This window comes from Scleropages formosus, chromosome 7, assembly GCF_900964775.1.
Source record: "Scleropages formosus chromosome 7, fSclFor1.1, whole genome shotgun sequence".
Lineage (NCBI taxonomy): Eukaryota > Metazoa > Chordata > Actinopteri > Osteoglossiformes > Osteoglossidae > Scleropages > Scleropages formosus.
Window position 1 is genome coordinate 6,051,800 of NC_041812.1, and position 288,358 is coordinate 6,340,157.

Genomic DNA, 288,358 nt, shown 5'->3' on the forward strand with positions numbered 1-288,358 from the left:
GTTTGCTGCTCCCCCGTGAGCCCCAAACCCTGTAGCCCTTTGCACTGCTATACGGGGGCAGCAGGCAGGGATCAGCCCCTTGAAATGACTGCAGAATGAAGAATGCTTGGAATTCGCAGTAGGGATTCCTGCACAATGAGAGGCTGCGGCACTCCTCCTTTGCCCCCGGTGAAACAGTGGCGTGTCGGTCTCCCCTGGAGCAACAAGCTCATCGTGTCATAGCAGCTAATGCGGAGAGATCAAACACATCGTGGCAGACCTGGTGTGACCAAAACTGTAACAGGATCAGTGAATCTTACCTACAGCGGGAGGCCAGAGCGGTGCATTGTCACTTTGGACAAAGGGGTCACGTAATTACAGTTGACAATTCTTATTTATACTTGTCTCATTAGGTGCTGAGCTTACAGACAGTTGGGCCCAGGAGTCTGTTCATAACTTGATTTGTTCATATTTGCTACCACAGAGTCACAATCAATAAAAGCTTAAAAAAGGGTGTAAAAACCTCAGATAAAACTGTAATTAATTAGAAATTCCCTATGAGATTTCTTTATTTCATTTTCATCTATTGTCCATTTACATTCATTCATTTAACTGACACTTTTCTCAAAAGTAACTTACAAAGTTAAGATACATAGTAATTTAGTCAGCTTAGTAATTTTTACTGGAGCAATTTAGGGTAACAATGTTGCTCAAGGGTGCCGTTGTTGGAGGTGAGACTCAAACCTGTGACCTTGGGGGTCCAAATGCCGTAGCTGTAATCACTACACTAGCAGCTGCCCCAGCTTAGTCTAGACTAGAGCCTGTGGTGGAATCAGGGTCGGAGGCAGGATGCATTGTGGATGGGACACCAAACTTTTACATTGCTTTTTAATGATCTTCTATTAACTTAAAAAAAACTCGTCACATTTGTCAGCATAAAGCCACTTTAACCTTGGTTTATTATATATGATAGCAATAGAAGCGTAACAGAAGTAATCCAGTCCTCTGAGTGCGTTTTACTGCCACCTAACGACTGGACGCGGAACCGCAGTTGACATTCGCGCCACGAAAACAGATTCTTGAACATAGACTGGTGAAAGTAAACACAATTAAAATGAAAAAACGGGGGAAAAATCTCCGAAAACTCATTACTCGATCGTTCGTAGCAGGACGTCTCGATGTACAACCTCATCACACAAAGTCTGCCAAGTGTATCTCGAAAGTGACACCATTTAGTCACATATGATACTGATTTCTGCACAATATAAAAATGTATTCCTTATTTTTTTTTCGATCTCAACATTTTTCCATATTCCATATGGTCACCGATGATGTTTAATTGTGCACCCTTTAGTTGTTATTGTCTGCAGAACAAGAGACCCTACGCCCACCGTTTCCTAGGCAACAGCAGAGAAGGGAAAGACACTCCATCAGGACGGGGTGTTTTCCCGGCTCTCAGGTTTCCTACGCTTCCTCTGTCCCCCTGCCTTCCTGCCCCGGCCTCCCAGAGCGCGTCTGCTGCGCGCGCTTCACATGGCAGCCTTACCCTGTGCCTTCCTGCCCCTGCCTGCCCCTGCCTGCCCCTCCCCAGCCCTGCCTCTTTGCCTCCCTGCCCCGGCGCGGCTCTTTTGCGGTTTACGGGAAATCAGTGCTCTTTCTCTCTCTCTCTCTCGACACTTTACCACCAGCCGATGGCCTCGCAATGCTCTCGCCGGCCTGAAGATCTCAAGAAAATGACCTGAACATGTTGCTTTGTGGAGATCTTCAGCCGCGGATCGACAATCCTGGGGGTTCAGCTGCTGCAGTCTCGGTGAGTCCCACAGTAAAACACTGTAAATTACACAGCAGATGAGTAAATCAGAGGTGGCTCGGAGTCGTGCGCTCATCAGATGAGACGGGACACCGTTATTGGACGAACAAATAAACAGTGTAACACTCACTGTTTTACACTGTAACACGTTACTCGCATTGAATACCGAAACAGTTAAAAAGTGAAACATCTCTTCCTTCCTCCGCTGTCCCTGTACCCGCCAGGGGTAAAGAGCTGAAAGTGCAGTCAGTTACCACGGTTCACTTCAGTGTGTACATCATTTGCTGATCAGTTACCGTAAATACATTTCATAATTTCAAAATGTCAAGACAAAGAAGGCTGCGCAAAATGATGGAAGATGAGCAGCACGCGGGAACATGTGGAGAAGCTCAAGTCACACGTTGAAATTGAGTGCGCTCACGTGATCGCTTGTTTCGTGCAGGAGATTTTCTCAGGGTGACCATAAAGTCATGAGATCTTCGTCCTCGCGATTATCGAGCTTTTCCTCGAAAGATTCGCTATGGAACCGGTAGGTGCCCCCCCCCTCCTCGTCGCCTCCACTTTTTATTCGTTCTTCTTGTTGCTAATGGATTTTTTTGCCGTGCCACGTTTATCTTTCAGCAGAAATTATTGCAACGTATTATTCATTGTGTGTTGATGTACACTCATTTGTTTATTAAACCCTTTTATTTTACATACAAATTCATTCCTGCTGTACGCGATGGCGAGCGAGCACAGTTTTGGGCATGAATCCGCATTTCTTTCAGCTGTGAGCACGTGCATTAACAGTGGACTTTAGTTGCGCATCGCGAACAAATTCAGAATTGACACCTGAGTCGCAGATCTTTCTATGATGCGATGAAGTGCAATAAATCCTCCGTGTTCTCCAAGTTACTGCTGTGGGGAAGTTCGGCAAGCAGGACGAGCCCCAGAGTCGGTTGCGTGCGGTGCAGCCGATGGCCTCCAGGGGCCGCTGTTACAGCATCCAATTCGCCCCTGGGAGCGCGAGCGCTCCGTGAATGGAGTGACGTCAGCACGCAGATGTGCGGCGCGAGGCCCCCTGGTCGCACAGTAACCCGTCGTGAAGGTTCACGAAGCCATTTTTTGAGCTATTAAAACCGCTCTTTGATAGAAGAGTGCAAAAAAGCACGGGCTGGAGTCCGCGGACAAAAAGAGGGAGATATTTGTGGTGGACGAGGGTGCGGAAGGTAAATGGAAATAACACCGTTTTGAAGCAGGTCCAGACTGACTCACTCAGTCTCCTCCTGTGTGACAGGGTGGGAGAGTGAAGGGCGGCGATGCCCGGAAAGGAAAAACAAAGTCAGCTGGGGGAAAAAAAACAAATAAAAATAACAAACTGCTCGACATAACAGCGCTCTATTAAAGTTTTACAGTCACGCCACTGCAGAGAACATCTGACAGAGTTGTTGTTGCAACTGCAGCAAAAGCAGCACCTCAGCGCGAGCTCTTCATCGCTTTTTGTGCCTCGCGCCTGCCTTCATTTGCGGAGGGGGGGGGTAGTGGGCGGTCCGAGAATCCGGAGGCACGCGCGCAGTCGCTCGCTCGCTCGCTCGTTCGCTCGTTCCCTGCGTGCCCCCGTGATCGGCGGCGGGAGGGTGGAAGAGAAAGACGCGCGGACGCACCGTGGTGCGAGAGTGTGCGTGCGTCTCAGAACGCGGAGGACGTGCGAGTGGAGCGAGGCAGCGGGAACAGCGGGCAGAAATATCGGAAAGGGAAACCGCGCGCTGAGGACATCCTCGCCGCCAGCGCGTGCCACTGAGCAGCGCGAGGGGAACAATCCAACGGCGCTCAGTGACGAAAGAGCGTAGCTTCTGCGCGAGACGCCAGGAGGCTGCGATCTCGTGCACTTGCAGGAGGAGGAGTGAGAGGAGACTGGAGAAGAGCTCCACGCCGCCAGCTCGCGGAGAGGGCTCGCCCGGGGGTCCAGCGTTCAGGATCTGGGGTTTTAATGATTTAGGCGTTTCTGGTTGTCCCCCCGAACCCCATCCTGAAGGATGCCGGATCAGATCTCAGTGTCCGAGTTCCTGTCGGAGACCACGGAGGATTACAACTCCCCCACGACGTCCAGCTTCACGACCCGCCTGCAGAGCTGCCGGAACACAGTCAACGTCCTGGAGGAGGTAAGAGGGTGGGAGAGGGAGGGGGTGAGGAGGGCCCCCACCCTAGAGAAGTGGACTGAACTGAGCATCACAGTGAGGGTCAGTGCTGAATGTGTCCGCGTGATTTAAGTGAAAACGCACGCGATGGGGTGATGGAGACGGGTGCAGTGTCACAGAAAGGGCACGAAACCCTCTGGTGCCCCACACACATCCAGACATTCACACACGAACTGTGCATTGGAGGTACGAGGGGCACGGCGGAACCCATCTGTCTGCCACCATCTGACAAGGAATCATCACATTAATGCATGAATTTAATACATTAATGACACGAACTCATCCTATGAGGGGAGCGATGATGCGCCACACCATTTCATCATGCTGGGCTTCATGTCAGCGTGCCTCTGTTTTTGATGTTAACATCTGGAGGGGATTAACTGTTCTGCCATGAAGGTGGATGTCATGTGGCCTGTCCCCCTCCCCATCCCATCCCATCCCATCCAGCGGCAGCATGTGACAGCAGTGTTTCCTGGTGCTTCTTGGTGTTCCAGCTGAGTTGTTTGCAGCCATATTTAAATGGCATCGCACATCCCTTTTCAGCACGCCACGTTGTTCATGTTTGGGGTCCTGCGCTTCCCGGTAACGGCGAGTCGGACACATTGACCCTTTATGGATTGGTGTGGGGGATTTAAAATATATGCAACCACAACAAACAAAGTGAAACTGACTTTTCTTTTTTAAGAAAAAATAGTTTAACAATGTTTATTTGGGATTTCAGGTTTAAGAACAACGGGAAGGGGCTTTGCCTGTTTGTGACTTTCCTCTTACTCTGTTTTCTGCTCATTAAGTGAACATTAAAATGCCTTAACAGTGCGCATTTACATTTGTTCATTTGGCTGATGCTTTTTACCAAAGCGACTTATAATGTTAATCTACCTAGAGTTATTTACACATTTATACAGCTGGGTAATTTTACTGCAACAATTTAGCGTAAGTACCTTGCTAAACGGTGCTACAGCCAGAAGTGGAATTCAGACCTGCGACCTTTGCATCCAAAGGCAGAAGTTCTAACTACACTACCCGCTGTCCTACATTCTCAAAATTGGAGATTCGACAGTGCCTGTAGTGTGTGTGTGTGTGAGAGAGTGAGAATGAGTGTGTGTTCTTGCCCTGCAATAGACTGAAGTGCCGTCCAGGGGTCTACCACACCTTTTATCCAAGGCTCCCGGGATGAGCTCCAGACCACTGCGATCCTGCGTACGACAAGCGGTTGATGAAATAACGGAACAAAATTCTTATTCATGTCATGTACTCGTGTTTTCAATTATTACAAAACAAGAAGTATGTTTGTTCCTCTGTGGAACCTGGCAGAAATATCACTTTTTTTTCTCTCTCTCTAAAACAGCAGTGGAAGTAATAAAGCGTCAGTCCTCTGAGGTGTTTTTTTTTTACATCTGAATAATTTATTTCCTGTGCAGTTTCACTGTCTTGGCAATGAAACAACTACTTCACATGTTCCTGCAGGGACTGATTTTAAAAAAAACAAAAAAAAAAAAAAAAAAGCACAAATAAAATATATATATATATATACAGGATGCAGTTTATTCAATATTTATTTCCATGATCGGAGAATGTAATAAGAGAAGATCTACAGTCAGTCACCCCACTTCAAGCCATTTCGTTGCTGTTTTGCAGGCTGGATATGACGTCCTTGTTTCTGAGTCAGTCATACTTCAGATTTTGTCTCAGTTGTAGCTCACCTGTTTGCGTGTCCGTTTTGACACGTTAAGAGCTCGAAAAGGTCAGTTTTGAGATTTGCTGTTGGGTACAACAACTGCTGTATTAATGGGTGCTTTTTCTTTGCAGATGCTCCCCTTTGGCTTACCCTAACATCCCAAGTCATGCATATGCAAATTCTGGCTACACAATGGCGGGGCTAAATATGCACAATCAGCATTGTGGACAAGAATTGTTGTTTATACCAACCCCCCCTCCCCCATGTATTTCAGCCAGATCTGTTGTTTTTACACCCACTTTGGTAAGCTGGTTTATCGAACGCTCTCCAGCTGTGTATGTTACTGAAAGTGCAAAGCCCTGTGCTGGATACCAGGATCTTGTAGCTGAGGCGGTGTGCCAGTCTGGAGTACCGCTGTACCGCTTCCTTGGCACAGTTTCATTTTGTATCGACTATGTTCCCACAGTTCAGAGTAATACAGTATGGTATCAGCTTTAAATGTAATTATATGTTTGGTCACGTTGTGTTCAGAGGAGGCTGTGCTGCAGTGAGGAAGCTGAAAGTACCTAGGCTTAGAAAGTGCTATGTCGCACTGTTGAGCTGTGCTTCATGGAAGCGCTGTGTGGACTCAAGACGGAGCCGCCAAAAGTCATTCTCTGCTACTTTTTTAAGAGGACTTTTTTTCTTATTATTTAGCGTTTTGTGGCTTTCCCTGGTAACCTAAAGGTTTTTGGTTCAAATCCCATTCCTAGTATAGTACCCTTTGTCAAGGTACTTTGAAATGAAACTGTAGTGGGTAGATAAATGTGAAGTTGATTATCTAGCAGTGTAAGTTGCCTTGGGTGGTGTGGTATTTCACATAAAGATGAGTGAAAAAGTATTATTTGTTGTTTAAATAATATTTCTCTCAAAGAAACGCCAATTTTCATGTATTTGTTTGGCGGACGGTTCTCTTCAAAGCAACTTAGTGTTAAGCTGCTTACGATTGTTAACCCATTTATACCCATTGAAGTACCTTGCTGAAGGGTAATATAGCAAAGGCAGCAGCTCGAACCACAACAGTACCAGCTGCTTATTCTCTCACCTACCTACCTACCTAGCTGTGTATATACAACAGACTCTTAAAAAAATTAAGCTACTTGCCATAATATATAATTAATTGGCCTCTAAGTTAAATTCTGTGTTATGAACTTTAACAGTCATGCTGATTGGTCATATTGGCTGCATGATAAGTTAAGTGGTTTCGTGACACAAGGAAAATGTGAAGTTTGGCTGTGTCTGGGCTTTGTGCCTGGTGAAAACCCTCTAGGAACAGACGCCTGCTGCGTCTGTCTCTCTTGGACCAAGTGAGGCTGTCCTCCCGCTCATCCAGCAGCACCTAAGAATCACACATTCCTGCTCCCGTGTTTACTTCTCTCTGCGTGCACCTTGCGTGAATCATGCAGTTCCAGAAGCTCCTGGATTGCTGACCTTCACAGCCTCGTACATCTTTATTTTTCGTTCCCTTGTCTCGGTGCCCTGGGGAGGGTGAACAAAGTGAGGAAAACAGAAGTCTGGATGGATTTGATATTTGCAGCGGGAAGATAAAGATGGACTTTTGTGGGTGTGCGATTGTTTAAGAGGATCTTACAAAAGGTTCTCGTGTCACTGTTCATCAGGAGCTTCTTTGCAGGGGAATTGCGGGGTTGCACAGGAAGAGGCATCGCAACACGTGAGTGTTGTAATCGCTTTGCAGCTGTACTACAAAAATGATTTCTAAGCAGAAAACTGTGCCTTTTCTTGCTTTGCTAGTGTTTTGTGCGCACACACACACTTTCTGAAGAGCTTTTAGCGCTGAATAGATTTTGCAAACTTGGTGGATGGGTGGTGATGGGAGGGTTATCAAAAATAATGGACAAGGAGGGTGGTGGGCTGAGATGCTAGGATGAGTTGGTGTGGAGTGCACACACACTTGTGGATAGTGCAGCACGGGACACTTCCGGCCTGCAGCCACCTTGACATGTTAACGCTGTGGAGCCACCTATACGCGCTTTACTCTTTTCGCTTTGCTCATGTCGTCTGGGTTGAAATCCTCTCCCGTGTGCAGGTTTGGGGTGTTGATCTTTAGGAACATGGCTGAAGGAGTGTATGTTGTATGGTGTGAGGAAGCTCACAATGAATGAGAAGTGTGTTATAGACTTCACAGCTGAGGTGTTTGTATTTTGGGTTCGCTGGATTCTGCTTTCACCAGTTTTAGAGGGTTGAGACTGCAGGTATTAGCTGTGCAGATGGTGTAACATGGGGGAAATTATTGTGTAAACGGTGTTGCTTACTGGGATAAATGTTTTTTTCAGCCAATGCTGTGCTGTAGTTGTGTAATAACTATGTTGTCTCCATGTAAGGAATTGCAATGAGATTCATATCGGCTAATTACTGTACTACAGGAAATGGACCAGAATACAAATGGAGGCAGATGCCTGAGTGGTTATCATGCTTTGCCTGTTTTGATGTCATCTTTATTCATGATCCTGTTTACAACACGTGGACAAATATATTTTCCTGGAGGGTTTTCCTCGCTTTTCAGATGTTCATTTGCATCTCAAGGGTGTAAACTGTGTCCAGTTGTTCAATTTTTGACTCCGTAGAGAGGTGATCGGTGCTTCATCCATCGGAAGCTACGGGCAAGACTCTCTCTCTCTCTCACACACACACACACACACACACACACACACACACACACACACACACACACACACACACACACAGAGTCAGCAATTGCTTGTCCGAAGTGGGGCTGCGGCGAACTGGAGCCTAACGCGGCAACATAGGGTGCAAGGCTGGAGGGGGAGGGGACACACACTGGATGGGACGCCAGTCTGCCACAAGTCACCCCAAGTAGGACTCGAAACCCAGACCCACCACACAGCAGGCCCTGGCCAAACCCGCTGGACCACTGTGCCCCCCCATGGAGAAGACTTTCTGTCCTTAAGTATTCATTATTATTGCCTGACGAATCCATATAAATATTTATCAAAAGGAATTTACAGATTGAGTTTCACTTGTGTTGATGAAAACCTCTCATGGGAGATAAACTCTTCGGTGGGCTCACCACCTGCCGGAGAAACCGTAAGGGGCCGGTGCATTGTGATTTGGGCGGTGGTCGGGGCCGAGTGCCTGGCCGACCCAAACCTCGGGCACCAACTCTGGTTTTTGGGACTTGGAATGTCACCTCACTGGCGGGGAAGGAGCCTGAGCTGGTGCGGGAAGTTGAGAGATACCGTCTAGATATAGTCGGGCTCACTTCCACTCACAGCTTGGGTTCTGGAACCACTCTTCTCGATCGAGGGTGGACTCTCCACTATTCTGGCGTTGCCCAAGGTGAGAGGCGGCGGGCTGGTGTGGGCTTATTAATAGCCCCCCAGTTCAGCCGCCATGTGTTGGAGTCTACCCCGGTGAATGAGAGGGTCGTCTCCCTACGCCTTCGGGTCAGGGAACGGTCTCTCACTGTCGTTTGTGCTTATGCGCCTAGCGGCAGTGTAGAGTACCCGGCCTTTTTAGAGTCCCTGGGGGGCGTGCTGGAAAGCGCTCCCACTGGGGACTCTGTCGTTCTACTGGGGGACTTTAACGCCCACGTGGGCAGCGACAGTGATACCTGGAGGGGCGTGATTGGGAGGAACGGCCTCCCTGATCTGAACCCGAGCGGTGAGTTGTTATTGGATTTCTGTGCTAGTCGCGGTTTATCCATAACGAACACCATGTTCATGCATAAGGGTGTCCATCAGTGCACTTGGCACCAGGACACCCTAGGTCGGAGGTCGATGATCGACTTTGTAGTCGTTTCTTCTGACCTTCGGCCATATGTCTTGGACACTCGGGTGAAGAGAGGGGCTGAGCTGTCAACTGATCGCCACCTGGTGGTGAGTTGGATTCGATGGCGGGGGAAAAAGCTGGACAGACCTGGCAGGCCCAAATGCATAGTGAGGGTCTGTTGGGAACGTTTGGCGGAGGCCCCTGTCAGAGAGGTCTTCAACTCCCACCTCCGACAGAGCTTCAACCAGGTCCCGAGGGAGGTGGGGGACATCGAGTCTGAATGGACTATGTTCCGCGCCTCCATTGTCGGGGCGGCGGTTCGGAGCTGCGGCCATAAGGTCTCCGGCGCCTGTCGCGGCGGCAATCCCCAAACACGGTGGTGGACACCGGAAGTAAGGGATGCCGTCAAGCTGAAGAAGGAGTTCTATCGGGCCTGGCTGGCTCATGGGACTCCTGAAGCAGCTGACAGGTACCGACGGGCCAAACGGAGCGCGGCTCTGGCAGTCGCCGCGGCAAAAACTCGGGCTTGGGAGGAGTTCGGTGAGGCCATGGAGGAAGACTTTCGGTCGGCCTCAAAGAGATTCTGGCAAACCGTCCGGCGACTCAGAGGGGGGAAGCGGTGTTCCACGAACACTTTTTACAGTGGAAGTGGTGCGCTGCTGACCTCAGCTGAGGATGTTCTCGGGCGGTGGAAGGAGTACTTTGAGGATCTCCTCAATCCCTCCGACACGCCTTCCGTAGAGGAAGCTGAGGCTGGGGACTTGGAGGGGGACTCGTCCATTACCCTGGCTGAAGTTGCTGAGGTAGTCAAAAAACTCCTCGGTGGCAAGGCTCCGGGGGTGGATGAGATCCGCCCCGAGTTTCTCAAGTCTCTGGATGTTGTGGGGCTGTCTTGGCTGACACGCCTCTGCAGCATCGCGTGGAGTTCGGGAACGGTGCCTCTGGACTGGCAGACCGGGGTGGTGGTCCCTCTTTTTAAGAAGGGGGACCGGAGATTGTGTTCCAACTACCGGGGGATCGCACTCCTTAGCCTCCCTGGGAAAGTCTATGCCAGGGTACTGGAAAGGAGAATCCGACCGATAGTCGAACCTCGGATTCAGGAGGAGCAATGCGGTTTTCGCCCTGGCCGTGGAACACTGGACCAGCTCTATACCCTCACTAGGGTGCTGGAGGGTTTGTGGGAGTTTGCCCAACCAGTCCATATGTGTTTTGTGGACCTGGAGAAGGCATTCGACCGTGTCCCTCGTGGCATCCTGTGGGGGGTACTTCGGGATTATGGGGTTCGGGGCTCGTTGCTACGGGCTGTTCGTTCCCTGTATGACCGGAGTAGGAGCTTGGTTCGCATTGCCGGCAGTAAGTCAGACCTGTTCCCGGTGCATGTTGGACTCCGCCAGGGCTGCCCTTTGTCACCGATTCTGTTCATTATCTTTATGGACAGAATTTCTAGGCGCAGTCAGGGAACGGAGGGTGTCTGTTTTGGTGGCCGCGAGATCTCGTCTCTGCTTTTTGCGGACAATGTGGTCCTGTTGGCTTCATCAAGTCAAGACTTGCAGCGTGCACCGGGGAGGTTTGCAGTCGAGTGCGAAGCGGCGGGGATGAGAATCAGCACCTCCAAATCCGAGGCCGTGGTTCTCATTCGGAAAAAGGTGGATTGCCCCCTCCGGGTTAGGGGGGAGTTGCTCCCTCAAGTGGAGGAGTTTAAGTATCTTGGGGTCTTGTTCACGAGTGAGGGAAAAATGGAGCGGCAGGTCGACAGACGGATCGGTGCGGCGTCTGCAGTAATGCGGTCATTGTACCGGTCTGTTGTGGTGAAGAGGGAGCTGAGTCGTAAGGCGAAGCTCTCAATTTACCGGTCGATCTACGTTCCTACCCTCACCTATGGTCATGAACTCTGGATCATGACCGAAAGAATGAGATCGCGGATACAAGCGGCAGAAATGAGTTTCCTCCGCAGAGTGGTTGGGCGCACCCTTAGGGATAGGGTGAGGAGCTCAGTCACCCGGGAGGAGCTCGGAGTAGAGCCGCTGCTCCTCCGCATCGAGAGGAGCCAATTGAGGTGGCTCGGGCATCTGTTCCGGATGCCTCCTGGACGCCTCCCTGGGGAGGTGTTCCGGGCTTGTCCCACTGGGAGGAGGCCTCGGGGCAGACCCAGGACACGTTGGAGAGACTATGTCTCCCGTCTGGCCTGGGAACGCCTTGGGGTTCCCCCAGAGGAACTGGAGGAGGTGTGCGGGGAGAGGGAAGTCTGGAGGACTCTGCTCGGACTACTGCCCCCGCGACCCGGCCCCGGATAAAGCGGAGGAAGATGGATGGATGGATGGGAGATAAACTAGAAACCTTTGTATTTAATTTGTTCATTTATCTGACATTTTTCTGTAAAGTAACTTGCAAAGTTAGGTTTGTACACTGTGCCGCTTGCACTCATTTACCCATTTAAATAGCTGGGTAATTCTGCTGTGTTAATGCACAGTGATTACCATGATAAAGGGTATTACAGTAGGAGTGTGCATTGAAACCTTGGTCATTTTGGATGCAAGGTAACCACTGTGCCACCTGCTGCTCCTGCATTTCTGTCCTTAGTGTGTAGAAGAATCACCTGTCTGGGGTTTCTGTGTGTTGGAGTTCAGGGACTGCAGCACAGAATGGAAACGTGTGCACGTGTGTGGACCTATAGGTGTGCTGGCCTGTGGTGCCTGGGACCAGGATCTGGCTGCTGCTGTCACATGACTTCCTTCAGACTAATTGATGAGAAGCAGTGCTGTGTTTCCTCTGCCTTCCTCTTAAGGTAGTTCCCTCAGCCAGAACGATGTCGAAGTTCTCCAGCTTGTAAAAATGACTCCAGAGCTGTCCTGCGATACCTCTGATACGTGAACAGCACCGACAATGATGTGCAGAATATTTGGTGTGGCCACATTGTGTTCTTTTGATAACTTCCTCTTGGATGTTTTTTCTGTCTGTGGACCTGCAGCGTCTTCTGCAGCGTTTGTGACACATCCCTCCTGTGCTCAAAATCCACCGCTCTTCCTGGTTTTAATAGGAAACAGGAGACAAAGGCATTTCCCTCACTATTTCAGTGTTGCACTGCTGAGCCCCTGTATTTCTAGAGTAACGATGGTACAGGGAGACACTCCCCAGCACTTACACCTCATATATACATACGGATATCACTAAAAGGAAATCTTAGAGCATACTGAAGAAGAAGCTGGGCAGATAAACAAGCTTACAGGTTTGAAGCCCAGAAAGTCTTCTGCTGTTGTATTTTGGACACTGCTCCAGAATACCTAACTTTAATGTGTATCCAACTCTACAAACCAGTTGTGTAACTCTATAGTATGTGTGTTTGCCACTCTATGTGCTGAGGTTCGATGGCAGATGTGGTTTTACGCTTGAGCTCCATCAGACTGCCCTCCTAGGCATATGAGTGAACCCTTCATGGAATTGAGGGTATGGAAATGGGACCTGCGGTGAGGAGCAACAGAGACTCTGAAATGTGGAGGAAGTGAATCACATGGATGAGACCTTAGTATTCGCTCGCATTTTGATCACCCTCAGAGGCAGGGTGAGGTCACCTTGGATGGGGATGCAGCTCTCAGCCAGGTGCCTCCCCTGGGCATAGATGTTGCGCTGTGGAGGGGCTCTGGGATTTGCATCTTGTTCTGCTCATACATAGTCACAGGTGAGCAGTGAACGTACATAGTTTGGGTGCTTACTGCAGTCCCATGGGGATGTTAAACCCCTCCCCCACAGTATTGCACGTCAAAGAACTCGACTGTGGAGTTTTGACACCAGAGGAATCAGCCTGCTCAGTGATCTCATTGTATGACGTCTGTATTCCCTTCATGGCGACAAACACAGAAATGAAGGGCTGAACTGGGGACTTCCTGCATATCGACAGACTGGTGCTCAAAAACACACACACACACACACACACACACACACACACACATTTTCAGAACCGCTTGTCCCAAACGGGGTCGCGGGGAACCGGAGCCTACCCGGCAACACAGGGCGTAAGGCCGGAGGGGGAGGGGACATACCCAGGACGGGACGCCAGTCTGCCGACCTGCTCAAAAACAAACAAATGTAATGTTAATCTGACTCTGTTCTTCAAAGCAACTTACTATGTTAATCTCATTACAATTATTTACCCATTTACACAGCTGGGTAATTTTACTGGAGCAATATGGGGTTAAATACCTTGCTCAAGGGTACTGCAGCTGGAGGTGGGATTTGAACATACAATCCTTGGGTCAAAAGGCAGCTGCTCTAAGCACTACATTACTAGCTGCCCCAGTATTAACATATCATTAAGATCATTATCCTTCACACACACACACACACACACACACACACACACACACACACACACACACACACACACACACACACACACACACACACACACACACACACACACACACACACACACACACACACACACACCAAAAAAACACTTTGCATTCGTAGACCACTTTGTACATCGGGCCTTGTCTTTTCCCCCTATGTACATCCACGTTACTAGTGTAAATCCTCAAACAGTCCCATCAGGATATTATCTACTTAATTTCTCTGTGTTGTCACGGTTTGGGATATTTCCAGCAATTGAGGTGGCTTGGGGGTGGTTAGTGTGGGATGGCAAGGTGACGGGTTCATCACTTGCACGAGTGCTTGGGTGCCGCCAGTTCGCGTGGCGCAGTGTGACCTTGCCGAGCTGCTGTGCCCCAAGGGGACTTTGTCAATGAAGTGGGTTGTTTTTAATTGGCGCTTGTGCTTGTTAAGCCCTGTGCCAGCGCACCGTAAACCTTAATTGAACGGGTGCAGCTGACACGTTGCACGCAGGACTGTTAATGAGGTGGGGGGCGTGAGGTTGCGCTGGGCCGACTGGGCCAAATGTTGTGTCAGCCGCAACTTCATGCTCAGTTGACCTCGTAAGAAAATGAGAACACAGCCCTTTTGGCAAAAGGGGGCGGGTGTTATTTTTTCATTTGAAACAGCAGAATGTTGCTGTGCCGTTTGCATTTTTTTTTTTTTTTTCCCATTAAATCCAGAACGCCCACAGAACTGGAGCTCGTTTTTTTTTTTTCCTCCCCCCTGACTTCAATAATGGACTAAAAGAGCAGGTTTTGGGAGGTCACTGAGTTTTGCCCCACCCTGCTGGGCGATTGTCAAAACCTGACCTTTGAGTCCAGTTCTTTCATTCAAGGCTCTGATCTTCACTTGCCTTTACCGCAGTGAAGGCTATGCTGGAGGATGAGTTGGATGTCGGTACTAACAGGGCATAGATGACGTTGAGTACTTTGCCACCGCTCGTAGCCTTGCTGATCTCCATCACTTTCCAGCTTCTGCCCCCATCATCCCTTCCGCGTTAGTTCGACTGTTGCTCCTCTCAGGTCCGTTGGCCTTCTTCTGAATTATGCAGGGGAGTCTGGTTCATTTTTAATGCTGAAACCGAAGAGGAGGTGGGGGCTTGTTTTGCTGGCAGGGTGTCTCCGGTGTCTCGCCTTTCCCGTGGCCTATCAGACCCCAAAGGACGAAGAAATGGCCAACACGTCACATGCAAAGAGTGAAGGAGCAGCCAGCTTTAGCGCTTAAGAATCCCGTCATATAATATGCTGGTCACCAGCCCAACTCTGCAGAACTGGTCCAGTCACGAATTCAGTATCCAAATAGGTAACATTTGCTTAACAGTATAGTAGTAATAGCGGTAACATCGGCCAGTCATGGGTAAAAGAAATGCCATGTTAGGCATATTTTCGTAGGGAAGGTGGGCTATTTTTTACATTCCTAGAACGTGGCTTCTCTCAGATTACCCCGTTGTTGCGTCAGCATGCGGCACTTCTGGGGAAAACTCATCACTAACCTAATCGCAAGGATAATATAGCGCCTGCCAGGAAAGGTGCTCTTATTTCTTTTGCCAAACATGCTTTAAGCTGCATTAGCAGTGGGAAACCGTGATTAAAACACCGATGGGGTCCACCATATGGCTGTACTCACTAAACCATCGAATCCCTAATATTTTTGGAAAGTGACTGAATAATAGATACTTTTTTTTTTTTTGCAGCACTTTTGCAATGTACATATCTTTAATTAAGATGGATTGCCATCCATGGTCAATGCACACATTAATCTGCTTCCGCTTGTGTTTTAGTGGGAATGTTGGCGTTACGTCGATGTCTGTGTTATAGACGGTGGAAGAATGACAAAGAGCTCAGCGGTAATGCTTCGCTTGGACTCTGGGTGTGTAAACGGTCCGGGATGTGTCATCACTGAGTCCCATCCATCTTCTGCATTGCTGGCATGAGTGTTTCCGTTTGCGCTGTCGACTGTCAGCGACAGCCTCCCCATTTCTCGGGCTTTGCAGCGACTGGGGAACGCATGAAAGAGCATCGCATCTAGTGAAGAGGCCTCGCTTGCGCCGGCTAAAAATAACTGCGCTGGTGAACGTGTGCGCTTATGTAATGGGGGGGTTGGGATGGGGTGGCGGCGGCGGCGGCGGTGGTGGTGGTGGAGGGAGGGGGTGGGGGCTCATTGTGCTGGTGCTGCAGTGAGAGAAGGCAGGTTTAACCTACTTTTCCAGGCCAGAGCTCCTCCGCAAGAGAGGAGAGAGGCTGGGAGTGTGGCAGCAGTTCAAGGTGCTTCGAGGACCTTGGGATTACCCATAATGCACTGAGCGTGCACCACAAACTCATGTGCTGCTCCTTTTTTAAGCACTCTCTTGTGGGTAATTTATTGTGCTTGTTGGTTTTCCCATCTGATTGCACATGTACTGTCAGGAGATTGGGAAGGTTTTTTTGGAGTAAGTTTTTTTTTTATTATTATTTATTTATTTATTTATTTTTTGGTCTTTGTCAATGACTTTTCCCATTCCGGGGTCTGCACACATTAATCAGCTCCTTTTCTCCAAAGCATCTTACAATTTTAGTTTCCTGCACTGCTGATAATGGTTTACCCATTCATGCAGCCTAGTAACGTTTACTTAATCAAGGTGAGTACCTTGCTGAAGCTCAAGTGGGGATTCAAACCCAGGTACTTTGACTGCAATATGTCAGCTTTCACACATTGCTGGCAGCCATTCCTTCATCTGCTGATTCATCTCCCATTTCCCCGCCAGTATGTCAGCTCTATGTTACGGTCCCACCAGACCTTCTCTGTAAACCCCATGCTGCCAGTGACAGGAGGGTTTAACCTCGACATGCTGTGCCGAGGACGTGCAGAGGTTTGTCCCATCCGCACGGTGCAGCTGCAGGGCTACTGTTGTAAGTCTGTGAGGAGACTGGATGCTGTGTGGATGCTGATGTCAGCGATGACTCATCCTGCATGGCTCAGTTTTGAAGAGTGGAGGGGACGAGGACACTCCTTCAACAAGCACGCTACTTCGCCTCACAACGGTCATTCCCAGTACCTTCTCGTGTTCCGCGCAGCTAAACTGCAGACGGGCTGTATTGTGGCGCAGATCGCTGGAGTGAAACGCCCTCTGATGTCAATCCAAACGCAATCCCTCAAACTGTTTTGGTGCTGAAAACGCGGAAGGCCTCTTGTCCCACATTAAATCCGTACATTGCTTGCAAAGACAATGGCCTGGGGTGAAATCAGAGTGGATGCTGAGCTCCAGTGCATGGAGGTGCCATGGATGGGGGCAGGTCCAGGTCAGATCTGTTTCTGGTGCAGCCCGGTCCTGGTTGTCACGCCCCAGCACTCCCCTCCTTCAGCCACCTGACCACATGAAAACCCTTCTGGTAGCTATCATGCATGACACATGAGGAGAACCCCTGGGGGCAGCACCAGCCCCCCACTTGTGTTTTCATTCACTTTGGCCTGTATGGAGCATCCCGTCCGCTAGAAATCAATCCGGCACTTTTATTAATGGGGGTTTGCTATTGATCGGTCACATTCCTCTGAGTGGATTGGGTCGGGGATCAGAGGGCGAAAGCACCAACGTAGCCATCACTCAGTCCAATATGAGAAATTCCCCCTGACGGGCAACTAGAGACCCTTCAGAGCTTCATGTTTAATTGAATTAACTCTACAGATTACACGTGGCAATTACTTCAGACCCTTTGAGATGGTAATTGGAAATGTAAACAAGCTGGGTATATTCAGGGGAAACGGAGAGCGTCTCAACCTTTAGGATGGCCCTGGGTACGTTCTTTGTGCATGTGTGGGTGTGTCTGGCGATGTTGCCCTCGGCTTGTACCTCATCTAGCAGGTGTCGCGATGATAGTCTGCGGAACAAAGTGGCGCAGGTCATCGAAACTGGTCCGTTCCCACAGGGCAGCATTACAGTGTTCTCAAATTACGCTGGAGATGTAATCTTGTCAACAGCGGCCTTCCCGTCACTGCAGACAAACTGTAAATGGCATCCGCTTTCGCTTGTGAAGAGGAACAGTCAGACCGAAACCTTTCTGCGGTTCAGTGTGACCCAAATGAATTATAATGAAGAAGACTTCTGAGTTGTCAATGAACGCTTCTCACTGATCAGTGCGCTTTTGTTTGGCACGTGTCACTTGTGAAACCCCTATTTCTGCCTCCAGCACAGAGGAATTATCCCGGAATCCTAAACCCGTGAGATGTTGTGGAGACCTGAGAGGAAGAAATGCTGTGAGGAGGTGTTATTGTGGAGTCTGTTTTCACCATCATACCCTTCCTAAGTGGTACTAACCTACTATTCGCTTTACTTCACAAAGTGTACTTTAGGTTGAGGATTCCTATGATTATTGTTAATATTATTATTAGTACCGTAGTAGGTTCTATTCACACAGAATATTTCCCACCAGAGACTATTTGGTTTGGTATTTTTCCTTATTTTGCAAGAAATTAAGCCTTTAAATGACCGTGTTTTCTTTTTCTTGTTTTCATTTTCATCTTACTACTTTATCTTTAATAATGGGATTATCAGGACCTGTAGATAATTCAAACCAAATTAGCCCTTGGTTAGGGGAAACATTTTTGTTTATCTGCGCACTGAGTCGTAATAGTTTCCCGGAGGTACTAGCAGAAACGTGACTGTACCGGACTGCTGTCTAAAAAAACTTATCGGTGATGATTTATTATATGTGATACACAGATGTGGAGAGAAGTGAGAGCGCTGCTGGAGCTGTGGAGCATGCCAGAGTTCTGATGTCTTAATGTTTGGCTTTCTCTGCTTCTTACGGACCTCTTAGAGGTTTGCCCTCGAAGGACCTGGGTTCAGATCCCACCTCCTGCTGTAGTACTTTTGATCAACGCACTTACCCTGAGCTGATATAATAAAAACTCCTCAGCTCTATAAATGGGTAAATGATTGTAAGTAGCTGAACATTATAAGTCACTCTGAAGGAAAGTGTCAGCAAAATGATTAAATAACTAAGTATTAGTCTTCCCACACCCACACAACGTGTTCAGTTGCTAGATTTGTCACCTGGGTCTGATTCAGAGTGCTTTGCGCATGTGGGATGAGCTATCCTGCCCAGTGCACCCTTATTTCTCAGCACGATCAAGACCCGTGCGGAATAACGAGTGGTTCAGTTGAGGCTGCACGTAGTCTCCTTGCAAATTCCAGCCCGACTCAACATTGCATCTGATTAGTATTCTGACGCGTTTGACAAATGTATTTAGTCATCAGGGAGCGAAAGCAGACGGGCGCCGATCAAACTTCCACGGCCCACACAAGTTGTCTTGACTTCTTTCCCAGACTCCCATCTTGCTGTCCGCCTCCAGCCTGCGTTGATCTGTCCTCCTTCTGTCGGGATCAGTGCATTGATCTGGTCCCCTTCTTGCTCCAACCCCTCACCTCCATTCCTTCTACCCTTTAAAAGTCTTGTTACATTTTAAATGTACCGTATCGATGTTTTGTGCGCCTGCGTAGGTGCACGGATTCAGGCGCATGTGTGTGTGGGTGTGTGTGGGTGTACTTGTGTAGGAGTATGTGTGTATCCCCCAGAAACAATACAGAGTGTGAGGAACGTGGCTGGGTTGTGGGCTCATAGTGCTTTTCGCTCCGTTGTTGAGCGTTGTCGAGGCTGACCGGGTTGCTGAGCAGTTTCTTAACAGCGATTCCTGACATCGGGTCACATGTAAGCTGAGATTTACCAGTATGCTTTTCTCTGTTTTGGTACGATGTCAGCCAAGTTCCCTGGGGCCCACCCGGCTCTTTGAGAATGTGAGTCACACGGGATGAAACATTTAGTCATCGTCACCTGCTTGTCCCACAGTTTCCCTCTGTGAAAATGGACGTTAAGGAAGGGGAAGGAAGTGTCTCTGTTTTGCCATGGGCTGAGTGGCCCTCCTCCATGGTATAATATGTTCAAAGACAAAACACGATTCCATTTTTCTTGTCTGGTCCCTGTACGTGATAAAGATTGTTTGCGAAAAGTGCAGTTCTCGGCTTTTTGGTGTCAGGTGGTTCTCCCATCTGGCACTTTGCGGTGTGATTTGGAAAATGGCAGCACGTTCGTGAGAGGAAACACGATAAGTGCAAGATGGCGCCGCCACCGCTCTCAATGGTTCATTTATGTGCAACACGCTTCCCAACATGGTGCCTCACATTGGCTAACCTTTACTTTTATTCATTTAGCTGACATTTTTCTCTAAAGCAGCTTACAATGTTATGCTACTTTGAATTGTGTACTCATTTATACAGCTAGAGAATTTTACTGGAGCAATTTAGGGTAAGTACCTTGCTCAAGGATACTATAGCCAGAGGTGAAATTTGAAACTGTGACCTGTTCAAAGGTGGCAGCTCTAACTGCTACACTGCCAGCTACTTAAAGTACAGTGGTGTGTTCATGTATCTTTGCATCATAATTACAACACTGGTATAATGATTAAAGACAGACAACAGTAGAGTAGTGGTTAGAGCTGCCTACTCCGTACTTGGAGGATGCGTGTTTGAATCCCAGCTCCTTATAAATGCACTTACCCTGATTTTGCTCCGGTATAATTTACCCAGCTATGCAACAGTTAATGATTGTATGCATCTTAACATTGTAAATTGCTTTGGAGAAAAGTGTCAGTTAAATGACTAAATGTACATGTGAAAACAGGTATGGTAAAAAGCCAGAAGGCAACAGAGAAGAAATTTGCAAGGCTAGCGATGGAGAAATAAGTCCTTGGGAGGTTCAAGGCCCACAGGCTGCCCATACCATGTGTGGTAAGCAGGTGAACTTGAGTGGAACGTGCAGTAAAACTAGCAAGGGCTGTCTGATGTCAACCTGAAGTTCACTTGAACCTGAAGAAGAGGGAACAGACCCACATAGTTACTTCTCCAATTGGTCATCAGACAGGATGACAAATATGGTGAGTCTGATGGTGGTGATGATCAAGTTGGTATATATTTAACTGCTGCGATTAGTCCATTTGCCATGGGGATGGACTCTTCTGGACGTTTCTAGTTTTGACTTCTGCCCCTTTCTGGAATCGGGACTTTCCATCGGCGTTGTAGGAAGAGGCCTCTGCGGTGTGAGATGAAGAGGAGTGTTAGTCACTCTTCACTTTACGTCCGCTGCCGGTCTCCATTAGGGCCCTTTTGCCTTGCGTTGATGGGCAGCTTTCCCAGCCAGTGAGCTCACAAGGTAGGGGTGATGGGTGGAGCCCTCTGTGGTGAGTTGGGATGACGTCACGGGCAGATTTCCAGCGCTGTATGCCAAGCAAAGGCCAGGCTCATATGAGAGAAAGGCGTTCGTCGTCTGCTCCCAATTGTGCATGCTGCTTGGGTCTCGACGGGGGTGCAGGTCCTTCCTATGGCGCTGCTTACCTCACTTTGCTCCCTCCCCCGTGCGAGGAACAGATGGGCATTGTCATCACAGCATCGCCTAACCGGGGACATGCCGGCACGGAAAAACCTTCATTTTCTCACGCTGCTAACTGATGTTTATGCTGCTTCCCTCTCATTCTTTCAGAAAGGCCATCTGAACGTGTTGAACGAATTCCTTCATATTTTAATACCTTATATTGCTGTGGCAGCTCAGGTACATGGAGGCGGTTCTTTTCCAAGCAAGCTGCCTTTGGTGCTGTGGCTTTGAGAAGGGAAATGGAATTGTGTCATTCAGAAATTGTGCAGCCCGTTTTTTATATAATTCACATAAAAGCAGGGATTTTCGTAGCCTGTTTTTCTGTGCTTATCAGCTTGTATTGTAACAATAACCATAAAGCATTATTAGGCAGTAAAAGGACTTGTAGGAAATGGCTGAGATCCTGAGTGCATCTCCTAAGAAGTCAATCCTAGCAACGGAACAAACAAACACCCTGTGGCCTCGCATGGAACAGGACTGGCACGAGGCAGAAAAATCGCACGCACTCGCACGCAGCCGGTACCGTTCGGAAGCACAAGTGTCAAGTTATTTTTATGCCTCTACAGGCGATTAATTGTGTTCTTGTAGCACTCTGGCACAGAGACCTTTGTGCGCGCCCACATGTGAGGCGCATGCTAACAATACCCCCCCCCAAGTCGGTGACATCAGCTTTTTGTGGACTGTCTGTTTACAGCATCCTGTTATGTCTGCTTTACAAGCTGACTGATGGGGCTCAGTGGGTGGATGTGGGGGCCGAGTGAGTAGGTAGGGAGCATGCTGCGGAAGCCCCGTGAGTTTCTAACAAGAGGCCCAAAATGCTGCGTTGTGGGATAGTGTCACGTGCTCAGCCCAGTGCAAATTAAATGACCTCAAGCAGCAAGAAAAATTCCAAATATGTGTGTCAGCGGTGAAGAATACAAGTTTATTTGTTTGCTATGATGTGTTGCTGCCTGTGCTGGGTTACGGTGACCATGAGGTTGGGCAGTTACGATACACTGTACAGAATTAGACAAGGGATGTTTATCTCTAACTACCAAGGGCAGAAACGAATCAGGGTAGGAAAATTTTGGGTTGTGGAGTCCATGGTTCTGTGTAAGATCCAGTTTTTTTTCCTTCCAGTAGTAATGGTGTGATGCCCTAACTCACTGGATGGGGGCTATGAACAGATAGGTGTTCATGTTCCATGCTTTCTGGCTTTGCTTCGGAGCTGCTCCTTGTCTCCGGAGAGGAACTTACGTGCACTTTAAACTATAAAATCGTAGACCACGAGGACAGGAGACGTTAAAAACACTTCTCTTGGTGAGCAAAATTTTCTATGCAACGTTACCGTCAAACCTTTAGAATTATGCAGTGGTCTAGGACGAAGGAGCTACGGAAATATCTTTTAAGCTTTTTTACTGTGCCGTTAAAAATCGCTCCTTGTTCTAGGATAGAGAAGTAGTTTCTCGGGCTTAATTTATCCCTCATTTAAAGTGCTTCAACTGCTCCCCTGGAGAAAAAGAAGGAACTGTGTTTCATTTATGAAAGGTGTCTGCATACGAATCGAATGAATAAATAATACAAAGAAACATGCAGGGAGAACACCGCTGGCAGCAGTCGCTCGACAGTTTGGCTTAGGATGTACAGCACGGGGGGTTTTACATAAGACGTGGCAGATGCCGGCTCTTGCTATTTCCGGCTTCTTACCTTACCGTGGCTGCTCTTGAGCGAGGTGCAGATGTGCGGAGCTGCATTACTAACATGCTCTCTGCTGCAGTACAGTGTGTACCTGAGCCTTCGGCTTGACAGGCATGAAGTGGAGGTGGAGCTCAAACGTCCACTTTTGCATTGCTTTCCCTTCTCAGAATAAAGCGGCTCAGCTGGGTTGGCCCTGCCGCGTCAGCATTCGTTGGCGAAGAGCTGAGATGTTTGCATTTATGCTCACGCTGCCTGCACTGTGGGGTGTGTGTCAGTCCTCAACCAGAGGGTGTGTTCACGGTGTTTTTTCCTGTGTGTTGATGCTCCTTACTTATGCCGGATTCCCATCGGTGGGACAATGTGTAAACACCGCCTTTCAGGTCATCCGTCATGATGCAGGCGAGCCACGGCCCTTGGAAAAAAGGGCCTTTATTTCCATGCCCCCAACCCTGTTTGCATGCGAGTTGAACGTCCTCATTTCTCAAAAGGAGAAGACAGTGCCCTCCGGTCTGAGGAAGTGACTAGGGAGCTGTATGGACATAGTAAACACCTCTGCTGCAAACTTTTGTTACTGCTCTACTCACATTTTTGTGATTGTGTGAGATCCGATCCCACGATCCATGTAACATTTATTCATTTATCAGGCACTTTTCTTCAAGCTCGGAGTAAACAAAAGTGCATAAACAGATGAAGCGCTTTAGACACAAACACATGGTTATCACAACACAGCTGGTTTGTCTGATACCACCCATGAGCTGATACACATCAGTCAAGTACTTGCTTGTAGAGATGAGGTTGGTACAGCAAATACAGTACTTATAGATAATGACAGCATGTGGTAATGGGACTAATTAACAAAACTGTTAGGAGGTCTGGAGGGAAGTGGCTCAAAAAGTGATGAGTTTTGAGAGTTAGGAGGGATTCAGTAGTGCTGAGGGACAGAGAGAGTTTTTCCATTACATCAGTGCCAGAACCAGACTGATGGTCTTTTTATTTTGGACCCCAAGGTTAATGTTTGTTATTTAAGATCCATCAGGTGTTCCTGTTTTTTTTCTTGTCTTTTTCCTATCCTTTTTTTAAGTGCAATGAAATGGTAATGTTGCCCCTTTTAAGGGTACATTTGTTTATATCTTACCAGTGTTACGTAAGCGTAAGTTTAAATAATGGCCTTATGTTGCACTGGATGGGTGTTTTAGTCATGCCAAATAGAAAACCATTCAGTGTACAAACTGGATTGTGCATTTCACATTGAGTTGACCAACATAAATTTGTTGTTATTGTGATGATGACCATAATGACAGTGGTGAGATGGTGATTTTGATTATTTTTGTTATTTGTGTATGTATGTATTTAAATGTCACACCAGATGATCCAGTTCACCAAATACTGTATGCTCATCAGTATCTGTGATCATTCACACAGGAAATTAACATTTATGTAACTAAGTGCAGCCTGTGTTTGGTCTATTCAGGTGTGCGTTGCCAAGGCAAAGTGCATAAATCATGTCTTTGAAACGCAGATGCATTGCTAACAAAACCATATAGATAATATAGGTAACTAAACTAAATGTTAACTTGTTCGAAGGGTGCGTTAGGGTTGAAGCTGTAATTGAATTTTCAGCACTTGTATTAGAAATTGCTTTTGGATGCAGTAATTAGCAGGGTATAATATGCATCTTCCTCGTATTCGTATCGTAATAATTGAATCATTCATCGTTTAGGAGATGCCGGTTTCTATTTTTGGTGGATGGCCTTATGAATCATCAATACCCTCTTAATGATGGGAGCTTTAGTACACGTACTCTGTTCTTACCTGCGGTTTAAAGGTCCAAGTTGACCATCTTGGGCAGGGCTCTTAGAGTGTAGATATTGCAGAGAAGGGGCGTCCTCTAGTTAGAGCTGCAGGGGCAGATGCTCTCATATTTGCATTAACATTTATTTATTTGTCCAGAGCAACTTTAAGTGATAGAGGATCAGCGTCACAATTATTTACCAATTTATGCAGCAGGATAATTTTTACTGTATCGTTTCAGGGGGTACTTTTATCAGCAGGACAAGAGGAAGAGTGGGGATATGAATCCAAGGCCTTCTCATGGCTGTAATCAAAATGCCTTTTATGTTCAGAACTGCCGCGAATGCTGGCGGACTGTGCAGAATGTCACTAGACATTGTGGTTTGAAAGCTAGAGGGAGCACTGGAAATGAGGCGGGTCCTGCGTGGAGGGGTTCAAGGCTCTCCAGTTCAGCACAGCTTCCCGGAGCTCTGCTCCCTCATGACTCATGGCGTGGCTGGCCTGACATCAGCCTTGAAATAACCCAGGCCTCCTCTTACCCACGAAGCTGTGTGGTAGTTGTTTCTCTCATGACGGTTGGCAAGATGATCTCCGGTCAACGCCCACATCTCATTGCCACAGGTTCGATGTGATAGTTAGGACACAATGAGCTCTGACAGGTCGGGCGAAAGCACCTTCTGAAGTGAACAGTGAGCCAAGTTCACTCTCACGCAACCATACTGATTGAGCTGGGTTCAGCTGTGTGCCCCTTGTCCTCGCCTACACCTTGTACTCCACACTTACACACACAACAGATGTCATTCCCCCTCAACTGGAAGATAGATTACACATGCAGTGTGATCTGAACTGCAGGCGGCTCCACACTGATGATCACTGAAAGGGGACCTGGAGGCTTTTTGTTGGTCTGAGGGGAATAACGACAGGGGAGAACACTGGGCTCATCTGGATTTGAACGTTGTCCCTGTCTTGGGAAAGCGAATGGGAGACCGCTGTGTGCACCCTGTTCAGGTTACCTATGGTTTGACCATGGTTCTGTTTTGATTCCTCATCTCTGCGACTCGATACGCTGGATGCCCTACGAACATGTGGTGCTGAGTTACCGCTTTGGTGACCTCATTCTGTTCAGAACTGATCTTTAGTCTGCCATATTCTACCAGATGGGAAATATTAACATCAGTGCTACATGCTTTCGCTTAAAGAATTCAGCCCCCCCCCCCCTCGAGATGGATTCTCTTTCAAAACAACAGAGATGGATGGCGTTTTTAAGACCCCCAGATGCTGGCATTTTCTCCTCTCTCTGGTACCACATCTTTTTAACAGGGTTTGCACTTTTTTTTTTTTTTTTTTCTTCAGCCATTAAATATTGGAAAAAAATCTGGGGAGACAGACCAGTGCAGCTGTTTAAGGGAAACCTGATTTATCATGTAGAATTATCACTTGTTGAATGGCTTTTTTAAAGGCAGTTTACATTGAGAATCCATTGGTTCCACGTGAGGGTGTTTCTGAGGACTCCTATTTTGCAATAATTGGTTTTTAGTATTTGCAATGAGTGGAGAGGGTATTTTAGATAATGAATTAATTTCTTTAATGTTTAAAGCTACAATTCTTTTTCCAACGATAACAGAGATGTATAAATGTGGTGGAGGAGGGTAGCTGGGTAACCAAAACTGATTTAAATATTTAAAAATGTCTGAACTCTTTACAATTTGAGACCTCTAGAACTGAAGATACAAATGGTTTTGTTCCTTTTCTTTAATAATACCTTTCAGTGCTGCTCCAGTGTATGTATGACATGCTGTAAGAATGCCTTCTCTCTGAATACCAAAAGGTACAGACCTGTACGTTTACACCGATGTGATCATTATCAGGAACATTTTTCCAAAATGACAAACAAAAGTGCGTTTTTCAGCAGATAAAGAGCTTTACATACAGTTGGTTATTAAAGCACAGCTTGTCTGATAACTCAGTTTATTACAGGTACTCATTGCTAATGGAGCTTTTCATATGTTCACATGTTATTTAAGTGGTTCCCTCACCCATGTCTAAGGATGGCACTCAGGCTATTCCACTATTCAAGCAAAGTTTCTAGAGCAAATGCTGTGATGTTGATGGAGGGGCCCATAGAAATACGTTTTCTGATGGGCTGTCCCACCAAGGCAAGTGGTATATGCAGAAACGATGGGATGCCGAGCATTTCATGGGGGGCTTGAAGTCTTGCTCGTTGAGTATTTGTTCTGAGTTCTTGGTGTTGTGCAGTGGTACTCAGTCACAGTGTCAGGCTCATCCCTGCTATCCAACTTCTTTCTCAACTCAAAGTGGATGTTGTGATTTGGTTTATAAATTGACACTTTCCTGGACAACAATCCTGGAATATGAGAAGCGACAGGGAACGTTCTGGAAACCAATGACAGGAAAGTCTTTGATAATTCATTTATGGTGGATTGGAAAGCTGGTGGTCAGAGCCAGGTTTTTTAAAAAAAAAAAAAAACATCCTTTATCAATACCTGCTTGTCCAGTACAGGATCATGGTGGTCCAGAGCCTGTCATAGCGTGTGAGGTAGGATATACCTGAAGCATGACACCGCTCCACCACTGGGCAGTCTCTCTCTCTCTCGCGCACGCACGCATGCACGCACACGGGAGTTTAGTTACATTTTCATCTGAAACACGCCTTTGGACTGTCGGAGGAAACCACTGCGAACATGGGGAGTACATGCAAACTCCACACAGACTGAGCCGGATTCAAACCCACGCCTGAACGCACAAGCTAGGTGCTGAGATGCACTAGTGCTACCTGCTGTGCCACCCCATAAAGAAATGCTGTGGAGGTGAGTTAATGACCCCGTAGTCTTTTCAACACCTGACCATCCGACACGCTGTCACCAGACCCTACAGGCAGGGAGGGGTTCCATGTTTAGAAACCACACAAATTCAAGTTCTCCCTCCAGCTGTTGTAGAGGCTCAGCCTGTGTGTAGTAGTGCTCCATCAGGCCATTCAGCCTGAGGCAGGAGATGCGATTTGACAGGTCTCAAATTTGCCAGATTTCACGCTTCTCAGTGGAAGACTCTAGAGGTGATGAGCAGTTAAGGTGTGACACGGCTAGGAGTAGCAGAGCTGTGATTTGCCAGGCTTCTGGGGTCCCGGCCGATGAGGTGAGGATCCGTAAAGTTGTGACAAAGCCTTGTAGTGCAGAAATGGCGTTTCCAAGGTCTTTCTACCTTTTGGCGCTCATCCCCAAAGTGCACATTCGTTTTTTCAGTAGTAAATTTTTTTTTTTTTCTTTTTAAATCCAGGAAGAAACACAGAAGGGGCCCTACGACGGCTCCAGGCGGCAGATATTCGTTTAATTTGCTGTCAAGCTCAGTTGTGGCATTCATAGACATGTACTTAGTGAATTGGTTCCATCTGTCGTCAAGCAAGGGTCTCTAAGGAGGCTGTACGAGACACAAGAGAACCAAGATGAATGTTCAGAGAGAATGAAATCCTCTGTTTCACATATTTAAGATGCTCTTGGGCTCTTTTGTCTTCACAAGGTGTCTGATCCAATGTGTGCTGTAAATACAGACACTTTAATGGGAAAAGTATTCTTGTCACTGTAATATTGACTATATTATATAACATTTTGATAACACTGTTTAATAATTTGATTCATATTACTTTGTTAGAGTTTTTTTTCTGACAACATTGCATAACCAGATTTACAATGATTTTAACCCTTTATACAGCTGGGTATTTTACTGTATCAATTCAAGGTAAGCACACTGATAGAGGGCACAATAGCAGGAGTGGGTTTTGAACCGACATCCTTCAGCAGTATAATCACTGCGCCACACGCTATACCAAAGTACGTTATTGCTGGTAGTGGTACAGACTTGCCTTTTTCTGTCAAGCTTTCGAGGACCAAAGGGTGTATTTGTTATTCTCAGATCGTGCCAGTGTCATTTGGTTTGTGAGCTGTTTGATGGACATGTCGCTGCAGGACCATAAGACAGTCTGTGCTGGAGCCAAATGGGATACAGGTTCAAATCACACGTCCTTGGGGTGACCTAAAATTTGTCCACTGGGCTCCGCTGGGTGACTCTTCCAAAGAACAGTTAGAAGCAACCCCGAGGGTCTCTGCTGTCAAAAGAACCTCCAGTCAACAAATGACAAAAACGACTTTGACTCAACACTGCAATGAAGGCCTGGAGCTAAAGCGCCGCCCTCTCTCTTCTCCGGCCAATGATGTTAATCCCCCAGGACTAGCTGTCAGGGGGGACAGGGTGGAGCTTCACCCCACAGCAACCCTGACAGCAGCACAATAGCAGTTGTTCCTGCTGTGTAAGAAGGTTAAATATGACAGTGTTGTTATAAGATGTGGACTGAGGTTTGATGATTCGAAATGGTTTCCTGAGAGGTGAGTTAAAATAAGCTCAGCACAGGGCTTGTCTCCAGGTTTTATCTGTGTGGAACATATTTAGATTTATGGAATAGCTCATGCTTTTTTCCAAAACGACTTACAGCGTTAAGCTGCCTACAGGTATTTACTCATTTATACAGCTGGGTAGTTTTACTGGTGCAAATAAGTGTAAGTACCTTGCTTAAGGGTACAACAGCTGGAGGTGAAATTTGAACCAACAAATTCAGGTCCAAGCACAGCAGTTCTAACCACTACGCTATCATCTGCCTTTATTTTAGTATTTTTTTTTAATTTATTTAGCTGACACTTTTTTCCAAAGCAGCTTTTACGCCATGAGGATCTGGAGAGGCCAGGAATCAACTTTACACAAATGGATGATTTTTTTACAACCTAGAAATTTGGCCTCTTTAGCAGCAGAACCACTTTTCTAAGGATATCTTAGCTCAGCTGATTTTCAACAGATTTATGTTTCAAAACAGCCTGCATACTTTTTATACAGTTTTGTGTGTTAGAGACAGATGAAAAGTCTTTCAGGAGGGTGGAATGGCAGCATTGCACTCTAGTTAAAGCCCGTGACCCTCTGGTGTTGGGTCTGAGACCCAGAGCAGTAATCCACTGGGTACTGGCTCTCGTCCTCCTCCTCAAAATGTAAATGAGGCTGTGGGTACCACATGGCGGGCGTACTGCTATGCAGATGAGCAGCTTGAGGGCTTCAGCTTGGTTTCTTGCAGCCTGTTACAGGAAGTGCCAGTGCAGTTTGAGATCTGGGCCATGGGTTGACCCCCAGGGTTGAGCATGTTCTCTTTAAGGCGATGTCTTTGCAGTAATTGGAGCATGAATTTTAACTATCTGCATCAAAACATGGGTATGGGTGTTATCCTTTTATTGTGTGTTTGTTTTTGTTGGATAGACATGTGTCTAAAGAGCATTTTGAATGGACGGCTGTGTGAAAATGTGTGATGCGGAACTACTCAAGGGTGCGATGTTGGCGCTATAATTGCGAAAGTCACAAAGTGCCTGATGACTTGTTAAAATGAGCATCGTGGAAGGATGTATGTGATGCTGCTTGTTGGCATCGCCGCTGACATGGCCTGGCAGCACTCGTCAACCAGAGGTCTTACCGCACTACTGGGTTTCACCTTTGACACACACACACACACACACACACACACACACACACACACTCACACACACACACACACACACACACACACACACACACACAGTTACCGTGTGCCTGCATTTGTTTTTGGTACTGCAGTATTTTTAGCTGGAGAAACCTAACCTTCTGCTATGTGCAGAAGCACTTTTCTCAACCTGCAAATGTGATGTCACCCTGACAAGCACTTCTGACACCCAAGTGCCTTGTAGGGTACGACGAGATGCCCTGTTGTGTTAGCGTGCGTCTTGCAAGCGGTAAGAATGTGTGATTTCCTCGTTGTGGAGGTGGACACATCTGCTAGGGAGACAGGTCTGCAGCGGTCAAGACTAAAGTCTACGAACGCCGGCGCTCCCACATCGGAGATTTGGCCCCCCCAGCGCAGCCACCACAACGGCGTCAACGACCCAGTAGGAGACTCCCACATCCTGCCTGCACCACCCCATCTACTATGCTCTCTGCTTCCCAGCTTAGAAAGGCCTTGCCCATTATGTTATATATTTGATTATGGCATCTGTCTTCTAGCTTGGCACCTGACTGAGGATTTCAGCTATGGTTACCTTCTGCGTTCCTCCTAGGCCCCCAATGGGTGGAGGAGCAGGGTGCTTGCCAAGGACTTAAGGATGGGATGCTATGTTTTCTAACCCTCCTCCTCCCTTCTAGAGACCCCACCTGACTCCATTTAGATGGTTTTTAGATCAGACCCTTGGACTGAACGCAGTGTTTGTGGGGAAGGAGGTAGGAACATGGAAAAGGGAGCAGCAAACGTTACGGCCCCCTTCCCTCCAGAGTCCTGCTGCCTGGATACGTGGTAAACAGATCATAATTCCCAGTCAGACTGCTCCTGCTCAGCACCCTCACTGCAGAATGTCATCTCTTAGTCTGTGTGTGTGTGCATGCACTACACTCTTGTAAAAACCATATTTTGACTGTGTACTTCGGCTGGGGAACGTGCCCACGTGCCTGTGGCAGATGTGTGCCACTCCCCATCCCCACTACACCCCACTCAGGCCGTTTGTCTGAACTGGGCAAAAGTCCTCACAAACAATGTCCAACCCCACCGCTCGTAGAACAGTGTGTTAGCCAGGGCTGTGAGCCAACGCTGAGGCCTGGAGACTCTCAAACACAGCTGCCACAGGTTCAAACCGGTGCTCAGGTGTCCCCTGTTAGCGAAAGGGCTGCACTTTGGATGCGAACACATGCCCCGCCTGCTGCCATCCTGGGGAGGAAGTGATTTCAGATATTAGATGTTGTTCTTGGAGACAGTAACAGCTTCTGCTTTGTGGTCAGTGGACTGTGTTGTCGTGGCAGCACACAGATGTCTTCGTAGTGCTCATGTGGAGGAATTTGCAGGCGTTCCGACGGACGTCCAGCTGACTCTTGGTCTGCGGCGCATGTTTGGGACCATAATGAAATCAGCACTTTCTAATTCTGTGTCTTTCCCGCGTCTCGTTCCCCACCCGAACCCTGAACCCTCGTAAAGTGACTACAGTTTTCGCCTTCACTCCACCCAGGAGTGAATTCCAGTCTATGCGGCTTTCTTTTCGCCATTTCCCATCAATGGCTTGGTCGGGCCACTTTGAAACGCTGACCGTGCGTTGATGTGACAATGTATATTTCAGTCTATGTAAATATTTATGTGGAAACCCAACAGTTTTTGGCAGTGCTGTGAGCAATTGTCTCGGCCACAGTTTCCACACCCTTTTCCATGGTAAACATATGGCTGAGGAGAGCGGAGCTAAGCGCTGGGTTCAGCTGGTCCTCAGCCCAGGCGTCTTCCTGTTCGCCTTCCAGATGGGCGCAGATGCATAGCCCAACATTGAAAAAAGGACTCTGGAGATTTCAGAAATACCCAGGTTGGGAAGAGGAGGCATATTGCTGGAAAGTGACAGCTGGAACAAGATCGGTGTTTTCGAGCAGCTTTGCACACGATGGCGTGCCCTCTTCTAGTTCTCTTCTCCCTGGGAGAGCTGCCAAGGAGAACTTCCCAGAGAGCTTTGCATGGATAACCTCACCCAAGTTTCTTGAGTGGATGGGCAGACGGGAGTGAAGGTGAAGGCTGGGCTGTTAAGGAGATAAAAAGGCTCCACGTTTGAGTGAACATTAAAGCGATGAGCACTTGGACTTGCAGCCCTCCTACGCCGTGTTTGCCGGCACTGTGTAGCAGACCAGTGTAGGACTGGGTGTATGCAGGGGATGGACAGCGGGCCTGTGGGGGTGGGGTGGTACAGCAGAGGAAGCTGTGCTGTTGGTTTGGGTCGGGCTCTGTGACGTGACTAGTGCTTAGGGTTTCACTACCGCCATATAACTCAAGTTACATTCTTCACCTTCTCTCTTCTCTTTTTCTCTCTCCTGCCCTTAGTGTCTTATCGATGTGTGAAATTTTGATTTGCTTGCATTGCCAAAGCAATGGTGGAACAGTTACATAGATAAAAATATTTTATACTGTGATGGCATGACTATTCTCTGGACTGTCGTGACCCTGAGCAGTACAGGCGGTTAATGACATTGAGTGAGAGTATTTTATAATAAAGCAGGGGCAGCTGGTAGCACAGTGGTCACAGTTTGGACTTGTAGGTCGCAGGTTCTAGTCTCACTTCCAGTTGTAGTAGCATTGAGCAAGATACTTACCTTAAATTGCTCCAGTAAAATTGCTCAGCTGTAAAAATGGGTAAATAATTGTAAGTAGCTTAACATTGTAAGTTACTTTGGAGGATTACATCAGATAAGTAGAAATGTATTTAAAATAAATACAGTTAAAAACTAAATGAACAAGTAAGTGTAAGAAGCAAATGCCAAACATCTATGTTGTCTCTCTCTCTCTCTCTCTCTCTCTCTCTCTCTGTCTTTCTCTGCATATCCGCCCTTACTGACCAGATGCAGGCCACCCCTCCACACTCTCCCTACTGCATTGATCGCTCAGTGTTGTCCCTTCTGGCCAGAACAATGTTTCATTTCATTCCTGTATAAAAAGACTGACTAGCTAAACCCCCACGGAGGATACTGTTTATAAAGCTATATAAACAGTGCCCTGTGTCAGTGTGTAGGGCGCTGATAAACTGTGACACTCTTAAAGTCTGCTGGCCGTAGGCTGTCAGCTGTCTGGTGGTAAGGACGACTGTTGCTGCGTTTGTCCTTGGGGAACGCCACAAGGCTGGTGATCACAAGCAAGGCGACGGACTTGGGTCTCCGGTTGCAGCTTACCGAACAACAGCAAACCCTTTATGATAGGAGTTGAAAGCCAGTTAATAAAAAGAAAAAACGATCAGGGATAGGCCCTCGTTCTCTGCAACTGTGCTCAGGACAAGCAGTTATTGAAATTGGATGGATGGCTGGAAAAAAATGAAAGTCAAAGTAAAATGATTCAAAGCAGTGGTGGAACAACTTGTCGAGTTCTGTTGGGGGGGGGAATAAAAATATTAATGATAGTACTCAGTGGAGTTATACACAAATATGGGGGAGGACAAATTAACTACCTTGAACATTTTTATGCTTATGATTAAAACATTACAGAGTCCATGGAGGAAATGAAAGGTCAAATAAAACTCTCCGTGCTCTTGGTCTTCGTTGTCCTCTCTTCTCACCCTCACTGCGGGGATGTTGGATAGACATTATAAGCATGTTTCAATGTAGGTTGATTGCAGTACACATTGTATTCCTGGTAGGCGGCTTCTCCCTGTGTGGTCATGGAAAGTGTGTGCTGCAAGGAGCTGCTCCTCATGACCTTTCTCGTACCGTTGTTGTTTATCCTTCTGTTTTACACTTCTGTCATATGCTGGAGAACTGCATTGACTTGAAGATGTGGAATATTTTGGAATATGTCATCTTCTGGCAGAGCAGGTAGCACCGGTGCCTCAGCTCTGGGGCCATGAATGTGGACTCAGCCTGTGCACAGGCTGCATGTTCTCCCTGTGCTTGTGTTTGTTTCCTCCCACAATCCAACAACGTGTTTCAGGTGTGTGAGTCTAAATTGCCTTAAATAGGTGAATGAATGTTGGGAATTTAATGTAATTACTGCTGTAATTCTGTGTGGACTAAGGCATCAGCTAAACACATTTATAAGTCTTAATTTTCTTTCTCAAAACATTATGAATGTATTTGAGAAACCCAGTGTTTGCAGAGGTTGTACATCTCTTTCACAAGCCTGGATCCAGGTCTAGAACTTGCAATGGAAGCTTTAATGTGATGTAGGGAAATCTGGACTGAGGCCTGTTGGAGAACTGTGTGTTGCATCAGCCAGAGCTGGCAGACTTTGAATTTTCCTTCTCTTCTGCTCAAGGGCTGGCAGCAGTGAGCTTCTGGAGAGGGTTGCACGTCACCGGCCTTGGCCTACCTTCCCTCGTCTTCCTTCATGACGTGAATGGAAACGAAGAGTAGCCATAGATTGATTTGTAGGTTGACCACCAGCATCGTCCAACTCCGCTGATATGGAGGCAATGCTGAGAGGTTTTTTTGACAGCTTTTGTGTCGATGGAGATAGGTGTAAATGAATTGTGGTTGTCTTCGCATCCCTGCACCAGGTGGACAGGCTGCCATGTACTTCTGTCCTCTGTTCTGTAGACCCCCAGATGATGGATTCCCCATGGAAGTTCTGTGTAGTGGGAGTGGTCATCTAGGAAGGTCAGTCTGTAGGCACCGTGTTGGGAAAGGAACTATAAAAAAGACCTTTGTTTACCAGCTTCTCCTGTTTGACAAAAGCATAGATAGTGATCAGACCGGAGGTTCCCTGTTCCAGAAAAGTGTTCATGCTTGTGCTCACCTGTCTCACTGCTACTAAGGCCTCTGTGCTCAGTGTCAGTTGATGAACTGGCTGCTGTCTGGTCTGCACCCAAGGCCAGCAGCCACTCTTCTGTGTGATGGACGTAGATCCTAAGGCTTCAATAAAATCTGAGCAGTATGGACGGGTTACCCACAAAGCTTATTTTCACCATGGTAGGTGACTTCAGTTCAGCATGTCTGCTCTGGTAGTGAACAGTGGACTGTAATATATGGGTGATATATGGTTATTACTCTGTGGTGAGACTCAAATGCAGCTTAATGTCATGCAGATCTTTGTATATCTGCCAAAGCTTGTGGGCTGAGTCTATAGAACATGGGTTTATTGGTGCACAGTGCAGTTAGGAGCCAAATCCTCAAGAGTGCCTCAAACCTCACTATCCTCATCCACATGAATGAGGGGTGAGATGGGGACTCCAGTTAATCCAGGTCCTGCTCTTCTCTTCCTCTTCCTGATTTAAATATCCACCGTGTTACCGTTCCCCTTTGAGAATTTAATCTGCAAGCGGGAACTGATCTTGAGAGAAACTGCCCACCCAGAGGGCAGCGCATTGGAGCGCATCTTGGTATTGCTCTGTGAACTTGCTGGACTATCGATGCTGGCGTCACACGGTGCTGGCAGGCGCTGCCGATGTCTGATGACCCATTTTCGTTCTGCCGTGTCGACCCCCTCCCCCTTCCCCCACAAGCACAGCTGCATGGCTTTAACTTTTTCCATGGCAGTTTCTTCTCTTTTTCCCTTCATTTAATTTGTTTGCCAACCTGGCACTGATACCTTAAAGAAATCCACAGGTTTTTCATTTCAGCATTCTTAATGTTCCCCAGACCAAGTCATTTGTGTAGGATGAAAAAATTGTTGAGATTAAGGGATTATCAAGGCTGAACAACGGATTGTTTCAACTCCGACTTGGAGAGATGTCATTATGATCATTTTATTTTGGAAGACATGTTGTTGCAGGAAATCCCAAGTGTGCCCAAGAGGTTCTTTAGCACTAATTGTCCCTGAAGGGTTTCTTTGAAGGCATGTACAGAATAAGATTATCGGAAATGGCCACATTTATTTTTTCCATCATCTTTGAAATGTCAGGCAACCTCAGATGATTTGCACAGTGCCAGATTGTGAGAGATGTGGACCCATAGGGCAGTTAGGATAAGCATATCGCTGTCCAGGATATTCAAGACTTTCTGTACATGATCTACAAAACTGACAGTCCCTGACTTCCTCAATTCAGCGGAATAAAGCACGTTTAAGCAGTTTACCACTTCTCAAGTCTTCTCTTTTGCCCTTCTAGCTTAGGGAGCATTTCACTGTCTCTTTTGTTGCTGTGCGATTCAGCTGAGCGTTAAGCATTTCTTCTTGTTGTTCAGCTAAGGACAAGAGCAGAGAACAAGGGCTCATCATAATGCATGCACTTTTTTCATGCATATTGATGACACAAATATGGATTTACACATAGTTTAAACATATTTCATCCTCTTAGAAATGGCAGAAATGCTAGTGTAGAGCCTATGCAATTGAAATTGTAATTCCAGCATCAGGTTTTAGGGTAGCTAGCAGTATTTTCCTAGATCAGTGACCATTATCTGCACACTCCTGAGTCTACATTTCAGCCTTGCATTGCAGTTGAATTCTGGAAGGTTATTGCACTTTCACTGCTGAATGCATGTAGAAGTTGTTGAAAGGCAGCGCTGTATTCCTCCAGTCCTGGTGGTTTCTCTTAGGAGAGGGAGCGGAGATAGTCAAGTTGGGTTGTACAGCATCAGTAGCTGTTGGGGAAAAAAACTCATCCCCTGATACTGAGAGAGAGAGAGAGAGAGAGAGAGAGAGGGCCTGATTAATCCTTCCAGCGTGTTTTCATCTATTGTTTGTTGGCTCGGGTATTACCGTGTGGATGAGCTGGGGAGAAGAGAGTGAATGTGATTTAATCTCCCTCTCTGCAGACGCCCCTGCCTTGCACACGAGAACTAAAGCCTTTACCAGCCATAGAGGCTGGGAGGGGTGGGAAGGGGAGGCGAGGCAAGGCGAGGCTGCTTCAGTTGGGCCGCGTTCACGCATGATAAAGAAGGGCCCACTGGCGGATCGGCTTCCTGAAAACGAGCTGCTTTTCCTCGCTTCCTCCGTTGGTCGACCCACATCTGTCAGCGCGAGAGGCATTAAACGGGATTACTGAGGAACCAGCAGGATTTCAGAACATTCCGAGTGCCTTTTTTATATGCACAAAAACCGATATGGAGAAGCGTTTGTTCCGACATCTGGGGTCTCTTCTTTCCCTGGAACACCAGCTGGTCCCTGAGCTGGTCTCTGAGGCACACCAGTTAGGCCCTGTTCCCATGGTTTCGTCCACGCAGCTCAAATTCATCCCCTTTTGTTTTGGTGCAGCTACGGAATGATTGCTCTTACTATTGACTGCAGCAGTCACCTTTTCTGGAATGGCCAGGCTGCAGGCTGGATTCTGTTTAAGGGAGTGGCGTGCGCACACACATTCACACACTCATTATTTGCAGGTTGAGGACATCTATAGTTCTTAAGGGTTCTCAAAAACCTGCTTGCCAGGCTGTAGTATCTCCTTCTGAAGGCTTCGGTGTCTGTGCAGGGCCGCTGAGCATCAGTTAACATTTGAAATGGGCACATCGGAGAAATAAGTATACATCATCCTGCAGTAATAGTCCACAGACTAATACATCATCTACAGTCTTGTCTGCTCTGTCGTCACTTTGTGAATCATGTCAAATCAGACACGCTGCTGAAGCAAACTCGCCGCTGGGAGTTTGAAAACACGAGCAGCCCAACTCCGTGAGAGTAACTATAGATACGGCATGATTGGGCGAGCCCTCCAGATGGAACCACCAGTCGGGGATTAGCGGCTTGTGTGAAGTTTGTGGGTGTCTGCCGTGTTCCTTTGTTGCGCTGCCTCCACCCCCTTCTCCCCCCCACCATTGCTTTGCCTCGCCTCGAGGAGATGTGACCAACATCCCCCCACCTCCTCTCTCCTGCTGGAGGTCAGATGCATCCTGAAGCTTCCGTGGTGAAGCTAAAATTCTCAAGTTCAGGTCATTCTTCATGTCAATGCAAGCAGAGTTTTTTATGGTCCAAGCTCTTTTTTTTGGACTGTGTCTTGTGGGGGTCTGGTGTAGTGCACCTTTATGGTTCTCCACAACATTGTCAGTTAACTCTGATGTGTCCACATTGCGTTTTCATTGGCCTGAAGCAGTGACTGGCCCCCTCCCCCACCTCTGCACCAGAGCCAGGGCACACTGGGATATGGGCGCCCAGTGTTTGGGTAAGGGCTGTAAACGGATAACCTAGGAATTTCGGGGGACCGTTTCAGCAGGAGCAGGCGTGTGGCCCCTGTTCAGGTTTGAGTGATGTGTCCTGCTACTCCCTCCTGCTGTTGCGTTCCTGGTCTGTTAACACACTCCAGCACGCTCAAGTTCTCGTGTTTGTGCTGCTGTGATTTGTGAATAAGAGCATCACCCAGTTCTCGGCAGCCCGAAATAGTGCCGATGGTAGCTGAGTGGAAATGCTCAGCTGGAGCTCCACTTTTTGCAAAGAGAGAGCTGTTGATTTGCTTTTCAGGGGAAGATGTATAGGGTTTCCTGTTTTTGTAAAGAGCAGCTCGGAAAAATGAATGGTAAGAATGGTAGGCTAGCACAACGATGCCTGGGGGAAATCGCCCTGAATTGCAGTCCAGTGAGGAGATGTTTCTAGAAGGTTGTGAACGGGAAGGTCAGCGCTATCTACTGGAATGTCGGATGGACGATTTTCTTAATGTCAAGTGTGCGATGTTTCTGCTTGGTCGACCTTTGTTTGCTGTCAGGGCTGCTGTTTCTCTGCCTGTCGAAGCACAGAAAGGAGCAGGAATGAAGTGCATTGAGCCAGGCTGGCTTCTCACTACAGAGAATGTTGGACAGTTGGGCTCAACCATTACTCACATGTCAACTGGTGGTACAGGATGGCATTTGTCAGCAGAGCGAGGTTTGCAGGGTTGTGGTATTGGAGCTGTGATGTTTTGTGTATATTTGGGATTTTGTACTTCATGTGTAGCATTCAGTCATGGACCTGTGTTTGTCACTGCTACTAAACTACCACGGTCCACATTTGTAAGTCTGCTTGTTTCTAATTCTGGATTAGCCTTTTTGCTTCTGATAGTGATTACCAGTGTTCTCTGCTGTGGAGGTAGTTTGCAGAGTGCTACTAAGCATGTCCTTCATGAGACTCTACCCCCTTGACAGTGTTTGCCAAGCATCCTCATCAATAGGCTCCACCCCTTACATCCTCTTTTCTATTTCTCAGCAACACCAAAGCTCACTGAACTTGCATAGATTTTATTTTTGGTTGTCTCAGGGGTCAACTGTAATTGGAAAAACACCACATAATATTGTCATGGAAACACATTTGGTTCCTTACTTATATTGTTTAATATACACTCACTGGCCACTTTATTAGGTAGACCTTGCTAGTACCAGGTTGGACCCCCTTTTGCCTTCAGAACTGCCTTAATTCTTTGTGGCATAGATTCAACAAGGTGCTGGAAACATTCCTCAGAGATTTTGGTCCATACTGACGTGATAGCATCACGCAGTTGCTGCAGATTTGTCGGCTGCACATCCATGATGCGAATCTCCTGTTTCACCACATCCAAAAGGTGCTCTATTGGATTGAGATCTGGTGACTATGGAGGCCATTTGAGTATAGTGAACTCATTGTCATATTCAGGAAACTGGTTTGAGAGGAATTGAGCTTTGTGACATGGCGCATTATCCTGCTGGAAGTAGCCATCAGAAGATGGGTACACTGTGGTCATAAAGGGATGGACATGGTCAGCAACAATACTCAGGTAGGCTGTGGCGTTTAAACGATGCTCAAGTGGTACTAAGGAGCCCAAAGCGTGCCAAAAAAATCCCCCACACCATTACACCACCACCACCACCAGCCTGAACCATTGATGCAAGGTAGGATGGATCCATGCTTTTGTGTTGTTTACGCCAAATTCTGACCCTACCATCTGAATGTCGCAGCAGAGATCGAGACTCATCAGACCAGGCAATGTTTTTCCAATCTTCTGTTGTCCAATTTTTGTGAGCCCGTGTGAATTGTAGCCTCAGTTTCCTGTTCTTAGCTGACAGGACTGGCACCTGGTGTGGTCTTCTGCTGCTGTAGCCCATCTGCTTCAAGGTTCGACGTGTTGTGCGTTCAAAGATGCTCTTCTGCATACCTCAGTTGTAATGAGTGGTTATTTGAGTTACTGTTGCCTTTCTATCAGCTCGAACCAGTCTGGCCATTCTCCTCTGACCTCTGGCATCAACAAGGCATTTTCGCCCACAGAACTGCCGCTCACTGGATATTTTCTCTTTCCGACCATTCTCTGTAAACCCTAGAGATGGTTGTGCATGAAAATCCCAGTAGATCAGCAGTTTCTGAAATACTCAGACCAGCCTGTCTGGCACCAACAACCATGCCACATTCAAAGTCACTTAAATCACCTTTCTTCTTCCTCCTGATGCTCAGTTTGAACTTCATCAGATTGTCTTGACCATGTCTACATGCCTAAACGCATTGAGATGCTGCCATGTGATTGGCTGATTAGATATTTGTGTTAACGAGCAGTTGAACAGGTCTACCTAATAAAGTGGCCAGTGAGTGTAGGTAGTTCTGAAGTTCTCTGTGTTTCTCAACCCCTGAACTGCCAGTGGTGTTTGTTTGGTGCTTAAAATAACTATAAGGGTACAATGATAACACTTTGGTTATGAGTCCATGTGTAGTACTGCCTTATGCTTTTGCCTCTAATTTACTGTTCGTAGTGGAGGTAGCAGTGTAATCAATTGTAAAATTGTACATCACTATCTTTGGTATAGTTCTATTTGAAAGATTGCTTGGGGCAGCTGGTAGGAGTAGTGGTTAGAGCTTCTGCCTTTGGACTCAAAGGTCTCAGGTTTGATTCCCATCTCTGGCTGTAGTACCCTTGAGCAAGGTACTTACCCTAAAAAAAATTGCTCCAGTAAAATTACCCAGCTGTGTGAATGGAAAAATAATTGTAAGTACCTTAACTTTGTAAGTCACTTTAGAGAAAAGCATCAGCTGAATGAGTAAATGTAGCCTTCCTAAATAGGGTGCGTGTAATTTTACCTCAAGGTGAAAATGTAGTAAGATACAGATGTGATTCCCCCATCCCCTTATGTAGGAACTTGCGGGAGGATCTTGGTTGAGAAACTCCTGCCAAGTCACTTACATCTTTCTGTTGATCCCTTGAAGAAGTGCTCTGCATATCGCCTTAAACCTCATCTGATCTACATCCTTTGTAATTGGTTTAAAGTTTACTATGCTTGTTGGGGAGAAGCCGATTCCCACTTTCTGCTGCGGGGTTGAGGGAAAAGTGCCTTGTTATGAGTCAGTCCTCCCTCCCAACACCACGCCCCTCAGGCTGTGCTCCTGGCCATAATAATGAGTCACGTGGTCTTTGGGCCAGCGACTGCACTCTCTGTTTCACAGCGGAGTCTCTCAGCAGAAGCAGAGGGGGCCAGCTAAGGGGAGGGAGGGGGGGGGGGGTTGCCACCCCACTGGGGGATGATGGTGTTCTCTCAGCACTGCAGTACACGGAACATGAAATGTCAGACACAGCAGCAATGTCATGTTCCTGCTTGATGTACGCATGTTTTATACCAGTACACGTGCACACAACATGGTACTAGTACACCTGTGCACAGGTACAGCAGTGTGTGTGTATATGTAGTTTATGTACTTACAGGATTAAAGTGCTGGTTTCATAGTGTCTGCTGGTGAAAATCTTGAGGCAATGTGGGACAGAGTTATAAGAGTTTTATTTACAAGAAAGCATCTGTTTTTAACTACATGCTCTCGTTTCTAAAGACTATAATAATGATTGTCATGAATATGTGATGGCGCTTGTATAATTACTGTACTTGTGCTGTCAAAAATGATAGTTTTCTATGTTTGCAAGAAAACAAATGGAAAAGATGCAGCCATGTGTTTTGCCATGTTATAGAAGGTATGTACACAGTACATTTGATGACCTCACTGTTCTAGTCACAGACCTTGAGACTGTTCGGTGTGCGATGACATCGTGGGGTGACATCATTCTATAAATCTTCAAAGTGTTGTCACTGTACTTCTCTGAGTTGTCCGTACATTTAGGTCTGTAGCTGTTTCTCTTTGCTTCACCCTAATTCTCCTGTTTGTCGTTGAGTTATGGGACCCACAGAATAGCAGTTTGCAGAATTGAGTCTCTAGATGGATAAGAAAAATGTGCAGTGTTAAGTTGAGCAGTCTCTTGTCTAATTGGCCTCCTCTCGGTTCTTATACTGTATAGAGTTTTGGTTCCATTATGCCATACTGGACCCCCAACAGAAGTGGGGGGTTGGTACAAGCTGGTTCTGAACAAGTGACCCCCCCCAGTCCGTGTCAGTCATCTAGCGGAAGCTGGTTACCTGCTTGCCCAGTTGAGACTCTTACTAGTATCATCTGTTGCATAGTAGCTAATAATCCCAGTTGTGCTGTATTACCAGAAATTTGGTCAGAAATTTTCTTGGGTAAAACCTGTATGGGACAAACTGGAGCACACAAGTGTCCCACATCTATGAGAAGTGCTGGGAAGAACTGGTACCTCATTTACTGGTCAAACCTGTCTGTGAAATGCCTTGTGAACAAAAAACATGTTTCTAGAAAGTGATCCCTCACATTTTACTGGTACTGTACATAGAGGACTGTGAAGCGTTTTGGAACTTGTTACATTTACATTTCTTCATTTAGCAGATGCTTTTCTCCACAGCGATGTACATTTCAGAGAAAAATACAGTGAGTTCATTATATCAACAGAAGGAGAGATTTGGATGCAGACACATGGTTTTAAAGTTACTACTCTAAGTAACTGTGTAAGTAGCTGTAAGTAACACTAAGTAACTCTTCTAAGCAGATTCTAAAATATTAAGACCAAGTCTTGTCAGCAGCTCTATCTTGTGTTTGTCCCTCGGCATTGAGTGCTAAACGTGCTTGAGGAAATGCTCGACGGTGAGGAAGTTACTTCTGGAAACGCTGTCGACTTTGCGGTGAGATCTGACTGATTCGCTGGCAGTTTCCGCGAGTGCTCATCTCTCGACAGGCTGCGTCATTCTGCATCGTCATGAAAATCATTCAGTCTGCGGGGGACCGTCGGCATAATACTTTCCTAGTTTCCACTCATACCTGCTCAGGATTCTCGCACCAGAAAGAATAATTATTCTTCAGTTCAGCTCATAAACGAAATCATAATCGATCTACTACATGTGTAACAATATGCACTTTTCTCATTACTACTTCTAGGCTGGCTGTGTAATTTAGTAATTATGGCCCTTTTTGCCTTTGGTATCATGAGCTTTGGCTCCATGGGGCTTGCTGCTCTGCTGTATTACACGTTATGAGTTAAAAAGCAGGTATCGATTTGCCACGTGGCTTGGTGAGACCACACTAATGCTTTGAAATGCTCTTAAGGTCTTGGTGGTTTAAATGAGCCACCCGTCTTTGCTTCCTCCTTTTCGAGAGCCTCCGGAGTAGTTTTGTTCATGGAGAAGGTGTTTTCACTGCTTTGTTATGTATTTGCGCTCCTGTTTCCTCCTACAAGCCAATGATGTGTTTTAGGTGAATATGTGGCATTAAATTGCCCGAAAAGTATGTGTGTTTCTGTGTGAGAATGACTGCTGGTTAGTGCAGTGACTGAAAGTCACTTGGATCAAAGTATCAATACTAATTAGTGATCATTGTGTGTAACTTGAAAAGAGTAAATACGGCTCCATTTTTGCAATATTCACACCTTTTTCTGCCATGTTTTGATAGTCTGTGTGTTTGGAGCATTTCCTGTGGTCTGTGACGCTTTCAGTGGTCCGCCAGACACTGCGTTCACCACAGAGCCATCCTTCCCCCTTTTAAACATGCATGAAGGAAGGAACTTAAATGCCCGCCCCCACCACCATAGCCCTTTCTGGGGCGGCTGAGGGCAGCTCTGCAGAGATGAGTCAGCTGTTTTTATTTATTTAAAAAAAAAAAAAAAAAGAAAAGAAATGGGGGGGCAGCCGACCTAGGGGGGAGGACAGTGTTTGAGTGTGAATTTGTGAAACAAGCTGTGCTGATCGTCCATCCCTATCTGCTCTCTCTCTCTCTCTCTCTGTCCCCAGGCTTTGGATCAGGACCGGACAGCACTGCAGAAGGTGAAGAAGTCTGTCAAAGCCATCTACAGTTCAGGCCAAGGTGAGAGCCAAATTGGTTGGCATCGATGCTTGCGGAGAGGTCGTTTCCGTCTGGGGAAACTGTACGGAAGCTTACACTGTATAATTTATTTTGTGCAATTATAAATACTGTGTAAATAAAGCAGCAGTGTGCTAACTTTAGAGTGGTTCTGGCCCTCAGCCCTGAGGCTAAAGCTGATGGCCTGGTGCCTGGTAGGTTTCATTGAAGGTCTAAGTGGAGGTTTTCTCTTACCACAGTACAAGTCATGGCACACCTTGACAAGCGCTTCACCTTGGACCAGTGTTCATTCATAGCTGTCTGGCCCTGCTTGGACTTTGGTTTGGTCCTGTTTTATTATGATCTCTTCTTCATTTGGCCTTGGTTGGGTTCTAGTTGCGCCCTGCTTTGTTCCTGTTTTTGTTCATGGTTTATAATTGATTTGCCCATTGATTTTGGCCCTGGATTGGTCCTAAATGAACACTGATTGGGTCTTGCTAGGCCTTGCTTTGGTCCCGTTTCATCGTGGTATGTTCTTGGTGTGGTCTTAGTTTGGTGGAGCCTTTTCATAACTCGCTGCCACTGGGTGTGACCTGTGGGCCAGTGTTGTCAACATTCACTGAAAGGGAGCATGTGGAGGTGACCCCAGTGGAAACAGAATGATGTGTACCCGCTGGGCCTCTCTCCAGGGGGCAGATTGCCGACCCCAATGAAGGCTCGCTGAGCAGCACCGCCAGCGATGTCCAGCTGAGTTCCATCTCCACACCAGAACGGCAGCGTTCCTACTTGTCAGGGCTCATTCCCATTCCTTTTCTGAGGGCACAGTGCCTTTTATTCTCCCATTACTTGGGGAACGAAGCAGAGATTTCATCGAAACCAACATTGGAACCAGGGATCTGTGCGGGCAAGGAAATGCATCATGTTCACCAGCCCACCCTATCACAGGTCAGACAGACTGTAGTTAAACGAGTTCCTACTTTGTTTGTATGGGCAGTGGAGTGAACATCCTTTTTTTGGCAGTTTTATGCTTCTGCAGTTAGCTAGCTTTGTAGATGCAAGTAGCTCAGTATACAATCCTCACATTGTAAGGTGTTGACTGAACAGACAAGCAATAATAATGGAATAAGGGTGACATGGTTGCACAGCGGGTAGCACTGGTGCCCTACAGCACCTAGGTTGTGGGTTTGGACTTAGGTGACTATCTGACTTAATTAGTTTGCATGTTCTGTGTGTTTCTTCCAGGTGCTCCAGTGTTTCAGGCCGATTGGTGACTCTCAGCTACCTGTAGTGTGTGACTGTGAGCGAATGAGTGTGTGGGCGATTGTCTTGTGGTAGGCTGGTGTCCCATTCAGGGTGTACCCTGCCTCATGCCCTGTGTTTTTTGGGATAGTCTCCTGACCACTGCAACCCTGCAGTGAGTGGAGCTGATGAAATTGAGGGGGGGAAAATGTAATATGGCAGCTCATGATGGACAGTTGCCGACTTATGTGCGCACAGGGGCCGCAGGCAACGGTGCTTATGAATGTAAACTTGCACAGTAAAGGTTGTCATCTCAAGCGCCAGAGGATGACGTGCTGCTGTACCCTTGCTGCATCCTGGCACCACATTTCTCCCATATAGTGTCTAGCTGCTCCTGGACAGAACTGTCAGCTGCGCAACGAGAAGCTACTTATAATAATAACAGGAACACACAGGTCACCTCTGGTCCGAGCCCTGCTTTTCTTTCCTGGGCCATTCGTAGCGGCCGGCTTAGCAAAGGTGGGAAGCAGATCTCTAGCCCCCCAGTGGAAACATATGGCGATAGACACAGCGGCAGTGTGGTGACCCGGCCAGCAAAGGGTGGACCCTGGTGGACCGCCAACCTTGTTTCTGTCTTCCATTAAGGATGATAGGCCTTCCTGGGAGGGGGGAGATCTGGGGCTTGCACTGGGTGGGTTTACACAGCTGTTGTAGTGGTTTGGAGTCATTATTTTGTGCTGTTTTGACACACATATAAGCTCTTGATTTTAGCAAGACTCATTTCTTTTGCCGGTGTCATCACACAGGGACATTTATTTTTGGCTGTGCTGGGGTGGCGACCCCCATCACCACGGTCGTTTTCCCGCTCCGTCCTCATGTCGGTCCCAGCAGTCTCACACTCTCGTCCATAGTGTGAACGCTTGCTGTGGATGGTCAACGTGTTCATCCCTCATGTTTTGGGGACGTCTGGCAGAAGGGAGGCTCTTTCTGCTAGTGTCCTTGCTCTCATCCACTTTTCCATATCCATCACCCAACAGATGTACGTTTCTCACGAGGTCCTCTTTAAATTGGGCGACACCATTTATTTCATTTGTCATTGTTGGACTTCTCGTTTCTGAAAATAGTTTTTGTCTTCCTCTTCTTTCAGGAGCAGAGTTCTGGTTTTAAACCTTAAATCTTTGTGTTTAAGACTCCTTTAATAATAAGGTGGGTTAGACTGGGAAAACCGTTTATATATAGGGAGCTAAAGGCGCTTAGCGCAGTGATGGTTCCAGGATTATTTACTTACTGACATTGAATTAGCATTCTGCACATTGCACTGGGTGCCTGAAATAACCCCATACTGGACCCTTTGTGGGACAAGAGTCCCCTTCTGGTCAGAATAGATAGTTACCACATTCACAAGTTACAAATTTTTAAAATCCTCTTTAAAAAAAGAGATTACCTAATAATGTCTGTCTGCCAAGGGAATCGGGGCCCATAAAGCTGGGGAATGAAACCCAGATGAGAGCGAGGATACCAACAGACAGTGCCGTGACGCTCCGAATGCTGTTCCTCCAGGGCCTGGGTCATGTGACGGCACTGTGAGACGGGGAGGGCGGCTCAGTTGCTGGCGTGCAACTCGACTTGCATTGCTGTAAACACATTCTTCAGCGGAGACGTTTTCTCCGTGCTGCCACCCCACCTTGTGCCAGTTTTGCCGTCGCTGTTTCTATCCGCTTTCGAGCTCCAGCATTGTTGGCCTTCGGCGTCTTTTGTGAAAACTGAGGCTTGCTCGATGTCTTTATCTCGGAAGAGCAAAGAAATTCTTCAGTGTTTCTTATGCAGAGGAGGATTTTTTTTTTTAAAATACTGGTGAAGTGCTGCGTAGGACGCACTTAACTCTTTCCTTTGCCACCTCGAAATGGATGACTTTCACAGCGAGAGTTTTATTACGTTTTAACTCGAGGTGTTGTGTGTATAAACAGAGCCATATCTACTATGTGACTGCTTCTAGGCCACTGTCCCCCATTCTCAGCTTTCTGGTACATTCTGCAGGTTTGATGGTTTCACAAGTCTGTTTCCCTGGAGCTCTTGTAGAGCAAGCAAACTGTTTCAGTTGGATGAATCACAGTCACTAATCCAGAGCTATTAAACCAACAAAGATCTGCTTTTCAAAGACTCAGGAACCACAAGCCACTTTACTAAGAAAGGTGCAGGACATATTTATTTAATTTGATGTATAATTTCCATATCTCCTTTAACATGCGGATGCATTGTGGACCATATTTGTTCATTTTCCTTTTGCTGACAGTTTTCTCCAAGACAACTTACAATGTTAATGTTGTGCAGAGTTGCTTACAAATATTTATCAAATTAATGTTTTTTCCTTTGTTATTTTAGGGTATGTACTTTGCTAAAGAGTACTGCAGCTGGAGATGGGATTTCAACCTGGGATGTTTGGAACGTGATAATTGTAACCACTTTCCTACCTGCTGGCCCTTTTAATTTCTAAGAAATCAGAGTTACCATACCATTAATTTAAATTAGCAAAGTATGTTGTTAGGCAAACGGAGGGGTGGAGTGTGGTGGGTGAAGCACGCAAACTACTTAGAAATCATTCAGTAAAAATCAATTGGTATTCATGAGTCACAGTGTTGTAACTTGAAGCTGTGGAAAGATCAACGAGAAGAAGAGCAGAAGTAAATGAATAAGCAACCTGACTTATTTGGCCACATTTCGTGACTTGCCTCTGTGTTAGAGCTGCTTCCTTCTGCTTGCAGGGTTAGGGTTTAAATCCCACTTCCTGCTCTACCACTGCAGATCAAGGTACTCACCCTAAATTGCTCTGGTAAAAAATATCTAGCTGTTCAGTTGGGTAAATTGTAAGTAGCTTAGTGCTGAAAGTTGCTTCGAAGAACGTCAGTCAAATTAAATTCATATGTATAAATCGCTCAAAAAATGGGTGTTGAGTTGTCTATCCCCCTCACAGTACTTTAACCTTCTTTTCCTCCATCTGCAGACCACGTGCAAAATGAAGAGAACTACGCACAGGCGCTCGACAAGTTTGGCAGCAATTTCATCAGCCGGGACAACCCTGACCTCGGCACGGCCTTCGTGAAGTTCTCCACTCTCACCAAGGAGCTATCGGCACTCCTCAAGAACCTGGTGAGTGAGGCCACCTGACTGCACTATGAGGACTGTCTCCGTTTCATTGATGGGACATGAGGCCAGGTATCATTAGAAACATTACTGTATGCTTTGGTGGACATCACTGCAGCCCTTCTCGCTGACCCTGAAGGTCACGGAGTCATATGGTTGCTGGCACAAAAGGCATGTTGTTCTTCTTGGGTTTGTTGAGAGAGCCAGAAATGTGGGCTGCTAAAATGCCCTCATGGAAGTGATGCAGACTCCCGGTTGGTGCTGGAATGGTCTCCGCCCCTCCCTTGCCCCCAACCCCTTCAGCAGGACCCCAGAGCCAGACAGTCTGCTGGACCAGTTGAGCCCACTGCCACCTGCTTCCCTTGGCATCTTCCTGGCACCCTCTCCCCCCTGTTTTTTAATTTTTATTTATAAATACAGTTTTAATGTGCTTTATTGGCCTGACAAATTTTGATAGATTCATATTGCCGAAATGTTGAACAATTGTATGCACAAGATTGTGTAACATAATAATAAAGTAGAATGGTACGTTAACAAATAATGTCATTGTCGCTCCCTTTCTCTGTCTGTCTTGTTTTATTTATTTTCCATTTGCTCTCACCCTCCTTACCCTGCTGGCAAAACCTTTCAGTTGTCAGTGGGCCTCAAGCCAAACATCCACAGCAGGTGCGGTCTGTCGGAAAGCCAGCAGGGCAAGAGAGGGCAGCCGGGTTCTTGAACCTGACCCTGTGCCTCTGCGTTGCTGTATTTGCTCTTTTACTTTTACATATTTTCATTTTACCTGATGCTTCTTTCCAAAGCAACTTACACTGTTACACTACCTACAGTGATTTACCTATTTGTACAGCTGGGTAATTCCTGCTGGGGTGGTTCAGAGTAAAAACCTTGCTCAGGCGTACTATAGCAGAAGGTAGGCTTTTAACCTGGAGCCTTTAAGTCCAGCATTAACCACTAGGCCACATACTGTCTGTTAATAGCTAAAGATCTCCCCTTTTGGTGAGTCCTGGTTGCCCCTCCCTACCCAATACATGAGCCAGACCGTGTGGTCCTTGAATGGTCAGGCACCCCGTTTCCTGTCCTGCTTCATTGTTACATCGGCCTGTTCTTGTCTCCATTTCCACGGTGTTTAGAGGAGCTACGTGCTAAGTGGGAAGTGCCTCACTTGTCTGTGAAAGGCGACGTTGCAACACGACGCCTGGCACAGTAAGATATTGCTGAACGCTCTCCTGGCACTGTTCTTGTGTGTGGGAATGACAAGCACTTAGCGAAAACTAAATGGGGATTGATTTTGCACAGTGACAAACCTTAATGAAACTCATTATAAACTATTAGCCGCTAATAATGCAAGACCAACCCTATACATCTGGAACATTCCACACCTCCAGCTGCAGAGTTGGCAGCATGGTAAAAGCCTTGGGTTTGATGGGTCACGTAGCGCTGGTGCCTCACAGCATCTCAGCTGTGCATTTGGATGCAGGTTGGAATCCAAGTCAGTCTGTATGAAGTTTCCGTGTTCTCCTTGTATTTGTGTGGTGGTCCTCCCACAATCCAAAGCCATGTTTTTCAGGTAAAATGGTGAGTCTAAATTACCCTGTGTGTTATTTCTCTTTACAAATGTGTGAATGATTGCAGGGTGTTCAGTGTGGTGTATGTAGCAGTGCACATCTAGTCAGTACTGTGAATACACAATGTAACATATCATTGTTTTTTCCCCATTCAGTTTTGTTTGATTAAGCTTACTTTTCGTGTTAGTTTTACTATATTTCAGTTTTTAGAAAAATATTACAAATTCATGACAGCAGATTATGGCGAATTTTGGTGCTGCGTTCCAAGCACTGAATATTCTAGTACCTTTTAGGATCTAATGCTTTCTGGAATGTTTTGGAACTTTCTAGAAAATCTTCCAATTGCTGTAAAGTACCAGACTAAAATTGACACTCTATAAGAACTACAGTAGTGGCATTGTAATGACCTGTGTTAGTGATGAGCGTCATATTCGAGCAGGAAAATATGATTGTTGTAAATAGTTGGGAATTGTGAGGGGAAAAATGTAAAATAGTTGTTTAACCACTGTGGGAGCTGGCAGGGATTATATGGGGGTGAGTGCCTGTCGGGAAGTATGGAAAGGTTTTAAAAAAACAAAAAAAAAAACATCTGAATAAGGCTGTAAAGACTGACATGAGGTGCAGGTCCTCAGAACAAGAGCATTATTTCCATTGTTACGTGCCGGTGCCCCTCACTATGTACTGGTGTTCCAATAAATATTCATAATGAATGGTGTCCCTGTGTCATCCTTTGCACCCCATCCAAACCCAGAGTGCAACACGTTAAAGTATTTTTGTAATCAGTCAGCTTTAACTAATCATAATCAATGCAAGAATCGACATAACTAAGAACCTTGAAAATTTTTGTCCCTTTCTGTTTGTCATTGTGTGTCACTTTGAAGAAATGTGTCTGATGCTGTAAATTCATAAATGTCAGTGTGTTATTCGGTGTGGACAACAAATCGCTGAGGGCAACAAATGTGGACTGAAGGTGTTTCATTTGGGTTTGATCACCTTTTGAATCTTAATGAGCACACGCTAGCTGTAAACTGATGTGTCATTTATTCACCCTGTGTTCCCTGGACCCCAGGCTGCTCTTGGACCCTGGACATTTGGGTGCCAGCAGACAGGAGGCTGTGGATGGATCCGGTGGATGTAGAGGTTGATCAAGTGCTGTGGAAGTAGAGCAGAGATGTTTCATCTGGTTTTGGAGACGTTTAAGGCCTTTGGGGACCGTTGGGTACCTTGTAATGTCTGAGTTTATTGGCTCAGAGCTAGAATTGCCTGGGTTCTAATCCTCCAGTGATGGTTACGCTCACTGATGGCTGGATCCAGCCTGTACAAACTGAGTGGAGCAGGACCTGGCCGGAAGAAAGCTGGCTTACTTCAACACTGATGGCTTCCTCCATGGCTCCTGGTCCTGGCCTATTCCACATGGCCCTTTGTTTGTTCCACTGCAGCCTTGTGATGCCCTGGGGTGGGTGTCTAGTCCAATTCATCAAACTAATTCACATCACGTGTTTTCAGCCCAGTGTTCAATGAGGATCGGGCTGTGCTGGGGCATTAGTGAGAGCAGGTCTGTAGGACAGCTGGTAGCGTAATCGTTAGAGCTTTTACCTTTGGACCCAAAGGTCGCAGGTTTGATTCCTACCTCCAGCTGTAGTACCCTTGAGCAAGGTATGTACCCTAAAATTACCATTTTGTCAGTTAAATGAATTAATGTAAATCTGATGTGGTATGTAGCAGTTTTTGTACAGTTGTAATACAAAACAGTGATATAGAAATATTCAGACCGACAATATCAGCACGATGAATGTAATATATTTAGAGCTTTAAAGGTGTTAACATGTAACACGAAAACAATCTAAATGCTGTACCTTTCCCCCCCCCCCCCCCCTTTTTTTCTCTTCCCCGTTTTGTGTCTTTCTGGTGCAGTGGTTGAGATTTAATGTTCTGGGACACAGAAGTTTGTGCGCCACCTTACACGCCCGTTCCGCTCTGCTTTGAGTGAATCTCGGTTTGATCCGTGCAGACAAAGCTTGGCAGTGCATTTCTGTAGTGAAGAGTGCAGAACTGTCCTGTTTCTATTCTACTGCATCGAAAAGGATAAAAAAAAAATGCTTGTCTTCAGTTAAACTAGACTGCCACTTGCCATTTTTTGAAGGGTTCCTGAAAAAAAAACCCTTTGTCCTTCACATTAATATTACTGATAGTTTTTATTTATTTATTTATTTGTTTTTATTTTTAAGTGTTGCTTCTATCCAAAATGTCTGTGTTTTTACCGTTTGAAGTACCTGGATACGTTACTGAATCAGTTCTGATTCCTTTGGTCCTTGCAGAGCCCATCGGCTCTCTAGTATTGTGAGCCTTCAGCTGACCTGTTCTTGTTTTGATTTGTATTATTCATTGTTATTCATATACTTACCAACAACAAAGAGCTTTTTGATATAGACACATAATTATCCAAGCTCTGTTGGTCTGAAAGAGATATTTTGAGACCCTTCTTCAAAACTGGAAGGGATTCAGCAGTTCTGAGAGCCAGAGGGAGCTCATTGCACTATACTGAATCCAGAACTGAGAAGTGAAGAGAACAACTTTCTTGACTTCATGTTCATGGAAACACCAAACAACTAGAGGTGGAAGAGCACAGCGGTTTTGCTGGTATCTAGGGAATGATTAGGTCCCGCAGGCATTGGGGAGCATATCTGTTGATGGTCTTGTAGGCTGTGAACATAGTCTTGAACTTGATATTTGCAGCTACAGGAGGCCAATGGAGCGACACAAGGGGGAGAAGCATGGGAACAAACTAGCAGGTCGAACACATCTCAGACCCCATTGTTCTGAATCAGCTCAATTCTGAACTGCTGTGTCTTCTGTTCCTCTTTCTCTGCAGCTCCAGAGTCTCAGCCACAATGTGATCTTCACCCTGGACTCACTGCTCAAGGGTGACCTGAAAGGAGTGAAAGGGGTAACCTTTTTCCTCCTCCTTCTGCATTCTGTCAGTGAAGCTCGTATCACTCATCAGAACCTGCTTGCACCTTTGGGGGGACACGAACTCCGTTTGTAGGGGATTCGATAGATTATACTGCTCTCTGTGGTACGCTTATCGTTTACATGGCAGTGGTTATAATAATCTGTTGATACACAGCAAATTAATGCCACTGCTTGGTGACAGATGAGCTGTTATTAGGTGTATATGCAGTATATTTGTATTTTATCATGTTTTTGTTTTTTACCCTGAAATGATCGGTGCTGCCTGCTCATTTTGGATTTTTCTGTTTTCCCCTTCAGGATTTGAAAAAACCATTTGACAAGGCTTGGAAAGATTATGAAGCAAAGTTGTAAGTTTGTGTGTGTCTGTGTTAACCTATTTGTTAGGGTTTAGTTTCAGTCTAAATGATTACTCTTCTGAGGGGAGCCTATGTAAAACATCTAATGTGAATTTTTTGACAGTGATATGCAAATGTAATAAAATACGAAATTTCGGATACATTTTGTCTCAGCATGGCATTGCAAAATGACGTGCGGGATTATATAAATGCAGTTAGATACCACATTATGTAATTCAGTGTATCTGGGGACAAAGCCCAGAGCCTCACTGATGGGCGGCACTGTGAGCATGCAGTTACAAAGTGATCGTGTGTCAAATTGTCGTTCATCACTATTTGCCTCCGGTATTGTTGTGCAGAGTGTGAACATTTGTTACTTTTGGAAGAATCCATTTTGATGACTTTGAAAATATCAGTGTTATCTGTTTTTTTCCGCTTTGAGAGGCATCTGCTGGCTTAGCCAAGAATCATCAGGCTAATGAGCACCACAAGCACTCCCTCCATCATGGCCCCTGTGGTGGTAGATTATTTATTTCCACACCGAACTGTGGAGAGAAATCATCTGGGCTTCTCATTATTGCTGTTTCCTACAGAAAAGTGAAACGAGGATATGGCTTCTGCTTTGTAACAGGATAAATTAAAATGTGTTATTTGCCAGCTTATTTTGTTGATTTGAGGACAATGTTAACAAATTAACCGTAACGTAGTGTCACAGAACTTTTATTTTGTTGTTGGTTTTTTTTTTTCCTTGCATTTTCCATTTGGTTTTGTTAACTTAAACTTACTTTGGAGTTAGTTTGTACTATATGCCAGTTTTTAAATAAATATTCCACATTCTTGACATTAGCAGATTTTGGTGAATTTTGGTGCCAGTTTCCAAGCACCAAATTTTGGAATACCTTTTAGTATCTCATGCTTTCTACAGTGTTTAGGTACTTTTATACAGTAGAATGTTCTGGTGCCTTCTAGAATTTTTCAGTGGCTGTAAAGTACCAAACTAACACTGACATTCCAGAAGAACTAGTGGTAGTTTTATAGTCAGTAAACTTTGAAAAATGTTTTTGCATTGTGTAATAAATGTAATTTCAAAGTTTCAGGTGGTAATTAACTTAGTCGTGCAGATGAACAGCCAGGTGAGGTCTTGAGGTTTTCCAATGATTGTGTTCCAGCACTAAGATTGAAAAGGAGAAGAGAGAGCACGCCAAGCAGCATGGCATGATCCGCACGGAGATTACCGGCGCCGAGATCGCCGAGGAGATGGAGAAGGAGCGCCGACTCTTTCAGCTGCAGATGTGCGAGGTCAGCGGGGGGAAGGGTCATAGGGCAGAAGACTAGCAACCAGTGGATCGGATACGTGCCTCATAAATCAGATGTGTGATGCTGTGGGCTTCCACTGCGCGTTGTCTTCACATTATCAGTACAACAGCTTTACATAACATTCATAGTATCTGAGGCAAGGCCTCATTGCAACAAACCCACCTGGCTCACAACATGGTGGCACAGCAGGTAGCACTGGTGTTTCACATTGCCTGGACTGTGGGTGCAGACATGGGTTTGAATTTGACACAGTCTATGTGGAGTTTGCATGTTCTTCCAAGGATGGCTTGAGTTTCCTCCAGGTGCTCTGGTTTCCTCCCCAAATCCACAGACATGTGTTTAATATAGATTGATGTTTCTAAATTGTGCCTAGTGTATAAATGTGTGTATTTGTTATGTAACAGAAGCAAAGGAGGGCTCAGATGGACACTGTTCACTGCCTCCACGGTCTGCAGTAAAATTAATGGTGGCTGTCATGGATGGGGGTCCTCTGCCACAGTACTGAGAGGGTACAATCAGTCAACCTGCTTCATCTCTGTGATCTCACCCAGTGCTGTTTTTTCCCCCGCTGGGGCAGACCAGGGGCAAGTGACCTTTCTTGTAAATGCCAAATGGATCCCACACACCTCTTCCTACTATGGTAAGATGGAAAAGCCACCCTCTAGTTAAATGACATAGAAGAGCCACTCCACTTTTTAACTTCACGTGGAGAGGATAACCCTGACATTAAATGGAGAAGCCATCTGTTAAACTCCAAATGGGGTAACCAGCCCCACATCTTTACGTTCACTTTGCACTCTTATGTAATTTTTTTGTACAGCAGATGTTCTTCTGTGTGAAAAACGGGTCTTGCTGTGCTCTTGTTGGACGCCTTGGCAGGAACCAATCAAAGCCCACTTTTAAGCAGGGACAGTCTGTTCACTCGCGACCTGAGGCTGAAGCAAACAATTCAGAGCGCCAGAGCTGCGGTCTTTTTGACAGGTGCATGGCAGAGGTGAAGGTTCAGAGCCAGACAAGTAAAGCAAGGCATGTTACTCAGGTGTTGAAACAGCGTAGACTGTTGTTCAGGGTCTGGAAGTTATTCTTAAGAGGCCTTTAGCTTCTCAATGGCCTGGAGGACTTCAGCCTATATAGTTAGCAAGCCCTCCCATAAAAACCCTCAGGTCGGATTTGATGCTCAGGTGATGAAAGCTGCCCATGAGAAGAATGTCCCACCCTGGTGCATGTGTGCTGTTTGCAGGGATTCAGGAAAGCAGAGATCTCAAGCTGATGGTCATGGACTCCTGTGTTTGTTCTCAGCTTGCATCTGCTTGATGTAACCAGATTACTGTTAATAGTACCTCTTACAGTATGCAGGGCAGGGATGAAAATGGAGACTGTCGTGCAGAACACATACACACACACTCAGCCCATCCTCTTGTCTGACCTATATAACCCATAAGTACAAACATACACTCAGGCTGCTGTTGGAATGGAGATAAGCAGAGTTCTAGAGGCTCACAGCAAGAGCGGTTTTACCCCCGAGTGGGAAACAGACTTTGTCAGTAATTTCATAAAAGCCGTGGAATGGAAATCAGATTAAGTTGATGTATTATTCATTTGTTTGGCTCGAATCTCTCTTTTAAAATACTGAAACATTTTCAGTTGTACATTATCTCCGAATGAATTAACTGACTCAAGTGCACTGCAAAGTGGTTTTTGGTGACCCGGCGATGGCAGAAATTTAAAACAAAGTGAACGCACTCTTCTGTGCCCTGAACCGGGGATGCTCGCTGCGCAAACTATGTCAACATCATTCTTCTCACCTTTGCTGGAACTCAGAGGCAGCTGAAATGTTTTATTAAACATCTGTACTGTAGAAACATATCAAAGATTGAAGATTATCCATTTTCTTCATTAATACGAATCAAATTCAAGACCCTGGTTGTTGTCTACAAATGCATCAATAGAACTGCTCCCAGCTATTCACAGGTCTTAATCAACCGCTATACCCCAGCTAGACCCCTTTGCTCGTCTACTTCTGCTTGCTTGGTGGTCCCGCGCACGAAAGGTAAAGCGCGGAGGTTCTTGGTTCTGCCTCCGTTGTGGTGGAACGACCTCCCCCTCTCACTCAGAACTGCGGAAACTCTGTCTACATTCAAGAAGGGTCTGAAAACTCGCCTTTTCCGGACCCATTTCGCCCAAGATATCTCCAGCTCATGTACGGGTGTAAATGTTCATGCACTGTAACTTCATGAGCATCACCAGATAAAGCCTTTAATCAGCCACTACTCCAGCACTGTATTTGCTTGCTTGTGTATCTTCTAGTTTTAAAAAAAAAAGAAAAAATTGGTAGGAGGGTATCAGGATTTGTCTGTCCTGTGTTTTATGCACCTACTTGAACGATGAACCTCGGTGCAGCAAGTAGTAGGTAACATACTAGGTTTACTTGAGTCACGTGTCTACAGCTATGTCGCTTTCTCTTAATGTAATGCATGAATTGTACTTTGACTAAAATGTACGTCGCTTTGGACAAAAGCGTCTACTAAATGAATAAATGTAAATGTAATGAATATTTATGCAGTGTGTACTTACATTTATTTAGCAAGCAAATATTCATTCATTCATTCATTCATTCATTCATTCATTCATTTGATACTTTTCTCCAGAGACTTACAGTGGTTTCCACATTTAAAAAGCTAGGTAATTTTTACTGTGCCAATTTAGGGTAAGAATCCTGTTCTAAGCAGGGGTTTTTGAACCTGGGTACTTTGACTGCAAGGCAACAGCTCCAACCACTGCACCACCTGCTGGCCTAGGAGTTTTTGTCAAAGTATTTCATTTATGCTACAAAAGTTAAAAGGGTAGAAATGAAACAAAGTGATACAGCGCTTCGTGGAAGCAGAATTTATCCCTTGTTTACCCAGCACCTGTATTTTGCATAATCGGTGTGGTTGAGTGTTGTTGGATGGTTAGTTCCACTATTCCATCACATTGTCCCACTGTTGCCATGGTTCCTGTGTGATGACGCCTACTACCTGCTCAGTTCAGAACTCTTTAAACTCGAACTGAACTTAACTGAGTTATATGATTTCTATCCTCAAGCATTCATATTTCTCACTCCCTAACAAAATATTTAGCTTGTTCTTTTTGATCAGTTTAAGCATTTTGACTGTAATTATAATATGCTTCATTGGCATTACATTACGTTGAATTTATATGGGTGAATTGTCTTATTAATGCTCAAAGCCCATCGCTCGCACAAATGTAGAAGCAGCTGAAACAGAGTTCAACCTACTAAAGAAATGTATTATGCTGGAACATTGTTTTTGGGGTATTGCTTGTAAGTTATAACACATTTTTAATGTCTATTATACAGTATCTGATCAAAGTGAATGAGATCAAGACCAAGAAGGGGGTGGACCTTCTCCAGAACCTGATAAAATATTATCACGCACAATGCAAGTGAGTGACCCCTGACCCTTAACCTTTCCTTGTATGTGGTGATGTGAAGATCTTCAATTCATTTTCATCTTTTTCTCCCTCTCTGCCTGTGTCTCTCTCTCGCTCTGTGTATGTGTGTGTATATAGAAAATAAATGCACACTATGCTGTTTATTGTATAAGTATTGATGGCTTGTTACTTAAAAAGCAAAAGGACGCTGAGCCTAAGGACATACAAAGGACCACAGAAAGAGGACAAAATTTTGTGGGCATTTTTGAAACAGGTGATGACAGATGATTAGGATTATCCTGCTTTAGAATATCAATGTCTCTCAATTAATCATAACGTTACAAGTAATAAAAAGTATAAAAGTAATGTTATTACTATACTTTGGAGTGGCAAGTCACACAGTTGGCATATTGCTCCTTTTTCCTCCTAAATTTGGAAATCCTGTCCTTACTTTTACTCTTCCTAAAGTAATGAAATGCTGCAGTTTTATAGCATTTAGTGGATTAAAGTACTACAAAATGCTCCGTGAATTAAATATGCAGAAAATGCTGAAAGGGCTCCTGCTTCCTAGAATGGGACAGAGACAAAGATATCTGGATGAAATAAAAGTATATATTTAGGAAAGGAACTTGGAGGGACAGCTAGCTAGAAGCCCCAAGTGTAACAGCCCAGAGGGACACTTGGACAGTAAGATAAGGAGAAGGGAGATGACGCCATTTAGTGTTTTAAAATAGATATGAGAAACATGCTGAAGACATAGTGGGGTGAATTTTTGGTCATCTAACTTAAGGAGACAGGTTCCACCCAGGACTGCTGTACGGGCAGCTCTGAGCACCACTTGTCCAGGCAGCCAGGGGTTAGTGAGGGCAGAAGGAGGGAGGAGACGTTGCGATGGTCAGACAGCCTGGCGAGAGAACTTCCGCTGGCCATTGCGACGGTCGCTCTTTCGCAGGCAGCTGTCAGTGGCAGAGATTCATTGGTGCAATCGGAAGAGCCATGTGTTGGCGCTTCTGCGAGACGCCGTATTGTCAAGCCAGGGTGAATAAATTATACGGGCTAGCCGGGCAACGTTTCAACCTTGAACATTGCTGACGCCTCCTGTGTTTGTAATTTCTCTTAGCTCTGTGATTTAGCACTCAGCGTTATAGACTGGAGAGTTCTTACAGTGTAACATGGCAACACAGCAAGGACATTCGATACTGAAACTGGTAAAGCTTTTCGAGAGATGTGTATTTTTCTTATCATAGCAGCTCAATGACAAAAGACCATGAAGTTTTTTTTCCTCCTAGTTCCAAGGTGATACTGATTTTACTTCAAGTCCATATATTTATTCTGATTTTTTAATTGTTTTTCTTTAGCTTTTTCCAGGATGGTTTGAAAACTGCAGACAAGCTGAAGCAGTATATTGAGAAGCTTGCCGCTGATCTTTATAATGTATGTACCTGAGATCCAAAAAAAAACCACTCTATGAACTTTTATTAAAATTGAAAATATCATCACCAGCTTGTCAAAATTATATGTAACCTGTGTGGTGGTTGCCTTCGTCAGATAAAGCAGACGCAGGATGAAGAGAAGAAGCAGCTAACTGCCTTGCGGGATCTCATCAAGTCCTCTCTGCAGCTGGACCAGAAGGAGGTAGGCAAGCAGATAGTGTGCATCAGTGGCCACTCATAGGTCTGTCAGCTTTTGCTTTACGAGTGTCACAGTCAACCAAGTTTGGGAATCCTATGTATGTTTTTGCTGTTATAAACATGAATATTGAAAATAAAACCATGTTGTGCTTGGTATGTGCTTAAGCATCTTTTCCGAAAGACCACTTTAGCCTGGAGGAACCAGACTGTCTCAGTAGCGAAAACAAAATGCAGGTAGTTACTCTTCTTCTGGGGAGTGGCCAGTGCTGTACCATGCTGGTAGCCAGTGTGAAGTAGGCCTTGCTGGTAACCAGTGTTGTGCCACACTGACCGCTCGGTGTGATGTCATTTATAACCTAGCCGCCATCGCGATGCGAGGAGCTCTCTGACAAAAGTGATGTTCTGAGCTGTAACACAGCAATGATCAGGGTCATGTCCTGGTTCATGAGCTCCATGTTTTTCCCAGGTTTTGCAGCCATGTAAGTTTCTCATCAGCTGATTTGCTTTACCTGCATCCCCAGAGCTGCTTACCTTCTTTTTTCCACTTGTGCCACTGTTAGTGGTCTCCAGAAAGTTCTAAAAGAATCAGAGGTTTGTTGTTGGAGCGTTTTGGTATTTCATTCTAGTCTAAATTAATCTTGAGTGGTTTATCCCTTTTCTAACATGATTGAAGGTGAAATATCAAGATATAGTCAGAGCTTCTCTTTTTTTTTTTTCTTGGTATGAATGAGGCTGCTACATTCCATAAGAATTTATTAATCCATTATTCCAGAAGGGTACATAGAGGAGGCTCTTTGTGCTACATGTGTTGAGGATGGATGTGGTTAAAGCACTTACAAAAGTATAGAGGTGGCTATAAATGAGCTACATGCCATGACTGTGTTCTGAAGGAATTATCATAAAAGCTGTTTACTTGCACCTCTTGATCGACAGCCGCTGTGTAGATTGCATCACTTGTCTTCTCGGCAGAAGCAGGTTCCCGGCTCCCATCTGCCCTCGTTCCAAGTGCTCCGCTTCTCCACAGAGAGAAACACTTCATGCTGCGCAGCCGACATGTGTTCCGTGTTATATTTTGAAAGTAAACAGGGAGACACTGAAAATGTCCTGTTGCGGGGATGTGCGTTTACTTTGTTGATTAACATTCGCATGCACTGTGTCATTTTGAAGAGGAAGAATTAAAAATTCAGATAGACATAACTATAAATTTGGGTAACTGGAATAATGTCCTTCTGATGAACTGGAGCACTGTTTATATCTGGCAGTTTTGTGAAAGGACCGTATAGACTGATGACAACCTGAAATGGCATATTGAGAGTGTCACATCCCTCCCTCATGCTGTAACAAATAAATTACACAAGTGCTTTCTTGACCGCTGTTTGTGTCTGAATGACTAACAGCATCGTTTCTATGGAAAAAAAGCAAGAAAACAGATATTTTTAAATATTAATGCCGTTCTCTCTGAGTTCTAGTTCTGCATTGTTGCCCTTGAGTTTTTAGGCATTTCTCATGCTTCATTCTGTTGGGTAATGAACCCTATGTTCCTGTAGGCTTCAGAAGATGTCTATATTTTATGTTTACACTTATTTATTTAGCTGGCACTCTTCTCCAAAGCAACTTACAATGTTGTTACATACATTTATTTATGCAGCTGGGTAATTTTTTTACTGGAGCATAAAGTGCATTGATTATACTGTACTTTGATCACGGGTATTAACAGCTGGAGGTGGGATTTGAACCTGTGACCTTTGGGTCCGAAGGCAGCAGCTCTAACTACTACGCTACCGGCTGTCGCAGATGCTTTTCGTAAAGCGACGTACAGCTCACATTTACTTTGCAGTGAATTGTTCCACCGCCACTTGCAGATGATTTTTTTAAAATTCTGACGTGTTCATTGATGTGGAGACAACAGGTATTTACAACAAGCCATTCCACTTTCCAGTGCGGCTGCCGGGTCTATGCATTCCTCGCTCACAAACGGTCACCATGCTGCCTGCTGGGTGTCTGCCTCTCTTATTTGCTGTAAATTAGTTCTGTGTGGCGTTGACTTTCTGCTTCTTTCTCCCTCACTGCTTTTCCTGAATGAAGTCTAGGAGAGTAAGTGTTGCACTCCATTTGCATGCTGCATGTGTATGTGCGCGCGTGTGTTTTGTGAGCTCCCGGCTCTATCCGCTGACTGGATAACAGCCAGCCGGTAGAAAAATGGACAGCCTCGGCACACGAATAACATTCTCAAAATGCCGCTGCGGTGTTCGCAGTGACGCGGAGATGCTGCTGTTGTGTCGCAGAAAAGCTCTGAGAATGTTAAACAGCAGTTATGTCACCGATGACTAACTGCTGTCTGTCATATTGCAATCATATTGTCTGGTTAAAAAATGTGGAGGTAGAGGGGTAGCATGTTCACATACAGTACCGGTGAAAAGTTGGAGTTGCTTGCTGGGAACTAGTGGGGTTTTTTTTTTGAATGAGGGAGGCATTTGGTGAAGAAGTTTAATCAGAAAACGAAATGCCATGCCTTCCCAGCTTTCCCGCAGCAGCTCCTATACATGCAGGACACTTGTGTGTTGCTTTGCTTTCACTCTCCTGTCCAGTACCTCCCATACAGGTGTTGCCCAGGTGGGCTTGCACTTTACACTGGTACTGTATTTGGAGTTACCTATGTTCTGTATTCTCCACATTAGTTGTGTGTTTTTTTATTTTTTTTTATTATTAAACAAGCTGTAGTGTTTTATAAGCAGTCTCCAATAGCTGTGGGCAACTGAAATGAGGTGCAAGAATATCTGCCCTGTTTTGAAGTGTGAGCAGCCCTCATGAGAATGTAACCTCAATGCTGTGTTATAGTTACTTTTACATTTATTTAACAGATGTTTTTCTCCAAAGTGTCCTACAGTCCAGGGAACATAAAAGTGCATCGCACATCAGACAAATATATGTAATGTCCAAGTTAATGTCCTGTATGCAGTCCCCTACCATGTGATTTGTTACTGAGCATGTCCTCTCTGTGTTCATATGTGTGTGCATACTTTTCCTCAGGACTCCCAGAGCAAACAGGGGGGTTACAGCATGCACCAGCTGCAGGGGAACAAGGAGTATGGCAGTGAAAAGAAGGGTTATCTGCTGAAGAAGAGTGACGGGTGAGTCATGGATCCTTTCTCCCCTCCTCCAGGGAAAAACTGGGGCTGTGTGCTGGGAAGGAGAGGGGGCCGACACAGCCTCGCATCTCAGGGTTATTCCTCCATTCCTCTTCCCAGCAAATAAACCCTGCCTTCCCATTCCAATAACTCAGGGATCTGTTCTAGCTCAGGATCCCTACTTCCTGTTGGGGCTAGAATCCCGACTGGAAACAGAAGAGACGCTGAGAGTGTCGAATCCGCATCAGGTGTTAATATGTCCCAGCTGCGGAGCCAGTTCATGGGGCTCCCTTCACTGCCTCCTGCCTGCAGTGAAACGATTTACACCACAAGCAAGAGCTGATCTAGACCAGCTCACAGGGATGTGCAGCTAGTAAAAAACTAATGCGGCAATCAGGATGAGTTCATTGCAAAGTCTGAATGAATTGTGTATTAGTTCTGATTAATGAATTAAAGTAATTTAGTCATCTACTCAGAAAGATGAATATACCTCTTGTGTCATGTTTCTCCCCAGAGTGAAAAGCAGACAACCCTGTATGAGAAGATTCTTAAATATATTTGCTAAAAAAATATATTTTTCTTCATCCTGCCAAGCAGAAATATTTTTGAATGAGAGTAATTATACATGTGTGTGCATGGCGGGTGCATCCTTTGAACATCCTGGTTGTGTCTCCATTACCCAGGCTACGGAAGGTCTGGCAGCGGAGGAAGTGTTCGGTGAAGGGCGGCATTCTCACCATCTCTCACGCCACGGTGAGTGCTGCCTCCCAGGGCTTTCGCAGGCCTGTTCAGGGTCCAAGGAATAGAAACCGTGTGTGTTGAGAGCAGCGGTGAACAAGCCTCACTTATTTCATAGTGGGGATGTTTTGCTGCGTGTAGGAGGAGTCCTTGTGACCGACTGTGGAGTCGTATGTTAGGTGCATTATGCATTCCGAGACATGGATGTGGCAGCAGAACTCTGCGTAGCACTTTGTCTGACCACTAGGTGGGAGGTGGGCAGGTTGGTTGCCATGGCAGCAGCCCCCATCAGGCAGTGACTCATCAAATGATGCTGAAGCAGCAAGGATGTAGATTCCCACAGCTCTGCATGGCGGGGGGGGGGAGGGGGTTGCTCTGTGCCTCCCACTCCTCCCAACTGCAAGACTCAGCGTTACTGCTCGAACCTGTACCACTTGGCCACAGGCCTACAGACGGAGGCTGACTGATGCGACAGCTACTGTAAAGAATGAGATGCAAATGCATATTAATTAATATTGCATAATAAACTGATTGCTCAGAACACAGAGCGGGTGAAACGGTTAATTTGAATTCAAATCGGTAAAAAGCAGAGAGCAAAACTTGCAAGGAAAAGTTTACAAACAAACTTTAAATTGGCTTGAAAAAAGCGAGCCTGGTAATTATGGTGGTGGTGCAATTAGCAGAACCAGATGCATGGCGAGCCAAAGCTTTTGTACTTTTTTTGAATTCTCTCAAAAGCTTTGAGAAACGGTTTAATCGCCTGCTTGCCGAGGTTGATAAGTGCGGCTTGAAAACTGAGAAGAGTGCCCATGAAATAATCATGGTACAGTAATAATAATAATAGTACATAGGCAAAATAATGAAGGAAACAGCAAGCTCTTTTTTAAGTGAACTTATTAAATGCACAGTGGTTTCTGGCACAGTCACATACTCTTCTGTTATTTGGCCATTGTTAACTAATTCTCAGCGTGACTGACAAATATCATGGCATGCAACCCACTATGGCTGGAGGTGTTGAAAGACTTCTTGAGGGGGGGTGGTTGGGAGAGAACGGTTCATAACTCACGCCTATAATTTTTTTCCTCCATATTTAGCTGTCCAATATGACTTGCAGCATCAGGTCTGTGCACTAAGCTGCTTACAACAATTTTAATGTCTTAAACAGCCTGGTAGTTGTTCCTGTATCGGTTCAAGGTAAGTACCTTGCTCAAGGGTACTACAGCAGGAGCAGGGATTCAGGTTATGACTCTGTCACCGTCTCTACTTGATACTCATGAATAAAGGACAGTTCACGTCGAGTTTTCCTCCCCAACCCCCGCACCAGCCGGCACCACACGTGATTACCGTGCAGTGGTTCCCTGTGAACGCCTCACTCTGCGCAGCTCAGGTTTGGCACAGCACCGACTTTGGCAGTGACTTTAAGACTTCCTCCAGCTCTATTGCCAAGTGAACTTTCAAACAGGTGATGCAGATCTCAGTTTCAGAGTTTGCTACCTTAGTCCAGCTCACATCTCTGTGTTTTACCCATTAGCAAAAATGAATATTTACTTAGTTCAAAAAGTTATGCAATTTGGGGACTTCACTTATGCACCATCTGGGCTCAAATACGCATCTTCAACCTCCACCGCACTTCCTCCCCCGCTGTGAAAACAAAGCACTTTGAACTGCTCTAATCTGTTCACTTTTCCAAGCATCTCCGTGTTGTACTGTGGTGTAACTAGGATACACAGACGGAAAACAGCAAAGGCACGTCGAGAGCCCTACGTCCTGGCAGCAGGTCACAGCCGACGGTTCGCCAGATAGCCGTTAGTCAGTCTGCAGTGTTTCGCTTTGTAACACCAGCCCTAGTGTCTGTGTTTGCTTTGTTCATCCAGCTTCACTCGAGTCATTCACTGCTCACATTTCCACTCATTTAGCAGATGCTTTTATCCAAAGCGACGGGTGATTATTACTATTTAGTGTCTAAGGTTCAATGCTGTATGCACTACAGTGAATTACCTACTCTTATACAGCAGAGCAATGCAACACAAGTACATGCACACATGTTGTTGGCAAGTTAATCACCAATTCACCTGAAACACGTATTTGGACTGTGGGAGGAAACCAGATCATCGAGAGGAAACCACCATGAACACAGGGAACATACAAATTCCGCACAGACTGAGCTGGGAGCTGTGAGGCAACGGCACTACCTGTTGAGGGACCACGCCACCCACAGTGAAAGTGCTTTGTGTAAGAGCTCTGCTGGAGATTATTCAGAAAGTGTGCATTGTGCAGGACTTTAATGCCTTTGCCAAGAACAACATCTAATGCAGTGGTTAAGGAGCAGGTCCTGGCACATTTTCACACTGTTCCAACCCTGCACATGAAGATATGTCCTTCACCTTGAGTACTTCACTGATTAGGAGGTATGGCTGGGGCCTCACGGTTCCAGGGCTGGTAATTTGGGTGTGGGTTTGAATCCAGATCACCCTGTGTGGAGTTTGGAGGTTCCCACTGTGTTTGCATGGGTTTTCTTCCAGGTGCTCTGGTTTCCACCCACACTCCAGAGACATGTGCATCAGGTGCACTGGTAACTCTAAGCTGCCTGTAGTGTGTGAATCGAGTGTGTGAATGTGTGTGCGATTGCCCTGTAATGAACTGGCATCCTGTCCAGAGTGTACGCTGCCTCGCACCCCGTGCTTCCAGGATAGCCTCTGGACCACCATGACCTTGGACTTGATAAGCAGTTACCGATGATGGATGCATAGATTATATATCCGCTTATATAAATGTCTAAATACAGGTATGCACCACTTAACGACGGGGTTACGTTCTGTGAAACCAGTCGCAGTTCGACTTTGTCATTGAGCAAGCACCATGGAGTGTACAGTACTGTCTTACATTACGGAACTTATTTTAAGTAGAAAGAGTACACTCTAAAATAACAAAAACTACTGTACAGTAAATACATAAACCAGTAACAGCGTTATTATCATGTATTATGTACTATACATAAATCGTATAAACTTTCATATGTCTGGCAGCACGGTTGGTTTGTTTACAAAACACGCTTAAAACATGTGAGCGTTACAGCCCATAAGACGGCTACGATGTTGCTCTTTCAGTCCATTATATTTTTATGGGACCTCCGTCGTGTATGCAGTCCGTCGCTGCCCGAAATGTCGTAAAGCGGAGCATACCTGTATTAGGATCTCTGTTATGAAAAGTATTGACTGAAGTATGTTCTGCTTTCCCCCCTTTTCTCACTGGGTGTTTCTCTGTGTCTCCAGTCCAACAGGCAGCCGGTGCGACTGAACCTACTCACTTGCCAGGTCAAACCGAGCGGGGAGGACAAGAAATGCTTCGACCTCATTTCCCGTAAGTCTCCTCGCCGAGTGCCGTTTCCCTTCCGACACAAGGCTGGCAGCCTCATCTGGAGAACCTCTTCATCATCCCTCGGGTGGAAGTTGTGGGTTGTCAGCGCACTTCACGCAACTAAATGTCACCAGCGGTAGCTCTTTTGCTCTTAGTCTGACTCCTCGATGAGTTACGTGATTTGCAGGAACACAAACACAGTGACTGTTGGAACCGGGAGCCTCTTCTAATCAGGCAGGTGCACGAGTAACGTCCCGCCTTCTCTCCCGTCTAACGAGCCTTTTCTTGTCCTGCTGCCCACAGACAACCGGACATACCACTTCCAGGCAGAAGATGAGCAGGAGTTTGTGATGTAAGTCTGACCGAGTGGGAGGTTTGATTGTGCACGTTTATATATTTACATACAGATCGGTTTGTCTAACTCAAGTGTCCAGAATGTTGCTTACATTTCAAGGTTATTAATATATGCTGTACATATCATAAATACTGTAAATGCTGTTGTTTTTGTAAAGGTTTCAGTGTATCTGATAAATACTTTAACAAGGCATTGTTAAAAGTTATTTAACGTTGGTATTAGATCATTTTTTTAAAACATTCTGTATGTTACTATTACATATTCAGCCCTCTAACCAATTCACAATAATGACTAAAAGGTGGCGGAGATGCATGAAAAATAACTGAAAGGTTGCAGGTTCATGTTGGTGGTCCTATTGCTGTACCTTTGAACCTAAAAATAACAAAGTCCTCTTGAATGACAGTAACTGGACCGGCAGGTGGCGTATTGTTTAGAGCAGATTAAAGGACCTAGGTTCGAATCCCACCTCCTGCTGTAGTACCCTTGATCGAGGTACTTTAACCTCAATTGCTCCAGTAATTAAAAAGCCCAGGTGTTAAAGGGGTACATCATTCTCAGTAGCTTAACGTTGTAAGTTACTTTGGAGAAAAGCTTCAGACGATTGAATAACTAAGTGTAAAGGGTCTTGAACACTGACGAAGCAGCAACCTCTGCCCAGTGTTCTGAGTGTTCGTGAGCAGGGGGTGATGTTAGATGGCCGACTCCTGGGGTGACCGCAGCATGGTATCTGCTCTGTCCGGGCTAATTGCAGGACGTGTGCCGCGGGGGTGTGGGGTTAAGCTCTGTGATGGCCTCCGCTTACGATTACCCTGCGTAGGTATGCTGTGTGCCGCCACAGTCGGGGAGAGCGGGTATCGACCGGATTGCGGAGCGGGCTTGACTCAGCGCTGCTTGAGCCTATCCCTCCCCCTATCCCCAGGGGACCGGGGTGGGCTGCGCCCCGACCGATGGGATGGAGGGTCACCCTCTGTGAAGTTTGTGAAAGTCATGTACTGCAGTCAGGCTTCTCGGGTCCACGGTCATTTCAGTGTCAGTACAGGGGACTGGGTGTCAGAACCAACTGCAGGTTTCATTTATGGCTTCAGCTGCGATGTTCAGTCTGCATCCACCACCCCCCAAAAGCTATTTACAAGATTTGCTCATAAACTATGCAGTTGTACACACTATGATGTACAGTACCAGTCAAAAATTTGAGTACACTTGCTGGAAACTAGTTCTCTTTCATAATTGATTTTGAGTTTTCTTCACTTTCCTTATTTGCAAGGTAGTTCGTGCTAGACTTTGAGCTGTGTTTCAGGTTGTTCTCTTGCTGAAGAATGAAGGACTGTCCAACTAGCTATAATACTGATGGAATTATGCCATGATGGACATGTTGGTCGAGAATCTCCATGGATTTGGTGCAGATCACCGTCTGTGTAACCAGCAAAGCAGTCCCAGACATCACTTTGCCCCCACATGCTGGAGAGTGGGAACCATGCAGGCATGACTCATATACTCACCTACCCCGCACATTACAAATACTCAGTGGGTGAAACCAGATTTTTCACATTTTGATTCATCAGTCCATAAGGCCATCTTGCAGTACTGAAACAACCAATTTCTGTGTTTTCGGTTTCAAGCGGGTGTACTAAAACTTTTGACTGGCTCTTTAGATCATGTTTCTCCTTTACAAAAAGTGGAACACAGTGGGTCAAGAATACGTAGGGATTTCAGTGCCACTCTGTTGTACTGTCAGCTTATTGGTGTGATCTCTAACATTGAGGCTTAACTGAGATGAAGTGCCTTTTTTGTGGCGGTCGGTGCCCCATTGTCTCAGTGGTGCCCCGCCCACTCCATTGCTTCCTGTGATTGACCAGCTCCTTCCTGTCTCTACACACACAGATGGATCTCAGTTTTGACCAACAGTAAGGAGGAGGCCCTGAACACGGCCTTCCGTGGGGAGCAGAGTGCTGGCGAGGACGGCCTGGAGGACCTGACGAAAGCTATCATCGAGGATGTGCTGCGCATGCCTGGAAACGAGGTCTGCTGCGACTGTGGGGCTGTGGGTAAGGCAGAGTTTGTGTGTGTGTGTGTGTGTGTGTGCGCGTGTGCGTGTGTGTGTGTGTGGGAGCACATGCTGCTGGTCATTTTTTCTTGATTTGGTACGTTCATTGCTTTATTCATTGTTTTATTCCGTTTTGTTGTCTGCAGACCTGCGCTGTTTAAAGTGACTAACAGCAGGCGCTGAATGACCTATATTTTTACGCATTTCAAATGAGTGGTCGCCTCTAGAGAGGTCAAGCTCTCATACGGGACTGAAAAGGCTGATAATAAAAGCGCAGCCAGATATGGCGATAGGTTCTCGTACTCTGGCCTGCAGAGCACACAGGAAATGGAAAAGACATTTATTCTTGTAACGCATTCTGAGTTTGTCCTTTTTAATTTTTTTGATACTGTTGGCTGAACAACATGAGCCAGTGTGCTTCTCTTCAGCCCAGTTAGGCCTACAGACCCCCTGTGGGTTGTCCTGAGGCCAGCTTTTACTGATTTTATTTGTTGTGCTGTTTAATTGTATGACTTGAACCCAGTCCACTGAGAACGCCACACATCGGAGGCCCCCTAGCCAGCTGCCGGCTCAGTTATCTGGGTTTGAGTGCTGGGCTTTGATTTATGTCTCATTTTGCTGAAAGGCACCACCATTGTAGTTTTTGCTCTCTACCCCCCTTCCCTGTGGTTTTGAGTCCCCTGTGGCCCTGAAGAGACCTGCTCCTGTCTCCTCACACTGGGAGCAGCGCTCATCCTCGCAGGCCACTTATTCATTCATTGAGTGCAGGAAATGAAAAATGATGCAACATAGTTTTAAAGTCGTTAAAAGAGCAGCACCCCAGCAGTGTCCCTCTGTCATATGTCATTAGGTGCCATAGCGCCCCTTAGGTGTGCAGTGCATCTTTTGTTTTACTTAACTGCTGAGGAACCAGTTCTTTCTGTTAAACCCGTGATCGTATTACTGGCATAGAGGTTTCAAATTGCTTTGTTTTTTATGTAATAGGGCAGTATGTGGTGCGGTGTTTAGTTCAGTTGCCTCGCAGTCAGAAGATTCTTAGCTCAAATTCCCCTCCAACTATAGTAACCATGATCAAGGTACTTACACTGAATTGATGCAGTAAAAATATCCTGCTGACATGCTTCTGCCATTGTAAGCTACCACTGAAAAACACGTTAAGTAAGTAAAGATTAATAATCTTCTCATACTGAAATTTAAAGTAAAAAAAACAAACATTAATGGTATTATGGGATTCCTCATTGTTCTGATAGCTTTGGCATCAGTGTTTCTGGAACATTCCTTCAGTAACTCTGGATTAAATACTTTATCAGCTTCATGGAGTGGAGCACGGACATTTTCAGATTAAGAGTCATTTGACAGAACAGCTGAATTATGACAGTCGTTTGAGAAGCTCCCGTTGAACATCATACTTTTCGGAAAAGTTGCCGTTGATGTAATGAGGCTGAGGGAGGTCTACAGCTCCTGGTTCCAGGGTGAGACAGCATACATTGTGCCCCCTGCAGTCATACACAGGTAACTGCATTTGGAATTTAACTATGAGTTCTCTCGCCACATAAACTGTGTGGTAGGGTGTTCCTCAACTTCCTGCAGGCTTCCGTTTCAACATCCTCGTCATAAATCGACATTGTCATGATTCCAGTTCCACTTATACTGTATTTTAGGAGCTATAAATGCACATATATAACTAGCGTGCGTGAATGCCAGGTTGTGTAATAGGGCTTTGTTATATTTTTTCGTTAATTTCCAACGTTATTAATGTTGAAGTAATGCTAAAATAGGATGAAATATGTTGAGTATTATAATTGTTTACATGCTGCACTGTTATTTTCACTTTTATTTCATTTTTAAATCTGTTTTCTTTTACCTTTCCATTTCTCCCCCACCAGAATATTCACGTTTTTGATTGATAGTCATTGTAAAAACCGTATCTTGAATGGAATCAGAAACTAAATGTTATGTAAATAAAAGAACACATTTGTAAATAAAACACTGTCGGTGATATTGAGTGAGTCAGTAATAAATATGGGGGCCTTGCTATCGTATAGTAGGTGGAGCTGTCGTCGTGAGTTGTAGGACAGCTGTTGTAACCCATGTTTTTGCTCACAGACCACCTCTATGTGCATAGTTGACATAGGTTTTTATTAATGGCACAAAACTGATTAAAGTATATGTAGAATGGGATTTGTAGAAATGCATATAGGATCTGGGATTTGCTTGAAAACACGGTTATAGTCAAAGCGATGCTGTCGTGTGCCAGCAGTAGCCACTCTACTGGAAACTGCTGAACTGTTCTGGCCTTCAGAGGGGATGGACAATTGCAGCATCAGAAGGAAGATATGCAGTTCTGTGTGTGCGGCGTGGGCCTTACTTATTTCGGTTGCCATCCTTATAGACCCCAAGTGGCTGTCGACGAACCTGGGCATCCTGACATGCATCGAGTGCTCGGGGATCCACCGAGAGATGGGTGTGCACGTGTCGCGCATCCAGTCCATGGAGCTGGACAAGCTGGGAACTTCAGAGCTCTTGGTAACTTTAACGCATTTCTTCAGCATCCTTCTACAATACAATCTCAGCTGAACTTGTCCCTTTCGTTTGTTTGTGGGTACTGATGTGGTATCGTCAGTATTTTATTATGTGATTTTACGTATAGTGATACCTTAGATGTCTTGTGTTGAATAAATACATGTTAATATATAACTTTGCTTTCCTTTATGTGTTTTGATGATTCTTTGTTTTTTCCCTTGCTGTTGCACAGCTGGCCAAGAATGTAGGAAATAGCAGTTTTAATGAAATCCTGGAGGGCAATCTTCCGTGTCCCTTGCCGAAGCCCACTCCGTCAAGCGACATGTGAGTATCGGCAGCGTCCTGCAGGGGGCTACTGCGCTCTGGAGTGCAGGGTTAGCAGGGAGCATGAAGGTCTTGGGGTAAAGGACGCTGCCCTGGTTTCTGAAAGGCTTCCAGTGCTCATTTTATAGATTCTTCTGTGAATAGACCTTGAGGTTTATGTATCACCGTTTTTATCTTACGCTTATATCTAAAGACAGTTTAGAATTATACCCATGTGTGTATGTGGGTGTTTCACTGGAGAAGTTCCAGGTGAAGCATGGACTGGGGTTCGTTCTTCAGTCCATAGCCACTTGGCTGTGTGTTGCAGAAGGTCTAAGAAATCAACAAACTGAATACGGCCTGTGCTTACCCTGTCTGTGATTATCGCCCCGCCCACCTCCATCCCACATTCCTCATCAGGACTGTGCGGAAGGAGTTCATCAACGCCAAGTACGTGGACCATAAATTTGTACGCAAGACATGCACGTCGGCAGCCGACAAAATGAGCGAGCTGCACGAAGCGGTACGATCCCGTGACTTGCTCGCGCTCATCCAGGTGTATGCCGAGGGGGTGGAGCTCATGGAGCCGCTTCCGGAGGCAGGCCAGGTGAGGCATCCTGTTGGCTCCGCCCTCATTAGATGGGGCCTAGGGGCAGAGGTTGGGTGGGCCTTTCGATCAGCGTTTAGCAATAAAAGCCTTTGCAAGTGGGAGTTAGTGGAGAGCAGTGGTTGCGGTTGGGGACTTGGAGTGAGTGTGCTCTCAACTGCTTTGGACAGACAACCAGAAGCTGTGTTCTGTGATCGCCCCCTGCAGGAGCCGGGAGAAACCGCGCTCCACTTCTCGGTGCGCACAGCGGACCATACCTCGCTGCACCTGGTCGACTTCCTCGTTCAGAACAGGTAGGTGGTGGCTGGAGTGCCGCGAAAGCGTCACCTCGTCTGGTCCTCCTTGTCCTGTGAGGAAAACTGGAGAAGAGCCATTACCCAGATTACTGCAATTAGTGCTTAGACCATTGCTCCGGGTTCCGCTTTGCACAGCTGACCGTGGCTTACAGGCGAACCGAGGAGGAGAGCCCTCCACTATCACACAAGGCGCAGAAACTGGGTCGAGAGCTCTCGCTGCAGCCTTAATGAGGGCGATGAATATGTCTTGTCATACATTCATTACGGCAAAGTAACAGAGCTGCAGTGTGGAGACTTAAAGTGGAAAGTCTGTTCAGTCAAAGTTTCCATCTATTGTAATGGACTTCGAGAAGAAGACTGTCACATGCAGCTGGGCATATTAATCTTGTTGGGGCATGCTGTTGGGCTGATGTGAGGTGACCCACGCAAAGCACAGTTCTTCCTTTCCGTGTGGGCGGGTGTCAGTTTTCACACACTCAGCTGCCCTTTTCTAAGAGTCAAAAGAGAAATTATGTATGAATTAGTTGTGTTTTCCGCTTGAAAATCGGGGTGATCCAGAAAAGAGAAGTGCAGAACAACAAGAAAAATGTGGGTTATGAAGTTTTTCCAGGACACTCTTCCTGTCCCAGCATCCCCGTGGCTCTGTGGTGCTTGAGCGTGTTAAAGCGCTTCAAAGCGGGCAAAGTGGGTCAGGGGCAGCCGGCGGTCGTGTTGCTCTGAAGCAGGTCGGGCTGGCCTGGCACTGAGCTCCCACGTCAGTACCACAGTCCCAGGGCCCTCTACCGCCTTCCACCAAACCTGCCCAGGATCCTGATTCCTGGCCCTGGCATTCCCAGCATGCTGTGCAGCAGCACAGATACTAAACTCCCTGAGAACGTAGGGAGCAGATCTGTTGTCATGTGTTATTAGTGTTAATGGAAGAATCAGGTGCCAGACATAGATTGTGTGGCCCAGTGAGTAGCAGTGGTACCTCACACCTGTGCTCCTGGGCTGTGTGTGTTGATGTGGATTCAAATGCAGCTCAGTCTGCATGGACTTCACATGTTCTCCACATGTTTGCAGGGTCCTCCGGTTTCTTTTCACAGTCCAAAGGTGTGTATCATGTGAACTGGTGACTGAATTGACCTTAGAGGGTGTTTATGAGTGAGGGGATGCACGTTTATGTAGGTAGCAGGTAGTTCACTACAGTATTTCTAGAATTGCAAGTCACAGTGAACAGAAGCTGTCAGCTATAATAATTATAATAGGTTGCTTCAATAGCATGCAGTATAACAATATGTAACTTGACACTGAAAGCACTTCTTTATTACACTGTGGTACTCATTGTTGATGTGTACAGATGGCCTGTGGTTCAAGGAGCTCAATAACAACATTGAAAGACATCCAGAGTCTTCCTTGCCCAGGTTTACACAGTGCACCGCGCAGTCAGGCTGAGCACTTGGGCTGTGGAAACATTACGCTGCCCTAAGACTGTTCTGAGATGTCTATCTTTTCTTATCCCACCAATTTTTAAGTTGGATTAAGTTCAGTTTAAACTGATTTCTAGGGAAGTAATCCAGTGCAGGGAGGTCTAAATTGAGTGAGGTGATAAATTTACATCACATATGCGGTTGTTCAATACGCACGGGGCTCCTGTCAGGGGATGGGCTGGACTCAGAGTCTTGTCCCAGAAGTCCTCAGGTCTGAAGTGTGCTAGGAGACCGTGGCCCATGTGGGAGACCCCTCACTGAGGTGTTTTGATCCGGTTTGCGCCCCTGTTCACAGTGGCAACCTGGACAAGCAGACGGACAGGGGCAACACAGCGCTGCACTACTGCTGCCTCTACGAGAAGCCTGAGTGTCTGAAGCTACTGCTGCGGGGAAAACCAGCCACGGACATTGGTGAGTAACGGCTCTGCCCTGCTGACCGGTGCATAGCCTGCTGGGAAAAACGTGCCAACGCCTGTGCATTCACTTAGATAGTTGCTGTATGTCGAGCTGCAGCCTTGATCTACCCAGTATTCTACATGTCCATCGTTATGTCCATCTGAGCTCTCGACTGAGCATTCATAGGGTGGTCTCTTAATTCTCACCACCAATGGGCAGTTGGACCATGAGAGCTGTCTGTATTTGTATTTCCTCCTGTTTTCATCCATCCATCCATCCATCTTCTGTCCCACTTGTCCTAAAAGGGTCGCGGTGGCAGCAGGGAGAGCAGAGAGGCCTAGCTGCCCCTGTCCCCCGCAACTTCCTCCAGCTAAACCTGGGGGATCCCCAGCCGTTCCCAGGCCAACTGTGAGATATAATCCCTCCAGCGGGTCCTGGGCCGACCTCGGGGCCTCATCCCAGTTGACTGTGCCTGGTATACCTCCAAAGGGAGGCGCCCAGGGGGCAATCCTTATCAGATGCCCGAACCACCTCAACTGGCTCCTCTCAATGTGAAGAAGTAGCGGCTCTACTCTGAGTTCCTCCCGGATGTCCGAACTCCCCACCCTGTAACGGAGAGTGAGCCCCAGCACCCTGCGGAGAAAACTCATTTTGGCAGCTTGTATCCGCGATCTTATTCTTTCGGTCATCACCCAGAGTCGATGACCATAGGTGAAGGTAGGGACATAGATTGACCGGTAAATGGAGAGCTTTGCCTTATGGCTCAGCTCCCCCTTCACCACTACAGTCCGGTACAGCGACCCCATTACTGCTGCCGCTGCTCACAGTCTGTGGCCGATCTCACGCTCCCTTCTTCCCTCACTCGTGAACAAGACCCCAAGATACTTGAACTCCTCCACCTGGGGCAAAAACTCTCCCCTTACCTGGAGGGGGCATACCATCCTTTTCCGTGAGAGAACGATGGACTCAGACTTTGAGGTGCTGATCCTCATCCCCAGCGCTTCACACTCGGCTGCAAACCATTCCAGTGCGTGCTGGAGGCAGCCATGTGACGGTGCCAAAAGGACATCATCATCCACAAAAAACAAGAGATGTCACCTTCCGACTCCCACAGAGTGCTCTCCTGATCTTGACTGCGCCTTGATATCCTGTCCATGAAAACCACAAACAGGAGTGGAGACAACGCACAACCTTGGCGGAGTCCAACACCCACACTGAACAGGCCTGATTTAATGCCGAGTATGCGGACACAGCTTTCGCTCCGTATGTACAAGGACCGAATGGCCCGCAGTAGTGGCCCCGGTAACCCATACTCCCGAAGCACCTCCCACAGAATTTCCTGGGGAACACATAGGGCTTCTCCAAGTCCACAAAACACATGTAGACTGGATTAGCAAATTCCCATGCCCCTTCAATAATCTGTGAGAGGGTAAAAAGCTGGTCCACTGTTCCATGGCCAGGGTGGAATCGCATTGTTCCTCTTCAGTTTGAGGTTCAACTATCAGCCAGAACCTCCTCTCCAGCACCCCGGCATAGACTTTGCCAGGGAGGCTGAGAAGTGTGATGCCCCGATAGTTAGCACACACTCTCCGGTCCCCTTTCTTAAAGACAGGGACCACAACCCCAGTTTGCCAATCCAAGGGCACTGTCCCTGAGGTCCATGCCTCACTGCAGAGGCGTGTCAACCATGACAGCCCTGCAACATCCAGGGTCTTAAGCATTTCCGGGCGGATCTCATCCACCCCTGGTGCTTTGCCACTGTGGAGCTTACCAACTACCTCAGTGACTTCCACCAGGGAAATGGACTCTGACAGCCCGAAAGCCTCTGGCCCTGACTCCTGTAAGGGAGGCATATCACTCGGGTTTAAGAGTTCTTAAAAGTGCTCCTTCCACCTCCCGACAATGTCCTCATCAGGGGTCAGAGTTTCTTCACTCCTGCAAAACTCCTCCGACCCCTTCTGAGCTGCTGGATGGTTCTCCAGAACCTCTTTGAAGCCGACCAATAGTTGTTTTCCATGGCCTCTTCAAACTCCTCCCATGCCTGGAATTTTGCTTCTGCAACCACAGCCGCTGCTGCCTTTTTTCACCTGCCAGTACCTGTCTGCTGAGTCAGGAGTCCCCAGAGCCAACCAGGCCCTAAAGGCCTCCTTCTTCAACTTGATGGCTTCCCTCACCACCGGTGTCCACCACCGGCTTCTCAGGTTGCCGCCCTGGCTGGCACCAACAAGCTTTTGGCCACAGCTGTGCCTGGCTGCTTCCACAGTGGAGGTTTTGAACAGGGTCCATTCAGACTCCATGTCCCCTACCTCCTCCGTGACATGGGAGAAGCTCTCCCGGAGGTGTGAGTTCAAATCATTCCAGACAAGGTCCTCTGACAGTCTTTCCCAGCACACCCTTATTAAACATCTGGGCCTACCCGGTCTGTCCATCAGTTTTCCTCGCCATCTGATCCAGCTCACTACCAGATGGTGATCAGTTGACAGCTCAGCACCTGTCTTCACCCGAGTGTCCAGAACATGTGGCCTCAAGTCCGAAGAAACGACTACAAAGTCGATCATTGACCTTTGGCCCAAGGAGCTTTGGTACCAAGTACACTTATGAGCATCCTTGTGTTTGAACATGGTGTTTCTTATGGACAAACCATGACTAGCACAGAAGTCCAATAACATTTCACCATTTGGGTTTAGTTCGGGCAAGCCGTTCTTCCCAATCACCCCCCGCCAGATTTCCCAGTCATTGCCAACATGAGCATTGAAGTCCCCCCAGCAGGACAATGGAGTCTGTAGGTGGGGCCCTGCCCAGAATCCCTCCCACCTTCTCCAAGAAGGCCAAATACTCTGAACAGCTGTTTGGTGCATAAGCACACACAACAGTCAAAGTTTTCCTCTTTGCGACCCTAAGTCACATTGAGGCGACACTCTCGTCCACAGGGGCAAACTCCAACTGTATGGCAGCCAGCCGGGGGCTTGTGAGTATCCCCACACCCGCCCGGCGCCTCTCACCTCGTGCAACTCCTGAGTAGGAGAGGGACTACCCCTTATCAAGGAGTTTGGTTCCAGAGCCAACACTGTGAGTGGAGGTGAGCCCAACTATATCTAGTTGGTATTTCTCAACCTCCCGCACCAGTTCTGGCTCCTTCCCCCCAAGTGAGGTGACATTCCACGTACCAAGAGCCAGTTTTTGTCGCGAGGGGCCGTGACGCCATGCGCCACCCCGCCCCACCGCCAGGTATACATAGCACCGGACTCCCATGCTGGACCTTACAGGTGGTGGGCTCACATGGCCCCCCCACGATGCCTTTTCGGGCTGAGCCCGGCCAGGCTACATGGGCTGCCCGGCCACCAGGCACTCGCCAAGGAACACTACCCCCAGGCCTGGCTCCAGGGGTAGGTCCTGGAGACCCTATTCCGGGCAGGGTAAACGTTCTCTTGTTTACTTTTTTCATGGAGGTTTTTGGATTGTGTTAGTCTGGATCTTTACTCTAGACCTGTTTGCGTTGGGATACCCTACCAGGAGCATAATGCTCCCAACGACATAGCTCTGGAGATCCCTAGATCACGCAAGCCCTTCCTCCACTCCAAGGCCACGATCCAGGAAGTTTTCACCCCATTTCTATTTGCACGTACAATACAGTCAGACAGTGCTGTGGAACATTACTTGATGTATGAAAGTCCTCGTGTTGGTTTGTGGCTCAGTACTTCAGCTCATGGCGCCTCACCTGCCCTTTGTCCTCGCAGCCAACCAGAGTGGCGAGACAGCGCTGGACGTGGCACGGAGGCTGAAGAACACCCAGTGTGAGGAAGCGGTAAGTCCCCGAATCATCATGTTTTGCAAGCCAAGGTGCCTGTGCAGCGAGTTATTTGCTCGCAGCAGGTCACGCTAAGGTCAGCGCTCTCACAAATCATCCGTGACGTTTTGGACTCGGGCTGCATGGAGTATCCAAGTTTAAATCGCTCCCAGTTGCTCCTGGACTAAAATCGCACAGACAGTAATGGGTAAGGACAGGGAAGGGTGGGATTTGGCAAGAGCTGCAACCGCTGTCAGCAGATGAACCCAATGGCTTTGGGGGTCGTCTTGTAAGTTCCTTCTAGAAGTCTAGTTGACACCATTAACATCCCTATAGTCTGTATTTGTACTCTAGAATTTTGGCCAATTTAGTGTCACGTTTTCCTTCAGAATTGCAGGAACAGCTCAATCTTGCAGTTCAAAAACTCTTTGTAGACTTGTCTAAAAAAAAAAAAAAAAAATATAGCAAACATGGTATTTAATGAGAGTGCAGGTACAGTTATGAGGAAAACTCAGAGGTATCAGTGTTAACCCTTACTAGGTCCCACAGGCATGCATGATTTTTGTTTTGGGTCATTTAGTGTATTAGTACCTTTGCAGATGTGATTTGTGAGGGAACTCCATGCTGGTTTTATGAACGCTGTGATTTAAAGCCACCAGGGGGCACCACCACCATAGTTCACTTGTATCAAAAAAATGTGATGGGAATTCCGCCATAAATATTCCATCCGGCTGATGAATGGTAGCAATCTGTGCTTTGCGAGACCCGCACTGCCTGGCGACTGGAATGAAAGGTTACAGTGCAGTCCTCAGTGTGCCATATACCACCTAGTACCATGGTACACAGTGCAGTCCCTGTTTGTCATGGTAAAGCCCTGTGACCTCTGACCCGCTGTGTCGTACCACGCTTCACTCTGGGCTTTAGACAGTCTTCAGTCTTATGTAAGTTTGGAACTATTACAGTGTTTTCCTTAACATGATCTTCAACTGATTATAGACATTTTCCAGGTTTTGTTGTACCCTGGTTGGACATGAAATATTTTCAGAAGTACGCATTAACAAGAAAATAGCTTTTTATTCTCTATGCTTAATTGTGCGCAGTATAATACAAGATGAGAAGAACAGCAAATAACAATTGGCTTCAGTTTGTCCCTGTATAGCAACCTTCCCAACAGGTTGCCTCGGCGCGCTATGTAACACACGCTCGCTCGCTCGCTCACACACACAAGAGTTGGCAACAGTGACAGACAGTTCAGAACAAAGCCAGAAGGTAACAGAGGGGTGGAAACGAAACTCCTGAGGCTGGAGGGGGAGGAAGACCCCTGGGGATATGATGCCAATGGGCTGCTCAACCCCCGCGCCTGATAACATAGCGTAATTTGGGAGAAAGTGGGAGTATTTATGAAGGAGAAGAGAGTGATTGTGTTGCGAAGGATTAGCTAGCATTAGCGCTAAGGGTAAGCTGTGGTATCTGACCAATGTGTACTTTACCATCCCCACATAGCTGGTGCAAGCATCAGCTGGGAAGTTCAACCCCCACGTGCATGTTGAGTACGAGTGGAACCTGCGTCTGGAGGAGATTGACGAGAGCGATGATGATCTGGATGACAAGGTGAGAACAAAGCACACACCTGTGTTTCACACTTCTAATCAGACACACCTAGAACCGAGAACTTTGGTGAAAGCAGCTGAGCCAAAACACGTATGTGAGCAGTGTGAAGAGCACATTCACATTAATTCATTTCGCAGATGCTTTTCTTCAAAATGACTTCCAGTGAACACCGTGTAGTAATATCAGCCCACACTACTTCAGCAAAGGTGACTTAAAATGCTACATGTACTACAGTGTACTACTTACAATGAGTAATTACAGTGAAACTCACACACATACACACTGTGGGCAATTTAGTATTACCAGTTCACTTGAAAGCATCTCTTTGGACTGTGGGAGGAAACCAGAGTACTGGGAGGAAACCCACACAGACAAGGAGAGAAGATGCAAACTCCACACACACTGAGTGGGGATTGAACCCATGTCCTCTCATACGACCCAGGCACTGTGAGACGACAGTGCTACTTGCTATCCCACCGTGCCTTCCAAAAAAAGTACAATAACCATGATGCTTTATAAATATTGGGCTGAGGAATTATTTTTTTAAATTAAAGCCTAAAAATCCATATTTTACTAAAAATAAATATTTTAAAACTAGATGTGAGACGGACTTTGAGACGCTGCCAGCCTCCCAGTTTTAATGAGCTACTTTTAATGACTTTGCCTTGTAAACGAGGCTTGACGGCTGGCTGGGATTAGCTTGCTGCGCCGGGTACCCGGCTGCGCTCTCCCAGGGTGCCGAGCGAGTGGCGGTCCTTTCATGTACGAGAATGGTGTTCATGCTGATCACCCTCCATGGGGGGCACTTTGGTATCGAGCTGTCAGCTCTGCTGGGGTGCCGCCCTTCAGCTGGAGACTCCTATGCTGACACTGGGAACAGATGGCCTGCATCTGGTAATGGTTTGGATTGTGGCCCACAGCTTCGACGCTCATCTGTGACGCCTTGGTGAAGTTGAACAACATGTTACTGTTGGGCTTACTGTGGTTGCTCTTTTCCTCCCTCCTTCTCTTCTTCATACAGTACCAGTCAAAAGTTGAGTTCATTTGCTGTAAACTAGTTTTTGTTCTACCAGGAGGCATTTGGTTTGCAAGTTTTGGTGAGGAAATGAGGCACCGTGTCTTCCCAGCTCTTTCGGAGATGTAGGACATTGGTGTGTTGCTTCTGTCCAGTTTGTCCCCTACAGGTGGTGCCTAGGTGTACTTGTACTTTTCACTGGTGCTGTATAATACAGTATTTAATCTTTTACACAATGTTCTCGTCACTCTAGTGTACTGTCCCAACACGGTGTTTCAAACAAGGGTGTGCTCTGTGACGAATAGCAGCAAATCTGTCCTGCCCCCCTGTCTTAAACCCCACCTCCCTTGCAGCCCAGCCCCATTAAGAAGGAGCGCTCACCCCGTCCGCAGAGCTTCTGCCACTCGTCCAGCCTGTCCACCCAGGACAAGCTGTCCCTGCCTGCCTTTACGAGCCACCGTGACAAGCAGCGCCTCTCCTATGGTGCCTTCACCAACCAGGTGTACAGCGCCTCCACCGACTCGCCGACCTCGCCCATCCTGGACGCCCCTCCGCTGCCACCCAGAAACGCTGGCAAAGGTGGGGCTATGTTTCGAAAGCTACACCACTGTACTGAATTTTACTCTAAATTCTTATCACTCTTCTTGCGGTCTTATTTTGCATAAAATTCTGAATTCAAGTAGTCCCTGTTTCAATTGGCAGGGGGTCCTATTTGGACACCAATGTGTAATTTTCACCATATTCCTCTAAATGCACTGCCTCCCCAGCTCACAAACACCATTAGCACCTTAAGTCTGTTCATAATTCAGTTTCTTTGTAAGAATTTTAACTGCTAAGTTACAATCCATAAAATCTTAGTAGAACAGATGGCGTTCAATTTATATGCTGGGAAGGTTGTGAAAAAAACTTAACTATGGCTAAGATTAAAAACATACTCTGCCAGACTTTTCTGTTAACTTCAAGCTACATTAAACTGAATGAAAATAAAGATGTACAGTCTCCACAAACTCCTGTTCAATGCTGATTGGTGACTGATTGGTCCCATAAACATTTCGAATTTTTTTTGTAAATAAACTGATCACTAACACCCACAAATACCAGACGTGAGCTGTAAACACTGTGGAACAACTCACTCACTCTATCCAGTGTTAACTGCTTGTGCAAGTCAGGGTTGCAGTGGACCGCAGTCAATGCCAAAGTGCTAGGGTGCCAGATTAATCAGGGTACGTTACAGAGTAGGCACACGTGGATATAGTCACACGCTGTGGGCAATTTAGAGTCACCAGTTCCACTGAAATATGTCTTCGGAATGTAATGTACTGTACTTCTCTTATCGTTATCGATTTCTGGTGATCTTACTCCAGAGAGAGGAGCTCTGCAAGAGTTGAGTTCTTTCTTTTCCAGTGTAAGAAGCATATGGCTGTGGTCCTCTGAGTCTCCACATGCCTTCGATTTGCACGGTCTGCACCGTGTACATCCACAGCTGTTTGCACTGAGCATCTTCTGCATTCACAAGCTACAGCGAGAGCTGTTGCTCATGCTGGCAGCACAACGTGGCCTGATTTTATCCAGAATCTCCATTGTGCAGATGCTGCAGACATTAGCAAGGCTGCGTCGTCGTGGCCCAAGGGCTTGCAGGTTGTAAGTACACACAAATTAACCCAGCACAAACTGAGAGAGAGGACAGCTGATAATCTCTGCAGCTGTGGTGTTTGTAGACAATGTTCAGAGCTAGTAGCTCCCTCCCCACCCCCCCCTAATTGTCAACAGACTGCAGACCTCATGGCAGGAGAAATTATCTCGCTCCAAAACGACAGAAAGTGGGGTTAATTTTGTGGCTCCTGTTTCTCACCATGTGCTCCAATGTGCTCATTCAAAACTTCATCCTCTCTTTCACTCTTTCTCTCTCTCTCTCGCAGTACCAGTTCTGGCTTTTACCGGATCTCCGACATCACACTATGCCACTTTGGCTGGTATCCGACCATGCTTCAGCAGTGAATATAACTTTATTTCTCACTCCCTGTAGTCCTCGCCGTCTTCCCCTGCGAACATACGGTGAACTTTCCCTCACCTGGCTGAGCTCTCTATTATAAGCATCAGTGAACTTACCAACACACACACACGGGAAAAGGGTGTACACTTCTTGGGTTACGGGTCCAGTACTCTGCCCAGCTGCAGAGGTCCCTGTTGAATGAATTGGTGCTCCAAAGTGTTCTCTCAAGCTTCAGCTCTTCTCAGCTTTCGCCCTGATCCAAAACTTGCCTACAGTGTGAAATCCCTCTTGTTTATTTTCTACTCCAATGCTACTCGGCCCTGCTGTTTGCAGAGATGCAGTCTGTCACCAGCTGGCTGAAGGATCTGCAGAGCTTCTGTAATAAATGTCAGCACTAACACAGCATTTCCACAGAGTTCTGAGGGAGTCATGAATCTTTAGGTGGAGTGAAAGAGAACGCTTGTGTCCACGTGGCGGCGGTCTCCTTTGTGCTGTAGTTATCTACTGAACACAAAGGTTTTGTTCCATGCCGTTTATGTGGAATGCTAGACAGCTGGAAAAGCTCTGCCACCAAACTAAATCAAATTACTGTTGTGACGGCTCAAAGGAGAGACGTCGGTTGTGGAGAGGCTGCTTTAGGGAACAGTTTTAAATTTACTTGCAGTACTTTTTGATGTGTAGGGAAAAGTGCTTCCAGACTGCATCTCTCGTACCTCCATCGCTTGTGACCAGTCTTCTGTTTCTGTTCTGTTGCTTTTCACATTTGATTACTATGATGTTGCCTTTTGTTGCTCAATGTGAGTTGTCCTGTTGCACAAGTCTGAAAGGCAGAAAGGCTACAAAGGATCATGTCCCTTAACCATCTATCCACAGATGAGGGCTCTGACCCAACCCCTCCAGCCTCACCTGTGGCTCGCTGGGTCTCGAACCATCCGGTGGGCCCTGCCGGCAGGTGCAGTTACAGTCTGTGTTGTATGTGTCGCTTTTCTAGCTCCCTCTGCCGGCCATCCCACTTCCCTCCCCCTGGGCTCACAGCCCACCGGTGGGGGCAGTTCTACTCTGTCCAAGAAGAGGCCTCCGCCCCCTCCCCCTGGCCACAAGCGCACCCTCTCCGACCCGCCCAGCCCTCTACCTCACGGCCCACAGACTAAAGGTGGGATTCCTTGGGGTGAGTCAGGCTGGGAAAAGACTAAAATAAAATACAAATGAAAGGGGTGCAATGACACCTCTTTACCTTTTATGGTATACAGTGGTGTAGTGTTGCCATGACAATATAGGAAAGGGGTGGAACTTGTCTGCAGGTCCCCCCCCCCCCCCCTCACCTTACCTGTGGGATTATGGGATTGCTTCCACATCAACTCACTACTGTAGGCTTCTGCTATTTATTGGGTTGAGGGATCTGCCTTCTTAGCCTGGGTTGCCTTTTCAGTCCACTGCCTCTCCTGGGGCATTTTTGCCAAGATGCCCAGTCATACCCTTTTGCGTGTTGTTTTTATTGCATTATTTTTTTTTTTTATTTTGGTGGAATCTATAAAATGATGGCTTGAACACCAAGATGCAAAAGTAAAAAGAAACTGCACTGACTTTTGTCCTATGCAAATTTATTTATTCCTGAAAAGCATTTTAGTTCATCTTCCACTGATTCCACTAACACTGAGGTTGTTGTTTTATATGTTCACCTCCGAAGCCTGGACAGGATTAAATGTTGCTTTTCCTTTGTTAATGTTTTGCTTTAACTGTTGTTCTCGTGTTGGTCTCCCACATGTGTCTGCGTTTAAGCAGCAGTGTTTGGCTTTGCGTGTCTGAGCAGAAGAAATGGCAGCTGATCACATATTGTTCACCTGTTTTTGTATTTGGGAGGTTTTTAATCAGGGCTTTCTAATAAACTTCCCTATTAGACATGCTAGGATCTGAAAACATCCGTGTGATCCTGTTCACTTACCCCCCAGTATCCACCCAGTTCCATTTTGCCAAAAACAAAATGCTTTCAGTATCACTTCCCATCACACCATTCATAGATGAGAGGGCCCTTGTACTCATGAAGAAAAATGTCCTGTTCAGCATTTGGCTGGATAAATATTGACGTCTGAACAGTTTCAAACCAACAGACTGCAAAATGATTACAGACATGGTAAACATCTGCCTTCCAGCAATAAGAAGTTTTTTTTTAAAAGTGACAAGGAGCAGATAGTAATTTAAAACATCAAATGTTGACTGTGCTACCCATCTATTAGTAACGGGAAGCTGGGATGAGCTTGTCACCAGCATCACCCTCAAATTAAACCCCCAAACAGCTTCTGATTGCACGTAATGGACAGCTCAGCTTGACGTCACTTCACATGTTCCTGTACAAACTGTTTTTAGCGTCGATGCATGAAGGTACATGTATGAATGAAGTCAGGTCAGTTTGTTTTAAAAGATGGACATGCATGTTACAGGGTTTAGTATCTGTATCTTAGTACGAGTCAGGAAGTTATGCTTCAAGGCTGAAGCACCCGTTTTGTCCCTGCCGGGTTATTGACTGGGGACTCACTCCTCTGTCAATCTGGCGCTTACAGGAAATGACTCTGCTCCAACACCTGCCAGTAGGACACCTCCAACAAACAAATTTGAGGGCATTCCACAGCAGCAGAGGTAGGCTTGTTCCCCAAAACTCCCTGCTCCCACCATCCAGCCATATGAGGCGTAAGGTTTATTTGAGCAGACGCTTCAACTGTCTGCAGAGTTTTCTGTGCTGTCTCATGCATGCAACAGTTCACTTCCTTATAGTTGTGAGGTCAGGATTTATTTAGTAGAGGTGACTTTATCCAGCCTTCGTTGTTAAATTTTTTCAGTACTACTACCAGCAACACTAAGTCTACGCTGGGACCAAGGGTTCTTCCCAGACTACCTCAGAAAGGTATGCTCTTTCACTTTGTGACTGTGACGGTCATGATTTTGTATACACTAACCCCCTGTTGTTCACTCTCCTGATTTGTGATTTTTCAGCTATCCAGCCAAAGATTATTATTATTACCACTTATCATTAATTTGTCTGGATTGTAATGAATATGGTATTTCGCATCTGGTCCAGTCCGCTACATTCAAGTCCACTGCAGTAAACTGAGACCGCATTTGTAAGTTGTCTAGTGGCTGTGTGACAGAGACTGTGAGACCCACTGCATTGCGGAAACTGGGAACCAGCTTTCATCTTACTCAAGCCAGCCTATGTACACTGTCATGCTAACTCTATGAAATCATTGTTTTTTTTATTTTTATATGCACTAGATCCTTCATCAATGTAATTTTTATGAATAGTTCACCATTACCTTATAGACCCAGAATGTGTTCTATAGTCATCCTAACACCATCATCACCAGTAGTGAGGGGGCCAAGAAGAAAAAATAACTATAAAATCACAAATCTTGAACAACTTTCTGTATTTATGTATAAAGTACAAATGAAAAGGAAATTCATCGTTTCTCCCTCAATTCGAAATGCAGACAAAAAAAATACTCCATTGTTGTGACTATGACCACGATTGTGATTCAAAAAAAGCATTGTGGCCATGTGCACAATTTAAAAAAGCTTCATGGATACATCTGTGATTCAAAAACATTTCATAGAGGTGATGGAACAAAAAACTATTTCAAAAACTGTTTTCTGGGAGTAAACCACAAAAAAGTAAACAAAATTTTCTCTGCTTTACTAATGGTATTCAGCCTCATTTAGGGTGATATTGGAAGGAACCTGGGATGGACTTGAGACAAATTTGAAATTTTCTCCATGAGAAGTAATGGAATAAGTAATTTCATTGTCTGGTTTTTGTATATTTGGTCAGTTTTCTGGACCGAATTACAACTCAGTAATGGAGAATAAGTGTACATGATGATCCTGATTTTTAGTGTGCTGATCTACCAAGTTGACTTACTGCGTGAAGCAGAAAATTTGTATTAACTGATTTACATGATGAATCTGGACAGTTGTGTTACTTAGGTGAATATAAGTGATATAAAAAAACTAAGGAATGTTATTTGCATTTTGCTGTAGTGGAACTACGGAAAATTGAAACCATCCACCACCCCTCAGTTGACAAGCCTAGCCAGCCACCTGAGGTGTTCCAGAAGCCTCCTCCAGCTGCCGAGACACCGCAAAAAGCCCCACCGCCTGACAAGCCCCAGCTGAGCGATCTGCCACCCAAACCCCAGATCTCTGACCTCCCCCCAAAGCCCCAGCTGGCTGACCTGCCTCCCAAACCGCAGTTGGCTGAGTTGCCCCCAAAACCCCAGATCAAAAACCTTCCCCCAAAACCTCAGCTGGCAGACATGCTGGCCAAGCCCCCCGTCTCTGACGCGGCCCAGAAACCCCCCGCGTCCGAGCCAGCTCAGAAGCCCCTGTTGGCAGAACCGGTGCTCAAACCGCAGCCTGCTGATGGTCCAGCCTCCAACCAGCAGGGGGAGCCAGTGCCCAAACAAGCCAGCGAGGATACCAATGGCACGCCAGCCAGTGCCACTGAGATGCCTGTTCCACTGCCCAGGAAGATAAACACGGTGAGCGGGAGGTTCGGCAGTACTTCAGTGGCGGCTTATAGGGAACTTGTGGACTTATTGTAGAAATACATCTTGAACTAGGAAATCCATGTGTATTTTCTTAATCTCATTGATTATATGTACTTGTTGAGATTTACACTTTACGCTGGAAGGTGTAAAGCACTACCACAAATTAGGGATCGCATTGAACTCAAAGAAAATGTGAACACTTAATACAGTTCTAAACTGTCCACCTGACTCCTTGCAATGTTAGTTGACTCTTGCGCCTCCCATCAGGGGAAGAGCAAAGCACGGCGGGTCAAGACAATATATGACTGCCAGGCGGACAATGATGATGAGCTCACCTTCTCGGAGGGGGAGGTCATCATCGTCACAGGGGAGGAGGATCAGGATTGGTGGGTGAGTGTAGCTCCGCCCCTGCATGCACCAGCCTGCCGACCCAGCCATCGGGCACCTTTCAAGCGTCAGCTGCACTGCGGTTGCAGAGTAGAAGTCGCTTCCATCATATAAGAAGTGCTGCAAACAGTTTACTCATCTGTTCTGGTCGATGGTTTGATGTGGTCCCTTCAAATGTTTTGCGTAATAAAGGGCAACTGAAAGGCCTTGGATTTCATAACCAAAGCCACAGTGAAACTGACTTTCTGTGTGACCAGGGCCCATGTGTTGGAGAGGGAAATTTCAGCTCCTAAGCATTGCAGATATAAACCGCAGGGAAATACTGGCTGACGTGTTGATGAACCAACAAAATAATAATAGTAGTAATAATTCATCCTAATGTTCTGCCTACATCCCGGCTTAAATTTAGGATCGGCCTCTGACAGCAAGTGATGCCTTTGCTGTAGTGACTGTCAGATTTCTTCAGCTGTCAGTTCAGCTCCTCAGAGTATCTGGTGGAAAACTTTTAAGCATAATTCGGGGAGGGATTTACATTCATCTGATCCCTTTTTGCAAAGCGACTTATGTTAAACTACTTATAAATGGGTGAATAATTCTACATCTGGGTAATTTTACTGGAGTATTTCAGGGTGAGGATCTTGCTCAAGGGTACTACAGCTGGTGGTGGGATTTGAACCTGCAACATTTGGATCCAAAGGCAGCAGCTTTAACCACTATGCTGCTATGCTTAATGCCCCTGGGGCTTTTTGCTGTTAATGACAGCACATACATTTTTTACGATAATCATATTTTTGCTCATCCATCATTTTCCCTTTCAGATTGGGCACATTGAAGGTCAGCCCGAGAGGAAGGGTGTCTTCCCCATGTCTTTTGTGCACGTTCTTTCTGACTGATGACGGGGGGGCCGAGGTTCCTGGTCCCTCCCCCACCCTGCAACCCCACCCCCCAAGCACAAGATCCACCCCTTTCTTCCACTCGCGAGGCTGCAGGCGTCGCTCCTGTAAATAGCTGCTGTCACATCTAGAGATTAAACGGAACGAAGGAAGAATCTTGCACAGGCTCACCTCACCAAAGGTGTGAAGTACATTGTGTATTGTAAATAAATCGTGTTATCCTGCCTTTACCAGTATTATCAAGCCTTGGAACTTGGCATGCCTTACTGGGTTTGCTGTAGCCATCGTTGAAATCTAGCACTTACTTTGTATGTCTGTGACTACATATATGTATGTATGTATGTATATATGTAGGTACATGTAAATGTATAATGTATCTACCTACATATACCCATGTGTGCGCACACATACATGCGTATATGTGTGTAAGGGTTTATGTACATACATATACATGTGGGCGCACATACTTACCCTGCCTGCAAATGGAACTTAGGCAGTTTTATTCTAATTCTCTCCATATTAGCTTGACTGTTTTAATAACAATATCATCTCATATTTTCTTGTGAACAACAAAGGACCGGAAAAGGCAGTAACATGAAGGAGTGATCGGTCTGTGCACCTTCATTTCTGTCCTCGAGGGCCATGCTGGATTGGGGCAATGAAGGAAATGTTCAGAGAGTTGTTAAATGTTGCAGAGGTCAGTGGAAAAAGTGTCAAGAGGATGAAATATGTATTCATTAAACTAGTCAGCGTGTGCATGTACGTGACCTTTGGTGACTCTTGAGCTTCTGTTGAGCTTAAGAAAGAGTCTGGCAGCTGGGATCTCTGTTGTGTGGAAATTGCACTCTGAAACCACTGTTTCCCTCCGCACTCTGCCAGATGCGTAGTAGAACCGCCCCTTCCATACAAGCCTGCTTCCCAAGGCGGTAGCTGACCTGCTGCATTACACGTCCCGTTCCTCCCGTCCAGCTTTCCAGGAGTTTAGTAGCAGGTCGAGAGCAGAAATGGTGCTGCCTGGCTCTTGCCGTTTTGCTTTTGTGAGTTCTAGCCTGATGTATTAGACGAAGGCTTCGGGATCAGTGCGCCGGCAGCCGGCGTCCCCCCACCGCCCCCGGACCGGGTGAGTGACGCCCCCTTTCTCCGGTGAGACCATCCGACTGCCCACGTACCAGTTTCACGGCCAGCTTGTTACACACGCACACTGATGGTAGATTTTACCAGCACTCCTACTTAAGGTCAGGGCCATTTCAGTCTCATAGATATTGTAATATGTGTGTTTTTTCCTCCATGCTTTTCTTAAAGTGAAATTTAACCATGACAAAGGTATTAAGAGGAGCCTTAATCACACAGCACCTTGGGAGTCTTTTCATTTAACTGCGCAAAGGAGTACTAAAGGATGAGCAAGATGATGTATTAGCAAGACATATTACTTTGTGAATGCTTTTGTGTTATTTTTCATGTTCATGCTCTGTGGTATTTTAATGCTTAAACTTATTTCTGCATAGTCATACAGTTTATAGAAATAGTGTATACCGTATATACATACATATACCCAGTGTTTATGACTATGTATATACAGCCATGTATACCTGCATAAATTTGAAAGTGAATGATAATTCACTTTTCTGAGTATTAAAATGAACATATTTGTATGTAGGGTGTGATTTGTCTAGTAGTTGTAACATCTTGCACATTATACCTCCAAGCATTATTTGTGCAAGAATTATTGTGATATTCTATAACAGAGGGGGGAAAAAAAAGATACCACTCAGTACTTGACAAGTTATTCTCCAGTTTTGCAGTTTTTTTGTGTATGTGTAAGCCTGGCCTGCATAAATAGTTAGGAATAGTGACAAAAGCAATGGAGTGCGATTGTTGTTTAATGAATATTTATTTCATCCAGGATTTACAAGCGAGGCAGTCAAAGGCAGGGATGTCAGGAGAGCGCTGGGGTAATAATACACTTGCCTGTTGAATCTGTTTCATGTAAACTTGTTACAAAGGAAAAATGTCATTACCTTCTTAATGGCTCTGGATATGCTTTTAAATGGCATTGCAGTTTTTATTTTTTACATGTTTAATTGTGAAAGAACTGGACTTAGATGTAAAACAGATTTTGTTTAACTATCATCTGCTCATTTCCAATAGCTCTGAATAGGATTGTCAGGAAGGAATTTCATCCCTTTATTCCGTACAGTCAATTAATAAAGGTTTTATGTTGTAAAATGGAATGTTGAACTGTCTTTTTACTAATGCAGCAAAAAATTAATAGTTCTCTCACTTTCCACGCTCCTCCGTTCACATCCGTCCGTCTAATGACTCCCAAGTGGGAACGTTGCCAACACAATACATTGTAATTCTTGGTCATGTTGGTATCTGGGGGACATTTACCTAAATATCAGAATTTTCAGTCACTGGTGTCCAGTGCTTTGAGTGGGTCTTTGACATTTCAAAGCACTGTAAGTTCAGGTCAAGGGTTAGTATTGAGCTCCACCCAGGAGTACACATCACCTCCAGAAGGCTCTGTGCCCTTAATGTCTTAGGGGTGTGTCCAGTGCCACTGTCATTTAGTCCATCCATCTGACTATTGGCTATCCTCCTCTTCATCTGAACATTAGTCTTTACAAGAGAAGACAACCAATGTGTGACATACCTGAAGATTGACGACCTCAGCTGGTGCTTCCAGTGAGGTTTCCGACTTGATTTCATCCAAGCTCCACCCATATAAATGGTTACATGCATTTAAATCAGTGGTGGTCATCGCCGAAGAAGCTCTAAAGCCGGATTTCTCCGAATTCAGAAATAGCGCGTCCCCTGTGCTGAAGCAGGGAAAGAGCTCCACCACATTCCAGAAGGAATAAATCAGAACTACAATGGAGTGCTTGTGTGCTTCAGCTGGCTGAGATCAAATCCATCTCCTAGTATTACTGCGCTAAGATCCAGGCATCTTCAAAGAATCTACTGTAGCGTCTATGGTAACTGTAGTACCCTTTGAGATAAAGAGCTTGCAGAACCCTCATTTTGGAGTGCGCTGCACAGGTTGTGTCCGCACAGTGCAAGGGTTTGTAAGATTGGAGAATCTTCTCAGCTGCTCTTCCCACTGCAGGATCTAGTTCCAACAGGTGTGGGAGAGCATGGTGTCACCTGGGGTTACTTCCCAGTGGTGCTGGTGTGGCCTTTCAGGCATGTGCGCACCACCTTCACGGAGCCATTTTAGATGAGAAAATAAGAACGGTGGAACACTCTAGGATGAAGAAGGGGATTAAAGCAAGGCATACTTAAGCGAACAAAAAGACTTGCTTTCCAGGAACACATGCAAAGCGCAGCCAATACAGCTTCTCAAAAAAAGTGAATTTCACTTCCATACGAGGAATTGAGGAAAAAGATACCCGTCTTGTTATGAACAACGCGGTAAAAAGTGCTTCAAGTCGGACTTGAGAGCTGATGCCGCCTGACAATGAACGACCAGCCAGGCCCTGGAAACGTGTGAAATCAATCACTCGTCCTGCTGCGTCTGCTCAACTCCACATGGAAGTTCCCATTTGGCGGCCCTCGGCGGCACAGGCGCCGATCACACATGGCGTGCGCCACGCATGGGTTTACTGCAAGAGTCTTGGCACAAATCTCAGCGCAAACTTGGAACGAGGAGCCGTTATGCGTCTCACGGCACATTCTTTGTCTTCAGTCATCCAATACCCCCCGCCTCCCAGGTGTACCATGGTGAGAGCAGCACTCCTCTCTTTTCCATTATTGGCTACTGCACTGGGTGGAAATGTTGGCCCAGTTCTAAACAGCCAAAGAGATATCAGCAAGTACCACAAACCCACACTGTTATCACTTAGCTTCCCGCAGTATAAGCTGTTTTGCACAGAATAGATTTACCCATGACATGTGCCAGTACCCTGCTTCAATTAAAGCACATTTCCACCAACACTTTTCTCCAAAGTGACTTACAGTGTTGAACTACATACTATTACTTACTCATTTGTACAGCTAGGTAATTTTTAGGTAAATACTGCAGCCAGAGGTGAGATTTGAACCTGTAACCTTCAGGTTCAAAGGCAGCAGCTTTAACCACAAAACTCCCAGCTGTCCTATCAAGTGCTAAGAATCATATTTCTTCTCATTGTCAAACCAGAAATAGAAGTTTTATGGTATTTAAATGGATTCTGAGTGTAAAGTAGTTAAACTGTTGTCTTATAAAATCTTTGCCCAGTGACTCATTTTTTTTTTGTCTAATAAAAAAAGTGTAATGAATTAGCAAAGGCCAGGGTAGGTCATTCTAGAAGACCACGCCCCCCGAAGGAAGGAGACTATTTTTATTGAGAATCGATCGGATTTCCTCTTCATCGATATGGATGATCGGCTCCTGCCGCCGGAGCGCAACATTCACCCCCGGCGGGCCTCGCGCGCCGCGCCACAGCCATGCCTTTTATAGTTAAAGTCCGGCCCTCTGCTCGGGTGCAAAGCCGTGTCTGAACCTGCACGAGACGTACAATGACGTTTTTCTATTTATATAGAGGGGGGAAAAAAAAAAAAAAAAAAAAAAAAAAAAAAACCAGACCCGGAAACTGCGGAGCGGGAGCGCGCAGAGCAGCGCGGCGGCGAGCGTGTCTGACTGTGTGTCCGCGTGCGAAGACTTCCAGCGATCCATCCGTCCAAAAAAGCCCCAAAGGTACGTCTGTCCTACATTACCGTATTTATTATAATATCGCCGTCCGAAAATCCCTTCCGACGTGCCGCTGCGCGTGCCACACGGAAGCGGCGAGGCGGCGCGAGGGTCTCGCGGCTGCGCGCGACGCTGTGGAGCTGAACGCCAAGCGAGCGAACGATGGATGGAGTGAGAATGAGAAGTAATTAATTTATAGCGACATAATAATAACGTTAATAAGAACAATAATAGTGTAGAGTTTCAAAGGAGACGAGTGAACGGGGTTTGAGGGAATCCGAGAGCAGAGAAGAGCTGCTTTCGAAACGCGTCGGGAGTCACTCAGACTCAAGAGTCTAATCAGTCTCTTCCACCACACACTTCTCTTGTTTCTTTATGTCCGACTTACTTCGTACATGATTATTTGGCACATTGGAAACATCGTATTTGCAAATATAGTCTCACTGCTGTCGTTCTCTACCTGCTAAAGTCCGAATTGTGCTGCTGTGGTGGACTCGCTGCTCACCTGGTGCTGTTTCTCAACTCAACTTGAGCGCTCGCGTTTCTTTAGCTCTTTCACAGCTCCTCGTGCCTCGTTTCCGGCCCGGTGCTCGCAGGTTGCGGGTTCGAGGGGCACAGCACGTGAACAATTCTATCCCCTACCCTGAACTGACGCTAACCCAGTACTAACCTTACCATAACCCTAACCCTGTACTAACTTTAACACAGTAATATTAGTGGTAACCCTGTACTAACCTTACCATAGTACTAGTGGTAATCCTGTACTAACTTTAACACAGTATTAATGGTAACCCTGTACCAACTCTAACATAGTATATTAATGGTAACCCTGTACTAACCTTACCATAGTACTAGTGGTAATCCTATACTAACTTTAACACAGTATTAATGGTTAACCTGTGCTAATCTTTACCCAGTGCGAACGGTAACCCTATAAGTCACCTGTAGTAACCTTAACCTGGTATTAATCTTATCCTTTAATTAACAACAGAATGGAGTCACAGCTGCATAGAGACAGAATAAGTCCATCCAGAGAAGAGAAATACGTACAGATGTATAAAACAAGGGCAAAAGGTGAATGAATAGAGGTGGTCATGTAGTGCTACTCAAGAAGTTGCGAAAGGGCGACAAATTCTCTTTACGCTGAAATATCGTGCAGGTTGTATGATCGCTTTCGTAGTGCAGGAAGGACAAACGCTTGTATGAACCACATATTTGTAGTGAATTTTTTTGCCTGAAGCTAATGAATCCTGAACGAATGGGCCGCCTCTGTCAGCGATGCATGTGGCCCTCGGTGCTGTGAGTTCTGAGAGAAGCACCCAAAACGGCTCCTTCTCATACTTCCTTCTTGTTAAGGCACGCCTGTTTTTCATACAGAGCATGCAGAACATGCCATTTCCTCTTTCGCACCCTGCAGATACAAAGCTTTTGCTTCAATGATTGTGTTTCTTAATTTATTTTGCAGAACTTGCATTTGCATCTTTTTTTTTTTTTTTTTCTTCCCCCTTCAGTCAGTTTTTCTGAGAACCTGGATATCAGCAAATTTAAAATCCGGGGAAACTGGAGACTTACGGGGTCTGGCATCATAAACTGAAATATTAATACTAGATTGCTTACGTTTTCAGTTTTAAATACTATATGCAATGAAAAAACACTGTGCCTTGCAGTTGACTCTCTTTGCAGAATCAAGCGCAACTTCAATCTGACTCCTTTGTCCAAAAGGCATCTTTCAAAGTTACTTCGTTTTACATTGATCTACCTAGTAATACAGCTGGGTAATCTTGCTGTATCCTTTCAGGGTGAATACAATGCTCAAGGGTATAACATCAGGAGCACGACTCGAACCAGAGACCTTCAGATTGCAAGACGGCAGCCTCGACTGCAATTGCTAATAGAACCAAAACAGACTGTATGAAGGCTACTCAACAAGTATGTGCAGGAATCAGATTTTTTTTTTTTTTTTTTTAATATATAAAAATTCAAGACTTTTGCAGATACTTCACCTGCGACACCTGGTACTGTAGTGGTTAGAGCCACTGCCTTTGGACTCAAAGGTCACAGGTTTGATTACCACCTCTGGCCGTAGTACCGCTGAGCAAAGTACTTACCCTAAACTGCTCCAGTAAAATTATCCAGCTGTGTAAATAGTTGTAAGCTGCTTTGGATGAAAGTGTCAGCTAAATGAATAAATGTATTTTTTGACTCATCCTCACATAAGGTTGAAAGGCACAGTGTGTCAGGAGAAGGGACAGTGGGGACAGTCTCACGTGGCCAGAGGACAATCTGTGGTCACCAAAACACCTGAAGAGCATGTTTTTAAAATGTGGGAGGAACTTGCAGATTCCATGTGGTCAGAACCAGGCGCTGGAAGGACAAGCAGCAGCAGCTGCTAAGTGACAAGTTCACCCATTAATAGGTTAAGGCAAAGGATTTATGGGAAGGTGTTGTGTTTTTTTTTTTTTTTTTTTTTTTTTTTTTTTTTTAATTTTTTTTTAAAAAAACTGTTGTGGTAGTTGCGGTGAAATGAAACGTGCCGGTACATAATGTGATGGCCGATGCTGGGCAGTAAAAGAGAAACATGACGTGGCTCTCGGATGGGGAATTACAGGGCTATAACTGAAAGCGAAGCTGTGGCCTTTCCGAAAGGGAAGTGAGCGCTGGAAGGCCTCTGGGTCATATGTTGTCCACGAGCTACTCTCTAGTGCTTCTTTGGAGGTCTCTCTCTCTCTCTCTCTCACACACTCACACTCACACTCACACTCACACACACACACACACACACACACACACACACACACACACACACACACACACAGCTTTGTAGTTGACGCTGTCCTCTGGGAATTTAATTTCTCGCTTGCCCAAGTGTTGCAGTGCACCATCTGTGTCCCCATCCAATCTGTTTTGGGAGAGAAGGCAAAAATTTAAACCTAATTCATGTCAGCGAATTTGAAAATTGAAATAGTCGCGAGGCCGTCGTACTCGGGTCGTTTTCCCCATTGTTTCCTTAATAAGTGCCCGGTTTAATGAACGCACTTTAAGCCCAGTGGAATTCATAGGCAGAAGTGGTTATAATTGATTTGCATTTCTTTTTTTCTTTTTCCCTCCACACATGCTTTTGCATATTGCGAGGTTGGTTAGGTGGGGGAGGAGGTGGTGTTTTGGGGCTCAAGTGCCTCTCCCACCTTGCATCCAGTGCTGTGGCGCACATTCGCGCTCGTGCACAGAAATGCCTCTTTCCCCAGAAACGCGGACGTTCGAACACGCTTGCATGGACATGCCTAAGGCAGGCATTCTGCACGTTGGCTCTGGGTAACGTCGGCGTCGCAGCAGGCAGCACAACTGCTGAAGCGGTTGCATGAGCTACCAGTCAAACTGTCATCTAACACACACACACACACACACAGCTCTGGGTAACTGTGGTGGTTACCCAGAGCTCTTTGTGTGTTAGATGACTTTCATGGACATTTAAAAAAAAAAAAAAAAAAAAAAAAAAAAAGCAAAGTATTCAATTTCCTAGGAATTGTTCGTTCTATATTAATTTAACTGACACATTAGTCCAAAGCGACTTACAGCTTGTTAGGTTTGTACACTGTACTACTTACAATTATTTACCAATTTATACAGCTAGGTCATTTTTTTTTTCCTTCACTGCAGCAGTTCAGGGCAAGTACCTTGATCAAGGCAATTACAGCAGGAGGTGGGATTTGAACCTGGGTCTTTTGTGCAAGATGATGACTCTAAGCACTGTGCCACCTTATGATTTATCAAATGCATTTTTTCCAATCTTTTGTCTTACAGAACATTGAAGCTTGGTGTTAAATTTCAAAGGAAGCTATATGAAACTTGTCGTGTTGGGTGTGTGTGCGCACGCGCGCTAAAGTTGGGCTGCAGTGAACGCTGACCATGACTTTGACTTCTTTTTCCTCACCTGGCAATGAAATTAATGCTTTGCCGAGCAGCTTTTATGGAAATGGTCCATCTTGTGTAGGTAGATGTGTAAAAGCATCTCGAGAACCTGGATCGCAGCCCGCTGAACCATAACGTAAACAGTTCTCAAGAATTCGGTAAGTGCAGGCACCCGCCGGTGCAAAGTCTGAGTGGTTATTTATTCTGCAAAATCCTCTTATATGATCACAGCTGAACCCAAAGAGCGTTCACTGCTCGCTCTGGGATGGCGCAAAGCCTTCAGCCTCCTTGAAATGAAAAATACTGTTATGGACTATGAATGTATGACTGCTGTTTATCAGCTCGTGTCGTTGACTTAATTGCTTGTCACAGTTAATTTTCTTAGCAGAGCTCTTAAGTCAGGGATGCGTTCGGAGTTTTACGTTCCCTTTTCCAGAGCTCAGGTGTAGGAGATCAACGTGGAATGGCCCTGCAGTCCTGGCTTTTGCCGCACTAACAGATCTCCGTTTTCGGATGGTTATGGGGTCCAATTAACACCGATGTTGTCATATTGTCCGATTCAGCCCGATGACATCTGAATGTGTGTGTAAGGCAGTTCTTTTCCATACTTGGACTTTTGGTAGGAACTAATGTGATGGCGCCCTTCCAAATTCAGCTGAACTGAGGAGATGGGTCCGCATAAATCGCATGATCCCCTTAGGTCGGAACCAAAGAACCATGCTTCACTTGGTTCTGAAAAGCCTACAGTTTCACCAAAGCTATGGCCTTGAGGCAGCAGTGGTGACCTGTCTCAGGTTTAAGTCCTAACGATTAGATCTCCGACCTCACCCACCTCCTCAGGCAAACCCCTGCTGCCCCCAAGATGTTCTCGTCCAAAGCTGCAAGAGAAGGAAGTGATGTGTGTGGGTGCCTTCAGAATGTGCTGAAGCACCACGTCTTTTGGTTGTGAGATGAATAATTGGGTGTACATTTGGCCTCTTTTAGATGTTCTTGTGAGGCCAGTTTCCAGTCTCGCCAAAGCCTCGTGACGGGACTCCACAGAAGGAGAGGCGTTGCCATCAACGGTTCGCATCTACTGACACTTTGTACAAAATTCCATAATTCTAAATGAGCATTTAATAATTTAGGAGTATAAGAACATGGTTAAATTACTTTGTGAAAGAGGACCTGTGCAGTGGTAAAATTACTTTGGTGCAGTTCGTTGACTTCATTAACCTTGATGCTGCTGGTCCTCCAGGAAAGGTGCTCTGAGCAAGAGCTGTGCTGCTGGAGACACCGTGTCGTATCAGCTCTGACATCTGTCACTTTACCTCTTATATTTAAGGTTTGGTGTTAAAAAAGGGACATTTGGATCTGGGTCTTATTTCAGGCAGAATAAACAGACCTGGCTGGACTCGGGGTTCTGTAATACAAATGTTTGTCTTATTTCTGTAGACACAGGTGTCGCAAACAAGCGTACGTTGCTCTTTGTTGCGTCTAACACCCGGCTGCCTCTTTCTCTTTACAACGCACAGAACCCAAACAAGCTTTGCACGAGGGCCTACAGGATGGCACGTTGATGGTTTTTTTTTTTTTTTTTTGCATTTAAGTGTGAACTTCTAAGAGCGTTTGATGAACTAAGGCACCGGTGGTGACGTTTGAAGGCATTGTACAACCGAGCATGAAAATGTGACCGGGCTCTTTCTCGCCTTTGTGATCCTCTCTGTGTTGAGGAGAGCAGTTCATCCCAGGGAAGCTCTTCTCTGTGAGAAGTTGGGCTGAACGATAACTGGAGTCTGATGCATACAGCCAGCTCACAGTGGCACTGGAGAGCTCTGGGGCAGTGCATTTGGGTGTTGGTTCAAATCCAACTCGGTCTGTTGGAGTTTACATGTTCTCCCGCTGCTCATGTGGTTCTCCTCTCGGTGGATATGTGAGTGATGGGCTGGCGACTTGTCCGGGATGCACCCTGCCTCGCACCCTCCCTCACAGCCTGTGTTTGTGGTATACGCTCTGGACCACAGTGACACTGTACTTGACAAGCAGGTATTACGTTTACATTTATTCATTTAGCTGATGCTTTTCTCCTAAGGGACATACAGTAATTTACCCATTTATACAGCTGGGTAATTTTTACTGGAGCAATTTCTTAGGACAAATTCTTTGCTGAAGGGTACAGCAGCGGTAGTAGTAGTAGTAGAAGACCTAAAGGCAGTGGCTCTAACCACTATGCTACCAGCTGCACCCATTGGTAAGAAATGAGTGAATATCGCCAGCTGGTATGCTGAGGACAATTAATAAAAAAAAAAAAAAAAAAAAATCAGTGGAATAAAGCAATATAGAGGTTGCATAGAATTATAACCAGTGGGTCCGATTTTAAGTCCCATGTTGTTGATCTCTGGTCTCTGCCACGAGTAGCTGGGTCAGGACTTTTCTCCTTGTGTGGCACCTTAGTCGGTACCATGGTTCGTGGCACGTTCCTGCCTAGCAGCACTCGGTGCTTATCCCTACAGACTCCTTTAGTCATTTAGCCAGGTGGTGACCACTGGTAGTAAGACATGGTGGATGTTGGATGAACTGAAATGAAATTAGTTCATCTAAAATTACAATTAAGTGTGGAAAGTGAAGGCTAATAGTCATTTATTTGATTAATATCCCCATCTCGGTGATGAATACAAAGAACGGCATCAGCCTGCAAATGATGATGTTAATCATGGAATCAGACCCCAAACTTTATTTAATTCATATCAGATTTTGCCCAAATTCCTTGTCAATGTGTATATGTCTAATTTAAAAAAGTATAATTTAAAATGAACGTAATGGATTTCAAGGATGTTAAAGTAAAACCATAAATTCAGTTTCAGTGTGTATATGAGGAGAAGATGAGCTCCTGCCAAACGCTTTGCGACTTTATTTCCTCAAGGAAAAAGTTAAATGGTGAATATTTTCTTAGTCTCAAATCCCCAGTTTTTGGATGCCATTTATGGTTTAATGTGACAGATTGTTTTGTTCTCCAAATCTCCGAGCTGTTTTAGCCGCCCTTTCATACTGGCTGCTAAGTGAAGTGGGACCATTGCTGTTGTGAAAAGGTGGTGTTGAAACCACAAATGGAATAATTTACTGGTGAGAGTCGGTTTTGCATGCCGGGTGTATTGGAGTGACAGTTGCTGTAGACGAGGACATAACAATGTACTTTCTCTTCCGTTGCGTCTAAATTGAGCAACATCATGTAGTTTTTCATTTCTCGGACATTTACGTGTAGCCGCAAGGGTTTTAATGACGGTTTAATGTTGGTTATGACCCGTACGTTCAACCTTCACAATTCTGCTTTAATTTTTATTTCAGATTCTTATGCACTTTTCCTTATAAAGTTGTTGATGGAAGTTGATAGTTGATGGATCCTGGCCAAAAGTAGGGGACTCGCTGTTTATTGGGATCACCAGATGTATGCGGAGTACAGGCAAAATGACAAATGCATTCAAATAAACATACATAGACAGTACACCTTCATATATACAAATTGATAAAGTAACAAAAATATGAATGGTATTTGTCGTCATCGTCATTTCTCAAAGGAAACCCTACCCCGAAATACAAAAATAAATTAAATAATGCTTTGCTCTGTGCAGCAAAACAGGTTTTTAACATTTCCAGAAGCTGTACGCTCCAGGGGTGTAATATTTGTTTCATGTGGGTTTCAGACTGCAAGACACATCTGTTGCCGGGAGCAACACAAATAGTTTGAATTCTACTGCCTGGGACCGAGAAGTAATGCCGGTGTGTGCAAACACACACGGACCCAGCGCATCTCTCATACACACAGAAACACACACATTTCTATTCTCCTCTGTCCTGACTGGTCTCTGTCAGTCTCACCCTCTCACACACACCTGCAGTCATCTTAAGCCCCCGAGACACACGCACACCTTATTTCTCCGATTGGACTCGAGGGAGTCCTTTCAGTTGTACAACCAGGAAACATCTAGACTCCTGACCTTATTGCTGATGAAGTGAAAAAGACTGAGTTTTACCGTCATCTGTCTTGCCTGTGTTAGCCAAGGTATGCTGCTCACTGCTGGAATGATAAACCTCGCCTGCCACCACCACTTAATCACAGGGTACGAAGTGGGCGCAACCCCCCTTCGCACTTGCCCAGATGACCCGAATGAAGCCCAGAGGAGAATACCAGCCATACCCGCTCTGAAATGTGATATGCTGGCTTCAGATTACCTAAAATGTCTTTTTCAGGAGTGTCAGATCCCTCAGATTTTAAAGGAACCGATGCCAAAACGATGACTCTCAAGAGCCATGACATCAGCGGCATGACTTCATGACACGGACCTTTGAGGAATGAGAGAATATGAGGAGGACAGTTTTGCCAGAAGTCTGGAACTGTTTTTTGTAACTTTGTGAAAGGAATCGTTGAGAATTCACAGCGTACCTCCCGTGTTCAGGTTCTCACATGAGAAATGAGCAAATATAATCCAACGTGCGTAATCGTCTGCTTTTGGAAAAGTCATTTACGCAAGAGCAACCTCTAATAGTGAAGGGACGGTGTAATTTTTAAATACTCTAAAGCATTTATTACACTGGGTGGCACAGTAGGTACTGCTGGTGCCTCACGTCTCCTGGGCTGTGGCTTCGAGTCCAGCTCAGTTCAGCTCTCCCCATGTTCTTGTAGTCTTGTAGTTTTGTAAATGTTCATGTACCACAACTTTATGATCGTGCCCAGATAAGCCTCTACACAGCCGCTACTCCTGTACTGTATGCAAATGTTGTGAACCTTAAAAAAAAAAAAATTGTAGGAAGGTGATCAGGATTCATCTGTTCTGAGTTTTATACGCCTACTTGTGCGATCAACATCGGCGCAGTGGAAGGAAACTGTTTACTTAATCACCTGTCTGCAACTATGTCCCTCTCCTAATGCGATGCACACATTGTATTTCTCTGAGATGTACATCACTTTGGAGAAAAACGTCTGCTAAATGAATAAATGGAAATGTTTCAGGTGTATTGGTGACTCAGAATCGCCTGTGGCATTTGTGTGTGAGATTGAGGGTGTGTGGCTACCCTGTAATAGACTAGTGTCCTGACCAGGGAGCATCGGTCCTTGTCTGGTGCCCCGCGCTTCCGGGATGGGCTCTGAAACACAGCACCGCTCCACTGGACAGCTGCTTACTGAGAATAGAAGGAAAGCATTAACAGTGGATGTAGAAGCAAGAACTGTGTGAACCCTAACTGTGGTGTGACGTGGTACGATGAGCAGCCTTGATAAAAACATAAGCAGTACCGATTACAGGTGGAAAACCTACTCTCCTGTTGTAGAGGACAGTGTCACTTCGTTACATTATTGTCTTTGTGTAACGGTTAAGGATATGGATTTGTGACCTGGCTGGAGATTGCTGATTTGAGTCCCCACTACTGCTGTAATACTACTCTTGAGCAAGATACGTAGCCTGAATTACTGCAGTAAAATACCCAGATGATGCAAAATGCGTCAAAAGCTATACATGATCCATCCATCATCCATTGTCAACAAGGTTGTTTTTAATAAAACTTGACCATAAAATTAAAAGTAGCTGTATATTGCCACTGATTTTTACCATTGGATGCTTCTTGATTTATGCGGGGTTAATATCGTGTTTTGCCATGTGCGAACATTGTTTGAATCACAGGGAATGGCATATACAGTATACCGTACTTTTACCAGGTGTGTACTGTACACTTTACTGTACTGTAGAGTGTGCCCGTTACATGACGAGCTCTAGGACCGCGGGGAAGACTTCGAGCCGAGGGTGAGAGTGCGGCTCTCGGACCTCCTTCACGCGCATCAGAAGGGGAAGATCTCGGCGTGGATCGATCGTCAGCACCTCATAAAATAATAACAGCCGCGATATTAATAACACAAAAAAGAGACGATTCCATATGCGGAGCGCTGCTATGTGACTGGAGGACATCCCTGGCCGTTTACTTTTTATCAGAAAGGTAAGAACGGGACACTTCCGCTTTCTCTGCTCCTGACGCTCGCTCATGATTCTTCTACTCTGGACGTCGGACGCCGGTTTCGGCCACTCACGCCACGGTCGGTGGGTCCGGGGTGGGACCGTACCGCCACCGTACCGCCACCGTACCGCCGTGGTCGCACCGTGTCTCTGTGTGTGTAAAACGCCACACCGCCGCTTCGCTTTCCTCTCTCTGGCTGCAGGCGGACGTACGCGCGCTCGCGCCCGACTGCCCGCCAGCGGCCCCGCATGATGTGATGTTCTCGTCGTCTCGAGACGCGCTCGAGCTCTGCTCACCGCTGTGTTGGTTGGGTTCCGCGGTTCGTCCGAGCTTGTTGAAATGAGTCGATATTAATGCTTTTTTCCCCCCTGAATTCGCCGCGACTTTGGAAGAATTTCGGGTCCCGGTGAGGCAGAACGGTTCGAGTTTTCGGTATTGATTGGAGAAGCCCAGAATTTAACTTTAAGTGAGTATAAAACAGCAGAGAGCTGTTGTGCTCTAGAGAACCTGAGGCTCAGCCTGAGGCACCTTCCGGCTGAACCGCTGCACTTTATTTCGTTTACTTTATCTTACACGTTTTCTACGGTTTTTCTCTCACATATTCACGCTCCACGTCGTACGTAATATTGCATTATCTTAATGTTTTTGCGTTCTGAGGGACCTAATTGTTTCAGAATGTGAATATATAACTGAGAAAAAAAATGGAGCCAAAACGCGTTGCTGTTAAAAGTGACACTGTCCTTTTTGTGTGTAATCCAGAACAGTCACAGTGTTAGTGTATTGCTGGCACAGGAAACACACATTCTTTCCTATGGAAGAGTAGTGTGTTTGTGTGCGTCTGACTTGGCATGTACGTTTGAGAGCAGATGGTGACAGGGTTCGAGCTATAGCCTTCACAGGACCCGGGTTTGAATCCCACCTCCCGCTCTAGGACCCGAGCAAACTACTTAGTTCCCTGAATGAAATACTTCAAGAAAATCGACCCAGCTGTATAAATGGTTAGATCAAGGCTTAACACTGTAAGTTGCGTTGGAGGAAAGCATGAGGTAACTAAATAAATTGCTTATGGGGGCAGCTGATAGTGTAGTGGTTAGAGCTGCTACCTTAGAAAGGTCACGGGTTTGATTCCCACACTGGCCTGTAGTACCTTTGAACAAGGTACTTACCCGAAATTGCTCCAGTAAAAATTACCCAGCTGTATAAATATGTATTTAATTGTAATTACTTTAACATTGTAAGTTGCTTTGGAGGAAAAAAAAAAAAACAGCTGCTAAATGAATAAATGTGAGTGTGGATGTGTCAATCTTTGAGCGTATGTGCATCTGTGGATGCAGTTGGCGGCATTTTTTTTTTTTTTTTTTTTTTTTTTTTGTCTATCCACAAGAGACAAACAAAGGGCACGGAGCACAGGTCTCTTTTTGACCAGTCAGTTGAACCGTGGCGTGGGCGTTGCGGATGCATGACGAGAACACAGGGAAGGTGAAACCAGTGAATTTCTATGATTGTGACAGGCCTCTGTGTGACTACCGGGTCTCGCTGCAGGAAGTGTGAAATGACTGGTTTTCATGAGGAAGCGATTGCTTTCCGTGTTGCCGACGTTACGAAGGCCTCCGGATTAACGCAATGTTGAAATGGCACCGAGGTTCTTGTGTGCGGTTCACGTGTGATCCTCGGATACTTCACCCAGACAGATTAAAAATGCCTCTTTAGGTACTTCGGTTGTTAATGCAACAGAGGATTTTATTTCAGGACTTTGGCTTGCCTCTTAGGAGTTTTGAATAGATTCAAACAATGCTGTGTTCTTTGGACTGGAGGCAGTTGGGGGTGTGTGTGTATGTGTGTGTGAGAGAAAGCGAGGGAGGTGTTGTCGATTCTGGGTGGCACGTACAAACATTCTTCAGCACATTCTCACATCCTGCCTCGGTGAGTCCAGTACACTCAGGGCACAAGATGTAGCACCCTTGCTCAGCTAAGTGTTTTCTGCCCTTCTGTGCAATCCCTTTGCCACCGCAGTCAGGGCTTGACCATACTAACTCCCAGTGAAGACTGTGTCCACCCATGACTTTGAGTTACCCTTCTGACTCCCACCCACTCAGATGTGTTGTGAGACTGTCATAATATGTCAGAAAATGATGATGCAAGTACATATGAATTTTCTGAGCTATTGATCAGCTATGCTTTTTATGTCCTTTTTTTTTTTTTTTTTCTCCTTTCCTGTACGGGAGACGCACACTGGGAATGTACCGATATTAGCTATGAATGCCTATGATCATTCATGTTATTTTACAGGTATCAAGACTTTTTTTTTTTCCCTCCCATTTGTTTAGTATTTAATTTAGCGTTTTGCTTTCTCCAAAGCAACTTTACATTAATTCATTATCACTTTAAGAGCAATGCAGTGGTTTTAAACACTACACTATGTGCTGACCTCATTTAGAGATGGTAAAGATAGCACTGAATATGGTTATATGTGCAATTTTTGAAATTACATTGATGTCTTGTGTTACGAACTCCACAGTAGGGACCCACATGGCACAGGGTCCGTATTCAAGTTGGCTGCCACCACCAGCTGTCCTCTTTGAGGGGAGACGTCGCCCCTGTCCTTTCTTGCATGCCTGTGTTTATGCTCTTACTCTTACACAGCACTCTGGTCCCTGTGAGTAGTAAGTGCTACAAACCCGATCAACAGTGGAAAGGCAATTAGGTGGTCTCATTACCTCTTCCAAGTTCCTTTCCATAGTTTGGTTTCACAGGGACATGTCACTTAAGTATCCTCCTCCAGGTTAATTTGAGGTGACAGAGGAGAGAACTGCTCATTGTCATGAAAGATGCATATGAAAGTGACTTGACTTGAACAGGAAATGAGGCTTTATTGTCATTTCACCCACATACAGCTAGTACATTATATGGTGAAACAAACTTCAGTCTCTCTGAAGTCCTATGTTTTTCTCTAAAACCAACTTTGGGCATTCAGCCACCTTGTCTTGGGGGTTGGAGTTCTAAGGGATCAGGCAGCTTAAGAACGCATGTCCTGCTGTTGCAAGAACAGTCTGTGACCAGTAGAATCAGTTGGGTTGATCTTACAGGCTGTGTGAATGAGGTCTTGGTAATGGCTACGGATCCAGCTGCCCTGGGGCAATAATCTGCTGCTCTGTGGGATGCTGTCCCAAATATCTTGCTTCTTGCTCTCCAAAAACCACTGCCCAAATGAGCTGCAGACACCAGGTGGGTTTTCACACATTAATGTTATTGCACTCAAATCCCATTCTTTCCCAAGTGAAGCTGTTAACCAGCCTGGTCAGTTCCTTGGCTCTGTTCACTGCCATCGTTAGCAGGAATTTGAGGATTTGATGGAAGCAGTGCTGCAATCAGCTAAATAAAACACAACCGAGTAAACAGTGTGTGTTTGTGTAGTGATGGTTAAGTGCCATACTCAGGTCTCAATGCTGGCAATGAAAACATTCCTTCCGTGGGATCGATAGTCTGCTTGGTGCTCCCTGGGCTGTTTTCCTAATATTGTGCACTTTTCCTTCTCGTAGTATAGCTTTGACATTACTGTTGAGTTCACTTGTAACATTTTTAGTTCCTCAGATGTCTTCAGAGATTTATTAGTGTCCATAATGCGTAACAGTGTCTTGAACCGATATGTTCCAAGTTACAAGCTGGTGAGAATCTGTACCAGCCAAGCCTGGGATCAAGATGTCAAATAAAAAAAAAAAAGACAAAATTTTGTGTGTTTTTTTTTTTTTTTTTTTAAAGAAAAAAAGCTTAAGAAAAATGAGGGGCAACCTCATGTTGTAGGATCCAGAGGAGCAGCACAGCACATTTGCACGAAGGCAAGATCCCTACCCAGTATGGCAGTGGGGGGGAGTGGAGGGGTGAGTGGCGATCAACTTGCTGCTTTTTGAGGGCCCTGTTAGCTCGTCAAGGACCCCATTAGCTTGCCAAGCTCTTCATTACACTCCTGCTCTCAATGTGAAGCGATATCTTGTCAGGTGTTCGTCTCATGTCTTTAGGGAAGGGATGAGGGCCACAGAGTGGACACCTCTACTGTCCTTAACACTTTGCTGAGGTGTGACACAGATGGATAGCAGTTTGAGCTGCAGTCTGAAGTGCTGTGCTTGTTGCCATACTTTGAAGGTCAATCCTCAGGTGATATTCTGTTTTGTGTTATGCTGAATAATTGTGTTTGAATTTGAAACGATGCATGTGGCCCACAGTATCAGGGGTTCTTGATCATCCAAGGCGTAAGTGACACATGGTGTGGGTCCTGGAACAATGTGTCCCCACTATAGGCGCTGAAGTTGCCTTATATGTGTTTGCACCTTACAGCTGAGCTAATGTTACCTCCTCTCAGACACCTTGGCCTGTTGTTAGGGCCTGGCTGGAGAACATGTATAAACCTTGTTTTCAGTGTCAGAAGAACTCTGCTCAGCGTCTCATATGTTGTCCTAATTACCATTAGGGCCATATTTGACAGGGATTTGGCAGGGATCAGACAACGCAAGGCTGTTTTCTCTTCTTAAGTACACATCTGTGCAGTGGGATTATTCTTTCGATTGGCGCTGGCACATCAGCACAATAGAACTTGGGGGTGTGTCTGTATGTCTCTTTGCATTAATGCCTGCAGGTTACTGCTTTATTTTGTTGCCGTTGCTGTTACCATGGTGCCGGGTCTGCCAGCAGTGCTGCACAGCTCATTGGGACTGGTTAGGGCTGGAGTAGAAAAATAGTTTTCTCATGAATGCAAATGTGTCTGGCCCCATAGCAGTGGGGGCCAACAACCTTTAACACCTTTCTGTACATGTACAGGAACACCGAATGCTAGGAGCCAAAGAGGCCCTGTGAACACTAGTGTGAAAGACGACGATTAGTCATATCCTAGGGCTTTTCCTGTCTATCTTCATGAGCAACATGGAGCATCTGCAAACCTACATTTGAATGAAACACTGGTCTGCCTGGCATTCCTCCTTACGCATCTGCTGCCCTTCCATGAATTCAGGACTTTGAACTTTTATCCCTTTGGTTCATGAAGATTGAGCTGCTGAAGAAGAATGTGTCCTTTATTGTGTTTTAAAGTGTGACGGGAGAGCAGTATGGTCAAGTGACGGGTTGTCCAGTGGGAAATGTTTTCAAATGGAGCTGTTTACCAAGTGCAGTTGTGCAGGCATTATTGTTCTTTGTTGGTTTTTGTCACAGGTGTTTGAATGGCATAAACAACACACAGGCTGAATATGGTTGCACAGTCTACTTTGCAAGTCACTCAGATTTTATTTATGTTCTCATTTCAGTTTAAATGAGGCAACATTTCTGAAACCTGTTACCACACGTACTGAAATTCACCTTGTCTTGATGACAAATGTCTATCAGCCCATCGTCAACAACTGCTTGTCCAGAGTGGGGTCGTGGCAAGCTGGAGCCTTACCCAGCACCAGAGGGCACAAGGAGGAAGGGACACAACCAGGATGGAACAGCAATCCGTCACGAGGCACTCTAAGCAGGGCTCGAACCCCAGACCCACCATACAGGGCACTGGCTGAAACTGCTGCACCACCACGCCCCTTACTACAAGACATCTCAGTTCTTTTAATAAGAGATGCTTTTTATACTCATTCAGCATTAGATCAAGATTGAAACATGTGCCTTGTTTGTATGTCAGTATGGCTTCTCCTATAGACCAATATGTATTTTTTTGCTTAATCATTAATTTTAGGATTTTATGTCCTTGTTTCCTATTTGTCAACCTAGTGTTTAAGTCACTGAGACTGAAACATGAATCCTGCTGCTGAAGAGGAGCAGTGAGTAGTTGGTGATTGAGCAGAAGTGTAGCCTGAGTCTGGTGTCGTACTGTTACCAAATAGCTGCAGAACTGGCATTATTTCTGGTTTGATGTTCCTTATCAGCGTTACTGTAGGTATGATGTGGATTGATGGTGCCTGATGACGGTGGAGTAAATCTTGCTGTCAAACTGGGAGGCTTACGGGAGAAGCCATTGCCCACAGTAAACAGGGCTGACTCAGACAGGAAGTGTGTAATGCAGAAAAAGTGTGTGGCGTATGGGGTATTTGATAGGCAAAGGGAGTTGTTTTGCTTCGAGAACCCAGCAGTTCCTCACAGGCCTGTATTTTTCCTGGCTATTGGGAAGGGTCGCCTAGCCCTTGTTTGGAATCCTCTTTTCTGAAATTTGGCAGCTCTGACCTAGGCAGCAAAACCTTTTTTTTTCCTACTTTCCTGTGGCCTGTGGAAGCCTTCATGGCTGGGTGGGGGGGTACAAGGACACAAGTAGTGAGATTGTGAGGGAAGCCCTGGGGCAAGAATGTGAAACCTGATGCCCAAAGCATGCTGGCTGGGCCTTCATGCCATGCTGGAGTTTATCTACTGTCAGGAAATCATCTCGCACATTGGAGGTCTCCACAGTTCAAGGCAGGCTACAGGTCAACCTGTGGTCAGATTGATCTGGTGAAGGCTAATTTGCCAAAAATAGAGGCATATGAAATGGCATAACTTATTAAATCTATTGCTTAATTTTTCTGATAATTGGACTGTATTAAGTTGATCAGACAAGTCCGACATTCAAATTAGTGTAGACTTGTTAGGAGGACCACCACTGGTGCAAACAAAACTGCTCAAGACCAAAATAGTCCCATTTCAGCAAGCAGTGGCCTCAGATGACTGGTGAGAGGATGACTAACCTGAAGTTATTTCCCTTTGATATGCAACATCTCAGACCAAGTTGCAAGTGTCAGCTGGTAGTTGTATTGCCTTTGTTTGAAGATGTTGAGGCTCAGCTATTTTCAAGAGCTCAGGGCACTGTGTGTTTGAAGGTTTCGACAATGTTGCTTTCTCAGTTCGAGACATTGTTTAGGGTAGCCGCTGGAAGAGGTGTTAGATTGATAATAAGTGTCAAACACATCAGTGTTTCCAGTTGCATTGTGGTTTCTTTGGGGGAAATTCATCCTTTATCTTTTCACATATACAGTAAATGTATTTTCAGGCCTCTGTGTAGACCGGGCGATGACCAAATGTAGTTTTAATTTGTTTTTTTTTTTCCCCAGTGGTTTTTCTTATCTGTATTAATCTATTTGTATTAGTAAAGACACTTTAATTGCAGTTTCTTCGCTGTAGTGTAACGTTGCAGTACTGTGGTGTGGAAGTGCATTTTACGCTCCCAAGTTTGGAGCGCGTTCAGCTCACTATAGAACAGGCTGGGTTCGGAGGTGTGCAGCTGAGGCAGGTTTTAGCGCCTGAGAATGGTGAGGAAAGGTTTCTTCTATACAGCTCCTTATCTCCTTCCAACACCTTATCTAGAGGAAACACTGAGCCACAAAGCTGTGCATAAAATCACTTCTGGGCTGGGCTGCCATTTATTTATTTTTTAATTTTTTAATTTATTTATTTATTTATTTTTATTTATTTATTTTATTGTGTTTGTCAAACTATCTGTTCAAACATTGGCTTACTGACTGCAACATGTTTTCAACTGTAAAGACATGTATTTTGGTAATATTTTAAATGTATTTTTGTATTTTAATCCTTTATTTAGCAGTGATGTGAGATCAGATTGGCTGGGCTGTGGGGTGCTTTAGATGCACCTTCCTTTTCCAACGAACCAGCCATTGTGAAGCATACGTCTTATTAAAGGCTGTATTTTAATCACTCTTTCATTCTGTTAGTCTGTATAGTTTCTCTTGTTGTGGTTTTTAATTTTGAACAGCTAAATGATTCTCCCTCTGGATTCAGAATTGCTTGTACGGGTGACTGTTATCTTCAGCATTAATTGTTTACCCCTCAAATTAACAGAAATACCCAGGGCTGGAACTGGTAGACTCCTTGTTTCCTTGTTACTATCTGGTATCCTTAATAGCCAGCATCCTGCTGCTGTTTTGGTTTAAAATGCAACAAAAATGTTTAAACAGGTTTTAAATGATACTGTAGAGTTTCTACAGAAACTGATATTCTATGAATGATGATTGTTTGTTTGGAGGTGGAGATAGCTCTGTTCCACCTTTAACATATAAGGTTCACAGCCTTACAGAAAGGGTGACCACAGTTAGTGTGTTGACCCCCATCCAAAAAGGTCATAGTGGTGCATGTTTGCCCAGAGCAGTGACTTGACGAGAACACATCTCTGCCTGCCTGCTGACGCGAATGTCCCAACCAATTAAGGAGTGTGCTTTTCCTGGATGTTTCGGTGTGAGTTGCTGTTTGTTTTTGAATGGATGCCTAGTCGGCGCCGAACTTGCAGTGACATTCTTTGAAGATTTGCGTTGAATGTGATGACCAATCCGTTGCTCATTCAGTGGGAAGAAAGGATTTTATTTTCAGCGACTCTAGCTGAAATGAAAAATACTGTAAACGCATTGAGCAAGATCTTCTGTAGCAAGATGCAAATATCTCAACTTTTTTCAAGCAGATGTCATTGTGTAATGGATCCCAGCATTTAGGTTTGTTTGGGTAGCTGATAGGTTTGTGGATTATTCAGCTGCAAGAACTAACCCCAATTTATCACTCCCAGGATCAAAAGTTGCTGGGCTGGGGGGGTTCCAGCGAGGTTTCGTGTAATGTGAGTTCACCATTTGAAACTGATCTACTTCCAATAAACAATTGCTGGTGTCTGCCAGTATCGTAACTTTTCCTTTTCTTTGTAAATCTATTTCTCTTGTGGAGATTGTTGATGATCAAAGGCTGTCTTTGTGTTTACCGTGGTTCATAGGAAAACAATCGAAATGTGTACGGGAATGACTTTTTTGTCAAATGATAACCTTGCTTCTTTTCAGCTTTCTGCTTCATTCTCTCACACTGCCTGCTTGCGATGTGGATTATATGGATTTGGGAAGCTATTTCTCAGAGCTTGGCATGTGCAACCTAAATACTGTTGCTTGGCTTTAATATTTTAGGGAGGGGAAAAAATTATGTAACTGTCGACTGTGATTTTATTGTTCAAGGCTAAGTGCTTGGTTAAACTCAACCTTTGACCAGCTCCTGTTACCTGCAATTAGTGTTACGACAGAAAAGTGTGGGTAACATTAATCTGAACAGTTGGTTAGTGTGTAATCCGTATCAGCAGAAAATGAAGTGTGTCTGTGTGTTTTTGCATGTTCTGGCTGAACAGAGCTTCCACTCCCAAGAGATCTGGTCTCATGTATCCTAACATCCTCAATCTGTCATGCTTTGAGCAGATTTGGTGTACTGTATGTGACCATCCTCCAAGTTCTAAGAGCAGCTTCTGTTTGGCTCGTCCCCTGTGCTGGCTGTAGAGGCCCTGGAGCTCACTATCTGGAGCGATGGAACCAAAAATAGGTGGCAGATGGAGGTCAGGCCGAGCGAAGGCGCTCCAGTAAAATGAAACTAAGGTCTGGTTCTCAAGTAAAGAGAAACACATAAGATGTTCAAGCTTATAGTGAGACCCTCAACTATATCACTACAGCAAAACTTTGAATTGGGTACTGCTGTAAATTTTGGTGTAAACTGCAGCGTTCCTACAGGAGTCTGGATTTTAAGTGCATTTTCTTTGATGTGGATTTTTCCTTCATTGGAGCAATTCACCTTCTGTTGGCTGAACTGTTGAATATCTGAGCAGTTGAAAAATGTTTTTTTTTCTTTTCTCCCCCTCAAACTTCTGTGAACGGTTATAATGTTCATGTGATATATACAATTTTGCACCATGCACCAACATGATCATGCTCTGTATTTTCACTTCAACACGTGCAATTTGCTCATTTTGGCCACAGAGTCTGTTCTCTCAAGGTTTCCCATTGTGCCTCACCTTGTAGCTGGTTGCTTTTTGACCTTTGCTTGATGTAACAAATACAAAATGGAAATGGGGGAAGAGCTGCAAGGAGTTCTTGAGAAACCAGAAAGGAGTTCCTGCATGGTTATGCAGCAGGAGTAATTAGAGTAGGTAGTAAACCAGACAGGAAGTGAGGTTCTCTCATCAATTGTTTGTTTCCTCCCAGGTTTCATTAACGAGTTTCTTCACAGGAAATGTGACTCCAGGGCTTACCTATGGGTAAAAGGCAGCCCTACCCACAATACAATGCAGAAACTCTAAACATTTGAGCTTTTCTCTTCCATGGCACCATGGATTCATGCACGATGAATGGGAACAGTGGATATGTGATGAGAGGATCACTTCACCATCCCCAGTGTGAGCGGTGGGTGGGAATGAGGAAGTGTCCGTCCCCACCCCCCACCCGCAGTTCACACATAATACCTCTCCCCAAATGGTACCGACACTTGTTGTGACTCAGATGCCCTTTGCAAAGGCACGTCTGTGCAAAGCGTGTAGTGGTTTGTGTGAATGTGGGGTTTGTGTTTTTTTAAAAAAAAAAAAAAAAAAAAAGAATACCAGTTGAGTATGCTTGAAGGTGAGGGAGGAAGCATTTTTAACCACTTCACTGATCAGTTTGTGGAAAGAAAAAAAGGCACATTTGAGCTTACATCCTCCTTCGGCAGCTGTGATGGAGCACCGCCGAGCCCGAGTCTGAATTTAGACACCATTCTGAAAGTGCTTGAGCCGTGCAACTATCTTTGTTGTCTGCGTTCACCGTTATCAGATGGGTTTCCCTTCTTTAGCTCTATTAACCCAAAATTTATTCTGCAGCTTGTTTATCTATACTTAAATGAAAAATCAGTCTTCGGTGAAGTAGTTGTGGTGAGCAGACACAGCAGAGGTAGAATAGTGTAATTCTCACAGGATACACTGTATATGGGTGAGAGTATGCGGCTGCTTTCACTTCTCTTTCAATCTAATTTGTGCTATGCAGCACTACTTCTCAGATCTTCTCAGACAGGCCAAAGGTCTACAGCGCAGCACAAACAAATTTCTTCTGCTTCTGCCAGCGGTCCCCTTTGGCTCAGACTTAAGATTGCTGCAAACCTTAATTCAAGAATGAAACAGTTTCAGAGTTAAAAAGACCTGCGCTAAGTTTGTATAAACCCCTTCTGAGCTGTACTAGTTTAAAACAGCAAGGTGTGCGCAGGATGTTTGCTCTGCAGTTGCGTATCAGACCCCTTGCTTTATAGTTGGTCCTTTGTGTACTTAAATAGATGGGCACAGTGCCAGAGGTGCAAGGTGACTACTTCACCTTTTCAACATTTGCAGTTTGCATCCTCTCGCACTGCAAAGATATTAACCAAGTTTCATTGTTTGTTCTCCTTGCAGTTAATTGCCTTGTTTAAAAAGTAGAAGACTTTGGTGCTTCGAATTTGAACCGTGAGCCTGTTGACCATTGAACTCTTTTTCAGGGTGAAGTTTAGTTTTGATGCTATGAGATAGTGTTAACAAAACCACAAGCCAAAGGCTTTAAGTACTCCCTCTTTAGAATAGACTAAACATATACCTTTGTATTAGTACTCTGACATGAGGTCAGAATGACAAAGCTTGAGTGGTCCGCAAGGCCTCAGTGAAGAACTCCCAGAGCGGCTACTGTGGAGGGGGTCTGCTTGGGGAGAACTAGGTATGATATGTAGAACAGCCTTACTTGTGCTGAGATGTTTCTTTGTAATTTGGGATGGAAATCCCCCCCTTTGCTCCCCTTCATTTCTTTCAAGTTGAAAGCAAAGGAAGTTTGAGGTTTCACCATAATAGTGCATCATTCATTGTCCCCTTGTCTTCCTGCATTTTCAAATGTGTAAAATGTATATATTGTGATGAGATTTCAAGCTCCTCTTTAAGCTCTCTTTGTAGTGTCCAATTAGTAGAGAAGTTGGCACTGAACCATTCAACCAACATATTTTTGGAGTAAGTTGGTAAAAAATAAATGTAATTTTTAATGCATGACTTTGGGTACACTGGAGAATGTGGCAGTGTATAGTTAATTCTTTGTTTCACTTTATAGTTATGTGCTTTTTGTGGTCAGATGGTTTTTAAGATGTCTGTCTTGGTGACTGATCATGTCTACTACTGAGGGAGGAAATCAAAATGGCTGTCAGTTTAAACTGGAGTCTGACCAGTGGGAGTTCCTAAGTTCCTCACACTCCTCCTCTCCATGTCCTTTCAGACCCAGCACCAGCAGGAGGGCTGCCTGATCTCAGCCATTGGCCAGGCTGGACCTTCTTCTTGAGCCCTGAAGATCCCGCCTGCTGGTAAATACCCCCGCTCAGCCTCTTCTGACCTCAGTCCACTTTGTGCCGTGGTTCCATTCATCTGCTTTACCAGAGCAGAGCTCACCAATCAGGTTTCCAACAGCAATTGTACTGCCTTTATATCTTACCTTGTTCTGTCTCTTAGCCATTGGGTGGTCCTGGCCATGAGGTTCTGGTGTAATGGTAATAGGAGTCTACAAATGTAGTTTTTTGGAGTTCTAGAATAGCTTTTAAAAAGACCAGTTTTTGGTGTAATATTTAGAACAAATGTAGTTATTCATGCACAATGCCCATTAGCTTTTGTTTAATATATAATGAACTGCTGGAACTTGATGGCCCCGTTCCAAAACTGACATTGTTTCGGAGACCTCTGCTAAGCGTAATGACTGCTGGGTGTCTTCTTTTTCCACCGCGTCTTCTAATTACGAACTCTTTCTTTTCACTGTTGACATTGTGTGTTTGACATGTCTCTCTGTCCTCCTGGGCAATCCTTTATTAAAAATGATCCATGTTGTCCCTCGATATAGGATGGAAAATTTTCATAAGTCGTTGGCAAAAATTTTAGCTTAGAACAGCATCTTCCAAATTAGTACATGTGAATGTAACAGAAAACCAGGAGGTAATTAATCTTTTGCATCATCCCTATTTCAAAAAAAAAATGTCTGAATCCAGAAATTGGTATTTAACAGGAATTCATCAGTTCCTGAACTGAATTTGCACATCGGACCCAGTCTGAAGTTGTTTCAACCATAGAGAGAGAATCATGCAAGTTGTACATCCTTGATAAGATAAGAGAACTTTATTCATCCCAAAGGAAATTCTTGTGCCAGAGATTGCTGAAACAGGTTAACCACAACAATTAAATATAAAAAAAGTACACAGAAAGACAAAAAAAGCAAAGTGGAAGGTAGAAAATGCTCATTGATTGATGATGATGTGCTCATTGATGTGATCAAACAAAAATTGTGAGGTCACTATATTTTCTGTCAAGTGCCTTTGGACAAGTGTTTGATGTAGGAAACCAGCAACTTTGGCAGTGTCACCCTGTTTTCCTCTTGACAAGGTGTTGGCTGACCAAATGGCAGCACACTTCCCTGGTTGAGGTTGCATTTGTGTTGCCCTTAAAGGGGGGGTGAAGTAGTCATTTCCATGGCTTTTCTAAAGGGTCTGTGTCTTAAGCATGTTGGAAAAGTCTTCTGTCAACCACATGCACAAGCACTGCATGTACATACGCAGACAGTTTAATGCATTGAGATAAGTTCTCGGTTTCTTTGCTCAACCTCTAGGAGTAATATTTTTACATCTTGGTGTGTAACCAAGGCCATCACAGAACGCTCCACAATTATTGCAGATGCCAGAGCATGTTTCGGCCTGCATCTGGTTCATGTGTGTTTCAAACATCAGGCTAACTGGGGAGCTCCAGACACTCCGCTGTAATTATACTCTGCTTTTCAAGCAGCTCTTTTCTGTCTCTGCCAGACTGTTTCCATGTTGGTGGTTTGTTTATTTACCATATTTAATTTGCACAATTTAATTTAGGTGTGTGCAATAGACTTGTTTTCCTGTTGAAAGTGTAACCTTTTAATGTTAAATAGGCAAAACTGATGTCTGATTTTTCTCTTTTTGTCTGTCTCTCCAACCGTACACCACATCTCCTGTGCAGCTTGTGAGCCCAGATACAGAGGACAACACTGGTAAGAGGTAAGGAGGAAAAAACCTTGTCTTTTCTGGTTCGTCTGCATCTTGGGTCTTGGAGGAGTTCAGCCATCTGGAGTAGCAGTGGCAATAATAGCATATTTCTGTTTTGAACCTCATGCTCTTGTGGCCTGCTCCTCTCTGCCCCATTAGAGATGTTAGAAGGTCATGTCCTGGATTTGGTTTTCTGTCTTGTTTTGTTGTAATGTTGCTTCTGACATGCAGAACCATTAGCCTGTTTGTCTTGTGGCTTCTTCTCCTGGAGTAGTCATTACAGGTGGGGTTCTGTGACCCTGGCTCTGAGAGGAATGGCTCCTAAATACAAGCAGGGACGTAGCTGTCAGTGCCTGTTGGCGTGTTCTTTGACTGGAGTTGCCTCTTTGCTATGTCTTGCCCCTTTTTCTGTCTCACCCCTACCTTCCCCCCAGTAGAAGTGTGTAAAAAGGTGTTGCCGAGGGCTACGGCAGCATGCTCTGCACTGATAAGTTCTTGGATGACTAAAGGCCGTGTTCTCAGACCTGGGTCTTGCTGGTCCTCTCTTTCGCATGTTGAGCATGTTGGTTTGAAATTCCAGTTCAACCGGCACCTTGGTGAACACACTGCCTCATCCGCAAAGTCCAACATACAGTCAGGACTGCTATAATGCAGGTTTGAATTCCATGATGTGGATATACCACAATTTATAAGTAGAGGAGCGCCATTTATGGAACGCAAACTTTTGAGTGCAATTTGGAAATCATGCCATCCCATTCTGAAAATTAAAGTTTGCATTATCCATTTTTTTTGCATTAAGTGTCTAATGTTGATCTTGTGTATAACAATTAAATGTTGGTGGCCAAAGTGATAATGTTTAAAAAAAAAAAAGTGCACTGGTGTCAGAGTGCTATTGGAGATCATAAAAGAAGTTGCATATGATAAAGAAATGAAAGGGCATCGTGTCACTAACTGCAGATTCTTTCATTATTTTCTTAGACTTTTTTTTTGCAGTACGTTTTGGTATGTTAGACTTAAATTTGACAGTCCTATGAATTCTTAATGGGTGATTACTCTATATTATATGTTGTGGGCCAACCCCATATTTTCCCATTGAAACACATGTTTATTATGTGATTATTTTTTTTTTTTTTTTTAATAGTGTGAAATTTGGTAGGCACATACCTGACATGTTACAGCACACACTGACTGTTGCTTGTATACATTTTCCAGCTGCAGACAAACAGGCACTCGTAGAGGGGCAGCATTGAGAGAGTAACACTCAGTTGCTCTAGTTCTGTTAATTTTTCAGCTGTGTCTGCTAAAAAAAAAAATCTTTAAACAACTTGATCTCTTTTGGACACATGGCTCAATGCTGCCACCTACAGGTGAGACTTGAGATCTACAGCAGTTACACCTGCATGTAAAGTAGCTTAATAAAGGCCATGTAAAATGAATGTCAGTCATACCGCTTAACAGCTTTAATTACCCCATATTCTTCATAACGATAGGAAAAGTTTTTTTGTATAGCATTTCCCTTTATATTGTAAATCATGAGTTAAATGTGCGTAATTTATTATGACATCTAATATTAAAGCAGAACCTTTAAGCTTTATTTTGCTAAAGATATATTTTTTATTTATAAAAGAACTTTGTTTACATTGGAGTTATTTGATTTGAGGCTTTTTCCTGGAGTATTCTTCTGTCTGTTTGTACAAAATGATGCTGTTGATTTGTTTTCCTTCCCTTCAAGGCATGAATTTTAAATCCGCTGTGTAAAGAACACCAGTGTCATTAAAGCTCCTGCATCAGTTGCCATTATCGGATGCATTACAGGGAACATGATACCTCCGATAGGGGTCACATGAATGTTTAATAAGGTGTAATATGGTACCTTTCATGGGCGTGGATTTTTTTTCCCTTCACTTCTCACTGATTGGCAGTTGCATTGGTTTTGCTATCCTTAGAAGGCTTTCCTTCATCTTTGTCTGTTCTGTCCAGCCATCGACAAGCATTCCCTCAACAGAAACAGCCTGGGTGTTACTGGCAGGAAGTTAGCTAAAGATGTTAGCTGTGGCAGTACTGAGCATGTCAAACAGATGAATGAAACGTCTCCTGTGATCTGTACACAAGAGCTCAGGCGTATTGCGTGTCTAAAGATGAGGGCTGTGAGAGACCGCTTTTCAATTAACAGCGGATCATGGCTGTGACACTGGGAGACATCTGTGTGTCCGCGAGGCATGACGGTATGTCAGCCAGTGCCTAATGCCAGTGCTCACCAGGGTGGAATGCAGTGGCTGTGATGTTTCTTCAGGCCGTTACTGGACAGCCTGTGGCAGAAGGAGTGTGTGAAGATGAATATCATCACAGCCCTCAAAAATGTGGTATAATCAAGGCTACATCTTTGATAAACATCAAACCCTCCATGTACTCATGCATCTTGAATTTCAGTTTTGACAGGAGAGAAGTGCTGAATTTGTGTAATGTGTTTTCTACAATTGTATTTTCGTGGACAGTTTTCAAAGGCACACGATTGCATGCCAGAAAATTTGCATACTGAGACACACACACACTTTTTAAAATAAGATGCAGGACTTTTAACAGGCCTGTATTTAGTTACTGTAATAATAATGTGTTACTTGGTATTTAATATTCCATCACTGAATTGGGTCTATGTCACAAGGCAAACTGAAAGAAACCAATTTCCCCGCTGCCCTCCAGCTTACACATTCAAAATGCAGTTCACAGAGTAACCAGATGGGGGCGAAGTTTACTGAGTGCAGTAGATCCAAAATGTACTGGTGTTTTACACTGCTGTTCAGGCTTTATTGTAGCTTTAAGGTCTATAGGGGAGAGCCCAGAATACTGTACCACTGTAGTGCTGTACCTGCTTTAGGGATGTGATCAGGAAAACAGCCCTGAGTGCAGCTTGAAGAGCTTTTTCTCTGAGTGGCAATATCACCAGGTCTGTTCCCACACTGCCAAGCACTGAGAGCGCTCATGGGTTTTACCTTGCTGTATGACGTTACCCTGTTTCCTCCCATGTTGCTCCATCACTACCAACACCTGTACTCAGGCCCAGTAGTTCTGACCTGGGTCTTGTTGGGCCTTTCTCCATGTCAAGGCACTGGGAAGGTGGGGGGTGCAGCGGGCCATAATGGAGGGCACAAAGAGGACGATGTCTCAAATAGATGGCTCAGATGCAGCCAGCAAGATGCATCCAGGTCTGTCTAGTCAGGCACGTGATGTGGTGATGGTCCCATGGTGCCCCTCCTGTGCAGGTGAGTTATTGTGTTTGTGCTGTGTGCTGCTTCTGCACACAAAGTTAAAGCGTGTGACGCTTTACCGCAGAGCTGCGTCTTTTGGGATTCGCTGTTTTCTTCTGTAAAGTGCAAAGCCCTTATCAAGAGCGGTGCCATTATTCATCCTGACAACACACTCCCAGCGCGACACTCGTGTGATGCTTTTGCGGTGTTGCAGGAGCGTTTTCTCTGTGTTGATGCCCGGTGCTGTATGGGCTTGCCCTTGTCGCAAGGTCGTTGGCAGGGTGTACGGTGTGCCGGCTCTGCAGGATCTGACTTGAGCGCATGGCCCACGTTCCTGCTGCAGAAATCATCATGGACTGTTAACGAAGTTCCTGGGCTGGTTTCTCATTTCTAAGTACCCCCAAGGCATTCATGAATACCTAATGGATCACATGATGGTGGCTCCTTTACTGGGCAGTGTACCAGTTTCTCCTCAAGGGGGCAGCCACAGCCTGTGACTCAAACACGGTTGTGTCCTGCCCTTGAAAACCAAACTCCATCCAGCTGCAAACGCAGAGCCTAAGGAGGCTTACAGTTGTAGTTCAGCTAGAACCAGGTCATGCAGATCAGTTGTGCTGTGGGCTTGATATTCAAGTCATTCAGATTAATACATAGGACACTCAATGTAGGTGGGGATTAACTTTTAGATGCTCCCAGTCAGAACAAACCACACACACCCTGGGCCTACAAGGTGGTATGAACTGAGGTGCAGGGTGCCGAGTTCACAAGGAGCCGCGTCTTCCTCCTGACTGCTTGCCCTACCCTGTGTGGCTAAAGGTCTTAAGTCTGCAGAGTACCTTGGATTTCCTCTTCCACTGGACAGTTTCCTGCTCATTTGTGTGCTGTGCTGTGCTGTGCTGTACTGTACTGTACTGTACTGTAGTGTTATCATTACTCTGCTCAGAGTTTCTAAAAGCCAAGTGGTGCGTTTTCACCTTTGCACAACTGTGGACAGGCTGGGATGAACATGAATGGGCTCGATGGAGTCAGGTGTTCTCTGTACCTCTCTGCACCACTCTGCAGATAACCCCACCTGTTATACAGTGCCACAGGGTTGTGGGTGTACTTAGGCAGTCTGCAGAAGCACTGAGATGGCAAGTAAATGCGGGGAAATGGGCACACATCTTCATGGGAGTAGGTTTCTTGTGGCCAAACTCCTAATTTGGGTTCGAAAGGATGGATGAGGATGATTTTGTGACTGGTTTGGAGACAGAAAATCTCTATTAATTGAAATCTTTCATTGTTCCTCCTTAAACCTTGTGTAGATTTTTATGAAATGATATAATTAAAAAAGCATTTTCCAGAAAAGGGGCCAGCACCTCTGCCAAGGACTCTTGGGTAAAAGCCACGCCTTGTTTTGATCCAGAGATTTCCCTCATTTGAGGTGGGGAGTGGGGTTGAGCAGGGACAGAAGGAGCGCGCGCGAGCGCCAGCGCAGTCGGTCCAGCTCGTCGTCTTTCCGCCTGTCTGATCGCTACAGCCTACGGTGCCATGAGCCGTCCTGCGCCGTGCTGTGCCTGGCCCCCCGAGTGGGCTAATGCGACGAGCCGTGTCAACGAGAGAATCTGGGTCAAGCATTGCAGCCGTCTGCCTGCACTGCGGCCCCCGTCCCTTTGCGTTGGGGGTGTTGTTTTTCTTCCTCCTGCTGACTGGCCCGCCCCGGCAGTAGTAGCGCTGGCAGTAGTAGTAACAGCGCGGTCACATGGAAATGCACGCAGCTCACTGTGCTCCTTCCCACGAGCCCGCGGCACTCTCATAGTCACTCTCCATTTTGTGCGTTTCATAATTAAGAAGAGGATACGTGGGTGTGTCATGTTCCTCTGGTGTCCCCCCCCCCCCCTTTTTTTGTTTTTAAAGAAAAATTCTTATTTTAACAATTTAAAAAAAAAGTTTTAACATCTTTTTTGTTTTCCCATATTAATGTCATGTAATTTTTCCTTATTTTGTCTGTTTTCATTGCCATCCCCTGCCTCCACTTCTCTATCCCTCTTCACTATATACACACTGGTATTCTTACTACGGTGTTTGCGCTGCTCTTGCTTCTCTTCTCATTGGCTGCCAGCTTGTTTTCAATGAAGCCAGCTTTTTTGGCTCCATGGATACAGCGGAGTTCTTGCAAGGCCTCTCAGCCAATGAGAACATAGCACTGGCAAACCGATGTCAAATGAGGGCCCTCTAGATGGAGGCAATTCCCCCTTCCACGCAGGGTCCATAAGCTTTAGCTGGGGGGTATTTGTGCAGACGCGGGTGTTCAGAAGCAAGCAGGGGTGACTTTTTGCTGTGAGCAACCCCTGGGGGAGGTAGTCACCACCTTCCCCTCTGCATAGTTTCTTCACAGTCAGCACTTCCGTCTTCCAGCGCCTGCAATGCACGGCAGCTCGTGTCAGCTGAGGACAGAGAAAGCATGCAGCTACGCCCACGTGCTCATGGCATTTCACTTTGAAGCCTCCCTTCTCTGGTGAAATGATTTGTACATGCTCTACACTTTGTGCCAATTTTCTGGCCATAAATTTGAAATTGGAGTATTTTTCAAAATTAAAATAAAACAAGGTTCATGGTGATTTTAACCAGGTCAGCATTTGATATTTCATAAACCAAACCCATCAACAGACCCCTGAGTGTTTTCCCAAGGTGGCATACGGAGCTCCCACCAGGAGCTTGTTGGCAGGCAGACTCTGGGATGGGTTTGCGCCATGGGTCCAGCGGGAGGTGTGGAGCGGCTTCGACGCAGACCTAGCTGATTGGACAGTCCCCGGTGGGCCCCCTTGTTTGGCCTCCCCCAGTTGGACAAACAGATCACTGAGGGGACAGAGGGATGCCAGCTGTGATCTATCACGCAAAGCCAGTAGGTGCAGGTGTGATGGGTAGCAGGTGGCAAGTACCAGGTGGATGTCATACTTGTGCTGCCTTTGGCCTATAATAGACCAGAGTGGGGATAAGTGTCTGCCTCCTGTTTGAAGGACTTTCCTTATTCAGTGTGGTGGTTTATGGAAACAAGAAAAGGAAATGACTGATCAGTACATCTGTTTACTGTATCATTTGCAACCCAGTGAGTTAAACTACACAGAAGGTCATCAGACTGCAGCAGCGTTTGTCGTGTTGTTTACTGAATTACTGAAGGAGCCCCTACAGTCTGTATATGTGATCATACAGTACTCCGCAAAAGTTTTAGGCACTTGGGGGATAAAGCTGTAAAGTGAGAATGCTTCCAAGAAATAATGCATTTAATTAATAAACTTCCGACAAAGCTTAATAACCGTCCATCGTCAACAACCACTTAGTGTGGCGGGCTTGGCCGGGTCCCGCTCTCTGGCGGGTCTGGGGTTCGAGTCCTAGTTGGGGTGCCTTGTGATGAACTGGCATTCCGTCCTGGATGTGTCTCCTCCCCCTCCAGCCTTGCACCCTGTGTTGCTAGCTTAGGCTCCGGTTTGCCGCGATCCCGCTTGAAATAAGTGCGTACATTATTTCTTTAACGACATACAAATCTCTTACTGTAATACTGTAACTTTTTGCAAAAGGAAAGCTTGGAGATGTAAAATATGCTCTTTCCCATTGACACTAATGCAGAAAACATTAAATAACCGTCTAAAGCAAATATTTTTGTGAAACATCTAAGTACCTGAGATTTGCGCAGTACTGTATATCCATTTGCGGACTGTAGGGGCTCCTTCAGTAATCATGATCAGCAGGAGTTGGATTTTTTTGTAGCTTTTTTCCAGAGTGCCTGGTGTATAAATTTTTGTTATTGGCAATAATTTACCAATTTATATAGTATAATTTTTACTGTAATTCCAGTTAAGGGTATTACAGCAAGAGTGAAAGTTTGAACCTTGGTTCTTCAGTTGGAAGGCGACAGCTATAACCACTATGCTACCTTCTCCCCAAAGTAGGTGAGAATGGGGCTCAAAGCAACGATCTTCAGGTTGCAAGTCCATGCCCTTAACCGCTGTGCTATATGGTAAATATTAGGTTGTTTTGCACTCTTGGATGCATACAAAAATACATGCACATACGAAACAGAATATTTGTGATTTTTAGAACAGATGCTATGGTCTGTTTTGTCTTCACACACACACACACACACACACACAAAGAGCCTCGTTGTGAATAAGATTTTCCTGTCATCAAACACCGAGCAAACAAATCCACAAATGCATTTACTGGAATGACACGGATTAGCTGGGGAGAATGATCTAATAGACAACACTTTAAATGTTGAATGTCCCTCTGCTTGCATTCACTTCCCCCCCTTCACTCTCATCCCTGTCTCCCCCCCAGGCTCCTGCCATGAGTTCCAGAGAAATGTGCCAAGATGACTTCTCAGTATGTAGTACGGGCACACAGGAGTCACGGGTCTGCGTGACGTGCATTCTACATCTGCGTCAACCTTCTCGGACACTGCGAGCACACACAAATACACGTGCACGAGGTGTGGTTGGCGTAAAGCGTGCGTCCTCATGTAACCTACTTCGTCATTTGTGCTGGACGTAAATCGATACTCTTGCTGGGAAACAAGTGCGTGCTGGTAATTCCGCTTGTCTGGTTTGACATTGGACTGTTGGATGGTTTGATTGCCACAGTGCAGTGTGGACATAAGGTCAGACCTGGTACACAGCAGCCATGGAACCAGATGGGGGCATCAGTGTTGGGTGTCCAAACCTTGACAGTGTGGCATGTGTGTTGTGTGCTGGCAGGTATCTGAGAGCAACAGTAGCGTGGGAATCTATGCGCTGTACGCATCCCTCGTCTGCCAGGTGGGCCTGTCTGACAGGGGTCTCATCATGCCGACCACTCTCTGCCAGTGGTAGACTAAGCTGGTTTCCTGCCAATAGGTGACAGCTCTGAAACCACACAGACAAACCTGTACCAAGTATTCTGCCACATCTGGGTAGAGCCACTGTCTTCTAGGTATTCTGTCACTCCTCTCAGGAACACTACTTTGGGGTTCAGACCACGAGCTGTCTGCGTTGGAGGCTGCGGTGAGGCACCTGAGAGCCAAACAGTACTCTCCTGAGACCTAGCCATTCGTTTTGTCCACTCTAGAGGACAGGTGCTTTTAGTGTATTGCTCAAATTATACATTTTGCATTGCTGCGTCTTAATGCATGTAATAAAGCATAGCGCGTTTTGGGGTGGTGCTTAGACAACTTCCTAGAAGTCCTAGAAATGTATTCGGAAACCTCCTCTGTTTTATCTTTTTTTTTTTTTTTTGCTGGGTCTCAGGAGGAATTCCCATCTCCTGAACCCCTGCTCTGCCAGACACTTAACGGTTCTTCTGTTTCAGGTTTCAGGGTTGCCAGAATGGGTAATCTGATTAAGGTGCTAACAAGAGATATAGACAGCAATGCTGGAAATTTTTTCCTGGATTTTGAAAGTAAGTGTCCATTCCCTCCATAACCAGCTGCTGTGTTGGTACAGCCTTCTTGGCTTTAAAGGGAAATGTTGCGTTTGGGGTGGGGTGGATGGAGGTCAAGGCGTGCATGGGGAGACTTTCTCTGAACGAAAATGAAAAACTTCCTTCGCTCCTGTTGCCTGCTCCTCTGCAGCTGTCCTCTCCCACTGTGGCCAAAAGCAGCATACTAACCCTCTCTAACGCTGAGGAAGGGCCATCGCTTCCATGTAGACTCCCAGTAGCCGTGCCATTCACATTCATCTTTTTGAACATAAACACAGGGCAAGTGAGCGTGCCCCATTTTTCATCACTGTTTGTGTGTTCAGAGGTCATTTTTGTTAGTTCAGAAACTGAGTTAATGTTCATTTTTGGCTGGAGCAAAAATTCTCTTTTCAGGACTTTTAATAAAGTAATGTAATTGCAGTCCGTAATGTTTCGCTTTGTTTCAACTACATGCCTTGTTAACATACATGCGTTTTAAATTAATGCAGCACATATTTGTTCTGTCGGTGAGCACACAGGCTGGCGAAATGCAAAAGTGACAGGTGTAGTTTGAGCAGTTGTGTGTGGACTCGCTGAGGCACCTCCAGGCCCCCCTTAAAACCAGTTATTGCAGAACGACCTCTGACCGGTTTGCTGGAAGTCCCTCCAGCACTGGATCGAGGACCAGCAAAGCTCCGTACGAGATGAGCCCACTGCTGTTCTCCAGAGCGCATGTGAACCTGAGGGAAATTGTCGATTCATTTAGCTAATGCTTTTCTCCAAAGTGACTTAAAATGTTGAACTACTTATAATGATTTACACGGCAGGGTAATTTTTGCTCTTGTCAATTCAGGGTAAGTACCTTGCTTAAGGGTACTACAGTGGGAGTGGGATTCAAACCTGGGATGCTTAAGGGTACCATGGTGGGAGTGGGGTTCGAACTTGGGCTTTTTGAGTGCAAGATGGTGGCTCTAACCACTAAGCCATCTGCAGTCCAGTGAAAGTGGGTTTATGAAGCTGCTCTGTCTTATTTGATGAGATGGTGTCTAAACGTGGCCCCAGACTCCGCTGCTGGATTCTCTTGTCAGAACTTCTGTGGCTGTCATCTGTAGTGGCTTAAATAGGCTGCTAGTTTACCTTTCATTTTGTTGAAATATTTTTCCTCACCAGTATAAGGATGGAAAAGCCTTAATGAATTAAGAGGACAGGGAAATGGAGAGGAGCTAGTCCACCTATACAGAATATGGGTTATTAGGTCAACATTTGGTGAGCTCTGAAAGCTCCTGTTTTCGATGTAATTGGAAGCCCAAAGCTGCAGCCATCCCTCTCTTTGTCGTCCACTCACCTACCCTTTGTAGGCCATAAACCTGAAGCCTCAACAGAAGAGGACCAGGGGTATTGGAATAAATAAACTTAAAGCCTGTGATATGTGTAGGGATGTGTCTGACTTTTTCGTGAACTAAATAAAAAAAAAATTAACAAGTAAAGGTTATCTTAGGTGCAATGCTGTGATCTCCCAGAGGACAAATAAAGGAGCAAATTAAACAAGTGTAAAGGCTTGTTTGCATTTAACCCCCCCCCCCCCCCTTTGTGTACATGTTTTTGTATCTTTATTGTAAATGCCCATCCGTTTGGAAGAAACGGCAAAAATAGCTCCACGCACTGTTGGTTTTTTGTAAAAATGTAGTGAGATTCCAGTAAACTCGTTGCTGGTGTGGCCTCTGGTGGGCTGGGGTGGGGTGGGCAGAGACGTTGGGGACATCTGGCGAGCTCTCACAGGAAAACCACACTGTGCCTGGGGGGTGGGGTGGGGTGCTGTGGCGTTTGGGGGGTCTTGGAGGGGGTGGAGTGGTTGGCACATCTGGATGGGTGTGATGGCAGTGCTGCCACGATGGGTGGTGGGCACCACATCTCCGGTGCCATCAGCTATGAACCAACCCTCCCTCACCCCATTATGCCCTACCTGAGATGTCCAACGCCTTTTTGATCAGCCTTTTCCTCACTAAGGGAACCCCCTCTCTCTGTCTCTCTCTCTCTCCTCTCTTGTCTCGACAGGTACCTTAACATGGGGAACCTTCTAAAAGTTTTGACTTGCACAGACCTTGAGCAGGGGCCCAATTTTTTCCTTGACTTTGAAAGTGAGACTGATTTACATTTCTTTTGTATTTCATTTCCCTGCATGGCCACCATTCCCCACACTCCACTATCTTGCAACTCATCGTCCTGCTAATTCCTCCTCCAACTTATTTGCTAACAAACTCCTTAACACACTTTCGTTCTCCTCCTGCTACCTGCCTGATTCTCGCTTCACCTTCATTTCACTGCCATCTTGCATGGTCTGCATCCAATTGTGTGTTTGGTGTGAAGATTGCTGGTGCTGCTAGAGACACCTGTCCTGGAATACCTGGATATGCAGCCTGTTTGTTTGCTTTCTGCACAGCTAATTCCTGGTTGCCGTGAGCAGCTTGCGAAGCCTTTACCTTGGCTCCTTCTTGGCTCCTCAGCTTAGTTAAGGTTAGCTGTAGTGCTAAATCAGGGTTCTTACGTGGAGTTTTTGGGATGGGACCACAGCAGCTGTTGCAGTAGTGCTTGTACAGCTAAGCAGCATCCCATGTGACCACACCGGTCTACCACACCCACTGGGCTTATTTGATACAGATAGCTTAAGCTTTTTAATTGATTCTGGTATTTCCAGCATGCCCTTCTACTCCCTGCTCTGCCCTGGAAGCTGTCAGTAGTCAGGGTGTCATTGGATGCACATGCATCAAATTTTTTTGCATGTGGATGCAACCTAACAATAACAATTAAGTTATTCGCAATTTTAAAAAAAGAACAATCCAAAGCAATGTGAGTCAGAAAATGAGGAGGGGTGAATGCTTTGTGAATGGATGGATTCATTCAACTGCTTCATAACTTCTGCCTAACTACTTTTCCTATGCTAACATTTACATGTGCTGTATACATATATTCCCATTTTATGCTGCCAATGTGCAAAATGATCATACTGCAGAACATTTCACTGTTATTGCTTTGTATGACTTTAATGTTCAAAGCTGCATAATTTTGGGGAAAGATGTACTGTGGTCCTTGTTATACTTTGACATCCCCGTGCCAGATGAGTGTTAAGCAGACCTGCTGTTCATCTCTGTTGGTAATTAGTAGCTGGTTGTTCGCTTTATGGAGCAATCTGCAAAGTGTTTGCTTTTTAACTGGGGAGGCAATTAGAGCCTCAAACATGCCGAGGCATTTTAGGAATGAACTGCAGAAGAGGGATTTTGTCAAGCCACACACGATCAGCACCGCAGCGCGAATCTCTTCCCTCCCAGTAGGCGGATTCAGGCTAGGAAGCATACCTGTGGCCAGACGTGACAGACTCTACTCTTGTTTTGTACTGACTGAACATCTCCTACAACACATGCACACTGACTCAGAGTAGGAAGCGTGCCTATAGCAGCAGGATATACTTACAGACCTAATGCTGCTTTTTGGGATTCACTCAATAGGAAGGATTTGTGATTCAAAGAGCAACATGCCCCACATTCATATCCAGTACTGTATGAATCACGAGTGACTTGTGGTGCCCAACTGCCCTTCATGAAACCTTATGTAACTCCTGCAGGTCCTCCCTCTGAACTCTGGATCAAAGGCCCACTTTGTCTGCTGCTCACTTCAAGTCAGCTGACTTTGACCTGGCAGAAAGAAGCCAATGTCAGATTTGGGAGCATTAAATGCTGTTGCCATTGCAGCTCATTGTCTTAAAGAGAGAGTGGCAGTTACACAGTGTTAGCTGCCCACATTACTTAAGGACTGAGGGTGCTAGGGTGGATGTAACTAACTCACAGTAACCATGGGAGGGCCCTGTTTTGCGGCTTACCTTCCATTCCGCACGTTGCTATACGCATCCAGAATCTATTCCTCGAGTCTAATGATGTTCCATTATGCTCATATTTCATGGGCTAAATTCTTTGTATGTTTTTACTATACTGTAAGTGGGGATGTCAAAATATATCAAGCTTTGTCATTTTTTGTGCTGTTTGTAGGATTTCATTGTTCTACAGTGTTGTGGTCCTTCTGTTAGCTGACCTGTTACTGGAGCTACGTTTGAGTCATCGGAGCAGACGCACTGTCCTCTTGACACTCCCATAGCTCTGTGTTAACATGAAAGCCTTGTCAAAACCCACACTCATCTGCACGGTTCTGACCCGCTATCCTGTGTCCTGTCCAGACGCACAGCCCACAGAAGCAGAGAAGGAGGTATGGGACCAAGTCAATGTGGTCTTGAAGGATGCACGGGGCATCCTGGATGACCTGCAGTCATATAAGGGTGCAGGGGAAGCCATCCGGGAGGTAAGATCTCTGCATATTGTGTGTGTGTGTGTGTGTGTGTGTAATTTGAAAAAATGAACGCCATATTCATCAAGCATTTAAATACAGTATGTCATTTCTGTCTTGCTAAAGGAAATGTATATACACTCTTCAGGGCCTCCTCCTTAAGAAAGAAATGTATTAGCCACCATCACACTGGGCTGTTAATTTATGTTCAGCTTTTCCATGTTAAAAATGTGGTTTAAATCAGCATTTATACCCAGTTCAAACACAGGGCTGTTGTTTCATGTCTGTTATCCTTCCCTCTTTCCTTCCACTCCCTCGTTTCCAGGCAATCCAGCATCCCAACGATGAGAATTTGCAGGAGAAGGCATGGGGAGCCGTGGTTCCTCTGGTTGGAAAGCTGAAAAAATTCTACGAGTTTTCCTTGAGATTAGGTAGGTGATACTGTCTCTTCTGCCCCTCTATCCTCAGTCTTCTGGAATGGTCTGCCCCATGTGTGTCAGAACGAAATGGTAGGTGCTTCCTGCCCCAACAATTCTGAAAGATGTGGTTGAGAGCATTGACTTTCAACCCAACTTGGGGAAATTGGTGAAACCCAGAGTGTATCCTCCACAGGGGAGTCCCATGCTCACTGCTGTTGAATGCGCTGGTTGCCGCCCACCACTCTTGGTTATGTAACTAAGTAGGTCATCCATCTCTTTTCCTTATTCCAGTGTATGGTGCCAGCTATGGGGGAGGGGGAACAATACATACAATGCAAAGCTTAATGGCTTTTTCCACCGGCTGAGCATGTCTACCAAAGCACTTAGCTTTCTTTTTAAGGTGGAAGCGGAGGCCGTTAACTGGCTCCAGATGCTTTTAAATGACGACCGTTCTCTGAGAGGAAAGCGATCAGCAGACCACATCTGTCATTCCGTGGCTGTGTTTATTTAGGAAAAGAGTGCCCTCGGCTGCTCTGAGGCCCTTGAGTCACGAGCGTAAGAAGTGGTCATGCCCACTGACTGACTCGACGGCCTAACTGAGCCACACTTCCAGCAGAAGGCTGCGGTGAGCCTCAAGAGTCTGTGTGTGATGCATGCGTCAGTAGCCTGAACAGGAATAGCATGGGGGTTGTAAGATGGAGGTGAGGGGTACAGTGAAAAAAACAGCTGGGCACCATTCTCCACTTTCAGGCCTGTTTTTAATTCCACTTTTTTGGCTTTTGTTAAAAAAGGGAAGTGGGGCTGCATGAGGCAAGTTGTCTTGTGGCAAAACTGTCGATTCCTGGAAGTCCTCATTTTACAGCTTTATCACTGTGTCCATGCAAGGTTGGGGGTTGTTTGTCAGAGCTCATTTTGTATGCGTTTGTTTGCGTGTGAGTGAGTGAGTGAGCGGGCCGGCCAGCCAGCCAGCCAGCCAGCCACCCAACCAGTCCTCTACGTGCTAGCAGCCCCTGGCAGTGTGTTACTGTGCCCTAATTGGATTAGTCGACTCCCAGGGTAAAGCAACATCATGCCAAGCCCCCCAGTTGCAGAGGGACTGCCAGTACTGAAATCCTTCACTTATATCCCACGTGCGAATCGTGTTCTAGTTCCTGTGTTGTCAAATGGTTTCTAGGGCACCGCAGTTATTCTTGACAATATATGGATAATCTTGAGCTCCTGCTTTTTCTGTCCAACCCCTGTAGAGCTTCGTATCATTGATGGATGATTGCTTGTTTTGTATCACTTAGAGAGGTTCAGCTGTTGCAGTCTCTAAGTATCAGTTGTGCACAAGCTGTATTATATCAATTGATTCTAGTTTGGTTCTTAAGTGGAAACGGGCATAAGAAATTTTCGTATTTTGAAATAAAATTTTTACCCCTATCAGTACTGTGTTTTGCTGCACCTAAGGTTGTAGGATGAACTGCTCTGGAAAACACAGCTTGAAATACAGCATTGTACACTTGTGGTGCATACAGCTTTACTGAAACCTCTTATGATACCTCAAAGAACCATTATTGTCAAGTCTGTCTTTCCACTCTGCTTCTGTGTGAGTTGGTAACTATAGCTGTGACAGTAGTGTGAGATGGTAACTATACAGCAGTATGCTCCTGTGATGTCTACGTCTGTTTCCAGTTGCACTGTAATGGCTCAGGAGCCTTTGAAGGTGCACGCACTCTAGAGGATTTTGCTAATGGGTAGCTGTCGTACAAGAACGAAGTCTTTACTAAATAAACCAGCATTCGGTTTCTAATCACGTATAATAACCGCTCAGTTGCCGACCTCCCAGAAAACGAGCCGTTGAGTCAATTCCTGAATTGTACCGCGAGCCTTGAGGTCTGTTCCATGACCTGCGCTATGAATTAGAAAATAGACTCTGTGGTTATTTCAGAGTTCAGTGCTCTGATTAGTATCAAGCTGTGCAGCTCTTCTCCTAGTTCCCTCTAATTTGGAATTATGAGAGAGGAGTATTGGTTTGCTATCCTCACTTTCTTCTGGGTTTACGTCTGTCTCGTGCATAAGATTTTTCCCCATTGGTCTATCAAAGAGGTTGTGTCTTTTCAGGGAATATTTCATAACCTCCACAGAATACATCCCTACTGTTGTGCTGTACTGCGGTTTTTGGACACTTATTATGTTCTGCCTCAGTCTGTGATGTTCCAAGAATTCCTGGTCAACTAAGCAGATGTATAATGGAGCAAGGTGAAGGCTGGATCTTTGTGTTCCATCTGTGACCCGCCTCTCTCCATTTCTCTCTGACAGAGGCTGCACTGCACGGCCTCCTGGGGGCGCTCACAAGCACGCGCTATACGCCCACGCAGCACCTGGAGCGGGAGCAGGCACTCGCCAAGCAGTTTGCTGAGATCCTGCACTTCACGCTGCGCTTCGACGAGCTCAAGGTTCGTCGCCGCTGTTGTTCACCCCACCCCCTTCCAGGATGAGCCAGGGTGTTTCTGAGGCCTGTCATACCCGATCAGTGTGGACCTCTGTCTGAATAGTCCTGCCGTGCTAGAGAGCACAAATAGCAAGGCTCAGAACCCTACAATCTCAATGTTCTTATACAGCCGCCCCCACCCTCAGCCTGTCCTCCCCCACCTGGAGACTTTGGCCCCTTCTGCTTTAATGCCTCTCTACCCCACACACTGCTGTGCCAGCTTAACCCGGCTGCCTGGCTGGAGTGGCCCAGTTGAAATGCATCGCTCTGGCCCTGGTGATAAAAGCAGCCAGGCAGGGGGTAGAAGGTGTTATGCCAGTCTGGTTTATCAATGTTTCACTCTCAGCCATGTGGACTCGGCTGACCTAGTTTGTGAATGTGTGTGTGTGTGTGTGTTTTTAAAACTTAGCCTGGCGTGAAAAGGGAGATGGAGTGATTTGTCCTGGGTGAGCTTTCGCTGTGCCAGTCTGGGGCCAGCCAGTTACATTGCCCCTGGTTGTAGGAATTCATTGCTTTTCAAAGAGCTGTTGTGTATTTGGGCCCAGTTTCATCTTTGCTCAGTTGTGTGATGGTTTCATTAATCTTGTTTGGATTTCACTGTACAGTTCATCATGTCTTATGGAACCCATGATTTGTTGTGCTCTTTGTGCTGTGCAGTGTAGTGATACACTGTTGTCAGGTGTTTAACCGAATAGAAAATGTATGTGCAGGGTTACAGTAGTACCTCCTTTGAAAATATACATCCCTTGAAAGATTGAATTTTAGCTGCTAGTATTGCACCTTATTCCTTGCCTCTGTTCAGTGATTCTTTTTTCTATCAAGTATTGATATTGAACTGTGAACCTTAGCTTTTGTTTTCCATGTTCCTCTTTTTCACTGACATCGCATGTCAGACAATGATTCACATCAGTATTGTGTCACCAGTCTTCTGGGGTAGCAGACATGTAGTGGGGTCTGTGGGTATGTGAGAGACAGGAGAAGGTATGAACATTATGAAGGTGTCACAGAGAGACCGGGGGTGGGTCTCTGCTTCAAAGGAAGGTGCTTTCCACCTATGGGAAAGGTTGTCCCATTAAGAAATCCGTTTGAAATGCTTGCTGCTGGAGGGGGTTTTTATGGAGTCTGCTCCAGCACTCCTCTCAGACTGATCCCTCTCAGGTCCTCCTCGTCTCTGCGGTTCCTTGGAACGGACTCGGTTAATTAGCACTCCTCTCCTCTCTGCCTTCAACTTCACTTGCTTTGGTGTTCCTGATTGGTCCATAACAAATGTCAGATACATTTCATGTCCTGACAGAACCAAATGAATCAAAACTGTTAAATGAATAATTGATAAGAGACTAACCAAGGGGATGTCAAGTGAAGTAAGTCCAGCTGAAAATGCACTGATAAACACATCTCCTTTCATTTATACTGGGGCTTCCTAGGAATGTGTTAGCCATCTCATCTTGGTCTCCTAGTCAAAGGACATGGTGTGCAAGTAATGGCGTTCCATTTCAAATGTGCATTATTAATATACTGAACACCTTGTATTCTCACAGATGACAAATCCGGCCATTCAGAATGACTTCAGCTACTATAGGAGGACCTTGAACCGCATGCGGATCAATAATGTTCCGGTAAGCCTGCACCCCCCCCCCGCCACACACACATACATACATACACACATACATACATACATACATACATACATACATACATACATACATACATACATACATACATACATACATCCACACCCACACACCCCTACATTTCCCTTTGTGGCTCTGACCAAGCAGTTTTAATCATCACAGGGACACTGAGGCTGTGTCAGACACACAAGCACATTAAAAATCTGGAGGTCCTGGATGTAATGTCAGTTTTAGCACTGTGGAGCTTTCTGTCCTTCCCTTCCTTCTGCCTACGATGGATGGGGGAAATGGGACTCACCACCGCAGACCACAGAGGATCTGAAGTGCAGCTGAGTCTTGTTAGCTGGCTGCATCTGATCAGGGGAGAGTCTCCACGGGAAATCTGACAGGGCCGCTTGACCTTGACTTTCCAATTAAGAGTGCATGTCTCCAGAATGCTTTCCCCGCTGCTTCTGGTGTATAACACACACATGCTTCCCTCGTCTTCCCTGGGCTGCGTAAGCCGTGTAGACTGTGTGTCTTTGGAGACCACACGGCTCCTTCGGGGTCCTCAAACCGCTGCTTCTGGCTTGACAGAAGAGAAGCTTTGAAATAGGCCAGCCTTTGCGACTAAAACCCTCAAAGCGAAAAAGGTACCCAAAGCTAATTAATGCAGCTGATAAAGGCAAAAATCACTCCATTTGACTAATCAGAGCTTTAAATGCGAAGCCAGTAGTGATTATCCCCCCCCACTCCTGCCTAGCTGCTTTTGCTCTGCTCTCATCACAGAGGCCAATGAAGGCATGTTAAAGGCCACCCCCAAGTGCCTGGAGACCCTTGCAGGGGGCAAATTGAGGCCACAGCAACAGCCCCAAAGGAAGTGAGAGTGTGGTACCTGTGGTACCCAGTAGTGTGTGGTGGAGTGAATCTCCCCTCCACCCCCAAAGGAGACCCTCAGCACTCGAGTGTAGCATGCTGGTATTCCCCCCCAGTTGGCCCCATCCTCATGGGAAATGGAGGTGTTGCTCACTTCGACCGACTCTGGCTCTGTAGACCTGTGTGTTTGTTCACTGTAACTTGCTTGTTTTTCACGGTTTGGCTTTTTAGGGAGTTTTCTGGCATTTTTGTTTGAATTAGAAAGGGTGAATTTGTCCAAGTTCAGGTGAGATCACATTTAGTGATAGTATAGCTGTGTAATTATGGTCCAGCATATTGAATACATTTTTGTACTAAATTCCCTGACCTTGCACATTCAATATACATGGCATCAGTAAAATATAGTGTGACTGCACATATTTAATTATTTATGCAGAGAAATTCAATTACTTCTAAAATCTGTTACTCATAAATAGTGTAAATAAATTTGACATTTTCCGAAATTTGAGTAAAAGTATATTCTGCTTTTATTTTTTTCTCTTCTCCTTTTTAACACTTGTGAGTGTAATGTTGCAATCACACCCTCTTGCTGTATTAGTCTTGCTGTTGTAGTCCATTAGTCAAATGAACTAAGAGTAAAGAGCTGTGACAGTCATAACTGCCCATCTCAAATTCTCAACGGCACTTCAGTAATGTTTGGTAATCATTACTGTACAACTAGCTTGAAGATAGTTTGTGTAGATTTAGATATATTTTTATCGAAAGCTACGTTTCTTCTATCTGCTCAGGAGTAAATGACTGTGCTTATTCCATGATAAAGTGTGAATTTCAGTTTTTTTAATCCACTACCTTATGCCCCTTGTATTATAAATTAGCTTAAAGTAGATATCATGAATGCGATTTTTTTTTTTTTTTAAAAAAAAAAACACTTTTGATGGCGTAAAAAGGCCTAGTTCTACCGGGAACTACGTCTTTTTCCCCATCGTAACCAGGAATAAATGTACTGAGACAGCTGGTGAGATTTCTTACGTGAGCATAATTAACATCACAATAAAATTGCATATTTTAGGCAGAGGGAGAAAACGAAGTCAATAACGAATTGGCCAATCGGATGTCTCTCTTCTATGCTGAGGCCACGCCAATGTTGAAAACATTAAGCGACGCCACAACAAAGTTTGTCTCGGAAGTAAGTACCAATCCTTTGGGGTTTTATCTAGCTAATTACCCTTTGTTCCTGAATGTGCTGTATATAATTAATGTACTAGATATGTTTCTGTCACAGTTGTATTGTGTTAAAGCTACAATAAGAGCACTATTGTACTATTGCACACTATACTATGTACCATTTGGGATTGAAGTGTCTTGTACTTCAACTCCATTTTTCATACTGTACGATGGTGTAGTCTCTTAACCAATGTAATGTAATGCACCCATTGTATTTTTTGCTGAGATGCACATGGCTTTGGAGAAAAGCATCTGCTAAATGAGTAAATGTAAATTTATTAGACACTATTAGAGTAGTTAGACAAAAGATGGTATTGGAAACAAGTGAACTCAGTATTCTCTGCTTTGAACAGAACAAGAACCTACCCATAGAGAACACCACAGACTGCTTAAGTACAATGGCAAGTGTGTGCAAAGTCATGCTGGAGACACCGTGAGTATGCTTGCTTCTTGGCCACTTGCCTTTTGATAAACTTACCATAGTGCACTTCACTTGAGGTTATTCCACTAAAATATTCAATTATGTATACCTAATACTGTAAACTGCCTAGGACAAAAGTGTCAGCTAAGCAGTTAAATAATGACAATGATTATTAATCAATATTTAGGTAGTGCCTTTGTCCAGGGTTTGTACGCCAAGTCATTTCCTACTTTTCACACATTTATAGTGGGTCTGGGGTTCGAGTCCCGCTTGGGGTGCCTTGCGAAGGACTGGCATCTCATCCTGGGTGTGTCCTCTCCCCCTCCAGCCTTACACCCTGTGTTGCTGGCTTAGGTTCCGGCTCCCTGCGACCCTGTATGGGACAAGCGGTTCAGACTGTGTGTGTGTGTGTGTGTGTGTGTGTGTGTGTGTGTGTGTGTGTGTGTGTGTGTGTGATTTCTGCTTTATAAATTCTGGATAAGTGCCATCTTCAGGGGTATTACAGTGGGATTGGGGATTCGAACCTGGGTCCTTTCAGTAGAATGGTGATGGCTGGAACCACACCACCAACCCCCATTGTTATGATTAAAAAAATGCCTTCAATGGGGCATTCTTTGTCCTAAGCAGCTGGTATCCTAATGATTAGAGATGCTGCGTTTGGACACAAAAACGTCTCAGATTGAAGTCCTACGTCCAGCTTGAGCCAAGGTACTTGCCCTAAATTGCTTCAGTAAAATTACTGAGCTGTATAAAAGGGTAAATAATTGTAAGTCACTTTGAAGAAAAGCGTCATCTAAACAAATAAATATAAATGTAATGTATTCCACCTGTTCTGCTCTGCAGGGAGTACCGCAGCCGATTTGCCAGTGAGGAGACAGCCTCTTTTTGCCTCCGTGTCATGGTGGGGGTCATCATCCTCTATGACTATGTGCACCCTGTTGGTGCGTTTGCCAAGGGCTCCAAGATAGATGTGAGTCACCACACATGACCCTCAGTTGACCCCAAGTGGCCCCACATGACCCCCCACTTGACTGTCGATTTAATACGTTTGATTCCCCCCCCTTGCAGATGAGGGGCTGCATCAAAGTGCTCCGTGACCAGCCACGAAACAGCGTAGAAGGTCTACTAAATGCTCTCAGGTCTGTGAACCCCCCATCACATCCATTATTACCCACCTTCCCTGAAAAAGTTCATAGAACAACTTCATGTCCTATTTACTAAAAATTAATCCTCCATCTTTCATAAGGTTTTCTGAATGTATTTCTCATTCTCCCCGTGTTCAGGTACACGACAAAACATTTGAACGATGAGTCTACCTCCAAGAACATCAAAGCCATGTTGCAATAGCATCGCCCATCCCAAATCACTGCTGGCTAGACACGCTCTTTGGGAGACAGTATTCTCAAATGACCGCAATGCACAGAATGTTTTTATAAGAAAAAATCTACAAAGCGACTGCTTGCCCCAACTGTTTTATAAAGAAAATCTTCTTGCTATTTCATATGCGCCATCTCTTTCTGTGCCAAAATTGTATATGGAAAGAAATTGCAGATTTTTTGTTTTTAATGCTTTCAGAAAGGCCATGTATCAAGTGGCAGCTATTGATGCATAATGTTTCTGGGTGTTTTTTCTTGTGTGAGGGAGAATAATTTTGACTTGAAAATAAATATATATATACATATATAAATATTATTTTTGTCTAATATTTAATATTGCTTCTTCTGCATGACAGAATGGTCTCCTTCCTCTATTTAAGAACTAATACATTTTTCTTTGCTTGGTTGTATGTAAAGTCAAGAAAAATACCAATTTTAAATTATGTTTTGTCGTATAAAAGGTACCCAGCACAATGGAGATTGAGAATAGTACTGTTCATGTTGGAAATTTTTCATTATTTTTTATAATTTTGATTGTTTTTTTTTTTTTCCTGTGTGTTGTAATATTCTTCATTTGAAAACTAACTTCCAAGCTGTGATGCGTGTTGATTCTTTAAAAAAAAAAAAAAAAAAAAAATTTCAACGCATGTAAATGGACAATGGATGGCTGACTAAAATTAAAAAAAGCTTTCTTTTTTTTTTTTTTTAAAAAAAAAAAAAAAGTGTTTTATCCTTGCTTTAATTTTATCTTGTGTGCAAGTGATGGAATTTTCCTTGGTTTGACCACCACTTAAAACATTATCAGCATTTCAGAAGGTGTCCATACATTGAAAAAGTTATTTCCTGTTATGTTAAAGAACCATTGTAAGCAGACTGTGCTTTACATGGAACTGCGCCTGTCTGGCATAGCTGGGGAACAGCCTCTTCATACTCTTAAAAACACCTGATGCTTTGTACAGCAGAAAAAGGAAGGAAAAAAAAAAAAAAGTCTTGTCCTAAAGCTGAATTCAAATGGTGCCGCAGGAAAATTAACAGTACGACTGCTAAAAAGAAAGCGTAATATTTATTATCTTTCTCCGAGGTACCCTATAGTGTTCGGTCCGTACACCCAGCTACTTAAAATGATTTACACATTCAGACAGTAGGATATTGTGTGTTGAGAGGTGTGCAGCAGTCCATTATGCAGAGCAGACAAAATACAGCCATAAGCAGTTTTGGAGGAAACTGGCAGTCAGTGTGTGATTCCTACATTAAGAGTAGAATGGAACAGTTACAACAATTAAACTTGAACCAACAAGAGTCCTGATTTATTCCTGTCATGTATGCTTTTGTGTTGTTAGTGTACCATAAAGGCATTTATATTGCCTTTTCTTTATTCTTTTTTCCCCACTTTCTTCTGGAAAACTGCTTTTAAATTTATAGCAACTCCAGGCCGTTCTTTTAGGAACCTTCGACATGCCTTCCTTTGACACAGCGAGTCTTTTGCTAGTGCTCAACCGAAAGCCTGAAGTATAGTTTTAACAGCATTCAGTATATCACTCAAAGTTGAGAAGCACTTTTTCAGCATGAGCTGGTTGAGGGAATAGAATTGATTAAGGTTTAAATCAGATATTGCTTTGGTGCAAACAGACTGCTGTTCTATTTATCCCCGCACAATTCCTTGTTCATCCCATCTGTCCACGCGTCACTGGGGTGGAATCTCGTGAAGTTTCCGCTGCAGAAGAAAAAAAATACACATGAGCACACTTTGAATTCCGAACACCCGCAGAACGCTATGACTCAATTCCTATAACTTGCCTTTGCATACTTTGGTGGGTGTTGGCGGTAAAACTACACAACAATTGATTAGACGGTTGGACGACAAACCCTTATCTTGTACCACGGTGATGGATGTCCGTTGTGCAGCAAGTTTATACAAGATATTTCTTGCTGTTGCATGTGCTCCTGTTTAATCTTAAGTGCAGAAGGAAGTGGTAATGGAATGAACATTGTTGTACAGGAATGCAGATTGTGTGTGTGTATTTTAGCTCATATTGCCCTGCTGTGTTCAGATTTCAGGAACTGTTCCTGAAAAAAAAATAAGAGTCCTTACACTGGTCACTTGGTTTGGCAGTGAAAGTGATATATCTCTCGCCTATGCTGGTGCTGCCAAGGTTACGGAAAAGGGACTCTACTCTCCCCCCACCCAACACCCAACGTGTCTCTGAAATTAAGCTCTTTATCAGTCGTGGCCAGAAGAAATTCCTGACAAGGAAAGGCTCATTCTGCTGCATGTGAAAAGAGGAGGAGATACCAGAAGAGGTCCTCCTTTCTCTGTACAGCAGCCTGTCTTCATCCTCACACACTGTAGAGCTGTCTAGTGTAACCTAATGTTCTTCTACAAGATCATAATGAGCCCCCATCTGGGAGTTCAGCTGAAGTACCCTTAAATTAGGTACTTAACCTCAATTGTTCCAGTGAAATTCTGCACAATTTCTGCAAAAGATAAACCAACACAATATTAATATTCATTATTCAGCTGTGCGGTAGACACATTAATTTTGTTCTTTTTTTTGCGGCAGGATGCCAGTGCCTGCCCCGCTGATGCTGCCACCCAGCCTCCCTCGGTGTTACATGGGATCTTCGCTTTAAGAGAATTTCATTGAACCCACTTCCTTGCTTTGTGGCGTTTTTAGCAGGATGTAAATAGAACCCTCTCCGTGTTTCATTCATTCCTTTTTCCTTTTCATTCCCACATCCCGTTATTACCTCATTTTGAAAGCATCTCCCCAAATGAACACCCCCTTCCTCACCCGCTGCTTGTGTGCCTGTATGCCGAGTAACTCCAGCAGCTGGCGGAAATGTCCTGGACGTGATCCTCTTATCCCCGGCCGGCGCTCAGTGTCTAGTGAGCCGGGCGGAATGTTGGGTCTCTGCCTGCTGCTCACTGGTTCATGTCGGTCAGCTGTTTCTCCTGTGCATCACAAAGAAGGTGCCAATAATACAGCACGGTAAATTCCTCTACGTTTAGAACCCGGTAGGAGGTGCGAGGAGGTTTAAAGCCAAGGTTTGTGACTCGCGACGTGCTCTGGAATCCTTTCTGCTACTGGGAGCCAAGAGCTGCAAAGACATCGGTTTACTGAGATGCGTGCAGTCGTCGTTACTTGTGTCATGTTCTGTTGAATTTGCCGTGTTGCCTTGATGTGGAAAGAGTGGGGTGACGCCACAGTTCGTGCCCGCTTTCCTCGCTTGCGCCCTGCCATGGTCAGCAGGTGCTGCTAGGAACGTATACGTGGCAGGCAGTGATTTTTGGTCCGGATCCCTTACTCGCGGTTGGAAAAGCCATGTTTTTCTAACGGCTTTCCCGGCCATTCTGGCGGGGAAGTTCCCACGTTGTTGGTGCCTCGCCAGCTTGCGCCATATTTACACTGGAGCTCTGTGCTTTCGGATTGTCTGTCCCACTCGGGGCCGGTGGCCAAAGACAACACCATGTGCCTCCCGTGCTTTGGAAAGGAGCATCCGGCAGAGCATCTCACCCCCCGTAAACCCGAACACAAAGCATACGATGCGCGCGTTACTGTCGGCTGGCCTGCTCCGCTTCCGCTTCCTGGAAACACACAAACAGAGTCCCAGAGGATGAGCGGTGTCACATGCGCCCTGCTCCTCTGGAGCTGTTAAGGGGCCGGATGTGGCCGAGTGATTATTTGCTTTGATGGAGCTCCAAACCGCAAGTGTCAAACAGCCTCTGGCAGTCCGTCATCTGCGTATGATCCCACGTGAATGAGAACATGACCTGCCGATTTCCATCGTGAACCATTCCCTTTGTGAAACTGTCACCCCCTCGAATCTCCGGTTTCGCCTGGCCCTGTTCGCTCTGCCCAGTTTAGCTTCACAGCTCAAAACTGTTTTGAGATCCTAGAGAAAAAAAGAAATCAGCACAACAACTGCTGCACGCATTCTCAAACTGTATCACTCTGGCTTTTACCCTTTTATTTGTTTTCCCATAATCAATCATATTTTACAATAAGCTGCCGCTCCACTGCGTACACAGTGAAGCAGGGAAACGGACGAACAGCCCACGTTCTTCTGCTTCCCATCTGTTGGCACTCATTCTGATTTAAAACATCAGCAACTGCCAAGAGACAATAAAGGAAATGCGATCGTATACACATATGTATTTCCCACAGTCTCCTCCTCAGTGGACTTTCTGGAATCTTTCTTGAGTTCAGTTGAACCTCAGGAGCTGAGAGGGTGCCGAGGATCCAGGCCAGTGGGAGAACTCTGGGCGAAATCTAGCTTAAAGGGACTCGCCTTCCACCCATCAGTGGTGACTTTTGCAATGGACTGTGAGATCCTGATGTGTCGAACCAGATGTGTAGTCATATTAAGGCTGTGTTTCTCAATGCGGGGCCCTCCACGGTGCTCATTAATCCTCTTAAGGGGAACGTGAAATACAGCCACCGGTGCTGATGCGTTTCTCTCGCAGACCATTTCGAACAGCGACCAAAAAAGGCTCGAATTCTCTGTACTGAGACCTCCACCCTGTACTAATTGTAGGATTACACAAATAATAATGGTTGGATTTTTCATTCAGAGTTCAGTCCAAGGTGACCAGGGCATCCTACTCAACCCAGATGTGACCTTCAGTGTGGTCACCGACTGGCTCGAACTATTAGTACTTCCAGATCTCTGACACATAATGAAAAGCCCCTGAAAGCAGGTCATCACTGAAGAGAATCAACGTAAGTCCTGGTTTCTTTATAATGACTCACGGTGTACAGTAAGCTGGGCTGCGTCTGTGGCAGCGACTGAGACTTCTTCACTCTTCATTAGTAGTTATGGACCTGAATTTGAGTGCAGTTCTTTGGCTGCTCCTCCACGGAGCTCTGTGCTCACCAGCTGTGGAATTCAGATCCGGAAAAGTTTATTGGAATATTGCAAGTGCATTAAATATGCAGATATCTCTTCGCTCAAATAAGGTCTAACATCTGTCGAGCTTGAGCCTAATCCTGAATCCCAGGATGGGAGGGAAATTGGCTTGTTGCTTGCCGGCAAATTATTTGATGTGAGAATGTTTAAAATATTGAAAGAGGATTGTTCCAAGGGACATAAGTTCACCACCGGTCCTCTTCTTCCATCTCTTTACACCAAGAAACAACAAATCGCCGTAGTTCCTGGAACCTGCACACGATCTCCTTCGGGTGGTCGTATCAGTTACCTGAAGAAAACCTCCTCCAACATTCGGTTTGAAAGCTCACTCCCTCACATAGCAGTGAAACAATACGGCACGCCAGTGGCTTTCTAAAGCCACCAAGGAGATGAAAGGAATTCCCGTGTAACTTACTCACCATTTACTCACAGGTACCACCCCAAAAACAGATGACTAAGCATTAAGGGAAAGTGCTCATTGAGAAAAACAGTGGAGGAATGGAATTACTACCTTCTCAGGTTTCTGGGCCCCAGCTAGATACAGAAATGTCCGTGTTGCCACACTAGTGGGATAATGCTGTCGCAGTGCTCAAGAATCTGGGTGAGAACATCGTACACGCAATGGACCCCTAAGGTCCTGGATCTGCAGATGGCAGCAGAAGCCTGTGAGAGCAGCAGAGACCATGAGTGAGAGGGTGGATCCACAGGTATTGGGGGATTTTGTAAGTTTGTAACAAGATTACAATAATTTAACACTGGAGTACTTTTTTAAAAACAGAAAATAGTGTCATCATATTCTGCCATGTCACACAATGTTAACTTTTTAAACCAAAAAAAAGTTTTTACTAGTAACTGAAAAATGCCATTAATGAAAAATGCCAAAATATTAGTTTGTGTAAAAAATGCTTTTGATGACATTATAAAAAAGGAATAGGCAGTAATTATGAATTAATTATTAAGTAGAAATTATGTAAATGAAAGAATGAGAAGTTTTTCAATGGGGGCTGTATGCTTGATATGGCAACCATTCATGTATTGCATATCTGTTTCCTGTGCTTCTAACATGGGTGAATTATGGTTTACAGAACCGTTAGAGAGGTCTTGGTAGTTGCTTGTGTAATTGTTAATCATGTAATATCTGAGATATGTGTGTGCTTTTTTCAACATTTTGTTCTCCTGATAAATGTTCACACTTCCTTTTCTGTAAGTCAAACTGTCACAGCTGTGGGTTTGGTTCAGTATCTTGTGGATGGGAGCCCACCAAACACAACCAGTTGCAGTCTCTGACTCCCAAACCCACAGGCTGTGGCCTGTATGGGTCTTTCCTGAGAACAAACTTCTTGTTTGTCCTCATCGAGCCATGTTCTGTAGCAGTATGTGTCTGTGTGGGTTTTATAGAGATTCATTGTGGAACTGCTAGCGTGCAGATGGGGGGACAACAACACGGCATGAATATAATACCAAAAAAAAAGAACGTAGCAGCCATCAGAGCGGGTGTCTGCTGAACAAATAATTTAACAAACCACATCCATTAACTAATCTACTAAAGAAAAAAATTGTAATATGCAGTATGGCACAAAAGCAAACATTCTATTCCTAAAACTCCAGCTTTAAATCTTGCAGGAAGGGGTATGCATTGCATATCTTAAAACTTTTAAAAAATCTACATAATTTTTATTGCCAAAATAAAGAGCTGTTAGACTCAAAGCTTTTTGTTTCTCCAAATCTAATACATTCCCCTCTTTCTGTTGTCCACATAGAAACTGGTGTCCTTTACTATGATCGGTTTATGTCAGTTTGTAACTGTTCTGCTTGGTTTGCATCAGGCTCCCGCTAAACATTATTTCTTTTTTTTTGATAAACATTGGAACTATATGTAATATTCATCTTAAATATGTGTGAACTTCTTCAAAACACGACATTCATTAGCAGTATCCGCTATCCACGAGTCTTAATTTTTGTGTAGTCCTTTCGGGAAACAGTTCTGTGCAGGGCTACGTTGCGAAAGGCGCCTGAGCATTGAAATCTGAAAATTGTAGGTTCCACTCCAGTTGCTTCTGAAATACCTTTGGGAAAAGGTACTTAGTGTTATTTGCTCCATTAAGAATACCCTTCTGTATAAATGGGTTGAAGGCATCAGAAAAATAAAGTAATAAGATGTTGATTTTTACTGTTTTCCTGCTGGTGTATTTACCAAAAACTGCAGAAAGCCATAGCTCAATTTGAACACTCTGCTTTTAAAATTTTCCAGAACATTTTTGTAAAAAACACCTTCAATTCAATCTGAAATTTATTTTAGGTGTTTGGATTTAATAAGGCGTGACATTTTACCACCAGCTTAGGGGTAGCGCTGTGGTTTGTTGTGACAACTTGCTGACCGAATAATGTCTGAGACCCAGGTTAATTACTCTTGGTCCTTCAGCATAATAAAGGGCTTACAATCACACAGAGGCGACTGTAAAATGGGGTGCAGAACTACATGTAATCAGAGCGAGATGATGAATTTAAATCGGACTGATCTCCCTTTTATCCGAGGATTTTTTTCTGCAAGTCCATTACCTAATTGTATACCAGCACAGAGAGAAGGTTAGTGAGCATGAAACCCATTACCGAACGCAAAAGAACATGATGATCACGGGCGGAACAGCACGGTAATGAAATTACAGTAAAGTGCTTAAAAATAAGCAACACATCGCGCCACAGGCAAATTTTACTCTCGGACTGAGGGGACTTGGAACACGGAATAAAAACGAAGACAGTTAACGGAATGGGCGACCATTGCACAGATTTCCTTTGCAGATAGGGCGCCGCTTCTCAGAAGAGAGGATGAAGAACTCCAGGAGCGTTGAGGAGATATGTGGGGAGGCTGCAAAGAACAAACTGACACAAGACCATGGAAAGGCACTGAGAAACAGGGAAATCAGAGAGAGCTGGGACAAATTCAGGTTGCACTTGCAGTGAGGAAGCTCTCATTGAAAAGCCATGGTAGATGCTGTTCTTCAGCTATGCCCTCTAAGAGATCATGGCCACCAACCACCCCAAGTTGTTCTCCATCAGATTAATCTATAGAGAATAAGTTCAGTTCTATTATATTCATTTCAGTTTATTTCTATAAAGCTCATAAAACTGAAAAAAGTGGCTGGGTTAATCATGGATTTGAAATGAAGTCACGTGGTGCATTTTGCTGATCTGAATGCCATTGTGTTAAGCGAAGAAACAGCAATACGTGCCTGACACTGCTATACTGCACTGAAAAACACTATTTTTGTCAATGCTTGGCAGTCGGTTCGAAGGGCAGGTGCTTATTTCAAGCAGATGCCCATCCGACTGACACCCAGGTTCGCAATGTAGACGTGGACAAAATTTGACCCAGTGTAAGTAGTGTATCTAGCAGTGTAAGTCACTTTGGTGAATAAGGTGTGTGGGCTGATAACACTGCATAGAGTTCATTGGAAGTCGCTTCGGAGAAAAGTTTCCGCTAAATAAATGAATGTAAATGTAAACTTCTCTCATGTCTCGTGTTAAAGCTGTTAGCACATTGCCGCTGTAATAGCCATTCTTTCACGATAGAAGTGAAATTAGGCACCGGGTACAAAAATTTACCCTTGCTGTTATTGGTAATGATGACTAATGAAGATCATAAAAGGACAAGAATAATGTAGTTGTAACGCACCTTAGCTGGGACTGCATGGGTTTTGGTGAAGCTGACACAGGTTACTGCTGCTTCTCCTCAGAAACTCCGGGCAAAATCTGTGTCTCAATTTAGATCACGTTTTGCGCTGTGGAGCTCACCGCAAACCAACCGCTTCAAGGGCACAACGGTGCGGTATATCTGCAACACGATCTATTGATCCCTTCTCTCAAACAAGCTGCACTGATTCCAGCAACTTTTCATCTGGGAAAAATTACAGTGGCACAAAAAAGAAATCCATAACATTGCTGAAAACATTTTTTCTTTTTTTTTTTTTTTTTTTTTTTTTTTTTTTTTTGTATTTGGGGGACTAAAGATTTTGGCTGTTTCCAATACAATAGAAACTTTGTGCAGCGAAAGAGGATGCCTGGTCAGAAGTGAAGAAGTTGTGTGGTGACCTTCTGCTAGTTGCTGTTCTGAAGCAATGCTTGATATTTTAAGATTTGGTCTTTTGTGCAGATCAATATTTTCTGGCAGGAATCCAGCCCGTCTCGAAGAGCGGAAACCTCTGCGTACCTGGGATGCAGCGGAGAAGGTTTTCCAGAGGAAGTTCAGACAGAACGCAGAGTCACCGGGGGCAATTTCTCCGTTAACGGTTGCCGTATCGCTGGGAACGCATCGCTGTTTCACTTTCTGCTTTTTCGCAAACATTTCACTAATTCCTCTGATACTCCCATAATAAAAAAATCCCTGTTCTCATTCCAGCTTAAACTGAGACAACAAAGCAAGAAATTCCATGGCCTTTACTGCCCGTGCTCAGTTCAGTTCAAGGATTATTGTCGTGAGTATTAGTGCCGTGTGCAAAGTACTATGAAATTCTTGCTCGAATGCTTCTCCACATACTATAGACAACAAAAAAACACAAGAATTATTACCAGTAAAAATATCAATAAATAGCCAAAATAATTGAAAGTGACAATGCAAAAGCGATAAAACACGTGATGCGCGAATACAAGGGATGAGTGCAAATTCTAGTCGCAATTAGTGTGCAATGATTGCGCACTTAATATTGCACATTAGTGTGTGTCGAGCATGTCGTGTCACAGTTGCCCTTCGTTATAACAAAGACAAGAGACGTCAACGAATCCTCACACCGCTGGGTACCACTGAAGAATGCGAGTCCACTTGGACACCCTGGGTAATAGCTTCCTGGAGCAACCTGGAGAAAAGAACGAAAGTAAAGTAACCACTAGTGTCCTTAGTATATCTGGGAACTGCTACAGAAAGACCTGGGTACATATGATGCCTCATTACCCCATACAAATGAATAACCTAATGCCTTGTGAAAAATAAACCAGTTTTTACCAGGTTTACTCAGACATTTAAGTGGTTCTGCAGACCATGGTGCTTTTGTGGAGCAGAACAAAACGTACTCTTTTGTAATGCCCACCACCCCAACATCATCCCAGCTGTGCGGGAGACTAGGCCAGGGCAGCGGGCCTCATATTAGGACGAAAAATAGAGATGTTTTCTGCGGCTGGCACGGTGGGGCTAACCTTCGTATTAGAGGACCTGAACACCTGTCATAGAGAGGACATGTGTGAGGAGAGTTACTTCTAGATTTCATTTCTAGACACACTCTTATAAGGATTCAGAATCAGAATCTGATTTATTTGGCCAAGTATGCACATCCATACAAGGAATTTGGCTTCGCTTCCCAATGGCTCATAGCGTAGACAAAAAAGACACACCGTACATATACACACATGTAAACACACACACGCAGGGATTCATTTTGCGGGGGAAGAATGAATAACGAGGGATGGAATAAATAATGAGGGAGGGAATTAGTAAGCGTGAGAAAGTATTGCACAGACTAACAACAATAATAACTGCGTGGGGAAAGAAAGTGTTTCTGTGCCGTCGGTTCCAATCGTCGCTGCTACGTGAAATGTTTTGCTAGAGAATTATAATCCATTTTGCTCGACCGGCTGTTCTTCTTGGGCAAAATGAATATTTCTGCGGCGCTGTGCACTGGTGCAAATTTTTTATCAGATGACCTGACACTTTGGCTCATTTCTCCGCTGCTCTGGTTACACCTCTTCCTTTCCCATGTCCTGGACGCACCGATGGCACACACTTCCGTCTGTCCGAAAGGACACCGGTCCGTCGCAAGACTCCATGGTGCGATTTCAAATAAAGGATGTGGATTTCTATAAAAGCTGAATGGATTCCTCAACAAACCACACGCACGCTGCTCTTACAACAGACCCGCTCATGTTCTAGCGGAGGACCCCTCCCAACTTCCTCTAATTTTATAATTTTGACAGTTATACCACCCTGACAAATTTCTGTACTAAACTATTTCTTCCGACGTGCCCGTCTATTGGTCTTACGCGGCGATCCTGTGGTGTTGTTGCAAAAGGGACCAAGTCGAGAGATTTGGCAACTGACTCCCAGCCAGCGTTGCGCTGGTTCTGGGCCCTGATGTGCGACAGTGGTCTTGAGCGCAACTTTATTTGCGACTGGAGACATCCATATGTTTGGTGCGTGTCGAACCGTAGACTCGTCAAGCAGCTTTGATCCGCAACATGTTGGTACTATTTCGGACGTACTGAAGAGATGCCGGCATCGACTCCCTTATTTCACGGACCCGTGAATTCTGCGCACCGACTCGGCCGCTGACGGACGTCCGAACCTCCACCGTTACACAGCGAGTCCATTTGGAAGGCGCTCATATTTGGACTCTCTCTAATGTGAACATTACTTCCTTTTTGAATTTAACCTGTTCGCTGCCCTGGGCAAAGTATGTCTTATTCCATCTTGTTTTTTGTGCATATGTAAATTTGGAATTGACCTTTACATTTATTTACTTAGCAGACACTTTTCTCCAAAGCGACTTCCAATGAACTCTATGTGGTGTTATGAGCCCACACACCTTATTCGCCGCAGTGACTTACACTGCTAGATACACTACTTAGAATGGGTCACTCATCCATGCATCAGTGGAACACACACGCTATGGGTGAACCTGAACAGCATGTCTTTGGAGTGTGGGAGGAAACCAGAGCAAATCCATGCAGACACAGGGAGAAGATGCAAACTCCACACAGACTGAGCAGCGATCGAACCCACATCCTCCCGCACCACCCAGGCACTGTGAGACAGGAGCGCTACTCGCTGTGCCACCGTTTAAATTCGATTCACGGATGGGTTCACTGAGCAGATTCTTTGTGTGCGATTTGTTCCACTGCCTGTACAGACGTGAGCCGCTGGTTTTTCTGGTTTTTCTTGAGGAATATTCATGTTTTTGCTCACATGCCTCCTCTCCAGTTTTTTCTTGCTAGAGAATAGCAAATGGCATCATCTTCTCAACATCTCAGACCTCATCTTTGCAACCTCCTTGTTCGCTTAGCTGACAAACCAGCTTCAGAGGGCTCGATGACTTAGTGCAAGCCCTCAGTAGCGTTCAGACTTGCTGTCGCAGACCCTCCCGTGGAAAAGGCCAGCGTGTCGCCACGTCGCCTCGATTTAGCGGATGAGGAAAGCCGGCGTGGCGTAGCCAGCCATCAAGAAAGGTTCTCCAAACCATGTTCTCTGTGCTTCTTACCGCAGTCGAGTGGGAGGGGATGGCTGATAATGCCTCTCCTTTTCTTTAATCTAATCTCCTCACACCCCCTGACACCAGTGACATGCGCGTGGGCTGCCCGGCTCCCCAATCTAGCTGACCCAGACACTTCCGGTGCCACTGCCCCCACGGAGCAGCCCAACAATGACACTCGGAGGAAGAACGGTCGTGCAAAACGGACCCACAAAATCAAAATGTCACCTATGTCTTATTATGAGTGTCTGTATATACATTTATTTATTCAGCTGAAGCTTTTTTCCAAAAGCAGATTACGCTTATTTACCCTTTTACACCACTGGGTAATTTTACTGGTGCAGTTCAGGGTACATACCTCCATCAAGGATACTGCAGTCAGAGGTGGGATGAGACCCGCAACCTTCACATCCGAAGGCAGTAGCGCTAACCACTATGCTACCACTGTTTAGAAAATCGTTCTATAAAAAATTGTGATCGAGACATCGACAAGGTCGAAGAAATGGGGCAAATGTGCCGTAGTGCTTAGCACTGTTGCCCTTGGACCCAAAGGTCACAGGTTTAAATCTCACCTCCAGCCGTAGTACCCTTAAGCAAGGTACTGACCCTAAAAAGTTGTTCCAATAAAGTAACCCAGCTGTATAAATGGGTGATTTATCATAAGTAGCTTAACACTGAATTATGTTGGAGAAAAGTGTCAGCTAAGTGAAATAATGTAAATGGTTCCAACTGGAGCTTAAGAAAGTAAATACCATTCAGTGTTCTCTACACACACACACACAGAGTCTAAAGCCACTTCTCCCAAGCGGGGTTGCGGCGAACCGGAGCCTAACCCGACAGCACAGGGCACAAGGCTGGAGGGGGAGGGGACCCCGGAGGGGACCCCCCCAGGACAGGACACCAGTCCGTCGCAGGGCACCCCAAGCGGGACTCGAATCCCAGACCCACCGGAGAGGAGGCGCAGGCCAAACCCGCTGCATCACTGTACCCCGCAAAAAAACACACAGGTTACATCTTGTAGTGCCGATTGCTGGTGCGAACATCTTAGGTGCCGGGGGACCCAAGTGGAGAAATTCTCATAATACATGTGTGTTTCATTGGCTTTTAAGCAGATCCTCGTACCTGCAACAAAAGGGAACTGGGCCACCTTAAAGCGACTAAATTTCGAAGGCTGGCTTGTCATGTAACACAGCTGATGGCTGGTTCAAGTCTTGCTGGGGGTGCCTTGTGATGGAGTGGCATCCTGTCCTGGGTGCGCCCCCTCCAGCCCCACGCCCTGCATCTTCGGGCGAGGCTGCGGCTCGCCGCGACCGCGCTCGGGATAAGCGGTTTCAGCAAGTGCGCGTGTAAAAATCCGCATCTGCGCAGCGGTGCTGTACGTGTTTGTGAACCTTTAACGTCAAACTCGCTTCCCATATTCCTTCAGTACATTATCCCACTTGTCACGTTTCACTGTTCAGCGAAAATCTCTTTCGCGCGGCACGAGGAAAAGAAAGCACGATGCGGACGAGCAACGGAAGCGCTCCTAGCTGGAGAAGCAGACGGAAGTCGGTCGATGACCTCTTGCGATGACCGCGTAAGCGGGGCCGTGTCTTTGTGCCGCACGGGAGCGACGTGGGTTCGTCTTCGGCTCATCGGGGGGCTGAATTCCCACCGAAGGGACTTTTCTCTTGGAAAGGAGCCAGGATTACGGGGGATCCCTCGCTCCATCAGGAGCACGTTCGTCTCCGGACCCTGTCCCCGTCTCCCTTTCCCCCCGTCTCGCTGGCAGCAGAAACACACCAGGTGTGCAACGCTGGAAGCCAAAGAATTCCCGCCGAAGAAACTTGTCCTTCCGCCTCCCGTCCGCAGCGAGGTTAGAGATGCCGTAGGCAAGTGAACGATGCTGGAAGAACCAATGTACAGCGGGTATGATAAAAGGTACAGATCTGGGACGGCACGGCTCTGCAGCAGGGAGCGGCGGTGACTCGTGGCGCCTGGGCTGCGGCTTTGGATGCGGGTTTGAGCCCCACTCAATCTGTGTGCAGTTTGCATGTTCCCCTCTTCATGTGGGTTTCCTCCCACACGCCGGACATATGTGTTTCCGGTGAATTTTTGATTCGAAATTGCCCTCAGTGTGTGTGTGTGTGTGTGTGTGTGTGTTTGACATTGCTCCGGTGTATGAATGAATGAACCACTGCAGGCTGTAAACCACCTTGGATGAAGGTGTCAACAAGACATAATACATAATACACAATATACAATATTATCATAGGTATTATATAATACAACATAATAATCACTGTACGTCACTTTGCACAAACACAGCTGCTAAATGAATGACCGTAATTTCACAGCGTTCCGAAAGCACGGTCTTCTACTTCCTCGAGGTTTCTGTGTCGTCCCCAGAAACACACGGGGGACTTCATATTTACTGGTGTGATGTTACTTCGGTACACTTTGATTTGCGCTCCCAATCTGCCCCCCCCCCCAAGACACATTGACCTCAAGTGCCCTTCTCTTGGGTCGCAGGGTCCACGTTAAGCGACACCTTCAGAAAGTCCGCCACAAAAGAACAGGAATCTACTGCTTTATGTCGACGAACTGGTCGCAGGATATGAAAATGCAGCGCAGCGTTTCACATCCCGGTGAGTGTGATTTCGTTATCGGGGCGACTTCAGATTATTTGTTGCCTGGGAAAAAAGAAATTAGGGCATGAAAATCACAAAAGAGCCATAAGGCCCCAGATGCCGTACCCTGGAGCGCGGCAGTCACACGATGTACTCCGGTAAGTATAAGCAGGTTTATACATTTGTGAAATCGCAGGTTGCTTTGGATAAAACTGTTGGTTTAGCAGCGAAACGCTGGCGATGAAAAGCCCGCGCGCGTCCTGTTCGGCACACGCCGCAGCAGCTCAAGGCTCAAGCAAACGCCAACACCGGCACTTTGTCTCCAGAGACCTCCAGTGACTTCTGCAGCTCTTTCGGTTCCTCACCTCTCCGCTTCCTATGAGAGCGGCTTCTGGCTCCCGAAGCCGTTTAGCAAAACCGACCGATTTCAGGTCGAACCGCCTTTGAAAATCCCCTCGTGCCATGCGCGCGCAACCAAAGCTGAAAAAGATCATGGGCGATGAACTGCGATCATCTGCATTTTGCTGCGCACCACGATTCTTTACTGAAAGAGCTCAATTAGGGCCATGTTTCGCAGCACCGACTGCCATCTCCTCGTGAGGGGATGGAAAGCGCGATGCGTTCGTGGAGTGAAACTTTGGTGGTTCTCACCTGCCGTGGGCTCTTCGCACCGACGGCGAGGACCCGAATAACCTACGTAGAGTTATCACGTTGTTTTGCTTTCCATAATTCACCACAGCTAAAGCAGCGCTCTACTTGAACAGCCGAACTAATGCGTGCATGTACTGCACGCGCACGTTCTTCCGTCAGCGTACTAAGCCCCCGACTGCTCTCTTATTATCCGTTTGTTATCAATAACCGATTGTCTTATTTAGGGTCACGGTGGTTTATCGCCTATTCTGGACACATAGGGTGTGAGGAAGGGTGCAACCTGGGCGGTGTTCGTTCGCGCTTTACGGGCAGGCGAGATCCCCTGGAACACGTGCCTTTGGATCGTGGGAGGAAACCAGAGCACGCGGAGGAAACCCATGCAAGTACGGAGAAAACGTGGAAACCCCGCGGAAATGGGGCCATATTTGAACCTACTTACAAACCAACAGTCAAGGCGTTGAGATGCAAAGTGACACCTGCCTCACCATCATGCTGCCGTCGACTGGTCTGTTTTGATTCATCTATCGGTTTTGAAGCCTGCGTATCGAAAGAAGTGAACGCGGCAGCAGTTGTGTCACGTTAACGACGTGCATGCTGACCGAAGCCGTGGAGTCAATAACCCATTAGACCGGAGGTCGCCACGGAGTCACCAGGCGACGAGAAAGGACATTAGTGTCCTCACGGGACCTCTCAGTCCTCCATTCCAGCATCGCTGGTAATTCCAACACACCTGGTGATGCAAGACTGCGAGGGCTTGAATGAGCGTCCATCAGGCCTTAGCGTCCACCCTTAGGCCTTAACCGCTGCTAAGCAACCAACTCTATGATCATATCATGGGAAGTTACAGTTTCGCAGCTGAGGTTTTTGCTTTGAGAAGCCGGTAAATACGCAGCACTGTTTCATACAGAAATAATATTAAAATGCGTCATAAGTTAAAGATAGTGGAAAACGTACTCATTTGCAAAGCGGACTTCGCCTTTGCATTCGCCGGAATTCATTTGCATTCGTTCCTTCTTATCATCCGAGTTACTTTTCCTTTGTACTTTGGCACAACAGTTTGTCGCTTGAATCGCCTGTTGCTACACCTCTTCGTTGCACCAAAAAGAGGCCAGAAAGAGAGCGACCGTTTATTGCACCTAAACGAAATATGAATTTTGGCAGCAGCTGGCTAATCTTGCAACTCGGGATTGTGGGAAATTTTTTTCAAACTCTCATCCCCGCTGTCTGCACTCGGGGCTGAGTCATGACCGGCACGCGCTTCGTGAATGAACGGGCCTCGCGAGCCGCAGATGTTTCGAAATGTCGGAGGGGCCGGAATCCTCGCGCCCGGGAGCCTCATTCACAGGGAGACGGCTTCCTCTTGCTAGCCTCGGGGGGGGGGCGGGCATGCGGTCTGCACGACAGCAGTTTACACAGGACTTGCAAGAAAGAGGAACTCAGAAAATAAGAAGTGTGAAAAGGAACCAAGTCATTCAAAAAAAGAAAAGAGGAAAAAAAAGAAAAAGTAGTATCTGACAGAAGGGCAGCGCTGGAGTAGAGAGAGAATTTCATTCACAAATTGCTTTTTGCATCCCGAGTTTCTCAAGTTCGCTTGAAGGGATTAAACGTGATCCATATTTTTGTTTTTCTCATCATGATTTACACTTTTTTACGTTTACATTTATTTACTTAGCAGACACTATGGGTGAGCCGGAATAGCATGTCTTCGGAGTGTGGGAGGAAACCAGAGCACCCGGGGGTAGCCCACGCAGGCATGGGGAGAACATGCAAGCTCCATGCTTTCCACTGTTGCATTTAATGAAATGACATGTGGATGATCCTGCTTCTAGATGCAACAAATACTAAAAGGAGATGCTAATTAGCCCTCCTTTTGGTGCACAGCCCCTCACATCCTTTCGAGACTTTAACCACGTTTGTGTGGTGTGCAAATATTGCAACAATTGTTGAACTGCCTGCACACTAACACTAGTAATACAAGGAACTGACCTTGTGAAAAAAAAATGTGACACTGCTCTTCAAACCCTAGAACTGTACTGAACACAACTTCTCTAAAAATATAACTGCATGTACTTGTTAAAAGTTTATTACGTGTATTTATTTGTAATAAGAAATAATTATCATTTAATGCTTTTACGTTATTGTCTTCATAAAACTGTGCTGCAGTACAGGGATTCAGCTGCCTCACAGCGCCTGGGTGGTGCGAGAGAACGCGGGTTTGATCCTCACTCAGTGTCTGTGGAGTTTGCATTTTCTCCTTGTGCCTGTGTGGAGTTCCTCCGGGTGCTCTGGTTTCCGCCCACCGTGCAAAGACATAGTTCAGGTGGATTGGTAACACTAAATTGCCGTTAGAGTGCGAATGGGTGAGTGTGTGTGTCTGCGTGTGTGTGTTTGGCTACCCTGTGATGCCGTTCCACTCAGGATGTATCACCACTCAGCCCGGTGCTCCCAGGATAGGCTCCGGATCACCCTGGCCCCGCTCAGGACAAGTGGTTATTAAGTGAAATTCGATGGATGTGCAAAGTTGTAGGTACTGGATGCTGGTCACAGTCCAGCCTCTCTCTGTAGCTTCAGGAGCAACTGAGGGGTCCAGTTGCGGAGTGGAAATGTGTGTCACGTTGACAGTGCGTTGTGGCAGGGTCGAAAGGACAGCGTGTCGTGTGACACCGCGCATTTAGTCGGAAAGGTCCTGCTTCCTGCTTTCATCTTTTCCAGGTGTCAGAGTTTGTTTGACAGGCTCACACCTCATTATATAAAATATGAATTTGTGTTTCTGTAAGTGTGTTTCTGCTTGTGCGTCCGTGTAACGGCCGTGTGTCGGTGTTTGCATGCATACGTCTGCAGACTCTGTGTGTGTGTGTGTCCACTTCACGATGCATGCGTGCACCTGTGTAATTTAATGCTTCCGCTGCCTCTTTGCGTCCGAACGCCGCGTGCGTGCCCGCGTCTACGTTCGGATGCACGCGCGTGCCGTGTTCCGTCCGCGTGCGCGTCTCTGTCCGTCTACATGCGTGCGAGTGTGCGCGCGTGTATTCGTTCGCAGAGCCTTTCCTGCGAGCGTGCGCCGTAGGAACCTGCAGGGGGAGCGGTAGCACCAGCTTTGGGTGGAGAAGGCCGCGCCGAGCGCCACGCTCCCTGCGCCCGACGCACCTCGGCGTCGGCCGCTGCTGAGCTCAGCAATTCGGCTTCGGAGAGCGAAAAAAAAATCCATACGTAGACCTCAGCGTATAGGAGTCAACAGCGGGCAAACATCACTTTATGGTTCAGGTCTCGGTGGGCCGCAGCAGCCGCGCAAGGCAAATATTAGCACGGACGGGAGACGATTTTAAAATCTTAATACGAAGATTTAATGGCTGGGTGTAAATTGCTGGGATTTACGTGCGGGAACCGCCGATGCGGCCCCGAGATGTTGCTGAATCCTGCACCGGGTGGCCTTCACGCACGCGTGTGATGCTCGTTGCGGTGGCTTGCAATCGGGAGAACATGTGTGTGGAGAGGGAAGGTGTGGGGGGGGTGCCGGCCCCCCGCTATTGGGACAATGGAGAAGAATTTGCCCCCATGTCCCCCCCATGTGTGCCTTTGATTTTTTTCACACCTGCTTTCGATTCGAAAAGCACACAGGTCAGATAGACATAAAAGGAAGAGTGACAGCAATAAACTGTAACACTTTCACAGCAGTACATCCCTCCGTAGTTATAATAATAATAATAGTAATAATAATCGGCATCGTCATCATCATCACCTATTTAGCTGATGCTTTTCTCCAGAGTGACTTACAACATTAAGCTTATTCAAGTTATTTACTCATTTATGCAGCCAGGTAATTTTAACAAAAACAATGGAGGGTTAGTACCTTGATCAAAGGAAGTACAGTAGGAGATGGGATTCAAACCTGCGTTACACTGTGTAATGAAGGCAATTACCCCCCCTCCAAATAATGCAAGAAGGGTCTGGGACAGACCACCTGAAACCCCCTCACTAAGCTTTAAACATTAGTGCCTCACTGCACAGCCTCTCGAACCCTCTGCCACATCCCAGCAGTCGGAGGTGGAGTCAGGGTAATGATCTGGGGTGGGCTGGAGGAGACTGGGACGTTGCTCTTCCTTTCTTCCGTGGTCCTGATGGGACACTTTGTCATCACAAGAGCCCCCCCCCCCCCTCCATCATCAGGACCCCTTAGGGCTTCGTCCGGCACCACACGACCACTGCACACACTGACCCGCGCCGCGTTCTGCGCTCATCGTCATGCTCATCCTTCCTATCGCTTGCCCTCTATACATGACCTTTAACCTACAGGATATTTATTTTGGAATGAAATGCTTTTAAATGCTTTAAAATACTTTTTAAAAACAAATAGGAGTAGCAAGCAGTGTAACACTCTGTAGTGCCTCTAGGTTCAAATCTGCTGCTCTGGTGTGTTTGAGTAAGGATCTTAACTTAATGAACTCCAGCAAAAAAAATTCCCCTGCTGTCTAAATGGGTAATTAATTTTAAGTTGTTTTGGAGAAAAGAATCGCCTAAATAGATAACTGGAAAAACAACTTGAGTCTTTCCTGCAACCTGCTTTTCTTTTATGGTAAAACCAAAATTATGTCCTTCTGTACAAGCTCTGAATTAGATAACGGTCTTCAATAAATAATGACCGTCTCTCTTGCCATACAGAAGGAAATAATTCAAAGAGTATTAATGGAATCTTTAATAATTGGTGGCAGTGGAGGAACTGGAGTGATTGATGTAGCGCGATCTGGCAGAACGGAAGCTTCTGGAATGTCCCAAGCTAATTTGCATTTCTCCTCTGTTACGGCACAACAAACAACCTTTATCTCTTACCTTAGTACTTTTTTGCTTTTAACAAGCGGTTACTATTAATTATTTAGTGCCTATTCACTGGGTAAACAGCAGTTTCCGACTGCTCTGGTTTCAGTTATGTGGGCAGGACTAAAGTCAACAAAGTCCTGGGTTCATTCTAATATCATTTCCCCCTGGCATGGAGATATAGCTTACAGCAAACACACCCACCCACACACACACACACACACTCTCTCTCATGCTGGTTCATTGTCAGACCTGGTCAGAAATCTCATTCGCTGGTGATTGTGAGCATCCTGGGAACTTTTTCCAGTGGCCCAGAATGTTCTTCACCATCCAGCTGCAGAAGTCACATGTTTGCACAGGGTGGCACAGCGAGTAGAGTTGCTGTCTCACTGCACCTGGCTGGTACAAGAGGGTATGGGTTTGATCCCTGTTCAGTCTGTGTGCAGTTTTCATGTTCTCCCTGTGTCTGTGTGGGTTTCCTCCAGGTGCTCTGGTTTCCTCCCACACTCCAAAGACATTCTGTTCAGGTTCACCCATAGTGTGTTCCACTGATGTATGGATGAGTGAGCCAGTGTAAGTAGTGTATCTAGCAGTGTAAGTCACCGCGGTGAATAAGGTGCATGGGCTCATAACACTACGTAGAGTTCATTGGAAGTCGCTTTGGAGAAAAGTGTCTGCTATGTAAATGAATGTATATAATGTGTGCTGCTCCCATTGCCTGAAGTGCAGAGCTACAGCTCTGACAGTCCCACCAAAACACACCTTGAGAAGTCTCTGGAATGGCGGTGAGTTGACTCAGCTGACCTACTTCTCACTATAAACACCTTGACTGCGAGTCATCGCTGAATCAGTGCTTAATTCAAGGTGATTAGAAAAAAAACCACTGTTTTGCCTTGTGGAAGCAACATGTGCAGGGCACACTGCAGATCCAGGTGAGGCCCAGTGCTGCTCCACAGGGTGTGGCTGTGCCAAAACACTTGTCCGCAGCTGCTCGGCAGGTGACGGAAACACGAGCGGGACCGTGCTTTGAGTTGGGGGTCGCGTACCGAAACGGGGAGGTCACCGATTAAGCTTGGTGTTCCTTGCGTCCCACTCCTCTCTCTGGGGGTCCAGAGCTTTCCAACCTGTGCTGGTTTGCTATATCTTACAAATAAATGCCAGGCCTACACCTCTTCTACCAGCTCCTCAAGCCGAGTGCAGGCTACTGCTTCTGTGCTTTACTCAGAAACTTTCACTCATCCGTTCATCACAAGGAAACACCACCAACTGAATCGAATTGAATTGAATTGATGACTTTATTGTCATTGTACTGCTGTGAGACCAGTGAGACAGTAGGAGTCAGAGTCAATCAACTTCCTGTTATGCTGGGAAATGCAGGGAAAAATCTCGATCGAGCGTCGCATCTTCCATATTGACGGTGGGCATTGGGGTTTCCTAAATATGCAAAATCGTGTGTGGCATAAGGGCAGCAGGATGGCACAGCAAGTAGTGCTACTGTCTCACGGCACCCGGGTGGTGTGAGGGGACGTGGTTTTGCTCCCTGCTCTGTCTGTCTGGAGTTTGCATGTTCTCCCCGTGTCTGTGTGGGTTTCTTCCACGTGCTCTGGTTTCCTCCCACACTCCAAAGTAGTGTGTGAGTGACAGAGAAAGTGTGTGTGTTCCACTGATGTATGGATGAGTGAGCCAGTGTAATTAATGCATCTAGCAGTGTAAGTCACCGCGGTGAGTAAGGTGTGTGGGCTCATAACACTACACAGAGTTCATTGGAAGTCGCTTCGGAGAAAAGCGTCTGCTAAATAAATAAATGTATGTTTAAAGAACGAGCCTTTTCTACGCTTTAAACATGTACAGTACAAACACACACCTTGTGTCTCTTCTTCGCTGCTCGGTACACTGTCATTGTCTCACATTTCAAAGTCTTTAACCCCCTGGTAAAAGACGTATTTTCCAGCCGGGTCCAAAGAGGATTTGTGTTTAAATGTATTAAGGTCTGGATTTTCCCCTCTGACACGGCCCTGTCGATGTCCAGCATAATTCCCCCATCCCAACCCCCTGAAACCCCCCCTTCCTGCCAACCGTCTTCTTTTCCCTCCTCCACGAGCAGCAGGGATTACTTTCAGTTCGGTGCACTTCAGCATCGTCAACACACGGAAGTAGCAACGGTTCCCGACAACCTCGATGCCGCCGACTCGGAGCGCAACAGCCCCCGGCCTCAGTGAAACGACATCAAAACAGGTTTTTTCACAACTCGTGTGTATTGCTGACACAATTAGTTGTGTACACAGCAAACACAGCAAGCTATTCCCGAACACCGCGTTGTCATCCGTGCTGCTGCGATGACTGGTGGGGGAGGAGACGGGCGAGCGATGCAGCTGAGATGGAAGTTTTCTGCGCTCCCAGCTGCCCGGTCTTCCATAAAATGCTTAAAATTTGAGGCGGGAAAAGACACCTTCAGCGCGTTTGGTTTGCCGTGCCTGTCGTTCCCCTGGCTCATCTTAGCGCACATTTACAATCATGTGTCTAGCGATGTCTTTCCACCAAAGTGGTACCGAGCCCAAATATTTCAACCGACCAATATTAATAACCGCTCGTCCCGAGTGGGATCCCGGTGAGCCGGAGCCTATCCCAGGGACACGCCGGTCCGTCACAGGGCCGCAACTAGGTACCCAGGCACGCAGCCGGGCAAAGCTACCGGAGCAATTGCAGGGCGAGCACCGTGCTCAAGGGCACTACGGGGGGGGATCGAACCGGCAACCCGCGGGGCCAAAGACAGCCGCCCCAACCGCAACGCCACCAGCCACCTCCCTCGTATTTCATTAGTTACCCAGTAGAAATGAAATATGAATAGGACAATGAGTAGAGTAAAGTGACAAATGACAATATTACATTTATTCATTTAGCAGAGGCTTTTCTCCAAAGCATACAGGGGCACAGTGGTGCAGCAGGTTTGCCCTGTGCCTGCTCTGTGGTGGGTCTGGGGTTCGAGTCCCGCTTGGGGGGTGCCTTGCGACAGCCTGGCGTTCCATCCTGGGTGTGTCCCCTCCCCCTCCAGCCTTGCGCCCTGTGTTGCCAGGTTAGGCTCTGGTTCGCTGCGACCCTGGATATGACAAGGGGTTTCAGACAGTGTGTGTGTGTGTGCGCGTGTGTGTGTTCTCCAAAGTGACGTACATCTCATAGAAAATACAATGTGTTCAATAAATTAGCAGGAAGAGATACTTAGATGCAGAGTTAGACTGAGTTCGCTTGCTACTTTCCACCATACGAACCGATTTTTATCACACGAGCAGCTGCGTAAAACTTCATCCGAATAGCGACGATTCGTAACATTAACAAGCCAACAGCAGCGCTGGATGGAAATGTGCGTGAAAAAGGTGAGTCTGAGACTCTTCCGGTTGGGATTCAGCTCACGTGAGGGACGGAGGGAATTCACTGTGGCCAAGAACAAGGACGAAGAGACTTTAGACTCCGTTTCCGAGTACTTGCCCTATGTGTTCCAGGCACGTGCGCGTCACCCTAACCCTAAGGATGCGCCGTTTATTAATACATATATTGGTTCCACCCAAATTATGTGAACAAATCCATGTAATCCAACCGGACCCAGGACCTGCGGCCGACCCCTTTCAGAAGAAGACCCGGGCGTTTCTTCCTCGGGTTCCCGAACTAACCTTGAAGCAATCCGGTGAAGACGCGCCGGTTCCGGCAGGTCTTTCCTTCTCCGAACGCGCAGACAACCGACTCTTTCCTTCCTTTGTTTGCCAACGTGACGAAAAGAACAATGAATGCGTGTTTGAATAAGGGATTCGAACAAACGAGAAACATACATTCATCGCAACTCCGAGACGCATGAGGCTGAGCTCAGATGCAAATACGATCTACATTTTGATCTTGTCGAATATTTACCCGGCGGAGGAAACAATAAAAATGCATTTAAGTACAAACTTGAGCAAAGCTTCAAATGCACCTACCCTGATAAACCGGCAGGCAAGCCATTAGTCATTAGTCATGGGCCTTTGGTTTGTACAGTACATTACCGGTGAGGAGAAAACCTTTCTTCTCTCGTATTTATGGTACTAATAGGTCACCTGCTTCCTATTTGTACACAGTTTTCCAGAGGACAGAACAAAGTCGTCGCCACCGTTGCGTGCGACATTTTGCCGGAAAAACAACGACGACGACGTCCGTTCAACCGTATTTCCGCGGACGGTAACGCCGCCGCCGACTTTTCCCCCTAGATAGCGCTTATCTGGAAAGCCGTTTCGTATAGATGCCGTTTTACAGTCGCTGCGGTGACTTGTTAAGGTATACATGCCTTGTGGCGCCGCGTTGATTTCGCGCAGAACCGGGTTTTGGGCGAGCTGCGTGAAAATAAAGCGTTAACCGGCCGCAAGGGCTGCTTGTCAGACGTGAGATCTGGATTTTCAGGGTATAAACAACAAGATACGGGTCCTTTGGAGCGCGTGTGTACTACTGACACACAACTGGGTGTGTACACAACAAACAGCGTGAGTCCCTCTTGAACATCCACTTGTCTCCCATGGCTGGCGTGCTGACTGACAGGCCGTGGAGGGGGTTGACATGCATAGCAGCTAAGACTGAGGTTTCACATCTCCCCCCCAACCCCTGAACACCCTCCCGGCTGAGAAGAAAACACACCTTCAGCGTGTCTCATTCTGCATATATTTCCCCTTGCTTCCATTGTGCATGTGACTGTACGTATGTGTGTCCATGTGTCTGTGTGATTGCAAACAATTTACATTTTTTTTATTTAACAGACACTTTTCTCCAAAGCAACTTCCAATGAACTCTATGTAGTGTTATCAGGCCACACACCTTATTCAGCAAGGTGACTTACACTGCTAGATACACTACTTACACTGGGTCACTCATCCATACATCAGCGGAACACAGTATGGGTGAATCTGAACAGAATGTCTTTGGAGTGTGGGAGGAAACCAGAGCACCCCAGAAGACTTACACTGCTAGATACACTACTTACACTGGGTCACTCATCCATACATCAGTGGAACACACACACACACACACACACACACACACACACACACACACACACACTATAAGAAGTATGACTTACAGTATTAAGGTACTTATTATACACTCATTTATCCAGCTGGGTAATTTTATTAGAGCAATTGAGGGTGAGTATCTTACTTATGCTAAGGCTCAAACCCGCAACCTTTGGGTCTGAAGGGAGCAGCTCTCACCACTACACTACCAGCCGTCCCAAACCTGCGAGCCCCACCGAAGGCAGGCATTCGACACCACCTAAATCATGTAGTCACATTGCAACGGGACCCAGCCAACCTGTGGCCGACTCCTTTCAGACGAAGACGCGGGAGCGAACCACCCTGGAGGAACTCGCCAAAGACCCTTCAAATCTATAGTCAACTGACTGTTTCATTCCACTGTTTGCAAATGCAGCGATAAGAACAAAATATGTTAAAATGAGGCATTTCAAAAGCTGATAACTGTACTCCAGCTGTAAGACATGAAGATGTAAATATAATCTTTGCCTTTATCTGATATAATATTTGTAGTTCTGTTTAACTATAAATCTGAGCAAAGCTCTCATTCATTTTTGTCCGAAACAGTTTATACTCATAATCAGCCATGAACCTATAGTTTGTGTAACTTATGCAATGTCCAAAAAATTCGTTTTCTGTGCATCGCCTGGTTCCCGTTCGTCCACAGCTGTACCTATTTGTACGGCAGGTTGTGGGGGAAAAAAAAAATGAAACAGCAGTTAAACAACATTTTTCCTGAGTGATAACGTTGTTGTGGTGTTTCTGCAACATTTCGCCGAGATAACGTTTATCTCGCAAACAGTATCTTGCACGGGCTTTACTCGCGGGCCACTGTGTTGAATTGTTAAGGCACGGAGACCTTATAGGACATCTTTACAGAGGAGCGTCTTTGTAAGGACGGCAAAAGGCTGTCGAACATTTATTTTCAGTGCTGACTTGTGTTTTAATAGTCGAGCAGCAAAATATTTCTAATACCTGACCTCTCATAGTGTAGAGTACAGATACGTGGGTAATGGCACATAACACACGTGGGTCACTCATCACGCTTCAATGCACCGGCACGGTGAGGGCGAGACCACGGCTTCGCGTTGACCGTTGTTCCCCTCCTTCAGACAGAGCGTTCTCGGGGTCCGGACCCCAGAGCTGCCGGCTTTATGACCCGTAACCCGGTCAAGATTTCGCAATTTTGCGCGAGTTCGCGCTTTTCTCCCTCCGCTCCGCCGCGTGTCCCTTCGCCCGGTGAGCTCAGACCGGCCGACTCTCGCAACAGATGACGGATTGTGCGCGCGGGGCCTGTCGGGTTGCGGCGGGGATGAGGACGAGGGGAAGGACAACGGCGGCGCTTGTGCCCCCCGACCCGCTCCCCGTCCCCGCCGCTCGCCCGCTCCGCTCCCCGACACGTGTGTAAACACGCCCGGGCCGACGCGGCGTCGCGGTCCGACGAGGGCGACTTCTGGGGCCTCCGCGGGAAACAAGGGCTGTATTGACGGTGGGGGCGCTGGGCGAGGGGACAGCGGTTAGACAGCGCCTGCGATGCCGCTGCCTTTTTCCTCTTCCGCTCGCTCTAAAAACAGTCCCTCCGACACGAGACGAATATTGTCACGCCAGGCGCCCCCCGGAGATACGTGAAACGGGATCGCTCGCACCTCCCGCCCTTCTGTCATCCGTCACCGTGCCAAAGCTCGTTCTTCGCGTTCGGCGTGAAGAGTGCCGCTCCTTCTGGGAGAACAATGACTGTAACCCTTTGGCCTCATGTCAAGGTGTGGCCCTCAACACCCCCTGCGCACCGGGCCACCGCCGTCCCGCCTACTGACAAGCGCTGACACACGAACCCCGGCGGCCAGCTGCCGATCGGTCTGCCGACTCCCCGCGCGCATTCCTCCTTCGCCCGTCGTGACCTCGCGGGAGCAGCAGGAGGTTCCCATGCCGCGCTCGGGCCGCGGTGCCATCTTTTGACACCTTTCGCACCGCCGGTTCCTTCTTTTGACAGTTGTCGTGTTTCGCCAGGGTGCGGGATGCACACCAACAGACGAGGCGCCCGGTTCCCTCCTCATCTCAACAAACGCAGCAGTTTCGCAGCACGGTTTTCACCGGGGACCCCTCTCTCACCGAGCAAGCCGCACCGTCTACCGCGACACTAATCTGTGTTCCCAGCACCCCTGTGGGGAAGGGAAAGGCACGATAGCCCGCTTAAAGAGAGAAACACTGTCCCCGCTGTTTAAGGGCCTCCGTGCCAGTGCCAGGTGATTGGCTGGCTCTCCGCTGGTGCCGGCCAATCAGAAGTCTTGGAAGATGCAGTTCAAATTCCAGTTTATAGCCCCCGTCTCAAGGTATGGTGGTGAGAAGGTGGACCTCATCCTCATCTGGATGGGAAGGCAGTAGACCCTGTCCACAGACCATGGCAAGGGATGAACGTGAATGGCTTGAGCAGAAAAGAGGGTGACATGACCCTGGTGCTGAGAAGCGTGACAAAGGGGTAAAAAAAAGGCCTATTTCCCTCTTGTGATGTTACCCCCCTTTACTGGACCAAAAGTTAGCATGATATTAAGGCTGTGAAATTAATGTGAAGGTTACTAGAGAGGGTGTGGTGGTGCGGTGAGTTGGCCCTTGTTCTGCTCTCTGGTGGGTCTGGGGTTCGAGTCCTGCTTGGGGTGCCTTACGATGGACTGGTGTCCTGCCCTGGGTGTGTCCCCTCCAGCCTTACGCCCTGTGTTGCCGGGTTAGGCTCCTGCAACAGTGTCTGGGTCGAGCGGTTCAGGTGGTGTGTGTGTGTGTGTGTGTGTGTGTGGGGGTTACTAGAGATCCAGGGCCCAAAATGTAAACACTGGGTTTGAATTTACCTCCGCATGTTTCGTAGCAGTAGAGGTAGTTTGTCATTTATTTTTTGCAGAGGAAACCTCGCAGATGGTCTAGCTCACTCTGAACAAAAGAATTGCTTTAAGGCATCGTAAATTGGCAATGGTAGAAACTGATCTGCGTCACACGTGTCACATGACACTGGACAACATCAGGAGGCGCCCAGATCAAATCAGGCCTGTTGCATCAACCCCTTTCCTTCAAACTCGTACATTAACCCATTCGGTTCGTTCCTTGCGTGTTTTTATACGGGCCGATCATGAGGCCACGCACAGGTTTTATCGCTTGCTAAAAGCCAGCTTGATGTAGCTCGTCCGAAGGTGACGGAACCAGATGTCTGAAGGCTTAGCCGCCCCCAGGAGCAACGGTGCGTCTCCCCGTGCCCACACCAACCAACCGAACGAAAAGAGTGGCCGTCCATCGCATCTCCGCAGGACCGCATTCGCTTAACATCAGCGTCCGCTCGGAGAAACCATCCGGAGGCCCCTCTCTCGGCAGACTTCCGCGGAGGCCTCGGGGCGTTAGAGACTCGGCTTCTAAGGGTACCCAGGAAGGTGCGATAAGGGCCCGGTCTTTTAGACGCACCGGTTACTCCCCCTCTCGCAGCCAGCCTCCGAGGGGCGATAACAGCGAGGGGAGATACGCTCGCATCAAAAAGAAGACAGAGCTTAATCTCCCCGATAAGGCCAAAAGCAGGGAATTAGGCCCGGCACTTGTGTTGAGCAACCAGAAACTCCCTGTAATAGCAGCGGGTTCCTCTCGGCGGGCGAAGGCTTTCTCAAAAGCCCCGAAGACTCCGGGAGCGAGGAAGAGCCCGGCCAGCACGACCTTCGCGCCGCTCCGAGCGGCGCCCCGGCTCAACCTCGAGTCGTCCCCGGGCGGCACGTCGATCGCACCGCGTGCTCTGGAATGGAGGGGGTGGGAACGGAGCGGTGGCGGGGGTGGGGTGTGAGGGCTGGGCGTGCTGGATTTGTGCCGCCGCGAGGGGCGGAGGGAGCTCATTCGCAGAGGCAAGCCCGGACCGGATCGGAGAGGGCCGGGCCGGGAACACCCGCGCCGCGGTTCCCAACGCCGAGCTCCGAGAGCCGAGCGTCAGCAGCCGTGTCGGCCGCCGCGGCCCTGTTTGCTCTGAAGGTGCCTCTGTTTGACAAGCTTTCAGCACCTGGATTAATGCGCTGAGGTGCCTGTGTCAACACCGCTCCGCAAACTCCTGCCTCCCGGAGATATTGCTTCACCCCGGCTAAAGCTGCATGTTCTGGAAGCGTCGCTGTGGGGGTGTCTTCCTCCTTAACCCTTTCATTCTTCAAGTCTTTGTGGCAAGATGTACAGTATATATGTTGATACGTATCAGCGGGGGATGAAATGGGAAGGCAGGGAACTGCAGCCAACCATAAAATCTGAGCAATATAATTTAAAACTTAGCACGATGCAAAAAAAAAATTTAAAAAATCTTTATTTTCTGACCTATTGACTCAATTGAAAGGAGTGCAAACACAGCAAAAAAACATCGGTGCCTTCCCTGAATTATAATGTCTGGGAGCAGCAGCTGCAGGTCATTTGCTGGTCTGGACAGTTACAGGAGGACAAATGACATCGCTGGAGGACAATCTGTCCAGTGACTCCGGCTGAGGACCGGCCTCAGTCAGGGCACAAGTTATAGCCCAATACATGCGTTACACACTCACAGCAGGAACTGCCTTTATTGTTGGAGTTACAGCAGTATATACAATAACCCTAGACCAAATATATTTGCATTCGAAAGAAAAACGAAAAAGTAAAATATTTATATTCCAAATATTTAGTGAGACGGGAAGAAAACGGTGCCACAAAACTAAACTGTAAGTGCAAGCAAGAAAAAGTGGGAGAGTATGTTTTTAATTAAAGAAAAAAAAAGCTGGAAACCAGATCTGCAGGACTGCAGTCGTGTTGACTCTTCGCAGGTTTATGCAAAGAGTTCCTCGGAGCCAGATGCGTTTCTATCCACCTGTTGCGGTTCTTCGGCACGAGCGTCTGCGCAGAAGGACAACTCGGAAGCTTGCCCGGCAAAGATGACCTTCCGAGACATTTCCATTTAAAGAAAGACAGGAAACAATTGTTGCAGTGATTTTAGTTCTTTCGCTGCGAGTTCTCGGAGCCTCCAGCTCTGGTTACTTCACCGGCTCCCTAAACTCTTCCGTCCACCCCTTTCAAGATGGGTTTTTAAGCATCCCGCTCTTCTACAATTTTATTCCATATAAATAAATATATAGGGACCATCTTGTGCCTTTGAAATTCATTTTCACCCACGCCGTTCAGTCAAACATGCTGAAAAAGATCTTTGAGAAAGGACCTCTGCCAGAGTTTTGTCTCCACGTTTGGAGCAACGCTCTCAGCTTTGATGGAAGGGTGTGGAGAGATCAAAGTTGTATTTGATATGTATTTGGGTTATGGTTCCACCAGCTGGTTTATCATTCCTTCCGCTCGCTGTCTTTCTTCCCCCCAAATCGCAAATTCGCTCTCAATTCACTCTCGATTCCCACACTGTGTGATACCAGTAGTTCTTGCCCCGCCCCCTGCCCCCTGCCCCCCAGCCTTGCAACGATTACATTCCCCACACGTCCCTGTGAGCATGACAGACACAAAAAAGGAGAGAACGGCTTTGATCAGAGAATATCTCCCGGTGACCTCCAGCCCGCAAAGGCTGTGCAAATTTACGGCCTACCCAGCAGAATCCCGTGTCCTCGACCAGCCGTTCGCGCGACCCGAGCGAAGACCGCCGCGCGACTTGCTGCAAAGGCAGGGCGCTTGCGGTTGACAGGTTAACACGGGGCAGGGATTCAACTACAGGTGCCGGAAAAGATGCCTTCGATGCGATAGACGCGAAGGCTGGGGGCTCGTGAAGAAATAGCCGTGAGAAGCGAACTTGCGTAAGAGCGTGTCGTGAATCCGACGAGCGAAAGTCCAAACTGGTCTGGATTTGTTCTGCTCCTTGGAGAGTTAACCTAAATTAGTAACAGGTTGCCCAGGAAAGCTAATTAACTTGTCTGAGATGTGTATTAAACAGAGTCCTCTAAATCCCGAATTAATCCCTTCTTTCGCAAGACATTTTTTATCCTGAAAGGTCAATCAGACAAGAGCTGGAGACACGAAAACTGGATGCAATGCCTTCGGCGATAATGGGGCTGAGCTGGGGCCCAAACTCAAAACAACTGCGCGCTGGATTCTCGACATTTGAAAGAACGGTTCCGGCACCAGGCGGCCCTGTGAAGAGGACCAGGTGAACCTTAGCGGGAAAAGAGAAAGGAACACCTGCGCCAGGGCGTGAAAGGCTGAGCGCCAAGGATCCGAAAATCTCTGCAAATCCCAATCTCGGGCTGCGCTGACTCCGCTCCCCTCCCACGCAGCGAGATGTTATGAGAATGATGCCACTGCTTAATCTGGGAGTGGAAGGCGAGGTGATTCACCGGTGAAGTTCCGGGAGCAGCGGAGCCTCGGGCATCTGTCATCCTAGGGCGGGATCTCACGGAGACAGACAATCGGGGCCGGACGGGGATCTCCTGTCCCTCTTGTAGGCCTTGCAGTGATTCACTTGAACATATTGCCGAAAGAAGGTACTGGAGAAACGAACTCCGAAACCCTCCTGTCCCTGTTCCAGAACCCGTAAATCAGTTCCCATTGCTCCGCCCTTCCAGAAGTATGCAGTAGCCATGCAGCAGCCATGCAGCAGCCATGCAGCAGCATTTCGAGCTTTTATAAGTGTCGGGATGGCAAACATTTTGCACAGTCTGGCCATGCAGAACTTCCAGTTTTCTCACTCAAAAAGGTGCCCTTGACTTAATGTCTTGAATGGACCTGCCAGCATTCTGGTCAATGGCTGTCGACAGGTGGCCATTTGTGCCGTTTGTGTTGATGATGAGCTGCGATTGATAGTCTGTTGATGTCCCACTGCGTTTTGCCGTGTTCTCCATCGACGCATTCCTGGCACTTGAGAGAAAGCTTAAAATATATGAAATTTCTTTTAAGATGGCATACTTTGCAAGTGTAATGTAAAGCAGCGTAATTATTGTAACCACACGGAAGTCAAACTGCTTAAGTATTCATAGTGCAACCATATGCAGCGGTAATACATTAGTTCCTCACTGCGAATCGTCATATTATTGTAATGCATTACTCCCACTCAACATATTTCTCTATGTAACAAATTATATTTATATTTGTTATGTTGTAATTTTCAGTAATGGACACTATTATGACCATTCCTGTTATCCTGAAATTCCCAAAACAAATTCCAACACTGCACTGTCTTTTTGTGGTTTATTGCTATAGTAATTATATCTTTATATGTGTGTGTGTGTGTATATATATATATATATATATAGTAATTTTGTAAATAATGTAACTTTGTGTTGCATTCATATGTATTTCTTTGTGTTTCGGGCAGCGGAATTCATTAGAACACAAATCTCAGCTATGCACTATGCTTTACTCAGCCAGGTAAGCTCACTGTTCATCACTCTTTTGATAGTTACTGCCGGTAGTTTAATTTCACAGCTGGAAAACGAATCGTCATTGATGCAAAAATAACGTTGCCGGGTCCACTGAAAGTTGATGGCATGGTGCTTGGTAACAATTAACATTTATCTTTTATTCCAACTTCTTACTCTTTCTTTTATTCTTCCACTTGCTTGTTTCATGTTTCACAGGTCTAATCCTCCGAACCGTATACTATAAAGCTCGAACAAGACGGCCTCGAGGAGCTACAAGCGAGACGAGGGCTGAGAGCCTCAGATAAGACCGTTTGAGGCCTCAGAGCTCGGAGTGGAAACTGAGCAGAACTGAACGGGGGAAAAGGGCAAATATTTCCACGGGTCGCAGACGACCTATGTTTTCGGTGTCTCTTAGCGGTGTGCAGCACGAGCGGTTGGTGGTGAGCTCTCAGCCTCGGGTGTCCATCGCTCGTCCCTGTACCCACACACCCGCGTCCAGGGGGAATCGTCGGTGGCCCCTGGCGGAAGATCTGAGGAGAACCCCTCGGTCCGAGGGGAGTGGCGTGGGCGAGAAGCTGTGCCGCCAGATCAAATGGGGAGGCAGGATTTGTCACGCGTGACTCTCTTTTGAAAGGCAACACCATCTGCTTTTGCAGCGGACATTAAAATCTCCATTAGCCATGCGAGGAGTAATAATTTGTGTTAATTGTCCTATCGAAGGGAAGGCTGCTATTAGCAGAGAGTATCGGGTTCGCCTTTCCAGCGTAAAATGGATGCGTGGTTAAGCCCTCGAAAGGATAAATCTCCAGGGCCTGCTCTGCTCTGAAACTGGAGTAAATAAATATGACATTCTCTGCTTCAGCTTGCAGAACAAGAGCGGATCAGGGAAGGGGAGGGGACAGGAGAAAAGAAGACGTTAAAGTGCAAAATGCTAAAGGACAGCTGACGGAATCCATGGCAACCTTGTTCATCGTTCCAAGAAATACAGCAGCGTTTGCACTAAAGCGCATAGCGAACTGCCGAATGAAATGAGGAATCGTCTCGAAAGCAAAAAGCACAATTAACGGTGATCAACGGTCAATTTGCATCGAGCTTTTATTCATCCAGCCGACGCTGTTCCGCAAAGGGACCCCACTACTCAGAGGGAATGTCGTGCTGGCGCTCCGGAAGGAAGCCGCCGGACCCAAGCGCAGAGCGTCGGGGTTCGGAAGGGGAATCCGAAAACCGCGGTCAGAAAACAACGCAAGGGTCGCCGAAGTACCGACGTAACCAGAGGGACGATCCGAAAGCCGTAAACCGCGAGACAAGCGGGAGATCGCGGAAGCCGTGGGGTCGAGAGAAGGAGGGGAACGGAGAAGGGAGAACAGGGTTGAGGACGGGAGGAACGGGCAAGGTAGGTAAGCAGGAAGCACACACTAGAGCGGAGCGAAGAGCAAGGCCGAACAGGGTTCCGCGTGCGAATAAACTCCGGAGCGCCCTTCTATGCGGTCGTCCCCTGATCCGCTGCAGGCGATCCTCGCTGCGCCGAGGAGGGCGTGACAGCGAACAAATGTGGATTTCACCAAGTTCACCAAATGCAGAACAATTAGAAAAAAATGCGGGATTTTAACCAGGTTTGAAAACGTGGAAAAAATGGCATCCTTGCAGACGGGGTGAAGCCGCATCCTTTCACGGATGGTCACTTGCGTGACTCGCCCTGAAGCCACAGGTGACGCGACTGTTCGGCGAAGCTTTGCTGACGCCGTGCTGGGCTGCAGAGGGCCGTCAGCTGGAGGATCTTCATGTTGGTGCCAGATGCTGAGCTCCAGTTGCTTTTTTTGGGTTCAGTTCCGTCTACACCCCCCCCGCCCTCCCAAATTCGCCTCTTAAATCTTGACCCCCTCATGGCAGCCAGGGGACCACACCCTGGCCAGGCCACCAGCCCACCAGCCCACCAGCCCACGATGAGGTCTCCGTAGCTTGTTCCCACGCGCTGATCCACCAAAGCGCCGCAGCCACCACACACGCGCACACACACGCATAGATGCACACGCACACCCGCCCTCCAGAGCTGTCCTAAACATGCGATCTTGTTAACGACCGGGCAATTATGGGTTCTCGTCCAGGCCTTGATGATCATTCCGACGGAGACGTTTCGGCATGCCGGGGAGTGTTTATTTAGAGCGCTCGTTTGAAAGAAAACTGCTACTGCGTGGATCAATTATCGGGCAGAAAGCAGAGCCACACACGGTGCTGCCTATTATAGGAGAAGCCGGACCACAGGAGCTCGCCAGCCTACAATCACTTATTGTGTCTCATTATATCACTGCACTTCCACTGGTGGAAACACATTTGTAACACATTTCATAATTGCTTCCAGATTTTTCGCCCAAGGTTTTTTTTTTGGTCAAGGGTCAATCGGGGTCAGACGACACGGCGACGTGTCAGCGCCGCTTCCTTCCGTAAACTCTGAGCAGCCCGTGTGAGAGTGTCCAAGCGTGCGGCCCCAGGAAGGGCCGTATTTCACGAGGCGCCTGGGTCTCATTCTGGAACTGAAATCCGGCTGCTTGTTGTAATGGGCATAGATGTGAGACCTGAAGGTTTTTGGTTCACGTTTCACTTCGAACGCTTGTGTAGCGTCCTTGAGAAAGGGTCATAACTGTATAAAGACGGTTCACTTTGTGGAGGGTCCAATTACATAAGCATTTAAAACCAAAAAAGTGATGTGTTGGGTGGCATGGTGGTGCAGCGGCTTCTCCTGGTGCCTCGCAGATCCTTGGGTGCCGGTTCAGTCATGCGTTCCGATCTAACCCAGTCTGTGTGGAGTTTTTATGTTCTCAATGATTTTGCTCATCTGCTCTGGTTTCCTCCCGGAGTCCAAAAAACCTTTAAGTGAATTGGTGACTCAAACTACCCTCAGTGTGTAATTGCCTTGTGATGGACTGGTTGCCCATCCAAAGTATATCCTGCTTCACACCCAATGCTCCTAGGATGGGCTCTGGTTAACTGGGACCCTGCATTAGTCAAGCAGTTACTGATAACACACACACACACACACACACACACACACACACACACACACACACACACACACCAAAACCGCTTGTCCCAAGCAGGGTCACGGCAAACCGGAGCCTAACCCAGCAACACAGGGCGCAAGGCTGGAGGGGGAGGGGACACACTCCGGACGGGATGCCAGTCCATTGCAAGGTGCCCCAAGCAGGACTCAAACCCCAGACCCATCAGAAAGAAGGTCCTGGACAAACCTGCTGCACCACCACACCCCCTTAAGTTACTGATAATAGACAACATTAATTTAGAACTTGAAAGTTAAGGCGAGTGCATGAGAGAGCCGAGTGACTGTTCACTGTGTGTTACACCCGCTGCTGGAGGAAGTGCAGGGAATATAAGATCACTTTAATTTGGGTGCTCAGCATCTTCGTACGATGAGTCGCTCACTGCCCTAATGACAGCATGAATGCTTCGGGGACCGTCCTCCAGACCCGTTTCATTCATGCCCTCCTGTAACCGGATAGTCGTGTCGGGGAGAAAAAAAGACATTTTGTAAGACATTTTGGAGCATTGGGTATGCGGTTCGATTTGTTCGCGAAGCCCTCATGGTGACCTGCTGACCTTGAGCAGACAGGAAGGATTTGAGCTGAAGAAGATCAACTGGAAGATTAAGCAGATGATAATTCATAACCTCTGGGGCTGCTAAATTAAGGCAGAGCTACCGTGGAGAACGCAGAGCGCTCTCTCTGAAAGATCACAGCGATAAATGCAAATTAAATCCACACACCAGTACTACTCGCTTTAAAATAAAGTTCAAACGTTGGTGGCCGCACTACATTTATTCATTTAGCTGACACTTTTCTCCAAGCAACTTAGAATTACAATTATTTACTCATTTATACAGCTGGGCAAATTCTTACTGGAGCCATTCAGGGTGAGCACCTTGCTCAAGGCTCCAACAGCTGGAGGTGGGAATCCAACCAACATCTCCAACCGCTTGTCCCAAGCAGGGTCGCGGTGCAATGGAGCCTAACCCAGCAACTCAAGGCACAAGGCCAAAGGGAGTGGAGACACACCTAGAGCAGGACACCAGTCCATTGGAAGGTACCTCACGCAGGGCTCAAACCCCAGACCCGCCACCCAGGGGGCAGCAGCCAAACCTGCCACACCCCTCCATGAGGAAGGAATCGAACCCACAAACTTTAGGTCTAAATGCAATATCGTTACCACTACACTACCCGCTCACCAACATGCAGGTAGACAGAGCCACTGAAGAACTGCTGAATAAAACACGTTGAGTGGAGCTAATATGAGAGGTTCTCAATTTGAAATGTAGGCGTAAGAAAGACGCGTAAACGTGTGCTGTTTCCCAACGTGTTACCTCACATCGGCCGGAGTCAGCTGGAGGAAGCGGCCTGGGCTGGAGGGTCATCAGCAGAGGAACGGGGTCCCTCGTGGGACGTGGCTGGACAGCAGGTGTGGTCTGCTTGCAGACGAAGATAGAGATGAAGCTGGTAGTTGGTGAGGAGGACACTTTCGGTCCAAAAGGGCTTTCGGTGAGACTGCGTGGGTAAAAATGTCTTACTCAAGGTGAGATCAGTGTACCGTAGTACACCGCAGGGTTAGGGCTGGAAGAGGACGTGATGTGTAACTACGGTAAACGAGACAAGCGGCTCTTTGTAAACACAGCTGCACGGTGGGTTGTCCTCCATAACATCCGTTAATGATTTTTATCATGTGTACAGCTTTCGCAAAACTATTTTACCACCCTGCGTAATCAAACCAAGCATGTGCCGACTGTGTGTCTATATATAATCAAACCGCAGCCAGTTATGCGATTTGTCACAACGGTGTTTTCTGTCATATTTTTTTTGGGAAAAAAGTGCTCGTTACATTTATTAGTTTAGCTGACACTTTTCTCCAAAGCAACTTATAGTGTTAAGGTTACTGAGCCATTCATACAACTGGGTAACTTTACTGAAGCAGTTGAGAGTAATTACCTTGCTGAAGGGTACTACAGTCAGAGGTGAGGCTCAAACCTGTGACCTTTGGGGTCAAAGGCAGTTGTCCTAACCACTACACTGTTAATCAGCTACAGTTTATTGATTGATAACATTCTGTATTGTTATTTGTGTATGAAAGGCTAATAAAAACAGACAGAAAGTATGCCATAAATAATCCAATAATCAGTTTTCCCATAAATGAAATTCTATAAAGCCACCATGACTGCTTCCTTTACAGCAACAATATGAAGTCTGCTATAACACGTAATAAATGAATGTTGGTAATATTCACCCCCATAATATTCAAAGTAATAATAAACAAGAAATTTGCAATTTATCTATATTAGACAAAATGCAATGCATCTTCAAAGGTCAAACTACGGGGCGAACGCAGCTAATTACGTGTCTCATAAGAGACGTTTCATGTATAAATGAATAAATTGGTCAAACAAAGAGCCCTGAAATTCAGCCTCAGCGTGTTGTACTGTTTCAAGTGCGTACTAATCTTGAGTAACAATGTACAATATTCTATTGAATGCTTTACGATCTGGTACTCCGAGAAAATCTCAGTGCAGAAATTGAATGCAATTTATGTCAGTCCTCCTACGGGACTTGGCCGCGTTGTTTATATTCTGTCGAAATGAAAGAGGACAAACGAACGAGTCGACGATGAGAAACGTTTATTGGGCCAGAGAGCGGAGCGCTCCGTGTACCGTGTCCTTAGCTAACCCCGAGTCTCCGGGAGGCCCTAATTGACCATTAGTTGCATAATTCTGCCTGTTTTAAAGCCAGTCAGACACAGGGGTCAGTGAGTTTTTCCAAATTAAAAAGATGAGGTAAGTGAGCGTCGGCCTTGGCGTTGCCGGCGGCGAATCCCTGCGTGCTGGGAATATTTCACCGCTACGAGGATGTCGAAGATCACACACCGCCGTGTGCCACACTTTGTAATCCCAGCTCTGCTACATGTGTATCTGTGATTGTCTCTGTGTGTGTGTGTGTGTGAGCGTTGCGTGGGGATGGTCGCCGGCACTGATAAACTTGGCCGGTGTGACGGCTCCTTCTCAGAACGTGTCTCAACCCAAAGACGTGGTTGCGATTATTAAAGGACCGCCGCTGATCACAGGTCACGCACTCGCCAAAGAGTGTGAGACGGAAACAGCCGAACACCGCGGCACAGCTGTCTGTTGCAGCTTAGTTGTCGAGGAAAATATGGACACCGAATGCGAGTAAAGCCAACAATTGCCCTTCTATTATTATTATTATTGCTTCTAGGACCTTGATGACTTGATTTCTTGATTTGATAGATTTATAAATCAGTTTGAATTTTCTCAACGGTAACTTAATTTTCCATGATAAAAGCAGACTGTTGAGGTCTCCGGCAAGATCGCCGGAGTTCAGCAGCTCCACCTCGGTGATCATGTCAGATGGGAAATGGGTGCAATTATCGATGGCCATGACCATTCCCTACATGCGCTTCTTGTGCTGCACTGATTTCGAAAACAGAATCATGTTCCGTCTGCACAGCATGAGCTTCTCGGTCTGCCAAAGCAACAGATGCCTCAGTGTTACGCAGACATGTGCTTTATGTCTCTCACCTGTGTGCGCGGCAAATTGGGACGATACACGCATCAGGCTGAACCGGACTGAATTAAACTGAAACCAGGAATGCTTTTTTGTCGTGGCTGTTCTGCTGTTCGCACACACAGAAAGAGTCAAGCTCACACACATTCACATCAGGTAAGAACACCTGTAGCAAAGCCTTTTGGGATACATGCCCCGGTGGTACGATGGCTGTGCGGCCCCCCCTCCCTGGCCCGCTAACGCATTTAGGGTGTGAGGTAGGCGGAGTCTGTGATGGGCGGGGTCCTGAGAAGCGGGCGTGGCCTTCCTTTATTTATTCGCACATTCGTGCCCCGAAACCCGAGGCCGGGGCGCGTCGCCCTGTACGGCATCTCCGAGGAGATTCGCAGGCGTCCTCTACGGACGCGGCGCTGACACTTTCACGGGGATGGGGTCGTAATCAGCTTTCTCACGCGTTAACCTCAGCCCGCAGGCAAAATCGCCGAATTGCTTTTTTAACGCGCGTAATCCTAAGGGGATGCGCGGGCTTTTGACAGATATTCGGACAGAACAGCTCAGTTTCGCCGCGCGGATCACCAGGGGGATGTCCGCATGCGTGTTCTTCCGTGTCGGATGTTAAGCCCCCCGCGATCGGTCACGGTGCAGTCGGGGCCGCTTTCATAGATGAAGTCAAACGGCTTCCGTTCCGTGGGCGCGGTCCTTTGCCGTGGTGTTTATCGTGGTAAAACCCACCCAGAGCTTGGCCCTCTGTGTGCGAAAGCAGCTCTTCAAAGGATCTGGCATTTTTACGAGGCCTCTGTTTTACTGTGATCCCTGGTAACTGTTGCTCGGGATAAGGGCATCTAAATACCTAACTAAATACTACCGGTGAGCCTTAATTCCTCGGATGAGACTTTCAGCAAAAGTTTGCGTTCAAACAGGGTCCGTTCTCTCCGTGTCCAAAACTTCACGTAGTAGAAAGCTGGTAGAGTTAGGGTTAGAGCTGCTGCCTTTGCATGTAAAGGTTGTAGGTTTGAATCCCACCTCCAGCTGTACTACCCTTGAGCAAGGTGCTTACTCTTGATTGTTCCAGTAAAAATTTCCCAGCTGTTTAAAGGGGTGAAAAATTATATGTGGTTTAGCATTTGACTTCCTTGTGAGAAAAGTGTCATCTTAAGCGATATATTGTTATAAGAAGTCAAAAGTGCAGCATTTCTTCAGGTTTTGCTTTCATATTTCCCACTGGGATCTTTATGTCTGCTTTGACAGCATCTCCAGTAGCTCGGTGACATTTTATTTCCAATTTGCTTTTTTGTAACGAGAACAGAACTGGGTCAAAACAGCATAGAGACAGAATTAGCACGTCTATACCTACGTAGAGATAGAAATAAACAGAGCAAAGGGCAAACGGCTGCAGTATTTAGTTTGGCATGGTCAGGTAACAGTATGTAAGAAATTCCAGAAGGGTGCCAAAATCATGGAGAATTCATCTGAAGGATCGTCAAAGTGAAATTTGATACTTAGGCCAACCACAGTATTTGTAGAGGGAGCTACTGGTGCGGAGCAGAGCAACAAATGAATTTTCTTGCCGGATATGAAAGATTATTCCACATACAGAAGCTCCTCGATTTACGATGGTTCGACCTATGATTTTTCGACTCTGTGATGGCGAGTTGGCGATAGACATTCAGTAGTTTTTTTTGGATACCCCCTGTATCTACGTTGCGTTTTGTGCATCCATCATGTCTACAAAACGCCCATCTGTGTCTCCTGCTACTGGTGGGAAGAAGAAGAGGGCGGCAATTACTCTTGAGGAGCAACTCCAGATAATTGCCCAGCATGAAGGCGGCAATCCCGTAATGTCCATCCCACGTACGCTAGGCTACCATGTTCGGTAGGTTAGGTGTATTAAATGCATTTTCGACTTACGATATTTTCTACTTACGATGGGTTTCGTGGAACGTAACCCCGTCGTAAGTCGGGGACCACCTGTATTGTGAGAACAGACAACTCCGAGACCCAAATATTAGAAACATAAGCAGACACATAAAGAATCAGCCAGTAACCCAGAGTAACTAAGTCGTCATTAATAGAAAAAGCATTCACGCAACACCTCACAACGCTCCAGAACGCAACTTAAACAGCAAGGGATCATGGGAAGGTTCCCTTCACTTGCCCGCTACAATCGCATCAAAAGCAACGTTTGCGTTGCGGTTTAGCAGGTATAGAGAAGGAAAGAAATGAAACGTTTTGTTAAGGATATGTTTAGACATACTGAAAAAAAAAATTCTAGGAACGTGATCAGGAACCGTCGATATTCGGATCAAGTTTTATGCAGCTACTCGTGTGACGAACGCTGGTTCATATGGCGGAAAGAAACTGACTGTACTTTCGAATCACACGTCTGCATCGAAGTGTCTCTTCCTGCTCATTTAATGAACACGGTGTATTTTCTACGAGATGTACGTCGCTTTGGAGAGAAGCCTCTGCTAAACGAATACAGGTAAATGTAAGAATATGAGAATATTTAAGTGAACACCCAACACCACAGTTGACACTGGACTCTGGAGTTGGGAAGGGTGGTTCCACAAGTTACAAGTTTACGAGTTAAGAGCTGAATCAGAAATATAGGGTATCATGGCGAGGCGGGTTTCGCTTCATAAACCATAAAGCATCTTCAAAGGTGAATAATGGTACCCGTTGTCAACGAGCCAGCATGTCGCTCCGGCTCCTCGTATCTTGCGGCTACATGAAAGGGGGCACCGACACGCAGATGAACAGGTACGAAAGCGCCCGTTGCTTTTTACTGTATTCGTTAAGTATCCCACCGCAAGGTGTGAGAACGAGGCGGCGGCCCGATAAGATGGGGAATGATTAATCCGAGCCATGTTTAAAGATCTCGTCAAGCCGTTTGAGGGGTCGATGGGCCCGTTTCCGTTCGCTCGCCCACACTTTGTTGACTCCTGTGTAGCAACACTTCAGCAGGTGGCAGATCCAAAATGATTTTTCACTTTTATGAGGTTGCTGTACAGCGATGAGCAAACGATGCTTTGATTCTGCTCCTGCGTTGCACCGTTCCAGTTCGCACCACTAAAATTGCTTTCAGGCTCTCGGTTGTCGGTTTGCACAAAAAACATCAGAATTAATATTGGTGGATTACATTGATTACAGCTGAGGAAAATGAAAAACTCAGTGTGATGTGTTGAAATTATAAGAACGCGAAGCAGCAGTGATCACATTTAACCCTTTCCTCACACAGGTCCAGAAGGTTAATTCTCTGTTTTACTGGTGTTTATTATAGGGGGAATAAATTTCGTCGTGTGTTATCATTTAGCTTTCATATGAACAGAAGCTCATTTGCATAGCTCATAGTCTGCAGCATCATCTTATGACCTTCTGAATCAGATGCAAGTTTATGGAACGTTATCAGTTACTGAGAATCTCTCAGTTGCCTGGTTTATAGAATTTACACAGTGCAATGACAGTGATTCATTTGGTTAATAATACAGGCGAAATCTTTTGATCCAGGAACCAAGTGCTGTAGTGCTTGCAATTTTACAATTTTCCGCCTGAATTGTAAATTGTTTTTTTTTTTAATTTTTCTTTTTTTTTTACCTGCCCATAATAGATTTATCCGATCAGCAGCTGTGGTTGGAGCGCCACGAAATCTGCGCTGCAGCGCAACGAATTAGCATTCAAATTCATGCAGACAGAATCAATGAGAATATGCCGATGAGCTCTGCCAGATAGGGATGCGCGAACCTGCTGCCTTCGGTCATGCGCGCGGCTCCTGAAACACTAAACTTCGGAAAGATTGCCTCTTATGAAACTGCTTTATCTGCACCGGCACAGATACTCTCACAAAGGTCTCTTTGAGTGGAACCGCAAGGTGCGTAACCATCCAGAGCCGAAACCTGAATTTCACGTAGCGCATTGTTGAACCTCCTTTACGGTCAGTTATCTGTAGTCCTCTAAGTCACGTGTCTGTCCGTTATTAATACCGAATACGGACACGCAAAGGCCCCTGGGTTCAGGGAACCGCCGGGCCTTCCTTTAGCTCGTCCTCCAAAGCGTTACACGAGAACCTTGAGAGAACCTCTTTGCTCGCTTTCCACCGCGTGCGACTCGGTCGGCCTACGCGCCTCCGTCTCAAGTTTCCAGACGAGGCAAAACTTTAACAGAGTTCTCAAGAAACACCAAAAAAAAGAAAAAGAAAAAAAAAACGAGCGTGACACGAAGGGGCGGAACAGGAACCTTATCTGCTCGCAGACTTTATGACGAGTGTCGAAGCGGTGATAAGATCGCAGCTGAAATGCTTTATTGCCCCTAACTGTTTCTCAGGGGCCCCTTTCTCCCCGGTGGAAAGAGACTGTCAGGTGAAAAGGGCCCCCGGGGCCTCTTGAGCAATACGACATTGTGCAGTTTCCTTTTACCGCCAAAACTCACGGATTCCTGGAATTGCGCTCATTCTGAAACCGAGCTGGGAGAGCGACAGGTGCGCCCGGCCGCTTATTTATGGGCTGCGGCTTGGATGAAAGGCCCGGCGGTCGGATCACTCGGGAAGGTGTGGGGGCGGCATTCCTTATCAAGTGTCCGTTGTCGGCGGGGGGTGGCGGCAAGAGGTGCGGGATACGTGATCGTCGCCCGGGCTTCCTGGCCTTCGGACCGCTACGGTTCCGAGACGGATTCGAAGAAAGCGGTCGTGTCACGGATCGTGGGCCTCCGGCACCACGCGACGGGTGTGCTCCGCGGAGCTCAGCAGAGCCGAGCTTAGTGCTGCTAGACAGCCGCCGGTGCCGGAACAAATCGACCGCTACCGCTTCTGCACGTAGGCTGTTGAGGAAACCGAATACACTTGAGCGCCCTAATCCGCGGAAAGAAATGTTCAGCGTGGTCGTTTCCCATCGTCTACACTTGTATAGACTTGATCTACAAGCTTGTTCTAATGTAGAGCACGGTGACCCCGCCGCTGCCCTTGGGGGGTAACAGTCAGTGACCATGAAATGTCCTTGTCTTCCTGTAGCGTGAATAATGCCTGTTATGGAGGACCTTCTCTTTTAAAATGTCTTTGATACAAAGCATAGAACAGGAAGTTCCCTTTTCTTAATTTTGCTAGAATGATCGAATATATGTTTTACAGTATATATATTATTAATACAACATGTATTAATACATATATAATATATATTATCCAACACCGGATTTTGGGTCGCTCATGCAGTCCTTGTGCCATTTAATATCCATCCATCTATCCATCCATCCATCCATCATCGATAACTGCTCTTTCAATGCAGGGTCGCAGAGGTCCAGAGCATATCCCAGAAGCACAGGGCATGAGGCAGGGTACACCCTGGACATCAGACCATCACAGGGCAATTACACACACTCGCTCACACACTAAGGGAGAATTTAGTCGCCGGCTCACCTGAAACACATTTCTTTGCACTGTGGGAGGAAACCAGAGCATGGACCGAGCCAGATTCAAACCTACATCCAATTAGATAGCCCAGGAGGCACCAGCACTACCTTTCACACCGCTGTGCCGCCCTCCACTTCGCTTTGACCTGCTCGTTTTTGTTGCTTATGGTATTGAACCGACCGCAGGGACTGACTCTGAATAACAGGAAAAACAAAAGGCATTTAAGAAAAAAGGTAAAGCTCCGATGGCACATACTATATGTGAAGAGGATTTTTTGGTAATATATGCTAATTCCTCTGCAGGAAGGAACTACAGACAATATGTTCCCTCTTGTCGAAGCAGGTCTTTTAGCGCGGTATGGGATAAATCAGCTAGTTTGAGAAAACTTCAAAGTGCATGTTTTCGGGCTACACAGGAGACACACGGAACAGAGCAGAACCGTTTCCGAGACGGATCTGAGCTCCCAGAAGCGTTCTCTCGAGATGCTACCAGACTGCCGTGAAAAAAGAACACAAGCGTGTGCTTCATTCCCTAAATATCGTTTTAATTGCTAACTTTAAAGTTAGGCACATGGCAGCTGCGGTAACATCAAAAAAAAAAAAATAAAACTAAAAAATTTTTAACTCTGTATAACAGATCTGATCAATGCATTTTGAAATGATACATTTTCACTCAAGTTTTTTTCTTCTGTAAAATGTGGTATTCATATTTAACGCTGGTACTTCATAGTGTCTTAGGCAGAGTAACAAAAAGATGTGAAAACAGCAACAAAAACAATGTCAAAAACAACCTCATCAGTATGAACTCAGCCTGTGTGATGAACCGCATTAAAGGCGGGGGGTTGGGAATGCGGGGGGGGGGGGGGGGGGGATTATGCCACAGGCTGCCCGCGCGGGGCGGAGTGCCAGCCTCCCTAGCCCACTGACCTAATGAACCGGCTGTCGCTGGGGAGACAGCGGCTGCATGCGGGCCGGCAGGACCTCCGCTACCACCAGCCGAGCCAACTGGCTGCCAGGCACCCTACCCCCCCCCCCCACCCACACGCACACACCCCGCACCCCTCACCCGACCCACCCGACGCCCGAGTAGCCAAACACACCGCGCCTCGCTTTTGTAAACAACAGCCTCAGTGGCTGGGCTTCCTGCTCTTCTCCCAAACTCTGTTGCTAGGAGACAATCGGCTTAAAGGGACAGGACGACATCCCCCCCCCCCCCAACCCCCCACCCGCCCCTTACCCCGTATTAAACCCAGTGTTGACGGGGAGCCCCACGTTGGTCTTATGTGAGTAAACTGATGGGGAAATCGCCACTGATGCTCATTCTAGTCCAGTCTCTGAATTTAAGATTCACGTAGTTCAATGTTTTTTTTGCCAGAAAAAACCAGTAAGCTGATATGCTTCTGGAATGTTCTAGATGGTTTAAATCTGTACATTCGATCCTGCCCGGGTACCCAGTAAACACATGCACGGGCTTACCGAGGTGAACCATTGCATCACTGGCACCTTCAGTTTAATTCCCCTAAAGGATTTAATAAGATCAGCCTGGCGCCTTCTTTTAAATAATAGGTTCTTTTGTTCTTACGCGCCCCGGTACATGAAAGGTCGACAGCGACTATCTGTCCTCGCAAACTATTTATTTGCTGTTAATTAATCTAAAGTTGCTCGGGGCAGCCGGACGCATGCGGCGCTGTGAATCGGAGGCGCATTGCACATCTGACATCCTTGTGCGGTGATTTCAGTGTGCTCTGTAAGTGAGGATTCAGAGAGATGAGATGTTGCGTGCAAACCCAGAAGCGTGGCGTGAAAACATAATTAGGCAGCTCAAGCGAGGGCCGACCGGAGCCCCATCGCGAGCCTCTGTGATGGACCCCCCTGCCGGTACGGCACCGACCGACTCCCGTGTTTTCTGCTCCTCGAATCGGCTGGAAAGACACGCGGGGCCTGCTGGCGCTGTCCAACCAACTAGACCGAGGAGAGAACATTCTAGAAGAAAAAAAAAACCCCCACAAAATCAGAAATAAAAGCACGATATCCCGAAGCTGTGCTTAAAATCCAGAGCCAAAAATCATGTAACCAGATTTTGAAATGTTACTTTTCGCAGGTCAGTCTGCAGTATTATTGCCGGAAATTTCACACACGTTTCAAAACGCTTAGTGGTAGAATCGTGTGATCGCAGCAACGAACGAGAAGCGCGCGAAAGGAATGTATGGAGACGTTTAATAACGTTTATGGGATGATTTGAAAAGATTTCAAAAGCGCCGCAGTTATGGTCAGAAAATAGTCGCCCTACACAAAACTGCCTCCAAAACAAAGCCTCAGAAGCTCTTTCCTTATTTCAGCCTATCTTGTGAGTAGTGGTTAAATATGACAGATCCAGAAATGACAGACTTCCCGCCAAGCGATTTAGGCCCTGGGCATTTGCGAAAGGTACAATTTTCTCTGGGAATGGGCTGAGGAGACGCCGCCCCTGAAATGCACCCGGCCATCCAGCGGAAAACCACGGTGACACAGAAGTGTCAAGTTCATCTCTCGTTTGGCACACAGAATGCCTCTTTTCATCCTGCAGAAGCTCTCGCTGTGGCCTCCGAGCGAACCCGGGGCCACATGTGGAGAGCGGAGCAGTGACTGTGGACCTGAGGTCCATGCAGTGCATCTGGCATCCTGTTTTACATTTATTTATTTAGCAGAGACTTTTCTCCAAAGCAACTTCCAATGAACTCTATGTAGTGTTATGAGCCCAAACACCTTATTCACCGCAGTGACTTACACTGCTAGATACACTACTTACACTGGGTCACTCATCCATACATCAGTGGAACACACACACTATGGGTGAACCTGAACAGCATGTCTTTGGAGTGTGGGAGGAAACCAGAGCAACCAGAGAAAACCCCCACAGACACGGGGAGAACATGCAAACTCCACACAGACTGAGTGGGGATTGAACCCACAACCTCCCGCACCACCCAGGCGCTGTGAGACAGCAGCGCCACTCACCGTGCCACCCATGCCACCCCACGGTGCCCTGTGCTCTTTTATCGTTACACTCTTCCTTCGGTCCCATCCGCTGGCTCTTTTGCGTTTCAGACCCTTGACGATCCCTAGTCAGTACGCAGCCGCTTATTCACAAATTTGAATTGTTCAAGCTTGTAACGTGCCTCCTGTCTTGTGAAACGGGGTCCGGTGGGAGGCGGAGAAAAGGAGCGTAAACAATCTTATCTCCCTTTGCGGATTGCTGGGTAGCAACAGGAGCAGATAGACGGCCCTGGAGACCGCAGAGCGATGCCGTACAGTACGCTGCACGCAATCAAAACAAAGGATCAGGGAACTGATTATATAACCCTGGGCTTATGGGGCATTAGGGTAATCTCACATGCTGCGCTATTTACAATCTGCCACAGACACAACAGCTGTCTGAGAGCGGTTTATTTGAGGCCTGCGAACAACTCCAACGTGTCGTCATGTGGATAATTTATACTTAGCGCGCTCCTTTTTTATTCTTGTGTGTTTTCTTTTTTTGCAATGGCAGTATTTATTTTTGTCTGAAACAAGTGTTTTCCATGGCAACCTGCAGCGCTTATAATCTTCCAGAGACAAGTTCTGCAGTAAAGACTTGATTACACATCAGGCCCTGGAAGTCCCTCCGTCGGCGACCTGTGCGGCGAGAATCTGCTTCCCTCGACAAGCTGGAGAACATGCATAATGTGCACGTTCGTGTCGTTTTCCCCTCGTAATCACTTTCGCTGTGTCCTTTACAGCTCGGCACCTGAATCATTAAGTCTTATTCGCAGTCCGAGGATATCAATAACCTGCGCCTCCCAGCCAGAGGCAGGCGATAATGTCACTTTGTATGTGCACAATGGCAGGGATTACGTTTCTCAGCTGTTAGCGGGGCTTTCCCTCTCATTATCACTTGGGCCGGGAGACAGATGCTCTTTTTTCACTGGAGTTACTCTGCTCGTGGAGAGCAGGAGATGGTTTTACAGTGGCTCACGATGGATCTGTGAGGTGGAGAAAGGTCATAGGGTGAAGATGGGTGTGCAGTAACACTGGGTACCACAGTACCGGGAGCATGAGTGGCAGGGCGACACAGTGAGTAGCGCCTCTGTCTCACGGTGCCAGGGTGGTGCGAGAGGACGTGGGTTCGAAGCCTGCTCAGCCTGTGTGGAGTTTGCATCTTCTCCCTGTGTCTGAGCGAGTTTCCCCCTGGTGCTCTGGTTTCCTCCCACACTCCAAAGACATGCTGTTCAGGCTCACCCATAGTGTGTGAGTGACAGAGAGAGTGTGTTCCACTGATGCATGGATGAGTGACCCACTGTAAGTAGTGTATCTAGCAGTGTAAGTCTTCTGGGTGCTCTGGTTTCCTCCCACACTCCAAAGACATGCTGTTCAGGTTCACCCATAGTGTGTGAGTGACAGAGAGAGTGTGTTCCACCGATGCATGGATGAGTGACCCACTGTAAGTAGTGTATCTAGCAGTGTAAGTCACCTTGGTGAATAAGGTGTGGGGGCTGATAACACTACACAGAGTTCATTGGAAGTTGCTTTGGAGAACAAGCGTCTGCTAAAGAAATAAATGTAAACGTTCCTTCACTCACATACATCCCAGCTGTCCAAGTCAATTTTGCCGATGCCCCGAGTCTGTTGCAGCAGCACTGAGCACAAGGCCGGTCAGGGTCCACCCTAGATGGGATGCCACAGAGTAACTAATAACTAACGAACAAATGTTTAAGTATAAATTTGCACCGTTTCACACTGAGGGGACACAGCTACTATTGGGAACTTGATGCTGTCTGAAAAATTAACTGAAAAATTCGGACATGTCAGCAACGATTACAGCCAACCCTGAAAACAGCTCTGATTTTTAGCGAGGGACCAATAGCCACGAGTCTTGCTTTGTTGGAAATGCACCTTTTTCGGACCCTCTGTTGTGTCCAAGGCAAACAGTGACTTTCCATTCTGGAAATTTAAAATCCAGCTGAGTGATCTGTCCTCAGCGTCTGTCAGCCCTTCGGGACCCTTACTGAGGAGTACAGATCCCGATGGTGCTCCAGCCAGAGAAAACTTTTTGTGTCCATCGACCTCCCACCCAGCAGCCCACCTGGACACTGCCGTCCCCAACTCCTGTGCATTCTCCGGGTCCTTGCACCCTTGAACTCTCCTGGAATTAGAAGCCCCCGAACCCCATCTCCCTTAGGTGATCGATGGGTGTTCCTGCATCTGGATGCCTGAGATCATATCATCGCTCTTGTTGGATCTCGCCCTCCACAGGCGAGACCGCCCAGCTGTTTGAGAAGACCGAAGAAAGGGAACCGGAGCGCTATCTCCTTCAATGGGACACCTGTTGAATGTCAACATGCAACAAACCCCAGCTGTTTACCTCGAGCGCACGATTTCAGTCAATGACAGTAAATCAGTTTCACTTCTAAGACTCCGTGCCACTCCTCATCCCTGTGCCTCAGAAAGAAATCCATTTTATTAACGGTTTTCGCCCGCGGCGACACCGCAGCGGCCCTCAAACAGTCAAGAAAGTGTGAGAACCATTTTTGAGGTTGCAGTTGCAAGATTTACTGCAAAAACATGCATTTTATTACGTCTGGAAACATGAAGTAAGCGGTACCCATCGGTACAGATGTTGAGGCTCCTGACGACTCAGGAAGCCACATGTCCGTTTCTAATAAATCGCAACTCTTGCAGGAATTCCACCGCTCCTGCATGAGCTCTTCACCCCAGCGTCACCGAGCGAATCTTTAAAAGTGAAGCACACGCCAGCATAGGCCATTGTTGAAAATTCTTTTGTTAAGTAGCCTTGTTGAATCACTTGTCCAGGAAGCTGGAAGACCAGAGGCGAAGAGACACTGACATCATCGGACTGGCAAAAATACTGAATGGAACTGATCGGTTTGCTGTTTCGCTCATTGTTTCACCCACATATTCAATTATGCACATTACGCTTAACCTGTTCACGTTAATTAACTTAACTGCTGCACAAAAGCAGTAGGAGGACGTCGCTGGGGAACTAAACCAGCAACCTTCTGGATAAGAGCCTGCGCTTTTAGCCGTGTGACTCCTAGCAGCCAGCTTGGGTGACTGCCGATGCGGCACAGTGACCCAGTTTCTGGTGCTTTGCCCCATGGTCTCCGCTTTGGGGCGAGCCAGTTCAGCTGGGGGAAGGAACTTGGCAGCCCAGACCGTGATGAAGCCGCGCACGAGCCGAGATCATCATCACAGGTGATGGGCATGGAGTGCAGGGTGGGGTGGCAGGGGTGAGGCAGTGATTGAGGCACCTCAAATGGCCCTAAGAGCAGCATGAGCAGACAGATTTTCCAGTCCCATGGGCCACCCTTCCGAGCGTGCAAAAAGCAATGCATTGCACAGCCCATTTCACCCCTGAAAGCTGCCTGCTCCACTCTGTGTCACTTGGCATGAATTTTGCACACCTCCCCGTAGGGGTGCAGAGGGCTGGCGGAGGGAGGTGGGCGACCGGTGGTGGCTGCTGCGTCGTAAGCATCGGTCCCATTGAGGGATGGTTTGAAGGTCATCGGCCGTGACAATGCCCCGTTTCTCCGGCCGTCAAAAGTTTCGCTGATACGAACCGATGTTCCAGTGCAGAAGGGGCAGAGTTTTGGGGCCACGTGGAGTTGGGGGACTGAGCGTAGATGGGTGGTGTTGCTGACAAAGCGGAGCTCGGCAGAATACAGATCAGATGCCGAGGAGAACATCTCCAGAAAAACCCCTTTTTGTGTGTCCTGCTGAATCTGCGTGGTGCCGCTTGGTTTCCATCACGGTGCTTCTGAAGATCACCTTTCTGTCCACAGTAAGCAGAGACGTCCTGCATGGGCCTCACCATAATGGAAAAGGAAATGCTATTAATTCTTGATGAACCCACCAGAGGATGCATATTAGCCAAGACCTTGTATCTCAGCAAAAGTAATAAGATTGTGCCATTTGCTGCCACTTTGCATACATGGGCTCTGGTCACCTGTGCAATGTGCTGCTGCTGATGGATTGATCATGTCAGTAATGGAACCCCACTGCTCTCAGGTCTTACATCCATCAGAGGGCCGCGTCTCCATTTGCTGTCACAGGCTGTTACCGAGCCTGTCAGTAATGTGCAGTAATCCTCTCGAAACGGTACCCTCCGAGACAGAACGCAGACTGCGCCGTTCGGCAGAGACCCACTCCGTCGATCCGAACGAGCGTTCGCTTTGTCCTTCAGCTCCGGGTAACAATCCCTTCCATTGTAACAATCCAAAGTGTGCGTTCGGTCCGTGTCCTGAAAAGTGCTTAAAGTCAGCGAGCAAAACGCGAGAGGAGGGAGGGATGGGATCACGGCAGAGGCAGGAAAAGCAGAACCCGCAGCTATTATCTCACGATGATCCCTCAAGACCCCCAACACATCAGAAAGGGAAAAAAAACTCAATAAGGATTTAGGGTCAGTACAATGTTCTCTGGATTATGGGCTCGCATCTCAGCTTGGACTTTTTCCACACTTTTAAGCAAGGAATTTAAAAAAATCCAATCCAAAAATCCAATTTTAAACACCTGCTGTCATGTTTGCTCTGGAGGAGTCTCAAATACTCCTAGTCTGTAGTTTACCACATATGGTCAGATGATTTACTCTCTGTGAGTAACGAAACTCTGTTCTGCGGTCGCGCTCAGCATTTTACAACGTCCGGCCAAGCTGCACACCGCACTGCGAGGTAATGTAGATCCAGCTCCGTTAAACAATTACTGGAGGAAGTGGCTACTCGGATGAAAACGTGTGGGGTGCGACATGGTGAGAGAGCGCGGTGTGGGGGGATATCTCCGGTGTCACATGACACGCAGCAGTGACCAGCGCGACAGCCACGCGTCTGGTCACGGCCAGCAGCAGTACACTCTGTGATGGAACCTGATATCGGCTCTTGTCCCACACACCTTGACCCCGAGTCAGAGGCCCTGGCTTGCTGGCCTGGCATCGGGACGAGGGAGTGGGAGGGGGGTGGTGAATACCAAGCTGGACCGGTGGTTCCCCCCATTGACCCTACGGGATGGACCGGTTGTTTCCATCTTTTCTTTCGAAGTCCGAAGTTCGTGAAAGGAAATGTCCCGATAGCGAAACCTGCAATGCATGTTGGGACATTTTACAAGGCCGATGAGGCCAGGGACTTCAGTTAGTTTATGTAACCATATCTCAGCAATATCTGTAGCATCTCCCAGATTAACACTGAGGAGTATGGAAACTACATTGTTCCACTTCGATGTGATGCTCGCAACCTTATTTTCTCATGATGGGTCATATGAAGTCCCTGTTCACCGATACATTACGTGAAACCTAAGCAAGCAGTGTTCTCCTTGCGTCCGTGCGGGTTTCCTCCGGGTGCTCCGGTTTCCTCTCACAGTACTCGCTGTGCCACCGTGCCGCCCAGTTAATTGTGGGTGTCTTAACATGCTACTAAAAGTGTCATGTAAACGAATACATGTGTGGAAGTGATGAAATCAGAGCTCAGCTCTTCAGGGTTCTGCTATGTGTGCTCCATGGGTGGTTGGCCTCACAGCCCACTCTGCCCTGAAATGCAAACAGAGCTTGTGCATAAATCTGTAAAGATTCCTTCCTTCAGTAAGTCCATTTTGTCCAGTATTAATTGGTAGAATCCTGTCATTGTTTATAATGTGATTTTGTCAATCCTAACAAACGTGTTAAATCGTAAACTGATCTCGTGTTAGCTATATTTCCTCCTGAATGGTCATGGTAAGATTGAAAGAATGCACTGTAAGAACTTACCCTAATATGGTAAGTTTATGGTGAGTTTAATTATTGAATCCAGTGTGATTACTATCATAAAGGAACATTGTACCATCCATCCATCCATCCATCCATCCATTATCAATAACTGCTCGTTTAAAGCAGGGTGACTATGGTCTGCTGCCTATCCTGGAAGCACAGAGCATGAGGCAGGGCACATCTTGGGTGGAACACTAATCCATTACAGGGCACACACACTCATTCACTCACCCACACATGCACACTAAAGGCAATTTAGAGTCACCAATCCATGTGAAACAGCACAGCGCAGGGAGGATGGGTGCAAACATGGGAGGAACATGCAAACCCCAAAAACACAGTCCCGCATTCAATCCCGCAGCCCAGGGGCCGAGAGGCAACCACTGCGCCACCATGCTTCCCAACTGCCTTCTTCTGGCTGCATTTGAGCACCTGCTCTTTCTTTCTAGCCCGCTCTCCCTCTCTCTCTCTCTCTCTCTCTCCTTCCGAAATACCCACAAGTGCCATATGGAGAACAATGTCACTGAACAGAACGTCCTTATCGGCGCTGAACAGGGTGTGGTGACATAAAGTGGCAGCAAAACCATATATGGACCTTCCTTCTTCTGCTGCAGCCACGCCAGAACCAATGCCTCGCTCTGCTGACTTTTGAGAACATAGGCGGTTGGCCCGCTGCCAGCTGATTGCAGGAAATCATTCATAAACCTTCATGATAAGGCCTCAAATACCACTCCAGGTACACAGAGTACAAAGCTGGGCCGGCGGCGCCGTTTCCGATGTACCTGCAGTGCCGATTAACCCTTTCGACCCTCCTTTCCCCAGGGAAGAGCACATGTTATCGAGGTGACAATCGGCTGCCTTGTACGGGAGGCAGTAAAACATAACGCTCCTCGGATTTAACGTGTCAGAACATCTGCTGCGCCGGAATGCCGAGCGGGTGAAGTGTGCGCTTGTGTGACGATGTGTCATTCAGTGGCAATTCTGCTTAGCGAAAAGTGTCTCAAACTTAGCCCGTGTCTCAAAAAGAGTAATATTAAACAGCTATTCACCATTAAAAAAAAAGCTGACCTGAAACTGTCACAAAAATGTCATGATTTATTCAAAAATAAATGTTTAGCCTCGACCAAAATATAATGCTAATGTAAGAGTTGTACAACTAATAGAGTAACTGGAGTCCCACAGGGCAGTTACACACACACACACACACACACACACACACACACACACACACACACACATACACGCACACACGCACACACACACACGCACACACGCACTGTCCGAAACCGTTTTTCCCAAGTGGAGTCACGGCAAATCAATGCCTAACCCATCAACACAGGCCACAAGGCTGGAGGGGGAGGAGACGCACCCCGGACGGGATGCCAGTCCATTGCAAGGTGCCCCAAACAGGACTCGAACCCCAGACCAACCACACAGCGGAACCCCCCTAGGACCGTTACCAAGACATGTAAAGAAATGGGAGACAAAAATGTCAACATGAACATCTGTATCAGGTTGTGGATGGGGCAGGTATGGTGGTGTTATCGGCGCTCACAGCCCTCACCCCTGTGACAGACAGCGAATGGAGAAAACAAGTTCAAACATTAACGGCCTCCTTTATTGTTGCAATAATAATCGTTTCACCTTATCGTGTTGCTTTTGTTTGCCCGTTAAAGCTGCCTTTTGTTGTTATTGGTTGCATGTGGTTTATCTTGTGACCTTTACTTGGGTTTAAAGGACAATGTGTGAGCACCTGAATTGCTGGGGGTCAGATGGTCAAAGAGCCTCAAAGGGTCACCTGCACTCATCGCTCCACCCTTCTGACAGGTGCTGCTGCGATATCAACCGGAGGAGGAGCCTTGTGCTTATCTTTTAATTTATTAATTTAGTTGACCCCCTTACTCCAAAGCAATTTACAATGTTAATTGACTTACAACTATTTACCCATTTATAGAGCTGGGTAATTTTACCAGAAGGGTCCTGCAACTGGAGGCGGGATTTAAACTTGCAATCTATGAGTCTAGAGGCTGTTCTAACCACTACACTACCAACTGCCCCAGCTGCATAGCTGCTTAAATTGCCTTTTACATTCGTACACACTCCTTATGGCACAGTGCAGGCAAAAACGGTGAACACCTGTTCTTTCTCTCAAACACCAAACAGCAGACATAGTGTGGGTGGCATGGTGGCACAGTGAGTAGCTCTGCTGTCTCACACTACCTGGATGGTGAGAGAGAGCATGGGTTCAATCCCCTTACTCAGTCTGTGTGGAGTTTGCATGTTCTCCCTGTTTCTGTGTGGGTTTCTGCCAGGTGCTCTGGTTTCCTCTCACACTCCACAGACATGCTGTTCACCCATAGTGTGAGAGTAACACAGAGTGTGTGTTCCACTGATGTATGGATGAGTGACCCAGTGTAAGTAGTCTATCTAGCAGTGTAAGTTACCATGGTGAATGAGGTGTGTGGGCTGATAACACTACATAGAGTTTAATGGAAGCTGCTTTAGAGAAAAGCATCTGCTAACTAAATAAATAAATGTAAAGTAAACAGGTAAGCCCTGTTTTCAGTGTGCCATGCCATGCAGGGCACTAAAAGTGATTTATAAACCAGTTAAATTAAACAGATTTGGATTTGCTCTTGTTTGTTGATTGTACAGATTGAAATAAAATTAGATTAGCTTTTGTGACTAACCCCTCCCCTCCACTCCTGGTCAATTAGAAGAGCACTCAATGAACCGTTTCACGGGTGATGAATTGTCCAGATGCTGCGTATGAAAAACTGAATTAAAGCATTACACTTGTGACTTTTAATAGACACCCACGGCATGCCTGCAGTCACACCTTGTTGCCCAAAAAGGTAACAGGTGTCTTTGTGGTGCAGGAAGAATCTATATATCCATTAAATTGATGGGATTTCAATGGTCTTGGCTTCCTGAGTTGAGTCAGAAGTCGGGCAGCAGGCCGGGATCTTAACATGCATCTACATTTACGTTTGCATTTATTTATTTAGCAGACAGTTTTCTCCAAAGCAGCTTCCAATTAACTCTATGTAGTGTTATCAGCCCACACACCTTATTCACCGTGGTGACTTACACTGCTAGATACACTACTTAACACTGGGGCACCACACTCTCTCTGTCACTCACACACTATGGCAGAACCTGAACAGCATGTCTTTGGAGTGTGGGAGGAAACCAGAGCACCCAGAGGAAACCCATACAGACTGAGCGGGGATCGAACCCATGTCCTTTCACACCACCCAGGTGCTGTGAGACATCTGCTATATCTACTTAGTAAATTATTTCTTATAACAACAAACCACCTTGCAACTGATGAGTTATTGCCTCACAGAAGCGGTGATGTTGCTGTGTTCCAAAGCCTCATTTCCTGTTAGTGTTATCTCTGCGCTCCAGCCTTTGCAGACATATACCCTACAGATGTAAACATAATGTTCCTGGAAAATGACAAGTGTAAAGTGTGAGATAACATCAAGTTGTTTTGGACCTTTGACCAGGGCGGTTAGAAGTCCCTGAATTCTTTGGCCAGAACATACAGGAGGTTTTATCTTGCAGATCAGCTGGCAGTTGCTCTAATGTCCACAATCATAACGCTTGTTTACAGAGTAAACACATCCAGGTGCAGAGGGCAGGTACTGCGGAGCAAAACCACCGCAGCACTGAAGCGATCATGAGCTTGTAATTAACACTCAGGCTCAGAATTAAGACTGAATGTCAGAGCAAGAAAAGGCCCGCATTTTAGTGGTTAGAACCACCACCTTTGGATCCAGGTTCAAATCCCACCTCCTGCCTTGATCGAGGACCTTACCTTCAATTGCTCCTGTAAAAATGACCCAGCTGTATAAATAGGTAAATCACTGCAAGCAGCTTTAACATTGGAGAAAAGAATCAGATAAAAACATAAATGTGAATGCAGTTGTGATCACCTACCAGCCCTCAAACATCTAACCACCAACATCTTCCATTAGAGAAACTGCAGAAGGCGGAAAGCATTTCTTTTATTCTTCGAGTGTCTCTTGGCTGATTTATTCCCCCCATCCCCTCAGCATTTGTCACCCCTTAATCTGGCCAGGAATTAGTTGAGTGCTGGCAAGCAGGATGGGGGAAGCCTGCCTCCCCCCTTTGTTCCAGGACGGAGTTGTGATGTCATCGCTCGGCTGGAGCTCTTCCCGCGATCCCTGCGTGATGCGGCGCTGCCGGGCGGCTGTCCTTGGCTGTGGTCAAACGAGGGCCCTTTCATGTCTCTGCTCTGTTTGGACTGCGGACGTCAGCCAGACCCAGTCCCCCCCCCAAAAAACCACACACACACACACACACACACACACACCGCAATCATTCTCTTCCCCCCATCTCCAGTGTCACATGTGTGCCCCCGCTACCGCGTGCGTCCACCCCCCCCATCCCCATGCCCTGAGCCCCACATCTGAAGCTACTGTAGCTAATTGTTTGCAGAAGCTCCGCGATCGCATCTCATGGAGAAGAAAGGAGATCGCCGCTCGTTGCAGACACAATCAAAACAAACAGGGAGCCCTGCCACATGTGCCTGTGTTTATAATCGGCCAGGTTGCGGCGCTCCAAATGTGCCTGGTTCCTCCAGCACAGCTCCCCTAATGCATACTCAAACATGCCCTTTAGACCAAAGCCTGGTACAGTTTCAAATTAGAGTTTTAATGTAGTGTACATGTAAATATGGCCCCGTGTCACCACCACCGTAGGTCTCTGACCGCACCCTGCGGGGTCCCCCTCCCCTCTCCTCTCCCCCCCTCCCCCTCCCGGCACGGCCCCCGCCGGCAGGCTCAGCTGCTCCGTGTCCCCTCCAGGGAGGGGCGCTCGACGGCAGACGGGTTCCACCGAACGCAGGTGGCGCGGTGTCGCGGCTACCCGCCCGCAGCGTGAGTTCTCGTGAACCACCAAGTGCAGCCAATAGCCACAGAGTATGTCTGGCAGCAGGCGAGTGAACGCTGTGCAGATCTCTTCTGAGAAATCTCAGAGCTGTTGCTGTGCAGATCAGTGGGTTGTCCTGCGCAAATCCCCTTTATTTTATTCATGGGAATATACAAAAAAGAACAAACAGCTGTTAATTGTACTTAAAGTATTACAGTCGATATCGCACGCATGACATCAGCGGCTTGGAATGAACAGACCCTCCGTGGGGAAATAAAAGACTTGACTGAGCATTGCTGATCAATAGACACTTGTGAAACTCATACTATGGCGGAGGCCACGAGGCCTTATTGATTTGAATAAAATATATTATTGATCTGATTGAACTACCCTAATGAATGGTATCACATTTACCCATCCGTTGGATAGAAGCTTCAGGTCTACCGGAGCCACCATGGTTTCGATGAAGATTGTGGAACGCAGCTGAGATGAGTGGTGCCAAGTGTGGAATTTCGCTAGGTTTGCGATAAGATGCACAAAGGGTCGAGGCGCACTCACGTGTACCCACGTAATACCGTGGTTAATGAAGCTAAAAAGTAAACGGTTGTATTTTGAGGTAAGATTTCAAAGACTACGCTTAAAATCTTAAATGCTTAAATCTTTAACATTACTGTCCAGATTGACTCAGATGAGGAGATTAACTCTTACAACGAGCTATTTTGAGGCTTAGTGCTGTTCTTATGAACACGTGACCGGTTTACTGTGCAGGATTAATACACCTTATGCCTAAGATGAAAGATTTGTGATATTACTTTTACTCTGCCTTACAGTAATCATCCAATAAAATGTAAATTGTAAATGGAAATGCATCTTCAATGGATTCTTTTCAGTTCTGACCAGGGTTACGGTACATGTTTACGGTTAAAAAAAGCCAATTTCCATTCCAGTCTTACAGTGGAGTTTACGCCGCATCTATTATGTCCTCAGGAAGAAAAGAAACTTCATGTCAGAAAAAAAGGGCAAACGTGAGAAGGGCAGATAAAACTTAAACGCTCAGCTGTTTGCAAGACTGGTAATGCTAATGCTAATGCTAACGCTAACGGTGATGTATTTGTCTGGCTGTCTAAAAAAGCATCGTTGCAGTTCATGACGCTCAATATGTTGGTCCTACAGCTTCTAGTCTTTCATATCATCTTCAGTTTGGGCTGATGTGAAATGCTGGAAGTCATAGGAGATACAGGGCCTTCAAATCCAGAGAGGGGAGCAAGCAACGTCTGCAAAGTGGCATTTATAAATGTCTTCCTTGCCCTTGGGGAGAGAGTGGCGACTGGCCGGCCACTGAGAATCCTTTTAGAGATGTTAGCGTTTGTCAACAGCGAGGACATTGCTGAATGTCTTCACAAGTGTTTGCCAGGACATTTTTGCACTAATGAGCACTAAAGGAACTCTTTTTGTTTTAAATGGGAGAACATTATGGCGGAGCTCTAGGGAGACGCAAGAAAGGCAGTTTCATGATACCATTGAAGAGGGGGGAGGTTCAGCATATGATGTGGACGGTGGTATTGCGGTTTGTGGGGTGGGGGTTAATAGCAGTAGGTTTTTCTGCCACACCTCAGGGGCCATCAGAATAGCCAGCCATGACATGTCCATTACCCATGTGGCCTAGGAAGCGAAAACAATTTCCAGACATCTGTAATTTCCAGGACAAAGAATTTAGGGGTAACACTAAACCGGGCAGTGGATCAAAGATAGCAGACCAAATCTGTGCAGTCGCTGAGCTGCTTCGAACCCGGATCGAAGGGGCGCCACGCAATTTATTGAGCCTCTGCTGCTTAACAGCGGTACAAGAGGGAAGAGGTTCAGGTTGTTGTGTGTGTGCTGATATGATAAAAATCGATGGGTGGCATCCTCCCCAGCAGCCCTTGGTGGAAAGGTAATTATGTCCTGTGTTGGAGATAATGCACTTTGATGTTTATTACAAGTCTAGCATAACCTCTGACCAGGCGAGCCATTGCACAAAGGCCGAGAGGCCTTCATTCAGAGCGGAAACACCGCAAATACAAATGTGTCTGGTGAAAGATCACCCTGTGCCAGCAGTCTGACATATATGACAGCTCCTTTTAAAGCACGCTGTAGGGTACTGCGTGAGGACCATTTCTGTGATCGCAATCTAAATGTTTCAGTTCTACAAATAAATAAATAAATAAATAAAAAGTCTTTAAGGTGTTTTTCATTTCAAGAATTGCCGCAGGCTTTGGCTGTCTGAAACCAGACTTGCGCTCAAAGTACTAGAGATAATAACTGCCAGGACTAAATCATGACTAAGAGTTAACTCTGATCACTGGGGTAAATAAGTAGCGTAGCTCAGCTGTGTCCAACGTGGCTTGCTGGACACGGAGCCCTTCTAATCCGAAAGTGCCCGTGCTTGCCGCGACCCTGTGTGTGGAACCGCTTCCCGTTTTACCCTCGAAAATAAACAGAGCAAAGGCAAAATAAATAAGTACGTGTTATGAATGAATGAGAAAGTTCACGTGGAGTTCACGCTTACTTCCCATCCATAGGGTATCGTGGAATTTGTCCTTACTTCCCACTGCGGTTCGGACGCAGGCGCTTACTGTACGCGTGCACGAGAGCGTGTATGCGTGTGCGTTTCGTCAAGTTGTTTGACAGCAGACTCGCTCACAGTGGTGTGTTTAACAAATGTCAGCGTTAACCCCGCAAACGGATGCGTGAGTCTGTGCGGATGTGGAATCACGAATGCCAAGGAAGGGCAGAGAACCTCTTTTCAAACAGAACAGCGCCTTTGTTTATTCCTGCTTCCAGTCCATCATTACAGCACCGACAAGTTGAGCCGAGGGCTGCATTGAACGCACCGCAACAGAACTCGCCATCAACACCCAATGTCTTGAGTAATTGCCCACGAAGTACCTCCCAAAGAGTAGATTCTTCCAGCCTCCAAATTAGCTGGACTGAAATTAGGGAAGATACAAGCAAACATAAAAAAATAGGGAGTCCAGATTTCTGAATGGGGAAGGTGAACCAGGATGAGACAACATTGGTTATTAAATTAACCACTGGTTCATCTGTATGCATTACATGCTGCTGAGATAACATCATTTATAAAGAGTTTACCTTCTCCGATTTTAATGCGATACTCTTCTGCAGCTCAAGTACTGAGAAGAAGACTATTTCTATTTGGACAAACTCTTTGGCAACTTTGTCATGATTCATATAAGACCAAGTCTCTCACCTTGAGGACGATGTGCTTTGAATAATTATTCTGTAATCCTGTTCATTAATTCATTGTGATTCTGACCGGCTTTCATATTTATTGATTAGCTGAGTTGTCATTTCGTTACATTAATTATATTATTAAGACATGTAATCGCTGAAGACACCATGAGCATTGAATAAACTTCTGCAGTCTTAGCCGTGACTTCTGAAAGGGTGACATTTTTTCCAGTTAGGCAATTAAATATCCTTGACCTATGCGTGTCTGTAGTATTTAAAATTCTAATAACGGCTTACTCCTCTTCTCGGAATATTATTTCAGCCCATTTAGGCTCTCCTAAAGGCTTGGAGAGGTTGGCAAGACAGAAGACTGAACCTTCCTCGATAACTCTTTGTCCTTGTCTTGTTGCTGAAAGATTTTCCATGTCACACAGGAATCTGCTGGTCCTGGAGATGGGCTGTATGTCAACCCTTGCCAGGCCAAGCCAACAGACCACCCGCATTTTCTGAAGTGGGGGGTTCTCCATGAGTAAATGAGTCCTTGGGCCTTGGCAGGCTTCGAAAGACATCGTGTTCTGAGGAACAGCAGATTGCAGAGCCTTGCCATAAAAGACAAAAGGCCTGAGCTCATTTGTGAAATTCTGCTCTTGTGGGGCAGAGCCACTCTTGAGCTTAAATGTTCATGACCCTTCATCATCTGCCAGTAGCAGAGCAGTACCCACAAAGTCCTTGACACATCACAGCTTTCCAGACAGAAGCTCTTCGCAGCCTGCTCTTCATGTGGAATTTCATGCCAGCTGACTGCTAGAAAGACAAGCAAAATTCTTTTGGAGAAGTCACACCCCAGTGGAGTGAAAGAAAAAAGTGTTTGTGATTTTAGAACATCCCAAGTGTCTACCTAATGTTCTTGAACCTCATCATTTAAAGTCATTGATGCTGAGCTTGAGCAATGTACAACCCTATTTCTTTTTCTGTGTCTAAAGCTTTAGAGTCCATTCAGCCCTTCTCTACCAAGGCCAGCGAATCACATTTTGGGTTTAAATACCACACGTGACACTTATTTTTCACTTCAGTTTCTGAACAAGCCGCCATGGTGTTGAGAGAGATGAAGGACTAAGCTGTCATCGCCATCCTGAAAATGGATCATTTAACACTGAGCAGGACCAGCTGGTGCTACGCAAGCCAGCACCCTGATCAGGGTGAACACGTATCGCTTTGTGCTGTCCTCAGGACACCGAGAGCAAGTGTTGGTGACGGGTAGCAGACCTTCCAAATGGTCACCTGTGCCCTCGGTGGCATGGAAGATGGGTAGAACTTCTCAGTTTGATAGAGCAACTCCAGTTCTCCATAAATAATCATTAAAAGTGCTGATGCTCAAAAGATTGGAGAGAGCAATTAACGCAAACCAAGGCCACCTGGGATACCAGAGCTCTGTCCATGTGTCCAAGGACAGTGGAACAAATGCAAGGGATAACAGAGACCTGGTGTCTGCTTTGGAACTGCTTCATGATTTAGGACAGCCAGTTGGAAGCCATTTATGTCCCCCCTCACTCCCCTTGAATGCAACAGCTTGGCTGTGAGAGTCTCAGTCTGTCCGCGGTTGCCTGTCACGTGTCTGGGAAGTGTGTGTGTGTGTGTGTGTGTGTGTGTGTGTGTGTGTGTGTGTGTGTGTGTGTGTGTGTGTGTGTGTGTGTGCTGGAGTTGGGAGCACAGTTTAAAAACAAGCTGTTGGTCTGAAACTTCTGCCCAGGGCGATGGCTCTGACCTTGATGTCATTACATAAGTTGCAAGGGGTGGTCGAGAAGGGGGGCGGAGGTGGGGTGGGGGGTGGAGATCAACAGAATCAACACAATCCTCCATTGTAGAAATGGGGGACTGAGGGCTGCCGTGTGGCATTTGTTGGGGAGGCGATGCCATTTGTCATTGCATAATGGTGACTTCTGATTTATTACAAACAAAGTTATGGTGAGGAAATGGTGGTCTCAGAAGTAGCCTTAATAGCTCATTAACAAAGACATATACACAACATGAAAGTTATGGTTATGGGATAAACAACTTGCTGGTTGAGTAATGGGCTTCTGCAGTTTTGGATGTCGTAACTGCACTATACTACTGAAGAGGTCAGTTGAAACATTAATGAGATTCTCTAAAGTAAAACAATTAGTTAGTTTTGCTGTCAGAGTTAAGAACATGCAATCATATTTTAAAACCTCTCTAAATATCTATATAACAATATTTATTGTGTAAATTAATCTATTGACCTCTCATAATAAATTTTAGGGGTCTCAAGTCTCAGCTAGTATAACAAACCAGATAAACTTGGTTGTAACAGATTTATACTCTGAACTACTCTTGTTAAATGCATCTTCAAAGCAGAGACGCAGTGGTCTGGAGCCTATCCTGGAAGCACAGGGTGCTAGACTAGCTTGGGAACGCCCTGGAGAGTATATCAGTCTGTCATGGCAGATTTACGGTGACAAAGCAAAGTCACTGACATGATCTGAAATGCAAAATTGATGTTCTGTATTTGCTAAAGCTTGAAAAAAGTCAAATATTGTCAATTTGATAATGGCTGATGGATTTGCATTTTAACAGTTAAAGCATCTCACCATTTGTATGTGCTGTGAGTAGATAAAAGATGTGTGATTTCAGTTTTTTAAAAGTGTTTCACAGCCGATTGCATATTTCTAATGATGCCGTTTCTTGCGAGAAGTGTATCGCATTAAAATCAGAGAATGTAAACTCCTTATAAATGATGTTATCTCAGCAGCATCTAATACATACAGTGGAACCAGTGGTTAATTCAGTAACCAGTGTTGTCTCACCCTAGTTCACTTCCCCACTAATTATGAACCATGCTGTTGGATAATTTTTTAACCTTACTGTAATTAAATGTGTGCTATGGTATTTTTTCCTCTATGTTTGCCTCACAGTTCACTGAAGAGAACCAAGAAAAAGTTAACTCTTCAGCAGCCATGTTCTACATTTATTTAGGAGACACTTTTCTCCAAACCAACTTCCAACTCTATGTAGTGTTATTATCAGCCCACACACCTTATTCACTGTGGTGACTTACACTGCTAGATACACTAGTTACACTGGGTCACTCATCCATACATCAGTGGAACACACACACACTCTCTCTGTCACTCACACACTTTTGATGAGCCTGAACAGCATGTCTTTGGAGTATGTGAGGAAACCAGAGCACCCCAAGGAAACCCACACAGACACGGAGAGAACATGCAAACTCCACACAGGCTGAGGAGGGATCGAACCCACGTCTTCTCACACCACCCACATGCTGCAAGACAGCAGCGCTGCTCGCTCTGCCACCACCACCCATGTTTTACGGGTCTTCGACCATCAGTTTATCTCGCAGCGACTGGACATGTTTACTGTTACTTACTCTAGCACAGGCTTCACTCCTATTGCATTTTGTGAAAAATAAACATTTTAGGAGGTGTCGTTTTGCTCTCCAGCCTCCAGAGTGTCATCTTTCCTGGCTGCTATCTGCACTCCAGGAACAGACCACCCTTTATGCCATGTCTCTTGTGAGGCCTGTGGCTCGTACCCTTGTGTCCGGTGGCGACTGGCTGTGGTCTTGAGGCAGCGTCTGTACCCTGAAGGGATGCGTAACGTGCTCCGCATGATTCTTAATGGAGATCCACCATCTGTGAGCAACAAATATCACAGTCTGCATTCAGATAAGTTGAGTGGCAATGAAACGAGGAGTACGGTTTCAATTTCTCAGACGTGATTAAGTTTTTCTCCAGAGGTCTGGGCTGTTACACTTGAAATAGTCATTTCATGTATCTTAAAAGCGACTGTCTTGTTCAGGAGTGTGAAATCTTTTGAGGAAATTTTATTGGGATGCAATACACACACTTTCAGAACCGCTTGTCCCATACGGGGTCGCGGGGAACCGGAGCCAACCCGGCAACACAGGGCGTAAGGCTGGAGGGGGAGGGGACACACCCGGGATGGGACGCCAGTCCGTCGCAAGGCACCCCAAGCGGGATTTGAACCCCAGACCCACCGGAGAGCAGGACCGTGGTCCAACCCACTGCGCCACCGCACCCCCCTTGGGATGCCATATCATTTGTTAAAAAATTTTCTGTTGGCATGTTGGAGACTGTGCCTTTGCCTCGGCTATCAGCTGCATGTCAGGAGTAGAAGAGACGAGCACCAGGTGAGGCCAATGAAGCCCCGAGTTATTTAAAAAGACTTTGGGGGCAGAACTAATACACTGGACTTGGGTAGGTCTGAGCTGTATGATGCAGATGCCAGAAGTTACAGCTTCTGCACTTCCGGGAACTTGAGAAGTGCAAACAAACAAAGGCGGCATTTTGAACCCATTCTCAATCTCTTACCTAATTTAAAGTATTCTTAAATACAGTTACATTTATTCATTTAGCAGATACTTTTCTCCAAAGCAACTTATTCTGTTAAGGTTACAATTATTCACCCATTTATGCAGCTGGGTGATTTTTACGAGAGCAATTTTTAGAGTAAGTATCTGTCTTGAGAGTACTTGCAGCCAGAGGTGGGAATCAAACCCATGACCTTTGGGTCCAAAGGCAGTAGCTCTTACTAGCTGCCCCAAAAGCAATTGTGTGCAATCATGTTTACATTTATTCACTCTGCTGAAGCTTCTCTCCAACACATCACACGAGATTAAGGTTACAGTTACTTACCAATCCAGGGAGTTTTTAGTGGAGCAATTGAGAGTAAGTGTCTTGCTCAAGGGTATAACAGCTAGAGATGGGAACAGAACCTGCACCCTTCAGGTCTAAAGGCAGTAGCACTAATCATTGCACCTCCAGCTGTCCTACTGCCCTGTCCTAATCAACAACTGCCCATCCCACAAGCACATTAACCACTTGACAGCAGCAGCTTTCTCCTGCCACGCTTTGTTCATGATGCCACCCTCTACCCAAGGCCTGCAACTCTGACTTTACTCATCACCCCCCCCAACATGATCCCATTTACTTCCCTCTCCCTCGCAGAGAAAGGCGAAGCTGCCGCCCTCCTGATCTCCTCCCCGTGTCACAGTGTGATCAAAGCGGCTCCATCACGAAATCTACTTTATGGCGCTGAGGAGCGAATGGGTCTCGACCCTAATCTGCCTGCCTGCACCCCCAGATAGATTGAATTTTTCCTCCAGTGGAACCTCATGAGGCAGAAGACTTCAATTGCAGCACTGACTTGTGGGCCTGATTGAATATATTGTGTCACGGGTGCTCCGAGTCCCTCTCACCTGAGGTCTTTTTATTACTCGCTGTGAGGCACCGGAATTTTCATGCTGGAACCACATGGGTTTCAAAATCCAGACCCAAAGGGTACCCATCTTAGATAGCTGGGGTCCACCCTAAGTAATGACCAAGTGCCAAGACCTAAATAGCGAGCACAGAATCATCTTACAGCACAGCAATGCCACTAAAACGAGGAGGCAGCGGGATGTCGTCTAACTCCAAGTGAACTAAGACGGTTGTTTCTTCCCGAAACATTCGGTCTCGTTCCCCAAAAATATGTGCTGAAAGACCACGCCGTGCGCTCTAGGGAACGAGCTGAATAAATAAACCATCAAGATCCTATTCTCCATCTGCATGTTGCCCCATCAGAGATGTTGAAGTGTTACCGTATCTGTTCAAACACTGACGAGGACGTAATGAGATGCTAATCTTTATGCAATTAAGCGATGAAAGACGCACTTGAATGTTTTGCTCAGCTAAAACGAACTAATTGCTTGTTTGATAGGGTGTTCCAAGACATGCTGGATGGCAATCACCCCCAAATAGCTGAGTGTGACATTTTATTTCATTCTGAATAGCTTCCGAGTAAATATTAGCCCGTCCTGAATGCATAGCTTCCCCATACATATTTCATGACCGATAGCTTAACGAACTTGAAGTAACCGTCTTTGACGGAGCATTTGAATCCACAAACATGCTTACCAATTAATTTTTGCTTTAAGGAACATGACCCCGAGATCATATTTACATCTATGCAGTTGGCTGATGCTGTTCTCCGGCGCAACTTCCCACGTTAAGGTTACGTTTATGACAAGCTTGCAATATTTCATACAGCTTCGTAATTCTAGCGGCGCAATCGAAGGTAAGTATGTTCCTCAAAGGTACTACAGCCGGACGTGGCAACTGAACCTGTGATCTTTAGATCCAAAGGCAGCAGATATAGCCACTACGCTACGAGCTATCTACGTAGGGCTCCCAAAGGTTCCTTCGATATCTTGGTGTTGAGCAGGAGTTTCCTGAGATCGCGGTAAAATTTCTAGGGGAAAATTTAAGACGGTACAGGTGGTCCCCGACTTACGATGGGGTTACGTTCCGCGAAACCCATCGTAAGTCGAAAATCTCGTAAGTCGACACTGCTTTTAACACACAGGCTGGGAGATGCGGATGGCTGAGAGAGTATCGCACCGCATATCGCTTTGCCTGGGAAAAAAATCAAAATTTGAAGTTCCGTTTCTACTGACCGTCGGTCTCCAGCTCACCATCGTGAAGTCGAAAAAATCGTAAGTCGGACCATCATAAATCGGGGAGCGCCCGCAGACAAAAACAGGCACAGCCTGCCGCGTATTGCGTTATTCAGTTCTTCACGGGTATTTCAGTTATTGCTAAACACAGTAAATGAACCGCAGAAGGCGGCTACGTTGACTTTGCTCAGGCTTCCTCGTCTCCATGGCGCAAGTGTGATAAGAAACACAAAAACCCAAGGTGGGACCAGGTGAAGTAAATATGGTGGAAAAAAACCACAGCAGCTGCTTCCCACCTTTAGAGGGGTTAGAGCTGGTTTTGCCTTTTGCATCCATATGGAGCGCCACTCCCAGACTAACATAATGGATTTCGGGAGCAGCCACGGAGGAATTTTTACAAGCAACATTTCTTTAAGAACTCTGTGATAATTAGAGTCAGGCTTCATCACCCAGATGGCTGAGCTGCGGAGTCACATTTATTCGCCCAGCGTAAAGAATGAGACAAGCGATAGGATTAATCAGACAACAGCAACCTTCACTCTGAGCGCTTATACAAGTTATTTTTTTCAGAAAGATCTCAGTTCCACGTTAAGGGGTGTACTGGTGGCTGCCGTCACAATGGCATTGTTCACATTTATAAGAAAACACAGTCGCACCAGTTTTTGATTTGGAATCGCCAATATTCTAATAAAGTTTTATGCAGCTACTCGTGTGATGAACATTAGTTCATGTGGTGGAAACTAACAAACTAACTGCACTGAAGAATCACGTGTCTGCATCTATATTTCCGGGCTTCATGGTGGCACAGCGAGTGGTGCTGCTGTCTCACATTACCCGGGTGGTGCAAGATGGCATGGGTTCAATCCCCCTACTTAGCCCGTGTGGAGTTTGCGTGTTCTCCCTGTCTCTGTGTGGGTTTCTGCCAGGTGCTCTGGTTTCCTCCCACACTCCAAAGACATGTTATTCAGGTTCCCCCATAGTGTGTGAGTGACAGAGAGAGAGTGTGTGTTCCACTGATGTATGGATGAGTGACCCCTTGTAAGCAGTGTATCTTGCAGTGTAAGTCACCATGGTGATAAGGTGTGTGACCTGATAACACTACATAGAGTTCATTGGAAGTCATTTTGGAGAGAAGTGTCTGCTAAATAAATGTAAGTTGAGGTTTCTGCTAATATAATGCACACATTGTATTTTCTATGAGATACTTTATTTTCATTGCATGCATACAACAAAATTTTGTGTGAAATTTTGAGATGTACGTCACTTTGGAGAAAAGTGTCTGCTAAACAAAGAAATGTAAATGTAAATGTGATAAGAGAGGATCGTAAAGGCAGGGCATCAAAATAGACTTAAGGCCACGGAAGCTCTGGATCTATGCCACATCACGCACAGTCGAGCCAGCGAGCTGGTGTCACACGTGGGGAGCAAAGCCCAGAGGGTAGCCATCCAGTGTGAGAACTCGAGCTCCCCAGCCTGGCAATTAAACACCTCGGCCGTAAAATCCAAATGCTTCCTCTCGGCTAATCCCTGGGAGGGCGCCGAGCGGCAACGGTGGACGCTTCTGCTGGTTGACCTTACCGGGCCCTGTGGGGGCAGAGAGGAGAGGTAGGCGGGGGGCACATACCTGACAACCCCACCTCCACCGCACCCCCAGTGTGGTCTGGGCGCATTCTCAATATCCATCCATCGCTCTTTATCAGCTGCTTGACTTTAAAGGCGGACCCAGGGAGGTTGGACCCATGGGGGGACCAGAACACTGCGCAAATCCAAACCTCATGTCGCGATGCCAAGCCTTCCGCTCGCTCAGACGATGGGAAACGTGCGGAGGGTGGGGGCCCTGGGGTCAATGAATTCACAGCGCTGGAGGTGCCACAATTGAGCCTCCCCCCCGTTTGATCTCCGTATGACACTCTTCTGCAATAAATTAACCCCCAGTAGTGCCTGTTTGCTTTGGTTTTGTAGTCTCTGAGCAAGCATCATTAAATGAGTGAATTCTGGGATTTATGGGAAAGCTACGAGCGCTTTCTCTCTCCTCATTTAAGAGCCGTGCACCTCTTTGGCGCGCATAAAAGTATAGAAGGAGGAGCGCTGGTAAAGCGAGTGCTCGCAGAGGCTCCCAGTGGACTATAGTCTCAGAAGTAAAGCATATTTCCTTTCTTATAAACATATGCTTCCCCCCATTCCCACTTTCCTAGCTTTTATGTGCAAGACCCCATTAGCATCAAAGGGCCTTTGTTTTAAAACAACGTGGCTGTCAGTGCCCCATCGAGGAGCCGTTATTGCAAACGGGAGCAGCGATGATGCGGTCGCTCGGCCCTAAGGGCCAAGGCAGGCCGCCCGAGCGGGGAGCCGTGCGGTGAGAAGAGACCAAAGATAATGGCATTCGTGAATCTCTTCCTGTTTATATTTTCCTTTTTTTTATTTTTATTGTGACCACCGCATTGCCAGATTATATGGTAGTGAGCATGAGGTAGAAATGCTCCAAAAAACTGTTGCTTGTCCAAGTGCGTTTGGCACCAAGGGTGACCTTCAGATTAGAGCCTGCTTACAGTGGAAAAATTTCTCTGCTCTTCCTGCACTGTCATACTCAAAGAATAAGAAACTGCTCCCTGTTCGGTGGCATATACTACTACCTCCTCATGTAAAAAAAAGTGGGATTGTGCATGTACTGTGCAATGCATTTTTTTTTTTATTTTGAAAGGAATCTAAATAACAAGACAAAGAGGTGGCACGGCAAGTCGAGCTGCTGTCTTACAGCGCCTGGGTGATGCGAGAAGATGTGGGTTCGATCCCCGCTCAGTATATATGGAGTTTGCATGTTCTCCCCGTGTCTGTGTGGGTTTCCTCGGAGTGCTCTGGTTTCCTCCCACAGTCCAAAGACATGCTGTTCAGGTTCACCCGTAGTGTGTGAGTGACAGAGAGCGAGAGTGTGTGTGTTCCACTCATGTATGGATGAGTGACCCAGTGTAACTAGTGTATCTAGCAGTGTAAGTCACCGCGGTGAATAAGGTGTGGGCTAATAACACTACATAGAGTTCATTGGAGGTTGCTTTGGAAAAAAGTGTCTGCTGAATAAATGTAAAGAGTACTAGCATTCAACAAACTGGCTGGTGCCCTTAGGAACCACTCTCATTTTACAGTACTGGAGCTTCAAACAAATACTAAGCATTGTAAGAATACAATATGTAGATCAAATATGAAAACATAACACAGTGATGATGGATTAAAGATAAGGGAATGCAAAACCACTGTCTGTTAGAAGTAAGCGTTTCATTTTATTTGTACGACACACTTTTAAATAAACACAGCTGAAACCATGAGCTTATGTGTCAGTCATGGATGAATCATCTTTATTTAAAAGAAGGTGATTCAACGAGCGGGCGTGCAGCAAGTAAATACTGTAAATGTATGAGAAAATGTTTACTTGACCGCTGCTTCATTTACAGTTGGAACGCATTGCAATGCGGTAGCTTAAAAAAAGCTCTTGAGCGCCGTTCGCCGCGGTGCCCCGGAATCCAGGCTTTCCGCCGACAGCTGCCTTCAATATGATCATCAAAAGCCCATTTTATCCCGAAGGAAGCAGGGTGGCCCGGGAGGGGACTCCGTGTGGAAATGAGCTCTCTGCTCCCTTACCTGTCTGTCTACAGTGTGCTTGCAGTGTCCCAAGAAAGCTCCAGAATTGGGGGCGTTCCACCTCGCACTTGGGTCCCCTGGTGCGGTAATGAGTGTCACGGGGATGCCGACTTAGCAACTGCACGCCCCTGCCTGGTTGCGGAAGACACCCTCTGCTTTCATTCGCAGCCAGCTCGGCATTCTTGTGGCTCACCATAAATGGATTTCACCAGTCTGCCTTCGTCAAGTATAAACGATGCCTTTTTAGTCATCAGTCGACAGCCTGTTTTTCATGGTTCCAGTGTCTTAGGACCAGATCTGGATATATTTGGTCGGCGGTTCCCGTCCGCTACCTTCCCGGTGAAAAAAACGAAATTCTCCGTCTGAGATGAAGCCGACCGAATCCGCAGCAGACGGATGGAGAAGCACCAGGGCCCCCCTCCGTTCCGTCAGACGATGCCCCTATCAAAAGGCCCGGCACTTAAGAAGCTTTGCCAAGAGTCCCGCTCTTCGTGCACGATGGGTGTTGTGCGCTCAGCCGCCTCTCATGATCCCTGCCAAATCCCTCGGTGCCCCTGTTTTCAAAGGGGGGCCATTATGTGCTGTGATTGCGCCAATCATTTCCTCCACATTTCCGCCCGTGTCTCTTGTGTGTGTGTGGTGTGTGTGTTTTTTTTTCTGTGTGTGATTGCATTCTTTATTGTTTGCAGGTGACGGCAGGCGTGTCGCGTACACATGGGGCGGTGGGGGTTCGGGGTGGTTCCTGCCGTGCGGCCTGCGTCCGCCATGGGTCTGTTCCCTATTTTGAGCCGCTTGGAAGTCGGGGCTCTGGAATCGGCTCGTGCTGTAAATAAAACCCTGTGCCCCGGTCCTTCCGACCTCAAGCGTTTCAGGATGTACCCCCGCTCTCCCAGCCGCAATATGGCCCACCACCCCGGGGGCCCCCAAAGCCAAAGCTGCTTTGCAAACCCACAGTGTCCATGATGATGGTGTGTGTCTGCACCAACTGATGAGATGAAGCCATTACTTCTGAATTCAGCAAACTCTCTTCAGCAAGCTTTCATGTGGCTCGGGCTCCTTTTTTCACCCCGGTGGCACTGAAAACTCGACTGAATGTCTCTAAAATTAAAGTTTATTTGACTAAGGCATGAAACTGCTTAACAGTGGGCTCGCTGGCACTGACGCTTGGACCCCCGGAGGTTTATTTTTCTCCCGTTCTTCACAGCTAGGAGTTTTTTGTTTTCTTCTCCTCAGCTGCCGGCAAGTGCACCAGTCCAACTTTTTCACGCGGCATCAGTGTTTCCGTTCCTGTCTTCGCTGCGGAAATGGTTACGCCGCGCACGGTAGTTCAGCGCTCAGCTTATTTAAAAATAAATTGGATTCAGACCAAGCGGAGAATTCGGCGTCGTTTCCGTGATGCAGCAGCGATTGTTCATTTCCACTCTGTACCGGTGGCCTCGGGGCCGCTTGTACTTTATCTCTCAGCTCGCTAATTGTCCACAGCTCATTGCTTTTCAGGATGTCCTGAATTTTGAAGCAGGTGTTTGTCAGCTTTCGCTGCGGACGGGTGGTCCAGGGCGCTCGCTCCCAACGTGAGTCCCACCAGGCTACCGGGATGTTCATCTTGCATCTTTGCATCTGGCACGTACGTTAGGAGCAGTCGCTCTGCCGTGTTACTCTCATCTCGCTTCATTCCAGTCACCACCCGCCCGACTCCCAGCCTCCCCCCGCCCCAGGCGTGCCGTCTCAGTTGTCTGGGCCTGACTTGGCCTTCGAAACGACGTCTGGTTCACAAGGTCACACTTTGTGATTTACTGTGGCAAGGAAGCACAACGCTAACGCTGGAGGAAAAGACACGTGACGCAAGGAAGCAGGAATGTGCGATCGGTGTGCGTGCGTGTGTGTGTGCGGGTGTGTGTGTATGGGTCTGTGCACGTATGTGTGTACCTGTATGTTCTTGCGTGTACGCGGGTGAAAGTGCATCCATGCCCGTGCACGTGCCTGCTTCTGTTACAGCCTCACTGTTATTACGCAGAATGCAGGTGGTTCACGGAAAAGGAAGACGCCGATGGCTCCTGGAATTAATAGCGCCGCAAAGCCATCGTTCCGGCTGCCGGTCGGGTCGCCTTGTTCCGCTCATCCGTAATTTCACGCCGATGATGAAAAGCAAAGGAGTGTCAGGAGATGCTGCAGAGGAAGGGAACGCTTGAACCGGAGCACGCCGTCCTGCTTTAAAAAGCAGCGGGAATGAGGCATTTCCAAAACCGTCTGCAGCACCAGAAATAATTCTGGTCGCTTTGTTACCCACAATAACACTCTGACATTTGGGAGCCATTTTGCGGTCGGTGGAACAATGGCTTGTCAGGCCATTTGAGTGCGGAAACCACATATCTGCGCCGGGACAACGTTTCGTCGCCTGCCCGCGTTGGTCGTCTGGAATGAGTTATGGGGGAGGCGGCTGTTTAGAAACCCGGTATGTGGGGATCTGCTGAAAAACCAGATCTTCCTTCCTTCGCGTGTCTCACGTTTGCCGAGGCAGCGGCGAGTCGGAGGCAGGTAAGAAAGCAGTAAAACCAAGAGCGTGCCTCACAATGTCCACAGGGTGTGCGGTATAGGTCGCGTCTGCTCTCTCGGGACCTCGAAAAGGTGGCACCGTCCTTGCGAAACCAACGAAAGACCTAGCAACATGAGGGATTTAGTTTGCTTTGGTCTTCATGGGCGGTGGGTGCAGTGGAACAGTGGCTTGGACTGGGTCCTGCTCTCCGGTGGCTCTGGGGTTTGCGTCCTGCTTGGGTTGCCTTGCGACAGAGGGATGTCGTGTCCCGGGTGTGTCCCTTCCCCTTCCAACCCCACGCCCTGTGTTGCCGGGTTAGGCTCCAGCTCCCTGTGACCCCCAAAGGGGGCAAGCGGTTCAGACAAGGTGTGTGTATGCGTGGTCTTCGTGGGTATTTTTGCACCGACTGGGATCCCAGTTCAAAGTCTGAGAACACATAGGCATCATAGCCAGTGCTTGCACTGGACAAACTGGACAGCCATCTCTGGAAAGTGCTGCGGAAGAGCTGGGAAGACATGGCGTCTCATTTCCCGAAGAAAACTCAACGAAACGCTTTCTAAAAATAAAGCATTTTCCAAAAACTACAGATTTACTGCACTTCAGCTACCAAATCCAAAGACTTTATTTTATTATATGCAATAATATCTGTACACTTTGGGAAAATTTCTGAGAATATACCGCAGATGCTGCTATCGCCCAAACCAAGAACACTGGAGCTCGGCTCACTTGGGCTACGGTTGACTTGATATTTTCCGTTCTTTGCGAGCGATATCGACTGAGAGGTGTGGTTATATGAACTGAAGTGATCGGACAAACGAACGATGAACTGAACCGAACAGCTGATTGTCGTGCTAAGGTCCCTCGTCGAATGAATATCAAAAGGTGGAGGGAGCACAGTAGCTTCGCTCCAGCCCTGACATCCAATGAGAACCTTTCCCTCCTGCATACTTTATTAACCCCATTATGGCTTCACCTCTCCTTAATCCTGCACACGGGGCTTTGTGTCCACTTTGGAGCATCAACAGAAATTCTCCTGGGCCTTTATATCCACCCTCTATGAGATGAAAAAGAGGAAACAGGTTTAAGAAAACAAGTACTCAAAGTGCCTTATCCTTGCTTGTCTCCCAGACTAGTGTAAGCCTGGGGGCTGCTGACACCGTAAGCGGGGGTTTTAACCCATTTTTCTGCCAAGGGTGGGGTGGTGTGAACGGTGAACTCGCGCACAAAAGTTTGGCGGACGCCTATCTCCAGATCTGAGCAAACGCAGCGCTTTTCAAAGGCCCTAACGGGATTAGGGCAACTGTCAGGCCGCAACAATGGTCCCTGGAGATGTGGCCGCTGCCCCCAGCCGCCCCATCATGCCCCGCTTGCGCCCATGTGAAAAAAGTGCTGATCAGAGGGCTGCCATTACAAAGGCCGGGAGGCAGAGGAGACAAAGAGGGACAGTCCCACAGACCTGAGGTACTTTGAGCAATAGGTTGTGGATTTGTCTCCTGTCACTAGTTTAGTACGGCATTGCTTTGGAGCAATATGAAGTATTGTGAAGCCCGTTATCCATTATCAATAACTATTTGATCACAGTGGGATCTTTCAAGCACTGCTGCAGGGTCAAGGTGGTCCAAAGCCTATCCTGAAAGTGCAAGGTGCAAGGCAGGGTACACCCTGGATGGTACACCCGTCTAATGCAGAGCAATCACATGTGCTCATTCGGATACACACACGCTCAGGACAATTTAGAGTCACCAATTCACCTCAAACACATGTGACAGACTGTGCAGGAAACCAGAGCGCCTTGATGAAACCCACACAAACATAGGCAAAACATGCAGACTGCATACACATTAAGCAAGGTTCAAACTCAAACCAGAATCCAAAGCTTCGGTGCTGTCCGTTTATGCTGTGCCATCCTGCCAAATTTTGTCCATATATTTGACTGATACGTTCTGCATGGATTTTCTATCACTTTCTGAGCCTGGCCTGGATCACAAGGAACATCCCAGGTTCTCCATCTTTTGGTGTATGAATCGGCATACTGTGATGATGTCAAAATGTGCAGATGGTTGCGTCTGCAATTGCATTTCTACAAACCCGGGGCACTTAAAGGCCAACTGAAACACACACACACACACACACACACATTTTCAGAGCCGCTCATCCCATACGGGGTCACGGGGGAACCGGAGCCTACCCGGTAACACAGGGCGTAAGGCCGGAGGGGCAGGGGACACACCCAGGACGGGACGCCAGTCCGTCACAAGGCACCCCAAGCAGGACTCGAACCCCAGACCCACCAGAGAGCAGGACTGCGGTCCAACCCACTGCGCCACCGCACCCCCTCCAACTGAAACACTCCACTCCTATATACAGCAGGAATTCCAAACTCTTGTGTCATCGAGACGAGTGCATCTCTTCATTATTCTTGCTCAGGTGTCCAATGCATATCTGATTACATGTCGCCAAACACACAGCAGAAGCGTACGAGGTGTGTGAAGACTGTAGGCGAATGGGAGTCAGATCCGGGAGCTGCGCCGAGAGCGTATATTGCAGACCTGATGGAGTGTGTGTCCTGGGGATGGGAAAGGGGTGCTCTGAGTATGCTCTCATCAACTGGCAGGTGGGGTAGAATGCCTTTGCACTTTCCGGTGTCTCCCGCCGTGCCTGTCATCAGCAGGTTTATTTTGGGCCTCGCTGCCACCCAACCCCACCAGTACCGCAGAGGCGTGGAGCTCATATTCGTCACGTTACACACGGCTGGCACCAAGCCCACATCTGCCGTGACTGCTGAGTAGACGGAATGCCAGGGGGGCAGATCAAGGCGGAGAGTGAATGGGAGAGAGAGAGAGAGAGAGAGAGAGAGAGAGAGAGAGAGAGAGAGAGAGAGAGAGAGAGCAAATGTGAGGGGGAGGGGGAGAGGGAGAGTGAGTGCAGCTCAGTGTACACCTTCCTGGAACTTCCAACCTCCAAGCAACTAAAATGACATTCATACAAACATCCACACATGTTGTGTGTGTGTGTGTGTGTGTGTGTCTGTGTCAATAGGTTTATGTACATAAATCCAGTACTTGTGAGCTGAAATGGGAATACTGGGAATTCTGCCTCCCCCCCACTTCGTAGAACTTGCTGGCTTTTCCACTGATGCATTCATTTTCTCCAATAGGAGTGTGTGTTGGGGTGAGGGGCAGGGTGGTGGGGGTGTGCCAGTGCTGCCTCCGCTTATATGCTGCCCGCACTAATGTCAGAATCCGCTCTCCCGTTGAATCCCGGGGAGAGTGTAGGAAAAAATACCTATTTGGCTTCATGCACGTAGATATATTTCAAATATTTCAAGAACACCGGATACAAGTGAACCATTAGTGAACGAGAGATGAGAGTATTTTCTCCCTTGTGCATTCAAATACGCAGCGTTGTTACAAACAAGAGAGTCGACCGTAGGGAGTGTAGTATTATAATTCCGTCATTTGCACTCATTCATTTAGCTGATACTTTTCTCTAAAGCAACTGATGATGTTACGTTACTCAGAACTAAAGATCCTTTTATATAGGGGGTCATTTTACTAGAGCAAGTACCTTGTTCAAGCATATGACAGTTGGACTTGAACCGATGACCTTTGGGTTTAAAGGAAACAGCTCTAGCCACTATGGGACCAGTTGGCCATTGCATGAAAGAGACATATTTTGAGCTGCAGATCTCTTTCTTTTTCCTTGTGTAAAAGCAGATTGATGGGTTAGTGCAATAAGTAACCACAAATACTAACCCAAATAAAGTTCCCAGACCCCACCCTCTATGATTAAGGCCTGAAGTGATGTGGGAAGCTGTTTGTATACCAGCTATATTTTTTTCAAGTTACTTACTTGAATTTGACCCATTTGTACAGCTGGGCAATTTTCATTGGATCACTTCAGGGCAAAGACCTTGATCAAGGGTATATTAGCAGGAGATGGGATTCAAACCTGCAACCTTCAAATTCGGGAGCGCTAACCACAACGCTACCGGCTGCCCCGGAATTCCTACCGAAATCCTCCGCGGAGGAAATCGAGGAACAGATGGAACCCTGTGAACTCGGATGCCTCTCGGGGAAGTGGAAACGGCAGTCGGTCTCCTTGGCCTCGTTGTGGGGAAATTAAATGCATGTTACAAACCTGGATGAGCATAATTGGATCAGTGCAGTGTTCCGGGTGATCGTGTTCCCTCCCCTCTGCGTCGTCACGGACGGCGTTTCCTGCGCGCTGATTTACGGCCGAACTGTCACTGAGCGCAGGATGTCAACATGACGAAACTTCCATCCCAAACACCTCTAGTCCCTGCAACCTAAATAATGGAGCGAACCGCGAGTCTCGCCTCTGCCTTCGGAGCCGAAGCAAACGCGCGCATACGCGCACGCATATACACGCGCGAAATGTCACATGTGCTTGTCCACCCACGCATCCTTTGGCTGCCCGTAGCGTTTCTGCGAAAGGCCCTCACATATGTGCGCAAGAAGAGAGGAAGCTGCTAAAAGCATGTTGTGTGCGGCTGGAGACCGTGTGCTTGTGAACACGTAGGCTACGGCACACCAAGCGTGCACGCGCACGCGCACCCTGCTCCGACTCTCTGCGAAGCATATATATGACCCCGACCGAGCAAGTAACTGGGTTAATAAGACAAACGAGCATCGTGATTATAATTCCTCCGAGTCCCGTCCACGGTTGCACAAGAGCATCACGCGCTTTAATGAATTACTCTCTTCGCTGCCTGCCGACTAACCGCCTTCATCGGAGAGGTGGAAATCTGATGTTATTTTATTCCCTCCGAGCAAGAGAAAACAAAACTGTGCAGTTTGTACAGACGTCTCGGTGATGTAATCGAGCTGTTGAAAAAAGAGACTTGAATTCCCTCCGGAAAAGGAAAGTAGAGCAGGGTTTTTTTTTTTTTTTTTTTTATTATTATTTTCCTGGAATGCGGCTCCTGGGCCTGCAGCGGTCTGTCCCTCGCGGCTGTTTCCAGCATTACGGCCTTCGTCTCCTCTGGCGGGAATGTGCCCTGGGTTCTGCGCACCCAGCAAGCGTTAGAACGTCACCTGGTTCCCGCTGATGTGCCTGCCATTTTTAGGAAGTGGGTTTAAAGCCGCCGCTGGAACGTCGCCAGCGATCCGGGGAGCCTCCGGCCGATGGCGTTCGCCGACACGCTATCTCGCATTGGCCTGTCGCACTGTCGGCGATTTACGCTGCAGGGACTGCGGAACCCAACACCCCTGCACGGTGTCACGTTCTTCCTGGAACGCCATCTATCTCTTGAAGTAAACATCAGGCGTTACGTCACAGCAAAGGGACGCAATGAATGAACAAATTAATACCCGGGTTAATAAATCAGAGAGTACGGCACAAGTCTGGGAGCGATGTTCTGTTTTGAATTTGTCCTTTTAAAACACAAAAGTTCATTCCTTCGCAGACAAAAGACTCTTTATTCTACGTTCATGCGGAGGAGCAGCCTCGACGACAAACTTCCAAACACATCGTTAATCATATTAATGCTTTATGCATAACCATTCAGGTCTCCGTACCGTGAGCTTTTATTCTGACAATATCCGACGCCAATCTGGCGTTCCTGTAGAAGTCATTGCTGGTATTTGGCTTGATTTAGTTTCCTAGGTGTGACATTTTTTCCAACAGACTGTAGGTTAAACAGTTAAATTTTTGGAATTCAAGGTATAAACAGAACTACACAGGTCACAGAGCACTCTCTGCTTTGTCAGCTTCCCTGCGCATGGGAAAAAGAGGGGGAAAATGGGAAATAATGAGCTGTCCACCCTTCACATCCCATTATCGTAGCTTCTCCTGGGCCGCCGCACCTCAAAGATGTGCTGTCATCTCTGCGAGGGAATGGGGGAGAGAGGGGTAGACAATGAGAGGGATCAGCGTGACCCCCCCCACGGAATGGGCGACCAGGCATCACACTTCTCTGAGGGGGGAGGGACAGCCTTGGGGGGGCTCGCTTCAACAGCTTAGAGATTCCAGTGGGGGGGCCACAGGGTCTTCCTAGGTCATGACACCTCAGGAAGCAAAGAAAGATCTTACCAGCTTTTTTTTTTGTTTTTCGGTGGGGGTTGCGGGGTAACAGGGTTGACCTGTCGGTAAGCTGAGGATCTCATGGAACGAATCAGGAAAGGGCTGTACCTTAACCGCCTTTTCATTTCTTGGTATTTGAGGAAAAAGAATACAAAACTGCACGATGTTTCTTTTAGAGGATTTTTGGGGTTTGGCCCTGCCCTCCATAAAAGTCTAAACAGCAGGCTAGCCAACGAAACAAGAAAGTGTGCAGAATGGCAGTCACATGCACGTTTGAACATCTGTAATAACACCTCTAAACGCATCTCTTCGTTCATCCACGGGATGTAAAAATTCAAAAATTATATGTCGAGATAAGGCTGCTGAACGCCATCAGCCCGATCACGTACCATTGTATGTACACTTGTGTTCAATGGCCGTGAAATTTTGCATTCGCCCTCGTGAGCACACATCTGCTTACGTGCATTTCCATACGCATTTAATGACGACCTTTAGACGCGATTGATGTTAAGCGAGCTGCAAAAATCGCGATGTACACACACAAACACAGATTATTTACAGAGTCTGGCTCAAGCCCTGTCGAGAAAACTCGCTTATATCGGTGGCCTCAACGCGCTTTCGTGGAACATTTCGAACAGAAAAGTGAACCGCGCTGATTTTTATATCGAGATCACATTTTGCATGGCGCCGGTAGCCTACGCTCTGTCACACACCACTTAGTGAGTGTTTCTGAAATTTGGGCCCACAGAATCCCCCTCACAGCAGGAGCAGAGCGTCCGCCATGTGCTGGCTCGCTTTGCTACGAGACCGGAGCGCTGCGGTGCACTCCCACCGTCAATATTTACAGACAGCACAAGAGCAAGAGTTGTAAGAGTGAAGGTTAAACTGCCACCTGGACGCATCTCACGGGCCGCGTGCTAACGGTATCGCCGAGAGCCGACACCGACCTGAACCCTCAACCTGAGTGTTGACACAAAACTTGTCCTGAGGGGGGTGCATATAATGAGTTGCGGTAAACTTTAATCATCTGTGGTGCACACCTGCAAGAAGAACCGTATCAGGTAGCATATCTCCAAACATGACAGCAAACCCTTTTTCAGATTTAACACGAAGAGACGTGAAGTGATTTATAAATACGAACGACTGATGTCAGCAGTAAATTAAATATTGCTCGTGGCAATTTACAGTAATTCACGGCATCGTATGCAGTAATTATGGTGCAGCCAAGAAAGAAAAAAATGCAGTCAGTCAGAACCCCTGATCCTGGTACCACCTGCTTTTCACAATATCGCTTTGTTTCACGTCATTCGTTGTTAGAAATTTGCTTTGCCTTCCAAATGTGCGCTATTTGGTGTGCTAATGTGGCTGAAACCTTGATGTGAAAATGAATATACTTTGAAGTGGAGATCTTTATACTGTGGAAAAAGGGTTTTAAAATGATTAATTACAAACTAGGCCAACTCTAGAGGAAACCAACAATAAGAGCAGTTGTAGGTGGTTTGCAAACATGTGCTAGCGGTTAGCTTCTGTCGGAAGTGGACCGCTCTGACATGGTTCATACGGGGGTAGTTGGGATCTTGACCAGCTCTAAAGAGCAGGAATGTTTGGACAGTTTGACACGAGGTCTTTGCGAGGATCGGGGGGCTTGGCAAGAAGAATGGCTGTTAACTGTCCGAACCCCTAACTGGGGGAAGTGAGGGGATGATGGAGGAAAGATTGAGTGCTAGCGCTCTCTCAACCACAGTTAGCGAGGCCTAGTGAAGCCTTGCATTCTCTCTTCGTCGCTCAAATGTTGCAGCTCAGCTATCATCACATTTCCGCGGTGCAGAAACCTTCAGTGCTGGAAATGCATTGTACACTTGTGGGATATATTGATAGAATGCCACTGGGATTTGATGACTATAAGAACAACAATAAGAGGAACAAGAATACGAAAGAATTTAAATAAATTATAGATATAAGGTGTGTGGGCTGATAACACGACGTAGAGTTCATTGGAAGTCGCTTTGGAGAAAAGCGTCTGCTAAATAAATAAATGTAAATATTTTAATCGTGTTTCCAGCTGTGTAACGCTGGCTTTTGAAAGTGTCGCAGTTTAGCTCGTCCCAGCCTTCTTATTTTTCTCCTGTGAAAACTTTCAGGTGACGAACACGTCAAGGAAAATACTTTCTTATCCCATCCCAAACTGATGCACGATCGGGAAAATTGCCAGCGTTGAAAATGTCCAGTGAACTTGTCGGCAAAGTGTGGACATCGCCAACATTTCCCAGCCGCTCCGTCCATAATTACTGCTAATCAGTTGTCCTGTGACCCCTGTAATTACCTCCCGTCAATGGCCTTTTCTTTTGCATTAAGGACCTCTATTAAAATACCAACTTCAGAAGGTAAACAAGGCCCTTCCAGCGTTGTAATTTTTTCAAATATTTTGAAGTACAAATTTCAGTGAATTCCAGTCATGAGTTAAAAGTAAATACGATGGTCTAATGGGGCAGACCACTGAAAGAATGAATTTTTTTGCATATCTAAGGCTGGTTTTGCAGCGGCCCCCAGGTAGCAATCGTCGGAGGGGACGGTGAGCATTCCGACACGAATCCCTTCTGGGCTCTTCTTCCATGTAGGTCTCTGCGTAGGTCTGTCTTTCACCTTTCAGCATTTTAGATTTTGCTGATCTTCTGTGTACAACATTTCTGCTTACATGGCAATCGCGAAGCCCATCCCAAGACGCCTGCAGGAATCAGTGACGTCTCCTTGCAATTCAGCTCATCTATTTGACTTGTGTTACATTTGCATGCTTTTAATTAAAGGTACCAGAAGTGACTTCAACGCACACCAAGCTGATTAATTTTTCTGATAGAGGCTGGATTTTTACCCGTGCCCCCTCAGGGACTATCCCATTTGCTCTTTGCCCTATTAGGGCAGCCTGATCTGCCCTCCAGCATCTGGGGGCATGTGAAGGATCAGGGCCAACCAGGAAATTAGACTGCACTAATTGTTCTTCAGTCCACGTCAATTAGACCGGGGTTGCAAGAGGCCAAATTAGGTTGGAATGGACCAAGACACTGAGCAGGGATGAATGGCCGAAAGAAAATTAAATCTTCCGCGCTTCAGTACAATGACAGATACCTTAATGGATCTCTTGAACCATTCAAAAGTGTGAGTCCACACAGTGGAACTGTTTTTATTTACGAAGAGTCCGGTTAACAAGTTTCCTCAGGAAATGACTTTTCATCTCAGAGATGCGGCACACTCATGGGTCACATTTCTTTAACTCTTCTGAAGAGTTCACCCCATTATTTACAACTGAATTCCACTTACTCTCACTCACTGTTCAACAATGGTCCAATTCAGGGTCGCCTTACTGCGAAGTCCATCCCAGATACACAGGATGCAAGACTAGTCAGGGGTACACCCTGGATGGGACACCAAAAAGCGCCAGTAAAAATTACCCAGCTGTATAAATCAGTAATTTGCTGTAGATATCTTAACATTGTAAGTCGCTTTGTAGAAATGAGTCAGATGAAATGAAATGTAAAATCTAAACGTAAAGTTCTAAAACTCAGAAAGACCTTCAGATCCTGAGGGAACATGGCAAGAGGAGCTGACATTATATCCATTCAATTTCAATGACGACTTGTTCTGAGCAGGGTCGCCCATCCCGGAAGCATTGGGAAGATGGCTGGGGGGGTTGGGGGGGTTGGGGGGGTTGGGGGGGGGGGTGCACCCTGGATGGAAAGCCATTCCCTTGAAATGTTGGGTTGACGCAGCGGCGTCTCCATATTCAGGCAAGGAGGACTTTCATGGTCAAGGGCAGACATGGGAACAGAACTGAGGTCGCTTGGGAGATGATTAGCTTACTAATGGAGTTTCCTGCACAACGGAAAACCAGACCAGCCCCGTTTCTGTCTTAGGACTTTCCATGAGAACCGAGCAACTAACACTGACACTCGCTTCACCTGTTGACTAATGATCCACTTGGAGGCAGAAAAGCACCCTCTGGGGTCATTATTCAGTCACAAGCACTTGTATGCAAGAGAGAGGGCCAAGGCCACGAGGAAAATATGTACACATCTGATTGCTGTTTAGCAGGTTGCCAGGACATTAAGAGTCCATTCTTTACAGACGGAAGGGCCGTGGTTTTGGTACTTGACCCGAATAGCTCCACTAAAATATCCTGCTCTATTAATCCGTAAACAGTGCGTTCTCATAATAACTTTTCATTGAATGCTGCACGTTAAGTATAAACATATATCACGCAAGCTTTGCCAAAGGCTTCGTATCCTTTAGGCAGCGCAGTCTGTCAGACCCTTCATTTTTAAAAAAGCACATGAGCTCATAAATAAAAATAAATAAAATAAATAAAAAAAAACAGCGTTTCCACATTGTTTGCCCCCCATGTGATACCCCCTTCTCCATAGACACATCAGCAAATAGTCTTTCAAACATTAAAACTGTCAGCATTTTGTGATCTATTATCCAGGAATAAAAAACTGTACTGCTTTTGATATGGATCAGCAGAAAGAAAAACTGCTAGGTCCACAACTGCTGCAATTTTCCCCGCGAACACACAACCTACGTTTCCCCCGGGAATGTTGAGGCCAGCGCTGTGGATTCTGCGGAGCTTTAAATTATTAATTACGGAGCTTATAGAATCATTAAGAGAGTCAATATGTCACTCATTACAGATTAACATCAATCGAGCCGCTCGGTCTGAATGGATCCAAAGGTACATTTCGCCCCTGGTTATCCTACCCACTGGCCTGGATTTAATCCCCACATCGCTTGGAGCAATCTGATTAGCATACTCATTGAGGCTTTTCGCAGGTCAACAAAAGCCCCTTGCACCCTTTAAATTCTTCTCTTTTTTTGTCCAGAGGACAAGAGCAGCCACTTCAACTCATTGGAATTAAAACAAACAGAACCCCCTTTGTTGATAGAAGTCAGCGAAGCGCTTTGCCGTGAAAGGGTTAAATGTCCCGCTGTTGCTTTTTATGGGGTTTCTGAAGACTTCTGTGTCACTGGAACCTTTCCTAAGTTTCATCCGTGTCTTCAAAAAGGAAACTGCGTTTACGAGAGAAGACGAAGAGGAGGGAAGCTTTTCTCCATTGTTTCCTCTCCATTTAGTTTATCTCCATTCTTACATATTTGTCCTTCCTCTGGCAAGCAGGACAAGAATCTTGCCTGCCTCGTAATTAGGTCGGACACTGTATTTTTAGAAGCAGAGCTTTAATACAACTCTTGCTTTTAATCGGGGGACCGAGAACAAATGACGACCTACTCTTTGGTTACCAGCACCATGGTTAGTGGAACACAAAGCAGCCTTGTGTTTCTGGTAAATGGTAGTTCTGTCAATTGCAGAGTGGGCCGTGCGAAGGGGGGAGGCGGTCGAACCAGGCACCGGTCCCGGACAGGCCCGAGTGAAGTGGTTAGCGCTGGGATCCCGGCGTCCAGAGTGGCTCCAGACCGGCCCGTCTAAAAATACCTTCTTGTCACGCTGGAGAGCTGTCGGTAAGGCACACAGAGCAGTCTTCTACAAATGACCCCGCGTACACTTACCTAACACACCCCACATTTAGTGTGGCTGTAGTGACTGAGTGAAGTGCAGGTTTGGTGAAAAACCCATAAAATGTCAACGCGAATCTTGGACCATGTCGAGATCCATCGTGCACTGAGAGATTTCTTCGCAGGAAGCAGGTACAGGTTTTGATGCCCCTGTCCTCGCACCATTGGACCTCATATTCTAGAAACCATCCCTCCCAAGACACCTTAGGCTGCACTAGTCAGAGATCATGATGACAACTTGCATGTGATCAATAAGACGCGAATATTTACAGCCTGGGACTTCTCATGCTTTGCCTTTGTGTTTGCGTTGCATGGTAAAGAGTATGGCATCGTCAGCAATCTTGGTGCAAAGCCCAGTGAGGTAGCACTCCACAGCTGAGGCGTACAAATAGTTGGCCCTCTGCACGTTACCAACCACAACTGTTCTTCTATGCCCAGAATTTGTGCCAGGGAAACGCAGTAAAAAGGCCGAGAATAGAGAGGCTACCCACCAGAACCTGCCTAACCCTCGCGTAGCACGCGGAACCCGTGCCCTTTTCTCGGAACCTGAAGAACTTGCCTGGAAAGTGGACACAAGCCTAACGTGGAGATGACCTCCTTCCTCTCACCCACCCACACGCCTATGTTGATACCTGAGTCCAACACGGAAAGGAGAGCTCCAGGCCATTGCAAAAAGTGTACTCCCTGCTCCGCCCACTGACACGCCCCACCCCGCCTCAAGTGCTCTGAGGAAACACATGGGCTGCCCTCACGCGCACCGCATTCCTGAACCGGCGCCAGGAACCAGCTGTGCTCATGCTCTCCAGCAACAATCCACGTGCAGGCGCAGCTATCTTGTAGAATATGCCTAAGGTGAGGGGGGGTGGTAGGTGGGGTATTTTTGGATCAGGGTGAACACGTTCCCCTGGGGGGGGTGGATGGGGAAAAAAGTGAACGATTCATAAAAGCCTCCCTGAACCATGTGCCTGTGCATCCGAGATAATGCTCCGTGCCTTAGAGCTAACTGAGAAGCGTAGCTTTTGGGTTCTCTGTACGTGTGCCGGCTTCCATCAGGTAGAAACAAAGGTAGCCCACATAGTCACGGCGTGCCTCCGTTCACACCCCCAGAAACGTGAGAGTGGAACCAGCGGAAATATGTGAGGATGCTGACCCAGGAGTCAATGTCGATCTGAGCCACTGGACACCCGGGGTACAACCAGATGCTAGTTGACCATCATCATATGACACTGGTGCTCAGTATCAGGAGAACCTAAATGTGATTGCATCACCTCCTGGAACCCTTAAGCGAGGTACTGATCCTGAACCAGCGGCAAGCTGTACAAACGGGTGAAACTATAAATGGCTTTGGATGGATAGCAACGCATTTACAATAATGATGAATGTTTGATCAAGGTGATGCCATCGTCCAATCAGCATGGAAACCTTGCAGAAATGGCATCCGAAGCCTCGGAGGAGAGTCACTGGATGCAGAGGCACTTTCATTCAGATGAGCATCCTGTCGGCTCTTTGTGGAGAACCTGGAACAAATCAGCTCCTCCGCTGATGAACACCCCCATTGTCTCACCGTGACTCCGACGTCTGGATGCACTTTTGGAAATGCAGAGAGTTGGGGGGGGGGTTGTTTGAACTTTGATGGTGTTCCAAGCTGATCGAGCACTTCCCCCTTTCTCTTTCGCTCCACACTACACCGCACACACCCCCACCGCGAGGAGAATGGATCACTGAACCCTCAGGAGGGACAATAACTGCAGTATAGCGGGCAGCCAACATAATCGCCGCAAAGACAAATGGCACTTCAGGGGTCTGTCGGTCTGTTTTGACCCCTCATTCGAGATATTGCACGTAAGTGTCATCTGTCATTGGCCTGTTGCTACCTGTCAGCTGTACGCCGCAGGGGAACGTGGCCTCCCTTACCGTGTTTTAGCTACATTCATTTAATTTAATCATGTTGCTCATTAAATGAAAACATTGACCTGCTCAAAAATTACAAACATGGAAGAAAGTGTTGCGAGCCTCTCCGGTAGATCTGAAAGTTTATCTGCCGTGCAAAGAGGCTCCTATATGGCATTTGTAATTTTTAATTAGCAAGTTGGAGGAAAAAATTTTTCAGTGCAAACCCTGAGGCATAAGTCAAAATTAAATGTTGGACCACCTACATTTCATGAATCTGAGCTGTTTGGGTGGCAACGTTTTTTGCATATTATTAAAGCTACAATTAATTAACGCCAACCTTCAAACATGGGGGTGAAATACATAAAAAACAAAGTATCACAATGATGCTTTGAATAGTTTTCTCTGACGAGTGGAAATTTTACGTCCTGTTGCCATCTCTTCTTTCCAAATTTTTTTCCCAAGCCAAAGTGTGGTGAAATGCTGCTCTTGTTTCTCCTACCATGAAACACTTCGCTCTTCGGTCTACAGACCGCAGGCAAGTGGAAAAGCAGTACAGAGAGCAGTTGATGCCTGCAAATAACAGGAGAGGCATTTATGACACTACAAAGTCCTACATGTCACAATGGTATGATGGAACCAAAACAATTATTTTACCCTTTGCTTTGAAGGCAGTGACCAGCCAGGCAACAAGAAAAAGGGATTTTTAAAGACGAAAAGAGGGTCCGACCGAGTTCCTTGCGGGCGAAGTTAGCATCTGTGGAAAAAAAAAAGGAAAGGCTCTTCTGCTGCGGCCTCCCTTGGCTCTCCACCAAGCATCTGCAACCGATGAAGGCCAGGACGTCGCAGCTGACTGGGTGTTCCATCACACCACATAACTGGCGTCCCGCAACACAATGGCTGTTTGAAGAGGCCGTCGTGAATCAGCTGCCGCTAACTGCTCCTAGTTAAAGTCTTCGCAGGCATTTTATTATATGTTTTGGAGAGCGCAAAATCAATAGGAAGGCAATTAATCTTCTCAAGGGAGTCAAAGGCTCATTGTCTCGACAGAAGCGACCGGTGAAAGACATGGGCTTCGTCAACCCACCTCGACTACTGTTCTTTCTTTTCAGAAAAACTGCAGTTCCATCCACCATGCAGATATTTTGTATATTCAATCGGTGTGTCAAATTAACTCACACATTTCTTTGAATTTTGATTTATGTCTGCTGAATTTGTGTTCGATGGTCCAAGGTTTGGACGATGGCTATTGGCATTATTGCAATGGCTCACACTCATTTGCTAACGCTGGAGTGGAGGGTCTGCACCGTTGTCTCAGCTTTCTTAGCTGGATTAAAATTCACAGGGCATTAGGGCCGAAACCCAACCTGGATGCCATTATCTCCTGTGACCTGGGGCAGCCTTCGAGAAGTTCTTCTAGGGCAGAGCACCCAGAGAGCTGGTGATTAGCTCACGATCCCCCTCCCACAGGCTCTGGGGATGGCTTGCGAGCAACAGAAGATTGTCTGTTTCCAGGCTGCAGGACTGGAATCTCTCTGCTCGACTGGGTGAGCGAGGAAACTGTCCACCTATTTTGGTAGATCAACCCACACAACAATTCAACCAGCACAACAATGGCAATTTGAGAGCTGTTGGAAAAAAGAGGGTTCATTTGCCCCTCAAAGGCAGGATTAAATACTTGTGTTATCTGGAATTTCTAGTGTTGAAACCTTTTGAAAGTCATTTGCTTTCTTAAGGTCCGAGGTTAGCCCTTGAAAAACGGGCCGGTATAAACAGAGCCTCTTCGGAGAATCCAAGCAGCATAATCTTATGTGGGACTGCTTACAGTATCTGGCTTCCAGCACGTGGGGAATTCGGCTGGATCGAATGCCAATTGCTGATGTCATAAGAAGAGGCAGAAGCAAGTTGGGTCACACGGGCAGTCTTCGGTTTTCTGCCATGGTGCTCCACGTTGGCTTAGCACACACTTTCATTCAAGGCTGCCTTAACAGTTTGTGTTGTAAGAGGGTATTGATTTTCTGAAGAACCTGATAAATAACTTGGTAAATAGTCCCAGTTGACTGGAGAAGAGCAGTCTGAGGTGTGAAGGTTCAAGGCAAGACCTTGAAAATGTGTTTCTTAGAGGCTGTGGCTTGGGACCGGGAATAGCGTGGAACACAAGGGTCTATCCGGTGAGCGCCGCTGCAGGAAGAATGCACAATGTGGCCAACAAACCGTCTCCCGAGGACTTGGGAACGAGCACGGAGGGCTTGACACCATGTCAGTAGTCATTCGATCTGCTCCGTCTCCACCTCTCCCTTGACCCGTAAAGCAACGAGCGCGATGTCACCGGGTCATACTCGTCCCCTTTGAAGAAGCCTGCAGTGGGTGACTCTTCCAAGACAAATATGAAAATTGCCACGAAATGGCATTGTATGCGAGAGCCCCTGAGTGGTGGCTATTGGGGTGAGGGGCCTTGGGGGGGGGGGGCTGCTGGGGGTGGAAACAAAGAGATAGAATTTGCCACCACCTACGGACAGTTGCTATAATGGAGTCTCTGGGGTTTCTCATGGGGCATACCTCCCACTTCAAGACCATTCATTCTGTCACCACCACAATGTGCGGCCATCATTTCCTTGCTGTTTAATGGCATCAGAGGTGCTTTTCATCCCTTTGTCCCCTGGGAACCTAAACAAGAAAAATGGTCTGTTAGCAGGCCCCTTCTCCTGACCTTGCTCCTACTCAAGGAGGGACTCTCCCGAACCCCTTTTTTGCAGCACGCCCCTCTCCCCCTTGTCCGGCCAAATCAGAACCCAACAGGCTCCGACGGAGAGAGGGCCGCTGGGGGTCTCATTGTGCTCCAATTCATTACCAAGACAAAGGGAATGGAGTGGACGCGGGGTCCTCCTAGATGTACGCTCCCAGGGACAACGTCCACACAAACTGACAGCTCAAACTGCGACAGGAATGCCATTGAATCAAGGCTCGAAACGAGAGCGCTGAAAAGAGCTAGAAAAGGCCGCACCGGAGCCGGAAACAAACACAGAACCGAACAGAGTTCGCCATAAAGATCACTTCGGAACACAAAGAGGAAGCATATTAATTTGACTTTTTAAGTTGTATTTACTAGAAGAAAATGTCATTTGAAACGGCACGGAATTGTTTGGTTCCTTATAAGTATTTACCTGGAGTGTTAACAATAGAAGGCAGCGCACAAATCCAACAGAGATCGGAGCTGAAGGATGATTGACAGCTCCCTGGCAGCGCTTCTCCAGAGATCCATGTTCATTTCTCAGCAGCAGCTCATGCTCCAGTGCTGCTGAACCGCTGGCGATTCGCTGCCTCCGAGCCACTGGATACAGCCAGTGAACTTGTTTTCCAGTTTGCCGACAAACGCTGATGGGATGCGCAGTCAGCACAAATTGACTCTTAATGGCCTTTTATTTATTGTGGGTGTAACCTGAGCTTCTTAAAATATTGTGGCCTCAGGACAACTTTCATTTTGCTTCTGAAATTTATGAAAATGAAATTAGGGATTTGTGAATGGCTGTATTATGTCACCAGGCTTCCCAGGGTATAAATAATTCTTGGCCTTTTAATCCAAAACAGTCCAGGAGAATTCATGTATTGGGGGGATGCAACACAGAGTCACTTCCAAATGAACAAATAAAACTGTATTATTGTATGCATTAGGCATTTTATCATATAAATAGTGCAATATAACTGCATTGAAAAAGTTTTTGTCAGGACAAAGGTGGATCATGAAAGCAGTGCACCAGCTTTTTGAAATATATCTTCATACAAAGACATGAAACCTTTCACTGACTCCATTTATTATTAAACTCTTCTTTTTACCTGTTCAGTTAAAAGGCATTAATGTACCCTTAGATTTATTAAATATGCTTATCCAGCTGTAACAGGTTTAGTATAATCAACAGGACCATAACATCAGGTTCAGTGATCAAGTCAATGATGACTTTAAATTAACCCTAATTTATCGTATACCGGGAATCCGATGGTGCAGCGGGTTCAGCCAGTGCCTGCTGCATAGCGGGTCTGGGGTTCGAGCTCTGCTTGGGGTGCCCTGCGGTGGACTGGCGTCCCGTCCGGGGTGTGTCTCCTCCTCCTTCGGACTTGCGCTCTGTGTTGTTGGGTTTGGCTCCGGCTTGCTGCGACACCACTCGGGACAAGTGGATGTTGGTTGACAGGTAATTTATCATAAACATACAATTGCTGTATCCCCAATAAAGTTAATCCTTTCTAATACTGGTTGCTAGCCTTAGTTTGGCACCATTTCATTATACTTTAATACATTTTTCTCCTTAAAAATAGACAAATGTGCAAACTCGCACTTCGTGGGCTACGATTTCTGCGGATCCGAGGGGAATCCATTTCTTACAACTTAGTGAGCTGCTGCTGGAGGTGCTGGAGCTGTTTCCTGGCAAACTTTAGGTGGCAGGAGCCGATCTTGAGAGGCAAGTCTGGACGGACCCCACAGGGCAGCCGCCCGCAGGCACACAGAGGGCCTTGAGAGTCGCGACTGGGCGCAGGGGAACACGGGTGGGACCCAAGGATCAGACGTGGGAAGACGGGAGGTGGCAACGAGGTTCGTGGAAAGCGCTCTCTCATTTCTGGAAGTCAGCTGTCTGAACCAGGCAGTGAGCTGCGCAAACCACCAATGGGGAGGGCACTGGAAACAAGAGGTCAGGGGAGGTCATTCGCTTACGTAAGGAGTAATTCCAAACGTTTGATGAGAAAGGGCTGCAGCAGCACTCAAGGACTGAGATGGCATTCCGACTGTTCTCCTGTCCTTGCGCTGCTCCGCACGACTGGGGGATACATGAGATGGGGAGGCTGTGGAAGGCCACTTCATCAACACTCGGCCATCCCTTTATCATCATAAAATACATCAGCGATGGCTAAATTTCCTACATTCATTGATGCATTTATTCATTTAGTTATCTCCTGCATAAATATGTTGTATCCTGCAAACATTCATTACATATGTTACTCCGTCATTAATTTCATGTGTAACCTGAGAAATCACCCTGAGTCTGTCTTCATAAAGGAATAAATTGTATCGCATTGTATTTTAATGCAACGTATTCATGCACTCAGCCATCTACAGAGTGAATGTGGACCTGAGAAACTCATTCTGTTGATAGTGAACTAAATGTAGGTGTACAAAAGGGGACCGGGGTGGGGTAGTGGACCTGCGGGTATTTGTCTATGTGTTGAGGAGTGCTAAGCAAACCATTTCCTCTCAAGAGTATTTGTTGGGTTTAGAATAAGGTAATCCTCCACCACACCCAAACAGCAGAGCAAGCAGCAATCCCACACTCCTTTGGGCGCTTCTACCTGACGATTCTCATTGTCGCGAGGTTGTAACGGTTGAACGATCGCTGCGAACGACCCGAAACATCTCCCTAGTTTATCGCCGGCCTTCGTTTTCTCGCTCGACCGAAACTCGGCGGGTTTCCGGCTCTCCGCCCTGACAGCCACCCTTCAAAGCTGGATGCCAGCTCCATCTATCAGCTGCTCTTCCGCAAGAACATGTTTGTGGCCTAAACCTTTCCACAGTGGATCATATCAATCAGTGTTGCACAACTCATAGGGGAAACGTGCCCTTTCGGTAGGAATTTGCGTGTACCGACGCCGGTGAACATTGACTCCGGAGCACAATGACACATGCGTCAACACGTCAGCGGTTGTTTTTCCAAGGTGTGCCGCCTCCAAAGAATATCAAACAAGCTGAAGAAAAATGTTTAATTAAACAATGAGAAACGGTTTTTCTTGTGTTGGGGGGGGTCAGCAGTGGAGGTAATCGTTGTAATGTATTATGCACACAGGTATACATGCAGACACTGTGGAGTCAGATCAGGTTACTCAGCAGGAGTGCCGATTATTTAAATTGCACGTAGCAAAGCAACGAATCAATTATTTCCGCATGCAGGGTATCAATCCTGGGGGGGGGGGGGGGGGTGAATGGAACAGCTGAATACATTCCAATGACTGTTCTCAAGGAGCCAGCTGAAGATGCTTTCCTTTTCGTCCCAGATAAGTACCTTTAGTGAGAGCAGTGGTCACTCGTCTTGATTCACAGTGTATTCACTTTGTTTTACTTGACTGGATTTTTGAGCTCTTACTTACTGAACTGGTGGACTTTGTTTCGTTTTGTCTCTCGACCGCCTCCACTCTTTAATTTTTCATCTGCTTCGGTGATTTCTTGTCGTCCCCAATTTCCCCACTTCTCAGCGACCATAAAAGAAGAATGTGATTTTATTTAGAACTGCCGAAAGGAAATGTACACGGAAATATCCCAGTAACTGATACAACGGTATGTACAAGTAGTGCTCATCAATACACTTACATTTATTTATTTAGCAGACGCTTACTCTATGTAGTGTTATGAGCCCATGCACCTTATTCACCGCGGTGACTTACACTGCTAGATACACTACATACAGTGGGTCACTCATCCATACATCAGTGGAACACACACACTCTCTCTGTCACTCACACACTATGGGTGAACCTGTATAGCATGTCTTTGGACGGTGGGAGGAAACCAGAGCACCCAGCGGAAACCCACGCAGACATAGGGAGAACATGCAAAACTCCACACAGGAAGCACTTTTCCACAGTAGAAGTAGGTTGGAAATCAAAAGAGGTTATTCAGAAAAACTATTAATTACGTTAAATGTGCTCAAAGGATTGGTTTAATAAAAATGATCAAAACAAGAATATTATTTGTTTTAAGAAGACTACCCATTCTTATAGGACCAAATTGTTGTTATATAGAAAGTCCCTTGTGTAATATTTTCTAATGATGGCAGTGAACCAGAGGCTGCTTTAGGACATTTTGCTGTGTAAGTTTCATCCATTGCTGGCTTCTCATTAAGAAAACTTGCACCCATCTAAATCTGCCCCAGTCGCTCATAAATTGGTCATTGTCTTTCCATCATTCATTCAATATCTCTTATTCACTCACTTTAACCTGTGATTTATTTGTTAAAAAAAAAAGCCTCATATTGTAAAATGCCGCACATATATATTTATAAATCATGTATGACATTCATCATTTTGGATTGATTTTTTTGCACATATTTGTAACATTTTCACTGAATGAAATATGCTTGCCATTTGCACACATCTCTGAAACAGTCTTTGCAGAAAAGTGGCTTAATATTTAATGTTAAGCACTTGCTGATGAATGGATTTTTCTGGAAATGTACAAAAAGACCTGCCTCACTGTCACATTTCTGTGTTTATTTCTCCTTTTCCACTCTTATTGTGCTGAAATAAACAGTTTCGATTCTAAAGAGCCACCTTTTTTTTTGGAAGAAAAAAAAAAAAACGCACAGCGGATTAAGAATTGGGGAAACAAGTTACTGGATTTAAACCACATGTTGCCGTTTAATTCTCTGAGCCAGTGGCTTGAATAATGCTTGCTCGCCTGTGTCATCTGATCATTTTTTTCTTAACAAGCCGCTCGAGTGGTTTTTACCAGTGAGAAATCCGTTCATGGTTCCTGACTCAGTGTATTTGTCTGCGTGTAAGTGAGTCCTTTCGTCCGGTGTTCCTGCGACACCCAGCAAAATCCGGACCTGTTTTCCCGCTAATGGACAATAAATAATAGGATTATGGCTGCTTCAGTGGGAATTTGTCGCACAGAATCCTCTTTATTCTGCATCTGATTCCCTTTTTTGCATGCTTTCTTCAAGGTTGGCGATAAAACAGCTGGAAATGATTAATGGCTCATGTGGGGAGGAGGGGTCCAGCGGCCACCAAACCCCCATGCTTTGCTTACTCTGGCTGTCAAAGGCAGTAATTACACAGGAAAAGAGCATAGTGGAGCTGAGTGGTTAATTAATGAAATACTGCTTCATTTTTTTCCTCTAGGAGCCTAGTATTGTGGTTTGAGTCAGCCTTGTTTACAGCGTCGTTGAACACATCACAGCTAAATACTGGAAGCCCGTAGCTCATGTCTACAGTTCTAGGAAACAGCTGCCTTGTGCATTCGCCTGATTGCTTCCTACTTTATAACATTACATACATTTAAATTCATTTATTTATCAGGCTCTTTTCTCCAAAGTGACTTTCAATGAACTCTATGTAGTGTTACCAGCCCACACACCTTATTCACCGCAGTACTTACGCTGCTAGATACACTCCTTACACTGGGTCGCTCATCCATACATCAGTGGAACACTCACACACTACGGGGGAACCTGAACAGGTTATCATTGGACTGTGGGTGGAAACCAGAGCACCCGGAGGAAACCCACACAGACACGGGGAGAACATGCAAACTCCACACAGAGTGAGCGGGATCGAACCCATGTCCTCTCGCACCATCCAGGCGCCGTGCCGCCGTGCCGCCGTGCCGCATTATAATTTTGACATAATTCCCTTCTGCTGACTTGCAACGACCGTAATGTAATGATTATCCATCTTTCACAACAGCCGATCTATACAAACACCGCAGAGCGTTTGTCCCGTCCTTGCTTGTTAACTGCAGTGTCATGATGGATCGTGCTCCCCGCCGCCCCTTGCTTCAAATGTTCCCAAATTATTGTTAATGGACTGAGATTTTAAAGATCACGCTGCACCGTTCAAAGGCAGGTCCAAGGGCTGGAAAACCGAGAAAACAAGTTTTATTTAGTTCGAAATGCCCAAATTAACATTCATTACTTTAATGGTTTAAGAGCAGAGATAAAGAAAGCGCTTAAGTGCAGTCTGAGAGCTATTACTGACAATAACGAGAATAAGGCAACCACTAGTTGTAATTGCATTTGGAAACGGCATTGTTTCTCTACTAAAGGGATGTGAGATTAAAAACCTTCAATTCGGGTTACCCTGTTATTATCATGTTAAAATTCATAATGCCAGTAAATAAATGTAATTTATTTCAAATGGGCAATTAGACAACCCCACTGGGTATTCTTAGAAAATGATAAGTGGATTTTTAAAAATAGTCTTTCTAAGCACTTTGTTACAGTATAGCATGTGATCAAATATAAAAAGTGCCTTAAGAGAAGGGTGGCATGGTGGTGCAGTGGGTAGCGCTCACTTTTCATACTGCTGGGGCTGTGTGATTTGGTGATGGTTTGATCCTTGTTCGTAGTGTGTGCAATTTTCATGCTGTCTCTATATATGCATGGGTTTCCTCCAGGTACTCAGGTTTCCTCCCCCAACCTAAAGATGTATTTCAGAAGAATTGGTGACTCTGAATTACCTTACAGTGCTTGTATGTGTAAGCAATGTGTTTGTGTGGCTTACAATGGACTGGGGTCCTGTTCGAAATGTACCCTTCTGGCCTGGTGCCTAAGGTTTCCAGGAGGGGCTCTGGACAACTGAAACCCTGAACTGGACCACCAGTCATCAATGGTGAGTAGATGAGCCTTTAGAAAAGCTGGAATGGTGCTGGAATGGTGCTGGAATGAGGGGTGGCCTCTCGTCATCCCCCACCCCAACCATGACTCACAAGAATCATTACTCGCATATATGTTTGGGTGTTCGGGACACGCGTCAGTAAGCGTGGGACTTCACGTTTACTGTCTCCAGGCTTGAAAAACCAGCTTTCGGGATTTCACGGCTCAAAGCTCTTTAATAGACTGAGATGTTGCAAGGGACTTCTGCAGGATGGAGCGATGACAACACTATAAAAATATTGCTTGCATCCTCTGCATGATTTAAGAGTTGCGGTGAATCGTTTGCGAGTCGTATTAAATCACTCATTTTTCCTACGTCTTCAGGCAAAGAGAATTTGCTTAATTGCTGGGGCACTTAGTTCTGCTCCCACAGAGACCCAAAGGGAAGTGAAGGAAGACTGACTCCAGGGCCAGATATTCTTACTTGCAATGTTTAGCAAAATGACCCCTCTTCCATTGTAAGACTGAAAATAAAACGATATCAGGAGGTATAAAGTGTTTCAACGGTGCACCAGCTGTCCCCCTTTGGACTCATCATGTTTACTGTGATTGTACCCATTGATGGTTGCCATCAGACTAGGGTCTACCATTCTCAGCACCCTTCCTTTGTAGTCTAGGGTTTGGATATCCGTCCACATCTGTTTTCATCAGGATTTTTCCAGAACACTGCTGTGGTACGAGGAACATCTTTATTCCTTGGGCCCAATCCATGCCCTTCAGGAGCCGCTTTGAGAGCCTTTGTTTGTTGTTTGGCGCAAACTCTTCATTCCCACTAGTGATCGTTTTCAGACTTAACAAAAGGATAGTTTCTCTCAGGTACTCATCTTTGCTCTTTGGATTGAATTCAACGTGGATGTAGTTCCAGGGCAAGTGAATTATTGAGAAATAAGGGTTCGGAAGAGCCATGCTCCTTCAGTGTGTACAAAAAAGGAATGTTGAGCTTCTTGATGTTCATCATTTCTGGGTTTTTTTTTTGGTCTTTCCATGTCTCGGTCCTTCCCTCTTGTCCTCCCTTCTCTCTTTTACTCCACGCTGTCTCTGCCTGTCTCTGTCTCAAGTTCTGCGGACCTAATGTCACCCCACTCTCCACGCTAACTAGTTTCACCCTAATTGAAAAGGATGGCGAAAGAGGCAGCGTCAAGGTTCATGAAGAACAGGTACGCCTTGTTTAAAGATGCGCAAGCACACGTACTGCACACTCTTCTTACTGTGTGTAACCCCAGAGCAGCTGCGCGTGGCCGACGAAGGTGAGATGTTGAGTACCTTGGGGCCCAGCGCGGGCGGCCTCTCAGTTTTGGTTTCCTTTCACAGGTTTCTCACCAACCTGACAACGCGGACGTTTTGTCACAGAATGTTCCGGTGCGACCTTCTCGTGCGCAGCAGAACGTGGCTGTTTCAAGGCCACCTGCGAAGAACTCTGTAGTTTCCCGGCAAGATAAGAGCCAGCTTCGCCCACCGCAAGTCAAGGTTGATGGCTGAAGCCCATTCATGGCATCTTTTTTCCGTGATGGTGATGAAACCAGAGACACAACGATGTGTCAAACGACATTTTATCGCTTTAGCTGCGTGCCGAACGTCAGCCAAATCAGAACGTTTCTCACACGAAGCACCAAATTCAATTCAATTCAGTTGACGGTGACATTTTGCCCAGCTGTTCGTTTCCTCTTGCAGGGAGGATGAGGAAAATCCCGCGGTTTGTGGAAAGATGCATAAAGCTGGTGGACAAACTTGCACGCGTGTCTTTTCACGGACTGTAAAAATTGCTATTATTTTAAAAATTTGCATTCTGTTTTTATGATTCAATTAACACAGCATTTTTTTTTCTTTTTTCTAATTTATTTATTCACTTAACACATGTGACCCTGGGGAATCTTTGGCATTTTCTCTGTTACTATTGTTGTTTGGGCAAACGCTGTCAGTGTGTTTTGCTTATACTCTAGTTACCGCTACACAATGGGTACGATCATCTTTTTTCACAGCTGTTTCCTACATGTGTATTACACCATCACGGAATATTCAGCCCCACACAAGCAGCACTTTCACTTTGTTTCCAAGGGCAACCAAACCACAGCATTTCCTTCCTGCTATGTCACCAGAACTTAGCGAGAGAAAACACACGTGCGCACGCGTTGTCAAACCTGCATTTATGGTATTTCTGTCCTCTTTCCAACCACAAGTCATCTCTTTTCACTGTCCCTTTTCTTCTGCGCTCCGCAAGCGAAATTTCAGAAGTATTTCAAACACGTCCCTAGAATAGATAACGCCGTGCGGTTTGGAAATGGTAGCGCTTTAATCCTAATTCCAACAAAAGGAAAATGCAGAAAGTGACCTATACGAGCAGCGTGACCCCGAAAGCAAATCCTCTGCCGTCCTGGCATTTCACACGTCCCCGGTCTTTGTACTGAGCTCTATCGCCCGTAGGCAGCCGGGCTGGGGAAGGAAGGGGCCTCTGCTTTCCAACCTGCAAGGTTACCTGCGCAGCTCTTCCTGCGAACCCCGCCGCCTCTACGCACCGCGGCGAGAAATGAGCACAAACGGCTTTCCTGTTCTAAGTAGACCGGTTATTTTTGACAGCGCAAGCATTATCAGAATAACCACACAGTGAGCAACATGAAAAAACGCGAGAACCACTTTTAATGAGTGACATTTCATATAAAGGAGCACGATGGCGATGCGGCGGAGTGTAATTTCTGTTTTTTTGTTTTTTTTTTTTTGTATAAGTAGGGGTGCGGTTAAAATCGGATGGGAAATTTCATATGCCAACGTTGTGTGGGAGAAGGAGGCTCTTTGATTGGGCAAATTGTAAACTTTACTATGCGATAGGTATTTTTTATGAACCTCGAGCAAGCAGGGCACGATCATTTCGCATGAGAAGATGAGGTGCAGCCAGCGACGTAATTAGTGCGATGAGTGAAATCGCAGGCGAGGTTTCCTTCGTAGCCCTGCTGACGTCCTGTCTGTTGAGGTTCGATTCTCTGATTTTCAGGACTGCTTCGCTGGTATTCATTCGCCTCCACAAAGTGGGTAAAAAAGAGCATAATATTTCCCACTTCCAAGAGAAAGTACACCTGACATGTCATGTAGACGTTTCTTGAGTATGCTGTCTGTATGTATTGCGTATTTAAGGCGTATTTTTTAACCGACCAAGGAACTTGAAATCCCAAAACTGTAGACTAACACCAGTTTTCCTATTGGATTTTCCAGGATGTGTGTATTGCAGGGCGGCACGGTGGCGCAGCGAGTAGCGCTGCTGTCTCACAGCTCCTGGGTGGTGCAAAAGGACATGCGTTCGATCGCCGCTCAGTCTGTGTGGCGTTTGCCTGTTCTTCCCGTGTCTGCATGGGTTTTTCCCAGGTGCTCTGGTTTCCTCCCACAGTCCAAAGACATACTGTTCAGGTTCACCTATAGTGTGTGGGTGACAGGGTGAGTGTGTGTGTGTGTTCCACTGATGTATGGATGAGTGACCCAGTGTAAGTCCTGCATCTAGCAGTGTAGATCACCTTGGTGAATAAGATGTGTGGGCTGGTAACACTACATAGAGTTCATTAGAAGTCGCTTTAGAGAAGAGTATCTGCTAAATAAATAAATGTAATGTGTAAAAAAGGGAAATAATATATCTCATGTTATCTCCTACTTGGACACTGATTTTACACCATCGTGCACATTAAGGACACAGCTCATTTTGTATGAGTGATTACTACACATTTCCCACCTCTCCAGTACCCATCTTCCAACTACTGAGCTCTGCCACACGGTGTCCTTAGCAACTAGCTCGCGCATGCCGGAGGTGCCATTTGGCACTTGATGGCCGTGTTCTCGGCACAGGCTGTCTTGGCGACTGGAGGCTTCTTATGTGCCTTCGCCTTGCGCCACTTTGCAAGCCCTGGGGCCGCCCGGTGTACAAGAGCCCGTCTGTAGGCTTCGTGCATCCAACTGCATCCCACTATCTCTCGCCACGTCCCACCGAGGACCTGCCATTAGCAGCCACTGCCACCTCTCAAAGACTGTGGAGTTTCACCTGCAGAACATAACAAGATTACCTGATTACCCACAAGTCACTTTCAGGGCCGCAGATGACATCTTGACAACTGTGAGTTCTGCTGGCGAGGGACCGCTTGAAAGGATTTATGGTTAACGTTTATGTTTTTCACCATAAATGGAAATTTGAAGCCCATTTTTGGCCAGCCTTTAAAATGTTGATCTCTACTGCGATTTACATCTTGTCAGTTGTTATCATTGCGTAAGTATAAATTTGGGATTTAAATTAGCATTCGCACAAACATGAGTCGGGGTTATTGATTATTATTTCATAACAGCTCTCTTTCCCAAAGCGTCAAATGAAAGATAAACTGTATTGTGTATAAAGAGGAATCTGCGTTATGTATTTAGAATGAAAAGAGATGGATTCAGACTGTTACGTAAGCATGTTTGGGTTAAACTACTGCATGTCTGCCTGGGGCGAAAATCAACCCACATCCATATTAATGGGCTCCCAGTAAAGTGTTCCTTCGCAGAATGACCACAAGACGCGTCGGGCAGCACGGTTTTCATTTTTGTTTTTAAACCCAGATTGAAATGCGACATGGATCACGTTCCGCATCTTTAGTGCTTCATTTTTAAAAAAAATGAAGGTTAAAAGAAACATATATCACGGCAGAGGATCTGCAAAAAGACCAGCATGTCCCTGTGCGACCAGGGGCCACTTTTTGGTTTGGAGCAAGTGGCACCGCGCCACTTCCGAACACCAGATTTGTTTATGTACAGCGACTCCACATAAAATGGGATCGGCGAGGGTCTTTCGTTGTGCATTTGTGCTGAAACAAAAGTTTATTTCCTCCTCTGCAGATAAAGTGATGCCGCTGCCACACAAAGGCCGGTGCTGCAGGGAAAGAAGGATTTTCCGCCATCAATAGATATGTAAATAATAGCACATTAGGCAGATAAAGCGCGATGTCAGGCAACAAAGCGGCCCGTGACATTGTTTATGGTTAAGACTACAGGACACGTTTGTCGTGCCACGGAGCTGATTTAATACTGCCAGCGTGAGGCGTGCAGCCCTTTCCCAATTGGAGAGGTTAATTGTGCATGACAAGACAAACAATGCTTAACTTGCCTGCACTGCGACAGTAATTGGATGGATTAATTTATGTCCCGTTGCGTAAATAAGGACCAATCTGGAGGCATCGCCGCCGCCGCTGCATTTTGTGGGAATTCACTGCAGTAATTGTGTCCAAAAAAAAAAAGCTCAGAAGCAATATGTTAATAAATTGCCGTGCTGTTGAAGCAGGATCGGGCGCTGAGCGCGTCCGCGCTTTTAATTCCTCCAACTGCGGTTGTCGTTCTCCGTCATCTGCCCTGTTTATCGATACGTGTTTAAATGTGGCTTTTTTTTCCATATGTGCCCTCGACTGCCTTCTTACAGTTTCATTTTGCGGTTTTCTCTACTGCCGAAGTGCTGTGCCCTCTGCCAGCTTGTTAGAGCTGGACAATTACACATGACAACTTATAAATTATAAACATGACAATATGAGAAAGCCAGGGACCTATGAAACGGGCCATGGGTGGCACGGTGGGTTTGGCCAGGGCCTGCTGTGTTGTGTGTCCGGGGTTCGATCCCTGCTTGGGGTGCCTTGTGAAAGACTGGTGTCCTGTCCTGGGGGTGTCCCCTTCCCCTCCAGCCCTGTGACCTGCCTTAGCACAGGTGTGTGTGTGTGTGTGAACTGGAGCACTGTGCATCTCTTTGTTTTCACTCTCTGGTAAGTGACTCAAACTGTTAGCGGTGTAGGTGCGTATGAGTGATGTGAGCAGCCCCCCCAATGGAGAAGAATGCCCCTGGGATGAAAACAGCTGCTGTCTTTCCCCTATTGTTCGATGGAACTTGGTGCGTGGGTGGGTGGGTGATGCACTATACGTCAATTCTGCTGCTCACATGGGCCTCGAGAACAGACGAGACAAAGCGGCGGACAGTTTGTGGGGCCAAAGATACCAGCACTTCGCAGTGGTGGAGAAACATTTTCTCTACATCTTAAGAGCAGCCAAGGAACACCCAGACTGCTGCCGCGTCTGAGCTGCTAGCGAAGTGCTTTCCCGCTTTACGATGCAGTAGACTGTGTGTTTGCTTTCATTACATCAGAACATTGTCAATGTCTGGCAAGTGGCAGCGCTGCTACACTAGTGGTGCAGCAGGTGGCGGAGTGATTAGGGCTGTTGGCTTTGCAGCTAAATAACTCTGGTTCATTACGTTTACATTGCATTTATTTATTTAGCAGATGCTTTTCTCCAAAGTGACTTCCAATGAACTCTGTGTAGTGTTATCAGCCCACACACTTTAATTGCAAGGTGACTTACACTGCTAGACTATACACTACTTAACACTGGGTCACTCATCCATACATCAGTGGAAAACACTCTCTCTCTATCACTCACACACTATGGGGGAACCTGAACAGCATGTCTTTGGACTGTGGAAGGAAACCAGAGCACCCAAAGACTTATACTGCTAGATACACTACTTACACTGGGTCACTCCTCCATACATGAGTGGAACACACACACTCTCTCTGTCACTCACACACTAAGGGGGAACCTGAACAGCATGTCTTTGGACTGGTTCAAATCCCCACCCCATTGCTATACCCTCGAGCAAGGCCCTTACCCCAAACAAGTATGGTAAAATGGCACTTCTGTATAAACAGGTAAACCAGCATAAGTAGCTTAGTATACAAATGTAATCCTGAAGTAAAGCCTCAGCCAAATGAACAGTAATTAAACAGCAATAATGATTAAACTGACGAGTTTGGGAAAAAAACAGTCAAAGGCTAAAGACGTGAACATTTTACGCAAGTGACAACATTAAAACTCTTTTTCTTGCTAAATGACATTCTATTTAGTCCTTAAAGCATTTGAAGCGAGTCCTCCGTAAACCGTCTCTGTTCACATGGTGACCAAGGTATTTCACCGTGATAGTCCTGAGCAATCTTACTTTAAATAGTCGGACCCTTAGCGCTGCTCCCGCAGCCGACTCCTGCTAACTTCGCTTTGACAAGCAAGTCATGACACATCCCTGTCATCTGTGCCCTAACGGGGAATCCTATCGAGAACTTATGCAATCTGTCCCTTAAGGTGCTGCTTTCCTGTATAAAAAAAACAAGAGAAAATTTTTTAGAAAAGGCTCATTTGGCTGGTTGCACGTTAGCGTGCTGCTGTAGGCCGCGCTCAAAGACGACGTGTTCGGTTTTGTAAAAGGATGGAAACAGGGGGTGCTTTCTGGCTAGTTAGGACATGAATTGATAAATGGAAGGACGCCCTGTGTAAGACGGCCTTCAGGACCGGCAGCTGAACCACACACACACACACACACACACACACACTATCACTTGCACGCGAGCGCTAGCTGGCTGTGGCTCCTCGCTGGCAGCCGCATGCTAACAGCTGGTTGGGGCAGTTAATTGGGGTCGCTCTTGGCTCCGTAGCTCGAGCCTTTTTTATTGGCACACTACAGGGCCCTCCTCGCCCTCTTCTTTCTGTGAACACACACACACACACACACACACACAAGCTTTCACACACATCGAAGAGGAACAAAAAATAGTCGCGATGCACCTGGCGAGGCTCTGTGTGTCACTAGGCTACCTCATCATCGCCACGGAAACTGGAAACGTGAGCGGTGCCAGGACAGCAGCTGGCGGACGGGCGGCAGATTACCCGCCGAACAGATTTACTGGCAGACAAGTGCCGCCTGCCCCCGTCGCGGAGAAAGCGGCAGACCTGGGCGCTGGCGGACGGCGGAAAATATGCGTTGTCTCACAGTGACAAGGCACGGGGGTCATTTATCCCCAAAAGGTGCGAGCAGGAAAAACGTAAGGAAGGCGCTTCGCAGAAGACAAGTGATCTGCTTCGTCTGATTAATTGATTCTTTTAAAAAAATTTCTCGTCTCAGATTCGGATGCGACGCAGAGGTGTTTTGTAAAACACTTGTAAGACGTAAGGAAGAACGGCGAGGACGACTCTTCGCCATGCCAAAGAGTGCCAAGTAGCCTGCATTGGGTATAAGGAAAAAACTTCATTATGTCTCCCATCTGTGAAATTTGAATATACTATAACAATGTAGCAGGGAATCATTCAAAGCAATTTTGATGGGAGAGGAATTATTTTGGAATTAAAAATTTTAATTACATAATCAAAATAAATATCTTTTTTCTTTTCTTAAACAGACCCACAGTTAAGAAATTTTAGGTGGAATTCCAAAGAACAGGGAACTGTGCTTTTGAATCGTACACACGGTTTTATTACAAAATAATTTTGCAGATAGCACTAGAAGTGGAGTTTGAGTATGATCCCCTCGTTGGACAAACCTCGTCCGAAACCCGGAATAGTCACATGGGTCACACTGGGAGTTTTGCAACCGGAGCTTTCCGGTGTTTTCCAACATGGAACGTGGCACACAAATATGGGGCTTGAATATGAGCTTGGATATCTAGAAAGCGACTGCGCGCCCAAACCCAGCGCACACCTTTGACTGCACCGCTGATCCACCATAGGAGTAGTGCCACCGCTGTTCTTGCGTGTCCCAGTTCCGTCCTCTCTTCTACCTGTCCGTGGTTGGACCTTCGCCTCTTGGGACTCATGTTCGCCCCTCAGGCTAATGGGAGGGAAAAGGAATGAAAAAAATGCTTCTTCTCCCCACACCGTTACCGGTGCCTCACCAGGCATAAAAATCTGCATGTCCTTTGGGGGGAAAAAGACATTTTTTGATGAAAGGTATTTAAGTTGATGAAAATAAAATAAGAAATCCTCAGGGGACTGCTGGAGCTAATTCTAAACAAGTTATCAAGCTGAATTCAGTTTTTCACGCTTTTGTGTATGGCTCGTGGCTTTCATCGTCCATGTAACGTCGGTGGAGATTAAATTAACTCAGCGGAGCGACAAAAGACAGAAAGAGGTGGTGAGCGGAGTGCGCGTATTAACTGCGAGTTTCTATCATCCCGCATCAGAAATCTCACTGATGAAGCAGTTGTGAATAAAAACATCGTGAGCTGTTGTTGAAAGGAACCCAAGGCCACTTGTATGTCATGAGCATTAACGTGCGGAATTAAATCATCTGGTTGTGTGGTCAGCTGCGATGGAATGAAACAAAGACAGACCAGTAAATGGCATCATTTGCTCAGACTAGTTCTTCTAATGTCAATTTTTCACTAATGCTACTATGAATTATAAACATGAAAGTTAATATATCTGTCAGTCTCTCTATATACACACACAGTCTGAAACTGCTCGTCCCAAGGAGTCAGAGCCTAACCCAGCAATACAGGACATAAGCCTGGAGGGGGGTGGGGACACACCCAGGATGGGATGCCCGTCCGTCGCAAGGTACCCCAAGCAGGACTCGAACCCCAGACCTATCAGAGAGCAGACACAGGCCAAACCCGTTGTGCCACAGCATCTCCATGTGGGTAAATACATAAAGATGTAAACATACTCCTATTTAGACTGACTGTACATTACTCTAAACAGGAGAATATACACACAAACACCCCATATAGGGTCACAGAGCCTACCTGGTAACACAGGGCATAAGGCCAGAGGGGGAAGGGGACACACCCAGGACAGGACACTAGTCTGCCGCAAGGCACCCCAAGCAAGACTCGAACCCCAGACCCACCAGAGAGCAGGACTGTGGTCCAACCCACCGCACCCCCTGTTAACAGGAGAATATATTGTATATATTACAGGTGGTCCCCACTTAGGATGGGGTTATGTTCCGCAAAACCCATTGAAAGTCAAAAATATCATAAGTCGAACCATCATAAATCGGGCACCACCCGTGTTGCAATTTCAATAAAAGAGAAAAGCTTTTCAAAATAAATACAACTTTTCAGAATAAAAATCACATTGCTTAGTTTAAATAAACACTTTAGCAACTTCACTGCTTCTTTACATAGCATGAAAATGGAATGCTGACTCTTAATGTCGCGTAAGTGGCCTATGTATAATGTAAAATACACTAATGTATATATTACTTTAGGCTGCATAATGGCAAAGTGCACATAGTCTGTGACTCCATTAAAACTAAAAGGTGCAAATTGTGGCTCCTTATCTGTCTGTCAGATAGCAGGCAGCAGCCCTCCTCCATCTGTAAATATTGGCTTGTTAATTCTAAATGGGACAACCATATTAGCATGTCTTTCTTTGTTTACCTCTCCCAAGATTTATGGTGGCACTTCCGTGACGTCCAGATTGCGAGCACAGTAATAACAACAAATCATTTTGAGATAAAAGGCTGACAAACGTTTAACAAGTGCACAATTAGCTTTGCTGGGGGGTTGGAAGGACGTTGGGCCATTCCATTGAATAATGTAATGAAATTAAGGCAAGTGACAAGAAGGTCTATTGATACTGCGACTCTTTTTTTTTTTTTACTCTACTGCATCAAATGTTATAAGTACCACAAATCACTCACGGCGTCGCACCGAAAGCAAAAGCCGAGTCAGCCGTGAATGCGTCGCGGAAGAATTGTGTTTGTCTTTGAACGATAATGTTCTGGCGTCGCCTCAATAGTCCCTTCCACACAATACAGTCAGTACGGTACGGTAAGGGGAGCCTCGCTAAGCTTTCCTTTTTCATGCAGGTCTCTAGTTGTATAAAATTGAAATCCAAAAACAAGTCCCGAAGGCTTGCTTTCCATTAGAGGGCTTTATGTGTGCATCCCTGTGATTTACTGAGCTTTGCAGAATTCACATAAGAAGCATTAGAGAGGTGCATTTTGTGTCTCCCTTGTGTTCTGGCTGGTGGTCACATCAATGGAGCAGCTAAATGCATACACGTGTGGGGTGAACGTCCGTGAGGAAGCAGATGTGTTGGTCGATAAGCATGGCAATTTGATATAATATGGTGCCTCTCAGTCGACCGCTGCAGGTAGACCAGAGAGCTGGTGCTTGTAGGGTATTACAGGTCTGAGTCTGGACCCATGAGCAGAGCAATGGAGCACAAAGGAGAACTTGATCGATCTGAATTTTTCTACTGCTCCATGATGTCATTGGAGGTCATAGAACTTTATGTATAAGCAGGGTTCAGAATGCAGTACATTTTCTAATGTAGGGTCTCTTAAGGTTGAATGAGCAAGCGCTCTGGGTATGTCAGACAACTTGAACTGGATGTGAAAGCATGGCAAAATGTTGTCATTTGCAGAAATGATGCTTTCAATACGAGGAAAAAGATGAGGTCCTTACAAATACGCAGTTCACCATTCATGCTGCATTGCTTGCTTGCAAAATTTCCAGCTCTCTTGCAGTTGGCTTTCATTTGCATTCCTGACCTTCCTCACCTCTACCAGCTTTACCCAGATCAAATGAAACATTAATGTTAAATACTTTGCTGAGATGTTCTGCTGGTCCACAGGTAAAGCCCCACAGATCACTCAGTATCTCCCCAAGCTGAGGAGTGCTCCATTTAGAGGCAGATGTTCCAAAATTTGTCAGTTTTTTTTTTAATTTTTACACCTCAGTCTTTCCACCCTATCTGAATCCAAGCTACCCTCAGTCTATGGTATCTGCTGTTTCTAATTAAACTGAACTTTAGGACCCGTGGGCTTTTGGTTATGAGGCATTGATATGCCTACAGTACCTACCAGGTCCTGGGTTGATGTTGCGGCAACCCACTAGGTTTTCCAACATCAAAGGATTGAAGGAAGCCAGGTGGACCAAAATACCCAGTGGAAGGCATTAGAAACTACCTTCTGGAACTAAGTTTTAAGGCATGTTTATGAAGACAGAAAGAAAATCTATATGGAATGTATCTCTCTATGGTAAATTTCTAAACCTTCACCAAAATGCCAGCCAATAACTGGGTTATACTCATTGTGTGGTTCATCCCCTTGCTTCACCTCTTGGTTAGAAATAGTAAAACTGTTCATGATTCTGTGGTTTCCTGTGTTTTAATCACCCACAACAGCAGAGTAGAAAAATGCAAAAGTAGAAGTGTGTGGGGAACGGGGCGGGAGAAAGGGAACTGCATGTTCCGTTCAAGGTTCTGTGGGTCGCCGCACCACCTGTTTTCATGGTATTGCAGTTCCAACATGATCTTCCAGTGGAGCCACCCATAAGACACCTGAAGCCTTCATTTTCTCTGGGTGAAGAGCTCATACACCTTCCCAGCATTGCAGTTTTTAGTGGGCCTTGACCAAAACACCACATGTTGATGATTTGCTCCAGTTCCCATGACATTCAAGAGAACCGTCAGGAACAAGACGTGAACATCAGGCGTGCTTCTTGGATTCTGCCTGTGCATGTAAGACAGTTTCAAATTCCAGGTGCTGCTGAGATAATGAAGACGTTGCAAAAAATAACTTGTGAAGGTGTAATGAGTTAACGTCTAAACAGATGGGGTGTCACACGAGACAATGGAAGGGCAATTAAGGCATGTCGGATTTTCATCGCTTACATAAAGCTTCTTTTTCTGGTCTCCTGCCTCCCTTTATTGCAGCGAGCTTGGTGAGTTTATGAGCCTGTGAGCCTAGGGGTGAATGCTGGGCGATCCAGCCCAACATTGAGGCCGTAGATCACCCACTCAAATAAATCAGTGACAGGGAGAAGGGTGTTCATCTGTCACACATATTGCCAACTCAATGCATTCTTCATCACCAGCGAAGAAGCTTCTCAGAATATGTTAAATATCCCCCCCCTCATTTTCCTGCCTTTTAGCTGCCAGCAGAGGATCCATCCTCAACTGACACAGCGTGCCCCTGAGGGATGGGGGTGGAGTGTGTGTGTCGGGGGGAAGCAGCCATCAGTCAAACGACTTCAGGGGAACGACAAGCTTGACTGACGCTACAATCAGGGTCTGGATCATCTGAAGCTCCTTTTTTTCCCTGGAATGTGACACAACGTTCGGGAGGGCGTCCCAACACGCGTACTGGTAGAACAGGTCGGCAGCGGAGGCGGCGTGTCAAAGATACGCGGATGTGCCACTTGAACTGATTAAGGCACACGTTGAATATCTTCATTATGGGCGTGAATGCGATGTCACAATGCCCTGCGGTCGCAAGCAAAGCGATGACACACGCAAGAAACACATATCGTTAACATGTTAAATAAACATTTTTTAGATGTTCAGTTTAAACTTCGTTTTTCCATGTTGCCCGTCTTCCAACTCGTTCCGGCATTTTTCAGTCTACTTTGTGGAATCTTTAGATGTTTGCAGTGCCCTTGTGGTAGTAAATTTCTGACTTGCAGGTAGAACACAGAAAAAAAAACTTATACATGAGCTGCTCTTGCTCAGAGCAACAGGAAAAAAGGATCATCTGCAGGGAGTGAAGAAACAGAATGAGACAGAACGAAGACATGTTTCATTTATATAGTATCATATATATCCTCAGGCATATTGCTCTCATTTTAGAAACAGTCGACAGATGTAGAGTGCAGGCTTTCTGCTCTGCTTCTGGGTTCCATTAAAAGGCATGGTTTTTGTGGCCCTCTTGGTGGACAGGACTGTGATTAGACTTTATATACAAGCCTGGAAAAAAAAAAAACCCTATAAGCAAAGCGGAACGGCAGCATATGTGAATGTACACACACTGGCTGAAACTGCTTCTCCTACACGGGGTCGGGGTGAGACGGAGCCTAACCGCACAACATGGGGCGTAGGGACACACCCAGAATGGGACACCAGTCCATTGCAAGGCACCCCAAGCAGGACTCGAACCCCAGACCCACCAGAGAGCAGAACCCAGCCAAACCCGCTGCGCCACCGTGCCCCCCGACGTGACTGTAAATAATATTAAAAATAAAGTCTCTTCATGAACCTGAGACTTTAATAATCTGTCAGGTGTTAGAACGTAGGAGTAGATGTTAATACCTCTAGTAACTGACTGTTAGGATGGGTGCTGTGTTTGACTTGCCAAAGTGTTCCCATATATCTCGCCTACTCGTTTCTCTGAATTGCCTTCATATAGTTGCCTGGATCAAATTTAAGACCCTGGTTATTGCCCACAGATACATCAATAAAACTGCTCCCAGATATCTACAGAACTTGATCACCCGCTACACCCCAACCAGACTGCTACACTCTTCCACATCTGCTCGCTTGGTGGTCCCACGCCCAAAAGGTAAAGCACGGAGGTTCTCGGTTCTGGCTCCGTTGTGGTGGAACGACCTCCCCCTCTCACTCAGAACTGCTGAATCTCTGTCCACATTTAAAAAGGGTCTGAAAACTCAGCTCTTCCACACTCATTTCACCCATCATCTCTTAATTTTATGTGAGGTGTAAATGTTCATGCACCATAACTTTGTCATATCCAGATAAACATTTATGCAGCTACTCCTGTAATGTAACGTAAATGCTTACACGTATCTCAAAAAAATATTACTAGGAAGGTGATCAGGAATCATTGTTATTCGGAGAAAGTTTTATGCAGCTACTGGTGTGATGAACACTGGTTCATATGGTGCAAAGTAACAAACTAACTGCACTTAAAAATCATGCATCTGCATCTATATCTCTGCTTCTGCTAATGTAATGAACACATTGTATTTTCTATGAGATGCATGTCACTTTGGAGAAAAGCCTCTGCTAAATGAATACACACACACACACACACTTTCAGAACTGCTTGTCCCATATGGGGTAGCAGGGAACCGGAGCCTACCCGATAACACAGGGCATAAGGCCAGAGGGGGAGGGGACACACCCAAGACGGGACGCCAGTCCATCGCAAGGCGCCCCAAGCGGGACTTGAACCCCCGACCCATCGGAGAGCAAGACTGTGGTCCAACCCACTGCACCACCGCACCCCGCTAGATGAATACATGTAAATGTTAATGTAAATGATGGATGTTTTCAGTGGGCTAGATTAAAGGAACCTTATTTGTTACACCGGTTTCAACCACATATAATGGACAGCGCAGAGACCTGAAAATGTGTGCAGGCTTGTGGACGTCTTAGAAGCAATGCATCCCACCCCAGGAACCTGAGGGAGACATTAATTATACAGCAGAGGGGGGCCCTAAGCTTTGCGCTTTAAATATTGACTTTTTTCACAGTGGCTTTGAAGTGGACCAAGGACACCCGAAGATAATCCAGCAAACACTGAAGTGTGGTCATCCGAATCAGAAAAGGACCATCTTTAAAGCATGGCTACGTAGCGGATGACCTTCATTAACCTGGCAAGGTATCAGCTGATAAAAGGTGAACTGTAAGTGGCTTGGCAAATTGAGGTGGTAGGGCATCATGGGAAGGTCTGTTAAACCCTTCCAGGCCCCTGTGTACACTGCTCTCAGCTTGCATTTTCTTCTCTTCTGATCACGGTTAGGAGCGAATACACCTCCCGGCGAGATGCCGTGTGGGGGTAACGTTATTCATGCTGATGAGGCAGTGCTTATGCCACAGAGAAATGAAGCCTGTCCATAAGAACGATGTAAATGGGTGGGGTTGGGGCAGAGTCATGGGTGTAGCAGTGAGGGTGGTGCTCTTGCAGTCTTAAGCCTCTTAAGATGTGGTCCCCTCCACGTAGACCTCGATATTTTAAACGATCATTGCGTTGTTCAATCGGCCCTATAAAGTAACGAAGATCATCTAATGAGGTTCCCCTCTGACATCACAGTTCCATGAATGAAATACTCTGTAAGGTGACAAGTACCCGTCGACAGACCCACTGTGAAGCGATCAATAAAAAATTAAGTACTCAGTTCACTCAGGACACTGTACTGATAACATTATGAGTAACCGAGAAACCATATTGAGAGGACATACTGTATGTAGAGTTACTCCAAGGCGTGTAAAATGTTGCTTTGTACCGCTGTTGTATTCTGTCATTCTGCAAACACAGTTACAGCGTGAGCAGCCACTAAACTCACGCCTATTCGATCTGCAGTGCTGATGCTGTGTTTTCCGCCTTCGCCGGAGACAAGTCAGTCAATAATAATTGTTTTCTCAAACTACGCCCACACGGTCTCACGTTCGGGCCATTTCACGGTCAAACCGGGTCTATAGGATGACGGGAAGCTTGGTTTTAGATGAAGACATTGGTGAGTTCCCGCTATTAGATATTGATGTGGAAGAAGAGATGGCAAATTGAAATGCGATGGACTGTTCGGCCGTTCAGGGTGCGGTGGCACAGCGGGTTTGGCCGGGGCCTCATCTGTGGTGGGTCTGGGGGTTCGAGTCCTCCTGGGGTAGCCTTGCGGCGGACTGGTGTCCCGTCCTGGGCGTGTCCCCTCCCCCTTTTGGCTTTGCGCTCTGTGTTACCGGATTAAGCTCCGACTTGTCGGGACAAGTGGTTGTAGACATTGTGTGTGCCCTGTTGAGAGACTAAATACACCAAGAAATTGTAAGTGAGCACGGAAAGCATAATGTTAGAACCAAACAATTATTCATTATGTGCATTTACATTAACACCAAATCTGCCCTTGTCTTAAAAGATGGAGTTGTCCTTTATTTTTAATTCAGACTGGAAACTTGAGATTAAAGCAACTGAAGACATTTATTTATTTAGCAGAGACTTTTCTCCAAAGCGACTTCCAATGAACTCTATGTAGCGTTATCAGCCCACACACCTTATTCACCACGGTGACTTACACTGCTAGATACACTAGTTACACTGGGTCACTCATCCACACATCAGTGGAACACACACTATCTCTCTCACTAAGGGGGAATCTGAACAGCATGTCTTTGGACTGTGGGAGGAAACCAGAGCACCCAGAGGAAACCAACACAGTCACGGGAAGAACGTGCAAACGCCACACAGACTGAGCGGCGATCGAACGCATGTCCTTTCGCACCACCCACGTGCCGTGAGACAGCAGCGCTACTCGCTGTGCCGCCGTGCCGCCCTACAATGCACGCATCCTAGAAAATCCAATAGGAAAACTGGAATTAGTCTACAGTTCAGGGATTTCAACTTCCTCGGTCAGTTAAAAATTACGCATTTAGTTTCAAAGCAAACGCACTTGTTAAAATTTGTGCTTCCAGTTGCAAAGAGAAAGAAAACTCTCTGAATTGCATTATTTCCATTGTAGATATACGGGATGCAAAGCACAGCCTATCTCTCCGCATGCACTCTTCCTCCCAGCAGACAGCAATCCCAGCAGAGAAAAGGAGGCAGATCAGACTGGAACCTCTGGACCGCAGTGGGAACATGAGATACAGGCAGACTCTGTTAAATTGTCATCGTTCCCCTGGGTTTTACTGGCCCCTGTGACCCATGTTCCAGGGACATGCGTTTCCCTCCAGCAAGGCCACTAACAGCTGAGATGTAATTAGGAGGAAAATCAGACAGTGCATGAGGTGCAGCTGGTCATTTACAGTACATCTCGTCTTCATAATGTCCTCCGTTCCCCCGCAAGTGTTTCCTTTCTGCTGCAGCAGGGAAAACTGAGTTACCAAAGGCCCAGACAGGTCGGGCAATCTATTTTTCATTTCGGGTCCCCTCACGTGGCAGAGCTTTACAGCCACCTGTGCCCTGCTCATCAGCTGTCACTTTCAGCGTTTGAGGTTTACACTTGTTTTAAGGATAATGTTTGACCTTCTCTTGAAATTAATCCTCGCTGATCGTTTAATCGGACGCTTTCCGTCCGAGGTCAGCGATGGGATTTCGTGAGCAGCCACGGGCGTGGCAAATAAAACGTGACATTTGCCACATTTGGTTAAAAAAAAGGAAAAACATCACACACACACACACACTTGTCCCATATGGGGTCGCGGGGAACCGGAGCCTACCCGGCAACACAGGGCGTAAGGCCGGAGGGGGAGGGGACACACCCAGGACGGGACGCCAGTCCGTCGCAAGGCACCCCAAGCGGGACTCAAACCCCAGACCCACTGGAAAGCAGGACCCGGTCCAACCCACTGTGCCACCGCACCCCCCGCCTAGCATGAAACAATTGAAAAATTTCTTTTGTGTCACTGTCTAATGAAAAATCAAATTTGCCACACGTAGCAGTTGTTGCCTGGGTTCCTTTAGATCGTTAGTATGAACTGGTCCGAGGGCCATATGTGTAAATATAATAGTGAATCTGAAATATCTAAATAGAAAAACATCTTTTATTGCAGTTTACTTAGATGCTCTGTGTGTCCAACGATGAGTATATTGTCATGTAATTAAGCAGAATATACAGAGTTCATGGTAGGTCTTCTATATATATATATATACACACACACACATTGTCTGAACTGCTTGCCCCATACGGGGTCACAGAGCCTAACCCGGCAACACAGGGCGTAAGGGACACACCCAGGACAGGACACCAGTCCACTGCAAGGCACCCCCAGCAGGACTCGAACCCCAGACCCACCAGAGAGCAAGACCCAGTTCAACCCACTGTGCCACCGCACCACCGGACCCCTGTTGTCTTCTATATATTTTCTTTTAAATAAGTATTTTGGCGGGAAAATTACTATACGTTAGACACCCCTCCTTTAGATGGTTGTTGATGCTCTCGATTACTTGTGTGCCCTGTACGGAAACAATGTCCTCTTCTTCTACACGAGCCTTTCTTTCACTGGAAATCATGAGCCTTATCAGCCTTGTCTTGTTATGATGTACTACTGGATATTTCACTTGCCTGGGCAGGTGGGCAGAGTGTGTCTCAAATGATCATGCTTGCAGCTGTGATAATTTTGGCTAAGTGCAAACTTGAGAGCCAAGGTCATATCAACACGAAATCCTTCCTCTCCTCTCGCACACAATGACTCATTGATTTGCTTGCTGCAGTTTTCCTGAATGCAGATTTAACATGCTGTCACTTACCCCACATACATATCTAAAGTCATTTACAATTCATTTACCTCTAAAAACCATGCTTAGATTTATATCTCAATCTCAGTAAAGTCTAATAATGAGTTTTTATTATTGATTAAACATAGAGGTGCTGGATCACGAGTGCGCGAATGATTCATTTAATATTCGGAAACCTGACACGTGTGACGATTAAAGAATTTGTACCATGCTTCTCTGGTCCGCTGTGACTCAAAGCGGGAATCCGAAGTGGCACCTGAGTCTTTTCTAAAGGACAAGTGAGCATGGAATCAAAGAGGCAGCTCCTGCGATGATCCCACAGGCAAAAAAAGACAGACTGACAAGGGCGGAGCGGAAATTCACGGAAACCTTCGAACGTCACGTGGAGACATTGCGAAAAAAGATTGCAATCGGATGCGTTGACAAGCACATCCTGACAGCCCGTTGCATCCCTTAAAGTCCTTCTGGTGCCGAACCGGGAAACAATCCCTGGCGACTGCTGCTGCAGAGCAACAACCGCCCTTTACAGTAAAAAGTGGTCGACATTTACATTTACATTTATTCATTTAGCAGACGCTTTTCTCCAGAGCGACTTGCATCTCACAGAAATACAATTTGTGCATCAGATTAGGAGAAAGAGACATAGCTTCAGATGTGTGATTCTGAAGTACAGTTAGTTTCCTTCCTTCACCATATGCACTGATGCTCATCACAGAAGCAGCTGCATAAAACTGTACCAGAATATCGACAATTGATAATCACCTTCCTAGTAGTTTTTTTTCTTTTTTTTGCAATACGTATAAACATTTACGTTACATTACAGGAGTGACTCTGAAAAGGACTGACCCGAGCATGATCATGAACAATTATACCATACGTGAACCTAAGAGATCATGGGAAAAGTGAGTCTGGAAGAGGTGAGTTTTAAGACCCATTTAAATATGGACAGAGATTCAGCAGTTCTGAGTGGGAGGGGCCAGAAGCAAGAACCTCCGTGCTTTACCTTTTGTAAGAAAAATTGGGCTTTGAAATCGGGTCAGAAGGTTCCTGAAGAAACGGCAATGAGGGCAGAATCTTCATGGCTTGGGGTTATGCTGTATTTTAAAAAGGCCAACAGACAGATTGAGGAGAAGGACACATTCGCTGCTTCAGGGATGTTATACATCCACAGTGCGGTAAGTGCAGTGCAAAGGTGTACCACACAGCATACATGTTTCATTATTGAGTGTTTTTAAATGATACATTTCAGCTCTATATCGAACATAGGCACGCAAGTTTTTCAGACTCGGGATGCGGCACGGAGGGCGAGAAAAGGGAATCGAAGATGAAACATCGCGGGCCCGAGATAAGCGACGGCATCCTCGCCGAGCACATAAGGTCAGCCGGAGCATTCCCGTCCCGCCGCTGATCAAGGACAACTGAAGGTGAGAACGGAGCGGATCCGCTCCCCGGTTTGCTCCTCTCCTGTCTTGACGTCAGAGCGTCCTCCCGGGACTGCAACACTCCGGCAAAGTGGCAATGTCACCTGCAGCGAAGAGCTCTCCTCCACTCGGCACCACGTTCCTGAAACGTTCGGCGTTGCCGCGGAATACTAATGAGTATCCTTGGAAGCCCTTTTTTCAGCAAAACAATCGGTCCTTAGCCGAGATGGAGCCGGCAGGGAGAAAATGTTTCGACGACTATTATTGCTTTGGGTCGGACTCCACAGACATCACCTTTCTGTGACGCGCCCTTTGTTTGCAACGTATTTCCGAAAAAAGCTTCACTCGAAACGACACGTCGCCTGTCGTTCCTAAAATTAATTGATATTCCGAGCAAGACGGCAAGTTTTTTCAGAGGTCAAGGCACGTCTCAGCCAAGCGGTACTCAACAGCGCTGCGAAACTTGTAAGAACACAGGGAACTAAAAGCTACAGATGGACCTGACAGTCATCTTTTTATTTATATACCTTCAAATATCGACGTGAAACAAAGGTGGCTGTCAGCACGCTGATGTTTATGTTTAATTTAAATAGAAAGAAAGAGGTCTTTTAACCGGTGTTTCTGTGATGTGAGGTAATATTAGATTGTGCAAGCTCCAGAAATGAATTAATTAATCCGTTACAGTTAAGCTTAAAAATGTTCACCTGGGGCAAAAAACATGACGACTGCTAAATAAAAGAGAGTAACCGTTTAAGACATTTTAAATAACTGCAGCGATTACTTCAAATTTTAGAGAAAACTACATTGTAATGAATATTCTTCAGCAAGAATGGCAAGTAAAATGTTCTGATTTTTTTTATTAATTAAAAGGGGATGGTATAAAATTAATATAACAAATTGCTTAGAAACCAACATACGGCTGTGCCTTAAAAGTAAATAAATAAATTAATAAATAAATAAATAAGTACAACACCCCTGTCCCATATAACGGCTTCTCTAGTAAATAAAAATACGTGCAGTCCCTGAGTTACGAACGTCCAACTTACATACAACCAGTAGCTACGAACCACCCCCTGTAAAGCCTATTATATTAAAAGTTTGAGTTACATACAATGGTTTGTAATAAGAAACGGGCGCTACTTTGCGACGCGCGTCAAAACATTGCGTGTTTACACCAGTTCGTTGGCTCGTTAGCGCATGAGCTCGAGGTCGGAGAAAGACTTTTCGGTCGGCCCACGTTGCCGTTAAGAGCGCCTCGTGCGTTACTGTATTCGTGCCACGCCCACGCCACCGAGCCAGTGCGGACCACCCGGGGCACGGCGCAGACTGATGCATAAAAGGCAGCGTCAGACCAGGAGGTGACGCGGAACCTTGTTCAGCCTTGTTACTTGCGACCTCCTTACGTCTTCTCTACTCCTTCCTGATCCCTAAGCCCTTTCCCAGTCCTGAGACCCCACTCCTTTGTCCTTGTGCCTCCTTATGATCGTCGACCTCTTGCCTGCGGACCGACCTCGCTTTCTGGATTGCCCCTTTAGCGACGTTTGCGCCTCGAAGACCTTTTGCCTGTCCTGCGACGAAGTCTCTTGGATTTCCCATAAGAAAGCCCTTATTCCGCTCCGCACTTGAGTCCGCCACTTCCTTCCGGGACCGACCATGATAATTTGGGTTTAATTTTTTTGTTTTCGCCCTCCTAACCATGACACCAAAGCACAAATGTGATGCAAGTGAGGGTGATGGATCCAAGAAAAAGAGAACGATCACGATTGAAACTAAAATGGAAATAATACAGTGATCGGAAAAAGGTGAAACACCAGCGAACATTGGAAAAGCGTTAGGCTGCAGTTGGTCGACGATCGGAACAATTTTAAAGGACAACGCGAAAATAATGGAGCGTGTAATCTACAGTTATCCAACTTACGTACGAATTCGACTTAAGGACAGATTTAGAAACGGAATTCGTTCATAATCCGGGGACTGCCCATACATCTCATGCGGTCAGTTTATATACAGAACTTTCCAGAATTCCCATGCAGCTGGAAGAGTAAACGAAGAAATAATGATGGCTGTTTTCTTTTCTTTTGCAGCCTGCTGATGGTATGGGTCCCCTTTTCTCACTAAATTGTCTGTTTTTAATTCAAAGTGCATAACCAGCCCCGAAAATGACTTTCTCATCTGTTGCCATGTCCTTTTTTCCCCTACAGGTCATTGTTATATAATGTTGGTAAAGGCCCCGTCTTGTACTGGCACGTCTCCCTGCAGGCGGACCCGCACTGGCCGGGATCCAGGTCCAACAGAACAACCTCTGTCCGCAGCTCTCTTCTTGACACCAGCTGTTCTTTCATATCCCAGCAGCTGACTCCTTAACGTTTTTTTCCCCCGCATTTTCTCTCTTTCCGATTGGACGCATTTTAGACCTTCCCTCTTTCTGCGACAAAATTTGATGCTTTTCAAGCCCCTCCCCTCTTTCGTTCCCTCTGATTGGGCACTTTAAAAGACGGACCCCTCTCTCCCTCATCGCCTGCCCGCTCTCTTTCGGTTGACGCTCCCCCCTTTTCCTTCGCTCCGCCGTGGCGACGGCAGCGCGCATGCTGATCAATGGGGGCAGCTGACTCACACCTGCTCCGCGGCACCGTGCCCATGGATCTTGGAGGGGGGGCGATGTTACAGTATCTGTCTATTCATCTTACGTGTGCAGGCAACTGCCACTCGTGTTTCACCTTCCCACCTAATTTCTGTGAAGTCATCTAAAACCCCAGAGGCCTCCTTTGCTGGTAGCTCACAATTCCTGCATCACTTATTGCTTATTATTAAATGACACTCTTCTCCAAAGCAACTTACAATGTTAATCTTATACACAGAATGAGTTACCATTTATACAACTGACTATTTTTACCATATCACTTCAGGGTCTGTATGTCAATAAAGGCTGCTGCTGTAAGAGATGCTATTTGAACCTGGGTTCTTTGAGCCTAAGGCAGCAGCTCTAACCTCTGCGCTACCTGCTGGTCAAATAAACATTAATGGATAAAGCTTCCAGCTACTTGGCTCTGTAGCCGCCATAGATTGCTCAAAATATGGGTCAAACCATTGTTCCCAAGCTTAGATATTCAGTGAGGCGACTGGCTTTGCTTTTCTTCACTAGATTGTATGATGTTCATGCCATACGTTCTGATTCTGGTTTATTGGTTCAGATTTGACCCATCCAGAAGCTATCTGGTTCATTTACTGCGAAGACCCATGTCCCACCAATCACCATCACGACGGAAGAGACTTTCTCTTAGGTTTACTTCAGTGTGAGCCAAGGCCTGTAGTATTTCAGCAAGGTATGAAGCCCCACGGCATCTCTGTAGCCACCTTCTTTCTATTAGACTTTATCACCGTAGGCAGCAGCGCTGGCCAAGGTGAAATGGACGTCATGTCGGGGTGCAGATTTTTCCTACTCATACAAGGTTCTCAGTGTCACCACCCGCCATCAAGGATCTGACATATGAATCTGGGGGACACAGTCCATGTAGAAAGTGCATCCAGCAGCAAATCAGGAAAACAGTCTTCAGAGCCCTTCTCTTTCAACTTCTGTAGCCCATAGAGGACCTCGGGGAATCCTTTTCCGTTTTTCCTCTTCAGATCTGCTTTGTGCGATGTCTAATAATCAGACGATTATCGGGTTTTATACAAGCAACCGAAAGTGGCATATGCCAGTGTTTCCGGGCAGAGCTTCCCTCCACTCAAATCCCACTTCCCTGCCAAACTCCAATCCGCCACATACTAGCGGCTAAGACCAAGAGAAGGTCCAATTATCACAGCGCTTAATGACAGCGGTGTTGACACGCAGGACTGGCCTGCAATTAACGGATGCTTTTTATGGAGTGATTAAGACCCCACTGCTGATCAAGCAATTGGCAGAGTCTCTCGGGGTGAAAATCAAAAAGAACGGTTGAAACAGACTGGGATCGGCAGGGGGGAGAACCTGTGGTTAACAGGAGGTTTACTTTCTACATTCATGGTGCTTAATCAACTTGTATTTGGCTCAAAAAACATGCTGACATGGACATTTCCACCAAACGGACTAAAAATGTCATGTTGGCTGGTCAACGTCGGTCACATCCTGGTTGCCAAACTGCTGATGCGGTTATTCTGCCATATTTCTGAATTTATAACTGTTTAATAATGAGCTTAACTATAGATTAAGAGAACCATAATTTTTCAAATTTTTCTACTCTTTTTATTGACATTCTGCTCAGGTTAAATTAATCAAAACAAGCCAACTGGATTTCTGTTTTTTTTTTTTTTTTAAATTATAATTACGATCGAGTTCAAGATTAGCACAATCTTGCCTCCTGCTGCGTTTTGAAGCCGTTCCAGCTTTTGCGATGTACGGTTACCTTTGTATTCCACACCAAACACAATATATTGACATCATAAACACGTGCAGAACAAGATGACACAATCGGACTTTAACGTTGCTGCAAGCTGAACTCTGTCTTATGGCTTTAAGGCATCGTGTGCACTTTTCGTAACCGAGATGTTGCAATTGGTGAGTGATGCCAGTTCAAACAGCGTTCGCCACGTCTTCATTCATTATGGTGAAAGGCAATTTTATGTGCCCTTGAAGCCAGCACCGCGAACACAATATCATGAGTCAGCTGTTGTATCCTTAAAGGTTAAAGCAGCAGCATCTGCCGAAAAACAGTCCGTATTAAAAAAAATTAGACGTTTAGGTTTCCGTTTTGCACGGCTTCCTCTATCGGTCGTGTGTCCTGGTTACAGGTGCGAAGAGCTTAGATAGCTCAAACCCACTCAGTGCTGTAACAGCAGTGGGCAGGATTTGCAAACAATGGAAAATCCCAGTGGAGCATCTGGCATCAAATTCAACATTAAGCAGCTCTGTTAAATGGTTAAAAAAAACTTTCACTGCACATTTGCGCGGGCGGCACGGTACCGCAGTACATGGGCACTGCTGCGGCAAATGAAACGGGGGGTATGGAGGCACAACGAGTAGCGCTGTTGTCTCCCAGCACCTGGGTGGTATGAGAGGCTGTGGGTTCGATCACTGCTCAGTCTGTGTGGAATCCGCATGTTCTCCCTGTGTCTGCGTGGGTTTTCTTCAGGTGCTCTGGTTTCCTCCCACAGTCCAAAGACATGCTCTTCAGGTTCCCCCATAGTGTGTGAGTGTGTTTCACTGATGGATGGATGAGTGACCCATTCTAAGTAGTGTAAGTCACCTTGGTGAATAAGGTGTGTGGGCTGATAACACTACACAGAGTTTATTGGAAGTTGCTTTGAAGAAATGGTATGGTAAGTCCCAAGTCAAAGTCAACCCATAGCAACCACTTGCATGGTTTTCAAGGCAAGTCAAGGGTGGAAACAAAGGTGGGTTGCTAGGTCCTTCCTTTGCAGGGCAGGGGAGGCAAACACAGGGAGAAAGACAGTGTGGGCTGATAACACTACACAGAGTTTATTGGAAGTTGCTTTGAAGAAATGGTATGGTAAGTCCCAAGTCAAAGTCAACCCATAGCAACCACTTGCATGGTTTTCAAGGCAAGTCAAGGGTGGAAACAAAGGTGGGTTGCTAGGTCCTTCCTTTGCAGGGCAGGGGAGGCAAACACAGGGAGAAAGACAGGGCCACCACACCCCAAGCAGGACTTGAACCCCTGACCTGCCACACAGCAAGGCACCGACAAAACCCACTGTGCCACCGCGCCCCCTGCTTTGAAGAAAATCATCTGCTAAATAAATAAATGTAAATTCATCCTGTGATTTCCCGTTTCATGATTTTGCAGATGTAGCTGAGAAAACCAAAGCAAAGTGTAGGTGTAAAAGCGTATGGGAGGAAGAAAAAAGGTGATAAATGAGAACAGAAGTATGTCAGGGGAAGGGACAGAGCCAGGAAGTATAGCGTGGTTGACCTTTTTTTAAAAATCTTAACCATGCTCACACTTTCCTGTGTGATTGAACCACTCCCAGCGAAAAGGGTGTAGGTGTGAACTGTGTGTGACACCAATGAAACTGCCACACCAACTCCAGGCTTTTCTACTTCTCTGGGCTGCACTGCTACCAAAATCTGCATGATGGTGTACCCTGTAGTGACTGTGAACATATTCCTTTATAGTAAATGTGTGTGGTGCTGCTTTACACTATATATAAAGAAAAAGGAACCTGCCGATACCTGCAGGCAAGATGGCGGATGACCACCATGATGAGGTGGCACAGAGGGGGATGATGGGAATTTGAGTTCTTCAAAACTGGAACAATCCATTTAGGAAGTGGGCCGACGCAAACTTTGGTCATGATTGTGGGACGAAAAGACAATACATTAATATTATTACTCACATTATTCTGTCACACTTAACGGAAGACAGACGAACGCTAATTGTCAATTTTGTAACAGAATGGGACGGTCGAGGGTGGTTTCTCCTCCAAGTGGGAGACACTGAGATAGGATTAGAGAAAGAAACAAGCGCCAAGAGGATCTTGGCTAAGACTGAGGGAGGTTCATTTGCTTAAGTCTCCTGATAGTCCATTTTGATGATTTTGGGTTCACACTTTAACATAGTTTACACTTGTAAAAAGTGCACTAGCAGGTGTTTGTTAGGAAATAAATCATTGCTGACCCGCACTTCCTTGTGTCGCACCTCTGTATGCAGCCCGTCTTGTGACACCCAACAATGGAAAAATATATTCAAGGGAAACTTTGAGGTGGCATTTGTGCTGATCTCGGTGAACGGAGGAGGACGCTCCCATCGTTTGAACGATGTGGAGATGATTCTGTTAGGTTTCGCTTGGGAGCCATATTTACGCTTGACGACTATGATATGAGTTTGACAATAAAGAATTCCTTCAATAGCCATTCGTGGTGGCTTGTATTTGCAATGTGTTCATCATAGCTTGTCTTTCAGGATGCCTACTTTCATCACGATGGTGACCTTTCTTCCGCAACAGTCAGGACCTCTAAGCCTCATATGCCCCCATAGGTGATTCACCTAATGGAGGTGTGTTTTTGATCTGCTCTCGAGCTCTGCCACGCTCCCAGTGCTATAACCGATGCGTGCGCGTGGCAAATGGCCGTCCCCGCTGCCGCGGTTACCGAAGCCGTCAGACGAAAACCCGGAGCGGTGGCATGAAGGAGCAATCTGCCGCTGTCATCGTCTCCCCGCGTGCATTCGGTTTAGCCACAGCGGGACAGGATGGCGTGTGACGACGATGAGGGGGTCACACAACCGGCTCCACGTTCCCATCGGTGGCATCAACTCGAAATTATTTCAGCTCCCTGCGCGTTGCCCTTCGGTCCAATATTTCTTCTGCTTCATCCTGCTACCAAACTGCTATCCATCATTGTTCTCCACGCTGCAGGAGATGTTCTCCTAAGAGCAGATTTTACATTCTCGCCACAGACAATGAGAACTGCTGCGTGTTCAGATCATGTACTTCAAATGAAGGTTAAATAAAACCACAAATATATAGATTATTTGTCACGGGCCCTGGGTTTGTTGCGTGTTTTCAGGACACCGGGGGGAGAAACAATGTCTCAAAAAAATCTGTAGTGTCTGATAGGGTTTCTAATCGTAACAACGTGTTTTCGTCAGCTGCAGTCGCATGCCAAAGCAGGATACACTCGGCCCCGGGTCCTTTTGTTATGACTGCCATGCCGTGTTATTCTCTGCGGTGCCGCGTTCTAAAAAAGCACGGAATCACTGTCGCTGAGCGCTGTCCGGTGGGGAATGTTTCACCACAAACAAAGCGGAGGCCAGCGAAGGCTCTCTCATGACCTAAACAAATGATTTTTTGAGGTCACCGATTGTTTGGTCTGTTTGACTTATTCAGAGCCAAACACTGTGTCGGCGGTGACCCACATTTTTCGCTTTTTCCTCATTGTGCCTGTCAAATCCTCTCCGCGACACCTACCTGAACTTTCTGTTCTCCCCACCCTTAGACCACTCCGACATTTCTCCCTCGTAACTGGACTCAATTCTAGACATTTCCAAAGCAAAAAGTACAAAATCACAACGCGTGAAGTACTTCATTTATATTTTTTCTCACGCGATGTGTGATGTCACACATACAGCGGATCAGCTGCGGTGCGGTTGGTTTGGCCGCATCCTCCTCTCCGGCGGGTCTGAGGTTCGAGTCCCGCTTCGGGTGCCTTGTGATGGACCGGTGCCCCGTCCTGGGTGTGTCCCTCCCCCTCCAGCCTTGCGCCCTGTGTTGCCGGATTAGCCTCCGGTTTGTCCTGACCCCGCTCGGGAGGCTGTGGGTTCAAATCTGACTCAACTGGTGCAGGGCTTGCATGTTCTCCTTGTGTTTCTGTGGGTTTCCTTTCAGTGTGTCCCTTTCCTCCTGGAGTGTGAAGATGTGTTTCAGGTGTTTCAAAATCCCTGTGTGTGTGTGTGTGATTGCCCTATGATGGATTGGAGCCCTACTTAGGTTGTGCCCTATGTTCCTACTGTAATTTCTGGATGACTATCACCCTACACTGGACAGGTGGTAATTGATGATGATGTTTAACTTTTCAATTATTAGAAATATATACAGTATATAGTATATGATGTAGAGCAACTCTGAAAAACACACCGCAGAGTGTGAATCCATGAAGTAATGTAAAAAAAAAAAAGTCAGATAAGTAAAGCAGTGTAAAAGTAAACCTTCTCGAGGGTTAATACTATAACGGCAGGCACGATCGCAGCTGCTCTCTGGGATTAGATGCACACGGCTAAGTTGATTCTCTAACCTTAGACCTCAACATCCTGCTCTCTCCCCGGCCTACCTGCCAGGCCAGCAGAGTGCTGCGTGTGCAACTCTTCTCCTCAATGTGGGGTAATAGGATTACACGGCAGGAGGGGGGCAGCAGGGGCGTAAACCCAACAACTGCTGTCGGGATGAGAAGCCCTACCGACCCACCCCCAGTGCCACTCACCACCACCTAGGACTCATTCATGCTTCTCTTCCAGCTCCATTCCCCCTCTCCTTCACAACTCTCTCCATTCAGTCCAAAGGCAGCTGCTCTACCACTGTTGCTCTTAGACGTTCGTGGTGCTCATGGGAAGCACGTGATACACTCGCTGAACGTGAAGGGAGCCTAAAGTTTTAGAGACAGGGTAAAAGCAGCATGGGAAATTAAATGTGAAATCCAACCCACTCCTCCCTACGGCAGATATCCTCCTACTGCTGCTGAAACAGTAAAGACAGCTGGGGTAAAACCCGCAGCTGAGCACCCGAGGGTGAGGGACTCCAATACAGATCATGACATGAGCTCACACCACTGCGTTCGGTAACGTCGGCATGATTTCTTGGAGGTGTTACTCATGCACTTGCGGAACGTCAAGTCAGTCGGTGTGAGTCAGCAGTAACCTTTACACCATGCTCGCGGAAAAAGGTATATGCATAATTCACTTGATACCAGTTCACGCTGTAAATAGTAAATATGTTTATTACATCTAATATTGCTGATGTGCCTTTGATAAATTTACCTTGGATTTTTTTTCCCTCTAGAAAGAGAGAAACAAAATGTGATAGCATCTATATATAGACAATGATTTGCGTGACACTTCTGAAATAGAGTTATGTTAATTCCATTCTTCAGAGTAGCATTACAAAGAATTACGGTGTTGGAGTCCGTAGCCAGACGTTGCACTTTTCATGTGAGATGATGAGATGAGGAGGAGGGGGGGGTTGAGAAGATGCAGCGAGGGACTCGGAAACAGACAGAGGAAAAAAATTACTTGATATTTTACAGTTGGTGCCAAATTCAAAGCGTTAGCTGCATCTCTGGTCTGACAGCACATTCATCTTCTGGGTACTTCTTCACGGAGGCTTTGGGGGGGTGGGCCCTGGACTGACCCCCTTACACACACACACACACACACACCCCTGTGCTTTCCCCCATCACACCCCCAATACCCTGCCCCCAAGAGACACGATGACTAGATGAACTACCACGGATTATCTGATAACTATCATTTCCTATAAGACGACACAGAATGTCATTATTAATGTGCAAGTAGAGACAATTCAATAATATATAATGGCTGAGTAGACTGCAAGTCTCGGAATAAATTATTTAGATTTAGGAGATTTAGCTTCACAACGGCTGCATGGCAGCGGAGCGGACAGTGAAGGCATCTCACAGAATGCGGGCTGTTTGGACATGGCTTCGAATCTGGCCCAGTCTGCGTTGAATTTGTGTAGCTTTCCAGCCGCAGACCTAAGACTTGCGTTTCAGGTGAACTGGGGAGTCTAAGCTTCCGTTGCCGTGAGGGAAGGACTGGCGTCCATCTAGCGTATTCCCTGCGTCATGGGTCCAGGATGGGCTCTGGACCGCCGTGACTCTGCATTGGAAAAGTGATGATTGATAACGGATGGGCAGACTTGGCAAGAAGGTTGCCGGTTCTTCCTTCATTAAGTGTCTTTTTGTAATGGTCTATTTAAACACGAGGGCTGCTGGAGAAGGAAAAGTTAAGGGGTAAAGTAATGGTGAGATGCGGAGATGAGAAGGAGCAGGAACGGGGGGGGGACATTCTTCTAGAACATCACCATAACCAAGGGTAGCCAGTAGGGTAGTGTAGTGGTTAGACTACTACTACTAGATACTAGCTGTGGACCCAAAGGTTGTAGGTTTGATTCTCACCTTTAGCTATAATACCCTTGAACAAGGTACTTACCCTAAATTGCTCCAGTAAAATTGCCAGCTGTATAAATGAATAAATAGAATGTAAATGTAAAAAGGAGCAATTCTGGCCTCATCCTCCCTCCTTCATTCTTGGTTTAAGGTTCATTTCCCTGTTCGGAAAACTCTGCCCCCCTCCACCGTACAGACCAACACGATGGATACCGTGAACCGAACCAAGCGAGCGCACAGCTCTTTGGAGCCGGACCGCAGAGTCAGCAAGGCCCGGGAGGGGATCTTCCGCCACCATCGATGGGCCATGCCTTGAACGCAACCCTTTTCGGGCTACGGGAGGAGCCGCCGTCACCACGGCAGTGACGAAGCGAACATCAAGCACGGCTTTCGTAGAAGGCTGGCAGGCCAGAGCACGCGCGGGTTTCAATCCTGAATCTCATCCAAGCGGACTCGGCGCGTGCGAACCTCAGACGCCGACGCCGGACCTATTTCGGGCCGCGCAGACAAAGTGCGGGTCAAGCGACGGCCCGAGGAGAGAATTGTCAGCCCTAAAGAGACAATTACGTTTGATGGAGGAGGCTGTCTCGGTTGGGAGGGCGCGGAAAGGAGGCAGGGGCGGAAAAGCGGATTTGCTGTAAATGAAGACCGACTCTGTGCGCCGGAGGCCCGGGGACACTCCGAAACAGCTGGAGCAGCAGAAAGGGGCAATTCATCAAACTTTGGCGAAGGCTTGGCTCCTGTGTCATTTGTCCCGCATCAATGCAACGGCTTATCTGATGTCTGAGGGGGAGGGTGAGGTGGTGGGACTGGGGGGGGGTTGGGGGGGTTGGGGTGGTGGTCTCGACAAGCCCCTTTTCACACCGACATGGGCTCAACTGTTGCTGCAGCGATCAGTGTTCTCTTTCTTCTGTCGTTTTCAGCTCCTTCTTCCCGGACACTGACTTGGGAAACCAACGCTCAATAGGTGGCCAATGAGCACCGTTTCCACGTCTGTAGAGAGGCTATTTGGATGTCTTTGAGGCAACTCTTTAGGGAGAACTACTGTGTCAATAGCAGATTCCCAAACCATCCTCTCTACGTCGATAGCCGTTTCTCGTAGCGATTCGCCTTAGTTTGTCCTTGCTTTTATTCAGCAGGAACCCGTCACGGTGACCCCCATCCATCGCGTTGCGTGACTCTTCCTACCCCCGAAGATTTGAACGCATCACTCAGGGTTTCGAATGACTTTCCCATTAAAGCTTCATTTCACAAAGGGAAAAACCAAATTGATTTTTTTAATTGCTTTCATGACTCTTGCTCTCTTTGAATGGAGGGGGAGGGATGCTTTGGAGGGGAGGGTGGACAAATTTGTAGCCATGATCTCGCAAAGTACTGTTTTCCTGTAATGAAGCCCAAAGCAATCCATACCGCGTCCGTCACCGACACACTTGTTAACAGACACGATAGATTTGCTATTGGGAACATCTCAGTTAACACAGGGTGGCGTGGTGGTGCACTGGGTGGCATTGGGGTCCCGTAGCTCACGGGCTGCTGGTTCACTTCTGCGTACGAATGCAGCTCAGTCTGTGTGGAGTTTGCGGCGTTTTCCCCGTTTTTGCATGGGTTCCCCTCAGGTGCTCTGGTTTCCTCCCACAATCCAAAGATGTGTGTTTCTGGTGCATTGGCGACTCTAAATTGCCCTTAGTGTGTGTGAGTGAATGAGTGTGTGATTGCTCTGTGATGGAGTGGGATCTCATCCAGAGTGCACCCCGCCTCACAGCCTATGCTTCCGAGAGAGTCTCCGGACCACCGTGACCCTCCATTTGACAAGCAGATATTAACAATGGATGGATGGATGATTTAATACAGTGAAGGTAAATATACTGCCATGACCTCATTATTAGGAGTCTACGCTGCTCATTTCAGCAAAGACGTCCACAGGAAATGGGTACATTTTTGAAAATTTCTCTCATTTCTTCTTCCTCAGCCATCAAGAGCACCAAAATATCCTCCATTTGCTGCAGCTTCCAGCTCCACTTTTGCTCTCTATTCTTTAGTGCCATTTTGTCTGGGGTCACGGTTTGAACCCGGGCTCTGCGCCGTGGTGAAACGGGTTCATCCGTGTCACCGTACACAAGACCACGTTAGATCTCTCGGCAGCGGCCTGCCCCTTGGGCCGGGGCCGTAGCGCGAAGGTCTGTCAACACAAATCCCCAGAATGTCACCAGTTGAGCAAAGGCAACCCGCCACGGTAACCTACAGGAAGTGCCAAACCGCCTGGTGTTGATGGGATGGCACGTGGCAGGACGGACCGCTGGGACCTCTTGGTGGGTGGGGGGGGGGCGCTGTCGCTAGAGGAGATTCTCACTCCCTAAACTGGCATAGCCAAACTGCCCCCTGGGGCTTCCCTGTCCCCTGCGCACCGTGAGATGGGAGCAGCTGGCACAACCTATAGAGGCTCAGCCATCCTCCCCCAGCAAAGCTGCCTTCTGGGAAATCAGAGCTCGACAGACGTGGCGTCACGCCTCTCCTGCGCCGAAGGCCCTTTAATCTGGACTCCACCCCGCCCCCCTCCAGCCCCATCTGTGTTTGCAAACATGTGATAGAGCTGGGAGCTAATTGCCATTCACACCCCACTGGCCTCCTGGGTCTGTTAAACCCACCTTTTTAAATACCAGCATAGATCTTGCAAATTATTTTCCTTGTCAGCAAAGACCTTTCAGTCAGAAATTGACTTCCTACAGCACGTCCATTTCTCGACGTGCCCGACGAGCTGGCGCGGACGTGTAAGGACAGCGGGCGTCGTCGCGGCCCACGAACCGGTCGCCTCGTCGGAACGTTGCCGGAACCCGTCCCTCGGCGCTCTCGTTTCCTTGAACCGCGGCACCTCGAGGCCAACGCATAGCGCAGCTGACAAGGTGGAAAACGGAGCGAAGGAAAAGCGAGAAAACGGGAACGAAGGAGCAAGGAAGACATCGTAGTTTATTTAGCGTTTAGGGGTGGGACGCTCGTCTACTCGCACATATTTACCCGTAACTGGGTGATTTTTGCTGTACGAATTCAGGACGAGTACCTCCATCAAGGGTACCACACCATAAATGGGATCTGAACCTGGGACTTTTGAATGCAAAAGAAAGGCTCCGGCCACCACTGCACCTGTTGAACCCTTACGTTGTGGAAAGAGGGAAGAAGGTTTGGGAGGGGCACGAATAAAAATAACTTATTATGAGCGATCGTTGTCTTTGCTTCCTCGGTTCTGCCTGGCACAACGTCCTCTGCTGCGCTGGGGGTGGGCTGAGGGTGGGGGAGAAGAAGACCTTGAAGAAGGGACATGTCAACAGAGCCCTGCGAGCTGTTTTATGCCTTGTCCCGGACGCCCGGTTCATTACAAAGTCTAAACGACGAGGCAAGGACACAAGTACCGCCCGGATGCTGGCAGACAGTACCCCCCCCCCGTCCGCCCGCCGACCGGCCGTCTGGGAAATTAAACGGACTTCGCATTCCGCCGCCGGCCGGGTCCGGACCGGACCATCGATCCGAACCGTGGCCGTGTTAAATCAGCACCCCCCCTCGGTTCGCTGGGTGACGGCTCTCTTCCTCGAGCAACCTCGTGATGCTGGACAGCGGACTTAACCCCTTGTCGCTCCAGGACCAGTCAGGCCTCTCGCACCTCGCTTGGAAGTGATTTACATGAAGCGAGTCAGTCCGACTTCCTTATCCCCGCTATGCGAATCCCGCCCCGGAGCATCCCGAGCGCTGCTGAGAGCGAAGACTGCTGAGAGATTTCCAGGAGCCCTGGTTCCCACAATGGATCCATTTGCATATGAGAGCTATGTTTTTTTTTTTTTTTTTTTAACTCTAAGGGCAATATCTCCATTTGTCTTCCACGAATGAGCAGCTGGTTGGCTGGCGATTAGTCGGGACTCACGCTATTAACTCATCGCTGTTTAATTGTTTAACGGTTACACTTATGTTTAAATGAAGGACCAAATTTTCCATAATTCCGGTTAATACCGCACATTCCACAAAGAGATGCGGTACTCAGTCTGATTTATGCAAATTACTCAAAAAAAAATGATCTCCATTCTAAATGACGTTTGTGGATATGTAACTTCAGCAGGCAGTGCTGCTTCATTCATGCTACTTAATGTGCAGCAAGACCTTAAATTGCAGCCAGAGTATAAATTCTCCTACATTTACACATTTATTCGGGACTGCAGATGCTCGAGACTAAAAATAGGATGCCTTTGACTATGGCTGAAATGGTATATGCTCAGGGGACTTACGGAGACTGAATCGATAGCGACGGTTGGCCAGAGTGGTTTATTTCCAGACACTGAGCTAAAAAGACTGAAAAGCATGCTGTTTTTAGGGCACGTATATTGCATCTGCCTTCTCGGCAGGGCTGTCAGGCTGTCGCTGCGGGCCCATCTTGGGACAGGCTGTCACACATTCTGTCGTCCGCTGGGTAAGGCCCTCGGACATACAGCTGATCACGTGGCGGCTCCCGTTCTGCGACGCCGGGCCACGGAAACGGCAGCGATTCTGGACGTAGACTTCAAGGTTATCGCTTTGGACGAATGGGACAAGCGACAACATTTTATCATCTGTGCTGTAAATAAAAAAGTCAATGCGGAATTATGTTTTTCTCTGGATTTCCCTCCCGCTGCTGCTCCTAAAGAATTCGGTTACACCCAGCAGGCCATCGGACCTCCCGGTGATGCGATCGGTGTGCTTGTGGACGTCTCCCTCCTGACCTTTGACCATATGCTTTGATTATTTAACGTTTTTCAGGCTGACGCCTTTGTAGAAGGCCACCTGCAGTGTTTGATTTGCGTCCTAAGGTGCCTCTCTATCGATAACTTCTTTTCTTGATGCAGGATTGCAGCAATCCAGAAAAATTGCTATAGGCCAGGGGTGCCAGTCCTCGTATTAAGCAATTTGTGGTCATTTACCGGTCTATGCAGCTGGGCATTTCTTACAATATCAAATCGTGGTAAGTACCTTGATCAAGGGTACTGCAGCAGAAGGTGGGATTTGAACCTGGCTCTTTTTCTAACGCCGCTACCCACTTCGTTCCCCTTTTTGCACCAGGCCAATGAGTGACAGAATGACGGTCTGTCGCTCAGCCTGAAGGTTCGAGGCTGTGACGGATGCCTGGAGGAGCAACGCTGATCACAGGATGAATCATTTGTTCTCACGCTGTGCCGACGGCGTCTGCATTCACAGGGCTTAGACTGAGGGGCTGCGCTGAGAGCAACCGTGGGCAGAGGGTCGTCTCTCCTGTGACGTACCCATTTCACGTGCCACCCAATATGGAGGTGTGCAGAAATGGTCTGTTCTGCTTGTTAGACTTTGGCTTTACTTCGCGTCGCAGTCGAAAAACGACAGTGTTCTTACCGTATTAAACCATATTTCCCCACCAGTGGAAGCTGGGTTGCTCCTCTATCTCTCCGGGCCTTACACCTCCCACATGTCCGGAGCTCCTGCAATGACAACAGCAATTAAGAATCCACCAGCATATTTTCTTAAAAAAACAGCAGCCTCGATATATGGAAATATATGCTACTTACGTATGCAGCGTTAAATCCGCTGTGCTTTGCCAGCATGTATCCAATAATGTAAGTGAAATTCATTAATTTGACATTAGCTCGACGGGCGCCAGCACACAGCCGATCAAATGCAGGCGATCGGTTCATTTCCGCAGACCACGGAGGGTCCTGTTTCTTCGGAATCTATTAACCGGAACACCTTCAGAAGTCGCGCCTCGACCTTTGCTCCGAAAAGACTCGTAATGGCGCTCCCAATCTGCATGGAGCATCTGTCTGCCTTCGGTCAGGGGTGGTCCTTCCCCAGATCAATATCTGCTCGGAGGAATCGAGGAAAGGAGATACGGCTGACGCAAAATGCCACCAAAGGTCATCGTGACGTGGCCGTGACAACGTCCCTGGGACGTCGAGGGACGTCTCTGCTCTGTCCTCGTCATTGTCTGCGCCGTCATCGGCACGCGGCTAATCGATTCCTTCTGCCTCGCTGTCTGCAGACCCCACTGTACCTCTGATTAAAGCTGGCCTGTCTTTCCGGAGACGGGTGGGGAGCAAAAATGACTCATCACATTCAATAAAACAGCAGACCTGCTGTGAGTCGACAAACACCGTGAGCCCATAAATGTCAGAGTGGACCTTCCCGGCAGCTGTTGAGTAAGCTGGCACCGGGGATGAGATATTATTGTCAATACCGGCGACGGCGGCCGGCCGTGTGTTTATTTAGCACTCCAAGGGCCTGTGTCCAGCCTGCTGACGTCCTCCTTCCACGTCAAACATTAATGGCCACGCAACCTTGTCCGGACAGCTGATAGCGACAGCGAATAGAATAATGTACCGTAATGATGCCTTTGTTATAAAGGCCTGGAGATGCTGCTGCCGTTGATGTTATCAAACGGCGTAGACCGCAGTTCGTATCAGTAACTTCAGCAGCTACCTTTCGTAGCTTGAGTGATGAGATCAGCGCGGTCAGCTGATCCAACAAGGCGCACATCGCGAGCAACAAAAATATACTGCCGCTGCTCTCTGCTGCGAATGAATCAAGAGTTTGCCATGTGTCATGGGTCATATGTCGTATGCTGAGCTCTGGTCCTGGAAGGGCAAGTCCAGGATGTTTTTGTTCCATCCGGCTAGAGAAGCATCCGATTCGACTAACCGTGTTGAGGAAACATTTTCGGCTGCCTTTCCGAGCTCTTAGAGATGTAAGGAGAGCTGGAAAACGGTCCTCAGTCGAGCCTTCGGATCTGACCTCGCATAACCTCGCTGGGTATTTTATCTGCTAAATTGTTACAGTGAGTTTCATCTCACACATGGAATACTGACCAGGCTGTAGCCTTTAATTTTCTCTACCATCTCTCCACGCCCTGTCACTGTCATGGCTACAAGAGGTGCTCCATCACCGCTCTGCTCATCAGGTTGTGTTGTGTTTGCCCAATCTCTGTGTGTGTGTGTGAGTTACACACTTGGAGGCCCTGCATCCCTACCTGTTTCCAGACTATCCATCTGGTCGCCTTTGCCGTGACAATTAACGCATATCGGTGACTTTGTTTACAGTCTGGTGGGTTGGGACTAGGTGGCCGGTTGGAGCTGGTGAATGTGTGTCTGCGTGCATGGGGTCCTTGAGCTTGTGAGCACAGACCGGAAAGAGTCCACTTGGACACAGTGACACGCCGTTGGCTCACTGCGGTGGGCGGGAACATCTATAATCCTCCGATCAATTATTAACCAAGGTCAATTTTAATGGCGTAGTGGAGCATTTTGGCATATATTATTCATGCGAGCAGCCTGTCTGCCAGGCCCGCCTCTGTGGCTGGATATGAAACGCCAAGAGGAAGGAAGTAAATATGAGGCCGGACACTGCTGGGAAGGGTATCGATCCCCATACCTAGCCCCGTTCCCAGCCCTCAGCCTCCCTCACAGCCCCGCAACAGCACGCTCGTCGGTGCACCTTGGCAGAAAGCAGGACAAAACCAATTCATTATTGATGGGGAGGTGATGAAAAGCTGGTTTGGGCTCAAACCGTGCAGAGGGATGAGCACTTGGTCATTTGGTAAGATGCACTAAGAGCCTCATGCAAATTTAAAGTGTCTGCACTGATGCACTCCTTTGAACCTCTGCTGTCTGTAATTGGTGAACGCTGCCTCTTCATGCGACGATCATTTCTAAAAATAGGAATTTCTTTCAACCAGAGACAGCACAGATTTCACCCAACTTGTCTTTAAACCATAGGATGTCTGCTTCAACTGTTCTAAAAACGGTGTCGAAAATGACTGACTGAAAGATGATATGTTGTGAAGCACAAGACGATCTTTCCTATATAAAACAATTTATAAAAAATACAACATCAAACGATAAAATACACTTTATTAAGCATATTTATTCTATTTTGCCCTTTAATGTACTGACACCACTCCGGTGCATGTATCCCACCTAATGCCCCAGGCTTCCGGGATAGGCTCTGAAACACCGAGACCCTACTCCGGACAACTTGTTATCGATAACGGATGGGTGGCTTTATTATATTTGGCATTATAGTTTGTAAGAGTGCTGAGAAAAGCATAGAACCTTGGACTAGTGCATCCTAAAATAATGGTGAACAGTGCATTTGACTCTGGCCTGCGTTCGCCTTGCCCCGGCGGTCTCTAAGCGGTCACCTGTCAAATGAGGACTGAACGGTTCTCGCTGTCAAGGTCCTCGGGGCACTTGGAGCCCAAGAGGACCAGAGTGCAGGGACGGGGTCACTTCATTGTCTCAGGCCAGCGTCTTGGAAAATGCCTCTGCTGCTGTATCACTTTACATTTATTTAAGGGTTGCCTACTAAACAAAACTGCCATTTCCTCCCCCGCCCCCAACCCCCTCTCCCGCACATGAGAAACCCCAGCACGGCCATCCTTTGCTGCTACTCAATGTGCCCCCGTCTCTTGCGAGGTCCCCTCTCAGAGAGGAGGCACCAGCTGTTCTTTGGAATGTACATTTATACGGGGAGTGTGTTTTACTTGCATGCTGGTGAGGGAAGGGAAGGGAAGGGAAGGAGGAAACCAAGGACACGTAACGAAAACAAAACCAGTCCCTTATTTGCGTACACACTTCAGCACACCTGCGGTCTGCCCAGAACGCATACGTTCTCCGCTCTAGCACCGGGCGAATGCTGAGAAGGCTGTTGGGGAACTGAATATGGGGAAGTGGGGACAAAAACCAGAAAGAATGGATTAAACGGGTGACGATGGAACAGCAGAGGGAAACGCGTGTCGAAACAGTGTCGCGTCCGTCGAGAAGGGAAACGATATCCCCAAGGTTGGGTTCGAGACACGTAACTCGAGCGTCTCATCCGCCTCCATGCAGGCTCTTCTGGTCGTCACCCGTGTGCTTCACGTTGCACGGTTAGTTCCGAACACCTGCGTTTAAGCTCTTTTCTTCGGAGCTGCCCCTTGCGAGAACTTGTCTGTTCATCAGTGGAAAAAACAAAGAAAAAAAAAATAATAATAAAAATTGACTATTGTGCAAAAGCCACGTGAAGCAACTGTCTCTCGGTTCAATACGCACCATTTTTTGTTCACGATGCGTCTTTTTGTAATGCGCTACATGCATGTGATGATGTAAGCATAAGGACCGCATGGCAGCTGCACACTTCTGAAGGCCCCTTATCGCATGAATTATTGCACGGAAATCCAATTAGAATCCCTGGCTCGGCACCTGAATGCCGCGCTGAAGCATTCCATTAGCACTCTGCAGCGATCTGTATGCCGAACCGGAGGCTGGGCTGGTTTCACATTTCCCTCTTTAGGGTGGCGGCCGGAGGACGAGAGTGGGAGGAGGGACCCCTTCGGTGCTAGCTGCTAAAAGCTGTCCAGCGGCCCACTTCTGTCCTTCAGCAACACCACTTACCAGAATGTCAGCCCCATCCGAGCGGTCCAAGCTGTGCCTCGACATCAATTATGTCCAAACAGAAACTGCGATCCCATGCTTTCAGGCTGCTGGAGACGTGACCTTAAACCCACGGTGACCCAGCGCAGAGTCGCAATGCAGGGACTCGGCGCCGGCGCCGACTCGGATGCGCCATGCCGAGGGGTACGTTTTCAGAATGACGTTGTCCAAGGACACGGCATCAGGCTGCACGTGACTCGCTGCTCCTTTTGCACCGTCATCGTGGCATCACCACGCCTTAGATGCGCTGTCCACGTCACCTGTTTTACATAAACTTGCCAAAGTTCTCAGACTGCGTCCGAAACCGGCATTCCCACAATCATCGTTATTATGTTGCTTGGCTGCCTCTTCAATTCAAAGCGATGGCTTTGTTCATTCATTCGACGGTTAACGTTACGGGAGCAAGTCGGGTTAAAAGACTTGTTGAAGAGTACCAGCAGTAGCAGTTCTGAGTCGGTGGCCTTAACTGCTGTGACTGCCAGACATCCTAAAACAATATTGGAAGAAAATGGATCATAACATAATTTGGAACGCGATCAACTTTCCTGCGGCGAGAAAGGATTTGGACTCGGGATTTAATAATCTGCAGTCAAATGGTCCACTGATGACTTACGCTGTTGGAGACCAGATATTTCACAGACAGGTCCATTAAAATAAGTAAGTAATCATATTGCACTGGGCATGTCTGTTCACTGTCCGCTTTCATTAAATGAATGAGTCAGAGGATGGAGGATGAAGGATACATCAAAACCACGTATTGTTCACCCACACACGTGAGTAAGTGGATGACCCTCAATGCCCAAGGACGGCAAAAATCAATTAATCACGCAAACGGCATTGTGACCTCTCAATAAGCGACTGTCACGCGTAGAGCACAGAGGAGCACAATCTACGCCGCTGACGAAAAAAAAAAGAAAAATGAAGCAGCAGACTAATTATAGCTGTCGGATGAAGTGCTCATTGTATTATTTAATTACCCGTAGGCAAATTCAATTCACATTCCCCTTCGCGCTATCGTTAATCTTGAGTCAGTCGCTAGTTCCTGAAGCAGAAGCTGTATTCTTTGGTGTAAATAAGCCCACCGAGCCGGTGCAGGACTTGCGTCGGCATGCAAACGCAGAAAGAGAGCTACGGTTCGAGCCGGTCGGCGGGAGCCCGGCAGCGGGAGGGATCCCGGGAACAAAGGGGGAAAACGAAGACGGAGGCGAGCCGTTAGCGAGATCGTTCCGCCACTTCGCGTGCAGTCTTCGACTCAAATCCGAACATAAATCCACTAGGGCTTTCGCCCCCGTGAGACTCCGCCGCTCGCTGTCAGTCAACGCAAGTTTTCTTTCATCTCCTTACCCACGAGTCCTCCAGCCAGTTAGCGGAGACAAAAACACTGGAGCGCTGGGAAATGGTTTACCGGTTGCTGCCGTATCCTTTGTGCCTTTCTGGTAATTTTCCCGCCGCCGGCGACTTCAAACGGCCTTGTCACTTACGTTGGGTCAAGACCAAATATTTGTTGACCCTCAACTGCTGGGCTCCTTTGTTCTTTGTTTGCTCGTGAGTCCGTGATTGATCGGTCAGCACCAAGGTCCTCGCGCACATGTGCCTAGCTGGCCGTTTCCGGCCCTGATAAGATTGGAGGGAAGAGGGGATCGCAGTCGACTACGGCAGGGTGAAGGGGCGCGAGTAGCAGAGAGCCTACGATCGCAGTCGGTCACTGGTTCAAACCCCAGGGTCCCGCTGATTAGCCAATGTGCTCCAGTAAAAATGGGCGAAACTGCAAGTTGCTTTAGATGAAGGAGCATGAAAGTGCTAATATGGCGAACACTATAACAGCATCCATGATCTTTACGTTAGAAAGAAAATCAGCGTTGAAGCAGAACGAAAAGTCGGTTACCGGAGCTCATTTTAGCGACTGCTGCGGCTCTGAAAGCAGAGCATCCTTCTCCTCAAACATCTCCAAGGTACTTTTCCCACCTCATTTACATGATGGTTTACTTATGCAGATTTAGGCTACGTAACGTCTGCTGTCAAATACACATTTTACGCTGCATTCATTTTGCATACCAAATCTATTGAGCGAGAGCTTGATAAGTGTGAACGGCAGTTAAACCATGTGCAGTTTGAAGGTTAAACTAACAAATTAAAAAGCTTTGCACAGTGCAGTCCTTTAATCATTATTTCCAGCGGAAAGTCCAGTTGCAAATTAGATATCGCTGGGCCTGAAACGCTGCCTGTGTTTTCCGCAGCACTCGGAAAAGAACAGAGCAGTCAGAATAATGAATTAGCTGAAGAGGAGAGGATTGCTTGGATTAAGCGAGAAGATTTATTTAATGCCTGCCCCTTGCTGAGGCTTGTAGTACTGGAAACTGAGTTTGGCACCCCTGAAATTACCACTGTGGGAAACGTAACACCTGATCCGGAGAATTTAAATTACTTTTCCTCCCCGCACAGGAAGCGCTGTCTCTGACTTGTGCAGGAGAGCAGATCCTGTCTTTGACGGGTGGTTTTGTGATGAGCGCAGATGCCTCCGGACCGGGAGCAGTACCCCCTGTGGAATGCAAATGAGTCTCGGAGCCCCACGTCGAGTTCTCTGCCACCCGTCTCCTGGGAATCGGCTGCTCTCACGCGCTGATACAGGCGGAGACGTGATACAGGAGGGCGGGCGTGAGTCCGTAGGGGGCCGAACCCATGTTGCCCGGTATCAAGGGAGAAAGAGGTCTTGGGGCTGCTTGTTGACAGTGGGGGAAGGGGGTGTCCCTTATCAGAAGGACTGGAGTAGGATCAAAGGGGTCACGTGCCTCCCGGGGTGGCTGGTCACACGGGAGGGTCTTGGGTCCGGCCCGTGAATGAGCGGACAGGTCACCGCAGCCAGAGCTGGACCTCTTCACCTCAGTATTTATGACAAGCACTTCCACTTTAGTAGCCTTGCAGAAACAATACGTCTACTTTAAAATGATCAGAGTCTTTGGGGTAGTGTGCTAAACGACTCGAGAACAATTCAGCAGGGCCCTGATTTATACAGCTTGGCTTATTTGTGCAAAACAGTGATTTAAAGTCACTCGGTCTGTGTTGCAGGCGAGTTGCACTAAAACGGGTGTCACTGAGTCGTTTCATTCCGTTGACTGTCTAGAAAACTGCATGGATCGTGGACATATATATTCACCTTTACATTAATTCATTTAGCTGATTCTTTTTTCCAAAGTGACTAACAGTGTTAAATCACCTATAATCACACACACACACACATTTTCAGAACCGCTCATTCCTTACGGGGTCACGGGGAACCGGAGCCTACCCGGTAACACAGGGCGTAAGGCCGGAGGGGGAAGGGGACACACCCAGGACGGGACGCCAGTCCGCCGCAAGGCACCCCAAGCGGGACTCGAACCCCAGACCCACCGGAGAGCAGGACTGGGGTCCAACCCACTGCGCCACCGCACCCCCTCACCTATAATCATTTACCCATTTTTACAGCAGGATAATTTTTTTTATTTATATTTTTCCCATATGTATTATTAGCATCCTCACACAGTGTAATTCTCAGCCTCTGGCAGTAAGTTTATGTTTGGCTCATTAGGTCCTGACCACCTAACCTTGCCTTTGGAGACACAGCCATCTGACAGTGAGGTAAACACCAGCAAGGGATTACGGAGCTCTATCAAAAAGACCTGCTCTTCCTGTAGCATCTTGTCCGGGGATTAAATCCTGGCCTCGTTGGTTTGGGAAGAGAAAAGGATTGAAGGATTGTCTGTGTTTCTCAGAAGATGCTTAAAAGATCTTATGAAGCGATAAGGAGCAGACCGAGCGGGAAAACGTCGACAGCACGGAAACTTTCCGGAACGTGACATTGCCTGACGTCACCCTGTATATGTTTATATTATGTTTCGCACTTGTTTATTTACACCTGGCCCTGACTTTGCTCGTCCCTCCACTGGGGGGGGGCGAGCCCAGGGCGGGGTCAGCTGGCCATCACCGTGCCCGTTGTAAGAGGATTAGGCAAGGATCCTCTCGTGGCATTGTCTAGCCAGATCGGCTTTGCTCCCACACGGAACCCCCGCCACGCTACGCTGGTTTGGGGTGGTGGGACAAGGGGGCGAAGGAATGAGAGACCTGGCGGTCACAGAAGGGCCGTTTTAATCCGTCCTCCACTCGTTCCCCCGGTCGGCCGTCGCATGCAATTCAATTACGGCGCCGTCTGTTAGCCGGCGTGCACCCGGCAGGGAGGGCAGCGGGGGGGCTCGCGCTTCATCCGAGCCGCACCGAGGGACCGCGAAGGACTGGGAACTGAGACCGTGCCAGGAGGACACACAAAGGAGCCATATGCAGAGCATTTGCCTCCTGAAAGTATTGGCTCGTGGGTCTTCAGTTGCGTGAGCGAAAGACCGACAGACGGCACCTCCTGCTTTCATCCGCAGGAGACGCTTACGCGCGTTTATAGCTCTTGGTGCGCGCTGGCGAGGGAGGCTGGGGCTGCCACAAGTGTCCGGGCCCGTCGGATTCCTGTAGGGATGGACACGGTGACGTCACATTACTTCGGCGATGCGTCACGGTCTTCGTAAACACAGTTTACGGGTAGCAAATATCTCCGATTGAAAAATAACTTTGCTTCTTATCGTTTTTATGTTCAGACAGTCGATTTCAGTTTCTTTCTAGAAGCGCACATAATAAAATTTGGGCATAGCTGGAAAACAGTGCCGTGAAAATATCATTATTAAAGTGACGGAAAGTTGGGATTATAAGGTCTAGGTGGCTTTGCATTCATTACGTCGAGGTTTCGTATTCAGACGCGGTTCTGGTGAAATACGTCGAAGGTAAGCGCCCCGGAGGGTCGGGATCCAAAACCTTCTTTTTAAACATCCTCTGCAAACGTCCCTCGTCGCATCGCACGCAGTTGCATTTCTACGTCATGAATGCGTATGTAAATTAAAATCATACAGAGATACTGTAGCATCTGTGCTAACTAACCTGTAATGATCATATTAGTTAATGCAAATATTTAGTATGAATGAAATCCGGTGCATTTCGTTACACTTTTCTGCAGGACCCTGAATGTCTCTAACGTCTCTTTGACTTGTGTCCCTGTCTTCTGCCCATGGGGTCCAGACAAAACCCCCTAGGACAAAACCCCCTCTTTTGAAACGCAAAGTAGGACAAAACCTCCTTGAATAAAAATATTACAAAAGCCCCAGTAAGAGTAAGCCGTATATTTACATTTACATTTCTTCATTTAGCAGACACTTTTGTCCAAAGCGACGTACATCTCAGCAAAAGTACAATTTATGCGTTACAATGTTATTTATAATGCGAGTATTAATATATACTACACAGCAATACTTATAATGCCTTCCTTTCTGCAGCGTCATTGTATAAAAAATGTAGTATTTTATACCAACCCAGAGAAGTGTTCATAAAGTAAAAATGATCAGAAGAATAAAAATTTTGTTAATTATTGGTCTTGAGGGGGTATCGTCCTAAGGGGGTACTGTCCTGGGGGGGGGGGGGGGGGGGTCTGTTCCAGGGGATTTTGTCCTACACTCTTTCTGCACACCCATAATGTACGGAAGAGGAAGCGACCCGAGGAAAGACCGCTGTCTCATGGCAGGACGATCAAACGGTTTCAACCGATTTCCAATGACCCTCTTAGTCAAAGCGGCCACCTCAAGCGCGGCACAAAGTTCGGCGCGCGCGCGGAAAGGCGACGCGACCCCGTGATCCGAAGGCAGCCCGCGAACGGGCGGGTGGGACCGCTGTGGAGGAAGTTCATTTCATCCAGGTCAGGCAGATTACCGTGAAATACCTTCATTTGGCTGATGGCTACAATCAGGGAGATGAGGGAGACCCCGAGCCAACTGGGGGAATTATCGCACCATAATTGCAATATGCTTTGCATAATCTCTATCAGCGCAATAACCCTCTTTTTTAATCTATTCAACGTCTCCGTTTCCAAACGGGCGACCCTGTTTCATTCAGCAGTATAGGAAAAGAAAAACGTTAAAAATGTTCCCGAGCAATATTTACCGATGACGTCTGGAGCTTTTTTTACGCAACTCCAGAGACGAACGAGTGGAAATATCTCATCGATCACTCACTCGCCCCTGGCATTCTCACTGCGTCCTGCCCTTTGTTTACTGGGGCAACAGAAGGTGAAAAGTTTCACGCTGCCTCCCGCCCCCAAGCTGTCGCACATATCCAAGTGACTGCCAGAAATGCGAGGAATGCGTCCTTTTGCCGTGACAAAGCTTTGAACCCTAACCCCAAGGGAGAGAGGAAGAAGAGCAGGTTCTCCGGACACCCGATCCCCCCAGATGCCATGGGAGCTCGACGACGGATGGCCGCTCCAGGGCCGAGAGTCGCGGTCGCGTTCGAAGCAGGGCCACTCGCTGTTGCCCCGGGGTAGGGGGGGGGGGGGTGGCTCAGCGCTCGTGCACCCGATTCAACAAATTGCTCCCATTTGAACCAATTTGTCCTACCGGCCCTGAGGTCATTTTCTGCATTTTCTGCTCACGGAGCAGGAAAAGCGACGGGACGGCAGGACGCCGGGACAACGCGTGCGCCCGACCAGCACGCCTGAGTCCGGACACGGGTGGACGCCCGGCCGGAAAGGCGGCCGCCCTTCGACGGTCAGCGAGGAAGTACTAACGAGTGTTTCAGAAGTGCAGCGTATTCATCCTTCCTCTACATGTGGTGCGCTACACTTGGAACGAAGCGCTTTACTACACAGCTGTAGACTGGACAGGGCTGGATCGAGGCGTTTGTAGGCGCTGGGAACTTTCACTACAAAATAAGTGAAAAGGGGGCAGCTGGTGGTGTAGTGGTTAGAGCTGCTGCCCTCGGCTCTAAAGACCACAGGTTTGATTCCCTTGAGCGATGTACTTACCCTAAACTGTGCCGCTAAAATTACCCACCTATATAAACAGGCGAATAATCGTAAGTAGCTTAACGTTGCAAGTTGCTTTGGAGAAAAGCATCAGCTAAATGAATAGAAGTCAGGTAAACCCCAATTCAGTTACATTAGCTGATGCAGATGGTATCTTTTAAGTTATTCCAATGCTACAATGGCATCATTGATGGAAAAGCAAAAGAAACATTGGAATTGCCTTGAAATTCTGGAATTATGTTCCTGAAATGTCATTTTTATTTGGAGAAAATTTTGGTCTCACTACCTCTTTTCCCTTTATTTTTTCGTGCTTTTAAAATTCTTACCTCCTTTCTCAGCCCTAGGCCTACTATGCCTAATGGGTAATCCAAGAGTGAGCATGAAGGAGTCTCAAGGGTTGATGAAGATTATTGTTCAAGACAAAGAGGATGGAATATAAGGGCTTCATAACAAAATAGGACCCAATGGAATAAATACACACACATTTTCTGAACCACTTGTCCCATGGGGAACCGGAGCCTAACCCGGCAACACAGGGCGTAAGGCTAGAGGGGACACACCCAGGACAGGACGCCAGTCCATCGCAAGGCACCCCAAGCGGGACTCGAACCCCAGACCCACTGGAGAGTAGGACCTGATCCAACCCACTGTGCCACCATACCCCCTCTGGAATAAATACAACATTAGTTATTACATTTGAACAGTGAGCATACTTACATTTATTAATTTAGCTGACACTTTTCTACAAAGCAACTTACACTTATTTACCCACTGATATAGTTGGGTAATTTTTACTAGAGCAGTTTAGAATAAACACCTTACTCAAGGATACTACAACCAGAAGTGGGAACAGAACCTACAACCTTTGGTTCCCACCCAAACAGCATTTACCAATACACCACCAGCTGTCCCCATCACTTAAAGAACACTTTACAACACCTTATAAAAGACACTGACGGCTTCAATGTCTTGATTTAGCCTTTATGTCCTTTGACCTGAGAGTATATTTCTAAAGGAAATGGACTTTACAACAGACATATTAATATTCACATCCCCGGCGTGACCAAACCTCTTTCAGTCGTCTCTGGCGCCCAGTTTCTTTCAACTGCTCACCATAGCACGCTGCAGATAGATTAATCTGCTAAGCAAATAAACAAAGTCGCTTTCATGAGGAAGATTAACTGAGATATGGGTGTGATTATGTGATATGAATGTGATGAATGTGTAAAACTCCTAAGAGATCCGCCAGTACTCACGGCACCATCCTGAACTCATAAACCGGTGACGTTGACCCAGTGTGACCCGATTGAGTATTAAAGTGTCCTGATGTGTGTTTGACTGAGCACCCTTAAATACCCTTAGGTATAGGTGATGAAGCAAAGATGCAGCAAAAATACACACACGCTGTCTACAACCGTTTGTCCCATGTGGGGTCACGGCAAACCGGAGCCTAACCGGCAACACAGGGCGCAGGGCTGGAGGGGGAGGGGACGCCAGTCTGTCGCAAGGCACGCCAAGCGGGGCTCGAACCCCAGACCCACTAGAGAACAGGACCTGGCCAAGCCCGCCACGCTCCCGCGCCCCCTGCGGCACAAATAACTACGGGTTTATTTCAATCTGAACATCGCCTCATGTTTTGGGAAGGGTCAGGTGCTCACCTCCGCACCGCACCGTTCCCTTGCTGTACAGAATGAGAAAGTTCAGAGTCCAGCAGTAACCTGCGCAGGAGAGATAAAGCAACCCGCTGAGCTGTGCAAAGAGCACCGAGCACCTGGCGATCCGCTTTCTGTCCCACTTTTACCCCCTTTCAACCCCCGACTCTCTCCCTGGGCCCCCTTGCGTAGATTGCTTTCGCCAAAACATAAAATCATAAACACCACAACAGGAAACTGTTATCAAATAACATGATCTCATCAGAGTGCACATGAGCACACGGTACGGAGTTCTTCTAAGGAGGCTGGAGGATCACGCCACCGCCGATTTCGCCGTAAACAAACATTTCGGTTTACGGCCGTACCTTTGTAGAGATTGCACATTAATGGCACGCTTATAAATTTTGCAGATGCAAAGTGGCTTGGAGAGGTGGGTAGGGCGCTGGCACAAATTATTTATAGCAAAGTCACTGGCATCGCACGGTTCGAGGTGAGCGTTCGCGCCAAATGAGGGGAAAAAAGCGAAAAAAAAAAAAGGCAACGCTGTCCATCTGAAAAGAGCAATTCCGGTTTAGAACCGTGAAGAGGCGGTTATGTTGAAAGAGTTGTAGTAAGTGTGTCTTCGTGGAAGCAGTCAGTGGAAACGGTGATTTTTTTTATTGCATCTCCAGGACATTCCTCCAACCGCACCATGGGACTCAACGTCCTGCGAGACAAAATAGACTCGGATAACGATGCGTTTCGCATTTTATCCGAAAGCTTGCTTAAAAAATCGGGAACATTTTGAGGGCATTATTCTTTCCGAGCTAAGAGGAACACAGTGAGCGATTTCCAATCAGCTGAGCACAACTGTAAGGTGGAGGCATCAAGTACTCATTCTGTTTGTACAGTTATTCATTTATGTGACACTGTTCTCCAAGGAAACACAGTTTTAAGCTATTTACCCAGCCAGGCAATTTTACTGGAGTAATCGAGGTACATACCTCACGTAAGGATAGAACAGCAGGAGGTCAGATTCAAACCAACAACTTTCTGAACCAAAGGCTGCAATGTTAACCAGAAAGCCACCTGGTACCCTTTCAGGGTGACGCCGTGCTGTGTGCACCCCCATCTACAGTTGAGCTACTCTGTGTTCGGCAACACCCCCCCAGGCCCCCCAGCCCCGGACACCACCAGCACACAGAAACAGCCCACCGGGGCCGTCAGCAGAACTCGCTGCCGGCGGATCTCCGCTTCACTGTCCCTCAGGCTCGCGACAAGTCCGGGCAAAGGCGAGGACGGCGAGCCGGTAGATCCGGAGAGGGCTGCCGGGCCTGCATTGCTGGCAGCGGCGTGAAGCGTGAACCCCGGCAGCTCCATAAACACTGCCTCTGGGTGCCGGAGGTGGGTGGGCTGCCGTCTCTAAGGGCCCCGATCGGCACATACGCCCGAGTAAGCCGAGCAGACCCTCGAGGGATGGGAAGCAAACCAAGCAACCAGTCTCAACAGAAGCCTGGGAACCGTGGCTCGGGCCCTTTTCGGACGGGGGCGCGCGCTGCCGAGTTGCCCGCGAGACGCTGCAGGCACGGGGTCCACGGCTGACAAAATTTTTAGGGCCTGCAATGAGCGGAGAACATTTAAAAGGCAGAAAAAAAAAATAAGGAAAATTATGGGAAAATGTTGCGAGACAGAAATTTAAAGCACCTCAAACTTAAAGAACACATTTGAAAGACACAGTTCCGGCATTCCTACGTGTCTCACGACGAAGCTTCTTCAATAATGTCCTCAAAGTCCACATTAGAACCCCGGGTATCGGAGCGACGGTCGCCGGACTCGCGCCATCGATCACGTGCTTCAGAGCTACAATAAAGTAGATCGTGTCCATCGATGTGATTCTCTCTTGGCACATCTGGGAGCGAAGGTGTCTAGGGCCTAATCAAAATCTGGGCCCCGGGGGTGTGATTTACAGCAGGTAGATTTAATGCCACTGGAGGACATCCTGCTTGAGCAGGAAGCTCTGCGTTCCCTCTGAAACACACGGATCCGAAGCTACAAAGACCCTCAATGGAGCCTGTGTCCCTGGGCGGAGAAAGCGGGGCTTTGCTTAGCGTCGCAGGGCTCCCGCCGTCCTCGCGGCGCCGATTCTCCGCTGCGAAACGTATCTCGCGCGAGGCGCGGCGGGTATTTTTGTTCTGCGTTGCGGCCGTGCGACATTCCGACACATTTAAAACAAGCGCTCCGCTACAGGGCACGTGCGCTCGTAGTCGAATTTCTGCGTGAAAACATCTGGCTAATCCCTGATAATTTTTTTTTTCTTCCCGGGATGCATCGTAAGAACCGTCCTCTGTTCTCCTCGGGGTTTTTATCTCTCCGCTCGACAACATTTGAAAATAAAAAAAGAAAATGCCAAAAGGGCCTTTTCTATCTGCGGCGCGGCAGCTGTGCCCGTCCTCGATCCGGTGCCAGCGAGCTCTTTCAGCGCGCGTGTAAGGAGATGCTCGTTTCTCCGGCGCGCCGCAGCAGACCGGCCGTCCCCCGCGCGGTCGCCGAGGCCCGAGCCCAACCTGGCATGCGCTCACAAAACCCGGCATTCACGGCGGAAGGTCCCATTCACAGTCATCCTGCAGCGCGTGACTGCGGCTGCCTCTTAAAGCCTCTCATTTACCCCCCCCCGCCGCCAGACTCCAGAGCAACAAACAGAAACCCATTGAACCCTGGAAGGGGGGGGGGCAACACGCTCGAAGAAAGACGGCGGTCCGCACGGGCGGCCGTATAGTGGCAGCGCTTGTTTCGCAGCCCACGGAGATGGACTCGCCTGAATAGGGACTCGCCGAGGAGAGCGAACAGGCTTCTGGGTACGGGAGGGTTGGGGTGGCTGGCTTGATTTGCGGCGAACAGGTGGGTCGCGCTTTCGACACGGTCGAGGGAGGGGCCCCGAACCGGGGCGGAGCGCACGCCGAACGAACCGCACGCGGTCACCCCCCGCCAAGCGGTCGTTTGGGGTTCTTGCGTTTTACCGTCTGTCGCGAGGCTTGTCATTCCACATATTCCAGGCTATATCGAATTATAAATTCTGCCCGCCCACGCACGGCAAAATTATAAGCTCCCGTGCCTTAGCGGATTCTTATTTCTTTTTTCTTCTTTCGGAGAAATCTGCCGTCTGCTCTGGGGTGAACGAGAGCGTCTGGGTTCTAACCGGATGGTCGGGATTCTAAATAAAGAGAAGAGCGAGGCAGAACGTCTCCCGTGTGCGGCGTCGCTCCCATTTTTTTTCCCGGCTTCCGGCATCGTTCTTCACCGCTCCTCATCGTTCCTCCGGCCTCTGTTCCGGCGCTCGGAGCCCGATCCCCCTCGGTTCTGCCTCCCTGCGGCTCCCGGAACGGAAGCGCGGGCTCGTGCCACGAGTCTCCCGCCCCCTCAGCGAGATCAGCCGTGATATGATGTCTTGTCATTTTCCATTTTGATAGACACAACTATTTTTTTTTGCATTTGGAAGAATGAAAATGTGTAACTTCAGCATAATTTAAATATGATCACGTCGATGCCTTTGCATTTCCGAGCGCAAAAATGGCGACAACGTCTGTCGGCGGGAAAGCCGATCCTCCGGTTCGCTCGTTC

At 46.7% G+C, this 288,358-nt stretch overlaps 2 protein-coding genes across 11 annotated transcripts; both read left to right on the top strand.

The window, feature by feature from the left end:
- The first annotated feature begins 1,626 nt into the window (after positions 1 to 1,626).
- asap1a (ArfGAP with SH3 domain, ankyrin repeat and PH domain 1a) lies at positions 1,627 to 91,522 on the top strand. 6 transcript variants are annotated; one of them, XM_018757756.1, is made up of 31 exons: positions 1,628 to 1,789; positions 2,232 to 2,318; positions 3,804 to 3,930; positions 44,170 to 44,242; positions 48,459 to 48,604; positions 53,036 to 53,110; positions 53,434 to 53,483; positions 54,641 to 54,770; positions 58,147 to 58,232; positions 59,579 to 59,654; positions 59,769 to 59,855; positions 61,937 to 61,945; positions 62,882 to 62,982; positions 63,663 to 63,732; positions 66,990 to 67,077; positions 67,378 to 67,426; positions 69,311 to 69,474; positions 71,866 to 71,999; positions 72,229 to 72,320; positions 72,720 to 72,906; positions 73,114 to 73,199; positions 74,967 to 75,082; positions 78,805 to 78,872; positions 80,358 to 80,465; positions 81,834 to 82,059; positions 84,465 to 84,641; positions 86,032 to 86,107; positions 86,308 to 86,372; positions 87,503 to 88,002; positions 88,279 to 88,401; positions 89,217 to 91,522. In XM_018757756.1, exons 2-31 carry the CDS (start codon positions 2,260 to 2,262, stop codon positions 89,289 to 89,291), a joined length of 3,423 nt encoding a protein of 1,140 aa, XP_018613272.1. In that variant the 5' UTR covers positions 1,628 to 1,789; positions 2,232 to 2,259; the 3' UTR covers positions 89,292 to 91,522. The 6 variants fall into 6 exon arrangements, with proteins under 6 accessions (XP_018613273.1, XP_018613272.1, XP_018613274.1 ...); XM_018757758.2 differs by having other exon boundaries at positions 1,629 to 1,789; positions 84,465 to 84,626; XM_018757759.2 differs by lacking the exon at positions 84,465 to 84,641 and adding an exon at positions 83,400 to 83,474 and having other exon boundaries at positions 1,630 to 1,789.
- A 2,339-nt stretch (positions 91,523 to 93,861) lies between these two features.
- Positions 93,862 to 139,562, top strand: fam49ba (family with sequence similarity 49 member Ba). Of its 5 annotated transcripts, none has more exons than XM_018757820.2 (13): positions 93,862 to 93,966; positions 115,854 to 115,938; positions 117,602 to 117,639; positions 128,340 to 128,422; positions 130,510 to 130,631; positions 130,942 to 131,047; positions 133,337 to 133,473; positions 135,047 to 135,124; positions 137,064 to 137,180; positions 137,572 to 137,651; positions 138,483 to 138,609; positions 138,708 to 138,778; positions 138,923 to 139,558. In XM_018757820.2, the coding sequence occupies exons 4-13, from the start codon at positions 128,350 to 128,352 to the stop codon at positions 138,984 to 138,986; spliced, it is 975 nt and encodes a 324-aa protein (XP_018613336.1). In that variant the 5' UTR covers positions 93,862 to 93,966; positions 115,854 to 115,938; positions 117,602 to 117,639; positions 128,340 to 128,349; the 3' UTR covers positions 138,987 to 139,558. The 5 variants fall into 5 exon arrangements, with proteins under 5 accessions (XP_018613336.1, XP_018613334.1, XP_018613333.1 ...); XM_018757818.2 differs by lacking the exons at positions 93,862 to 93,966; positions 128,340 to 128,422 and adding exons at positions 103,627 to 103,833; positions 126,195 to 126,284 and having other exon boundaries at positions 138,923 to 139,560; XM_018757817.2 differs by lacking the exon at positions 93,862 to 93,966 and adding an exon at positions 103,628 to 103,833.
- Positions 139,563 to 288,358: the final 148,796 nt, after the last annotated feature.

What these genes read in the sequence shown, in the direction of transcription:
- asap1a (XM_018757756.1), top strand. Translation starts at nt 2,260, where the DNA reads ATGAGATCTTCGTCCTCGCGATTATCGAGCTTTTCCTCGAAAGATTCG. An exon ending in GATGAGCAGGAGTTTGTGAT is followed by an intron (nt 67,427 to 69,310) that starts GTAAGTCTGACC and finishes CTACACACACAG; the next exon opens with ATGGATCTCAGTTTTGACCA. An exon ending in CTGCGACTGTGGGGCTGTGG is followed by an intron (nt 69,475 to 71,865) that starts GTAAGGCAGAGT and finishes CCATCCTTATAG; the next exon opens with ACCCCAAGTGGCTGTCGACG.
- fam49ba (XM_018757820.2), top strand. Translation starts at nt 128,350, where the DNA reads ATGGGGAACCTTCTAAAAGTTTTGACTTGCACAGACCTTGAGCAGGGG. An exon ending in TGCGCTTCGACGAGCTCAAG is followed by an intron (nt 133,474 to 135,046) that starts GTTCGTCGCCGC and finishes GTATTCTCACAG; the next exon opens with ATGACAAATCCGGCCATTCA. An exon ending in GGTCTACTAAATGCTCTCAG is followed by an intron (nt 138,779 to 138,922) that starts GTCTGTGAACCC and finishes CCCCGTGTTCAG; the next exon opens with GTACACGACAAAACATTTGA.